The sequence below is a fragment of the Zootoca vivipara genome, chromosome Z (assembly GCF_963506605.1).
Source record: "Zootoca vivipara chromosome Z, rZooViv1.1, whole genome shotgun sequence".
NCBI lineage: Eukaryota > Metazoa > Chordata > Lepidosauria > Squamata > Lacertidae > Zootoca > Zootoca vivipara.
The window spans coordinates 31,222,388-31,490,516 of NC_083294.1; the positions used below are offsets into that span (position 1 = coordinate 31,222,388).

The 268,129-nt window shown below is 44.5% G+C and overlaps 8 protein-coding genes across 17 annotated transcripts in view; 4 read left to right on the forward strand and 4 right to left on the reverse strand.

Moving 5' to 3' along the window:
- The window catches only part of LOC118089167 (aryl-hydrocarbon-interacting protein-like 1), a 7,811-nt gene extending 2,570 nt beyond the window's left edge, over positions 1-5,241 (forward strand). Inside the window, exons 2-5 of the mRNA XM_035123585.2 lie at positions 112-291; positions 1,648-1,836; positions 3,325-3,501; positions 4,804-5,241. Coding sequence (XP_034979476.2) covers positions 112-291; positions 1,648-1,836; positions 3,325-3,501; positions 4,804-5,025 — 768 coding nt within the window. The 3' untranslated portion in view covers positions 5,026-5,241. The remainder of the gene's footprint in view (positions 1-111; positions 292-1,647; positions 1,837-3,324; positions 3,502-4,803) is intronic.
- A 2,543-nt stretch (positions 5,242-7,784) lies between these two features.
- On the forward strand, positions 7,785-9,619 carry LOC132591538 (uncharacterized). Its single transcript, XM_060270576.1, has one exon. It carries the CDS (start codon positions 7,835-7,837, stop codon positions 9,617-9,619), a length of 1,785 nt encoding a protein of 594 aa, XP_060126559.1. The 5' UTR covers positions 7,785-7,834.
- Positions 9,620-15,793: 6,174 nt separating this feature from the next.
- Positions 15,794-77,242, reverse strand: DRP2 (dystrophin related protein 2). Of its 6 annotated transcripts, XM_060270456.1 has the most exons (25): positions 77,112-77,242; positions 65,493-65,639; positions 46,410-46,543; positions 45,576-45,732; positions 44,473-44,593; positions 42,789-43,057; positions 42,174-42,320; positions 40,859-40,937; positions 39,574-39,634; positions 38,757-38,818; positions 37,880-37,954; positions 36,597-36,798; positions 35,160-35,245; positions 32,528-32,685; positions 31,020-31,186; positions 29,090-29,201; positions 26,511-26,647; positions 24,174-24,239; positions 22,933-22,998; positions 22,176-22,334; positions 21,644-21,872; positions 21,026-21,146; positions 19,596-19,682; positions 18,909-18,996; positions 15,794-16,713 (listed from the first exon to the last, which is right to left on the reverse strand). In XM_060270456.1, exons 2-24 carry the CDS (start codon positions 65,598-65,600, stop codon positions 18,944-18,946), a joined length of 2,856 nt encoding a protein of 951 aa, XP_060126439.1. In that variant the 5' UTR covers positions 65,601-65,639; positions 77,112-77,242; the 3' UTR covers positions 15,794-16,713; positions 18,909-18,943. The 6 variants fall into 6 exon arrangements, with proteins under 6 accessions (XP_060126439.1, XP_060126440.1, XP_060126441.1 ...); XM_060270457.1 differs by having other exon boundaries at positions 15,794-18,996; positions 22,176-22,319; XM_060270458.1 differs by lacking the exon at positions 18,909-18,996.
- An 8,720-nt stretch (positions 77,243-85,962) lies between these two features.
- CENPI (centromere protein I) lies at positions 85,963-114,624 on the reverse strand. Of its 3 annotated transcripts, none has more exons than XM_060270219.1 (24): positions 114,556-114,624; positions 113,909-114,061; positions 113,443-113,571; positions 113,157-113,275; positions 112,873-112,980; positions 111,091-111,139; positions 110,706-110,743; positions 106,267-106,371; positions 104,652-104,780; positions 103,925-104,062; positions 101,371-101,488; positions 100,874-100,965; positions 99,983-100,100; positions 99,823-99,887; positions 98,198-98,292; positions 97,932-98,067; positions 97,497-97,621; positions 93,831-93,879; positions 92,876-93,097; positions 90,367-90,408; positions 89,531-89,632; positions 88,978-89,003; positions 86,785-86,807; positions 85,963-86,566 (listed from the first exon to the last, which is right to left on the reverse strand). In XM_060270219.1, exons 2-24 carry the CDS (start codon positions 114,054-114,056, stop codon positions 86,562-86,564), a joined length of 2,181 nt encoding a protein of 726 aa, XP_060126202.1. In that variant the 5' UTR covers positions 114,057-114,061; positions 114,556-114,624; the 3' UTR covers positions 85,963-86,561. The 3 variants fall into 3 exon arrangements, with proteins under 3 accessions (XP_060126202.1, XP_060126200.1, XP_060126201.1); XM_060270217.1 differs by having other exon boundaries at positions 86,764-86,807; XM_060270218.1 differs by lacking the exon at positions 114,556-114,624 and adding an exon at positions 114,442-114,490 and having other exon boundaries at positions 86,764-86,807.
- Positions 114,625-117,169: 2,545 nt separating this feature from the next.
- Positions 117,170-127,605, reverse strand: TMEM35A (transmembrane protein 35A). The gene is made up of 2 exons (XM_035131618.2): positions 127,417-127,605; positions 117,170-118,618 (listed from the first exon to the last, which is right to left on the reverse strand). The coding sequence occupies exons 1-2, from the start codon at positions 127,534-127,536 to the stop codon at positions 118,232-118,234; spliced, it is 507 nt and encodes a 168-aa protein (XP_034987509.1). The 5' UTR covers positions 127,537-127,605; the 3' UTR covers positions 117,170-118,231.
- A 9,763-nt stretch (positions 127,606-137,368) lies between these two features.
- ARL13A (ADP ribosylation factor like GTPase 13A) lies at positions 137,369-151,957 on the reverse strand. Its single transcript, XM_060270398.1, has 9 exons — positions 151,864-151,957; positions 150,447-150,517; positions 148,073-148,322; positions 145,158-145,263; positions 143,363-143,568; positions 142,085-142,178; positions 140,798-141,017; positions 138,749-138,847; positions 137,369-137,680 (listed from the first exon to the last, which is right to left on the reverse strand). Exons 1-9 carry the CDS (start codon positions 151,920-151,922, stop codon positions 137,604-137,606), a joined length of 1,182 nt encoding a protein of 393 aa, XP_060126381.1. The 5' UTR covers positions 151,923-151,957; the 3' UTR covers positions 137,369-137,603.
- A 21,002-nt stretch (positions 151,958-172,959) lies between these two features.
- On the forward strand, positions 172,960-200,872 carry XKRX (XK related X-linked). 2 transcript variants are annotated; one of them, XM_035131613.2, is made up of 4 exons: positions 172,960-174,466; positions 177,833-177,925; positions 185,736-185,995; positions 196,060-200,872. In XM_035131613.2, exons 1-4 carry the CDS (start codon positions 174,105-174,107, stop codon positions 196,803-196,805), a joined length of 1,461 nt encoding a protein of 486 aa, XP_034987504.1. In that variant the 5' UTR covers positions 172,960-174,104; the 3' UTR covers positions 196,806-200,872. The 2 variants fall into 2 exon arrangements, with proteins under 2 accessions (XP_034987504.1, XP_034987505.1); XM_035131614.2 differs by lacking the exon at positions 177,833-177,925 and having other exon boundaries at positions 172,964-174,466; positions 196,060-200,869.
- Positions 200,873-214,541: 13,669 nt separating this feature from the next.
- On the forward strand, positions 214,542-235,254 carry NOX1 (NADPH oxidase 1). 2 transcript variants are annotated; one of them, XM_060270324.1, is made up of 13 exons: positions 214,542-214,679; positions 218,450-218,545; positions 219,842-219,952; positions 221,354-221,438; positions 223,231-223,373; positions 224,571-224,752; positions 225,275-225,413; positions 225,538-225,630; positions 227,993-228,228; positions 228,810-228,972; positions 231,550-231,696; positions 233,998-234,122; positions 234,371-235,254. In XM_060270324.1, exons 1-13 carry the CDS (start codon positions 214,632-214,634, stop codon positions 234,495-234,497), a joined length of 1,695 nt encoding a protein of 564 aa, XP_060126307.1. In that variant the 5' UTR covers positions 214,542-214,631; the 3' UTR covers positions 234,498-235,254. The 2 variants fall into 2 exon arrangements, with proteins under 2 accessions (XP_060126307.1, XP_060126308.1); XM_060270325.1 differs by lacking the exon at positions 233,998-234,122 and having other exon boundaries at positions 214,556-214,679.
- Positions 235,255-268,129: the final 32,875 nt, after the last annotated feature.

Genomic DNA, 268,129 nt, shown 5'->3' on the forward strand with positions numbered 1-268,129 from the left:
GAACATTGTGGAAGGCAAAGCAAAGGTGGTTCTGAACTTCCAGGGGTTTAGATTTGAGCTGACTAGAGCCCTAACCATTACTGTATTAACTTTAGTTTGTCTTTGATCCAGATCACATTCCACTTCCAAACGCTAAAAGACAACTTTGAGAGAACGGTTATAGATGACAGCCGGGGCCCTGGCATCCCCATGGAGATTATTGTGGGGAAGATGTTCAAAATTGAGGTGTGGGAGACCCTTCTAACTTCCATGCGGATCGGCGAGGTGGCAGAGTTCTGGTGTGATGCTATTGTGAGTGTGCAATTGTGTCAGGCATACCCTGAATGCATGAAATTGTCAAGTTCATGCCTACCCTAATTAGCAGAAAGTTATTTGCAATTGACTATCAAGCATCTGATACCCTTCAGATGCTGTTGAACTCCAACCCCCATATTCCCCAGCTAGCATGGCCAGTGACCGAGGAAAATGGGAGTTGTAGTCCAACATCTGGAGAACACCACAGTGGCTATCGTAAAATATGCTCACAACCTCCCATCATTTGACCCAGCTATCCAGATTCACTAAAATAGTTCCCCAGACTCCACCTTTTCAAAGTCTCTGGAACAGGCATCCCCAAACTTTGGCCCTCCAGATGTTTTGGGCTACAATTCCCATCTTCCCCGACCACTGGTCCTGTTAGCTAGGGATCGTGGGAGTTGTAGGCCAAAACATCTGGAGGGCCACAGTTTGGGGATGCCTGCTCTGGAACATAGGAAGCTCCCTTATACCGTGCCAAATTATTGGTTCATCTAACCCAATATGGTCTACATATCTCCAGGGAACAAAATGGTCTTCTCCATCACCAGCTACTTTATTATCTTAATTTGAAACCGAACCCTACCCTCAGCATGTAATGCAGGAACTCTACCACTGAGCTACATGCCTCATCAATCAATCTTCCTTTTATCAAGTGCCTCTTGCAATAGATTCTAGAGTAAAGCAGGGATGGAAAATTGCAAAGGGTTTTGGACTCGGGGGTGTGTGTGTGTGTGGATTCAAATACCTATTAACTTGCCTCTCGCCTTCAGGCCTTGGGCAAATTTCCGTTTCTTATTGTGAGTTGACTAAGGGCTATTTCCAGGCCACCTGTTTACTGAACATCCATCCTGATTTGTTTCCAGGGAGATTAAATAGCCAACATTGTCTAATGAACATTTGTTCTGACTTGTTTGTGGGGAGGTTAGATGCTGCTGCATCAAAGCAAGTGTTATCCAGCACTTCCCTGTGCATCTTACCCTCACTTTCCTGAACCCAAAAAGTCTGTTCTTTTGGGGAGGAAGTGGCCTTGTTGTGCAAGACCTCTCTCCCCCACTCCCCAATCCATTATAGTTGCACAACCTGAATTTGCCAGTGACTTGATCCTGTCCCAAAATAGTGATAGTCTTGAAGTGTCCTAAGAGAATGCCAATGATCTAGCAGCCTAGCCTGACGCTTGGGAGTAGGATGGGCTATGCTGTGCCTTTTTATGCTAAGATAATGCAGATCGTACACTAAGGAAAAAATACCACCTTCCCTCTTGGGCATCTGATTGTAGCACATCACATTCCCCATGCAAGGCCCTGTATGCTCTCTGCACCAGTCTTATGGTTACCTCCTTCGCAATTTCAGCACACAGGAATGTACGCCTTAGTCTCCAAGGGCATGAGGAAAATTGCCGAGGGCAAGGACCCTCTGGAGGGCCAGAAGCATCGCTGTGGGATGGGCAACATGTTCGATTACCACACCACAGGCCACGCAGACCTGGATGAACTACAGCAGACGCCACAGCCCCTTATTTTCATTATGGAGCTGTTCAAAGTGAGTGGGAGGATCAGAAGGAAACTACAGATCCGTTGTGTAACGCGCGGTTGCCACCATCTCCTCAACAGATGAGATCAACTTCAAAGTCATAAATACTTTGTATTCCCCTGTCCTCCAAAGGGTGTCAATTGGTTTATCACACCCTCCCTCCATTTTATCCTCACAACCCCTGTGAAGTAGCCCGGGAGGCAGCAGCTGGCCAAGGACGTTCTGTGAACATCATGGCTGCATGGGGATTTGATGCTGTATTGTTTTAATATTAGATTGGGAGCCGCCCAGAGTGGCTGGGAGGCTCAGCCAGATGGGCGGGGTATAACATAATAATAATAATAATAATAATAATAATAATAATAATAATAATAATAATAATTTATTATTTATACCCCGCCCATCTGGCCGGGTCTCCCCAGCCACTCTGGGCGGCTTCCAACAGAAAAATAAAACACAATAATCTATTAAACATTAAAAGCCTCCCTGAACAGGGCTGCCTTCAGATGTCTCCTAAAAGTCTGGTAGTTGTTTTCCTTTTTGACATCTGTTGGGAGGGCGTTCCACAGGGCAGGCGCCACCACCGAGAAGGCCCTCTGCCTAGTTCCCTGCAACTTGGCTTCTCGTAGTGAGGGAACTGCCAGAAGGCCCTCGGTGCTGGACCTCAGTGTCCAGGCAGAATGATGGGGGTGGAGATGCTCCTTCAGGTATACTGGACCGAGGCCATTTAGGGCTTTAAAGGTCAGCACCAACACTTTGAATTGTGCTCGGAAACGTACTGGGAGCCAATGTAGATATTTCCCAGCCCACTGCTCCCCAGGCCTAATCCAGCATTCTGGCAACTACATGCCACTGACACGGCAGTCCGTGCCAATGAGTACCAGTTTGTGTCCAGCTGTGTCAGATGCAAAAGCTTTTTGTGGATTCTACCACCGCAGTTGGAGGGAAGAAGCATCTCTGCCCGAATAACCCTCTTCCCCCACCCCAAGGTCCTTGCACTTTGAAAACTGGCTTTCAAAGTGTCAGAGAAAAGGGTTCAACTTACCTCATCCCTGATGTGCTGTTTTGCTATTGTCAGCCTGCCTATGCACAGCATACAGTTTCAGAAACCCTTGTCCAGGTGCTTCCACCGTCTGCTGTGAAATGGGTGGCGACTTAGTAAGAGGACCTTCTCTGCTGCAGCTCCCTCAGAAATCTTTGTACTAGGAGGTCCACAGGCAGATATTAGAGCTGTGAACATGCACTGGGAGCTGAGCCAATGGGGGTGCCGTCTCAAAGCTGGGTAAGCAAGGCACCGGGCTTTTGGGGAGGAGGTGTGAAGCTCTGGCAGGATCCTAGAGTCCTCTCACCTCCTTTCCAAAGCCTAGCTAGCAGTTCCCCAGTTTTCAGCACCAAAAGCAGATAGGGGCAGAACGGGGGAAAGCACGTGCCCTGGTACGGAACCCCTGTGTAAGTGGGGGTTCCCCTGCAATAACTGTGGTTTCCTCTCCTATCTAGGTAGAGGATCCCTCTTCCTACAAGCGGGATACGTGGGCCATGAACAACGAGGAGAAGCTGCTGGCTGTGCCGAAGCTGCACACGGAGGGCAACCGACTGGTCCTTTCCAGGAAATTCAAGGAAGCGGCAGAGAAATACCAGGAAGCTGTCATCTGCTTGCGCAATATCCAGGCCAAGGTAAGAGTTGGGTGGAGATAAAATTAAAAAAGTAATTGATTTAAAATATGCTGGCTCTAAACAGGCTGCCTGTCTCCATATTTGACTGCCTATAGAGTAGGACTTTCTGTTGTTACAAGCTAAGGCAAGTGGGGTAGTTGGCCAGGACAGGGTCTTCTCAGTGATGTCCCCTTCAATTATTCAATGCTCTCTCCAGAGAGGTCTGCTTGGTGTGTTTTTTGTCATCTTCTTGGCACCAGGTAAAGACCATTGCAGCAGCAGCAGCAACAACAACAAAATATCCCAGGCCTTTTAAACAAAATTTTAGCTCTGTTGATTGTTTCACATGGCTTTCAAGATCTTGCCGCCATTCAAATATTTGGGTTTATTTAGATATTTTTTTATTTGCATTATTCTTCTCTAAAAACTGTTTTGCACTTCTTTCTCATATGAATTGTTCCTATGATTTTTTTATTTAAAAATCAAAAAGTGGTATAAATACGCATAATCAGAGCCATGAAGCAAGGGGAAGAGCCCGTCTGAGGCAGCGAAAGTGCAGGAGGCAGTGCTCTACTTGATCTACTACTTCCACCACTGCCGGAGAGAGGGAAGCTTTGTAGCACACAGCGCTGCTCACCTTCCCTGCCGCTGGATAGAGGAGCTGAGTGTTAACACTTTGAGGACCACCCCAGCTCCCACTGAATTTGGTGAGAGCTGGGGCACGAAGGCGGCAGAAGTTGTTGGTCTCCAACTCCCATCAGCCCATGTCAGAATAGCCCTGTGGTGCAAGATGGTGGTGGAATTTGTAGTGCAACATCCCCTGGAGGGCCAGAGGTTCTTCCATCCCTACAATATATAATGAAGGTTTATGAATGTCCGGTGTTGGACTATGTTCTTGGACCACTCATTCCCCATGAAGGACTTACCATGTCTGATGTCTTGCCACCCCTAAAGCTAAGCTGTATTTCACCTGGCCGGTGTCTAGATCACCTGGGGATCCAATTTTTAAGCTATTCTGAGCTCTCTGTGAGAAAGAGGTGGATGCAAATAAATCATTTTGTTAATTAGCTAGGTGCTCTCTTTTGCCATAAACGAGTTTGTTGGCTTCCATGTCTCTGGTATATTCTGCCGTGTCCCACCCTGAACACTGGCTTCAATGCAGGGAGTCTCTGTCTCTTAGTGGACTATTCCAAACCTTACCTGGAGATGGTGGTGATGGAACCTGGGACCCACATGCGAAACCTGCAAAGCAGGTGCCTTTACCACTAAGCTACAACTCTTCTCCAAACCCACCATCTTGTTCTTTGTTGGCTTTTTCTACAGGAGAAGCCATGGGATGAAGACTGGATGAAGCTGGAGAATCTCATTACACCTCTTGTGCTGAACTACTGCCAGTGCCAGCTGGAGTTGGGGGAGTATTATGAGGTGCTGGAGCACACAACCGACCTCCTGCAGAAGAACAACGGTGAGTGGTACCTCCAGCTTGCTACTTGCAGAACCCTCCTCTATCCTTTTCTGCATGTGCCAGGACCCTACACTGCATGATCATAGAGATGTGCTCCAGCATTCCTCCCGTTGTCCCGTTGTCCTGAGACTACACATCTCACATCACATACAATTTTATTGGCCACCCATGAAGACATCAATGACCAATGCAATTACTTGGGCGGTTTGTTAAGACTGGGTGACTCTGAGCTCACACGCTTTGTTCCTTTACGTTATTTATGCTTCCAAAAAGAGCAAAGCAAACATTTGATACCAGTTTAGACACATCCAGTTGACATGCAATCACTGACCCACAGGTCCTTTTGGACCTAGAAGAAGGCAGAAGGGCGTGGAATGAGGGCGGAGTGGGGTGCACTTATGCTCGCCCTGCCAGTGTGTGCAGGGGCCGGGAACAGAACCCCTGTGCAAAATAGTCACTGTCTGTATCAATAGCCTGCTTTTGCAGCCTTAAGGTCTAGATTTATCATTATTACTACTATTAGTATTAATTAAAGTTGGGATTTTGAGAACACAGTGTTCTACACTACTTACCAAATTATTCATGCATCGTAATTGTGAAACCACAAGGTTCAGCACTGGTTCCAGGTTTTGGGGTGCTGTTGGGCAACATGCCTTTGGTGGGCATGTCTCCTCCCTCCAGGAGTCCATCTCTTCCTTCCCACGATCACAAGTGTCACATGATCAGCACAGCAACAAGGCTCCCTAGCAGGAGTGGGGGAGCTCAGGCCTGGGGGCCAAATACAGCCGGATTCTTTGAAACTGAATGTAAACTCAGCTGAAGTCCTCCTCCCAATGTGCAGGAGGAGGAAAGTGGGAGCATGTGAGCCCAGTGCTGGATTCCAACTCCAATCAGCATGTTTAATGGCCAGGGAAGATGGGAGTTGTGGCCAGCAGCATTTGCAGCATCACAAGTTCTTTAGCCCCGGTTCAGCATTATGTGTGATCCTACCCCATTGTGTCTCAGGGAATAACTGAGGAGGAAACGTCAACAGTTGACTTTGGTTTTATTCACCCATCGTCCTCTGGCAATTTTACACAAAGCTACTGGTACCTCTGAGAGAGAGATTTATCCTGTATACACACCATACATTTAAAGCACACACCCCTGCAAATAATTCTTGTTAAGGATGTTGTTAATTTTAGCTCTGTGTTATAAGAATTTTAAAAGGTCTCAAATATAGAATATTGCATGCCGAGGTCCCCAGGACACCCCCCAATAACTCACACAGCACACAGAAATTAAAATTAAGGTTTTTGGCATTTTGGTCACAACTTTATTTAAATACAAAAATGTGAGTGGTTGCTTAGGTATTGGTTCCATACATACACATACACACATCTATCTATCTCTAAGACAGAACTAACTGACTTCCCCGCTTCCTGAAGTCAGTGCAGGGAAAGCATTTTGGGGAGAGAATGGAGCTGGAAGGCTGGCCCTTCGCCTCTCCACCAAATGCCCCCAGGGGCTCTTGCGTGGCCCTAGCCTCTTGTCGGGGTACGGGCTAAAGCATGTCGAGCCCCTGGATTCCTTTAACGGAATTCACCCTTGCAGCAGCAGCATTGGAGGAGCCGGCACAACCAACAACCAATTCTGGCCCCTCCACCAACCAACAGCATTGGAGGGACTGGCACAACCAATCATGATCCCTCCACCAACCAATTTATGAATCAATGCCTAACCGCCAACCTTACAAGTTGTGACTATTTGCTATGCAGTAGGCGAAAACCAAGTGGCACCAGCCAATCAGCCAACCCCATGACAGGCACAGCAAGGTCAAACGCAACAGCCTAATTAAAGAGGAGGGTGGGTGGGTGATCCGAAGCTCGCAGCAAAGAGAAAGCCCAGGCTGTGAGCAAGGAATATAAAACCAGTGGGCTGTCCCCAAATTGCAACATCCAAATCTACCCCACAACAATAATCCACCAGTTGTAGCCCTGGTCATCTAGTCAACCCCACCCAACAGAAAGGGAGCGTGTCCTGTTAGCCCCCACGGCAACATGGGCTCTCCATGAAGGATAACCTGCTTTCATAAATGCACACATATCTAAATATATGAACCATGTGTCTGAAATAGCAATCCTGAAGCCATTTTCACTCTCCCAATGACTTCAGATATTCCTCTGCAGTAAGGGAGGCAAAGGGAGAAAAAGCCCTTCCCATTGTCTTTTTGCTTGCAAATCCTATCTTAAGGGTGCATTTGTGTATGAATAGGGTGAGTCTGTGACTTGGACTCAGGAACTAAAGTATTAACCATCACAAAAGAATGGCCAGGCTGCCCAGGTAATACAATCAGTGACCATTATAAGGTATTCGGTCAGGCAGGATTTCTGCTGTAGACTGCCTCCTGGCTCCTTCTGTGATGTATTTATGGTGTTTAGGGGTGGTGGCCTTGGGCTACAGGGTGGGCAATTTTAAAAGTCTACATAAGGCCTTGCTCACTATTGTTCAGGGTTCTCCTCCCTCTTGCGCGTGGTGAGTTGCAACAGTTCCGTGAATAAAGATCAGGCTTACTAGCCGCTTTACTTCTCAATATACTCTGCTATTTTCTCCTACTGATAGGGCTCTATACGGGCTCCGGAATACCCCATACGGGAAAGGGAGCAGTTTTTCTTATAACATCTGTAAGGGGTGAGCAACAATTCCCAGTTTTCTTTGGTGGGAGGAACTGCGCTTTAAATGAATGTGGTGTACACAGTCATTGTGTGACCCGAGTGGGCTGACTTCAGTCTCATGTGGTCCACTCAGATGACAACATAAGAAACACCCTATCCTTACATGGTCCAGGAATGCAGAATACTGAGAGCGGTGGCTTTTAACATATAACTCTATAATTTATAAGATTTGTTTATGAGAGCTAGCAAACCAACTGACTTTGTTCTTTTGCTAGAAAATGTCAAGGCTTATTTCAAACGGGCTAAAGCCCACGCTGCTGTCTGGAATGAAAAGGAGGCCCGAACAGACTTTTTGAGGGTGGCCCACCTGGATCCATCGCTGACTGCTGCTGTGAGGAAAGAATTGAAGCTCTTGGGGGAGAGGATGAGGAAGAAGCACGTGGAAGACCGCAAGAAGTACAAAGATCTCTTCCAGCAGCCTCCTCCTAAAGGAGAAACTGAGGGGAGAGCAATGGAGGAGACAGAAAAGCTGTTGGATTCTAGCCTCGGCCCACAAACAGAGGAAAAGAATCAAGAAACCCTGAACCCTGAGAGAGGAAGAGAAGAAGGGAGATGGATGGGTGCAAAGACTGAAGAAACAGAGCAAGGGAAGTTAGCAGAGAAAGAGGAAGGACTCCTAATGAAGACAGGCGAAATGGACAAAGAGGACATCACCCCTCAGAAAGTGAGGGAAGAGGAAATGGAAAATAAAGATAAAGGAATGATGGAGAGTCATTCTGGAGATGACCTGACAGGGTGTGAAACATCTGGAAGCAAGAAACGGTTAGAATTTGGGCAGTGGAAGCTTGAAGAACAGAGGGGGAAAGTGGAAGAGATTAATTCTGGGGCTTGGGATCAAAACAGAAAAGTGGATTTTCCAGTGCTGGAAGAAAAGGATGCAGAAAGAAGAGCCGTCCCTGGGAGCCCTGGGAAGGAATTAGGGGGAGTTGCAGGAAACCATGTGAACAGCAGCGTAGGGGAAGGGTTCATTAAAAGACCTTGTGAGACTGGAGTGGGCACTGGAGCAGAGAACTTCACAAGAGAGACGGAAGGATATGAGGCAAGTTGTGGGAAACAAGAAGCCCAAACTCTTAAATTGTCAAGGGTACAGGGTGATAAGGGCTTTGGAGCAGAGGATCCCAAGGATGGGATTATAGTGGAGAGCCCTCAGGAAAGTAGTGAAAAAGGTGACTTCCAAATCCTTCCGGAAGGATCAAAGACAGAAGCAAGTGTGGCAACAGAAGCGAGGGAAAAGGTCAGTTCTGACTGGGAAAACTGTGGTGGGCCAAGAAAGGAGAATTCTACTGGAGTGGAGGAGGAACTTAAAGGAGAAACAAAATTGGGAGAGAAAAGAAGAGAAGATAATGATAATTTCATTCCAGAAGAGGAGACATGTTGCTGTGAAGCAGGCCCAGAGCATTGTGAGGGAGAGGCCGACCCAGAAGACTTAAAAAAAGTAGCAACTGATTATGTGAAAATAACATTAGATGTTAGGGCCAAGGAAGTGATAAGCCTTGAATCAGAGCATGCCAGCGAAGAGGGGGGTGGCCACAGAGAGGTAGCTGGATGTAGAGAGGAAGGAACTGAATTTGGTGACAGATCTAGGCTGTGCAAAGATGCACAAGGAGATGAGGTAGACCAAGAATGGTTCAAGGCAGAAATAAGCTTCAAAGCTGATGATCTGGAGATGGGAACGAGAGGGGAGGATTCTGAAACAGAGCAAGCAGATCTGCAAGTTAGGGGGGAAGAGCCAGAAGTGAAAACAGGCAGGGAAGCAGAAATGATTGTGGGGCAAGAATCTCTATGGGGCCATGGTGAGGTGTCAAGAAAGGAGGATGGAGATACAGAAGATATTTCATTGGCCACCCACTGCAGAGGAGACAAAAGCGAAGTGCTGGAGTTGACTGGATCTGGAGCAATGGGTGAGCTGAACATTTCTACCCTGAGACAACGCAACCTGATGAAAGAGGAAACCCAGTGAGGAGGCAGGTATGAAAAATAGTGGGTTGTAGAATCAGTTGCTAAGGCCTATGGCAGAGCTTTCCAAACTGTGTGTCACGACATGTTAGTTTGTTGGCTGCAGTGTGCTCCCCCCAGGGCTGGAAAGGGGGTAGTTTAACCTCCAGTTTGCTAGTAAAACTGAATTACTGTGTCACAAAATGATGCGTTTCTGTAAAAAAAAGTGTGTCACCAACATAAAAAGTTTGGAAAGCTCTGGTCTGTGATGATATTGGGGAGCAGAGTCAGAGTGAAAGTGTGCTAGCTAATAATCTTTGACGTGGCTAGCTCATCTTGTTGAGAACAGGCAACTCAGGGTCTGGTGCAGTAATCAAAGGCTCAAGGAGGGAGCTGCCATTGCATCTACACCTAGGAAAACAAGCATGCTTGCCCCTTCTTGGGTCTGCTGGTATTCTTTTCAGTTTCCTTCCTTAATTGAAGAATTGTCTGCAAAAAAAGTACTATACAGGGTCATCTTGCCATCCTCATCCAGCTACTGCACATGTACGCAGAAAATAAACCTCCTCCTTGCAACCACAGGCAAAGTCTAAAATTTCAGATGGAAGCTAGAGATGGGTTATGATTTCCATTCCCCTGCCCCAAAGATTCTTTGCAGATTTATTTTTAAAATTGTATTGTGCTATAGCTGTACAGTGCCTAGAGAACTAATTAATGAGGCTTCCAATGAATAGAAATAAAGCTGAAGGTGTTTTGAGAAAGGGACTGGTGCTCATGGTGGTGTTGATTATTCTTGCTGTTGCCCTGGCAAACAGGTTTTGCATTTGGTCAGAGAAGATATGGTCAGAGGGTATTTAAAAATGCATGAAGACCTGACTGCAAGGTTAAGGAGCTGCAGGACACTGCTGCTCAGTGTCATCTGCTTACCCTCATCCCGTAAGTATTGTACAGTATATGGCATCTCCTAAAAGGTAAAGGAATAAAGGAACCCCTGACTGTTAAGTCCAGTCGTGAACGACTCTGGGGTTGCGACAGTCATCTCGCTTTACTGGCTGAGGGAGCCGGCGTTTGTCCACAAGACAGTTTTTCCGGGTCATGTGGCTAGCATGACTAAGCCACTTCTGGTGAAACCAGAGCAGCGCACGGAAACACTGTTTACCTTCCTGTTGGACTTTGACGTGCTTTCGAACTGCTAGGTGGGCAGGAGCTGGGACCGAGCAACGGGAGCTCACTCTGTCACAGGGATTCGAACCGCCGACCTTCCAATCGGCAAGCCCTAGGCTCTATGGTTTAGACCACAGCGCCACCCATGTCCCTGAATGGCATCTCCTAGATATAGCTTAAAAACTGCCATTTTAACTTTTCCATTGTACCTTCTAATGTAGCTAAGGCATTGAGGGAAATGTTGAAATGGTGACAAAACTTTTGGCGGTATTAATATGCAGTGCAGCAAGTGGAAGAAAACACAGGACAAATGGAAGTGTGGATATAGGTCCTAAATTTTTTTTTTGGGGGGGGGGGAAATCTTTTTAAAGCATTTTTTTTCAGGCCACATGCAAAAAGGAACATAAAAAAGAACCTTATGCTCTTCTCAAGAAAGGCAAAATTCCTCCAAAACAAAAAAATGAAGCAACACAGCACTTCAGATACAAATTTATTCTTTTCCCCCAAAGCAGAAATGGAAAAGACTTCAGTGAAGACAGCACATTGTAACCAGTCATTATTAGTTCTGTTCCCTTTAGAAAAAACCCCTCATTGCTCATTGTGCCCCTTTCATTTGCTTCAACAGAGACAAACACCCACCCACACCCCAGTGACCAAGCTGCAGTCCTTCTGTGTGAAGAGCTAGGAAAGCGATGAGCAAAATTCCAGGGAGTAGGCAGCAGAGAGGAAATCTCTTGTTACAGTATTTGCAGTGGGAAGTTGCAACGCTAATGAACAGGGTTCTGGGTCCCCAATGTTATTCAGAAAGTGGGATGGGGTGGCGGGGAGAACTAATAATGAAAGTGTGAGATTGAAGGATCCACCACATGCTACAGAGCAATTGTCCTTTTCAGGAATAATTGCCTCTCACCATATTAGTTTCTGTCTCTTATTGGCACACTGGAAAATAAATTACATATACTTCAAAAGCAACACAAATATTCTGCCAAGTGCAATAGGTGATTGCAATTCCTCTAATGCTAGGGGCACAGTCACAAGACTTAAGGTTTTACTTTCTGATAAGTAAATTGGTTGGCCTAATGTGTAAATTAGCTTGGGTGATGGTTCATAAAATTTAAAAGCAATGCTGCAATACTATCAATACAAACAAAAGAATCGAGAAACTACACATCTTAGCACTGTAGGAAGCGATCAGATTAAACAACTTAAGTTTCTTAATATGGCCTACTAACAGTATTGTCCGTATTCTGTCTTGGGACACTGCAGACGAGATGAAGGAAGAGCACCAAGGGGTAGATAAGACCAGTTGGATGAATGAGTGGGCTTCTCTGCCTTGTAAGAATTGGGTAGAAGATGGGATTTGGATATGTGCTGCTCTCTCCACGCTTCTGACTGAAAAACTGCCCCACCACAAATTACCTGTTCTATACAAGAGTTAAAGGTTAAAAGTAGGGAAGGGAAAGAAAGTACAATGCACTCACATCTCGCGTGGGGATACATTCCAGGAATGGCACATATATGCAAAAATGCATATACACAAACCACCCCCTTGGAACCGCCCCCACACAATTGTACGTTCCCCACCCCATGAGCTTGGTAAGCAAGTCTGAGAGCTTAAAAGCCCTTTCCGCATCAGGAAAACACTGTGCAAAAAGAACATTTAAGCTCTCTGCCTCCCATGCATTTAATTTGTTTGATTTCAACCAGGTGGCCTTCAACCATGTCACACATGTTAAACACACATAAGCTGTGAGTTACCTGTACTTATTTTACATAACAAGGCGATTCTACCTAATTCACACTTTCCAAAGCCACATGAGAACCGAAACACAGCTGTCCTTCAAAAGTTGCACTTCCTCAAATGCATTCCTCAAGCCATGTAATGTGTACAAAAAATGCACTATATCACGGTAAAATGTCCATTAATATGCATATATAAAAATTCAAGAAAATAACATATCCCAAAATGCATTATATTAGGGCAAATTGCTTTGCAAAAATGTGTATATTACACAAAATGTACTCAAATATATTAGAGATCCTTTGGACATCATATGCTGGTGAGTTTTCACAAGGAGTTATTTAAAAAAGAAATTATAAGCTGATGTGGGAAAATGAGAAACTGAAACAGATTTGTTGATGTCCTATTTGAAAAAGCCCCTATTCTTCCTTTGCATCTGACTACCCATGAGTGTGGATTTGCCATTTGTCAATATCCTGGTTTTGCGGGCTAACATGGATACCAAGCTCCTGATCATATACAATATCAGCACTTAACTCACATACAATAGTTCCATAATGACAGGACTTTGGGACCAAAGTCCAGGGTTTCATTCAGCAGAAAGAAGCAGGAGGGCCCTCAAAAGCAGCAGGGCTGGATTTACCATATTTTAAAGTAAAACAATATACATTCCCCAAGCCCACCCTGTTCTCTTTGAATGCCAGGATCATTACGTCCAGACTTAAAATTGCTTAGCTTGCACTGCAGCTCATGTGCCACTTTAGGAAAAGGAAACATGCTTCTCACCTCAAGAAAGGAGCACTATGTGTTCCTTCAGAAACAAGAAAAGAGGAAACACAGGGCATAGATTTCCTCCCCTCGGCAGATCATGTAAGCCAAGGCAGGGATAGGGAATCTGTGGCTCTCCAAATGTTGGATTCCAGCTCTCATCAGTCTTAGCCAGCTTGGCCAGTGAGCAAGGGTGATGAGAGCAAAATAACTGATGGTGCACAGGTTCTCAATCTCCGTCCTAAGCTCCTTCTTGCTAGTTTGAGTAACTACATGACCCCTGGGGATCTCTACCTGAGGCCCAATTCCAAAGTGGAGTTTCAGTTTCTTTGAAAACTAAGATGGCATGTGGTGTTTGTTTTATTTTAAAATACAATTCAGAAACAACGACAATGTTGGTTTCTGCCGGGCTTTTTAGCTGTTCAACCATCAAACCAGAGTATTTTCTAGGCAGGAAGAATTGGCATATGCCCACTAAGAACATTCTTGGCCCAGACTTAAAGGTCCACCATTACAGAATATTTAACAGAATGCTCTTTGTCATGCTTTAAATCATGCTCACACAGCATAACTGGCAGTGCCTACAATCCCAATGGCCTAAAAACCCCACTTCCTTCTACAGCTACTGTGTGACACAAATCAGCCCACTTCAATTAGTGTTTTCCTCATCTTCTTGGGAGCCTACAAGATTCTCAACAGCCAACATGCTGTAGCAGTCCACTAACATAAACCCCACACAAATTTATGACAACATGCTACAACAACCCTCACAACCTACAATGCTTTCAACACATGTGACATTCCTTACAATCCGTAAATGCTGGTAAATTACATTTTGACCCATGGCACCACCAGCCATGGACTTAGCAAAACCCATTCTATAACTTGCATTTTTAAGGGTTTGCGTTTAGCCATTTAGCAATACTGCTACTTGAAAGTTGAGGCAGACCTCAAACATATAATTATCTTTTTTTATTTTTTGAGGTAGCAGCTTTGACTGCGTATATACTCTGCAAGCAACACCCACAAAGAACCTGCCACAGACATGATATACAACACTGAATGCAGCAAAAGGCAAAGGCTTCAATACACTTAAATCTAAACTAGATTCCACACACTGTCTTTGCTTACAATTTACTGCCCACTATTAATCACCTTTTACCATGGACTAGCACCTTTAACCAACAAACATAGGTATTTGCTTTAGGGCATAGTTCCCTACATTAGAACACTTCCATTAGTTGTCATGAGCTGCCTTTTCCCTTGTGAGTTTGTCACCTGCATCCCCAAAACACAGCCTATCATGGACACCAGCTTCAGGAGATCCTGCAATGCCAGTTGATTATACTGGATCCCCAGTGCCCAACTAGGGGCAAAGTCCTGAGTGAATAGGCCATGACTGTGATGTTTATCTGCCTCTCCTTAAAGAGGAGAGGTGAGAAATTTTCAAGTTTAAATGGGAAACTTATGGTGTACAACAACCTTGTGCCAAGACTGCTCTTGGAATGGCCTGGGTCTGTCAACACAGCACCCAAGTGGTTTCTGCAGCATCAGAAGATTTGGGCTACATGAATAGCATAGTATGCTTTGTGCTAATCCGGTGTGTTTGGGGTTAGAATGGGAACTGCACAAATCAAGGCCATAATACCACTGAGAGCTGACCTTAATGGCAGTGGTTTCCAATGCTTTTTATTTATTTATTTTGCCATGCCTCTCTGTTTCTTTTCATTTGTCTTGTAGCCTATGGGAGATGCAGAGAGTCTGGTGCCTTTGCTATCCCAGTCAGGGAAATAAGCCACATTCCATAACTTTCTCTCAGCTGGAGATATGGAGGCAGCAGTTCTACCATAGCAATTGCTAACCAAGGGAAGAGCCTTGAGCTGCCTGATCAACAACAGCCCAGATTTAAAAATACACCCCTGTTTAAAATGATTATGGGATCATACTAGCTTAAATCTAAGCAACCCAGCCTAACTAGAGGCCTAATTATTCAGACCCCAGTTCTTCTGAATGGTTGCAATCTACCTGAAAGGAAGTGGGGACACCTGTTTATTTTCCAACATAACTAGCTGTGCTGCTGAGCATAGTTCAAAAGAAGTCCTTCTTGGTCACTCAGAAGCGCAGACATGCTCTGCTTTCAAGTGCTCCTGCAACTGAATATTTTGTACTGCTTTTGACCTGTGTGACTTGGTTAGGAGCACCATGCATAGGAAGCTCAAGATAGCAGCTATCCATATGCTTCTTAAGTTTGCCGTTGCCACACACAAATTGATCCAAAGAGGGAGGGACTGGACCCCATAGCACAATGCGTAAATCAACTCTATAGATGGCAGCAGATTCTGACTCCCAACAACCTTTGTTTGCAGGAGGTCACTCAGATGGAGATTATTCCAACTCCAAAAGGAAGCAGGCAGGCCTAGGCTCTTTGGAAGAAGCTGCTGGGGCAGACAAAGAGAAGAGAGGGAGCTGCCTCCCATCACATAAAAAAAGCAGATTTTGGAACAGAGCAGAACTGCAAATCCAAAGTAAACACATAACAAGGAATTAGAATTTAATGCATGAGGAAGTCCATTACAGTGCTTAAATACAATATATATAATATGTATTTATATATTATGTATATATATATATATATGTAAATTAAAACAATAAGGCTCTCTGTTATAAAGCTTCTCTCACATAAGGCTGCTGTTACTGCCATTGAAACAATAATATGTTTTAAAGCCTGCTCCTCTCCCTCATTTTACCATGAGATTTAATCTGGGCCTTGTCTCCTCCTTCCACTGAGCTTGGAAGAAGATACGGAGGTACCCGGGCGCTTGCAAGTTCCTTTTGCAACATACCAACTCTTTTCTTTTGTTTTTTCTATAAAGGTTTTGGATTTCTTCCCAGCTTAAAGGTTCTTCATGGTTTATCGGTCACTGTGAGACAATTCCAGTCCCCATAAAGCCACCATCCTGTGAAGGCCACAGATCATTCACTTGGCCAAAATCCACTATAGGTCATTTCCTGACTCACAACCAAAACTGGCCCAGAAAAAGTGACAGTCCACAACACAAACTGTAGAGGGCGGGGGGAAGCTATTCATGTCAGTTTGTAGTTTGCACAGAAAGGCACCACCATGTGCCCTTGTTTCCTTCCTTTCAGAGTTCCTTGAATCTAGACATGTGTCAGCATCTAGTTTTGACCTCATCTGGATTTGGGGTACGTAACCCTGGATTGCCCTTCCAAAGGAAACGCTCTGTAGATACACCAAAGGAGTGCTCTCCTGGAAGCCAAACCCTGCAAGGATGCTGGTGAGCTTCTGCTGAGGGTGTCCCCTTAAGGATCCGAGTGAAGTCTGTCACACAGAGGGGAGGAGAGAGGAAGGGAGAGTAGCAGCTGCTGAGGAACTGGTTAGACAAAGCCTCTCACTTGCAGGAGGTGTTAGATAAGGGAAGTTGGACCTGAAAGAGAAAACAAAACAGGGTCGCATCCAGTGGAATGTGTGCCTGCTGGATTCATGTTATAAAGCTTGTCTCCAGATTGTGTCTTTGTTTTTTAAAAAAACAGGAGGGATTCACTGGCATACCAGAAATCTGGGTTTGTGCAATTCATGAATTAAATTCTGGCTTAACAAAACCGTTATCACACACACAAACACCCTCAATATTGGACTGCTTGCAGCTAGGGAAGAGATGGGGAAATGCACTAAAAAATATGGGACAACGATCAATTGGCAGGAAGATGTATAACCTCCATGCAAACAAATCAAGATGAATGCACATTGTTGTATAACCTCCCCACAAACAGATCAGGATGAATGTTCAATAAACAGGTTGCCTGGAGAAGCCCAAGGATATTCAGAGTTATACCCAGAGGCAGTTTGGAGAGTGGAAGTGTTAAAGGCTTGTGTATATGTGTATCATGTACAGACAATTTGTATTTGATAATAGTGCTAGTAAGTTGTGTTGATCCCCCACCCTGTAATGTTTTGGGCCCTTCTTCATTTTTAGCACAGAAATTAGTATCTCAAGACAACAGGTGTAAAAACTTTTAACAAAATGCTACTTGGTAAGTATATAAGGCTTACGGACAAACATTAAAGGAAAAAGCAGGCATGCACACAATCCGATTATATTCACAATGGAGCTTAGTTAAATCACCCATCCCACCCACGATTTCCACCCATCCATATATATTACTGTGTCGCATAAAGATGACATTTGAGGCTGCAACCTTAGAGGCCATGAGGCTATATTGGCTCTCTTTCTCTGGTACTGGATCATCCCTCCCCACCATTTTTGAGAACTCTGGCCTGGCCCAAAGGATATCACAGCTCTGACCTTGGTAGGAGTCAGGGGTTTGTGTTGGAGCATTTGCGAGACATACCAGAGTGGGAAGAGGACTGGGAAATGTCTTGGTTCTAAATGATCCTGAGTTTTTCTTAGCGGCTGAAATTCCCCCAAACCAGGCAAATTTTTAGATCTCTTAAAGGGAGGGAAATAGTGGCATTCCTTTTTATTTTTTAACCCACAAAATGACAGGAGGAATGCAAGAGCCTTTCTTCACCCTCCCTGTCGGCAACACACTGTTAGTCCTTCTAGGACTGGTTCTGCACCAGAGCTCAGCTGATTGTGTCCCACATCCTGTTCAGTGGGCATTTTCTTTTGAGTTTAAGCCTGGGTGCATTGGAAGAAAAGAAACCATTCTTTCCTTTGAACTTGGGCCACCTGACACCTGGCAATGTCAGGCGATTGACAATTTGGCAACTCTGCCCGCCTGTCAAAGTGATGAGGAGCAGAGTTTCCACCCTGTTCATTACGTTTGCAGCAATTCTACAGGGTTTCAGAGGCTGGGGGAAAAGCCATACTGAGGAAATATTAAATCTTTACACTCAAACTATGGCTGCATACACACCATATATTTAAAGCACACCATATATATATTTACCCACCCTAAACAGAATCCTGGGGACTGTAGTTTGATAAGGGTGCTGGAAATTGTAGCTCTGTGAAGGGTGAACTACAGTTCCCAGGGCGGTTTAGGGGAGAATGTCTTCGAATGTATAGTGTGTGTATGCAGCCAGTGTCTTGCAGCTATCCACACTTACTTTTCCTCTGCTCTTTCCAGGCCCGGTCCGTGATTTAAAGCTCCGTGGTGTTTTTTTGCTCCAGAGCTGTCTCTGTGAAAACTCTTTAAAGTTCAATCAGGGCAAATGTCAATCTGCGGGAAACCTAAATTTTCTCTGCTTCAGTTTTAAAGAGCCGGTTCTGGAAGGAGAAATCTCAGAGCAAAAAAAACCCCCACTTGGATGCAGAGCATTTAAGTGCGGACCTCTGCTTGGAAAGAATGCATGGGTTTTATTAATTCTTAAAACAAGTTTGTCAATGACACAACACGTTGAGCCACGAAATCTTTATGTTCTCTTTCATTAGCGATTTCCCTGAGATATATTTCTCAGTAATATAAGATATAAGAGGTGAAGAAAGCCTTAGGCCTATTATGCCACTGTGAGGGGGGGAAAGGGAGGCCAATGGTTATGCCCATCAAATAAAAACGGACACACTGGCAAAAGCAGTAAGGCTAGGTTATACAGGTTTGGTATGCCAGACATCAATGCCGTAAGCAGCCAGACCAGCAGCAACACAATAGCTAATACCAGCTGATGCCCACGGTCAGCTTTGAACAAGTCATCTAGGAGAACTTGAGAGACTTCTTCAGGAAGGCCAGGGGGTGTGGTCTTTGCCCTGTTAGGGAAAAAAGGGCCTGTGACTCCAGGGGCCTACAACCCTCATCAGCGGTTCTTTATGCATGGGAAGCAAATGGTCGGTGGGGAGGGGGAATCCCTGTGCTAGCTCCGGCCCCCATTTGCCATCCTGGTCAGCCTTCCATTTGTATAGGAAGACTGAAGTGGGAAGCCTCCTATACTCATGGAGACTCCCCATATATTTTAGAACCCCGATCTTTCATGTTTCTAAAACATGTGGGGAACTTCCACAAACTCAGGTAAAAAAGGCTGCGGTGAGGATGGCAAGCTTCAAGGGTTACAGTGCAACTGTGCAACTTTTTGGACCTCTGCAGCACATTTTAGACCACTGCTCGTGCCTTGGGCTCTCCAGTAAGGCACACTGCTTTCAGTAGGGGCCGCCATTTTAATTTACCTCAGTAATCCAGAGATGGGGAATCTATGGCCCTCCAGATGTTGCTGGGCCTACCATTCCCATCATCCCTGGACATTGAGCCCCACTGGCTGGGGCTGATGGGAATCCGGGTCCATAAGCACCTGAAGGGACACAAAGTATCCCATCCCTGATGATGTAGGCACAGATGATTTAATGCACTGTACCTCCAGTGTTGGGAAAAGCATTCCGAAGCTTCTCCATGATATCCTCCAGACACAGACTGACGTCCTGAGTACTCACCTCCACCTCATCTAAGAGAAAGAAAAATGAGTCAAAGGGGGGGGGGGATATCATGTTCATTTTGTTGTATCTGGGATTTTCAATGAAGAGTCAGTTAAAAGTGGTCTATTAATCAATCAATCAATCAATCACCATCTTGCTGAAAGGTTGGGGATAACACTACAAGTCAGACTTGGGACTATTAGAGGACAAAGCCCTCTTTCCATTGAAAGTCACACACACACCATACATATGAAGCAGATTTAAAGCACATGGCTTCTCTCAAAGAATCCCAGGAACTGTGGTTTATTAAGTGTCCTGGGAACTGTACATCTGTGAGGTATAAATTACAGCTCCCAGGATTTCTTGGAGGAAGCCATGGTCTGGATGTGACTGAAGGCTACTAGACTAGGAAGCAGAGAGGCCAATGGCTCTGTAATGGTCCAGTTCAAACACATGTTTATAATGCCAAGATGTGTTCTCAAACAGATGATAAAAGACCTACAACCCAAATTGGGTTCTCTTCCTGTTTCAAGGAGGGGGACATGACCAATGACCACCCTAGGGTTACTTGGGAGGAAAGGCAGGGTTATTTATTATTATCATTACAGTGGTACCTCTACTTACGAATAACTCTACTTACGAATGTTTCTACTTACGAATGGAGCTCCGTCCGCCATCTTGGATGCGGTTTAGATAGGATTTTTTCTACTTACGAATTTTTAGATAGGAGTTTTTCTACTTACAATTTTTTTCTCCCAATGCATTCCTATGGGATTCGGCTTACAATTTTTTTCTACTTACAAATGTGCGTTTGGAACGCATTAAATTCGTAAGTAGAGGTACCACTGTATTAATTTATTTATTTATAAATAATCTGGCTGGGTTCCCCCCCACCACTCTGGGCGGCTTCCAGCAAATACCAAAATACATTAAAATATCACAGATTAAAAACTTCCCTAAACAGGGTATTAAAGAAAGAAAGGACTACAGTAGAATAAATAGAGCAGGAAGGCAGGAACTGTTCCTTAAGGTACAAATTCATGCACCGCATAGTTAAACTATGGAACTCACTCCCACAGGAGCACCAACCTGGATCGCATTAAATGAGAACTAGACAAACTCAAGGAGGATAAGTCTGTCCATGGCTACTAGCTATGCTCTGCTTCTGAATACTGGTTGCTGGCATCTGCAGGAGGAGACTTGTGCCCAGGTCCTGCTTACAGGTTTCCTAGAAGCATTGGGCTTGACACTGTAAGAACAGGATTTTGGGCCAGCAGGCTCTTCTTATGCTCTTTTATTGCTTCAGCAGAAGTAGGAATGAGGACATTCAGGAAAGAAACCCAGCAGCCTGCAGGGAATCACAGAGCCTCACCTGCAGTTTCCGTGTTTGGAGTGCCAGGGCCTTTTCCTCTGGTCTGACCCTCCTCTGATGGATGGGGAGAGGAAGCCAAGGATGAGGCTGTAGAGCCATCCCCTTTGGAATCTGCTCCAGGCTGGGAAGAGAAGGGAGATGTTAAAGATGCCCATTACCACCAACTTCTCACCTGGTGTTTCCCCATCTGTCCTGCACGGCACATGGCCACTGGCTCTGACATCCTCACAAATCCAACCGCAGCTTCAGGGTTGGGCTGCCCACTAAATCTGATGGGTCATGATCCACAAAACCTGGCCTAGTTTCAGTTCATATCATTTCTTTTGAGTGTGTAATATTGGGAAGGGCCATAGCTCAGTAGCAGAGCACCTGCTTTGGAAGCAGAAGGTCCCAGGTTCTACCTGCAGTATCTCTAGGTAGGACTGGGAACATCTTCCATCTGAAACCCTGGAGAGCCACTGTCTGTTTGTGCAGACAATACTGAGCTAGATGGATCAATGGTTTAACTAAGTGTAAGGCAGATTCCTGTGCTCCTAATGATGTCAACTGAGGATGAATGCACCGTATGCAAAGAAGGCCAAAGAACTTTCTTTGTGAGATATAGCCCACAGCCAATACCTGCAGAAGCAGCTCTCTCAGACGCTGCAGCTGAGATTCTAATTGTTTGTTGTGGTCCTCCAAGATCTGCATCCGCGTCTCCAGGCGGCTTTTGTGCTGTCGAAGGATCCGGGCCTCTGCCAGCAGCTCTTCGTTGTGTGGATCCTGTGCTGATTCTGGAGTTCCTTCTGCCGACTCCGCTGCCTCCTCGTGCTGCCATTTCAGACGCTTCAGCTCCCCCTGGAGAACCCTGCAAGGAGAAATACAAGCTCGGGATGCAGCAAGAGTATGCTGGCATCAGGAGCTTAAGATGCTCAAGAGCTAGAACAGTGGCTCTCAAACTTTCCAATCCCTGGACCTTTGAAAATTGCTGAAGTTCATGGAGGTTTTAATTGGGGGTTGTTGTTTTTTGCCAGTATCATGAATGAAAGCAAATATCATTAGGAACATCTGTTCCTGTCACACCCAAGGGTCCCAGAAATATTTGCACACATCTTACAAATCTGTAATAAAAGGAATGATTACAAGAACTCTGCTGGCCATGCCCACTTACCTGTTTTCATCCTCCAGGTGCGCCAAGATTCTCTCCAGTTCCCCTTTGTCGTCTGTGTTGGTGCCGTCCTGGGGCTGCTGACTACTGACTGGTTCTCTGTCTGTAATAGGGCTGGAGTGGCGCAAAAGGTACTGGTCCTCATCCCTGTTGTGGACAGAGCTGTGATGTGGTTAATGCAATGAAGCTAGAAGTCTTAGTAGGGGTGGTTTGTTGGACTACACTACACCATGCATCAGGCCTGCTGAACTAATCTAAACAACTGGCATGCTAAGCTTCTGCCTCTCCCCCTTCACAGGAAGTTCAATGCCTTACATTGAATCAGGCCTTGGTCCATCCAAGAAATGTAGGCCAGATTTGACACTGGAAGAGTCCACAAGCAATTGCAAGTGGGAGAAGCAAGACATATGATAGAAGTGAGGTTATGTGCTGTATTAATGCTCATTTTCCCCACCCAAGGGAAGTGGGGGGATGCCCACATGGAATCTTTCTCTGCCCAAATGAAGGAGAGGAAGATAAAGGGTCGGGGACACCTGCCAAGAGATCACAGCCTAAATGTGAAGCCTTATACACAGTCACACGGGAGTTAGTCCCATTGAACTCAATAAAACTTTTATTTCCACAGGTGGTTGCAGTGTGAAGTTGCCTAATTAAATATGACCTCTGGTTGGACCCTGGTATCCCCCAGCCCCTAGCTTTGCAACTGACACAAAGCACACAGATTTCAGTAGAATTCGCAAGGAGGACAGTAGCAACTTACAGGCTGTCATCCGGAGAAAGGCTGTCGTTGTAAAAGGAGGAATTCTGGCTTTCCATCTCTGCAAGCCTACAGGAAAACAGAAGAGGGGCAATGAACTGCAGGGAAGTAGCGAGGAAAGACAGAAGATTTTCCAGAAGACCCCAAAAGGTACCAGGTGGCCACAGCAGGAGAGAAATTGCAGCTCTCACGAGGGTAGGAAATTCTAGGTACGAAACAAGCTCCTCCAAATTAGCAGTTTAAATATTGCCTTGCCTCTTACATTCCACTCTAAAGCATAGATGCCTAGTGCTGGTTGCACTCCTCTAAATTCATCTCTGCAATAAGGAGGTCCAAGCTGGATGTTCCAAGCTTAGACCACATGGCTTACACAAGCCACATTTGTGTTTCTATACAAATACTGTAACATAGAAACATTTACCATTTTGGAATCTAAGGTGTCCCACCTGTCTTTTCTTGCTGCTGTATGGAAAAGCACATGAGTTTGATGTTTGAAGAGTTTGTAAGTAAAACATTTTTAACTTACCAAACGTCTGGTCTCTTTCTATGCTAAGGGAAGTGGGGATATTTTAAACATCTTCTAGCCTACATTTCCATGTTGCATGTTTTGCAGTTTTAAATCTGTGCTGGAGCTCTCTCTCCAAAGAGTACCTGCCCCAAACCTGGATCTAGGCATCTAGAGAATTCTCCATTTATTAAAATACCCCTTCCCAAAGAAAAAAACCCACCACCCATCAGAAAACAGGATCACTGATAACCACCCCTGATACCACCATGAACAAACATAATCATGAATACACTATTAAAGGGACATCTGAAGAAGCCCACAGCTGGAAGCCATCAATATTCCAGGAATTTTAAGTTTCACCCTTAAATGGAACTCTTGTCTTCTTAGCAGTGCTATTGTAACCAGGTCCGTATAGAACTTGTCTAAGGCCCGGGGCAAGAGAATTGCTAGAATAAAGTTATAAACTCAAACAAAAGGAAGCCAGTCCCTTGCAGGGGCCCCTGGCCAGCTTAGCCTTCTGAGGCCCAGAGCAAGTATACCCAGCTGCCCCTCACCCTGCAAAGGCCTGATTGTAGTGGTTGGAGTGTTGGAGACAGTCACCTTCTGCCTTTGCTGCGGAGGGCTTTTCTGATGTACCAGGTTTTTCTCCACTCACTGAACCTGTCATACTGGCTGTGCCACCCCATACCACCCAACATCTTGGCCCGGCCTCTTTCTTAGGGGTGTCAAGTGGTACCTGCTGGCGAAGTGTTCTATCCGAGAGTGAGTATCTGCATGAGGTAACATTGGAGAGGAGGCTGGCCTGAAAGGAACAAGCAGAAGTCACGAAGGTATAAAATTGTCAGCTGTTGCCTAGCAGGGGTCTAATGAAAGTGTCATCTGCACCGGTCGTCCATCAACTACCAAGGCAGGTAAAACAAGGTCCTTGCATTAATTTACAAAGCCCTGAACAACTTAGGTCCAGCGTACTTATGCTTGAAATCTTCTGTCCCAGCTCAGTCACTGATATCATCTTCAGTAGTGTCATTGGTCACCTCCTGAGTTTATGAGGCTCGTTTAACATTGACAGAAAACGGAGGCTTCAGTGTCAACAGCATAGTCCTGTGGAATGCTCTTCCAGCAGAGATAATAATAGTAGTAGTAGTAGTAGTAATAATAATAATAATAATAATAATAATAATAATAATAATAATAATATTTATACCCTGCCCATCTGGCTGGGTTTCTCCAGCAACTCTGAACAGCTTCCAGTACATATAAAAACACAATAAAACATCAAACATCAACAAATTCCCGAGACAGGGCTGCCTTCAGATGTCTTCTAAAAGTTGTGTAGTGCTTTATCTCACTGGCAATTGATGGATTCAGTAGGTGTCGTCTATATTACCCTTTAAGCATCTCCTGAAAACTTTACAATGCTGTCAGGTTTATGCAGACTATTAAGAAAACATCTTTCTGTTATAGTAAGCTGATAATCTGTGATATTACTCTTTTTACATGGTGGTGTGTATGTGTGTGTGTAACACTGTTGTAAGCAACTTAGATTTTTTTTTTTAAAAAAATGAAATTGTGGTATATAAGCATTTTTATAAACAAATGAACAACAAGTCTGTGGGGAGACCCCTTGACATTTGGGAAGGGGGTGTTATCTGCTGTAACGGGTGGGGAAGCAGTGGCCACCCGTATGCTGTTGAGCTCCTGCCAAATCTCCCACTAACTGATATCTCCACAAGCCCAGCTATTACACCAGAGTAATCACTGCCAATGACTCAAGACTTTTCAAACACACACACACACACACACACACACACACACAGAGAGAGAGAGAGAGAGAGAGAGAGAGAGAGAGAGAGAGAGAGAGAGAGAGAGAGAACGGCACAAGGATATGGCCCCTTTGATGCTGTTGGATTCCAACTCCCATCAGCCCCGAGTCACTCTGACTAATGTCCAGGAAGGATGGGAGTATTATTCCCATAACATCTGGAAGATCACAGGTTCCCCTCCCCATGGTTACTATGCAACTGTGACTTCTGAAAGCTGACAGCAAAGGATCACAGAAAGCTGCCTTATGCCAGGTCTGGGTATTCAGCTCAGTACCGTCTTCTCTGACTGACAGAGGTTTTCTAGGGTCTTGGGCCAAGTGGGGTCTTTTCCATCTTCTGCATGCAAAGCATTTGCTCTGCTCCTAACCTACAGTCTCTTCTCCAATCCGAGCACCAGTTGTGCATGAGCATTCCTAGAAGGAATGGAATGCTGGACTTAGTGGAGACATTGCTTCTCATCACTACTGAGCTGATGGCACCCTGATGTGGATTCTTTCACCTTCAGCTGTGATGGCAGATGAAGTTTGTACAAAGTTAGCTTTGGAATCTTATTATCCTAGTAGTAGGAGTAGCTGGTACTAGAAGATGGAACTGGAACTTTTTACAAGCACCACACAATATCCATTCTGCAGTTGTAAGGAAACAATGGTGGAACTCCTTGCCCATTGATACTAGGTAGGCCCCTTCATTGTATTATTTAAAGTGCCTACTAAAAACTTATTTGCTAAGGCAAGTCGAACCAGATATGGAAAGCTGACATACATTTCAATAGTTTTCTTTTTTTATATAATGTGAATTTTTAACGACTGATTTTATTCATTTTTGGAATTGTTTAAAGTCAACTTGTCTTTAACCTCTGATTTCTATAGTGAACCTTAATGTATATTTTATGTAAATCATGTAAAGAGATTTCAACAATTACACATTTAATTACATAAACTTGCCACCTTCCAGTGACCCACACCAGGCCACCCATCCACCGTTGATGGGGAATTCTTTGCTTCCCAGAATTCTAGGTTTGGTCTAAGTTCTGTTGAGGCCAGAGATGGGGAACATGTGGCCACCCAGATGTTGCTGGACTCTAGTTACCGAAATCCCTGAGCAATGGCCATGCAGATAGGATTTGGGAGTTCAACACCTGAGGATTGCATGTTCTCCATCTCCTGTTTCTTCTCACCCAGCAAGCATCATGAAGATGTCCACCGATCAAGGAAGAGGGTGGGGAATTTGTAGCTAGGACCAGGACTTACGTTTCAATGAAATCTGCCTCCAGGACAGACTGGACCGGCAGGTACCCTCTTTGGGGATGCTTGCTGAAATACTGCTTTGACCGGAACTTGTTTTTCAGGGTAGTGGCAAAGTCCCTCATGTTCTCACTAGAGGTGGTCTGCCAGAGAAGAACAGAGGAGATTAAGGCTTCGTTCACACACCTGTTTACTGCACAATCACTATAGTGATTCATACACTATATATAGTAAACGTAAGATTAAAAAATAGATTAACCTGATAGAAAATATACAGAATACTACTGATCCTAACTTGAAAATCATTCTCATGCATTTGTTAAGAGTGTTTTTCAAAGTTATTTGGGTTGTATCCAGAATTCGTAATACTCAGATCTGGTCCCCTGAAATTAATTGACATTAATTTCTTAGGTCCCTTAATTGAAATGGGTCTACTCTGTGTATAATTTAATTGAAGAAACCCTTCCTTTGATTTTTCTTAAAAGCATAGTTGTGGATCCAGCATTGAATTCAGTTTGAAAAAACAGGTGCCCAGTTCTCCAGAAACTCATTTCCTCTTTAATAAGACTCATTTGTTCTTTAGAAAAGATGTCAATGTGGACATTACTGTCTTAATAATAATAATTTATAATTTCTACCCCACCTATCTGGCTGGGTTTCCCCAGCCACTCTGGGTGGCTTTCATCAGAGCATTAAAAACAGAATAAAACTTCAAACATTAAAAACTTCCCTAAATGTTACGACAAAAGCTCTTACCTATGAGTAAGAAAGAAAGCTTTATTCAAGACTTGCAACAGTACAGGTCAGGCAGGCTACAATTACTGTCAAATCCCACATATTTTAATCTCCATTATTCTATATATGGTGTTTTAGTTTTTTTTCTTCATATTTAGCATATTCTGGTCTAGCAGCTATTATATGACTAGTCAGTCCTCTATGCTCTTTCTGTATTTTTGTGTGCAGGCTGAATAAAAGAACATTGGGTCAAGTGTGGAATGATTGTTGTTGTTGTTGTTGTTGAGTCGTTTAGTCGTGTCTGACTCTTCGTGACCCCATGGACCATAGCACGCCAGGCACTCCTGTCTTGCACTGCCTCCCGCAGTTTGGTCAAACTCATGTTAGTAGCTTCAAGAACACTGTCCAACCATCTCGTCCTCTGTCGTCCCCTTCTCCTTGTGCCCTCCATCTTTCCCAACATCAGGGTCTTTTCCAGGGAGTCTTCTCTTCTCATGAGGTGGCCAAAGTATTGGAGCCTCAGCTTCATGATCTGTCCTTCCAGTGAGCACTCAGGGCTGATTTCCTTCAGAATGGATAGGTTTGATCTTCTTGCAGTCCATGGGACTCTCAAGAGTCTCCTCCAGCACCATAATTCAAAAGCATCAATTCTCCGGCGATCAGCCTTCTTTATGGTCCAGCTCTCACTTCCATACACCTTTGTCGGCAAGGTAATGTCTCTGCTTTTTAAGATGCTGTCAAGGTTTGTCATTGCTTTTCTCCCAAGAAGCAGGTGTATTTTAATTTCATGACTGCTGTCACCATCTGCAGTGATCATGGAACCCAAGAAAGTAAAATCTCTGCCTCCATTTCTTCCCCTTCTATTTGCCAGGAGGTGATGGGACCAGTGGCCATGATCTTGGTTTTTTTGATGTTGAGCTTCAGACCATATTTTGCGCTCTCCTCTTTCACCCTCATTAAAAGGTTCTTTAATTCCTCCTCACTTTCTGCCATCAAGGTTGTGTCATCAGCATATCTGAGGTTGTTGATATTTCTTCCGGCAATCTTAATTCTGGCTTGGGATTCATCCAGTCCAGCCTTTCGCATGATGAATTCTGCATAGAAGTTAAATAAGCAGGGAGACAATATACAGCCTTGTCATACTCCTTTCCCAATTTTGAACCAATCAGTTATTCCATGTCCAGTTCTAACTGTAGCTTCTTGTCCCACGTAGAGATTTCTCAGGAGACAGATGAGATGATCAGGCACTCCCATTTCTTTAAGAACTTGCCATAGTTTGCTGTGGTCGACATAGTCAAATGCTTTTGCGTAGTCAATGAAGCAGAAGTAGATGTTTTTCTGGAACTCTCTAGCTTTCTCCATAATCCAGCGCATGTTTGCAATTTGGTCTCTGGTTCCTCTGCCTCTTCGAAATCCAGCTTGCACTTCTGGGAGTTCTCGGTCCACATACTGCTTAAGCCTGCCTTGTAGAATTTTAAGTGGTATGATAGCCTATTTTTATTCTATCAAACAGTGTATTTTCTTCCTATATCTTTTTTAAAATAGTGTAGGCTTGGTAATGCTGGTAACATGCTATGCAGCCAAGCTGGGGAACCTGTGCCCTACCCCAAGTGTTGCTGGACTACAATTCCCATCATCCCTGACAATTGGTCATGCTGGCTGGAGCTGATGAGAACTAGAGTTCAACAACATCTGGAGGCCCAGGGGTTTCCCACCCTTGACCCAGGCCTAAGTAATGGGTCCAGAGCTTGTTCCATGAACAGCTCATTGGTCAAACATGAACAGTGTTGTTGGTCAAATACCAGTGTCCCCCAAACAGTTTTCTCCAGACAACTCTTTGCCTATATTACCATTGTGTAGTATTCCATAATGGGATAATGCAGCTTGTTGCCTTTGCTGGCTCTCCCAGTCAAGAAGCAAGTCTGGCAGATGTCCACATTGAATTGCTTCAGGCTTCGGTACCTGGAACAAAGGGCAATCAGGGCTGGGTCATAAAACCAGCAGCATCAAAATAATAAAGCATTTCCTAGATTCCACCCATGTCAGGATACAAGTAGGGTTTGTATGTTTGGGGAGGACCATTGCTCAGGGGTAGAGCATTTGCCTTGCACACTTTAGTTCCCAGATTCAATCCCAGGTAGGACTGGGAATGTCCCCATGACTCAAACTCTGGAGAGCACCTGCCAATCAGAGTTAACAGTACATACTGAGCTAGATGGATGAATGGTCTGACTCAGAGAGGCTTGCTTGGCACCATCATTACATGTCTTTAGGCGCTAGGCAAAAACATTCCTCTTTACCCAGGCCTTTGGCCATTTAATAATCTATGGTCTATTAAAAGCCATGTTTTGGAGAGAGGGGCGTTGTTATTATGATTATTTTATTATTATGCTTTTTATTATGTTTTGATTTTTGTGCTCCGTAAAATGTGCTCTAAATGTTATGCACTGTCCTGGGATCTTTTGAAAAGGGTGGTATCTAGATTGAATGAATAAATAATAATACAAAATAATGAGGCAGCTCCCGACGTTCTTATTAATGCCCACTTCCACTTTTTTTAAAAAAAGGCTTTCACATAGCACATACTAGAAAGAAGTGTTTCGATGTGCAGGGATGTTTTTGCTGTAGGATTGCATTTTAATATAGGAACATATGATGAGCTATAGAGGAAAAGATCTATCAGCAGCTACAGTGGTGCCTCGCTAGACGAAATTAATTCGTTCCACGGGTCTTTTCTTATAGCGAAAAATTCGTCTAGCGAATCCCATAGGAACGCATTGAATTTTTTTTGAATTTTTTTTTTGCCCATAGGAACACATTAATTGAATTTCAATGCATTCCTATGGGAAACCGTGATTCGCTAGATGAATATTTCGTAAAACGCATTCGTCTAGCGAGGTAACCTCCGCTCGAAAAATCCTTTCATTAAGCGGAAATTTCGTTAAGCAGGGCATTCGTTAAGCAAGGCACCACTGTATTACTTATAATAGCTAGGTCATGGGTAGGCAACCTAAAGCCCATGGGCTGGATGCGGCCCAATCGCCTTCTCAATCCGGCCCATGGACGGTCCAGGAATCAGTGTGTTTTTACATGAGTAGAATGTGTCCTTTTATTTAAAATGCATCTCTGGGTTATTTGTGGGGCATAGGAATTAGTTCATCCCACCCCCCCATATAGTCCGGCCCACCACATGGTCTGAGAGACAGTGGATCGGCCCACGGCTGAAAAAGATTGCTGACCCCTGAGCTAGGTGGTACCTCTATGTACAGGGACATGGGTGGCGCTGTGGTCTAAACCACAGAGTCTAGGGCTTGCCGATCAGAAGGTTGGCAGTTCAAATCCTCGCGACGGGGTGAGCTCCTGTTGCTCGGTCCCAGCTCCTGCCAACCTAGCAATTCGAAAGCATGTCAAAGTGCAAGTAGATAAAGAGGTACCACTTCAGCGGGAAGGTAACCGGTGTTTCCATGCGCTGCTCTGGTTCGCCAGAAGTGGCTTAGTCATGCTGGCCACATGGCCACAGGGACAAACGTCGGCTCCCTCAGCCTACTATAGAGTGAGATGAGCACTGCAACCCCAGAGTCGTCCGCGACTGGACCTAATGGTCAGGGGTCCCTTTACCCTTTACCTCTATGTACAGAGGGAATGGACCCGTGGACATCAAATGTCATGGGCCTAAAGACAGACGAAGAACTCCGCTGGATCAGACCAATGGCCCAACTAATCCGGCACCCTGTTATCATAGTGCATATGGGAAGCTGTCTACTGTAGCACACCCCGTACCTGAATCCTTTGATTGGGCATTGTCGGCAGACAGAGCACTTGGTCTGGTGTTTAACTTGTTCAGCTATAGTCACTCGATGCAAGACTGCCAGCCACACCATTGACTGTGGCTCCAGGTTAGCCCATTCCAGGAACTGGATAGCCTCAATTGCTGGTTTCCCATTACCCTAAGAGGAAGAGAAGTGAGGCAGGTGCTGATCGCTAGTCATATGAATGGATTGCAGGGCTGCACATTTGGTATATACAGTATATCCCCTTTCCCTTTCAAAATGGCCCTGTTCTTACTGACTTCCTTGCCCCTACAAATGTCTTAATTTGCTTAAAATGATATAGCGCATAAAATTTCCTTGAAATTCTATATTGTGATCTTTAATGACTTTTTTTTATATCACCCTTCCGATTCCCACTGTACTTTCTGTTTAAGAAGCAACACACAGCAAAGCAACCAACATTTCCAATACCAAAAAAATGTTAAAACTAAGAAGGCGGCAGATCTCAAAGCAGCATTGAAACAACCAGAATCAAAACGTAAGGGGGAAAGCTTGGTTCAAAACAAAAACAAAACACCTTTGCCTAATGTCAAAAAGATAACATTGTAGGCACCAGGAGAACTTTGCTGGCGAGAACATTCCACAATTGGGGTGCTACCAACCAAGAAGGACATCTTCCTGATATCCACTTACTTCATCTCAGATTGCAGAGTGTCTCATTGAAAACTCTCTACTGAAGATCTTAAGGACCTATGAAGAAAGGTGGTCCTAAGCCTAAGTCACAATACTTGATGCTAAGTGGACTTTCATCTGAAGGCAGTCTTTCCTGTAGTAGCTTTCTGTCTATGGAATGCTCTTACCTAGGGAGTCTTGCCTGGCATTAACTCTGCCATTGTTTTGGTGCCAGGAAAAGAAGTTTGGGTTTGTTTTTTCTGGGTGTTTGAGCAGCACCAAAGACTGGGTGTCTTCACTCCGACTATGCTTTCTATAAGCTTATATATTTTGATTACTGCATTTTATGCATGTCTTAAATTTCTTCAGGACTTTTTGGTTGTGGGAAGTGATTCATAAATTTGACAGACCTAAAACAAAGGGATAAGGCTGCCAAGAGGTGGCAAAGGCAGTTGAGTGCCTTCTTATTAAAAGACTAAGGCACTTTTCATGTTATGGTAGCAACATAATGAGCAAGTTACATGTGCCTTCAACCCTGCACTGTTGCTGGAACGTTAAAGGCTGAGTGCAATGTGGGTGGAACCATGAGGCCTCCGCCCCCCCCACCCCCGGTTGTCCATTTGTTTTGGCTGCTGGGTTTTTTTTGGGGGGGGGGGGAGCTGTGCAACTGGGTCCATCCATGTGTCAACAGGTCTTGAAATGTAACTTGCAGCTGTGAGGGAAGGAACCACAGAAAAGCCACTCCCAAGCCACCGAGAGACACCCAAGAAACGTGACCCACTGGCTCCCTCAACAACTCTCGTGGCAAAATGAATCTCTTCTCAAAGCACCACCTGTGTCACGTACAAATCGGAAGCAGCTGCGAACGCTGGGCTCCACGTTGCTCCCTCCAAAGGCTGCCACCTCCCCGAGCTGCCGTGGAACCTGGATGGCCTCGTGAAGAAGGATGCCAAGGTGCCGCTGGTCACAGAGTCCGCTGGCATTTGCCACCTGGCTGAAGAGAACTGAAAGGTGCGAGTGAAGAGCATGGGGGCCCCACAAAGGGTGGGATGGGGGGGGGCAAGACAGAGAGAGAAAGAAGAGAGACTCAAACTGCAGCTTTCCCCAGAGCTATGAAAACATGGGGAAAGACACGCATCAGTGGTGAAAGTCAAGCTTTTAAAGAGAGACGGCATCCCTCTTAACCATGGCCCATCCGCACTATAAATTTAAAGCAGTATCATACCACTTTAAACAGTCAAGGCGTCCCCCGAAGAATCATAGGAATTGCAGTTTGTTAAGGGTACTACAATTACCAGGATCCTTTGAGAGAAATCATGATGACTACAATATTATGCAATTAAGGAAGGAGGAATCTGTCAGTTTCGATTTCTCTCAGTTTCCTCCTTTTTATAAAACAATTTGCAGTTTTTTTTCCTGCCGCCCCCCCTCAAAAACTCATAAAAATTCAGCAGCAATTTAGTGTAGATTTCTCTTAACAAACATATTTTTGCTCTCTCTCACACATATATATTCTCCAATGTAATCCATCTTTGTACATATATTTTCACTAATATTTTGCATTTTATGCACCATTTCCCCCAAAACATGTTTTTTTTTTCATCCAGATGGTTTGGTTGAAGAAATGTACCACAAAATTCAGGGAAGTGCAAATTCTGAATGACAGCTTTGTTTTGTTTTGCATATTGCAGGCATGTCCAATAGGTAGATCGTGATCTACCGGTAGATCACTGGACACATGCGGTAGATCACTTGTAGATCATTGGCTCCCCCCAAAGAAGCTGAACAACTGTGGCTCCCCTTAAAAAAGCTCAACATTTTACCTCCTCCCTGAAAAAGCTCAACAACTTTGACCTGAACCCCAAAAAAGGGGTTCGACTACGTCAGACCAACACGGCTACCTACCTGTAACCCCAAAAAGGGGGTAGTTCAATGCCAGTTTTTAACTCTGTGAGTAGAAACTGCAATCTACTCACAGGGCATATTGACTTGAGAAGTGTGTGTTAGTTTCACATTAAAATGCCAACAAACTTGCATTTCTACAACTATACCTGTAGTAAAGATATGCCCTAAAGCAGTGGTTTGAACTTCCTATCTCTGAGTAACCTTTTCAAACCAACCACCAAAGCTGGCTTTGCCATCAGGCAAATTGAGGCAGCTGCCTCAGGTAGCAGAAGTTCCCAGTCCTGTGGGTGCACCTCAGGTGGCACTGAAGTGGCACCAGTATCAGCTGAAATTGCACCCGAAATTGCACAAGATCTTGCAAGAAAGCAAGAAATTGCATAATTTTGGTAATATCTCGCCGAAATAAGGCAAGATATTGCCCATAATCGGCACTGATGGCCGCTTTGCCCCTGCGCCTATGGCAAAGGCAGCAGGGCAGGTAGAGAAGTGGTGCCAACGGCAACAAATATGGCAGCAGAGGTGGGAGCAGAAGGGCAGGGCAAGGTGGCACTTCCTGTTTTACCTCAGGTGGCAAAATGGGATGCTCGGCCCCTGTAAACTAGTAAGCCACAGAACCCTTGCATGTTGCCAATTGCCTTCCACCCTGCAGGGGCAGATTCAGGGAATGGTTGGAAGCTGAGGAGTTGTGGCTTGATTTTGATGAATGGGCACCGGGGAAAAGGGTGTGTGTGTTGGAGACTGGCTTGGAAGAAGGGATCAGTGATCTGGGGGAGCCTTTAACAGCCAGGAGACGAGAGTCAGAGGCAGGAGAAGCTGCAGGATTGGAGAGGGGAGAACAGGTGCAGGAGGAGGGAGAGATAGGTCAGGCTGGTGTAGAGTCAAGGGCTTCCACATCTCCCCATCCTGCCCCTAGCTCTCCTGCTCCGCTGTCTCCCAGGACCAGAAGAGGACTGAAGTGGGAGGAGCAGAAGCTTACACGCAGGCAGAGTCTCCACCTGCTTGGGTGCCGCTTGGGTAGGGGAGATACATAAGCAGGGGCAGATCCTCTCTGTCACAGCAACTGCACACCTAGGAGTGGCTGAGAGACATAGGACTGGTGGTCCTGCCTTTTCCTAATTTGTAAGTGTACTTTAGACAACGAAGAGCTAATTCATCTCTCTGGACATTCCTCACCTGTCAGCACTGTGATAGGCAGGAGGGAAATAGCTGGTCTGCTTTAAAACTCAGTGGAGCACTGTGGAAGCCCTGGTCCTTGGAGCAAGGCAGGACTGGAACCGAGAGGGTGCCTTTTCTATCATGCAGAATGGCATGTGCAGGACTGTTTTGTGTGCAGGCCTATTCATGCAAGGAACCCATGAAAGAATGCTCTCTCCTCCGCTGCAGGAAACAGGAGCTTTGTGAGCAATATAAAAGGCTTCCTGCCATATTTCCATCTGTGCAATACTGGAAGGGATGCAGGCAGGTGAGTTGTGATGCAGCTTTGACTCCTCCTGCACTTGCCTCTCTCCACCTTTCCAAACCTGAAAGCCTCCCACACTCTGGTTTCATCAACCATCTCCCCCGGATGACTCACATTGAAATTTTTCCTTCACCTCCGTGCCACACAGACATGCTATGCCTGTCTTGAAGGAGAGAGCCCGCATCTTCCCGCTGCGTCCACTGGAAGACAAAAGGCGCAGGGTGAGTGGGGTTGGGGGGAAACCTGGAAACCCCCCTTTTTTGGTTCAGTTTACAAGTGTCCAATTTCTGCACAGCAGAGGAGACTCTGTAGTGGTTTCCACCCAACAGTGCTGGCAGAACCAGGCCCCCCAGAACAGGCCTGCAAAGGCATGGTGGCCCACTGGGAGCTCAATAAAAAAACATGCATTTCCAGCCTGCAACTGCAAAATCAGGATGCGTACATAGCACCTTGCAGGCAACAGTGCATAGCTGGTGGCCTGTGTCTTGCTTGGCAAACCCAACCTATAAAAAAACAGGCTTTTCCTTGCAATGCCACATCATAGCCATCCAGACCTTCATTGACAGAAGCCTCAGTGGAGATACCAAGCAATCCAATCCACCTTTGCCCCTGAAGACACTGACTTTATGAATATTCATGTTTAGAGGCAGTCTGCCTGCTTTTATCAGGTGCTTGGAACACAGAACAACCATCTCTACAATACACTGCTTGTGGATTTCCTATCATAATCATCATTTTGTTGCTTTTTTCAGAAAGGTGAACTCAAAGCAACTTACAAAAACAAACATTTATGTAGGAAAATTGAAAATACCCACAATAATTCATATAAAAGAACAACCCCATCCCATTAAGACAGGATTTCCCAAACTTGTATCTCCAGCTGGTTTTGGACTACCAGTGCTCAGGGATGATGGGAACTGTAGTCAGGGCCGTCTTAAACGCCCCTGCCGCTGTGGTGCGCCAGATCTCTCCGGCGCCCTCCCGCCCCGTTTCCCAGCGCAGTGGGCGGGTGGGCGCAGCGGCGGGCGGGCAGGCACAGCGCGATCTCTCTGGCGCCCTCCCGCCCCGTTTCCCAGCGCGGTGGGCGGGTGGGTGCAGCACGGCTCCCACAGGCGCAGCTGCGCGGCGGACCAGCCGCCACCGGGGGTCTACCTAGAGCCGGGCCTGACTGTAGTCCAAAAACAGCTGGAGACCCACGTTTGGGAAACCCTGCACTAAGAGAGATAAGCAGGAGATTAAAGTCAAAGCCCTGGGAGGATAACAATATTCAGATGCCTAAAAACAGATAGTCATGGTGCCTGCCGTGACAGCATCCCACAAGTGGGGAGGACCCACTGGCAAAGCCCATTTTCACGTTGCCACACTCTGCACCTTCCTAATGAATTTTTATACCCCGAAACTGGTTTCTAAGCAGTTTACAAAGTATAAAACCAGTTACGCAAGCATTAAAATACAAGCTTCTAATATTAAAATACACAATAAAACAATCACATTAAAACATTACTAGTCTGCTAAGGCATCTCTTATTGGTATGGATGCCTTTATGGGTACCTATCGAAAACATTGAGCAGCCAGTTCAAGGTCATGTCAACGCAGAGGGGGACGTTCACCAGGATGCCTCTTTCCTCCTCGAGCCGCTCGTAAAGGGCGGTCAGGCAGTGGATCACCTCCACCACATCCATCACGTGGTCACTGGGCTGCAGCTCATGTTCACTGAAGACCTCCAAGGCTGTTGGTAGCGTCACCAAGTCCACTGTGGGGCCCAGAGAAAAGGTGGTCAGAAACAGAAGTGGGAGATGAGAAAAACCAAAAAACCCCAAACCTGTTATAGATTTGTCACAGGAAGCAAGAAAGGTTCTCTCCACTCATGACAAGGATAATCAGGGCTACAATTAAAAAGGTACGAAGTCTTTGAGTTTGAAAACAACTCAAGGCACAGCAAAATGGCGTCACCCATGATACCAACTAATAAAAAAGAGGCACCCTTTGCAATTGACAGTTGTTGTTAATTTCATTTCTGTACTTCCTTATATTTTTCAGTGTGTGTGTGTGGGGAGACTTCCGGCTTCCTACTATGAAATATTTCGAGATGTGTTAACATCCCCACTGAAACACTTAATGAATGGAATCCTCCCAGGAAAGCAAATACCAACATCATGGGAAAATACATATATTACACTAATCTCTAAACAAGAGCAAGATATACTCCAACTTAAAATCTATAGGCCGATTTCCTTATTAAACAATGATTACAAGATATATGCAGCTAGTATAATGGCAAAAAGAATGAGAGCAATTCTAAGAAATTTCATACATGAAGATTAAACAGGTTTCCTGCCATTGAGGCAGTTAAGAAACAATAATAGGCAAATATTGAATATAACTGAACTTTTAGAGAAGAAAAAATGGAAAAGAAACAACTTTAATGTTATTTGATGCAGAAAAAGCATTTGACAATGTTTCTTGATGAGAGTTATAGAAGTTATGGATTTTGGGACTGCCTTCACCAAAGCGCTAAAAGCCATATATACAGAACAATGGGCAAATATAACAATATATGGCAACCTAAGCAAGAAGTACAGTATGAAAAATGGTACTAGACAAGGATGTCCTTTATTGCCACTGCTCTTCATTCTAGAATTAGAGGTCCTGGCAAGAAAAATATGAGAAGATACAGGAATAAGAGGAATTCAGGTGGGACAACAAATACTGCATGTTTGTGTGTTGCTCCTTCATACATATTGTAGCTCCAGTTTATAGAATGTGAAAACTGGCCCTAATTAGGCAACACGGCTGGTACAAGAGGAAGAACAGGAGGGAATTATGGGGCTTACATCGCAAGGCCTTCTGTACACGGCGCAGTTTCATGGCTGTGCGATACGCAGAAAACTTGATGTTGTTCAGGTCAGCTGTAGATAAGGACAGAAAGGAAAATGAAACCACAGGCTGTCCTTTGCCAACTTGGTGTCCTTCACCAAGGTTGGCACTATTTCCTTGTCATTCTTGCATTGCCAACTTCATGCACTGCAAGTGCTTTGAACCTCAACTCCCATAAGCTGCAGGTGACATACATAGTTCTCTTCCTCCACATTTTATCCTCATACTGTAACTACCCTGTAGGTTAGGCTGAGAAACAGTGACTGGCTCAAGGTCACCCAATAAGTTTCATAGCTGAGCAGGGAGTTGAACTCCGGTCATCCAGGTCTTAGTCCTACAGTCTGACCACAACACCACAACTCCTGCGGTTCTTGTTACAAAATTGGACCGAGAAACACCCCCCCGTCCTTCACTTTATCCCAAAGTGAGGGTGCTTCCTGCCTGTTGCTACTATTGAGTGGCATTTAATCACATGGGGGCAAATTCATGTTATGAAATAGTTGATGGGGAGGTCTTGCACAAACGAACTCTCTTCCCCAAAAGACTTGACTTTTTACGATAAGGAAATTGAAGAGGGAAATGCACTGGAAAGTGGGTGGATGACACTTGCTCCGGCACAATCTCAACTAACCCAAGCAAATCAGAATAAATAGCCAACATTATCTGATCTCCCTGTAAATAAATCTGGATGAATGCTCAAATAATAGGAAGCACCCTGAGAAAGACATCACATCCAATGCAGAAGCTTCTCCCCCTCCCCCCACTGGCAGACTGTCTAGTAATCCATAACAATAGTTGTGATGCAGACCTTTCAGGCTTTAAAGTCCTTCTTACCCAGTGTCTGGTATAACTCAGTCATCTTGGGATGGTCCCAGCATGTTGTTTGAGCCTGGTGGCTGAAAAGATAAAGAGGTTGAGAGGAATTCAGTAACAGGGAGTTACATATTATTTACATGTGTGTTCCACATATAATTTTTTTTTTTTTACGAGTTGCTTACCGGTGCGACTGTAGACATTTTGTCATGGACCAATGGTACCAAATAGTATGGGAAATAGTATATGGAAAGAGAACCCGCACAAGTGACGCTGGCACAAAAGCCCACACATACACTAAGTAGAAAAATAGAAGCATTGCCTCCCCATGCACCCTCCCCCTCTTTTCTTCCAAACCTAACACTGCATGCAGCAGTAATGTCTCACAACAAATGAAACTGATCTATAGCAAACACAACTTGAAAAAACAGACCATGTACGTATTTTTTTTGTAAACTAAGAAATCTTTAATAAAAATTATTTTTTTTAAAAAAACAAAAACTGTAGACATCTTGTGTGATTTGGGATTGGGAGAAGGAATGTCCTGGAAAATCCCAGAGGATGCAGGTACGGATAAATAATTGTTTATGCTGATGTGCAAATCACAGCAATGCCAATCATGAAATAAAGCAATATGGTGGTTCAAACATGTGGGTGTTTTGGGGACCCCAGACTCCCACAGCGTCCCACAGAGAACTTACAAATCTTATTGACTGCAATGTGGGGGTAGGTTGTGGGTACGATGGTTGAATATGTGGCAAGAAAAACTGAATACTGCTCTCAGTCACAAGGGTTAGGACAATACCAGAAACTCATTCAAATGCAGTTGCACACTCACTTGATGTAGTATGGGACCTTATTGGGAGAAATTGCTCGTTCCCAGGGGACTTGGACTGAGGCTGCAAGAAAAAAATAGACAGAGGAGATGGACAGAAAAGGCTGATAAGCACTTTGCATATGATTTGAATGCCCCAATTATTTACCAGCAACTACTTCTATTTTCTAATCCTCATACCTGGAAAAACACAGTTATGCAACAAAGTTTTACTCAGAATGGACCCATTTAAATTAATGGATCTAAGTTAATCATGTTCATTAATTGCAATGGGTCTTAGTAGGATTTGCAATGGATACAACCCAAAATCCCTTCTTTTGGTTCCTATTTTTGCCTGTCTGGGCAAATGCCTTACTAAAATATTGTTGATGTGTGTTGTCATTCTTCAGGGTTCAGCTCCTTTCCCAGGGTAGCTAGAACAGGGATGGGGAAATATGTGGCCCTGAAGATGTTGCTGGACTCCAACTCCCATCATCCTTGACCATTGGCCATAAGTTTGAGAAAGCAATAGATGGTGCAGCTATTGCAAAGGAAATGAATGCATCACATATATCGCAGGCAGTACAGCTTTTAATTATGGACAGCAAACCGTGGGAAACCGTGGACTGAGTGGTCCTCACAAAACCATCTTCAGTATGAAGACATTCCAGCTGATTAGTTGCGCTTTCTCTCCAGATCGTCCATTCCATTCCACTTTTCCGTTCAAAATAAGCAACTAAATCATTGCCAGAAGAAAACTAGCAGGGAGTGGGTGGGGCTAAACCTTTTCCCCTGATAAGCTAGGGTATTTTTTTGTCTGTTTTTGTTTTTACTACTGGAGAGACCGTTTAAACATTAAAAATGGTATCCTCGAGGCTGGCAAACGGTAAATATTTTAAAGCAATTAATTAATTAATTATAATAACTGTATTAAGCATAAAATGTTGTCCCCACATCAGATTATTTTAGTCCCCTTGTCAAAGCTAAGGAAAGCTTTATTCAGGACTGTGGGAATGATAACCAGAAACGACGGCTAAAACAGTCATAAAGGAAGTTCACAGGCAAGTTGTTGTTGTTTCTTTAAGAAGATAAAATCTGGGCCCACTTCAAGTTTTGAAAATAAACCAAGCACATTTTAAAATCATTTAGGGGGGGTGAGACTTGTTTAACAAGCTTAGCAGTCTCAGGGCAAGTGAACAGATTCTATTGTCTCATTCAGCTGCACACATGAAACATGCTAAGGAGAAGGGAGAACATCTTTTCCCCACTAAAGTGACAATGCCTTCGGCTGTAGACTTTGTCTACGTACTTGAAAGGAAGTGCTGTGATCCTGGCCCAAAGTCTCGGTGGGCGTCCTGAAGGTGCTTCGACCGGTCATTGATGGAGACCTATGCAGAGGTTGGAAATATTAAAGAATTTTCTTTTGGGGGGGACATGTAGCCTTTCAGCTTGTCCAGCACAGAACCCAGATGTGCCTCCTATCTTTACAGAGCAGGCTATATTCCATCCACACAAACATCATGAGGTTTCTACACAAACACTACCCTCCACCCAGGCAAGTATAAAGTTCTACACAAATATAAAATAGAGACATGGATTGCCACTAGTACACGTGGAAATGATCTAGGGTTTTTAGTAGAGCATAAAGCTTATCCTGAATCAAGAGCGTGATGCAGCAGCAAAAAAAAAAATGCTAATGCTATTCTAGGCTTCATCAACAGAATATAGTGTCCTGAACAAGGGAAGTAATAGTCCCATTCTATTCTACCTTGATCAGACCACACAGTTTAAGAATGGAGACAAGCCATTCACCTGCGGAGCTTATAGCCAGGCCTGCTGTAATAAATAGCTGTGTAAGCCTTGGGGAGGCAGAGATGCGGGAAGGCATCAGAGGAGGAAGGGAAAGAAAGCGGGACAGAGGCCTGTGTTGCCCACAGTACCCCTGACCATCATTCAAGGCACCCCAGGATCAGTGACGGAGGAAGCGCTCAGGCACCCGGAGTGGCAAACATGACGTGCACCCGGGGGCAGGGCGTCGCTACGCAGCATGCATGTGCGGCATTGGTACGTACGACACACATGTGCGCTACGTAGTGGTTTGGTGGTGGCGGTGCTCCAGCACTGTATGGATGGTGCTGGGATCCTCTGCTCGTGGCTGCAGCGGCTGCAACCATGAACTGAGGATCACGGCACCATCCATACGGCTCTGGAGCACCGCCTTGTCACCCCCGCAGATGTGGCACCGGGAGCGCACTGCCCCCACCGCCCCCACTGCCCAGGGTGCCACAGCATACTGGTTGAATACCACTGTCTCAAAGGGTGACACATGAAGGATGGAGCAAGTTTTGTTTTCTCCAGAGGGTAGGATCCGAACCAATGGATTCAAGTTAAATGAAAAGAGATTATGACTAAACATCAGGGGTAACTTTCTTACAGTAAGAGCCGTTCAACAGAGGAGCAGACTTCCCTAAGAAGTGGTGGACTGTCTTTTGGACGTTTTTAAGCAGAGGCTGAATGGCCATCTGTCAGGTATGATTCCTGCATTGCAGGGGGCTGGACTGGATGACCCTCAGGACCCCATCCAACTCTAAAATTCTACAAGGTCCTTGTGTCTCCTCCCTCACCTGCAGCTGTTTCCAACGTGTGTTGATTTGTTCCAGGGCACGAGAGTTCTCCATGGACAGATGCACATCAGAGATAGCCAACTGATGTGCAAGGTCATTCACAAGCTTCACTGCATCTTTCATGGGGGACAGCTCCTCTTTGAACAACTGGAGATCCATCCCATCCCAAAGGAAAAAGAAGTCAGAAAGTCAGAAGGAAGGAAGGGGGGGGGAGAGCCAGCAACCAATGATCTTTGATTGTTTACAAATGGGGCTGAATGCACTCGACAACTCATGATGACCCAGCTCATATTGGAAGTGGTGGAAGAAAGCAATCAATCACAGACCTCTTAAGATAGATTGGAAGGTTGTTCCACTCACAAGTCCCTTGTGGAGCACTTTTTAAGTGCCCAACTTTTTAAGTGCCCAACAGCTCACTGGTGGTCAGATGTTGGTAACCACAGTTCAAGGGTCTTCGCCAGCCCTATGCTGAAGGATTGCACTTCATGGAACTGATAAAGTGGACTTTAACCCACAAAATCTTATGCGACAAATAAATTAGTTATGGTTTTAAAGTGCCACAAGGTTGTTTTTAGCAACCTCAGTGTCTGCCCACTCCCTCCCTCCAGGTCATACCTTGGTGGCCTGGATATGTTCTGGCAAAGAGTCGATGAAGAGATCTCCAATGGGCTCCCAAGTCTCCCTCACACTTTCAGCTTGGTTGAGGGTTGTGCTGAGCTCCTCCATGGTGGCCTTGATCTCCAGCAGCTGCTCCAAGGTCCTCTCGATGTGGCGGTGCTGGTCGACGCAGCGGGCAGTGAGCTTCTCCCACAGCTCACTGGCCACAGTGGCCTGTTTCCACACAAAACGACTGATGTTCTGGATCCGGTGTCTTGGGGAAACATCTAGAAACAGAGCAGGAAGAAGACTGAGGGCAACTGACCTGGAGGCTAAGCATGAGGACGGCAGCCCTGAGGAACTCAGAGAAGGTAGAAGCAGAAAGGCAAACAGGTATAGGCACTTTGTATTGCAGTTAAATGTTATTAGCACAACATCACCCTGATGTTTTGTGAGAGGGTGGTATATAAATACTTTTATGAATAAATAATAAATTGTGAAAGGGTGGGCTGGGGGAAGTTCAGAGGGCCTGCCTAAAGTTCCCTGTGCCTCTTGTCTACACCCAGGATTTCCCAAACGTGGGTCTCCAGCTGTTTCTTGGGCTACAACTCCCACCATTCCTACCTACCTATCAGGACCAGTGGTCCTGCACATGGGGAAATAAAACACTTGCGGGCATGAGCAATTCCACAACAACACACCTCTTTAACCTGGTTTTTTATACTTGAGATGTACATAAAGAAGGCTGATCGCCGAAGAATTGATGCTTTTGAATTGTGGTGCTGGAGGAGACTCTTGAGAGTCCCATGGACTGCTAGAAGATCAAACCTATCCATTCTTAAGGAAATCAGCCCTGAGTGCTCACTGGAAGGACAGATCATGAAGCTGAGGCTCCAATACTTTGGCCACCTCATGAGAAGAGAAGCCTCCCTGGAAAAGACCCTGATGTTGGGAAAGATTGAGGGCACTAGGAGAAGGGGACGACAGAGGACGAGATGGTTGGACAGTGTTCTCGAAGCTACCAACATGCGGGAGCTTCCAAACTGGTGTGCTCTGGTCCATGGGGTCACGAAGAGTTGGACACGACTAAACGACTAAACAACAACAACAACAATTTTTAGATCCAGCTTGCTTCTGTAATTTTATGTTGTTTTAAACTGTTTTTAACGCTGTGTTTTAATTATTGTAGCCCACCCTGGAACCTGGGGTGAAGAGCAGGTAATGAATTGTAATACCAATAGCAATACTAATGGTAACATCGACGACTCCAGTCTGGAAGACTCCAGTCTGGAAGCATGGTACCCCCCCCCCCAAATCTGACCACCTGACTTCCTTAATTGCTTTGGGGTGTCCCTGTCCATCCCATGTAGCTCATCACCACCATTTGAAAAGGGAATCGGTCCTTCCTGCAGCCTTGAAGACACCCATCTAGGAATGAGATTAACTTCTATTGTATCCTTCTGGAGGTCAGGAGTATATTATCCTCCAAATGCGCTCATGGAGTATTCAGGACAGGGAAGGATTATGGGATCTCTCCACGGGGACAAAGAAGGTCAGCAGGTCAGCCTGGAAGCATAAAAGCCATGTGCCAGTGAGCTAGCATTGCCTTTTGGCTTTGGCCCAGCAGAACGAGAAGAGTCTGTTTGAAAGCGCAGCGTGAGTGGACTGGGGGAAACAGCTAAAGTTATGTAGGAGTGTAAACCTTTGCTGTCGGAATTGGACTCCTCCACTTCTTCAAATGGATGCTGAGTGAGGAAGGCCTGAGCAGACTCCAGGACAGAGTAAATGTAGGGGCCCCGGGACTTCACCTCTTCCATAAATGCCTGTGCCAAGGAGAGAGAAGCAGGAAAGATTAAGGGAGCTGCAATAATACACTGCCTTCCAGCGCCAGCTTGAGGATTTGGGGGTATACCCTCAGGAATGTCACCCTCAGTGGACTCCCCCCAGCCTGAAAGAGGTGAGACTTCAAAGTGGGGTGAACTAACAATTCTCTTAGGCTGCCTTGAATTTTTATTTTTTATTTTGGTGCAAGGTGGCAATGGTAGCATAGTTCAGAGAAGGAGGCCCCCTCTGCTGGTCTCGGGGGCCCTGGCAAATGCCCAACCTGGCCAATCTTGCAGCACACTCAGCTGACACAAGGCCCAGGACAGGGGAGCTTATGTGCTTCCACAGATAAGGTGTCTGCTTACCCATTGCCAAAAAGAGAGGACAAAATGGATCTTACATACGATAATTTACATGTACAGATGCAAATTTAGAGAGAAATATTATAAAAGAGAACTAAAGTCCACCTCACCATATCAGGCAAGGCCCTTGCAATTGAAACCCCCCCGCTCTCCCTTCTTGGGGGGTTATCTATCTTTTAATTAGACTTGGAAGAGACAGCCTTTCAATACAGAGCACTCCTTCAAATAAAATTAGGTGGATGGTGCATGGAAACGTTTCCATGGTGAGCCCCTGGTTATGGAGTGTGATTTTATTGCAGGTTGGTTTAATTTGCAGAAGGTGACTTGAGGGCCTGTTAAGGTATAGGGCCCTCACTGCAGCTGCCCCAGCCAGCGTGGCTACCAGTCTGAGATGATGGGCTGTAGCCTAGCAGCATAATAAGAGTCCCACTGGATCAGACCAAAGGCCCATCTAGTCCGGCAGCCCAACAGATGCTCATGGGATGCCAACTTCAGAGGCATATTATTTCCTCTTATCCCAGTAGAGGTAGTTCGCAGACATTGTGCCTAATAACCATTAACAACTTTATTCTCTCTCCCCCCCCCTTTAATGCCGTGCTATGCCCTCTGGGACACTTACCGCATGCCTCTCCTTCTCCTGCTGAACCAAGAGGACGTCCCCACGAAGTGGCAGCTGGGCAGAGAGCTCCTCATCTTTTTGGCCGAGCCAGTCTATGATCTCCTGCAAGGGAATCTGCAGCTTGCTGCTGTGGTCTGAGAAGGCTTCCAATCGAGCCCTGGGGAAACGAAGGTGGGAAGCAGGCAAAGAAGAATGAGACCACAGAGATGGGAAGCGAAGTATTTGAAGCAGAATGCTGAGAGGGTGACAAATGAAACCATCTCGGGAGTATGTGTTTTGGATACTCAGAATTAAACCCTTCCCTCTGTCCATTGGCCGATGTCACAAGTGATGTCAACTGCCATCACTATGGCTTGAGAAAAATGGCTTCATGACCTCCCACTTCTCTTCCCTCCCTCCATTGGCTGTGAGAGATAATTCTCCCTCACACCGTCAATGCTTGCAAAATGCAGGCTTCTATCTTCCTCTCCCCTTCAGCTAATGTGGGATAGGGAGAAAGAAACCTGCGTTTTGCAAGCACCAAGCATAGGGCTAGCAACGCCCCTTGCATAGTGCTTCCCAAGCATCCAACAGATTTTTGACAGGTGGGCAGGACAACCTGTCTGCCAATTGTGTGACATCAAAACAACACTGTGAGATTGACAGGTAGGATGCCCCATCTGCTTGCCAAAGTTGGTTCGCAAGGTCCAGACCAGAGCCACAATGGTTTCCCACCCCTGTAGTGTCTATCCTCTCCCATGGGGATTTCAACTTTGTTCTTCAGTATCTGTCAGACTGGCTTCTGTAAGCCAAATGAAAACAAGGCACTTTGCCACACATCTCTCAGCATCTCACCGAAGGCTGTGCGATTTCTTTTTAATCTCATTCCAGCAGAGATTCATCTCAAGAGGCATCTGTGGCCCAATGGCACCATTCAGAGGCTTTTGGCTCACACAGGCTGGTGTAGCACCATCTTGGGCTGTTTTAACCTGAGCATAAACACAGAAAGCAGGAAACACTATTATCAAATGAAGAGAAAAGGCACTTGGTACCCACACAGCAAGGGAGCGCAGTAAATTTTTTATCCTATTGCTCCTCTTCTTTCCTTGTTGGGGAACAATTGTGTGGGAAGGGATGTATAGGGAGTGTTCTAAAAATCTATGATTAATACTGGGTGCTGCTTTATAAAAGACATCTTAGTTTATTAACCACCTGATTTTTAGTTACTCAACTGCTTTTCTTTTGTATTTACAGTATCATGAAAAACAAGAGAAAAAGGGGGGAATCATCTTTGTTTTGTTTTTTGCCTTATTAACCAATTTCATTAAGCAATTTTTAAAGCTCACAACGACAACAAAAATAGTGTGACAGCACTTGCTGTTGTGAGTATTAATGGATGTTCAATTCTTATTTATCAGCGGTAGTTGGGATTTTTCAATCAGTACATATTAGGGAAGGAGAAGATGGTAACAGTAAACAAGCACCAAATCCAATCACTATGATACAACTTGAAATAGTCATAGCTTCCCACAAAGCATCCCGAGAGCTGTAGTTTGTTAAGCGTGCTGAGAGTTGTTAAGTGACTACCTATCCCCCTGACAGCGCTCATCTTGCTTTATTGGCTGAGGGAGCCGGCATACAGCTTTCGGGTCATGTGGCCAGCATGACTAAGCCGCTTCTGGTGAACCAGAGCAGTGCACGGAAACGCCGTTTACCTTCCCGCCGGAATGGTACCTATTTATCTACTTGCACATTGATGTGCTTTCGAACTGCTAGGTTGGCAGGAGCAGAGACTGAACAACGGGAGCTCACCCCGTCACAGGGATTTGAACCACTGACCTTCTGATCGGCAAGCCCTAGGCTCTGTGGTTTAACCCACAGCGCCACCCTCTGAGGGGAATAGGGGGTTGCTTAACAACTCCCAATACAAACTACAGTTCTCAGGATTCTTTGAGGGAAGCCACGACACTTTAAAGTGGCGCAATACTGAATAGTGCAGATGGGTGGGGTGGGGAGTGGGGTAACTGGTGATGGGAAAGACACAATACCTTGTAGAGCTACTGTCAGTCATAGAATCAAAGGACAGTAGAGTTGGAAAGGACCATGAGGGTCATCTAGTCCAACCCCCTGCTATGGAAGAGTTTTCCCCCCAGGGTTAATTGTATCTGCCTGGACCTTTCATGTGTTAGGTGAATGTGATAACTACTACACTGTGGACATCAGAAGTGAGAAACCTTCAAAGGAGTCTGTGCCCATTCCCAGTGCAGACCCCAGCTGCATCTTCCTCTGCCTCACACCTGATGTCAGGTGTGGGGTAAGTGGGTGTTATTTGGAGGAAATAGCTTTACAGGTCTAGTTAGGTTCCCTAGGAGACTCTTGAGAGTCCCACGGACTGCAAGAAGATCAAACCTATCCATTCTGAAGGAAATCAGCCCTGAGTGCTCACTGGAAGGACAGATCCTGAAGCTGAGGCTCCAATACTTTGGCCACCTCATGAGAAGAGAAGACTCCCTGGAAAAGACCCTGATGTTGGAAAAGATTGAGGGCACAAGGAGAAGGGGACGACAGAGGACGAGATGGCTGGACAGTGTTCTCGAAGCTACGAACATGAGTTTGACCAAGCTGTGGGACAGCGCCGTCTTAAGCGCCCCTGTCGCCATGGTGCGCCGGATCTCTCCGGCGCCCTTCCGCCCCGTTTCCCGGCGCGGTGGGCAGGTGGGCGCGGCGCTGCTGCGCGGCGGGCGGGCTGGCAGGCACAGCGCGATCTCTTCGGCACCCTCCCGCCCCGTTTCCCAGCGCGGTGGGCAGTTGGGCGTCGCGCGCAGCTGCGCAATGGACCGGCTGGCCAGCGGGCGGGCGCAGCTCGCGGCGCCCTCCTGGCGGGCCGGCGCCATGGTGCCCTGCGCCACCGGGGGTCTACGATGAGCCGGCCCTGCTGTGGGAGGCAGTGGAAGACAGGAGTGCCTGGCGTGCTCTGGTCCATGGGGGTCACGAAGAGTCAGAAACGACTAAACGACAACAATAACTACTACTACTACTACTCTTGGAGTAAATGGACAAAAAATCTGGACTAGTAGGAGGACACTTTCTATGTATGTAAGTGGGATCTGCAACAGAAGGTTACAGTGTGGAGTGTTGTTATTGAGAGCCTTCCTGCACAATGCCTCATTCTATTTCCCCTCCCTCCTAGAGCAGTTAGCATTTCAAGCCCATTGTGCCTGCTGGGGTCGCCCTCCATAGCTTCCTCTCGCCACTCCTTTAAATGTTTTTTGGTTGGTTTTTTTTTTTTGGTAATTCTGTAAATTCTGGAGTTCCCTCTCTAGCCTTCTGATACCTCCCTCTTGGGCCATTTTGTGGTGCCATTTTGGCTACATAGCAATCAGCACTCACACTTGAGCATTGCAAATACAGGGAAATATAGTGGGGGGGGGGGAGAAGAGAGGGTAAAATCACAGCTGGCTTTCTCATAAGGAACCACTAGAGGGCAGAACCTGGCTGGGCTGGTCACTCACAAACTGCCGCTTTTGCTCTGTTCTTGCTCCTGCATCACAAGGATGGTTTCTGACTTGTCTTTTATTTTTTTATGGACTAGAATCTTGGTTGTATACCAATAGTCTTTTCATGGCAGGAAAGCACAGTCTGGATCTCTTAATACATAAGGCATCGCTATTGGGATTAAGTGATCCTAAGCATACAAATTTCTTTAGGGTGCAAGAAATACTTTATTAGATTGGACCAAGCTCTGCACAATAAACCATTCTTTGCAGGAATCTAAACAACCACAGATAAGAGAACATCCCTATATTAGCAATGCAATGACAGTCCACAATCTAACAGAAAATTCCCCCTACTCTTTTTTAACTTCTGAGGGTTAAATGCCCTCCTCCAACCAACTACCAGGCATGTCCAACAGGTAGATCGTGATCTACTGGTAGATCACTGGACACCTGTGGTAGATCACTGGTAGATCACTGGCTTCCCCCCCAAAGAAACTCAAGAACTTTGGCTCCCCTAAAAAATGCTCAACATTTTAGCCCTTCACCTCCCAAAAAGAGGGCTTTCCTCCCACCTCAGAAAAGCTCTACAACTTTGACCTGAACCCCTAAAAAACGGGGCTTTCCTCCTCCCTAAAAAAAGCTTAACAACTTTGACCTGAACCCCCCAAAGGGGGTAGATCACTGCCAGTTTTTAACTCTGTGAGTGGATCGCAGTCTCTTCGGAGTTGGCCACCGCTGAACTATGTCAAAGTTGGGGAATCTCTGGTTTGCTAGTCAAACTTGAACTGCCAGGAGTTCAAATTTGGCACACAAACCATGGCCACCTGGCTCCTCACACAATAGCCAATTCCAATCAGTTTATTTCAGCTTTAAGCTCATAGAACACACAATAGCATATCAGGAGCATTAAAGTGTACCCCTAACTGTGTATTGGGGCAAGGGAAAGCAGGCTTCTGCTGACTGGAAGGAGAGCCAAAGCCTGCTTGGGAACCACTGGACAAGGGATCTGGGCAGGTAGGCAGGATATCACAGCATCATGTGATTGGTAGATGGCTTGACCTGCCCATCTGAGCCTGTTGACCTGCAGGGATGGAGCCAGATAAGGATCTGGTCCATAGAGTCATAAAGGTTCCCCACACCTGAACTGAGCAATGGGAATGGGGCCCATAACACGTGCTATTTCCCAATGTCATCAGTGGGGACTTTCCATTTATTCTGAACAGGATGCATCGGACAGCTGCATTTCAACTGGGAGCATGGCAGGGACAAGGGTGAAACCTCACTCCTCTGAGTCCTGGTCCTGTTTCCAAACAACAGTTACACTGCACTTAATTACATTATTAAAGCCATATAAGAGTCTAGCCTTGTGCCAACTTAAAAGACTTACATAGTGCAGGACTTTTGGGCTCAGACATTGTGTCCAAACGTTTCCCCCCCCCCATTTTGATTAACTTCCAGCCTGAAGAAGAGTTAAGAAAACTCAAAAGTTGGCTTTCTGTTTGGTGGTATTTTCATCAATAGGACCAGTGCTTTCCCCCCTAAAAATGCTTAGGGGTACTCTCAATTTCCTACTCATATTCAAATACTGCCCCTCATTGAGGCCAAACTTGGATTCACAAAATGTTTAGGGATATGCGTACCCCTGCCTCCCCCAAGAAAAAAAAAGCACTGCATAGGACCCCTCCAGGCAGCCCATTTAATCAGCTTTCATCCTGATTTGCATGTGTGAAGCTTATGCTGAGGTTAGTTTATACCTGGTCTTTATTGAGCATTCATCCTGATCTTCTTGTGGGGTGTTGACTCTGCTCCCTGTTAATCATTTGTTCATCCTGCATTTTCCCCATCACTTTCCACAGATGTCTTTTTTAAAAATAAAAATTAAAAAGTGGGTTTGTTGTGCTACTTTAAGCTACTTTAAATCTGCCAACCTAAAGTTCTGGTATGTGCTTTAATCACTTCTACAAAATACTGAAAGTCTGGAGTCAACCTCTAATCAGTATATTACCCTACGGTTCCAAAAGTGTCCCCCGCCCCCTCGCCTTCCCTTCATGGACCAATATACTGTAGTTCCCCACACCTTCCCTTTCACTGTATCCTCATTGCAACAAGACCTGTTGAATTTCTACCAGTAACTCAGATATTAAAGGCACAGGATATTCTTTCCGGAGACAAGCCGCTGGGGCATATTAAGACCTGAACAATTTGGAATCAGTTACAGGTAGGTAGCCGTGCTGGTCTGGTGTAGTCAAAACAAAATAAAAAAATTCCTTCCAGTAGCACCTTAGGAGACCAACTACCCGGTAAGTTTGTCTTGGTATGAGCTTTTGTGTGCATGCACACTTCTTCAGATACACTGGTACAGAAGTCACCAGATTCCCACATATAGTGAGAGGGGTGGGGCACCACTCAGAAGGGTGGTGGGAAACCGGACTGTTTATGACTGCATTTGGTCTTACAGGAAGAATTTACAACTGTTTACAGCTGCAATTTGTCCCACAGGGAAAGCGAGGGGTGAGATGGCTAAAGATAGCTTTATCATGTATAATGAGATAAGAACCCAATGTCTTTATTCAGACCAGGTCTCTCCATGGTTTTAAGTTTGGTGATAAATTGCAGTTCAGCAACTTCTCTTTCCAGTCTATCCCTGAAATTCTTTTGTAATAAGACAAGCTACTTTGAGATCTTGTATAGAATGTCCTGGGAGATTGAAGTGTTCTCCTACTGGTTTCTCAGTCTTGTGATTCCTGATGTCAGATTTATGTCCATTTATCCTTTGGCGTAGGGTTTGGCCTGTTTGTCCAATATATAGAGAGCTGAAGGGCACTGTTGGCATTTGATAGCATTTGGAACCACATTACCTGCAAGACTGCCTGTCCCTGCAGAGACCAATCAGATCACTTAGATCAGGGTGGTCCAATGCATGACCCTCAATGCCTTTTTCTTTTTTTGGCAGCCCTCAGTAACATGCCCTGGCCCACACCAGTCCTTGTGCTGCCTTCCAAAAGCCAGTGGGACAAGGCAGTGCGCAGCCCACAGGCCTTATGTGTCAAAGTACTCTTGAAGCCCACTTGGTATGAAAAGTTGGGCTGCCCTGACTTAGATCATCTGGAGAAATTCTACTTGAGGCATCACACCCCACAGAGTACGAGAGTACAGTGACCCCAAAACAGGTATTTTCCACTGTTGCCCCTATAATGTGGAATGCCCTTCCCTTTGTCATCATGAAGCAACAACCATTGCTTGTTTTGGATGTCTTGTAAAGACTTTATTTTTTGCGGAGGCTTTTTCCCTGACCTGTAAGATTGGACCCTGTTTTATGCATATGAATTCCCGAAATTGCTGCTTTATTTGCTTGTATATGGTTTTAATATTGCTTTATTGGTATTAGGGTTGCATTGTTGTTTCAGCGGATGTTTTCCTGTTGTACAAAAGTGCATACTGCTTAGATTTTTTTTTTAAAAAAAATACTGAGTGGTTTAGAAATGCTTTTAACTAAGTAAGTAAATGAATAAGACTACTGAAGCATCTGAAACTGAGGCAAGGGAAAAAATGGAACATACTTCTGACATTTAAAAAGAGAACAGATACACTTGTTCTATTTTAAGAGAGCAAGGATTCTGGATAGCAATAACAAATACAAAATAATGAATCACTCCCAGAAGAGGCATGACTCTTCCATCCTTCTTCAAATGAAACTATAAAAAGACTTCATATGTTTCCTTAAAAATGCCCCAAAATATGTTTTCTTAACTAGATGTCTTTCAGACATATGAATTATTTTTGATACCCAAAATATGTATTTCATGATTGAGCAAAATGGTATGATCAAGGTCTCAAGCAGATATAAAAGCATTCTGTTTCTTTTCGTCTGTGGCCAATGGAAACTGGAACTGCAGAGATGTACAGGTTTTACATTGGTGTTGTTTTTCACAAAGCACAAGAGTGTTATAATAAATAAAACTTACAGCAGTGAATTAATAGTAATCATTCATATCCAATCTGCTATTGGTTGTATGAGCATCCAAATGATGTTGGTGACTTTGGTGATGAAGATCTGCCAGAGTCCCTCTTTACCTCTTTCTGCACCAGTTAACATTTAATGTATGACACATAGAAGCAGCAACGAAATGTTGCAGCGTGAATGGCTCCTGTTCAGGGTACTCCAATCCATCCCCTCATTCCAAACAATCCATTAGGATTCTGTAACCACTCTCAATCCCCACTGAGCTGTTTTTTAGGATCCACCCTTGGATTGCTCCCATTTGTTTTGTACTTCTGCAAGTCTTGGTGATCCCCCAAGTCCAAGCCTGCTGAGATGTTGTTTGTTTGTGTGTTTGTTTGTATGTGCATGGATGCATTTATGCCTGCATGTGCACACACCATTTTAGCTATACAAACAGCCACATGGAAAGCCTGAACATCAGAAATAGTAATACCTGAGTGGGATCTGCAACAAAATGCTGCAGTGTAGAGTGCTCCTTGTTCAATGTTCCATTCACTCCACAAAATCCTCTCCCCCTCCAGTTTTCATTTCCACCCTTAACGGTCTGCCTTCCAAGCCCACTGAGCATGCTCAGTTTTCCTTGGACTTGGGATGTTTGGCGGATCTCCCTCTTAGGATTTTATTTGCTAAATATTTTTTCATGCACTTGCAAACCCAAACCTGCTGATGTTCTGTACATGGGTGATGCTGTTTTGGCTATTTAAGGACCGGCACTCAGAGATTGGAAATAGCTACAGTATGCTGGGGGTCAATAAGTGTTTAAAGGTGGGCCGATGAAGCTGCACACAAACTGAGATTTGAGTGAGCAAGTGTCAGGACTGGGAGACTCACATTCAAACCCAGCATGCATGGCCATGGCACCAAAATGGGGAATTTTGTGGGTAGTTGGGCACCCAGGGTCCCAGGGAGTTGTCACCTATATCTCTTGGCTTAACACACTTCACAGGGGTTGTTGCAAGGAAGAATTAAGGGCTTTATTTGGAAAGAGACAGAGAGTATACCACCTTGATCTCCTGGGAGTATAGGAAATTGCCTTATGCCAAATCAGACTCATTGATCCATGTAGCTCAGTATTGTCCAAACTGACTGGCAGTGATTGTCCAGGGGTTTCAGTTGAGTGTCTCTTCCAATTTTACATCTGCGCATGCCTGGGATTGAACCTGTGGCCTTCTGCATACAGAGCAGATGCCCTTCTACTGAGCTACAGCATTTCCTTGCAAAAACCAGTATAAATGTGCAATTAAAAAAACAACCAGCATCCTTGGCAACATTGCACGGAGCAGCATCTTGGATCATTCTTGGACATGTGCAATGAGAATTGCAGTCAGTGAGCCCCTGCGGAGGTGCTCAAGGTGGCTTTAAAAACATAAAAGCAAGAATGACTCAACCATTAAAATATAAACCATCAAACTTAACACCAGGAAGAAAAAACCACACACCAAGAAAACACAAAACAAAACACAAAGTGAAGCATCAGTAATCAATACAGTAAGGCAGCAACAGAATCAAGGGTTTCTCCATTGTTGATGGGGCTGCTGTTTGTAATGATTTTGGATTATAGATTCCCAGTACACATGCCAGGAATTGGGAGTCTTGGGTGAGGCCCTGAAAAATATAAAGCAACTCTGAAGGCAGAAGTGTTTCTGAATTTGTACAGAATGCATTACTCTTGCTGCTGAATAACCACAGCCTGATCTCAGTACAGCTGGAGTGACATGATTAATTGATCATAGATTAATAAAAATGGATAAACACAAAGCAATTAGCATAAGAGTATGGAAAGTTTCACATAAAAGCAAAAAGGTAATTCTTACTTTACCGTCTTGTGTTCAAATTTGTATTGATGATAGAATTCAACTACTTTTTAAAAGTAACTTAGGAAAAGTTACTTAAAGTGTTAGATATTACATTTCCTAGAGTGTATTCCAGAGTGTGTTACAAAATGTGTTATATACGGTATAATAGCACAATCCACAGATTCCATCTCTCCAATTCAACAGGGACAAATAAAATCATTAAATGGAATTTTCTTAAACCAGCCAATTAGCAAGGCAAGGGGCAGAGTATTAAAAATGGAGAAGCATAAATTTGTGTATTAAAGTGAACAAGCATGCTTTTGTAAACAGCTAATGTTTGCAAGTGCGAAACTCAGGTAATACCTTAATTTTGGATATAAGAAGAGTAGAGAGCAAAATTTAGCCTCTGCAGTTTTCAGATGGTGCAAAAGCTAGATCTGTTAGCCTCTAGGTAACAGAGAGAAGGGTTATACAGTAATTGCCCAAAGAGATACATCAGGTAGGTTTTCCTAGGTAAAAGCCAAACCTTCTGGACAGGCTTGGGCTCTGCTTAGGACTGTTAGATATCCTGAGTTTACAGACAGATTAGAAACAGACTCTCAGCATATTGCAAAGGAGATGAAGCCAAACCCAACAGGACATACATGCCTCTCCTAGCAATTTAACCAAATAGTAAGTTTTATTAGATTACAGGTTTTAGTGTGACAAGAGTTTGGGGGGGGGCAGATTGTCCCTTTGCTTCTGGCTCCTCATTACTTCCATCTGCCTAGTGTCCCTGAGAAGGAAGCTATAATCAGTGGGGTAGCATGGGTTGCCAGAGCCCGGGGCAAGGAAAGTATGTTTGGCACCGCCCTCTGATAGGCTGGAACAAAGGGGCAATAGCTCGGTGACCTACTCAAGTGGCAGCAGTGGCACCCTATAAGTGTCAAGCACAGCGGAGAGCAGGATATAGGGGGAGGTTGTTGTTGTTGTTCAGGAGTGGGTATCTTTCTAAAGCTCATGCAGAGGGCGCCCTAGCAACAGGCCGTCACTCAAATCCACTCCTCAGTCCTTCCTTCATGATCATCGGAAGATATTCTGTGTGAGCAGGAGGGTGCGCTGTTTTTAAAAAATTATTGTCTTATTTTTTCTTTTGGAATGTTGTGCCCCTAAGAATTTTGCGCCCAGGCAATTGCCCCTATGACTCACCCATAAAAAGGTTTTTAAAAAGGGTAAAGGACTCCTGGACTGTTAAGTCCAGTCAAGGGTGACTATGGGGTTGTGGCGCTCATCTCACTTTCAGGCCGAGGGAGCCGGCCTTTGTCCAGACAGCTTTCCGGGTCATGTGGCCAGCCTGACTAAACCGTTTCTGGCGCAACGGGACACTGTGACAGAAAGCAGAGTGCATGGAAACACCGTTTACCTTCCCACTGCAGCAGTATCTATTTGTTTAGTTGCACTGGTGTGCTTTCAAATTGCTAGGTTGGCAAGAGTTGGGGCAGAACAACAGGAGCTCACTCCAATGCGGGGATTTGAACTGCCAACCTTCTGATCAACAAGCCCAAGAGGCTCAGTTGTTTAGACCACAGTGCCACCCACCCATGCTACACCACTGGCTATAATCCAGGAACTGTATATCAAACCTTGAAACCTTGCTATCTTAACTTCTCATTTAAAAAGTAAATGCCCAATAAACGCACAGCCTGCTGTGGGCTATTTTGTCCAACTATTTATCTGCAGCATTTATTGGGGGGTGTATTGAGCAGTTAGCTTAAAGGCCAGGAATCACTGGATCAGGCTTGGGGAAACACTGCCTGAGGGTGAGATACAAGCATCTTTCTATCTGCTCATGATGCCAGCTAGGGAGGGAATAGAGATTCATTCCTGCTTGCATTAAAAGGGGAATTTTTCACTTTCTGAAACAATACTGCCCTCTGGGTCCTCTGGGAGGAATATAAATGCAATGATAATAATGATAAGTGGAATGGAATGCAGCCAACTTTTGAAATCTGCATTTCTCCAAACTTTGTGATACAGTTCTGCAAGCCAAGTTATGTGTACAAAAGAAGTGAAAATAACATTAAAAATGTGTCTCCTAGGCAAAAGTACACACAGAAATGTGTGTATTCTTATGTTGAAAGGGACTTTATATAAAAAAAGAAGTCATGCTGATGTAGAAATGTGGAGAGCTAAAGACTGGGAAAATGAAAAAACAAAATGGCCAGATTTGCCCATCCCTATTTTTCTCCATGGTTCCATTCCCTCTCCTTGAGTCTGCATCATACCCTCCCCTCCAATGTCTTGTCACAGTGTTTGCCTCTTACGCCACTGAATCAATACCACAAGCCTTCCTACCACGGCTTGGAACACCTGGAGAGCTGGTTTCAAATCCCTCCTCAGCCACACAGTAGGGTGACCTTGGTCCAGTCTCTATTTCTCAACTTTAACCTACCTTGCATATTTGTCATTAGGATGAAAGGGAGAGAACATACGTTCACCACCCAAAGTTCCTTGGAGGAAAGGCAGGATACAGACAACAATTACAAATGACTAGATTTATTAAATAGCTAGAAGCCTCAGATCTGTTGCTATTCGGAATTCTAAGAAACCAAACATGGGGTGCAGTTTGGAAATTCAGTTGCATCCAAACATAGATGAAAACCTGCTACTTGATCTCAGGAACTATCATGCAAAATTCGAATGTGTTATCTTAAGAGGTGTCCAAATGCAAACAATTTTCCAAATGTATAGTAGAACAGCAATACTTCTACTGTTGCTGCTGCTGCTACTATTGCTACTATCTCCCTCCAATATACCACCTGCAGAGGAACTGTCTTATGCATGCAAGCCCTTATGCCTGGTTTTGCAAAATGCTATTGTGAATTGACATGTGTTGCTGATAGGTTATCTTTTTCCTTCTTTGAGCTGTTATGGAAGAAACTTAAAAGCCAATAAACTGTGCATAAAAAGTTCAAAGCAAACTCACAAGAAAGTCCCACCAAGTCCCACAGAGTTTACTCCCAGGAAGGTGTGTACAGGTCTGCAGTCTCACTACGGAATAATGTTTGCTTAGATAGAAGTCCCACTATGCAACTCCCCAGAAAATGGTGAACTGGATTGCAGGTGACATTATCTGTTGAGCTCACTGCTGCAGAACAAATTTCCTTGATGGAGAAACCCACATGCTTTGAGACTGACTTATTTAAATTAGAATTGCCTCTTAGTGGTCCTGCCTCTTTCCTATTGTTGGTGTACTTCCCCCTTTCTGATTTCTTAACACCAGAGGTGGGAACCATTTTCAGCCTGAGGGTCACATGCCCTTGCAAGGAAGATTCCAGAGGCGAAAGTGGGCAGAGTATTGAAACTCTTATCTATGTACACCAGTTTATATATTCCCAGCCGTGCGAAAATCAGAAGTTTCCATAAACACACATACATAACACTCCATCCAGGGAAACAGGCTCAAGCACACTGTACTGGCTGGGGGATGATAGAAGCTGTAGTCTAAAACATCTGTAAGGTGCCGGACGGTGGACCTAGGACCTTCTGCATGCAATGCAAAAGTGCTCTACCGCCTAGATATGTCACTTCCCTGCACATAGAAAACTAGCATGTCAAGGGGAACTTGATTCTCTGGCTGGGGTGGAAGCAGCTGCCATATTGGGGCAGGCTGTTGCCTTCATGTTCTGATGATGGGCCTCAATAAGGCATCTGGCTGGTTGGCTGGCCACCATGAACTGTGGAAGAAAACAAGCCCCCCTTGGCCTTGCTCTTCTTCATTTTGGAGGCTCCAAGTACTGTATATAGACTGCATACCTTGAAGATAGATAATGGAGACATGGATTTCGACATGGTTCCACCCCACCCCCCCAAATCAAGAGTGGCTTGTGAGCTTCCCAGTGGCACTTGGCCAAGTTTTGCTGGAAGCAACTCCAATCAGGTCCAGCCAGCTTTGCCAATGGTCAGGGATGATGGAAGCTGGGAGTCCAACAACATGCTGAGGGTTACAGGTTCTCCAGCCCAGGTCTAGATGGATCTTGGCATCCAACAACCAACTCTCATACACACACACAGCAGCTTCCATTTTTTGCAACCCGCTGCTGACATTTTCACTAAAGAAAAACACCACTGTGACTTTATTTGTGCTGGCCATAGTTTCTCCCTCTGACTAATTAGCCATTAGTCCTCCAAAGCGATGTAGCATTTACTGCCTTCCATTAGAAGGCATCAACCCCAAGGGCTTCAGGAATAGCATACTCAAGCATCATAATGCTCTCCGCAGAAGGGCACCCTAAGGGAGCATTGTTGTTGGGGAGGGCAAAGACTACTCAGCAGCAATATTCCGTGGTCTGTTAGAGCAGAAACAAAAACAAAAAACACAACCTGGTGTGCGGCTGGGTGAATTCTCCAGGAAAATCTCTTTTAACACAGATTTGCTTGTAAAAATCCATGCATAGCATAATTACAGTGTCCTCTTGTTTTAATAAATCCGCAAATCCACAGGATGGCTTAGGAATTATATGGAAGAAATTCAAGTGTTAAGTATCGCATCTGGCAAACTAATTCTTAATATTTTGAGTCTTAAATTTTTTTAGTGAAGAAACCTTTTAATGTTTTGATTGCTTTTCTTAAAAAAGAAAAGAAAAGAGCTGTGCTAAACAGAATCTAATTTCAACTGGAAAACTCTGCAAATCTGCAATACCCAGTTAAACTTTCTGAGAAGCATCAATTCTGAAAGGGTGCAAAATTACGCACCTGTGCTAGGGAGCACATTGCAAGTACAGCAGGAGCTCATGCGCACACACACACCAAACAGTGCAAAGGAAACTTAAAAAGATGAGCATTATAAATCATTCATGCCACAGCTGCTGCATCTCACGATGCCTTCACATTGGGAAGCTGGTGCCTTTTCATGCGCTGATTCTCACAATGCTAAAGTAGGTTAGCCTTGCTCTGTCAGCCAGGAAGAACGTTTAAAGTTGGAAACCCTAAGTCCAGGAGGGGAAACCCCAGCGGAATCTGGGTCTCTTTTAAAGCAGCAGCTTGCATTAGAGTCACAGCAGAAGACAACTCCACAGGGTCCAAAATCTGCTGCCACGTGGAGCCGAAAGACAGCCCAAGCGTGCAAAGCTTGCACAAGAAGTTCACAACACAGCAAGAGCCAAAATGTGAAATACACCCACCCACCCACAGACACAGAGTTAGACATCCGAACCTGAAACAAAATCTTCTGGGATGGGGGAATCAGTTGTCTCCAGCTCAGCATCAAAACTCCAACTGCTCTCTACTGCAGGGATGTCAGGCTGGCTAATTCACTCCCACTCTGCCCAGATCCATGTGAACTGCTTTATTTTTAGATCCATGCCTGCACTCTGCCTTTGCAGACAGCTCTCCCTTACCTGGGCAGACACGAGGATCCCCAGCGGGCCTCCTTGGCAGCTCCATGGGAGAGCATGTGTTGTCGACTGGCACCCCTCCCAAAGCCATCCAAAAGGGAGATAAAGGAGGGACCGGGAAAGCAGGCAGGAAAGGGAGGGGAGTGCAGGAAGGAGTGGTTTGCTACCCTCTCTTTGCTGACCCCCTAGGAATCTTGCAGGGGGGTGGCAGCAACAGCCACCCTTCAGGCTGTGAATTGCAGCTTTGTCCATATGGAATTCCAACACTCTCCAAACCACTTGATTCTCTGGCTGGGGTGGAAGCAGCTGCCTGCGTGAGAGGGAGGCTGAATGTCACAGGCAACCTCCTGCCCTCCCAGAGTGGACTTGTGACAGTAATGCTCAACTGCAGCAAAAGGGTCGAAAGATGAGTGCCCCCTCCCCAAGATCAGAAGAGTCACCTTGCTATATGGATGACCCAGTGTAGGCCATGCCTGTCAGATTCCTCCTCCTTGGCCTCAATGCTTACCCTTGTAGAACTCAGTAGGGAGGATGGGGGGGGGGGCTAAATTTGACTTGTAGGTTCTGCCTGTCACTGTCTCTTGTCTCTACCACTGCTGGTATCCTTGCCTTCTGTCCCACCAGTTCTAATGGGCTCCAGCCACCAATGCCATGGAGTCTGTTTTCTGATGGGAACCGCTGTGAAACCGGTGTGGAGGAAAGATCTTTCTTTGGAGATTGGAAGAAGAAGAAGAGAAGAAGAAGAGTTTGGATTTGATATCCCACTTTATAGGGGTGGGACCAGGCATTCCCTGGCTGCCAGTCTTCCTTAGAGACCAAACATACTTCCCGACTGTCACTATTTCCAGGTGGGATTCAACCACACACCAGCAAATCCAGGCTTCACAATCAACATTGATTTGTTTCACACTTGCACAATAATTTCACATAATCCACCACAGCAAATCTTTATCATTTTTGCAATAAAGGAATTGGCAGAAAAATGTGTAGGATAATCAGGAGGGGGGGGAGGGAAGATGCCATTTTTATTATGCATTAATGGTGACATACTCGTAATGTTATTGCGGGAGTTGTAGATGGTTGCGCTTTCAAAACTGTTCGTTTCTGCAACAGTTCCTGTACGGACATATTGCTTCATTTCCAATCAGTGCATGTTCTGTAGCTTCCTGATGAAATCCTGCAATTTTTCATATCACAAGGATTTCTACGGACTGTCAGGATTTTTCAGGAGGAATTTGATCATCTACCAGAACTTTAGGTGTGTGTGTTTTAAGTGGATTAAAGAGCTGTTGCCCTAGCACAACTAATCCACTTTTCAAAAAGAGAGACAGTGCTGGACTTTTTCTGGTTTGGAAAGTGATGGGAAAATGCACTGAAAAGTGTGGCATGAACAAATGACTAACAGGAAGTTGTATAAGCACCCCACAAGCAACTCAGGATGAGTGCTCATTGCCATAAAAAGGTAGAGGTAAAGGACCCCTGAACAGTTAAGTCCAGTCAAAGGCGACTATGGGGTTGCGGCACTCATCTCGCTTTCAGGCTGAGGGAGCCGGCGTTTGCCCACAGACAGCTTTCTGGGTCATGTGGCCAGCATGACTAAACCCCTTCTGGTGCAACGGAACACCGTGATGGAAACCAGAGGACACAGAAACACCATTTACCTTCCCGCCACAGCCATACCTATTTCTCTACTTGCACCGGTGTGCTTTCGAACTGCTAGGTTGGCAGGTGCTGGGACAGAGCAATGGGAGCTCACCCCATTGCACGGATTCGAACCACTGACCTTCTGATTGGCAAGTCCAAGAGGCTCAGTTGTTTAGACCACCTGCCACCTGCATCATATAACCACTCTGTAAACAAATCAAATACTCAATAAAAACGTACAGAACCTATTCCCTAACTTAAACTGTCTGGAAGCAAATCATAGTGAACACTGAATAAATGTTCTAGGTTTGTTTGGTTTTTATCCCACTCCTGTTGTGCTGTAGCGTAAGGGTGCCCTTCCAGTAGCATTGAGAAGCAATCATAGGACAATAAATGAAGTGGAGTGATGTATGGATAATCCAGTATAAATACTCCATTAATGCATTATCAATGTGCCAATGACATGTTTTAGGATACATGTTTCGCAAGGAGGAGGAGGAGGAGGAGGAGGATACCAGTTTGGAGAAACTATGACTGCTTGATGCCATGTCATGTAACCCCTGACTCAAACAATGAATGCTCAGTAAACGGGACTGTTGTCAAACCTGCCTGCAAACTGTGTGGAAACAAATAACAAAGAATGCTCAATAAACAGGTTGTCTGGAAGCAACCCAGGTTCCCCGCAGGGAATACTGAAAATTCCTGGGATTCACCACCCCCTTCAGCACCAAAGCAAGAGGAAGAATGTCTTTGTTTTGGCCAAGAGGATTCCGTTCCTGTCAGTAATGGTCTCCCACAGACTCCCCCCCCCCATAAGCTAATGTTTCCATGCTCAGTCCCACCTACAGGCACATGATAGAAAGCTCCCTCTTTCTCTTTGTCTCTGCCCCATGTTTCTTTCCACCAGATGACCTCCTGCACTCTTGCATGCCTGTCCACCACCTCTGCCTTTCCCTCTCTCCCCCGCCCCACCTCACAGCTTTTAAAATTTCTACAGTGAGATGTTTGCAGGGCTGAAGCTTGCCTTGAAGCCATTGCAGAAGCCATGTTCTTTGTCGGTATCAGGAACCTCTGGTCCTGCAGATGTTGTTAAACTACAACTCCCATCATCATCATCAACAACATCATTTAATTTGTATGCTGCCTTTCCATAGTGAAAACCATGCTCAAGGGGCTTACAACATGAAAAGATTTACGTAATTGCAAACGTAACTTAAATAGAAATAAACAATAAATAATACATATCAAAAAAGTAAGGACCATAACTGAACAATTTCCACATAAATCGTAAGATCTAAATATGAAGATATGGAAATTTTATGTCAATAACAACAACAACCCCCCCCCCCCCAACAAAAATCTCTAAATAGCCCAAGAGTATGCTCAGCAGTCTCAGTTTTTACAGCTGGAGTCAGGGCCCCACCCTTCCAGGCCAGGTGGGAAAAGACCAGCAAGGCAAGGAGTGTTGGCTGCAAGAAAACCACTTCTGCTTTACACGGAGGTGGTGTTGTGGGCTTGGCCCGACTGAAATCTCATGATGGGGGCTGAGAGATCAGCCCCCTCGCGAGGGGGGAGTTCCCGCCTCCGTCATAGCCGGGCTGGCCAATCGGGTCAGCCGGGAGGCGGGGCTTCCCCTCTTTTAAACTAAGCCGAGGCGGGAACTCAGCCTCTTTAGCCCCGGCTCCCAGCGCGATCGGATCACCCACCCACCCGGCCGTTAGGCTAGGCAGGCTAGGCCGACGCTGCTATGGACTTCGGTTGGTCGCCTTGGTTGGCTGGGGGGCCTGGTAGGACCTTTTCCACTTGGACTAGCCAAACTGGTTTTTTCGCCTACCTCATAGCAATTCGTCACAACTTGGTTTGGCGGTTAGGCATTGGAAATTTGCATAAATGAAGAAAGGGGGGCAGATTACATCATCCTCTGCCCGAAATTGGAGATTTAATCCCGTTAAAGAGGTTCCGGGGGTGGTAGCTTTGTCCTGAGCCGGGGGTGGTAGCTTTCTCCTGAGGTCAGGGCCTTATAGCACCCCCCAACGATGGCCACAGGAGGTGTCTCAGTAGATGTACATCACTGGGCTCCTTTCTGGTGGTTAATTTCTCCCAGACTGTAACACACGGGTTACAGTCGGATATACCCAGTTAGGTTCCAATGCCTAAGCCAATACCGCTCAACATCCGAAACCAATAAAGTTGTGGCCTTTTCACCCACTTTAAATCAATTCACTGTGTCTTGCGTCTTATTTCCTGGGGAGGGAGGGACATTGCCACACAAAAAAATAAACAGAGAGGAGAATTTCCTGGATGCCAAGATACAGGTTTTGGGCAAGTACTTTTTGGTGACAGAACCCCAGCAGATATTTGAAATCACAAAATATGCTGCAAATTAAAGTGTGGAAATATAGGCTGTTAGACCTTTAAAATACCGTAGGTCCTTCTAAGTTCCATCCAAAGTTTCTCTCTTCCACCAACATAGAAAAAGACCACATGTTTGGTAAGTTTAAAAGAGTTTACTTACAACTCTCCAAAGATCCAATTCATGTACTTTTCCATATAGCATTCAGAGAAAGTTGCACAGGCAGTAAAACTTGGCTTAGTTGCAGTGGTGAAAGTTCCTAAATTAATGTGATAGGAACTCAAGAGTGGCTTGTAAGAGCCCTGCAGTCTGAGCTTCAGCAACCAGCTAAGACACGGGTTGAGGAGGAACAAAGTCTTGATTACATAGTCCCTTCCAAGGTGAGCTAAGCCTGGTGGTACAGCTTATTCTATGGTATTAACACCTTCAAGCATTAATTAGTCTTAGTTATACGAGGCTGGTTATCTCACAGGAACCAATTTCCAGGATTTATGGCCATCATCCCTGGTCAATTGAGGGCTAAAAGTTCCCCACACCTGCTTTCTGTGGTTGCAAAACAGGGACAGACAACATTTTTGTTTGAGGGCGGCATTCCTTGGGTGGAAAGTGGCTGGGAGCTACAAGACAGAAGTGGGTGGGCCTAAAGGTGGAAATGGGTGGGGCCAAAGGTGAGTGTGGCAAAAGCAAAAAGTGCCCCCCTCTTTGCCCCTAATTAATTTATCATTCATTCATTCTCACTCTCACACACAAGCCACACAGTTTTTGTTCCTTGGGATGGAAATGCCCTTCCCACATGCCAGAACCACAGCACATAACTAATATTTAATTAATGTGTCCAACTTGCTGCCATAGGACATAGGGAAGACTACTAGAATATATCGCTTTGAAAAGAGGGATCAGGTGAATTCACGGAGGAAGAGCTATCTAATGAGACAACAGCTAGGACAGAAGTGGGGAATTTCACGCCTGATCCCTCCAAATGCCCCTATTTGGCCCTTGGAACTCCCTGCAGCCCACACCCCCTCATTAGCCACCTGCTTCTCCCCACAATAGTAATAATATTAATATATTTATATGCTGTCCATCTGACTGGGTTTCCCCAGCTGCTCAGATATGTTGAGCTGTTGTTTTCTTTCACTGTATTTTTTCTTTCACTTTTTTTTAGTTATAAGCTTTTGCAAAAACAGTTTATAAAAATATCACATATAAACAAAGACATCCCTACCCACCCTAAAGAGCACAGGAACCAATAAATATAAGGAGTTCTTACCTGAGACTGTGCAAGGGAGGTGCTGTTGCGGCGAGATTGGTGGGTGGCATGCCACTCATGACATCTGGGGAGGGTGAAAGAACATCCCTGCATGACCATTGGCTGCATTAGAACAGACGCTCATGAGGGCATATCAGCTCTGGAACGCTAGAAATGGAAAAGGTAGTGAGCAGGAGTTACTTGATCACTTCATGGATGAGCCACTGGCCTGATACAGCAAGACTCTTCTTTGATTCTTATGGGCTTTTAGAGAGTTGGAAGGGCACTCAGAGGTAATCAGGTCCAACCCCTCTGCTAAATGCAGGATCTGCAATGTTGGATTATCATCATCACCACTATTATCTTAACTGATTTACTGATCACTTTCAATCTAAATCTTTCCATGGGGTATTTTAGGCTGGGAAATAGTGACAGACCTCAGGTTACCAAGTGAACTATGTGTCTGAGGGAGGATTTGAACCCAGGTCTCCCAGGTCTTAGTCCGACACTTTAACCCTGTGCTTCTGAAACTTTTTTCCACACTTGCCACTCCTTCAGAATAAAATTTTGCTCATGCCACACCACAATTTTTAATTAATACCCTGTTTCTCATATTTTAAGACATACCCATAAAATAAGCCATAGCAGGATTTTTAAGCATTCAAGGAATATAAGCCATACCCCGAAAATAAGACATAGTGATAGGCGCAGCAGCAATGCCGGCCGCGGCAGGAGGAGGAGGAAAAAATAAGACATCCCTTGAAAATAAGCCATAGTGTGTTTTTTTGAGGAAAAAATAAATATAAGACATGTCTTATAATATGAGAAACACGGTAATAATAATTATAATAATTTGGATACTACACTGAAATGTTTAAATGTTTCCTTGATTGTCCTTATCTTCCAGCTAAAATTGCCATTCTCTCCTGCCGCACCAGTGTGGCGCACCACACCCTTTGAGAACAATGCTCTAACCACTACACCACCCACCACTGGTTCTATAACTAACTCCCCACTGCTATCATTATCCAGTGATGCTCTTGCCATTTTTGCTTTTTTTTTTGTAAGGCTGTGCACTTGTCATCTCCAAGTGCAGAGCTGCAGAACAAGAACCCTTGTCAATAGCAGTGCCCTGATTTTGCTCAGTGAAGAGCAGGGCATTTTCTTAGCCCTGTAAGGGACCTGCTAGAAGTTATCCTAATAGTTCTGGAGCATTTTAGGAGACTTGCGTACAGAACTCCATCCCAATGTCACACTCACTGAGGTTTGTCATTGAGCAAGCTCTGGAGTTACATGGGCTCCTTTCCTGAAATGTGGAGCTTTGTTCAAAAAAACCCCTTGCTCTTACAGTTTTGAAAACCTGAATGCTTCTTTAACTCTGGTTTTTGTTCCTCACCGTTCAAGCTATGCCTATTGCTATAAAAGGAGCCACTAGCCTATTATGGAGGCAGAGAAGACATCTGACAAACTTCTGCTCAGGGCCTTTATTATGGAGTTGCCTTGGGTATCTCACTGCAATAACTGCATTTATGTTGGGAATATATAGATAATGAAACATCAAAAAATCTAAATCCCCTCTTCATGCAGAGATTGAATTTGGGTTGCTTCTACCCTCATGGCCCATTAGTGATGCCAAGGGATTTCTCTTCCACAGTCAGATGGAAGCAGAATTAAATCATTCAAGGTTTATCCTCATAGGCGAGGTCCTAGAATATGTTTACTCAGAAGTCTCATTCAGCAGTGGCTCCACTTCTCCCAGCTACTGGCCCTTTAGTTAATCATTTCCTGGTAGCTCTCAGCTAAAGAAGCTTTTAGTTATCTGTTTCCTACTAACATCAAAATGTTCCTAACCATCAAAATGTTTTCTTAAATTAAATATTAATTCATTCCACATTCGGAAACAATTAAAAGGAGATTATTGTGTTTGGCGAGACTAATTATGTCTTGCAGGACCAGGCATCGGACTTCCCATACCTCAACTCGTATAATAAGACACCAATGAGACTGGTTTTTGGTCAAAACAGGGCACAACTTTATTGAATACAGATGAAAGAGGTTTGGCTTGGACATGGGGCAATCTAGGCAGGGGTTCCTAAGACTTACATCCAATAGGGTGATCCCCACAGGGACCGCCATCTGGGGGAGCACCTTCGGCCCTGGCCCCACCAGGGCACGTGGATGGCCACTCCTCCTGGATCCCTTTAATGGGATACCCAGCGTTTGGAGGGGCAGGCGGAGACTACAACCTCCCCTCTGTGCAAAACAAAGGATTGCCCCAATGCCCAACCAGTTGCTATGAGGTAGGCAAAACCACTGGGTCAGTGCCAATTAGCCTGGTAGGCAAATTCCTACCTGGCTCCTTGAAGGAGGTCAGGGCGACCACCACAGCAAAGTCATTGACTATCAGCTTAAACCGAGGGTGGGTGGGTGGGAAAACCTGAAGCAGGAACAAACAAGCTGTGCCCCAGGTGTAGGCTGATTAAATGGGCAAGGGGCGGATCCGAGGGAAGCCCACCTTGGGCTCCATCGACTCCGCCCCTGTCAAAGCCCAAGTCCCAGCCTGCACCCTCATTTGCCAAAGCAGGGTGCAGGCTAGGATCCGGTTCCTGATAGGCAGAGAGGGCTTATGCCCCCTTCACCTATCAGGAAGGGCACAGCCAGTTTGAATTTCCTCACTGTGGCCCTAGTGAAAACTCCTCTCTCCCACAATGCCACCGTACGAAAAGGGTGAGCGGGCCTGTAATTATGCTATGAAAATATATTATTCAAGGGCAACAAAGGGACTTCAAAAACAAACAAAACAATTAATCTTTCTACTATTTTGTAGATTTATTTGGGTTGCTTTTTGTTAAAATAACAAATAATAAGTGCAATAGTAATAACAATAATGATATTACTACTGTTTTTGTTATTGTTAGGCCAGAAGCAGAGACAAGTGTCCATAAGGCTTTGCAAGGGTTTCCTGGATAGGTTGGACTTGTTACTAAACTTGCATCAGAAATCAGAAAAGTGACTGCAAACTGGATATTAAAACAGATGGGAGGGCCATGGGGCACCCCCCCCAACTGACATGCAAGGGTTTGGCAGTGATATCATCTGGTTTCCTCTGCAATAACTGCATAAAATTAATAATGTTACTTGCAGAGAAAATGCTTCATGTGGAACTAACCTTGTTCAAATGAACCAGTTTTCCCTTTGTGTACTGTTTAGAGGCTCTAACCACGAGGTCACATGATGACCCAGCTGTCCTTACTTCACTCTTGAATACAAGATTTTCAGTCTGGTTCACCCCAGATAAACCTTCAGAGCAAATCCAAATGGAAATAAGACCTCCCAAAACTACAACCCTTTAGAGCAGGTGTTATGTACTGAGCTGAATCCTAGAACAATAGGATTCAGAATCAGCGGGAGCTACTCAATCCAACTCCAGGTGGAAGTGAATCCGCAACCTGATTGGCCTGCTGGAGCAGCCAATCAGGCGGCTGGCAGAAGTGAATCTGCTACCTGATTGGCCTGTAGGAGCAGCCAATCAGGCTGCAGGCAGAAGTCAATCCACAATATAATTGGCCCACAGGTGTAGCCCTGAAGTAGCCAATCACGCAAGGCCCATTGTGTAAATAATGTATATAAGCAGATGGTTTTGGGGAAAGAGCCATTCGTCTTCTCTTCTTCTCCTTGATGAATATGAGCTGAATAAAGAGCATGAAATTCACTCTCGACTCCGAGTATATTTCACTGGCGACGAGGATGGGATCCTGCTGAGCTGACCGCCACCACGCACTGCACCGCAGCACCGCCACCTGCTGCACCGCTGCATCGCACCGTGCATCCAGGCTTCAGCTCCAGGACCCAAGGAACCCAGAATGGCAACCGACAGCAGCTTCTTGCCATTCAAACCAGCATCAGGAGACTGGGAAGGGTACGCCGCCCGTTTCAACTTCCTCCTGCAAGCGAAAGAAGTCACCAACGATGCCATGAAGAGGGCGACATTCTTCAGCGTCTGTGGAGAGGAGACGTTTGAAATCGCCCGGGCTCTCCTTGCACCTAGAGATGTCGCTACCGTCTCTTACAAAACAATAATGGAACGGCTGAAGGAGCACTTTTCACCACAGCCCTCGGTGGTAGCTTGCCGAAATGCCTTCTACGCAAAGCGGCAAGCCCCGGGGGAAACCATAACTGGGTTTGTGACCTCCCTCCGCCAAGCCGCCCGGTTATGCAACTTCTCAGAGTTGGATAACATGCTTCGTGACCGCCTCGTCGGTGGCCTGAGGGACGAGATGTTGCAACGACGCCTCTACGCCAAAAAAGACCTCACGTTCCAGATTGCTCTGGAGGAAGCCCTGGCAACTGAAGCCGCCGAGAGGTCAACGCAAGAGGCACGACCGGCCCCGCCATCCCAACCGAGGGTCTACCACGAAGACCTCACCGACGAATCCGAATCTGACAGGGAGGAAGTACACCGAGTACAGCGGCGCACTCAAGCAGCACACACACCACAGCAGCCTCGACGAGAAGGAGGGAACTGTGCAAGCTGCGGGGAGAACCACGAGAGGAGGACCTGTCGTTTCCGCAACGCAGAGTGCAGGCAGTGCAGAAAATTGGGACACATCGCCCGGGTGTGTCGGGCTCGACTCACCCGTCGACAAGCATCAGATGACCGACCCAGGAGCCCCAGGTCACACGGCACCATGCACCAAGGCAACTCGACGGAGATCACGGACTACCAGGTATTCCAGTTGCCCCATCCCAGCACAGAGAAAATTTATATAGAGGTACAGATAGAGGGAGCCCCATGCCGCATGGAGCTGGACACGGGTTCAACTCTATCCATAATCTCGGCCCGAACATTAAGGGAACTGTGCCCTAATGGGGGTCCCAAACTAAGGCCGGCCCCATTCACCCTCCGGGACTTCCAGAAACGTAAGGTCCCTACAATGGGGGTGGGGACCTTCAGGGTGCAATATCGAGGGCGAAAGCAACAATTGGACTTGCTGGTAGTTAAGGGCCCCTACGTTAGCTTACTGGGACTGGCATGGTTTGGACCTCTGGGGCTAGCCGTTACCGGGGTGAACCGCACTAGCTTACAAGTGGACGTGGACGCCATATGCAAAGAGTTTCCAGGGGTTTTCGATGGGGCATTGGGACGATATACAGGACCCCCCATTGCCCTACAGCTAGACCCCGCTGTACGACCCATCAGGCACAAGGCCCGCCGGGTCCCGTTCGCCCTGAAACCCCGCATAGACGAGGAATTGGACCGGCTCGTGGAGCAAGGAGTGCTGGAGCCGGTGCCCAACGCCCCCTGGGAAACTCCAATTGTCACACCCGTCAAGCCTAACGGTTCGGTCCGCATCTGTGCAGACTACAAATGCACCATAAACAAGGCTCTCACGGCCCATGCATACCCAGTGCCAGTGGTCAGCCATGTCCTCGCCACCCTGGCTGGGTCAAAAATCTTTGGCAAACTGGACTTGGCCCAAGCGTATCAACAGTTGCCTGTGGACGAAGCCACAGCAGAGGCTCAGACGATTGTGACGCACAGAGGGGCATTCAGAGTAAAGCGGCTGCAATTTGGCGTTAGCGTGGCACCAGGCATATTCCAGAATCTAATGGACTCTCTCCTTAAAGGGATTCCTGGCGTCACCCCCTTCTTCGATGATGTACTGATCGCCGGGCCCACACCAGAGGAATTTGAGGACCGCCTCCGCTCCGTCCTGCACCGTTTCCAGACGGCGGGCCTCAAGGTGAAGCGGGAAAAGTGTTTACTGGGAGTGCCGCAGGTGGACTTTCTGGGATTTAAGGTGGACGCAGAAGGGGTCCATCCAACCGGTGACAAGGTACGGGCCATTTGTGAGGCCCCAGCACCCAAGAGCAAGCCCGAACTTCAGTCATTCTTGGGACTATTGAACTTTTACCATGCCTTCCTTCCCCATAAGGCAGCGGTAGCGGAGCCCCTACACAGACTCCTAGATAAAAGGGCCCCTTGGGTGTGGGGCCAGCGACAAAGGGCCGCATTCCAGGCAGTCAAGGACTTGCTCGTCTCGAACTCGGTCTTGGCACACTTCGACGAGAGGCTGCCAGTGGTGCTGGCATGCGACGCCTCTCCCTATGGCATCGGCGCTGTCCTGGGACACCAACTCCCGGATGGAAGAGAGGTGCCGGTGGCATACTTCTCCCAGACGCTTGCTGCAGCCGAACGAAACTACTCACAGATTGACAAGGAGGGTCTGGCAATCGTGAAGGGCGTAAAAAAATTCCATGATTTCTTGTACGGGCGGCCCTTTACCATAGTGACTGACCACAAGCCGTTGTTTGGCCTGTTTGCCCCCGAGAAGCAGACCCCCCAAGTGTTGTCTCCACGTGTCCTCAGGTGGTCAATTTTCCTTGCCGGCTACCAGTATGCACTAATCCACCGCCCTGGGAAGGCGATGGGCCACGCAGACGCACTCAGCAGGCTACCACTACCAGAAACAGGCCCCGACCCAGCGCCTGCGCAAGAGGTTATGACCCTGGAGCTGCTTCCCGACCGACCCATTCAGGCACAAGAAGTTGCGCACCATTCCACAAAAGATAGGGTCATCTCCCGGGTCCTGGACTGGGTGTGGCGAGGATGGCCCAGCAGCAGCCCCGGGCCAGAATTCGCTGGCTACACAAACCGCAAACATGAACTGTCGGCCCACAAGGGGTGCCTGTTATGGGGAAGCAGGGTTGTTGTTCCCCAGCCCCTCCGCAAAAGGGTCTTCACAGCCCTACACGAGACACACCCAGGGGTAGTGAGGATGAAGGCCCTTGCCAGGAGTTATGTGTGGTGGCCGGGGATTGACAGAGAGATAGAGGCCTGGGTCCAACACTGCCAGACCTGCCAAGAATCCCGCCCGGATCCCCCAAGGGCCCCAGTCCAGCCCTGGGAGTCCGCCCGACATCCATGGTCACGCTTGCACGTGGACTTCGCTGGCCCCTTCCAGGGAAAAACATTCTTCATAGTGGTGGATTCCTACACCAAATGGCTGGAGGTCGCACTGGTACCGTCCACTTCTACGGCGGCAGCCATCCGGGTACTACGTAAGCTGTTTGCAACCCACGGGCTCCCTGACACCCTCGTCTCGGACAATGGAACCGCATTCACGTCAGAGGAGTTCCAGACCTTCACAGCGCAGAACGCCATCCGCCACATCCGCTCAGCACCATTCCACCCTGCCACCAATGGCCAAGCGGAGCGCATGGTGCGGACCACCAAGGACAGCCTCCGCCGCATAACACAAGGGGACTGGGAATACCGCCTTGCCGCATTTCTTCTAGCACAGCACAGCACCCCAAGCACAACGACGGGCCGGAGCCCAGCTGAACTACTCATGGGCCGGCGCCTTGCAACTAGACTGGACCGACTTCACCCCGACAGAGCTCAGGATGAGGTAGTGGTGGGGAAAGGCAGGAACCCCCGGACATTTGTGGCCCAGGACCCAGTGTATGCAAAGAATTTTGGGGCAGGCCCAGCATGGGTACCCGCCACAGTCACCAAGGTGACCGGTCCCGTGTCGTACGAGGTACTAACGGAAGGGGGGCAATGTTGGCGCCGCCACTGCGACCAGCTACGGCGACGATTCCCAGGAGGAACCCGGGAGGAGAGCGGGACAGAGGGGTCCCAAGGGGACAGCAGGGCAGTGAGGCCTGTAGAGCGAGAGGGGTGGGCAGGGGAAGCAGAAGCAGTAGGCACAGAGGGGCGCCCCGAGGCTGGAAGGACACCGGAACCAGAGTCACAACCTAGTGGTTCAGTGGCGCCAGACCAGACAGCCCCGGCACAGCCAGCAGCCTCGGAACACGAGCCAGAACCAGAACCCCTGACCAAGGAACACCCCAGGCCACAACGCACACGGAGGCGGCCAGCAGACCTTGGGGACTACGAATGCAACTTCCCGGGCAGGACTGGAACTTAGAGGGGAGGGGTGTTATGTACTGAGCTGAATCCTAGAACAATAGGATTCAGAATCAGCGGGAGCTACCCAATCCAACTCCAGGTGGAAGTGAATCCGCAACCTGATTGGCCTGCTGGAGCAGCCAATCAGGCGGCTGGCAGAAGTGAATCTGCTACCTGATTGGCCTGTAGGAGCAGCCAATCAGGCTGCAGGCAGAAGTCAATCCACAATATAATTGGCCCACAGGTGTAGCCCTGAAGTAGCCAATCACGCAAGGCCCATTGTGTAAATAATGTATATAAGCAGATGGTTTTGGGAAAAGAGCCATTCGTCTTCTCTTCTTCTCCTTGATGAATATGAGCTGAATAAAGAGCATGAAATTCACTCTCGACTCCGAGTATATTTCAGCAGGCATCCCCAAACTGCGGCCCTCCAGATGTTTTGGCCTACAACTCCCATGATCCCTAGCTAACAGGACCAGTGGTTGGGGAAGATGGGAATTGTAGTCCAAAACATCTGGAGGGCCAAAGTCTGGGGATGCCTGCTTTAGAGGTTATTTGCTCTGACCTGCCTAGCATACCCAAGGCAATGTTCACACCACATACATATAAAGCAGAAGACCTGCCCCAGAGAATTCTGGGAACAGACAAGTTTCTAGCCCTTAGTGGTAAGGGTAAGGGTGTGGACAATATCTGGTCAAAATTTGTAGCGGTGGATGGGAGGAGAAAGATCTTCAGCTGTCAGAAGATAGGCCATGTATAATGCAAAGGGGAGGGACTGTGACCGCCAAGTGTAGCTGAACTACACAACTCCTATCATCCCGGAATATTGGTCATGCTGGCTGGGCTGATGGAACTTTGAATCCAGCACATTTCCCATCCAATGAAGTGGGCTTGCTGCTATGTAGTGCAAATGCTTATGCCGCAATACATTTGCACTCATTTTGTTAGATTCCTAAAACACGCAGCCAGACTTATCTGACAAATTCTTCTCTTCCGTTTTTTAAAAATCCGTTGTACTCCACCCACCCTTTTTGTCAAAAGTTTCTATTTCCTGCTTGAAGTTCTGCCACTCCTGACATCTTGAACAATAGATAGAGTCCTCCCTATCTATCAGTTCTTATGCATTTCTCCCCCCCCCCCGATCTCTGGTCAGTTTTACCTGCTCTATGCACTGTTACATTCTTAGTATTAGGGAAGTATATTTAATTGTTTTGTATATCAAACTCACAAATCCCTTTGCATAAAAATAAATAAATGATGACTGCTTCATGTGCACATGTTATGGGGGAATTAAAAAGGAATAATAGAATCATAGAACTGTAGAGTTTGAAGGGATCCCAAGGGTCATCTAGTCCAACCCCCTGCAGTACAGGAATCTCAGCTTAAAGTATCCATAACAGAATCACAACAAACTTAACATCCACTGTTTATTTTTTCCCATTTTTTAATTGCAATGAACAAAAGTAATGGCTATTTAAAAAAGGAACAACGAACGCTTTGAAAGCCCCATAATTGTTGGACATTAATGCAGGTCAGATGGTCATGTTTGACTGTTAAACACAGGGATCTGCCAGTTTGATGGGCACACTTGTTAATACTTAGACCAGGCATCCCCAAACTGCGGCCCTCCAGATGTTTTGGCCTACAACTCCCATGATCCCTAGCTAACAGGACCAGTGGTCAGGGATGATGGGAATTGTAGTCCAAAACATCTGGAGGGCCGAAGTTTGGGGATGCCTGACTTAGACCAATTTCATTGTTTTAACTGGCAAAGTATGAGTGGGGCTTTAAACCTTGCACTGACCACCTTTCTCCAATTCTTTGCCTTACATCAGGGGTCTGCAACCTGCGGCTCCGGAGCTGCATGTGGCTCTTTTACACCTTTGCTGCGGCTCCGGAGCGGATACGAGGGGAGGAGGCGTCCGAGCCATGCGCCGCCTGAGCCATGTGGCGGCGCCCGCCACGCCCGTCAGACACTCGCGCGGTGCCCACCGCCGCCGGAGCACACAGCTGCAGCGGCGCGCTGTGTGCCTGCGCCCCACACGGCGCCCGCCGGAGTCCACAGCTCCGCTGTGCGCGTGCGCTGTGCAAAAAGGACGCAAGGTGACGTTAGCAGCCCGGGAAGCGTGGTCGGCCCCCTCCCTGCATCAGCCCCTCCCCGCCGCATTTCTGCAGCCAATAGGCTCACGGGGGGCGGGGGCGGAGTTATTTATTTTTTTAAAACGGGCGCGCTTCTTCCCGCCCAGCAGCAGAAAAGGCTTGCGGGCTCGGAGCGCGTGTTTGCTGCTGCTGCTCCTGCCTGCGGCCTGCCTGTGGCCTCCTGCCGGCCTGGTCAGGAGATTGAGGTAGATGTATTAATCAATGGGTTGATTCAATATGAGGAAATTTTATAAGTTCACTTGATGGGAGCAACACACATGAAACCATACAGGTGTCCTAATAAGGGAGTCAGAGTTTTGCCCATTCCCAGTAATCAAGGCAGCCCAAACTCATAAGGCAGTGGTTGCTGGTGCCCATTCCCAGTCATAGCTGCCAAGTTTTCCCTTTTCTCACGAGGAAGCCTATTCAGCATAAGGGAATTTCCCTTAAAAAAAGAGAGAACTTGGCAGCTATGTTCCCAGTAATCAAGGCAGCCCAAACTCAAAGTTATTTTTATAATGACGAGGATGACATTGGGCCCTCATTATTAATTATTATTTACATCAGGCACTGATTATGGTACACTGGGGCCCTGATTAATTTTCTATGGCATTTTGGGGCATTGATTATTGGGCATAGCAAATTTTGCTATGGGGCCCTCTGATTTCTAATTACGTCCCTGTTTTGCGGCTCCCAGTTTATTTTTTTTCTTCGGAAACGGGTCCAAGTGGCTCTTTTTGTCTTAAAGGTTGCAGACCCCTGCCTTACATTCATTAGCAATGTTCCTCTGCTTTGGGTCAAATAGTCCACTCCTGACTTTTCCCATAACTTCTCTTATTTGATTGCCAACTTTGGGTAGGTAACTGATGACCACATGAAGTCACCCAGCTCAGAAGCTTTTAGGCACACCATTAGGTTCCAGAGGCTCTCAAGTGTATCTGTTATCATAGAAGTAGGGAAACACGGATCTTCCAGGGTGTTGCCTGCCATAACTTCCCACAATCTCTTTGTTGTATTCTCAAGATGTTAAGCAAAGTTAAGGCCCTTCATTCTGCCACCAGAAGCATCATCAACCCTCCACCTCCCCTTACCAAGACAATGATTTTGTTATTATAGCTTCTCTCTCTTGGGAAATTTGCAAGGAGAGGGGGAGAAGAGAGAGAGGGATGGTTACTGTTCAACAGCATCTGCAGGCAGAAAACAAAGAAGGGAGTCTTAAAAAAACAGAAGAGGTCTCATTTTCCTATAACAGAATCGTTCAGCTAGTCCTCTGGAATTTGTCAGAATCGGGAAGGGAATCAGCGTAAAGCTGTCACTCATCTAGGAGGAAATTCTTAAGAGAGAGAGGGAGAAATGGAAATGGAAAGGGTTCTTCGGACGCGGGGGGGGGGACGGAGGGACGGACGAGGCGAATTCCAAGGTGAGAGGCCCCTCCCCACCTCAATTGCTGAGGACACAGAGAGATAAAGAGAGAGCAATTATGGCGATGGTGTGTGTGTGACGCGGGGAGGGGGTGGCATTTGTAAGGCTGACTCAACCTTGATCATTTATTATTGCCTTCTGCAAATAATCGGTGGTAGGCCTACCTTGTTTTTCTTCTGGGGTGGTCACTGGGGAGATGGAGCTGCCGGTGGCTGGCTCAGCAAATGAGGTGTCGGTACCCCCCGTGCTGAAGAAGCATGCTAAGGTTTGGGAGGCGATCCCATCTCCAATAGATCGGGGGGGGGGGGCGGAGGAGGAGGAGGAGGAGAGACAGCGGATCACTTAGGCTTGCTGGCGGCGGCGGCGGCAACAGCAGCAGTAGCAACAGCAGCAGCAGCTGTGAAAGCGAAAACGCTGTTGCTGGACCAGGAGAGGAGAAAAGGATGGGGAAGAGAGAAGAGGGTGGGCAGCAAGCGAGAAAACCCCGGCAAGGAGGAGGGACCGATCCCCAGCGTCGGGATCGCCCCCCTGCGTGACTCTGGAGGTTATCCGCTCCCTCGGCTGGGAACTGGCTGAGCTCCCTTTGCATGTACTATTAGGAAACGAGGCGCTACATTGCCACTAATGCACAAGTTAGCTGCTGGTTCGTCCCCTGTGTCTTTAACATACAGAGACGGTGAAATCCAACAGGTGATGATCTCGTCGTTGTCACTTGAGCCTGGGGTCTATGAAAAGCTTCAGCACCTGGCAGGTGTGCACAGGAGCCCCGGCAGCGGGAAGAAGTTGGCAACTTTCGGGTACCTCGCCAGAAACGTTGTGATGAAAGGAGCTAAGGCACGGGGAGGACAGCCCGTGGCCCTTTCTAGACAGAGGCTAGACTCCCAGACTCTTTGCACTCATTGGCTAGAATACAGAAAAGGCACCATAGAGTTTGCTTCCTAGAGATCAGTCAGAAAGATACTCACACTTGATCTGGCAACCTCTGATGATTTTTAATCTTAAGTTCTTATGAATAAGAAGGCAGGCATCCTATGAGAAGAGGGATTCTATCTTCTCTTGCACTCATACAAGGAATGCCTCTAGGATACTGCTTGCAATGGCACAATCACACCTCTTAAATAAAAATAGATTTCACTCTGCTCCAAATTTTTATTTCACTGTAAGTGTATACAAAAATTGATCCAATCAAGACTCAAGTTAATACTATAAATTTTAGCATGTAGATTGGGAGGGGTGGCTAATACCCCAGAGAACAGGATCACACTTCAAAATGACCTTAACAGATTAGACAACTGGGCCAAAGCAAACAAGATGAATTTTAACAGGGAGAAATGTAAGGTACTACACTTGGGCAACAAAAATGAAAGGCACAAATACAGGATGGGTGACACCTGGCTTGAGAGGAGTACATGTGAAAAGGTTCTAGGAGTCTTGGTAGACCACAAACTTGACATGAGTCAACAGTGTGATGCAGCAGCTAAAAAAGCTAATGCAATTCTGGGCTGCATCAATAGGGGTATAGCATCTAGATCAGGCATCCCCAAACTGCGGCCCTCCAGATGTTTTGGCCTACAACTCCCATGATCCCTAGCTAAGAGGACCAGTGGTCAGGGATGATGGGAATTGTAGTCCAAAACATCTGGGGGGGGTGTCGAAGTTTGGGGATGTCTGATCTAGATAAAGGGAAGTAATAGTATCACTGTATTCTGCTCTGGTCACCTGGAGTACTGTGTCCAGTTCTGGGCACCACAGTTCAAGAAGGATACTGAAAAGCTGGAACGTGTCCAGAGGAGGGCAACCAAAATGGTCAAAGGCCTGGAAACGATGCCTTATGAGGAACGGCTTAGGGAACTGGGTATGTTTAGTCTGGAGAAGAGAAGGTTAAGGGGTGATATGATAGCCATGTTCAAATATATAAAATGATGTCATATAGAGGAGGGAGACAGGTTGTTTTCTCCTGCCCCAGAGAAGCGGACATGGAGCAATGGATTCAAACTACAAGAAAGAAGATTCCACCTAAACATTAGGAAGAACCTCCTGACAGTAAGAGCTGTTCGGCAGTGGAATTTGCTGCCAAGAGTGTGGTGGAGTCTCCTTCTTTGGAGGTCTTTAAGCGGAGGCTTGACGGCCATATGTCATGAATGCTTTGATGGTGTTTCCTGCTTGGCAGGGGGTTGGACTGGATGGCCGTTGTGGTCTCTTCCAACTCTATGATTCTATGGCTTACACATCAGGATAAAAAAAAAACCTAATTGCTGTATGTAAAATGAGTAACATGCAAACAGCTGCTTGCCCTCTTCCCTGAATGCGCTGCTTTTAATTCAATGACAGCAGGCAGAACACATTATGCAATACACAATAATTGTGTTCTGGAAAACACAGTTATACCTGTTTGCATTCTGCAGTACAGTGTGTAAGAAACTGTAGCTTCAAAAGCAAAACAAAGAACTCATATAGGCACAGCCAAAAAGAACTGCCCTACCAACCATGCCACAGCTGGAACAGTATCCTTCAGTCCCCAACAATTTATAATCCCACCCCCACGGTTGAAATAATTGAAGATGGGGACATTTGCCCATCTCCAGTCGGCAGTAACCTCACCTGCTCGCCAAGGATTCTCAAAGATCATAGACAAGGGCTCTGAGATTATTTCTGCAAGCCCCTTTAGTACCCTTGGGAGCAGCTCATCAGGCCTTGGAGATTTGAATTCATTTAATGTAGCTAAGTGTTCCCTTACTACCTCATTTCCTATATTGGGCTGCATCTCTCTCCTTACATAACATCTGTTATTACCAGGTAGAGACAAAGGTTAAATAGGTGTTGAGTAGTCGACTCTCTGGATAAGGATTTAATTCGTTCTGGGGTCCATGCGCACCACAAAAAACCCATAACCTGGAAATTTTTGCAACCCGAATATTATGTATCCAGAGAGGTACGTAACCCGAGGGTCCACTGTAGTTCCACCCTCTCTCCGTCACTCAATACAGCATTTCTTCATCTTCACTGCACAGAGGACCTACTATTTACTTGTTCTTCCTCTTGCTTCAGACATAGCCAAAGAAACCTTTTATTTTTTACCTCTTGCAATCCTGAGCTCATTCTGAATTTTTGCCTGCCTGACCTTCTCCCTGCAACTGTCAGCTACCGGTACTTGTATATACTGCTCCTTTGTGATCTCCCCTTTCTTATGCCCTTCTTAAATCTCAGTTCATCTGTAAGCTTCTTATGCAACCACACCAGTTTCCTTAGATGCCTCCCTTTTTTTCTTGTTGGAACTGTCTGCATTTTGCCCTTCAATATTTCACCTTTAAAAAACTCTCATCCATTTAGGATTCCCTTATCTTTGTGTATTTGTAGTCATGGGATCTCACTCAGTAGCTTCTTAAGCTTCATGAAATCAATCTTATTGAAGTCCAGACTACACTTTGACTACATGTCTGACTACACTCATCTATGCCTTGCCTCTGTATTATGAAACCTAGGACATGAACACTTCCTCTCAAGTTTCCAAGTACTTTCATTTTGTCCATCAGTTCTTTCCTGTTGGTGAGGACCAGGTCCAACATAGATGATCCCCTTGTTGCTTTTTCCACCTTCTGGAAATGCGATTGTTGAGTGCTTTTGCTTGGCTGGACCGTGTCCCTGAACTGCAATAATGCCTCTTGCTTTCCTGGAGAAGCTGTGTGTGCCTTTGAATTTTGTGTGGCTGGAATGTAGCCTACAGTACAAAAGTAAGAGCCACATCCATTGCTCTGCCAACTTCTGCCTCAGGCTTTATATACTACTCGCCCCTGAAACAGGGACCCCAGCTCCTGGGGGCCAAACCCTTTTGCCCCCCTATATTTTGGGGGGGTAGGTGGGCTACCCCCCCATGTCCAAAGTGCAGAGTCAACTGCAGAGCATCATCAGTGGCTGGCTCCTTCAACGTCACACCCGCTTCTGCAAATAAGTTGAGAGCGAGGCACAAAGACAAGTATCATAAGGGGGAGTGTGAGATATGGAGGGCTTAACTTAGGCAAGAGTGATTTTTACATTTTGGTATGTTTGCTTTGCTGTTGCTGTTGTTCAGTTTTAAATTAATTATTTGTATTCTATGCACCGTGACCAACTGTGACGGCTGCTAGCAATATTCATTCATTCAATCTACCTAGAATTGTCTTTGAATGCTGAACAGAGAGGCTGTGCCGTACAAAAGATGCTTACAAAGCGAATAGTTCAGTGACTTGTGAAAATAAACCAAATCATGTTACGTGTCAGGACAAAAATAAACACAGTTTTTATCAATGATTGTGGAATTATTGAAATGTATTGAAACTGAAAATCATGAATTTCCTTCTTTAGCAGGATGAGACTTCAAGAAGCCTCAATAATATATCTTGGAGCTATATGAAATATATATATATAGAAATCATGGGGTTTGGGAAGAATTTCAGTAGAGGCATTGAGACACTATATCAAAATCAGAGAGCGAAATTGATTATAAATAATGAAATAATAGAAAGTTTTAAAATAATGACAGTTACAGATAGGTAGCCGTGTTGGTCTGACGTAGTCAAAACAAACAAACAAAAATTACTTCCAGTAGCACCTTAGAGACCAACTAAGTTTGTCATAGGTATGAGCTTTTGTGTGCATGCAAACTTCTTCAGATAACTAGCATCTGAAGAAGTATCTATCTGATAACTATCTATCTGAAGAAGTGTGCATGCACACAAAAGCTCATACCTATGACAAACTTAGTTGGTCTCTAAGGTGCTACTGGAAGGATTTTTTGATTTTTTATTTGTTTAAAATAATGAAGGGAACTAGGCAAGGTTGCCCATTGTCACTGCTACTGTTTATTATGGTGTTAGAATCACTGGCAATTGCAATAAGACCCAGAAATAAAAGGAATAGTAGTAGGAAGTAAGTCATACAAAATAAAGGCCTTTGCAGATGATTTGATAAACTTGGCAGAAAGTTTACCAAAAATACTAGAAAGAATTTTTGAATGCGGGAAGGTGGCGGTATTTAAAATAAATATAAATAAAACCAAACTGTTGGCAAAAAAATTGCAAGCACAAAAGAAAGAAGAATTGCAAATAATTTCAGGTCTGACAATGGTTAACATGGTCAAATACTTGGGAATTTGGTTTACAATTAAAAACAACAATCTATTCAATGATAATTATACAAAGATATGGAAGGAGATTAAAAAGGATTTAGAAATATGGAATAGGCTGAACGTGTCGCTCTGGTGTCCACAGTAAAAATGAATGTGCTCCCTAAGATGATGTTCATGTTTCAGATGATCCCAGTGATATGGGGGGATGGGATGTTTCAAGACATGGCAGAAAGACTTATCAAGGTTTATCTGGCAGTGCAAAACGAATTATTAATAGACAGTAAGAACAGAGCGGGATTCACACTGCCAAACCTGAAACTTGCTTATGTTGGTTAAAAGATTGGATGACATTGCAGAACTCAGATTTACTAGATTTGGAAGGTTTCAATAACCATTTTGGGTGGCATGCATACCTGGGATATGATATGAAAAAGTTAAAATTCATAATAGGCTTTCTGAATCATGTTATAAGGAAACCACTATATAAGGTATGGGGAAAATACAAATACTGTATTCATTGGAACCAAAGCTTCCTGGTGGCTACCCCCTCTGGAGGCCATCGTAGCGAAAAGATAAAATATGGAAACAAACTGGGCCACGTATAAAGACCTATTAGAAGAGGAAGATAATCAATTGAAAGTGAATTTTTTTTGGAGAAATAAGACACCACCTAACTAGCTGGCTACAATATTATCAATTATACGAGGTTTTTAAGATGGACAAGGAAAAGGGTTTTGCAATGGGAGAATCAAAAGTAAACAAAGGATGAATACAAAACAAGAAAAAAGTAATATCCAGAATGTAGAAGCTTCTTTTAGAGTGGGTGGTGAAAGATGAAGAGGTGAAAGAAGGAATGATTAAGTGGGCGAAGGTTTTTGGTAAAAATCCAGCTATTGGCATGGGAAAGATTATGGAATAAAGAATGGAAATTTATGGCTTGTTATACATTAAAGGAAAATTTCCTGAAGATGTTCTGTAGGTGGTATATAACTCCCATAAAAGTGGCCAAAATGTATAAAACAAGAGCTAACATTTGCTGGAGGTGTAAACAGGCAGAAGGGACACTGTTTCATATGTGGTGGGGCTGCAAAAAAATAAAGAATTTCTGGGATTTACTTATAAGGAAATGGAAAAAAAAGTTCAAGCAAACCTTCATAAAAAAAGCAGAAGCCTTCCTCTAGGGCATTTTAGACTCAGATATTCCAAATGAAAAAAAGAGAGAATATTCTTATATGCTGCAACAGCAGCAAGAATATTAATTGCCAGAAAATGGAAAGGAGAATTAGTACCAACAAAAGAGGGATGGCAGGATAAATTATTTGAGTATCTCAAACTGGCAAAAATGACAATTAGGAGACAGCCAAACCAAAAGTTCAAAAAGGAGTGGGAAATTTATAAAGAATATTTTTTAAAAAACAGTGTCCTCAAGTCAAAACCTGGACATGCTTTGATTAATTTTAGCAAATTATAAAATAGATTATAAGTATAGCATTCAGATAACAGACGAAATGGGAAAATGATCAAAGAAGCACTTTAACAAATAGACACACTTTGAGGAAGACGGAAGTCTACTGGGTAAGTAATTGGGAATTAAGAATATGGTGGCATAAGTTTTGTTAAAACTAATGGGTTTATGGATGTATCTATGTTTCTCTTTTTGTTATTATTTTATTTTTGTTAATTTGTGTGTGTTTGTTAAGTAAGAAAACTAATAAAAAGCAGAAAGAGACTTCAGGAAGCCACCCACTGGCAGGTTTTGCTTAAGCTGTTGAGTTTTCCAAGAGGCTCCAGATGCACCCCCTTCCAAATCTGCAGGCTCCTGATTTATTCATGGCATTAGGAATGCACAGCACAAGCACTAGGAAGTAGGCCAACATGAGAAGAGAGTTAGAACACACAGCAAGTAGTTTTTGACATTCCAGCAGAAAGGAAAAAAAAGGGAGAAATCATTAACTCGTTGAAATGACAAGGCTAAACAGATTGAAAAGGTCTGTCCAAGAGGAAGATGAGGCACTCCTCAGTAAGATAAAAACACATCTTTTCCCTCCCTGCACAGACTGATTAACAGATGGAAAGCGTAGCATGGCTTTGGAAAACAGTCTGTAGATGTCTTAGGGCAGAGTTAACCCATTTCCCAGATGCAGTGTGAATACCAGAAAAGAGAGGGGACTGATTCTCCAGACACTGCTGCTGCAAGTCAACCACTAATAGTCCACTGAAACAAATGGAAAACATGCAACACAGTAACGCTTGCTGGGAGGCATAATACACCTTCAGCTCAGCACTCTGGCTACTTCCTCTGGAACAATTGCAATTTAACAGCCTAGTTGTGCAGTGACAAACTGGCCAATACGGCCAGTTGCTTCTCCACAAAAAACTTTGTTTTTTTCAGCAACAGAATGTGGTTTACAGCTGAACAGCTGCTGCTGGTGCCTTCCTGATTACAATGAACCCCCACTAGGAGGTGAAGAACATAACATGAACAGCATCTGCACACGGTTTCCAGTGATGCACACTTGGTTATCAGCAACTATTATGTGTGGGTGAAAGCATGCGCTTGATTATATGTTGCTGTTGGATTGCTAAGGACAAGAACATGCTCGGTCTTCCAAGGCTGCTCAACCTTTGTTCCCTTTGCCAAAATACTGTCACGTACCAGGGAGGGCCAGATTCTACACTCTGAGTCAAATCAACAGGTTAGGCAAACATGGACGGCACTATATAAAATCAAAGTATTTTATTTTGACCCACGTACCGGGCAAGTTGAGGAATGTGTAATTATAAGAAGGAAGATGCTTACTGATTAAGAGAAGAATGAGAACTTGAAGAATTCAATTGAAGAGGCAAAGACAAAATTTCAATAAGCATTGGAACCAATTAAGCCCTGCCAGCTATTTCAGCTTTGGGGACTCTAATTTTTTGGTAATAATTTTAAAGGAACAGTAGCCCACATTGTCTGGCAGATACCAGTTTCCTTTGTATGTGTTTAATGCCAGTCAGCTGCTGCTATTTTTAGTTACTTCTCATTTTACACATTGCTTGTTACTTACTATTATTATTGTTTTCAAAAGGAATAAGGGAACATAACCCCTCCTTAGGAGTGCCTGGCGTGCTATGGTTCATGGGGTCATGAAGAGTCGGACACGACTAAAAACAAATTTTATTATTTCACCATTTATCTCGATGGTTTACTTCAGAATAAGTGAAAGGTCAGCCCAGTTACAGATTAAAAAAAAGCTATTCATACAAGAAAAGGGTTGTTCTTTTGGGGGCTAGCACTTTGGGGGTGGGCCAACCCCCTTGTGTCAGTTACTGTTTTAATGAGGATGGGGTTTTAACTTTGGGGTGTTTTAAAGTGTTTTAAGCTTGAGAAAAAGCTGTTTTAATTTTAATTTGTATTTTAGATTACCTTTTTACATTAAAGAAGTTATTTTGTTTTAAGGGCGGAGGGACAGGGCGGGGCAGGTTCCATGGAGGGGGGGAGGGTGTGTGCATTGGGATACCCAATCTTAGTGATCACAGGGAGGAGTTATGTTAGGACCAAACCATGTCATTACCGAGGAGGGAGGTTTAGTCGTCGTTTGAAAACCATCCCTGCCACTGCGGCTGAACCTGACCGGAGGGGATACTGGTATCCACATGACCAAAAAGTGCTGCTGCGCAATGCCAGGACAATCACTCACAAGATCACTGGCATCAATAACTTGATCGTGGATGGAGGAATTGACCCGCCATGTGTAACAGAGACTTGGTTGAACATGGCAGATGGGATTGTGTTGGGGGATGAGTGTTCGGACGTCTGGAAGCTCACTTGTGGGGTGCCTCAGGGTAGTGGTGGAGTTTCATGCTCCAGCACTGGGGGGCCCAGTGCAGCCGGGGGGGGGGGTGCAGCCACGATGGCACCCCACGGGGATCGCGCTGCCGGGGGCAGTGCACTCCTCTTCCTCCACCAGTGCCACTGTGAGAGATCATCAGGGGGTTTGGACTGGGTGTTCACCAGTATGCAGACGGTACTGTTATAAGAAAATATGTATTAATAAATATCAATAAAGGTCGATCCCTTCCTTCCTCTCACCCATGTTTCTATCCTGTACTGAACTATAAAATGTTGATCTTTTCTGAACTTGAATGTATGTGTTTATGTACTTTGTGCCAACTTGTATCTTTTCTGAGAATGCAGCTATGCTTAAGTCTTTTAAACACTTTCATAAATGTATCCACGTTTTTTGATATACCTGTTTAAATGAAAGCTACCTGTAACTCCCTGAACCTGCACAATGACAGCTCAAGCACTAATACAGCGCCACAGCTCCACCTACAGGGTCTGCAGTGATATAACACCAATTCACAAATGCAACTTTATTTCAATGAATAAAATAAAACACAAAAAAATTGTCACAGAAACACGCTTTGTTTCATTCATAAGGCGTCAGGGAACATCAACATAAGCTCCGGAATCACCCAGTCATTCTTCCCTGCAAGTAAGCACTTCAGGCAGAACCATCAAACTTCATCCTGCAATCATAAAATCACAACAGACAGACATCAAGCAAGACGGACGGGATGGGCTAAGAAATACCGATAACAGTCATCCGCAACCTTCCTCTCTTTGTCAACACCACTTAAGAACTTTGCATGTAAACATCAAAGTGTTACCGTAATAACTACCATAACAACTACACTTCACCAAAACGCTTCCCACAACTACTCACATGAAGTCTCCGAAATCTCACCTCCTTCGACGCCTTCCGCTGTGCTGTAAGTAAAAATAAAAATCTGTGTCTTCTTTTGTTTGGGGTTCTCCTTCCTTCGTACCACATTGGGCATTTGGGAGTGGGAACCCCTGTTCCAACTGTGCTCTATATTTTGCAATAAAGGATCAGGCGTAATCACCGCTTTGCTTTGAATTACATCTGGTTGATCTCTGTCATTTTATCTCTGACTGGGGGAACTTCATTGGACCTTATACAGGCCAGGGAATTCCTGGACCCTTACAGGCCAGGGAATTAATGGAAAATTAATTGCTCTTAACAATACCCAGCTCTACCTATCCTTTAAATCGGAACCAGTGAAGGTACTGTATGAGTGTCTGGAAGCGGCTGGGAGTATTGATAGCAGTAAACAGATTGAAGTTGAATCCCAACAAGACAGATGTACTGTTCTGGAGGGGTGAGGGGTGCCTGGTCCTGAATGGGGTAACTGTGCCCCTGAAGGACCAGGTGCGTAGCCTGGGAGTCATTTTGGACTCATAGCTGTCCATGGAGGCACAGATCAATTCTGTTTGTGGGGCAGCCGTCTACCAGCTCTATGTGGTACGCAAGATGAGACCCTACCTGCCCATGCACTGTCTTGCCAGAGTGATACATGCTCTAGTTATCTTAGGCTTGGACTACTGCAATGCACTCTATGTGGGGCTATCATTGAAGGTAACTCGGAAAGTATAACTACTGGTGACTGGGAGTGGTCACCAGGATCATATAACACTGGTCCTAAAGGATCTACACTGGCTCCTGTACATTTCCAAGCACAATTTAAAATGTTGGTGCTAACCTTTAAAGTCCTAAATGGCCTCAGCCCTGTAAACCTAAAAGAGTGTCTCCAACCCCATCGTTCAGCCTGGACACCGAGGCCCTCCTTTGAGGGTCTTCTGGTGGTTCCCTCACTGCGAGAAGTGAAGTTACAGGGAACCAGGCAGAAGGCCTTCTCGGCAGTAATGCCCTCCCTACGGAACGCCTACACAACTTTTAGAAGACATCTGAAGGCAGCCCTGTATTGAGAAGTTTCTAATGTTTGATTATGTCTTTAAATGTGTTTGAAGCTGCCTAGAGTGGCTGGGGCAACCCAGCCAGATGGTCAGGGTAGAAATAATAACATTGTTGTTGTTGTTGTTGTTCACATTCTCAGTTGAACCATTAGCTATTGAACTAACAGCATGGAGATAAAAGGAACAAAAATAAAAAGGAAATTCACAAAGCATAGCTGCCAAGTACCCCGTTTCCCCGGGAAACCCCTGTTTTTCGTACTGTTTCCCGGCAGTCCCCCGTATCGGTTCCTCTCCCGTTATTCTCCCTTATTCTGCTCCTGCCGGTGGCCATATTTTTTATTTTTTGCTGCTTTGCCCATCTATGGGCACCGGAAATGGCCGGCGCTGGAACTCACATCTACATATATCCAGAAGTGCGTAGACGCGACTTCCTGCACTGGTCATTTTCGGTGTCCATAGATGGGCAAAGTGACACTGGAAGTTGTGTCTATGCACTTCCAGACATGTGTAGACACGACTTCCGTTTCTGGCGCCGGCCATTTTTGGTGCCCATAGATGGGCAAAGCGTATACGCAACTTCCGGTGTCACACGGCTGCCGATCCCAGATTTTGCAGTCCAGGACTTGGCAGGTATGGCACAAAGTAATGCCTTTTATGCTATCCAAATCTAAAAGCTGCTATTATGCAATTATGCTATCCAATCTAAAAGCTGCAATGCCTGTATTAATGAAACAACTGAGTAATTATGGTAAAACACTGGATTAAAATCAACAAACCCAAATCAGAAATAATGTATATGGGCATTTCCTCTAACCAATCATTTAAAAACGGATGAGTTTTTAAATTTGCCATGAAGTAGTAAAATATTTGGGAGTGCAGATAAATAATAATCTATCAGCTGTAAAGAAAAACAGCTTCACATCATTATTTTTACAGATATGATGGGACTGTAGATCTCGGAAAGATGTACATTTATCAGTCAGAACGCATAGCTGCTTTAAAGATGGTTATCCTTTTGAATTTTTTGTTTCTCATTCAAGTGCTGTCAATTATGATTGCAGTGCTCAATAAACAAGTTTATTTAGGAAATTAAAACAGAGGGATAGCTCAAAAAGGGACATTTCTGTGAAAATTATAATAATAATAATTATTCATATCCTACCTTTCTCCCTGACAGGGACCATCCTGCTGAAACGGAGATAGGGAAAAAACATAAAACACACATATACACTATTGATTTAAAATTTACAGATCATTACAGTATAAACTACACAGCACCAGCCCTTTCCTTAAAAACATATGAAGTTGGTAGAGAATGACAGGTTGCTCGATTTCCCCTCTTTTTGCTCATTTGACTTCTGTGCAAACTACGAGAAAGAAAAGTTTCAACCTCCACAACCAGGCACAGACACATAACACAGGTAGGGCTGGGCGATATCTGGTTTTCAACATTACGATAAATCACCAGCTAAACATCACAATATTTTGATATATCACAATGCTGAATTGAATTGATTTATTATGGTCACAGACCATAAATTATCACGATGTCTGAAAACAGTTTTGTTACTCATTAAAATGCACTTTTGTTACTCATTAAAATCTTTTAATAAATACATATTTTAATTTTTTAAAAATATTCCTCTTATTTTCTGAAGAATAGCAGTTCATAACAGACTGTAAGAATCAATCTATTGTTTCCACTAATGCCTTACTTCCTCTTGAGGAGCACGGCAAGTGCTACTTCCGATCATAAGCTTCAGGCCTTGTAATCCTTGGGAGTAGAGAAATTCCTGGTACCATTGCCACCTTTCCCCCTGCAGATAAAGCATTAGGAGTTACATATCTTCAGCTACACTGGCTTTTTCTTTTTTGTGTCCTCTAATTTCCTACCCTAGCTCTCCAGCACCTGAATTTGCAGACCAATCCACACTGCAAAAGCCCAGCATACCCATGATGCTAATATGCTGTGACACAAACTTGGTGCTTGTAGTGAGGAATACGCTATCACCATGCAGCCTCTTCATGAGCCAGTTCACATAGGGCAATTTCAATTAGCTTTTAAGGGGCATTCTTCTTTGCAGTAGAGGAGAGCTCCTACAAAAAATGAACATCTCTTGATGCCAGAATGCCCCCTTTGAAATTTTATATTCCAACTGGTACTGGAAACCAAGCAACTAATTGAGATCCTCTAGCCTTGGGGAACAATTGCATCTTTATGCCAGTTCCATTTTCAGACCAGAAATAAAAACTTTTTCAGGTGTAGTACTTGCCACATTCAGGTATGTGGTACCAACTGTTTGCTACTGAACAATTCATTTTCATGGGAAAATACATGGTGGACAAAGATAGAAGATGTAGGTTCCTCAGCAGCATAGGTTATCAGCCTTGTCACAGAAGCACAAAATTCTAGAGTTGGAAGGTACCCTTTCCTAACCCCCCCCCCGACATTTTAGTTCTCCCTTTTTCTGTGGTAGTGCCCCAAATCCCAGCTCCAACTGACAACCAGCTTCCCAAGAAACATAGCATTTTGACAAGCATGCCACTTTACCCGAATGAATCTGAAGTTCAGGGTTGTGTCCTCTGGTTGCATCTGAAGAGAAGGGGGGGGAAGGTGTTAGAAATTAATGGCTCTCTAAGACAAGCGCTTTTAAAAGAAGAGTTATTTGAAATTATTAGAGATTAACTGTAGAATCAGCCTCAGACTAGCCTTCCTGAAGATGACATGGCACAACTGAAACACTAAATGCCACAAAATTACTACATCATAGGTCTTGAAAAATTCACATCTCTGACATTTTGTAGTGGGCCTGTACAGGTTGAAACAGCATGCACTGCTCTTTCAGTTCAACACATGGAAGTCCATCAAAAGAAGAAGCCAAACACATACCAGTGTTGCCTGGGGAGAAAATGGCTCTGATAATTTTGATACCAGCTAATCTTCAGTTGTACATCAGCACCCTCTGGTGAACTGAACAGCAAATTTCAGTCTAGTATGTCTGCCAAAGGCAGAAGGCCACATCAGCTCCTAGAGAAGAAGCCACACTTCAGCACATGCTATGCATGAAGATCCCAATTCAATCTCTGGTTCCAGGTAGGGGTAGGAAAAAGACACTAGAGAATTTGGCATCACGAGCAATACTGATAGATGGATTAATGATCTGACTTGGTATGAGGCAGTTTAACTTTTTGGATATCAGTAGAGCTGCCTGAGTAGGAGCAAGCAGTTACCAGGTCCAGATCCCAAAAGCTGCACCAAAGAGAAAAGTTCAGCTTCCACTTTCACTGAAGCACAATGAAATAAAAGCTTACATTGGAGACAAGTTTTACCTTACCTTCTATGCTACTTTTAAAAAGCTGTGGGCAAATACGTAGACACCACAGGGAGACCAAGGGGGGGGGAGCTTGGAAAACAATGCTTCAGAGGCAGACTTGTCAAGGAAATGGAATCAGAAACAAATAAGGTGCAGGTTCTTGAACTATACATACCAAGCCTACTAAACTTTTTAAAAAGCCCGATGAAGCAAAGACAAAGAGAGAGAGAGAAAAGCCCAGTTATGGACAAAGTTACAAGCAGATCAAAGAAAGAGGTCTGGTTGTGGTATGAAAATGAATCCACAGAAGGGGCAACAGGTATAATAAATCCTATCACATTGTCTTTTGTTGCAACAAAGAATTGTACTGAAGTTTGGTACTCCCTGCAAACTGATTTGGGTAGCAGCGGTTGCTAACAGTTGCTAACAGCTTTCCAGGCCAGATGTGGGAGGCTGGTCTCACATTTTGAGAACTGCTGATCAAAAAGCCAAACAGGGATACTGTTTACCCTGACAGTAGAGAGTGCACCTACTGATGAACCTGGAACTTTATCTGGCAATTCCTTTGGTTTTATAGTTCACCAGACATTGTCCAAATACTCAGGCATTTTTTTGCAATGGCAAAGGCTGGAAACTTGTTTTTTTTTTTAAAAAAAGGAACAAACAAGATTGAGGTGAAGTCAAATTCTTCAGCCTCCACAAGAAGCTGCTATATTACTAAAACAGACCAATGGTCTATTTTGTTCTGCATTGTTTACATTGATGGCAACGGCTCTCCAGTTTTCTATACATGGAGTCTTTTCCTGTCCTATGTGGGGAATCCAGTTCTTGAAACTGGATTCTGCATGAAAAAGATGTGCTCTACCACTGAGGTATGGCCCCTTCCATATCCTATATCTTTAGTATACAGTGGTACCTCGGTTTATGAACACAATTGGTTCCAGAAGTCTGTTCATAAACTGAAGCGTTCATAAACTGAAGCGAACTTTCCCATTGAAAGTAATGGAAAGTGGATTAATCTGTTCCAGACAGTCCGTGGAGTACTTAAACTGAAGTGTTCATAAACTGAAGCGAACTTTCCCATTGAAAGTAATGGAAAGTGGATTAATCCGTTCCAGACGGGTCCGCGGAGTACTTAAACTGAAGCGTTCATAAACTGAAGCATGGGTGTAATTGGTTCTGGAAGTCTGTTCATAAACTGAAGCGTTTATAAACTGAAGCAAACTTTCCCATTGAAAGTAATGGAAAATGAATTAATCCGTTCCAGATGAGTCCACGGCGTTCATAAACCGAAAATTCATAAACCGAGGTGTTCATAAACCAAGGTTCCACTGTACTTCTAAGGGAGAGAGCTGGTAATGATTCAAGGAGAAGCCTTCCTTTAAACTTAGGTTCCAAAGACTGGAGCCACAATGACTTGGAACTACAAGGAAGGAGATCTTTTTTTGTCTCTGCTAGTTGTTGACAGAGGCTTGGCACTAAGCTTTCATGGTTAAATGGAGATGTGAACCCAGGTCTCCCTATTTCTTCCTGCATGGTACTCATTCTCAGTAAGCTCATGTCCAGCTTGACTTTATATGGCATGGTAGAAGATAGGCCATGGTGCGCCGACGACTGGAGTTTTAAAGGACACAATGCAGACACCATAGCAACCAATAGTGATCAACACACTCATGCTCAGTAGTCCTCAAGTATTACAGGGTTAAAAAGAATTGGAAATGATTCTACTCAAAAAATGCTCCTCACCTTCTTCAAGAAGAGCATAGCGTATCCTGTCAGTGCAGGGTGGAAAACTATATTGAAGCTCTTCCTGTGGTTCTCCACCCTTGTCACCTCCAGCACTTCTGGGTCCAGCTGAATCCCCTGAGGGCAGGGGGACTCCTGGAATGCTTGTGAGTTCCACAGATACCCAACTATAGTTGATAGGTATTGGTTGTATTCCCGGCAAATCTGGTGGCTGAACTCGAACTGCAGCAGCACATGGTAAGACATAACATGACAATCTAGACAATGTTTCAGGCTCATGATAGCTCCCCATCATCATTTACTAGCAAGAAGTATTGCTCCAACATGCATCCTGCCCACTCCATAATCATCTACAGAATACCACTGATCAATCAACTAAACATCAAGCCTGAGCAGCTTGTGACCCACTAAGACAAATGTAGCACCACCATGTGTGTACAATATTGTGGATTGTCAGGTACTTATGGTTGAAGCATAGCGGGGGAGGGGGGAGAGAGAGAGAGAAGAAAAGGAAAACATTTTAAATCTTTGTTTGATACTGAATGAAGTCAGATACAGTACATGTTATGTTTATACCTAAACCAGGTGCATAAAGTTTGGAAGCCACCTACTGGCAGTTTGGAAATAAGATCAAGAAGAAACAATGACTAGGGATGAAGCTTACTTGCGCAGGTGCCCCCCCCCACCCCATTCCCAGCACCATATAGTTGGCCATTAGAATCACACAGAATCATCTATTTTCCTGAAGTCTGTAGAAGAGTTTTCTCTCTCTTTGACTAGATATGCATTGAATCTTTGAAGTCCAAGGACATCTCATATGGGAGAAGAGATGGGAAAGATAAGGGAGGCAAGTTTTGCCAGTGAAATTATATCAAATTTCAGATGAAGGAGCCATTGAATATACAGTATTTGTACCAATCCAAGCATTTGCCATTAAGGACCTTATCTGCTGTACCTTTTTAATCTCGGAGTTTTCTTTTGCAGCCACCAGGTTGATTCGACACCTAAGTAAGAATATAAAGACGATTATTTTGAATTGTAATATATAATATGTGCACAGAACAAAACTGTGTGGTGGCTAAAGAAATCCCTTGCATGAGTCTTGATTCTTCAATGAACTCACTAGGTGGTCTTTGGCAAGCCAGTTTCTCTCAACTTCTGCTCCCCCATTTCCTGTGAACAGTTCTACAGTTCTACAGCTAGATAAAGCACATGAAGCGCTTTGCAAACATGACAGTGCCATACAATTATTACTTTGCACAGGTGAGCAGTAACTATCCCAGAGTACATAGCTATCTTTCACTTAGCATTATGAGGCAGCAAGATAGCACATATCTTTTCTCATTTGGTTCCATTTCTTAAGTTATGTTACATAAATCTCTCTCTTGCTTACCCTGCATGTCCCTGCAATAGGAGAGCCATCTACAGAGTAGACTTAGAGAGGAAAACACAAGACACCATGCAAAACAGTTATTTATCACCCAATAGAGCATGCTGAATTTGGTTCTGAATATAAAGTTTCACGGAGTTCAAAGGGTACTTTTCACAGTTCAGAAGCAACTGTTATTTAGTAAGAAAGACAAACTTGAATGGATGCTCATTTCTGTTTACAGGGGTGCATGTGTGAAAAGAAACTGTTGCTTTATTGAGCACAAAAGGTTATGCATGAGCTGTAAGCATGAGACAAAAGCACTCCACCTCAAGCAGCAAACAGCAGCACTAACTCCTTGCTCAGTCACTACAGAAACTGGAAGGTAATAGAAGTATAGGTCCTGACAGCTGTTCTGTATAATAGACACTAGTTTCAGTGCATCTTCAGCAACTGCATCCTTCCATATTAATTACCCTGCAGCTTCCTCAAGCAAGAAGCTACACAGCGCTCTACACCAGCTGACAGTAATTGGCTACTTCTCACATCAGACACAACTGCTGGAACTAATGTTAAGAATGGCACTCTTATGTAGCATTTCCTACAGAGAACAGGGCATTAAAAAAAAATCATCCAGATGCATAACTGGCCTCAAAGGCTTGGACTTTTGTTAGTCAGTAATCAGCACAGCAATGCCACCCCAACACATACCACCTGTTTGAGACTCTGGGTTAAAAATTTGATTACTCTTAAGTAATTCAAAAATCAGAATAGCTCCATCAGTGTCACACAGGTAAGTGTATGGGTTATGCAACAGAGCTCAGTTCAGTTGGATTTCTGCACATGCCCCACAAATGTGTGTGTAATTTAGCTTTGCTCTGGGCGATGAGGGTATCATTGTAATCACTAAATAATATGAGCCAGTCTGATATAATCTGGCATGCCAGTCACAAATACAAGGTTCTCATCAGTTTTCCCTTTAACTGGGTGCACAAGGCACCTCCATTTCACCTGCTCCTTAAGTCTCTTTGCTACCAGCGCCCAGCGTGTCGAGGGAGAAACAAGCTGCAAATGGACGCTGGTTGCAGAGGGACTCAGGAGCAGTGGTGGTTTCACATGTGGTACACCGCTGGGTAAAACAGCCATCTCACTCTGGCCCTCATACCGCTGGGGCCGGGCTTATGTATCTTGTTCCTCCCTTGGCTGCTCATGCGGGCAGGCACCCCCTTTAGACTTCTCCGCTGAGGGACATGTGGATGCCTGCCCCTCAGTGGAGAAGTCTAACAAAGCCCCTATCCTGCCTCCGGCTCATACAAGCCAGGATGGGGCCTCCTTTACTCTTCTCCACTGAGGAGCGTGTTCACAACATATGGACGGTTCACAACATAAAAATATAAGATAAAAACACAAAGTACATAATAAAACAAAAGCAAACACAAACCACCAACCCCCATCCCACAAACACATTTAAAAGGTCTTATAATATTTATCAGCCAAAGGCCTCTTTATGGAGAAATGTTTTCACCTGGCACCTAAAGATATGTAAAGACACCAGGTGAGCCTCCTTAGGAAGAGCATTCCATACACAGAAAGTTACCACTGAAAAGACCTGATCTTGTGATACCACCCGCCAGACCTCTTGTGGAGGAGCCACACCAAGGTAGCCTCAGGACTTCCTGTTTGGCTGCCATGGCAAACGGCTGCCCATTACATCACAGCCATCTCACACGGAGTATTTTGAGGATGAGATGGGAGTAATCATCCTCCCAAACCCCCCACCCAGGGTCAAGGGGGGGCAGCTTCACCAGCAGATCGCCCAACACTTGCTCCAGGTCCAGAAGGAATGAGGGGGCAGGGGGCGCTGTGTGTAAAGCACCGTGCTTTTCTTTAGCAACTCTCCAAATCTGTCGCCATGAGCAATGAATACCTGCTTTTTAAGATGAAATTTGGACTTAATTAACAGGCATGCTCTGAGCGAGGGGAGATAAAGTATTCTGCTAACTGATTCAGCCATTTGGGGTGCCAAAGGATTTGAGTGGAAGAAGGATTACCATTATTATGGGACCGGTATATCAGAATGGTGAGCCTCCATTATTTCTTTTTGATATATTTTGCATTTGCTATCTTATTTGGCAAATCTCCCTGGAAGGACTGCCTGACTGTTTGAGTAAGCAAGCAGGACTGGAAAGAAAGAGTATTTCATTATTGTTATAATTATGGTTTAACTATAGAATTAACTGTGTGGAATTGGTTTATGAATTTTGCAATCACTTTCAATGGATCAATAAAAAAGAATAGGTGATGGAAATTATGGTTTCTAGCTAAAGTACAGGCTTATTTGTCTTGGAAGGAGATAAAACAAAGACGTTTAGACATATGCCTGGCACAAATGGTGGAATGCCAGATTTCCTCCAACTCAAGATGTGTCGCAGTGGAAAATTACAGGCATGAGAAAGTGAAAGTGAATTGCCACAGACAGACTGCCGGAGTACAAAGAAGAAAATAAGCATGAAGGAAACTTTTCACATAGAATCACACTATATTGGTTTAATCCACCTGCTAGACAAACTCAGAGGCTGTTAAAAATAAATGAAGGAGCAGCATCAGAATGTCTTATGTGAAGCTACCTGGACTAATTAAAAGAAGCAGCACAATTGTGAGATCATCACTCCCCGAACCTCAGAACATGGGAAATCAACCAAAGACTTATAATTTGGCATAAATTTGGACTGTTTTATTATTTTATAATTTGGAATGATATTAATGTGGCTTTTATTGGATTGCTAAAATGGAACACTTAATAAATTTTATTTAAAAAACAAAAACAAAGGTGGCCTCAGATGATAATCTCAGGGTCCAGGTTGGTTCATATGGGGAGGTATTGCATCCCGAGCCTGAAATGAGGACCCTCTCTGTCTATCATGGGAAGGACTTTCTCTAACAAGCAAAAACTCCTTTAAAAACTTAAACATCAGGGCCACAACCCCCCCCCCGAACCCTACAGGGAACCCAAAGAAATTTACAACACTGTGAAAGTTAGCCAATTGCCTTCATAACACTCACTAAATGTAAGCTCAACAAGTTAACATTCTGCCTTCTGGCATTATTATACTGTAGAGAATCAAGTGGGCAATCACAGATTAGTGGAGAAGTTGAAGTGGCAATTGGTAGTCTAGAACAGGTGAGATTATGGCCAAGCAGAAAGGCTTTGAGGAAAAGCACAAGGGGCAGAAAAAGGAATCTTCTCAATACCTGTACATAATGTAGCAGAGTTGGTCAAGTGTGGCAGAATTCATGCTGAGAAGTGCTGGATAGAAGACTCCAGCAGGAGGCAACATAAGCAAGGGGAGGTTGTACTTTAGATATATATCAGACACCTACAAGTAGGAAAGATAGTTGTATAAGCTTGTATTCTCAGCTCTCTGCCCTTAGCACATTACCTTCACAGGAAAAACAGAGGAAGAGCCTTGTTCTTGCCTACTTGGACATTATCTCCCAGTCTACAACAATATATGTAGACATTATACTTTAGAGGGAAACATGGGCTTCAAACAATCTACCCACTTTTTTCCTTTGGATTTCTCTTTCTCTGCCTTCCCCTCAAATTATCAGAACTTCCCTCAAGATTGTCAAATACATAACGTCTAAAGATATTAAACAAATTTGCAGTGTGAACAGCTTACATACTGTCTCATAGAAATCCAGGATAACATTCATCAACAAAGTAGAGTTGTTCTCCAAGCACAGACCAACAGTTGAGAGCCTGTTTACAAAGTGAATGAGCTCTGTCAAGGAGCTTATCAGGTCAAATTGGGTGGTGTTCCTGCAACAAGATAAGATAGATATCAGCTTTAGCATCTAGCAGGAAGGGAATGGTTGTACCCACGTGAGCTGCATTATTGCTTGATTGCCTGTGTTCTAGAGGTGTACCACTTTGTAAAGATTATACTTACAACACATCAACATTTGATTCTGTGGCCATGTCTGCTTGCATGTGGCAATTCAGCACGTTCAGTAACAGTTCCCTTAGGTTTTCAAGAACTTCATACTATGGAACAGCAAAAAAAATTTTTAAAAAAATGGATCCACTGTATTTCAGATTTGGGGGAGGTCCATACCAGCAGTACTGCAGTAATATGCTTGAAAGGGTTTTTTAAGCCCAGGTTATCCATACACACAAGTTTAAGAATTCTCCTAGGGTACTTCAGTAGCCTGCAGTTGTGATGTTAGCCCCAAGAGAGACAGGAGATAAAAACAAAGACAAATTATTGGAAACTTGCATACTTCCAGCTGAAGGAAGAAAAGCAGCAACCATTCTTCTTGTTATGTTGTTGTATTTGTAATTCGAAAGGGCTAGTTCACACATAATGCTCAATGTTATGTGCATCCTATATAATAAAATGCAAGTGTCTCTGCGTCCAGTTTTCCTGTGTGTCCCTGGGTTACTGCGCATATGCCCCAGGGACACAGGGACTGGACAGCAGAGACTGCACGCGCACACTCTCCCCCCCCCTCTGCCTCCTCCCACTGCCGCTCCCGGCCGGACACCGCCTCACTGCAGGGCACATCAGGGAAGCGAGGGTGGAGGCCGGCGGAGGCCTCCTCCTCACAACCCTCCCTGGCCCGTGAGAGGAGTGAAGCAGCGGCGGCGAGGTAGGCGTTTTTGTCCCGCGTCCTTCCTGTCGGCGGCTGGGGGAGAGGAAGGAAGGAGGAGAAAGCAGCGCTTTCTCCTCCTCCGTTCCTGTCCCCTTGCCGCCGACAGCAAGGACAGGTCCCAGGGTTCGGAGAAGCGCTGCGCAAGCGCTTCTCCGCACCCCGGGATGTCTCCTTCCTGTCGGCGGCTGGGGGAGAGGAAGGAAGGAGGAGAAAGCAGCGCTTTCTCCTCCTCCGTTCCTGTCCCCTTGCCGCCGACAGCAAGGACAGGTCCCAGGGTTCGGAGAAGCGCTGCGCAAGCGCTTCTCCGAACCCCGGGATGTCTCCTTCCTGTCGGCGGCTGGGGGGCAGGAACAGAGACAGCAAGGACAGGTCCCAGGGTTCGGAGAAGCGCTGCGCAAGCGCTTCTCCGAACCCCAGGATGTTCTAGCGCCCGTTATTGAACGGGCTGAAATACACTAGTTATTGTTATAATGCACTAGTGTTATATGTGAAATAGGAATCACGGCTTATGGCAAACAGTTTGTAGCTATAAAAACCAGCTTCATAGCCCATAGTCTGAAGCGAGCATGCACCATTGATTGTTGCAAGCTAGGATTCCTAGTTTGTGCATAGCACAAAGCAGAGATTCTGTATGTCCAATTAAGCCTCATTCAACTAGTTTACATACAACAAGAAATTCATCTGAGTCTGACAAGTATTTTGTCTCCTTCCTTTAACAAGGATAGCAATCCCAAAGATATTCAAGGATTTGTCTTATATCAACCGCAATGCACCTGATATTTTGTTCCCAACTGCCAGTGGATGTTCAACCCTACTTTTGGGCATCTCAGACAAACAGATTTCCGAGCTATATGTCAGGGATCAAATTTGGTAATTCTTACATGCCAAAGCAGGCATTCACTGTCCACTTTCCCTCCATTACCTTAAAAGAGAGAGATGAAATGGAAAAAAGCTTCAACAATGGCCGGTAGAGATAAGTCTTCATTTCTGAAAGGAAAGAAACAAAAAATGGAACAGAGACGTTGAAGCAGGCCTGTCTGGACCACAAAGCAGGATAAGACTGGTTAGGCTGCATCACATACCTGAGAAGCTGCTGGGAGAGATCCATCTTATCAGCTGCAGGACCTGTGACCGACAGCAGCAGCCATCCCAGAAGTGCAGACTCTTCCACAAGAATTCTTCGCAGGCCGAGAAACCCCTCTGAAAGGCACAACTGACACTGCTAAAGATTGTTGAAAGCCAGCCCTTTTCATGCATCCAGCCTGACAGTGCTCTTCCATAGCATAAAATACTTAAGAAGGCCAAGACATAACTTCTAAGATTCAAGGGATAAGCTAGCTAGTGAAGCAGATTAGTTGGGCTGCGATCTTAAAAGTACTTTGCTAGGGATAGCAAAAGTTTCTAATAATTCAAGTGATTTTCTCTGGCCCAAGAGCCTCTACCGTTCCTCCTAAAAAGCAGATCCCAACTTACTTTTGTTCATGCCACTCTTTTCTGCTTCCCAGTTTGCCTTCTTCAGGAACCTTATTTCTTGACTGCACAGATTTAGGCTGCGTCACTCACCACCTGCCCCTGGATACCCTCTCTGTTTCCTTCATCATGCAGCTCTTAGGAGAAAATACTGAGAGGTGCAATTTGGCCTCCACTGTCCTTTGATAAGGAAGCCCCACAGCTGTGTAATTAATTTGGATAGCAACATGACTTTCAATAGAATAGTGTTTTACTCATGGTTTATTAGGGTTTTCACATTACTACAACAGTAATTACTACAACAGAACAGTACAGTCTCCTCCCACCTTCTCTCCCTCCTGTGCTTTTTTTTTTTTAAAAAAGCTACAGTATTTTCATTTCTGACATACCATTATTTAACATCCTACTAACAGAATATTGATGTTTTAGTCAAGGCATACAATGGTGGTGGATAAAAGACAATGTCCAAAGAATGATGGGATGAGAATCACACCTGAACTAACCTGCAAGAAACACTCTGCTTTGAAGACTTCCTCTAAGAAAACCTTGAAGTTCAATTCATCTTCCTTGTTCATCCTCTTGTACCAAGGGCATCCTGAATCATGAGACACAGGGGTAAAACATTGCTTATCCTCCAAGTTTTTATTCTCTGACATCCCCAAGTTTTCACCTTTGTATATAGTCTGCCACCCATTTTGCCTTGGCACAGCTGAGGTACACGGAGATGGTGACCTGTATCTGTGCAGTACCAAGTCAAATATTTGGAGTGGGGATGGACTCATAAGATGAAATGCTTCTCTGTATAAGAAAAATGTTCTGCAGATAAAAAACTAGCATATTAGGTTAAAACCCAGCTCTCCAAGATCTATAATGCAGCAGAACAATCAATCATGTGAGCTCTCACATCTCAGACACAAGATTATCTCTGCGAGAACTAGGACTTAGCCTAGACCTAAGGCATCAGTTTCCTCCTATGTGGGAATCAAATTAGTCTCCCTACCTTCTTTTAATGTATGAGCCATCCAGTAATGCATCCTCATAGAGATGGATTTATCTTTGAGACCCAAGCAGTGGAGCAACAGAGGACTGCCTATCACCGAGCCTATTTGGACTGGAGGCTGGAAGAGAAGCCAGAAAAAACTGTTCAGAAGGGAACACAAAAACTCAGACTTCCGGTGCTCTCTGCCACGATGAAAGCAAATCCCATGTTAGCGGAGTCTGTTCGTGGAACGTAAACCAGGACTAATTGAAGAGTAATTGTCCTTGCAAGCCACCACCAGGGTTGGGGTGTATGTGTGAGCTCCACTTGCAGATCGTCTGATACCTGGCTCCTGTCCCGAAATGGAAGGCGGGGAGCAGGAGACGCTGAGTGCAAAGCATTTTGCATACTGGAAACCCCCTGATGCAGTATATTAGAAAGAACAATTTGGATTTAATTTACAGACATGTGCTGGATTAATGGGACAAGATAACCTGCTAAATGAATCAGCCACTGAGTGGTAACGTATTTATTTGGAGAGAACTGGGGTATGATGGGGGAGGGGAGCCTTTACCCTCTCTTAAAATATTATGTTTGCTGCTTTGATGATTTGGCAAACCTCCCCCTGAATATTAATGGATTGATAAATGGGAGATCAATGACAAGATAATATTAGAATATCTGAAGAAGTGTGCATGCACACGAAAGCTCATACCAAAATAAAAACTTAGTTGGTCTTTAAGGTGCTACTGAAGGATTTTTTTTTATTTTGCAGTGGCTGTTAAATTAAGGATTAAGATCATAATTGTTGTAATTGGATTAACCAAGATCAAGGAAGCAGAAAGAAATCAGACTGGAGTACCCTGAAATTCAACACATGAGAAGTCACTCAAAATTGTTTAATTTGGTATTTGAATAATTGGTCTTTTAATTGTATTGTAATTTGGTATTGTAATAATGCGGCTCTTATTGGATAATGGTAACTGGAAATTAATAAAATTTATTATACAGAAGGGAACACAAAAACTCCACAGTAGAGGCAACACTCCTTGTTTTGCTGCACTCAGCACTGAACCTCCTCTAACCAGCTGTCTCTGTAAACTGAAAACTACCACCAACTTGCAGTCAAATATTTTGATTTTAACAAAATTCCTCATTTAATCAGCAGTATTTTTTTAAAAAAAAATCTTTAGTTTATAGAAAAGCCATTGCTTCTAAGAGCACATAGACTAGAGATCTCACATAACCAGAATTGAACAGGTTGGTTCAAGTCAATGGGAAATTTAGAGCCCTCCCACCACACCCCAACCCATGGTTCTTCAATCCACTTGCTCTTCTTTGCCTGCCAACAGCACGCAGGTCCTCACGTCCCTAAGTGTTTTGCATACATAGCCAAAAGGAACCTTGCCTCATAGAAGTTGCTTGATCAACATGGTTACTGTACCCTGAGCAAGCAGAACATATGGCCCAACCAACTCCCCTACTACTAGCCATCCCACATCTGGCTGTAGTGAACAAATTGATGGATTAGGCAATAGGACTTTCACCATGGACTTGGCTGATGTATAAGTATCATTTTACTCCTCCCTGGGCTGTTTCCGTTCAAGCTAGTGCTTTCAAAAACTGGCATCAGTTTCCTCGTTTTCTTTTTGCATTACATCTTTTAGATTGCAAGTCTGTGGGCAGGAACTGTCTTGTTCTTAATCTGTGTAAGTGCTTAGTTCATAAGTGCAAAAGGATCAGGTCTAGTCATGTCTAATTAAAAATCCATAATGTAGCTAGCTATCCTACACTTTTAGTAAATAGCTCCAATGTGGCATTAAAGACACATATTTTCCCCCAAATATGTGCAATTTCATATTCTGTAGGTTTTGTTACATTATGCTTTTTGCCATATTTCAAATCTCTCACCTATTGTGCACACATACTGCCTCTTTTCCACTCTGAATATTTCATTCAAAGCAGTTTAGTTAAGCCCTCATTTTAAGTGTGGTTTTATTTTTTTGGCAGGTGAATGAATCGTTGCACATCTACAGTAGCAGTGGCTCAAGCAAAAAATTATGACTACCACAGTATCTCACTTAACTGTTGCACTGATGTAACATTTACCTTTAACCATTCCTTTTTGTTTAGAATTCATGCTTCCAGATTATGTTACGGGAAAAATTACATGAGTAAGCAAAGATCCTATGGCTAGAAATTAGGAGAAAGGCCATGATGGTTGTTTAACAGAAGGCTACAATAATCTTTACATTCATATTTTTATATTAAATTGGATTCATTGTCATACATTCTTAGTAATTTAAAAAAAATTCTTTCAGTAGCACCTTAAAGACCAACTAAGTTTTTATTTTGGTATGAGCTTTCGTGTGCATGCACACGAAAGCTCATACCAAAATAAAAACTTAGTTGGTCTTTAAGGTGCTACTGAAAGAATTTTTTTTATTTTACTTCGATCCAGACCAACACGGCTACCTACCTGTAACCATTCTTAGTAATTGTTTGACAGCTGTGTTTCATTTGGAGTCTATTTGACCCCTGCATTATATTAGTCAAGTGCTATTCACAAACCTACGTTCAAATATTGAATGTTCTCTAGAAGCTGTGGGAAGGTCTGCAGCTGTTCCAATGGAAAGAATTTATGCTTTTCACTCTCAGCCAAGCTTTCTGCACTGGAGCTGCATACAGGCGGAATCAACTTTGTATTCCTTTCCTATGGAGAAAACAAAATGCCAAAATTAAACGGCTCACGGCTACATTTCTAGATTATGCCTCTGTCAACCCTAATCCCAATTTCAGCTATCATACTGTGCCTTCAGTGATTAATTTTCTTTACAATTCTATGTAATTGTAATGTTCAGGTGGAGGAAAACCAAAGAATATTTCAAGATTGGTGAGCTTTAAATATTCAATAAAAGATCTACACTTCTCCTTAAAGTCTGCCTCTTCCTGATCAGAATTATAATAATAAATTTGTGAGCTTTGCATATTGCATTCCATTTATAATGTAATTGAAAAAATAAATGACCAGAGAGCATCTGTTGCTATAGCAAGTGTGAATCCAATAATAATCAGAACATGAGTCTACTAAAAGCGTCATGTAAGCTACTCTAAACCTTTTCAAATATGAAAATATAATAAAGTTACACTTACTCTACCATCAGGAAACCCTTTCCATATCTGTGAGTGGGCAGAGATTCTCATGCCATCACTGACACTAACTAGCTGTCACTAAAGTAAATAAAATTAGCATGCACAGTTGTAGCCCAATAACTGCATTCAAACTATCCCCAGCAACAAACCCTCTTCTGAGGTTGGGAATACTCCATGTATTTTAAAGTTAGCTGGGATGCAGATGGTGTTCCATGAATTCGCAGTTTTATGTTGTCAATTGCTGTTTTCCACGGGTGTAAAAAAGTCTTAAATGGCACCTGGCGGGGGAAGAAGAAGGAGGTTGTTGAGATTAAGTTCCCTTTCTGTGGCAAATGGAGGGTATCCTCAAATGGGTTGACTCTGCACTTGCTCCAACAGGCTACGCAAATCAAAGTTTTTACTGCCGCCATGTGTGGAAAAGAACCTCTCCACATTTGGGACATAGGAAATTGAACCATTAATGCTCAAACTGTCCTTGATAGAAGAGGGACTGCAACCCTTAATAGCAAAAACAGCAGACATTGGGGAAAATTGGTATGGGTGATATCAAAACCCAAACAGAACTGGGAGCATACAAGCACCCCCAACTCTTCCCAGCAATGAGAATCACCCCTCCAGGGCAGGTAAGCTATCCTCCATCCAGTGTAGAAGAGGAACTTTGCATACTCTGGTCTGGCTGAATATATTTGTGAGCTTGCCCTCTTCAAATGTTCATTGTGGGTTTTTTATTATTATCAGCAAACCTCAACAAAGTTTCTTGGCAGAGGAGAACTCAGTACAAGAGTAATAAATGTCAGTTAAGATGACAGCTGGCTGCTCAATTTAATTTCTGCTTTGATTTGGCAAAGCTATATGGGTACATCCTTACCATATTTGGAGCTGGCATTATTTCGTCATGGATCTTACAACAGGAGTAAAGAATCTCCAGTCTGTGGGTCCATTTTGGTTTGACAGGTAATTTCCCCCAAACAACGCCTACCTATCCAACAGCTGGTGTTGCAAAGCAATAGGATTAAACTTGGGCTCAATTAGCTAATGACTGGGTGCTAATCCTGCTCAGTTCAGCCACGCTCTCTGGTTCCTGCTGAGAACAGGCATAGGCAGCCAAAGACAAGCATTGAGAAAGGTAAGCTGTCCCTCTTCCAGCCATCTACAAAAAACAGCTTTCTTAAGTGTTGTTTTGCAGATCAGATACAAGGCTTTCTCATATGTGCAGTGATGGCTGTAAAATACTGTCAGATGGCTGTTAATTTGTTTTTGTGACTATGTGGAACCCAGTTCAGCTGACTGTGTGGCTGTGGAAATGGATAAAAGCACCCCCATCCAAACAGTGACTATCATCAGTACAGGTAAGACTTTTTTTTAAAATTGTTATCACCTACGGACTTCCGGAACAGATTAAATTTGAGAACCAAGGTATCACTGTACTTCAAAAGTAACTCATGAAGGATTTTTTTATAGCTATTATTGTCTGGTAGAAATTACAACAATCACATGACACCCTTGGCTTCACCTTCATTATTAATTTAATATTAGGCAATGTGATATGCAAAGTTTAAGAATGCAGTTATGTGTACATCATTTCCAATCTAACCGTTTCTTCCTCATCAATGAGTAGCTTAATAATTTGGCAACACTGAATTCAGATGCCTAGTCTCCCAGCGCAGATCTCACAGCACAGCACAGCACAGCACAGCACAGCACAGCACAGCACAGCACAGCACAGCACAGCACAGCACAGATCTCATTTGAAAGCATCCTCACCTTTGGTTTTTTAGGCAAAGTTACTGTTACCATTTCAGGAGCAAAGCTCTTGTACGTCCATAGCAGAGTCTTCAGAGTAGAAAGTGATGCCTGAAAAGGTGATGCCTGAAAAGAAATAAGAGTTTGATGTTGTTGCACTTGATAATGTTCAAACATAGTAGTTGAGAAACTATGAAACCAACTGCATCAGTGCTTTTTTTCTGGTGGGGGAATGCATACCCCTAAACATTTTGTGAATCTAAGTTTGGCCTCATTGAGGGGCAGTATTTCAATATGAGTAGGACCCTGAACATCTTTTTCGAAAAAAAGCACTGCACTGCATTAGACATAGCAAATCTCTAGCCATGACCCTACAAATTGGAGATGAAGGACTATACCAATGTCAAGCAAATGCTGTTGTGACAGACAGCAAGCCAGACCAGAATATGGTGATGCAGTCCCTCAGAATTCCACCACTGTTGGGAGTCTCTCCCTGATTAGCTACCACCACAACTGCCAGCCAGAGGGGCAAGTGTGGAGCAGCACTTTGCGAGGGAGAATAAAAGGGTTTCTGAATGAGTTTTTAGATAGGGATAGCGAAGGGAAAGAGCAGGAGTGAGATAGGGATTAGTTTGAGAGATAGGAGTTGATTTGAGATTGGAGATAGGGATTAGGATAGGGCTTTTCTGAGAGAATTGGTTCTGATTTGAGTTGAACATCCGCTCTGAGCAGACTATCTATAGCAAGAGGAAGGAGCCTCAGTTTAGATAGGAGGACTGGGTTGGGTGTCTGGCAAAGGTACCATATTTTTCGCTCCAAAAGACACACTTTTTTCCTCCTAAAAAGTAAGAGGAAATGTCTGTGTGTCTTATGGAGCCAATGCATGGTCCCTGGAGCCGACTTGCCCAGGGGCGAAAAGCAGATTGTGCTTTTTTTCTTTTAGAAAGAGCTAAAGGCTAACAAGAGGGAAAGAGAACCTGCTGAGCAGCTGATTGCAAGATATCGGGGAGGGAGATAAGCGCTAGCTCCCTTCCCAGCCCCACCCCCTTGCCCAGGCCTCCACTGTTGTGTTACCCCAGCGACATGTGACTGGCTGATTAGATTATCTGTCTGGAAACTGTATAAATGGCTCCCTTTCCTTTCCTAAAGAAGCTACAGAACTGAGTTGAACTCCATAAAAACAGGATTTTTTCCCTTTGCAAGGTAAGCTCAACAACTTTGAGATGATCCCCAAAAATGGAGCTTTTCCACTTTGCAAAACAATTGCACAACTGTGAGCTGATCCTTAAAAAATGGAGATTTCCCCCTTTGCACAAAAAAAACACCAACTGCACAACTGTGAGCTGATCCCCAAAAAACACAGGGCTTTCCCCCTTTCCTCCTCTAAAAAATTAGGTGCGTCTTTTGGAGCAAAAAATATGGCATACAGACAGGAGTTAACTGGAGGGCTGAGCCACATTGGAGAAGCAACTGGCCCAGCTACCCCCCCAAGATATGCCTGGGGTATGCGAGGGAGAGGGGGGTTTGGCGTGGTGGATGATGTCACTCGGGAGGAAGATTACACCACACACTGGGGGACCAGAGATAGGGGTGTCGTGACGTCATGAGCCTGCCCTGGGAAAGTGGGGCGCTGAGTGGAGGAGGGACATGCCTTTGCAGAGGACGAATGGGGCGGGGTGGGGTTTCCCCACCACTTATTTTGGGGGTGGGTAGGGTGGGGGGATTTTCCAGAACATGTGTGGGTGGGGAAGTCTTTTTTGGAGACCAGAGAGAGGGGTGACATGACCTCATGCCACTGGGGTGGGGAACGGGGGCGGTGAGTGGTGGAGGACCGTGGCTTTGGTGAGGATGAATGGGGTGGGGTGGGGTTCGTCCAGTTTATTTTGGGGGTGGGTGGGGTGGGGTAAATTTCAAGAACACGCGTGGGAGCCTTTTTGGGGGGGAATGGTTGTCTACAAAATGAAGGGGGACTCTGAAGGTAGGGGGGAAGGGGTGCTCTCTGCTTTCAATGGAAGCCACAGCAACGCGTGGCCGGGTACAGCTATTAATAAATAAATGAATCACTCCTTAACTAGGAGGTTCAGAAGCAGTCTACCAGTACCTGCTCACTCCGTTGCTGCAATTGCAAACCGGGGGGAGAACATACAGCTGAGGAATAACAACCCCAACTCCTGCCATATCGTGGATCAGGACAGCAGTCAATTTGAAGTCTTATGAAGCCTTAAATGATACAGAAAGGCTGTAGAAATCACCAATATGATTGGTGATATGGAGCCAGCAGCCACTGAAAGTGAGCAGTGATTGCAAAAAGCCTCAGGTAGGATTTCCTGCTTATCTTTAAATCTGAGCAATAAAATGGTGTGCGGCAAAACGGAGCCACAGCGTGCAAAAAACTAGCATATTCAGCAACCCTGGAGGAGAGCAGTATACAGGGACGCTCTGCAAGAAAGTTAACTAAAAAAAGAATAACTAAGGTTGATAAGGGAAACAACCAGGGTTGGGAGGGACATAACTCAAAGACAGCAAGTAAGTTGCTAAAACTAAGGAAGACTAGATAAAATAAAGCAACAATAAAATGAGATCAAAATTGAAGAACTTATTTGAAGAAGCAGGAGACCCAGGAAAAACATTCTGAGTCAGGCAGGAGAAAAAACTGAGGAAGTGCCAGCCTGCCTCCCATAATTCTTTGCTCCTGCCTGAGGTCATGTAAGAGGATATACCCAATCCACTGTTCCCAGTGTTCCATGAAATAAATTGTACAATCTGCTCTTGTAAAATTGGTGGGAAACCAAAAAGGAACAGATCAAATGTGTTATGATAAAATGGACGAAAGATGTGGGACATAATATATGGTACTACTGATGGATTGGGAATGGCTTTGGAAGTCAGATATGAAATTTACTGCATGTACTTTACTGAAAGAGAACTACATGAAAATGATGTATCGGTGGTATTTAACCCTGGTTAAATTAGCAAAAATGTATATAGAACAAGTTCTAATAAGTGCTGGAAATGTAAAGAAACAGAGGGTACATTTTATCATATGTGGTGGGAATATAGGAAATGGTGAAAAAATGTTTAGAGTAACCTAAAAAACCAGAAGCCTTTTTATTATGCACTCTAGAAGTGGAGATTCCAAAAGAACAGAAAAAAAATGTTTACATATTCTACGACAGCCGCCCGGATACTGTTAGCCCAAAGATGCAAAGAGGAAGCAGTCCTGACCAAAGAAGATCAGCAAACCAAGTTAATGGACCATGCTTAAATGGCAAAACTAACTGGAAACCTCAGAAATGAAGACGACAATAAATGGTAAAAAGAATGGGAAATGTTTATCGTGTACTTACAAAAGTATTGTAAACAGGTTAATACATTGGCAGAATTTAAAGAACACTTGTAATTATAGAAATAATATAGGAAATTTGAGGTAGAAGAAATAATTTGGAGTAGAAATTATATGCAGTTGAAAAGGAAATCTAAGGAACCAGGGGAGGGGGGGGAGGAAAGTCATGGGATTCAGAGAACCCCATTTTATGGATTTAATATTGCTTTTATGTATATTTTTTCTTTGTATGTGGTTGTTGTTTGTTTTTTATTTTTGTTGAAAATCTAATAAAACATTATATAAAAAGTTTTCCTTCACATAAGACAGTCTGTGCTAAATTGTAGAAATTCATTTAATAGGCATACCAGGCAGTTATAGTTACACTATAGTTAATTAGGGGCAGTTAGTGGGGTGAGGCCACTACAGCTGCTGTAGAGACAAACAATCCAAAGAGATGAAAAGCTAACAAAAGAATCTCTTCCATCTCTTTTGTTCATTTATGCTGTATTCCTTTTGCTTAGATAGCAAAGGACAATGCTTGCATGCTCTCAGATGAGCTCAGCATCAGACCTACACCATCAGCAGGTTATAAAGAATAGTAGATTCTACTATTTAGAGCTTTGCTTTATGTCTTAGAATGCAAGATAATGCACCATTTAAATTACATCAGATATTTGTCAGCTATCCAAATATTAAACTTTCATGCTACACTGGAGTTCCTATAAGGATTAGATTCCAATGTTTTAAAAATAAGTTTTGTCTTGCTTCAACTTACTTTCATATCTCAAGTGTAAAGGTAAAGGGACCCCTGACCATTAGGTCCAGTCGTGACCGACCCTGGGGTTGCGCGCTCATCTTGCATTATTGGCCGAAGGAGCCGGCGTATAGTTTCCAGGTCATGTGGCCAGCATGACAAAGCCACTTCTGGCGAACCAGAGCAGCACACGGAAACACCGTTTACCTTCCCGCTGTAGCGGTTCCTATTTATCTACTTGCATTTTGATGTGCTTTTGAACTGATGGGTTGGCAGGAGCTGGGACCGAGCAACGGGAGCTCACCCCGCCACAGGGATTCGAACCTCTGACCTTCTGATCAGCAAGCTCTAGGCTCAGTGGATTAATCTCAAGTGACTTACCTGTAAATCTAGAAGTTTCCTCACACGGAAAGGTTTCACTAGGGAAAAGAAAACAAAACAAATCAAAACTCAACACTTATTCTTTATTTGAAAAAGTTATGTTCTGCCTTTCACATAAGACTCAAGGCAGCTGTAGGTAAAACAGCAAGGGGATTTTTATTCCAAGTAAAGCAGCATATCAGATCTAGAAACAAGATAGGTCATATTCTCTTGCACAAAATCAGCCAATTGAATAAAAGGGCTGAGCACACTTTTGGAGGGTGGCAAATCCATAAAGTGGGTCCCCAAGACTGGGCGGTGGGGATGACTTGCCTCCTGTGACAATTGACAAAAAGCTTGTGATGCAATCACATAACATGTACCATGAATCTAATTAAGATCTCACCATTCTCCATTCTGGTCAGCAAACACAGCATATGACAGGCATAGGGGAACTACAGTAAGAAAAAAAAATATTACATAAAAGCAGTTAACAGCTAAATTCAGTTCTTTCCATCTCAACACAATCATGAAAAGCAGATGGCATTTAATTCAGCAAGTATTTTAGTATCCAAGTTACAATGAGTTCTCAATTACTAGCCTGCTTATAGACAGTATTTAACTGCCAAATGTTTACTTAGAAGTCTCACTTTATTCATTGGAACCAGTCTGTGCATAGCAGGGTGGGGGTGGGGTTTACCATGAGCAGTCTCACTATTGCAGCTGGATGCTAGAATGCAGTGGGGAGGGCCTGGCATGAAATTCCTTGTTGCCTATGGATACCAGGCAAGTGCTTAAATAGAAGACTGATTTAACTATTTGGCCTCTGCACCAGGCTTCTTGTGAAAATGAAATGTTTTTAGAAAAACCATCACTCAAGTTGGTATCACTGAAGCAAGATGGCATTTCGATCTGCTGCTCCTTCCTTCCCTGGAAGCAAAAATAGCCTAGCTTGGAATTAGTCACATCCAGAACCTACTATTCTCCTGATGCTGGACACAGTCAGGGCATTTGATTGTTTAAACCTGCAAGATCGCTTTACAATTCTATGTTCCTTTGGCATTAGTACATCCTGGGTTGATCCACTTTTTAATTTATACTATGGGTCAGTGAACTAATTTTTGCTGAATGGGGAACACACTCTGATATTTCTCATTGGCTGGGCACAAAGCAGGGTTGCTCACTGCCACCCCTGCTTTTTGCCATGGCCATGGAACCCTTAAGTAGAATTGTCTTTGTCATCTCAGACCATACAGTTAAATATACTACAGGCTATGTAATGTCTCTGACTGCTTAGCATTTATGTAACATTCTGTCTTCCCTTAAACGTAGGAGCAATTATCTACACTTTAAATCATTTAGGTGCTGGTACAGTATTGTTATTTACATTTGGCGGGAGGGTGGGTATATTCGTATCCAATTAGTTCTAAAGTGGGATCAAGTCAAATAATGTTTTGTTATCATTGTATCAGAGATGATAAATATGCCTAATGCATGACTTTGTATGTATGTTTGTTTTCATACGTGAAATGAATCAAAATTAAATACAGGCAAGCCCCATTTTGTGTACGCTCAAAGAATGTGCAACCCATTTTTTGGACCTGGAAGAGGGAGGAGTAGGGCCGGGACGTAATGGGCTTATGCATGCTCCGCCAACATGCACGAAGACCCGGAACACAATCCAGGATTGCCTGTACAAAAAAAGATTGGCGCAATGAAATTAATGGATCTATGTTAGTCATGCAGATTTCAATGGGTCTGAGTATGACTAACATTAGATATAGCCTGTTACAGTCATACCTTGGAAGCTGAACGCCTAGGGAGTCTAATGTTTTGGACCCCAAACGCCGCAAACCCGGCAGTGAGTGTTCTGGTTTTCAAATGTTCTTTGGAAGCCAAATGTCTAACGCAGCTTCCTATTGCATGCAAGAAGCTCTTGTAGCCAATCGGAAGCTGTGCCTTGGTTGTCGAACATTTTCAGAAGTCGAACGGGCTTCCAGAACGGATTCCATTCGACAACCAAGGTATGACTGTATATTTTATTGTTGTGTTCAGAATTCAGTATTCAGTAACGTTGAGGTTTTTTTAAAGTCCCCACTTTTTACATTGTGTCCTGTTGTGTGATTTTGGTTACTGTCAGAGAACAAAAGCTAGTTCCTTCAAAATAACACGTTGATTTTTATCTTACCAATTTGTTATATTGTAATAGGTTGAAGAAGAAACCATAGAGAGCATTAATATTTTCCGTCTGATCAATGAAGTCAAACATTACAATTAGCCATTTTAGAACGAGCACCTGTAGGGAGAAATAGATATCAGTAAGCAAAAGCAAGACCAAGGTAACAAACCCCTTCTGGAATATGTTCAGCATTGTACAACATCTAGCTTAATAATCACCAGGATAAATAAGTCAGACTGGGAAAAATATCATTCTTCAGAACCAAGACATCATTACCATGCTTTCCAAGTTACCTGAATGGTACTAGAACACTTTTGAGCACTGAGCGAATACACAGCTGACATAACAGAATCCTCTGTTATTACAGAAATGGGAATCAGATTCTTCAGTAGCCCCCTGCTTATCACTGCACCTGCAAGACATTGAAATCACTGCTTAACATTCTTAACATCTTCACTATTGATAATTTGTCACAAGTTAGAAGCAGCAGGTTCTTGTTATGGGAGAAGCCATGGCAATGCAGCTACTCTGACATACTTTACTGCCAAGGGGAAAGAAAGAAACAATTTTTTCCTTTACCAAGCTTGCCACTGAGTACGATGTTCAGCAAGTTATGAATTTCTTCTGGTACCAAGCCTCTCTCTTGTGCAATCTTTTCCACAGTCGTCAAAGGACCCTGCAAAGCTCTATTCTTTTGTGAGGCAGTACCTTTAATTAGAAAAAAAGTCAAAGTGTGATTAAAATACATTCAAAAACCCATCCTCATGCATGATGGCCTGTCAAATGGCTTGCTTTACCATCAATTGGCAAGGTAGCCCCATTGAGATGTCATGGCATTTGTAAAACTATGGAATTCTTGTTTAATTTGCCATCTGCTTTCTTGCTATTTGGTTCAGTTTTTAGGTGTAGGTAGGGGCAAGTCTAAAGCTTTATTGAAATTCATCAGCCCCAGCCAGCATTGCCAAACATACAAGAGCAGATTTACATGTATTTCTCTTCTTTGCTGGATTGGGGAATAAGCACAAAGCCCTATCTTTGTTCTTACCGGTACTTTCATTCAAACAGGTCAAGACTTCTTCAATGGAAGTTCGGTCATTTTCTATCTCTTTAGGGTTTGTGACACTTCTGGTTTGTGTACTACCAGTAGCTGGCAAAGCTTGTTCTGGAGCCTCGGAATTCCCACGTCTCTTCATTTTTTCTTATTCCAGGAAAGAAACACAAGACAAGGTCAACTTTTTTTGGTTTTCTTTTGTTAGTATTTTCCTGTCCAACAGGGCAATAGCAATATGACGGAACCAGTGTCTCAGCAACACCCCCCCCCCAAAAAAAAAAATTCTTCTTTTGAAGAGTTCATAAAATATTATACAGAGATTTCGGTTTTGTTTTTTTGTTCCAAGTGGAATCAGAGGGGACAGACGTGGAGCCCATGGACAACAGAAGACCATAAACACCTCCTTTCTTGCCATAGTCAAAGACACATAGGCGAGGAGGGGGGTGGGGTTTGAAAGTTTGGCTACCTGTAAAGTGAATACTGTAGTTAATTTACGGTGTCCAAGTATGGCATCCTCCACAGCCTACCTCTCTTCACCTCAAACAGCCCTTTAAAGAAATATTTCAAAAAATAATTCCTCCCTTCCCACCAGCACTCCGCTCTCCTTTCGCGCCATTTTCCAGTTTCCGAGACCCACCTACCTCTTGCTCCTTCCCACCGTCAAAACCAGCGCCGCCAAAAAACGCCCTCCTCAGTAGCCGCCGTTCAGTTTAAAAAGTATTTCCCTGCGCAGGCGCAAATCGCGATCGGGGGCGGGGCCGTTGGAAGAAGGAAGGAAGGAAGCGGCTGCGCTCGGGAGAAAAGGCTCGGGTTTCCCTTTGGCTGCGTCACTTCCCACCATTGGCACAAGCGGCGCTGGTCTCGGTATGAGCATGCGCAAACTGCTCGCATGATCTCACCACAGGCTCCCGAAGAGTAAGCGGGGAACGGAACTGGAGAGCCGCGCATGCTCACAAATGAAAGGGTGAGGGGAAAGGGCGGGCTTTTGGTTTCGCTTAGTGGGTCAGAGCGGACTTGTTTTTTTCTGTCGTTATTTCACGAATAAATCAAGTAGTTTGCACCATTATAAAATTCAGAAGAATAATCCCATGTGTAAATAAGGTCCTCGCGTAGTTGCACGGAACGCAGGTCAAAGCATACGAAGTGCTTTTGAACGTTGGAAGTCCCCAAATATATGTTTTTAACTACTGTACTATCGTTTTAAAAACGAAACACTAATTAGTAACAGTTTTGGGAATTAAAAATTGGTTCGTTCTTGGGGCACATAAGCTCTGTTCTGGGTTGAAAACCGAGTGAGACCACTGGGCCATCTAGTTCTGTATTGTCTGCCATAGCCAACAGCTGCTCCAGGATTTCAGAGAGCAGGTTTCCCATGAATGGATTTAAAACTGCAGCTTTTTGCATAATGTGCCTCTACCAGTGGGCCATCCATAAGTCATTTCCTGTATAGGGTTCTATATCCCATGTTGTCCTAGTTCTTCTAGTACAGGGGTTAGCAAACTTTTTCAGCAGGGGGCCGGTCCACTGTCCCTCAGACCTTGGGGGGGGGGAGGACTATATTTTGAAAAAAAATATGAACAAATTCCTATGCCCCACAAATAACCCAGAGATGCATTTTCAATAAAAGGACACATTCTACTCATGTAAAAACATGCTGATTCCTGGACCGTCCATGGGCTGGATTTAGAAGGTGATTGGGCCGCATCCGGCCCCTGGGCCTTAGTTCGGGGACGCCTGTTCTAGTAGTTCAATTCAGTTAATTCTGCAACTGTGCAAGTTAGACCGCATCTGCTTTATAGATTCAAAGCACCATCATGCCACCTTAAATTATAACAAATTGCATCTTTGTATTCAATCCCTTCAGTCCTTTGGACAGCAGTCTCTCAGGACTCATCCACAGTTACCTTGTGTCCCATGCTTCCTAGGCACAGGTGCATGCTTTAAAGGCACTGTGTCCGAGTGTTTTGTTTTGTTGTCCCAGTGCTTTCTAATTTTGACTAATTTTCAGCATCCCTTTCCAAGGCAACTTTATTTAAGGAGTCCTCTGTGCATGGCAGTGGGACGCAGGTGGCGCTGTGGGTTAAACTGTGGGTGGCGCTGTGGGCTTGCTTATCATAAGGTTGGCAGTTCGAATCCCTGCAATGGGGTGAGCTCCCGTTGCTTGGTCCCAGCTCCTGCCATCCTAGCAGCTCGAAAGCACGTCAAAGTGCAAGTAGATAAAGAGGTACTGCTCCAAGCGGGAAGGTAAAAGGCGTTTCTGTGTGCTGCTCTGGTTCGCCAGAAGCGGCTTTGTCATGGGCCACATGACCAGCTGTACGCTGGCTCCCTCGGCCAATAACGCGAGATGAGTGCCGCAACCCCAGAGTTGGTCACAACTGGACCTAATGGTCAGGGGTCCCTTTACCTTTTACTGTGCATGGCAAAGGCTTGTTGCTGGGACAATAGGAGGCTGCCTTGGCTCCATTTAGCTCAGTGTTGTCTACAATGGATGGCAAAAACTCTCCAGAGTTTTAGACACATTCTACCTGGAGATACAACATATTGAACTTGAGACCTTCTGCATGTAAGCAGGTGCTTTACCACTAAGCTATGCCCCTTCTCCCATTGCTTCTGCCCTGAATGAACTGCAAACTTGTCCTACAGTCCTCCCCAAACTCTTTTGGGGCTACACTCTGCAGGAGGTAATTGGTAGTAGTAGTCAAGCTGTCTGAAAAAGTGACTGAAAAAGTCAAGATCCCCATAAGCTTTAAACCCCAGAGATTCTAACAAAATAGTTCAAAATCAACTGGTCTAGAGTAAACATTTGAATTCTTTAATGTTATCATCTGGACACACATGAAGTTTGCTGTGAATGCATATTCCATATTTTCCCCATCCAACAGTGAAAGGAAGGAAATGTGGACCATGTCTCTCAAGCTTAGCCCATCCCTGCTGTAGATGAATGACCATGGCTTATGGGGCCTCTTCTACCTCTGCAGCATGGAGTCTTAAGAGTTGGTCACACAGTCCTTTCACATAGTCATTTTTCAGGCGGAAAATTCACCAGAAGCATTTATTTTGTTGAAGCCCTGATTCTTCCCTTATCCAGGAATATCATCTTAAGGGCTTATTCTAGTATAACAACCCCAGAACTCAGAGAAGTCAAATCAGAGCTCATGGCAAGTTGAAAGAATCCACGGCCCCATATAATTTGAGGGGTTCCTGGCTTACTCCCTCTGTCATCCAAGAATAAATAATTATGTTACTAATAGCCACAGGCAGATGCAAGGCATTTCAATCCTAAGTATGTTTCACACACATGAATGAATATTCAACTATTTACAAAGACATTTTCCTTCAAATTTCAAAAAGTTTATTTTTATAAATTAATGGGGAGAGCAAAAAAAGGGCGGTGGAGGTGGAGAATGCAAACCAGACAATACCAAAAAAGGCAACATACCATTTAAAAACTTTATTTCCCAGGACAGTTTAACGACCTTTCTGTTTATTTGCCCTCCAAGCTCAACACTAAAACAATTGAAGCAGCTTCTTAACAGGGACCTGACTATGTCTTGGCTCATCAGTAGATTCCCATGTTGGATGGAAAATAAAATGAATCCTGTTCTTAGCATCAAGCCCTCACCCACCCACCCACAGTAACCTGTCACTTATTTAAAGTCAGAGTGAATGGAAGGCTGAAAAAGCAGTTTTATGTGTAGGCAGACAGTGAGCAGTCCCTGATCTTTTGACAGCAGCAGACAGTGAGAATTGGGAGTAGGAAGGGGTTGGGGAATGACTGCTGGGTTTATTCTTGGGTATACAGCATTCTCTGCTGTGATAGGTGGGTGGGATGCACCACTTGGCTCATTTGAAGCAGGAAAAAAAAGTTTGTCACTCCAGTGCTAGATGCTAGGCAAACAGGGGCAAAGTACTGGGAAGGTGAGCAAGCACAGGGTTGGAACTTCCCATGCCTTTTGCCTCTAAAGAATACAGAAGGATGCAGAGGCAGTTCAAGTTAAGCAGTTCAGTCTCTCTCCCTCTCTCTCTCTCTCTCTCTCTCTCACACACACACACACACCTCTCACATGGTACATTTATTCCCCTCTAGAACCATTAAATTAAGTCATGTCTACATGTGTGTGGGACACAGGAGAGAGCAGCTCTAGAGGTTTGGAGTGCACAAGCCAAGCTGTTGTGGAGCCGGCAGATTAAGGTTTTCCCCATGCTCCAAAAGGTAACCCTTTACAAAAACCACAAAAAGAAAAAGAAATGCAAATCTTTTCAGGTTTTGGAGAGAGCTGCTTGGAGGGTCCCCATGTGTCCCTCATAGGCTTCCCACTAGGACACCTTGATTTTTCCCTTTTCTGGGGCTGTCTCCGCAAGAGGTGGCTGCTCCTCTCCATTCACTGAAAGGGTCTTCTTCTCTGGCAACTGCTCCTCAGGCTGACGGGCAATCAGCAAGCGGCAGGTAAGCAGGATCCCAAAGACTAGGGCATGGGCATAGCGTTTGAGTGGGTCTCCCACCAGCTGGTGGAAGAAAAGCACAGCCAGAACAAGCAGCAGCAGCAGAAAGTTAGCCACATCCTTGGGGCGTCCTGGGACGAGTGTCATGACAATACCGCAGGCCACCTCTAAGGCTCCAATGCTCTTACGGAGAATGATGGAGCTGACCCCCATCTTCTTAAGCATGGGCAATGCACGGATATAGCTCTTGTAGGCTCGTTTCTGAAATAAAAGCAGCGACAACATGGGATTCAGTACTGATTGGGATCTGACATACAGATTTCCCCCCCCCCCACATCTGAACATACAAGCTCTAAATGGAGTACAGCTTCTACTTGATTAAAGCTGTGAGAGGAAGATCAGTCTTGCCCATAATGAAGCAAAGCCACTTGTCAGATAAAAAGAAGCTGTTAGCACAGGCAGAGATGGGATTTCCCATCTTATATTCAGTTTCTTCCTCCATTGTGTTGAAAAGTTCTCAGTCACCTGTGTCATGCACTGAGTCTAAGTCTTTCTCCCCAGACTATTAATAATTGACTATAAAATGTTGCACTGATTAATACAATGAAAATATGTAAGCAGGTTATGTAAAAACAATAAAAATAGAATAACATTCAATAACATTTCCTAAAAACAATATGTCACAAATATATGCATGAAACAAAACAAATTAAAAAGTAAGAGTCAGAGTTTAAGAAACCATGTAAGTTTTTATGAGGAATTTAATAGTCTTTACTGCCTGCAACCTGAAGGAGGGCATTCCAGAGGTTGGGTACTATCATTGAGAAGGCCCATTTCTGCACTGTCACCAAGTGACAATCCACCATTTGTAAGTGACCTGCAAGATCTCCCTGGAATATATGAAATATAAGCTTGTTCTGTAACAGAAGAAGTAGCAAGCTAGGTAGTGTGGGCCCAAGTTCTCAAAGACTTCAAAAGTCAACAACAAATATTGAACTTGGCTCAATAGCTGCGGCTGCTTCTCCTCCATGTTTTTTCACAAAAGTGACTCAAAGTGACTTAGAGAAACAAACATTGTAAACATGTTTAAAAGCAAGCGTAAAAACATCCTTACATGGTCACCAGTAACATGTAAATCAGGGCCAATCTAGCCCACCTCACTAAAAAGATGAGCAGAAGAAGACACTGCAAACATACATTACCTTCCAAAATAGGGTTCAAAAGCTGGGTGAATAAAAACTGATAGTGGTGGAACCAAGCATGTCTTCTTAGGGAGAATGTTCCATAAAATGGGGAAGCACCACTGATCTCTCAGTGCTGATGTAATAATGTTTGCATTACACTAAACATTCTAGCAGCTACATTTTGCACTAGCTGGAGCTTCTGAACCAAGTACAAGAGTAGCCCCTCCTATAGCACATTACAGTAGTCTAATGATGAGGTCACCAGCATATAGTCCACTGTGGTAAGACTATCCCTGTTCCGAAATTGTCAAAGTTGGTAATGGAAACTTCAAGCCACTGGGGTCACCTGAGCCAATAGTGACGGACATGAATGGAATGCCCCCAAACACCTTCTGCAGAGGGATTGCAACCCCACCTAGAGCACACTACCCCCTTTTGAAACCTGAAAACCGCCCATTTGTAGGGTCTCCTATCCATCTTTTCAAAATTTAGTCCCATAGCACTGAATCCCCATTCACTTAACTACTAAGAATATAAAGGTTTCAGAGCTAGAGAAGTGTTTTGAATATTTAGGGAGACAGCATATAAATACAAAGTGCATCATCATCATCATCATCGCCATTCTGCTTTTCTACTAATGTATTCAGAGTGGCTAACAACAAATAACAGCAAAATAAAAAAATTCCTTCAGTAGCACCTTAAAGACCAACTAAGTTTTTATTTTGGTATGAGCTTTCGTGTGCATGCGCACTTCTTCAAATACACTTGAAACAGAAGTCACACCCATATGTATATACAGAAGGTGGGGGTTGGGGGTTGGAATGGGTGATGGGCTGATGGGAGTGGTAAACCTGTAGATGGCTGTTAACGACTGCTGATGACTGCAATTGGTCCTGCGGGGGGAAAAGCAAGGGCTGAGGCGCTAAAGAAAGCTTGATCATGCATAATAAGATAAGAATCTAATGTCTTTGTTCATCCCAGGTGGCTCCATGGTTTTAAGCTTGGTAATGAGTTCCAATTCAGAAACTTCTCTTTCCAGTCTGTTCCTGAAAATTTTCTGTAATAAAACAGCTGCTTTGAGATCTTGTATAGAATCTCCTGTTCTCCTACTGGTTTCTCTGTCTTGTGGTTCCTGATGTCAGATTTATGTCCATTTATGGGGAACCTATAGCCCTCCAAAAGTTGCTGGACTGCAACTCGTATCATCTTTGATCACTGGTTGTTATTGTTAAGGCTGATAAGAGTTGTAACCTAGCAACATCTGGAGGACCTCAAGTTCCTTTTAGAATAATTGTTTTTGTCAGATACCAATGTATGCAGATTTAAATAAAGAATCCCCCGATTTAAAATAATTGAAGCTCCTACAATTAAGCAACTAACAGTACAAACCTATACATGTCTACTCGTAAGTAAGTTCAGTAGAGCTTGCTCTCATGTACGTGGAACTAGTATTGCAGCCTAAGATTTATTTTGCTGATTTACGGTAACCAGATTATCTCCCATATTCCCAAAACAATAGATTTCCCCCCCTGTCCTTAGTTTGCAATATTGTGTTTCTCTCCTTGATTAATTTTGTCCCCCCCCCCCCAAAAAAGAGGTACCAGTTTCTAAACTGGCCAGGAAAATAATCTTTTGATTGGGGAGCCTTATCCCCACTTCAGGAAAAAGGACACTGGCTGCCCTACAGTTTGTTGTTCCTTCTACACATGCTCAGAATCACTAACACCCTCATTTCACATTGCCAGGTCAAAGAAGATGCAGACACACAAACCCCACAGCACATACACAACTGAAATTATTAAACATCTACCATGTGTGGGTTCACTATCCACCATCCAGGTCTGAAAACAGAGGAAGGAGATTAGAAGTTTAACACTTTACCCTGTAGTGTACTCCAAATCCACGCCTGGTAGAATCTGTCTAAGTTCGCTCTCTCACACATACACACACTATCACCTTGGGGGGAGGTGGTCAGATGCTTTCAAGTTGGTGTGCAAGTACAGGTAGGACCACCTTGTGTGGCAAGGTCCCAAACCCTCCCAGGATGTTGGAATAAAGACACATGAAATAGTATTTTGGGTTAATGGGTGAAAAAGGCCACACCTTTATTGGTTACAGAATGTGAGTGGTATTGGCTTAGGCAGGGTTGGGCAACCTAAGGCCCGTGGGCCGGATGCGGCCCAATCACCTTCTCAATCTGGCCCACGGACGGTCTGGGAATCAGTGTGTTTTTACATGAGTAGAATGTGTCCTTTTATTTAAAATGCATCTCTGGGTTATTTGTGGGGCCTGCCTGGTGTTTTTACATGAGTAGAATGTGTGCTTTTATTCAGAATGCATCTCTAGGTTATTTGTGGGGCATAGGAATGCGTTCATATTTTTTCCCCAAAATATAGTCCGGCCCACCACATGGTCTGAGGGACAGTGGACTAGCCCACGGCTGAAAAAGGTTGCTGACCCCTAGACTTAGGCATTGGAAACCACACGACTAGATCTGACTCCTGTCCATCAGCAGGAAGTCTAGGAAGGGTTAACCACCAGTAGGACAGGGCTCAGCAAACTTTTTCAGCTGTGGGCCGGTCCACTGTCTCTTAGACCTTGTGGGGGGCCGGACTATATTTTGAAAAAAAATATGAACAAATTCCTATGCCCCACAAATAGCCCAGAGATGCATTTTAAATAAAAGGACACATTCTACTCATGTAAAAACACGCTGATTCCCGAACCATCCATGGGCCGGATTTAGAAGGCGATTGGGCCGCATCCGGCCCCTGGGCCTTAGTTTGGGGACCCCTGAACTAGGAACTCCCCCAGGGTCACCACTAGGTGTCGTGCCATGGCCCTAGGCGCCCCCCCCGGGCTTTGGACAGAGACCATGCCCCTCGGATCCTTTAATGGAATACCCTTGAATTAGGAGGGGTAGGTGATGGCCACTACCTCCCCTCCCCTTCAACAAAATACTCCAATGCCTAACCACCAAACTTTACAAAGCTGTGACGATTTGCTACAAGGTAGGCGAAAAACCAAATGGCCGGTGCCAATTTGCCAAATGGTAAAAATTTCAACCAGGCCCCTTTGACAGACGACCAACCGAGGTCCATAGCAAGGTCAAGAGATAATGAGTCTAACCTAAGGGAGGGAGGGAGAACTGAGCGAGCAGGAAGTGGGCAAGTCCTCGGTCGCGGGCAGCTTAAATAGCCCATGACATGGCCGAGGACGCTCCCCCACATGGCACAGGGGCTATCCCACCCCCTGCACGTGAGTAGGGCTTGCTCCCAGCCTGCAACATCATTTCCCCGGCTTTCCCAAATCTCTCTTATTTTCTCTTGCAAAGCTTCCTATGGCTCCTAAGAGTTAAGGTGTACATTTCAAACTATGGCGTGGAAAGTCAGACATCTATTGAGGCAAGCTTTTCCGTTTATTCTGATATGGACACTTTTAATTTTTATATGTTACCAGTTATATGTGAAACAAAAACTTCAAAGCAAATGGACATAGCAACATTCCTGAAGTCCGAGGGTGCATATTTCTGCCTGCCCCTGACTTCTCCCTACAGATGCAAGTCACAGAGGTGCCATCACAAAATAATGTGAGGTTGAATTTAGTAGAGGGGTGTCCATTTCATTTTTATTATTAAACTCTTAATTTTGTTTTATTATTTTTTAATATCACATTTGTTTTGCTATTCACAGTGTTGCTTAGTATTTTTTGTTGCTGCTTTTTGCAACAACATTAACTAGATTATTAATATATTTGGATGACTTTGTATGATTTTATTGTTTAAACTTATGCTAATGAAGGTAAAACAACAATAACAGAGGTCCTTTGGGAGGCTGTCGTATTCTTTTCCCAGAAAGCCTTGGATTTTTTGATGGTCAACACGCACAAAAATGGTTGACTGCACTGAAGGCTGCCATTCCCCACCCAACCCCATCTCCAAATGCCCTGGAATGACGGAATTGTGGGATAACCAGCCTCATATAACCAACATACTTACAGTAAGTCTAATTAATGCATGAAGGGGTTAAGACCATAGAGTAAGCTGTCCTGCCAGGCTTAGCTAGCTGAACTTCCCTTACCTTGGGAGGAAATGGGCAATCAAGCCTATCGTTCACCCTCCAATCTACCTGAGAAGCTCACCATGTGAAGAGGTCTGAGCTGGTTGCCCCCATTTAAGACTGCATGGGTCTCACAAGCCATTCTTGAGTTCTGATACCAATAATTTAGGAACTTTCACCACTATAACTAAGCAAAGTTTTACTGCCTGCACAACTTTTTCTAAATGCTGTATGGAAAATCACATAAACCTGATCTCTGGAGAGCTTGTAAGTATACTATTTTTAACTTTCTAAATGTGTGGTCTTTTTCTATGCTGGGGGAAGAGAGAAACTTTGGAAGGAACTCATAAGGGGATATTTTAAAGGTCCAACCGCCTATATTTCCACACTTTGCTTTGCAGCATGTTTTGTGATTTTAAATCTCTCTTGGGGGTTCTCTCATCAAACTTGGATTTACCCCAAACTTGGACCTGGGCATCCAGAAATTCTTCTTTAGGCCTATATTTTTTTCCCTTGAACCAACATGACTATCTGCAGAATCTGGGGAAATAGATTGGCAGCTACCTGAAGGCATTTGCTGTACCAAAAAAAGGTGAGGCGCAGGGATGAAGTCACAAAACCCAGCACCATTAGGCCTCCTTTCATTCAACTGTCACCTGGGAGCAGCCATTCCACCAGCCTGCTCAATGGGAGAGATGAGAAGCAGAACTCCCCAAGAGCTCTACTGTGACAGACAGGCTCCATCAGGCACCTCCAACCCCTGAACTGGGCCAGCTACTAGTTATAAGAACAAGTGTTCAATAACTGATGCCTGAATTTGATTCCCCATCTCATCTTCTCTCCATGTCCCCTTTCTCTTGTGTGCTGTGGGTTTTTTATATATATTGTAAGCCTGTGGGCAGGGGTTCTCTTGTTTAGGGCCCATCCATGCTTCTATTTGTCCTGAATTCTGAAGTGACTTTGGGTCCTAGAGGTGGGTTGGGTTTTTTTGGCCTGCCACTTTCCTCTGGAAGAACCCACTATTTACTGCTGAATTGGAAAAACTTCATTCTGCTGATGGATGCTTGATCTGATTCCGCAACAAACACGGAACAAACACAAGTGTGCATAGGTTTTAATTAGTTGTAAGCAAGCCGGCCTAGGAGCCTTTTTAACTAAAGAAATGGGGCAATGAATGCTATGAATGAATGAACGAAATGAGCTCTGTCTATTACTCTTGTCATTCATTTAAGAAGAAAATGGCACTGATCCCGCTCAATTCTTCCTTAGTTATGAAACAATGCATACCACTGATTTGGGGGAACCTTTGACTTTCTCCCTTGGAGAAAGCTCCCCAAATGTAACACACACATAATAGGAGTAATCAGAAGGAAGAAGTTATCTGAAAGGAGAGTTAAGGGTCATAGTAAGAGTAACAGTCAGAGGAATCTGCACTCTCTGCCAATGTTCGAAATTAGCCAGGTGCGAGGAGCATTTTGCACTTGGCTTTGGACCACTTGCGACTGAGTGAAGATACCTGGGTGCCAGGATGGCACCTGACATCTTCACCATTTGAGGATCATTGTATCTGGGCTGTTTTTACACACCAATACTCCATCCTGTAGAGTTCTATCAGTTATATTTTTTCTACACAATCAGAATGAATTTCTGGAACGAAATTGCTTTTTCTGTGCAGCCAGAGCAGGAGTAATCAATATTAAGAAAAAGAGGTTGGAATAGGCCAATATATATGTGGACTATCCCTGGTTCAAGTGACTTTTCTTCTTTAAGTTCTCAAAGTTCTTAAACTAACTCAAGATTGTCATCTGAAATAGCCAGTTGTTTTACTGAGAATCAATCATAGTCAGTCCATCATTTGAAAAAGAAGATTTCAGAACCGTTTTGCTCAAACATGGCAACTAGACACTCTGTTTTAGCGACTGTAACCTTGGTTTAAGGTTCTAACACTGCTCTCTGCCACCTTTCTTATCTAAAAGTTACAAGTTCAAACTGAAAAGCAGACCATGTTGCAAATTCCAAACATCTGTTAATTGGGTATCTTGCTTATAAGGAAAATAATGGGCGGACAAGGATTACTATTCCAAGAGTATTATCATTATCATTATTTCTATTAATATTGATATTATTACTGTATTATTTCTATTAATATTGATATTATCATCATTATTAATGAGATTAGGATTATTAGTAAAAAGCAAAAGCAAACTAAGACATATGTTGCATGATTTTAAAAATAAGATACAAAGAGGGGAGATGCAGAAGAATAGGAAAGCAGGGAGATGAAATCTGCAGCTGGCTCTTCTGAGATATTGTTAAAACCAAAGTTGTCTAACAATTATTCTAGATGGTAACATAACTGATGAAAAGGGTGTTTGTGTGTGCATTTGTTTAAAGGGCCATCACAAAAAACCCTCAGTAAACCAAAGACTGTTGATGAGGTCACTGATGCGAATGATACGGAAATCTCATTAATAAGAGGGTAAGGGTAGAAAGGGTAAGAAATGAAGTACAGTACAGTACTGATGAGATTTGTGCTTTACAGCTCCCCTTTACTCGAGGTTTCCAGAGTATTTTGCCAGTCCTTCAAGGAGGCGGCACAAGCAGAGTGGATGAGATCCATTAACCCCCCCCCCAATATTCCAGATTGTGTAGCAAGGCAAGGAAAAATTAGAACATGTCAGAAAGTTTCATAATTGTTTCTTAGGACTTCCAAGAAACTCTAGCCATTTTCATTAAGAAATAATGTATCTAGGATAGATGAGCAAAACATAGCTGAGGTGGTAGCAGCAGGAAGACTAAATGATGGGCAGTAACACTTTGGTTGTCTGCATCGCAACATAGGTGGGGCTTGCTGGTGGATTAATTATAGGCAAGAAACAGGAGGAAATGGAAGCGTTGACTAACTTGAAGACTGGCAGCATCTCAGCCAGAAATCCCAGGCTTATGAAGGACCCACTTTTGTCATTTTCCAGAACCTTCTCTTGGGAAAGAAATTAGAGGGCAGGCAGCGGACAAAATCATATTACCCTTTGACAGAGTTGGCCCAATATATTTTGGTACTTTCAGCAAAATATCCACAATACCCCACAGAGTAGCAATACGCTAAATGATTTTACAGTTTGTGGACTTTAAATGGTACTCAGAATTCACTCCCTGACATTAGCTGCCTCGTTCTGTTGGGCTGGTTCTGTCCTTCGCCTGGGAAGGTGATCCACTTTAGATCATTTTGAGGAGAGGGGACAAGGATCCAGGGCCCTATGTTACCTTGCTTACAATCCTAAAAAAACACTTGGGACTGCCACCCTCCACCCCACTTCACTTGATAGGAAAAAATGCACCCATGTTGTGATCAAGCCTTCTCAAATCAGATACGTTTATCTTTTTACATAGCTCTTCCCCATCCTGTTCACCCCTGTTTTGGCAGTCCTTCTGAATTTATAGGTGTTTTTGCTGTGGGGGTGGAGCGGGTGGGGTGGGGTAGGGTGGGGGGGACAGCCTTAGAAATACATGCCACAGGACCCAAACCACCAGCTAACAAGAAATATGATTTCAGCAGCTGCATGGGGAGGTTAAGGCTTCTTGATCTGGATTCCCAGCCAAATGAGGATGAGGATGATGAGGATGAGGATGTCATTCTGTGGTACCCATTTGTTTCCCTTCTCCCACCCTTGGCACATTCACAGCAACAGCTGCCTTCTCTTTACATGGCTGATGCTCCTTGCAAATAGAAACAGACAGCAGCAGCAGCAGCAGGAGGAGGATGAATGCCAGCCAGTTCTGGCAGTAAGATGTCTCCCCCCCCCCATGTACTACTCACCATCTCATTGTAGGCATCTCTGCTGAGCCTCGGGGTCAGTTTGATGGTCCCCATAAAGACGAAGAAGAGCCCCAAGGCTACCGAGAGGGCTACAATTGTTATAGTCCTGGGAGAGGCCATCGGGTCTGGTTCTACCGCGGTTTGGCTCCCTGGCTGTGTAAAAGATGGTCAGTCACCATTGAAGGAGATCAGGAGAGGAAGGCTGCAGAGGCAAGGGAAGATGACAAAAGAGAGAAGCAAATCTGCCTCTCCTGTTCAGCAGCCTCTGGGTCCTAATGTCCCACGTTCCCGACAACAGCAAGGGGGCAACTGTTACAGAACGGGCAGGAAAATATCATGGACAAAAAGCCAGGATGTCGCTGTAGCACTCCTGTTCCAAAGCTATTGGCAAACCTTTGTGAAATCTACAACAGCTCCTGTCCCCAAAAGGCAATATGCAAAACAGCCTAATACACACACCGAGTGCTGCATTACGTTTCATAGCAGCAACCTCTCCTCTTTCTAATTATGTGATGGTTAGCTCTTGCATTTCCAAACCTGTCTCTATTCCACACAAAAAAAAACCCAACAAAAAAACCCCGATTGTAACATGTCGCAAATGTCTGCTATTCAAAGCTCTCTACACCCCATTTATTATTTTTAATCCTTGGGGGAACCTCAGGAGCTATTCAAATCTAAGGTGCAGTACAGTATAGACATGAAAGCATTTAGGAGCTTCAACTAGCTAGCAGCTCAAGAATCTCTGTCTAGCACAAGGAAATTGTCTCACAATTTATTCTCCATCTTCCAATACCTTAGCTGGCTACTATGCTCTTCCCATCTTCCCACAACGTTGAACAAACAATCACACCTCAATTCCTTATCCATGCACATATTTGTACTGAATACCATTTGGAGCAGCGATTTTCTTCTTTAAATTGGCAGCGTAACAGCTCCCCTACACTGAGCCCCAAATATCTTCAGTATAGATTATGCAGGGCTCGGATGCTTTCTACAGCTGCATCATTACTGAGATAATGAACTCAAAAGTATTATATACACATACACAATAAGTATTATGATGATGAAGGAGTATTGCAGCAGGGAAATCCCAAAGAGTGGTTGGAGATATATATGAATGCTAACAAACGTTTCAGTTTTGCCACTCCTCTGCAACCCATAAATTCTTGAGGACCAAAAGCTGATGGAAAAAAAGAGAAAGAGAAAAACATCTACCAGACTTTTAGACGACATCTGAAGGCAGCCCTGTTTAGGGAAGCTTTTAATGTTTAACAGACCATTGTATTTTAATATTTTCTTGGAAGCCGCCCAGAGTGGCTGGTGAAACCTAGCCAGGTGGGCGGGATATTATTATTATTATTATTATTAATAATAATAATAATGGATTTTCAGTACATTCAGTAACAACCTGACGGCAGTCTAGGGTCTGCTGCAGCTCTTTCTCCCATTTCTTTTGGCAGAACTTGCACAAGAGGGTAATCTGTAAAAAATGTTGCTTGAAAGAGAGAGAGAGGGACATTACACATACTTTTGTAAACCAAGAAAATCTTTAATAAAAATACATTTTAAAAAATAACTTAGAAGCCACCTTGCCAATTTAATTTCAAATGGGTATTATTTCTGATTAGTGTGTTCAGAAAAAAGATTGTTGGTGAAGAATTATTACAGGGTCGATTGCAGCAGATGATAACTTTTATTTATAAAGCTCCCAGAAAACAGGGCTGGCGACTGCACTGACTTGATATTTTTAAAAAGAGGCTTTGCCCTATTTTACAACCAATATGATCAAAGTTATCTTATACAGAACCAGGCTACTGGCCCACCTAGTCAGTATGGTCTATTCTGGCTTATTATAGTGGCAGGTTTTCCTATGTCTTCCTACATGATCTCCTTTAATTGGAGATCCCAAGATGAATTTGTACGTAATCTCATACATCAAAGGAAACTGTCCAGGCCAGACCAGATCTGTGAGCAGCCTTAGCTACAGAGATATCCAGTCTGAAGCCACTGTAGTCAAATGTAGTCTGTAGCAGGATCTGCTCTGTTTTGCTTTTTGTTTTTGTTTTGAAATATATTTATTAATTTTATAAAAGGAACAAAAACAATCAATTCACATTAATTATCCACCCATACAAAATAGTTCACCAACACATAAAAAAGCACAACAACAAACAAAAATAGCAAAAATACAAACAAGAAAAAATAAGAAGAAGAAAAGAGAGAAAAGAATATTACTCTTCACTTTTTCATCACATTGTGGACTTCCTCAGATCCAGGCCCGGCTCTAGGTATAGTCCCGGTGGCGCGGGGCCGGCAGGGGGGGGGGGGCGGTGCGCGCAGAAGCTGTGCTGCGCGCTGCGAGGGCAGGGGCGCCGGAGCGATCTCCGCACCTCAGCGCCAGGGCGCCTGACCTGCTTGAGACGGCCCTGCTCAGATCTCCCCTCATTGGGTCCCTATTAAAATTAACCTTTAAGCAGTTTTCACATTATTTTAAACCTCTTATTACAATTTTCTCTATACCTTTCAATTCAATATCAATCTATAAACCCACAATTTATATTATTAACATTAAAACGATTAATTCATATCTCTAATTTTTTTCCCATTACTGTAGCTAATCTTGCTATTATTTCTCCCCTTAGCTTATAATTTTTACCAACAATGATTCACAATTTATAATATTACAACTTCTCTCATAATACCCCCCTCTCCTGGATCCCCCCCCTCTCCTGGATCTAGATTTCCCAGGTGGCTCAGCGAATTCCGTAATTCATTCCAGTATTGGACTTTCCAATCAATCCATCCAACATCAAGCATTTAACCAAGATCATGGCCAAGATCATGGCCACTGGTCCCATCACCTCCTGGCAAATAGAAGGGGAAGAAATGGAGGCAGTGAGAGATTTTACTTTCTTGGGCTCCTTGATCACTGCAGATGGTGACAGCAGTCACGAAATTAAAAGACGCCTGCTTCTTGGGAGAAAAGCAATGACAAACCTAGACAGCATCTTAAAAAGCAGAGACATCACCTTGCCGACAAAGGTCCGTATAGTTAAAGCTATGGTTTTCCCAGTAGTGATGTATGGAAGTGAGAGCTGGACCATAAAGAAGGCTGATCGCCGAAGAATTGATGCTTTTGAATTATGGTGCTGGAGGAGACTCTTGAGAGTCCCATGGACTGCAAGAAGATCAAACCTATCCATTCTTAAGGAAATCAGCCCTGAGTGCTCACTGGAAGGACAGGTCCTGAAGCTGAGGCTCCAATACTTTGGCCACCTCATGAGAAGAGAAGAATCCTTGGAAAAGACCTTGATGTTGGGAAAGATGGAGGGCACTAGGAGAAGGGGACGACAGAGGACGAGATGGTTGGACAGTGTTCTCGAAGCTACGAACATGAGTTTGACCAAACTGCGGGAGGCAGTGGAAGACAGGAGTGCCTGGCGTGCTCTGGTCCATGGGGTCACGAAGAGTCGGACACGACTAAACTACTAAACAACAACAACAACAACAACAACAATACCTTTAAACAAACTAAAAACAATTTCATCCCCCCCTCTCCTGGATCTAGATTTCCCAGGTGGCTCAGCGAATTCCGTAATTCATTCTAGTATCGGACTTTCCAATCAATCCATCCAACATCAAGCATTTAATTTTTTTAACCCACTCCCACCCTTTCCTGAAATCTGACTTTTTAAAGACTGGATCTGTTCTGTTTTGGTCATGTATGGACAGGAAACAGGATCCTTCCTCCAGTGAACTCAAGGCAGCATACAAGCCCCCCCCCCCTATCCACATAACAACCCTGTAAAGTTGGTTAGGTTGAGAGGTGATGACTTGCCCCACTCAGATCCACAGCTGATTTTATACATAGCGCCTCCCCTCAAGACCACCGTAAAGGAGGCGTGGGACACAGCTTCATGACCCCCCCCCCCGATTTAGGAAGATAGACTAAAGGATTCCGCCCAAGGCCTGAAACCGCCGAAGTTGTGACGTTTTGCTATGGGAAAGGCGAAACCTGCCAATGCAGGAAAATTCCTTTCCGGCCCTTCAACAGTGACCTTGACATAGCAGCGCTTGTGTACCTGTGGAGAAGAGGTTAACCTGCAAAAGAATACTTAATTGCGGGAGTGGAGGGTGGGAGAAGCTCTAGAGCCTACTGCCGCTTCCCAGGTAAGCTACACCTTCTGTTGTATGGGCAGGGCGGTCCTTCCCCTTACCTGGCTAGTCCCCTGGCTACGCCTCCCCAGGCAGGATTGGGCGGTTGACTGAGGTAGGCAGAGACCCCAAGTATCCAGCCTGGGGAGGATGAAGCCAGTCCGAACTACTGGGAGCCGTACTGGAATCCAGGGGGCTGCATGCAAAAGTCGCCCCCCCCATTTGATGTGGGGAGTGGTCATTTCATACAATCATAGAATTGTAGAATTGGAAGAGATTACATGGGTCATCTAGTCCAACCCCCTGCAATGCAGGAATCTTTCTTGCCTAATGTGGCACTTGAACCCACAACCCTGAGATTAAGAATCTCATGCTCTACCGACTGATCGATCCAGCATATTACTGGAATAAATTATGCAAAAAGGTATGATTTGCATGCACTGTACAATCTGGTTGCTTTTAAAAATATTAATTCAGGGGGTTATTTCCTTCCACTCATTCTGAATTTCCTTTCTCTCTCCCATCCCCCAGTTCTCTCCTCTCCTAGATTTGCATTCAGAGGTGTGCTTAGGGTCCCTTGCGCCCTTGGCAAGGAGCTGTATTGATGCCCCCCCCCCAATGAAAAAAATCTTTCCTGCAACAGCTGCATTATTTGTCTAAAAATTACTGCTAAAATGAAATTAATTACTGTTGATTTAGTTGTGAATTCTTTAATTCCAACAACAACAATCTTTATTACGGTCCATAGACCCATCAATTCGTTACCAAGCGATACACAGCTGGGACACCCCGCCCTCAAACTACTCAGACATCTTACTCAAATTCGGAGTAGGAAACATTAGTTCTTGTGACCACCGATAAAAACTTTGCCACTGCTAGTGTTCTGGCATTTGACCGGTCTTCCAATAGGAACCTGATATAGAAATCCTCTGATTTTCCTGGGAGCAAGGCTAGCAGGGGTGAAATCACTTCAGCCCTAGCTTGCTCAAACTTCCCACAGTGCAGCACAATGTGTTTTATAGAATCTACATCATGGGTGCACGAGCACAGTCTTTCCTGGTAAGGTACTACTTTAATTCCATTGATTAAACATGCCATGCAATTTAATGGTGCAATAAATAAATAAATAAATAAATAAATACATAAATAAATACATAAATAAATACATAAATAAAGCTCATGGTCCCTGGTAGCGTTAATCCATACATGTCTAGCACCCTGTTTTTACACTCCAAGCCTTGATTAAATTGTTAACACCTACTGGACCCAGGAATTTAGGGTGTCTGGCACCCGCAAACTCATAACACTATAAATTCTGTATGAGGAAATTGTGGTTTTCCAGATATTGGGACTCCAACTCTCATCAGTCCTAAAAATCATGTCCAGTGATGATGGGAGTCCAGCATTTGGAGAGCTACGAGTTCCCCATCCTGGATATATACTAACAGCAAATAGGTTTCTGACTTCCAAGCCTCATGTAGCTAAAATGACAACATTTCCACACAAGAGGGAGGTGTGAGCAAGGAAAAGCAAGGTTCGCAGAAGTGCAAAAATTTGTTTTTAAATCCCCTGGAAAAAGACTGAGCCAATCAGAGCTCATGGAGTGTTAATCAATCAGGAGGGAGTGGAAATTTTTTAAAAAATAGAACTGGACTGTTAAACTGCCAGATAGGGCGACCTGGATTATTTCCCTGAAAAGAAGGAAAAGATCCTAGAAGGGGCTGTTGTTGGACTCAGAGACACAGTGGATTTTAGGAACCATTTACAAACACACAAAATATTAACTGCCCAAACAGCCATTAGAAAGCAACACAGAAAATATATTTAGTTTTCAAAGTCTAAACTTTATCATGGCTCAGGATTCAAGCCACCCTAATGCAGTTCTTATAGCCATTCCAAAAAGACACTTGTCAGGGTGTGCTTTAACTGAGAGGTTGGAGGATCAGGGTGCAGGATCCAGACTCACCCTAATGGTAGCCACCTGCCATCCCAATGCCAACACTTTCTTGCCTGGCTGCTTGTGGAAGGCCCCTAAAGACCATCTTCTGGGCAGCCCCAATTTCTCTGAGCTGCACGCATCCTGAAATGCAGCATTTACCTGTAGCCAACCAGAAGGGCACCAATGCCTTTCAATAGCCATCTGGCATCATTCACTTTCAGCCTGTCTCCTTGCCCCAAATGTCATTGGCAATGCAGTTCTGGATTTATCTAGGCAGAGCTCCAGATGAGCCTTGAGAGTGATCACTCCCAGCTACCAAAGCATGCTTCCCTCCAAAGCATCTTGGAGACTAGCTTTATCTCCTTGTGGTGGGTGCTGAGGCACAGCAACCGCAAAGGCAAAGGTGGTGTGGTCCCAGATCTGCAGGGGGAGGGTGGTGGCAGGTCATTTTGTTTCAAGCTCCAAAATGTCCTGCGCTGGCCAAGAGACCTTTGGAGGAACTGGGGAGGGAGAGAGTTGCCCATGGGCCGTTCTATGCATCATTTTTTAAATTGTGCATTCAATGATGGCCTGTGCTCATGATCCCACTTTCAATACTGTTTGTGCCTGCAAGTGTTTTGGAGCAGACATACTACTTCACTACCAATCAGTGCCTATCCTGGAACTTTTGGTTCTTATCTTGTAGTCTTCTTCTTTGGTGATCACTCGTAGCCGAGTAAGATTGTCTTCCATAAACACGATTTTAACAATGGGTCCGTAAGTGACTGTGGAGGCCAATTCTGGATCCACATGTCCTTCCACAGTATAGTGCAGGTGGCAGTAATGCAATAACACTGGAGAAGCATTGTAGGACATCTAATAAAGTGAACAGGTGTGCAGATGGTCCAGAATAAATCCACCATTAAGGCATTATATTTGTGTTAATCCCATCCTGCAAAATTTAACCATGAGAAAACAACAGCCTATCACCAGATTGGAAGGATGCAATTTCATGAGTCTTTATTGAGTTAGAACAGGACTCACCAGATGTCACTTTACTAAGGGTCCCATCAAACCTGGGGCCAGCTGTGGAGTACTGTGTCCAGCTCTGGGTGCCACAATTTGAGAAGCACATTGACAAGCTGGAATGTGTGCAGAGGAGAACAACCAAGATGGTCAAGGGTCTGGAAAACATGCCTGATGAGGAATGGTTGAGGGAGTTGGGTATGTTTAGCCTGGATAAGAGGAGACTGAGAGGAGGTATGATAGCATCTTCAAATACTTACAGGGCTATCATGTGGAAGATGGAGCAAGCTTGTTTTCTCCTCCAGAGGTTAGGACCCGAACCAATAGATTCAAATTACAAGAAAGGAGATTCCGACTAAACATCAGGTAGTACTTTCTGACAGTAAGAGCTGTGTGACGGTTGAACAGGCTCCCATGAGAGGTGGTAGGTTCTCCTTCCTTGGAATTTTTTTTAGCATGGTTGACCACCTGTCATATATGATCTAGCTGAGATTCTTGCATTGAAGGGGGTTAGACTAGATTACCATTGGTGTCCCATCCAACTCTACTGCTTTATGATTCTATGTTCAATCAAGCCACAATTGTGCTGTTTTAGGCTTATGGAATCCACAGAGGCTCTGGCAGTACTCCAACAGAATAATGTTTCAGCCTCTGAGTACCCCCCATAGTTTTACATTTACTTTTTAAATTTATATAACAAGAGTTATATCCCAAATAATAATAATAATAATAATAATAATAATAATAATAATAAACCCTCTCTAAATAGCTTACACAAAATGATATAAAATATTCATAAGAAAATATCGATAAAATTGACAAACTTTAAAAGTAGACACAATAAAATTATGAAAGTACAGACAAAACCAACAGTTTTGAAAAACAATATACAAAATAAAATATCATTTGGTACAGGTAATGGTCCTAACGGAGTGCCCACTTGTCAATCACAGTTGGACATAAAGGATAAGGCAAGGGTATCCAGAACATTGATCCTTTCTTCTTTTCTCCACAAATATGATGCCTGCAAACTCTCCCTCTTTATAGGATGAGGCAGGAAGGTATATGCACACATTGCTGGTTTAAAGCGTACAAGAGCCATTTTAACTCAGTTTTACTCAGTGAGCATTTATGTAAACTCATTTCCACATTTGTGCTTTAATGTCAGTTTCAGGTAGACTAATGATGGTTCATGCCATGCACATCAGTCGTCATGGTGTGATGGCTTAAATGGCTTCGGTCCTGTATACCTGAAGGAGCGTCTCCACCCCCATCATTCACTGAGATCCAGCACCGAGGGCCTTCTGGCGGTTCCCTCATTGTGAGAAGTGAGGTTACAGGGAACCAGACAGAGGGCCTTCTCGGTAGTGGCACCCGCCCTGTGGAACACCCTCCCACCAGATGTCAAGGCAATAAGCAACTATTTTACTTTTAGAAGACAACTGAAGGCGGCCCTGTTTAGGGAAGTTTTTAATGTTTGATGCTGTTCTGTTTTTAATATTCAGTTGGAAGCTGCCCAGAGTGGCTGGGGAAACCCAGCCAGATGGGCAGGGTATAAATAAATTATTATTATTATTATTATTATTATTATTATTAGGGATGGATAAGAATTGTTTCACTGACATTTGCTCCCCTCAACTAGCCTTCAAAAGTCTGTTACTGCTTTCAGAAGTAATGTGACCCTATCTGCTTTCCACACCTGAACAATTGTGAAACCATCCAACAACTAGGTAGTCACACAATGTGCTTCCTGATGTCTACACGATGGAGTGATGCAAATTTATATTGCATTTTGCCAATGTTCTCAACTTAAAATAAGAATGAGAAGAAGTGGAGAATAACTTCAGAACATGTGTTGGATATGTATGATGTAGTGCGACAATTTGGAAAACGTCCACACTTGCTGTGCACAGAATGCTCTTTAAAATTTTATGTCTACACAGCCCAAATCTTGTTGAATTCTAATTTCACAGAAGTGTCTGGGAGAGAGGGAGAGAAGTATTGAGTGTGTGTGTGTGTGTGTGTGTGTGTGTGTGTGTGTGTGTGTGTTTTATATGTGAGAATAGATGCATGTAGGTATAATCTGTGCATGTGTATGAAGGCAAAATTGTATTTGTGTGTGGATGTGTGTGTGTGAGAGAGGGGGGAGTGGCCCCACCCACCTTTTGCAATGGCTCTTCCCGCTACTGGCATGTGGCTCATGGAAAGTTAGCCATCAAGGAAATGAAAAAGGTTCTCCATCGCTGCCCCAAAGCCACCCAGGGCCAACTCAGCTATTAGGCAGAATGAGGCAACCAGCTCAGTCAGGAAATGCTGGGAGGCAGGGAGCAGCAGCAAGATTCTGGGGAGCTGTGTGCACATGTGGTCTACAATGTGCTCCCTAGGCAAGTCTGCTACCTTCAGGCACGGTGGAGATGCTGTTCTGTTGTCAATGCTGAAGGCAGAGATTCAACCACCAGTCTTGTTCGGCTTCCTGTGTAGAATAGGGGGCGGCGGACACACCATCTTGTCTTCTGCCTCAGGTAGCAAAATGACTTGGAGGAGTTCTGAAGGCACCCTGCTCTTCTGCTTCTAAGACCAGGGATGCTTCCGGTTGCCTTGTTAGTGGAGCATTCATCCTGATTTCATTGCAGGGAAATTAGCTGCCATTGGCTATTAATGAGGATTAGTTATGATTTGCTTCCAGGAAGTTAAGATGATGCTTGTGTCAAAGCTAGCATTATCCCACACATTCCAGTGCCTTTCCCTTTCCTTATTGCAAAAGAAGTTCAGTTTTTTGAAGGAAGTGGATTTGTTGTGTAAGACCTCTTATAAATGCACAACTTTAATTTGCCAGTATGTGATTGAACCCCCTCGAAAATAGCGGCAGACAGGAAGCACCCTGGCTTTCCATTGGGGGATGGGATCTTTCCATTGACTACCAACTGTATGCTAACACCTGCCCCTTTAAACACCTTGCAACATCTTGCAGAGAAAGATGAGCTTGGAACACCTCAGAATTAGGTTTGGCCTCGCTGCTGCAGTTTCTTCAATTCTCTTAGTACCACTTTGAATCCCCAGTCCCAAGGGAAAGTGTGGAGCACCTCGTTTAGGGAGTGGTTGTAGACTGTGACTTCCGGCCCTCTGGCTGCATTTTCAGAGCCAGCATGGCTCTCCGATACAAATCTGTGGAAGAAGGAACCATGGATGAAACAGGGTGACCACTTTCAGATTGCCAGAAAGAGGAAAAAAGAGGACATATTTGCACAAAGTGGGGAAGATTGTGACCAGGAGACCTGTGTGCCTGCTCAGTCTGCAATCCTGCTGCTAACTGTTGATGGAAAACTTCACTGGTCTCTGAAAGTTCTCCCTTTTTATGGCTCTTTAACTTTAAAGAATTTTGAAGCAGACAGCCCTTCAAACAGGAGACCATCCTCTGTAAAGTAGGACACAGCCACCCTGGGCTGATCTAATTCCTTTTTCTTAACTGTTATGCATACAAAGGAAATAACATAAGACCTTTAGTCCTACACAAATCAAAAGTGGGGTCCCTAAGGCAGCTAGATGGTCCTTTGTCCGCCTCCTTCCAGCAACTCCTGCAGCCAAGCTGGTGCCAAACATACTGCTCAGCTTTCCTTTGGACTACATCAGGAGGGCTGAGAGGGAGGGTCTTGTCCTCTGGGGATCCCAGGACCTCCACACTGCCCAGGCTTGTGCCCTGGGGAGATCACTTTGGCACTGCTAATGCAGTGCTCTGGCTTCATGCCCAGAGGTGCACACTAGTGCCTCTCAAGACACATGGATGCCAACAACAACAGGTGCCTCAGCAGGTGGGGTCATATAAATCTGACAATTATTTAAGAAGATGCATTCCCTGGTTATCCACCCAAGGATGAACAAGACAGCTAAGTAAATAGTCTAAAGTAGGAATGGGCAAATATGTAAAAGCTGGGTTCTCTCAGTTTATAATTTTTCTAGCCTTGAAAATTTATTTATCCACATTTCTACATAACTTGGCAAGTCCTCATGAACATTTTCCAGCATTTTAGTGAGAAATTCTCCCTTATACACATTTTGTATGCAATTTTGCCTAATCCTGCATTTCCACAGGACTTCACATTTGTCCACAATCTGGCTCAATAAAGACCCTAAAATACGCAGAGCTTTTGGTTCCCCCCAAAGCTAATCAACCTTATTTGTTGCTTTAATGAGTATCCTTCCCACAAATCCCTTTCCTAGCTGAGTAAGATGTACCAAAAGTGCTTGATAAGTGCTCGCTTGGGTGGGTCTGTGATGATTCCTGAGATTTGACTTTATTTTTCAGTCTTTTATTTTTCTTCTTTGTGCTTTGTCCTGAAAAAAGAGAAGTGGGGAGGGGGGAATGGAAAAAAAATTATGGTTTGCAAGCCACAGTAAACTATGGTTTGACCTACAGTCATACTTCAGTTTAACTACGCTTCGGTTTGAGTACTTTCAGTTTAAGTACTCTGCGGACCCGTCTGGAACAGATTAATCCACTTTCCATTACTTTCAATGGGAAAGTTCAGTTCAGGTTAAGTACACTTCAGGTTAAGTACAGACTTCCGGAACCAATTGTGTACTTAAACCAAGGTACCACTGCATAGTTACTGGTTAAGGAGGACAGAATTAACCAGAACCCCAGATTTGTGCTACAGACTCAAACCTGATTTCAGAGCCACATCATGGTAACTAGTAGGGAATAGAAGGATCTGTCAGTTGTGGTTCTCTCAATCTCTCATTTTTCCAATCATAAATTCAGTTCTCCACATATATGTAGCATTTACACACATATTTTTTTTAAAGGAATCCTCATGAAAATTCACCACGTTTGGGGAGCATGGCTAGCTAAGGAGCTGGATGGCAACATAGTTTAGTGTCTCTAATTGCCTAAGTACTACTTTGATGCAGAGTAGACACATACAATTCTAAAACTTTATTCCTGCCTTGGCAGACTAAAGCTACACAGAGTCCAGGGTCCAAAAAAGAAATAAGCAAGACTCAATATTCAAGAAGAAATTGACGAATCCGTCTTTCAGGCCTCAGATTCAGAGATGGTCAAGGGAGGAATGAGAACACAAATAGGCATGAAAACTCTAACAACCATGGAGGAAGACAAAGAATCAGACTACTACATAAGCAAGATAAGGAAAGCTCCTATCACAGCTTTCAACAGAAGTTTAAATATCTATCTGGGCAAATTGCAGACTGGACTAATAAAAGGACTAGAGCTAAACCTAGAGCTAAACAACCAGGTGGACATTCAAATGCTACAAATGGCAACAGAAGATCTGGCCCTAAAATTGGAGGAACAATCTGATTGAGAAATGAGATTATTTTTCAATGGCAGCATGATGGTTCATCCTTGTCCACCTTCTCTATAAAAGGTGGTGTGAAACAGGGCTATGTTCTCATCTCGACTCTCTTTAGCATATTCTTCTTCCTGTTGCTCTCCAATGTTCAGCTCAGCTGAGGACAGTGTGGACTTCCATTTAAGGAGTGATGGAGGCCTGTCCACACCAAGATGAAAGCACAGCAGATCCTTACCCGCGAGGTGTTGTTTGCAGCTGATGTGGCCATGACAGCGCACTCTGAGGAAGTTCTACAGAGACTCACTCAACCCTGAAGCTCACTGAAGTGATCTTGGGCCAGTCACTGTCTTTCAACCCTAACCTAACTCACAGGAATGGTGTGAGGATATAATGGAGAGGGGACCACTACTATGCCACCTCAAGCTCTTTAGAGGAAAGGTGGTATGATAATATAATACTGCTACAGGTACTTCTTCTTCATCGTCATGCTTCTATTTTTTTTTAAAGCCTTTATTTCGTATTATATAATTACAAAACAAGATCATAAATCATAAATTATATATCAGAGTTACAAAACAAAATCATAAATCATAAATCACACCTCAGAATTACGCAAAAAAACCCCAGAAAAGCAACTCCAAATCAGTAAAGTAGAAGAAAGAGAGGAGAAAGAAAAAAAGGAAACGGAAAGGGAAAGGGAAAAAAAAGAATATAGCATATATATATATATATATATATATATATATATATATATATACATACATATGCCCATACACATGCATACGCATATGAGATATGTGTACACATACATATCAAATAAAAACAACACATACATAAACATAGGAATATAATACAGATAAAAAAGAGCATTTCCTATTGTTTGAACATCACTTCCCTTTGTCAGTTCTTCCTTATGCTGCTTTATCTCATGCTTCTAGTGTTTCTATCATGTTTCTAAGAAATCTATGTTTACCTGCTGGGGTTAGAGTTGTTTCCAGAACTCTGGGGTTCTCTTGGGCAACCTTGTTGCTGGGACGGCGGACAGTGACACCTCCCACTTTGCTCCCACTTGCTGCTGCTTTAGCACCATCATCTTCTGTCAAGGTATTCTCCAACTGCACCAAACTTTTCTTCTTCACCTTTGGCTTTAATTTCCCTTTCTTTTTTTTGGAGGCCACCGGCATTTCTTCTTGCTGAACAAAAACAAAGTGCTTGCGTATGAGGAAATGCTCTGTCTCTGGGAATGCTTTCAGAAAACGTGGCACAGAAAATGTCAGGAACATAGAAAGCTGTATAACTGAGCCAAACAATTGGTCCATCTAGCTCAGGCACCCCCAAACTTTGGCCCTCCAGATGTTTTGGACTACAATTCCCATCTTCCCCGACCACTGGTCCTGTTAGCTAGGGATCATGGGAGTTGTAGGCCAAAATACCTGGAGGGCCGCAGTTTGGGGATGCCTGATCTAGCTCAGTAATGGACTGGTAGCAGCCCTTCAGGCTTTCAGGAAGGAATTATAAGTTGCCCGGGCCAATTTGTCAGTGCCAAGGACTGAACCTGGGAGTTTCCGCCTGGAAAGCAAGTGCTGTACCATTGAACTATGGCCCTCCGCACTAGGGATGCTGGAGAATTCCAATGAAAATGGAAACTGCCAATGTTCACCTATTCATCTCATGTCCAGAACAGAGATCAATCCAGCAAATACAATTGGCATTCATTGTTGCTGCTCCTTTCAGCCTGCAAACAATACATAATTGATTATGTACCCCCTCCCACATTTGCATTGCATTTCCTTTGCACTGAAATGAATGTGGTGGAATAGCATGACAACAACATAATTTACGTAATTTATGGAATTAATTACATAAATCACATAAATTATCTAGTTTTGCCACGGCGGACAGTGAGATAAGCAACAGCAATTTTGATGGAATGTGAGCTGCTGAAATGAATGCAAGGTGCCTTTTTGCATCCCCATTGCCCACACATGGATTGTTCTTGACTTCCTGATCATGAGTTTGTTTGAGTGAAACGGCCCAATATTTCTGGTTCAGATGTAATGCTAAGGCAGGAATTGTGATCTGTTTCTCCCCAGTGCTAGCAAGGAGTAAACTGGGTGCAAATGGTTCGTGCGTGGTAAATAATTAACTGTGGTTTACCATGATGTCTAAACCTGCCCATTATGTCACTAATTTTATGAAACAATGCATCTTTAAAAGTGTAAAATTCCTGGCATAAAAATATAGCAGAATCACCAGTTACCTGGGAGGGGATATTCTGGGGCAGCTTTGTGGGTTTTCTTTCCTCCATCTTGGCATTTCCTCCATGGCTGCACTCACTTCTGGCCAGTGACTCCCTAAAGGCAGATATAATAAATTATTCAAAAGATGCACATATGTACATATTATTCTATTCCTTCAACTTTGAAACTAAGGAGTGGTGCTAAAAACAGCTCTGCCATCTTCTATGTCTATGTGGTACAACAAATAAATGTAGTTTTTGGAGAACTTGGTCTCTATTCAACTACAGATCTGCTGGTGGACCCTTGAGCAAATCAGGTGTAATCCCTACTATATATTTAAAGCACGTGGGTTCCCTCAAATAACCCTGGGAATTGTAGTTTACATAACTACATTCCAGCACCTTTAACAAAGGACAGTTCCTAGGATCCTTCAGGAGAAGGTGATGTGCTAAATAAATTTGTGTTAAATATATGGTGACGATGTGGCCTCACTGTTTCTCAGCCCCAGTTTCTCAGCCTTAGTCAATGTCAAGTAATTGCTGCTGTTTGGGTAGTAGTTTCTGTCTCTGGTCTTTCAGTTTGTCCCATTTACTCTACTTTTTAGGTCAGGCACACACTTCATTTTACCAGGAATCAGATCCAATAGAATTATGCTGAGCTTTGAAAACCATATACAGCTGAAAAAGGAAGTGGGAAAGAGCATCATTCTGTCAACTTCCTTCTTAATCACTATGTACTTTTAAAAGAAGAAAAAGCCAAGCACTCTCTTTACCTTATGACCAAGAGGGCAGAGTGTGTGTGAGGGACACAGAGGTTTTGTTGGCCGCAAGGTAAGACCTCAAGGGTGCTATTGGAACCTCGGGTGCCATGTTGTTGACTCCTGCTTCAATTTCTGCTCTAATTGTTCCCTTCTTGTATTTTCACCTTGCTCTTTTCCCTTCTCTCTTCTTCACCACCCTGCACTAAGCAATCTTCTTATAAACTGACCTCTCTTTTCTTTTCTCACCATTCTGTGCCCCTCCCATTTGCATTCTAGGAACAGAAAATGTAAGTTGCTTTATACTGAGTCAAACCATTGGCACATCTACCTCCATATTGTCAATATTGGCCAGCAGTGGCCCTCCAGGATTTCATACAGGAAATCTTTCTCCACCCTTATATAGAAGTGATAGGGATTGAACCTGGGACCTTCTGCTTGCAAAGCAAGATGCTCCAGCACTGAGCTATGGTCCAACCCCCTCTAAGATCTTAGGAGTGGGCATTACACACAGCATAGGCTTGCAGGAAGAAGGAGGAACCTGGCTTCTGATGTCCTGTTCCTGGATTTCTGTACTTTCTTGGATACCTCCTGCTCTAGTGACACTTGCTGTTCAGGACTGTCTTCCTGGATGCGACCACACAGTACACTGTAGTTGATGGCAATTGTACGCAATAACCAATGTAGCCCTTGAACGATGGTCCAGCACTGGATTTTGGGAAGCCTTTTGGAAGCTGAACATGGTTCCTGTAAGATGAAGATAGAGGACGGCCAGTCTGAAAACCCAGCTGCCCCATTCAAGGCAAAGAAAGTGGGGGAGTTTAACATATCAGATGGGATAGAAATAATAGTTTAGCATATTATCGGAATATTTTTAAGGGAAAAATTAGAGGTTAAGTAGAAATAAATAATGAGTCAATGATTAAATAATGTGAATTATATTAATAGTGGATGAATGGCAGAAGAAGTTGATAGAATATATGGAATTGTCTGGGGTAACCGGGAGGCTTCGAGATCGGACTGAAGAAACAGTGGAAGAAGACTGGAAAAAATTTAAAGTTTATCTAAAGAATAAGCTTATAAGAGAGTAGAACCAATGGAAGTGAAGGAGATACAAGGAGGTTGTAGATAATAACAAGTTAAGAAATAAGTATTGTTAGAAGTAGTTATAGGTATGTAGAAAGAAATGGAATAGTATAGAAGGTAAATATCAAGGAAGATAAGATATAGAATTAAGTCAATTTTTAAGTAAAGTTAGTTGTTTAATATGATTCTGAAATTACTAAAAGGGATTTACATTGTAACACAGAAGGAGGAGGAACGAGGAAGTCATTAGATGAGATAAAAAGTGAGATTATGAAATAAGATTTTTTTTGTTTTTTTTGTATTCTGGTGTTTTTGTATTTTTGAATTTTGAAAGTTTTTTGTTTTGTTTTTTGTCGTTGTTATTTTTGTTGTATTTGTTGTCTGTTATAAAAGTCAATAAACATATTTTTTTAAAAAAAAAGAAAGAAAGAAAGTGGGGGAGTTTGTGAGTTGGCAGATAGATGCCAACAATAAAACCATAATACCTAAGGGAGGTCTGTTACAAGAAACTCTGGCAGGCCCTCTCTGGTGACATGTTGAGACCAGCAGGCAAAGGGGAGATTTCTTGGTGCAATGCAAAATCTGCTAACTGACAAGGGAAATTGATGTAGATGAACCGGCTTGCTACAAGAAGCTGCTTTCTGCCAAACAACCATTAATGTATTTTCTATGCATCAGGAGTTGTTAAGGAGCAAACTAGACCTTATGTGAGCTAGATACTGCTAAGATAGTGCCTAATTCCAGGGCCAACCCACCCAGGAGGCAAGGGGAGGTGTCTGTTTGCTCTCAGTTAGCCCCTTCCTGCTTGCCTTCTTACAACCTGTGCAGGGGTTGTCACTGGCTGTTATCTTTTTAGTTTTAGGGTTGCCTTTGTGCAACCATAGGGAGCTGGATGGGGGCAAAACTAGAATTATTTGGCTCCATCTGTCATGGCTTCTAAATGTGCTGACTGATGTCTTACAAGTCCCAATGGCCACCAGCCTCCATTATTCCAGGTGTTGTGGGACTACAACTCCCATCATCTCTGACTGCAAGGACTTCCTGTCCAGATCTCTCTAACCCAATTGCCTCAATTCCATTTGGCAAGAGATTAAAATAGGATATGTAACCTTAGCAAGAGGAAGTAACAGTCTGTACAAACTCCATGGAAATGATCATCATGAAGGGCAGAGAGGACAAAAGGGAGACTTCTTTTTTCATCCCTTGTGAAGAATAGCCAACCTGTGCGAAGGGGGTATTATTTTACTTACAATTCGACACAACGACTTGTTTTCATTCACCAACTTTTCCAGAGATAGGCACTCAATGATCTCACAGGGCAAGAGAGCATCCAGCTTGTCCTGCTTGTTTGCCAGCCTTGAACCATTCACATAGAAATTGGAAAACAGAACAGATGGGAAGACAAGATTCCATTAGCAAACAGCACACTCACTGTTGTAGCTATACCAATTTAAAAAAGCAACGTGGAACCTTTGGCCATTCAGATGTTGTTAGACTACATGTCCCATAATTGCTGTCCATTGGCTATGCTGGCTGTGGCTAGTGGGAGTTGCAGTACAAGTGTGAAAGGATCTGTCTACTTCTCAGTTTCTCCTTTTCCCAATCTTACATCCATCAGCATTTTAGTGCAAATTTATCCTAATAATATAATACTAATTTGTATACTCCCCCTCCCCACAATATCTCCATTTTTATGCGCACTTTCCCCTTATATATGCATTTTCATAAACATTGTTTGTTTGGAGAACTGCATCCCAAAATTTGGATAAGAATGGATTACGAATAATTGCTGTGTTTTGGTTCGCACATTGTTTTTGAAAGTGCAAACTTGATAGACTGAGCTTTAAAGCTTTAAATGTGTGCTGAATCAAATTTATCCTCTAACCCAACAACATCTGGAGGGCTCCAGGTCTACTATGCAGTCTTGAATCAGCAGATCCACACACTTAAAGCACATTTAACACACATTTAAAGCACATGACCTCACTGAGCTACCATGCCCAGCACACTTAACAAACTACAGTTCCCAGGATTTTTGGGGGGTGGGGGAGCCATGTGCTTTAAATGTATGGTGTCAAGGTGACTTTGTTGTTGTTTAGTCATCTAGTCGTGTCCGACTCTTCGTGATCCCATGGATCAGAGCACGCCAGGCATTCCTGTCTCCCACTGCCTCCCGCAGTTTGGTCAGACTCATGTTGGTAGCTTCAAGAACACTGTCCAGCCATTTGACTTTAGGCTTGATGAAAGACTGCTAATAGCTCTGATATTCTGCCGGTCAGGGCCGTCTCAAGCAGGTCGGGCGCCCTGGCGCTGAGGTGCGGAGATTGCTCCGGCACCCCCGCCCTCGCAGCGCGCAGCACAGCTTCCGCGCGGCTTCGCCGTGCAGTGCCCCCCCTGCCAGCCCGGTGCCCTGGTGCTCCGCGCCACCGGGACTACACCTAGAGCTGGGCCTGCTGCCGGTGTTATGCCATGGGTGCTAAGAGGGCCCAAAAAGATGAAGTAATGGTCAGAGGAGATAACTCATCCCAATATACCCCTTCTAATTAGGAAAAGGGTTAGGAAAGTGCTAAACTGTCTAGCCCTGGCTCCAGACTGTCATTGTTTTGCGGGAAGGATTCAAGCACATAGTAGCAAATTAGGCAAAGGTAAAGGGACCCCGACCATTATGTCCAGTCGTGACTGGGGTTGCGGCGCTCATCTCGCGTTATTGGCTGAGGGAGTCGGTGTACAGCTTCCAGGTCATGTGGCCAGCATGACAAATCCGCTTCTGGTGAACCAGAGCAGCACACGGAAACGCCGTTTACCTTACCTTTATCTACTTGCACTTTGGCGTGCTTTTGAACTGCTAGGATGCAGGGCCATCTTAAGCACCTTTGGTGCCCTGGCACCGTGGTGCGCCTGATCCCTCCGCCGCCCCTCGCCGCCCCGTTTTCCAGCGTGATGGGCGGGCGGCCGGGCTCAGCACGCAGCGTGGTCGCCGAGGGCGCTGCTGTGTGGCGGGCGGGCGGGTTTGTCGCGCAGCGGAGCGGCCGACGGTAGGGCAGGCGCGGCTGCGTGGCGCATCGCCTGGCCGTAGAGCCAGCCCTGCTAGGATGGCAGGAGCTGGGACTGAGCAACGGGAGCTCACCCCGTCACAGGGACCTTCTGATCGGCAAGCCCTAGGCTCTGTGGTTTAACCCACAGCACCACCCGCATCCCAGTAGCAAATTAGGTCTGCACAACTAAAGTAGATTAAAGCACTCTGCTTTAAAATAAATCCATTTTTAAAAAAAGAAAGGAAGGGAAAGGGGTGACTTTTTTAGTCAGGAAAGTGATGGGGGAAGGCACTGAAAGATGTGGGATGAACAAATTATTAATGGGAAGAAGATATATAAACATCCCACAACCATATCAGGATGAATGCTATTTGTTGTATCACTGCCTCATCAAACAAATTAGAATGGATGCTCAATAAAGAGTAGATGCTGTACAACCTCCACAATAGCTTTGTGCAAGCAAACCAGGATGGATGGTCAGTAATTATCTGGAAGAGCTCCAGAACTCTGTAAGGTAACAGTATTTGGCTGTAGGGAGCGGCACCTGTTTCCAGTGAGACCTACTATGGGAGTAATGGACTTTGGCTGTCTTTTGGAACATTTAACCTGCACCTCCAATGATGCTCTCTCTGTGTGCGTTTATAGATAAACACAGATATTACAAAACACCAATGAGCCTCCAGTGGCCGCCTTCCAAAGGGAACTAAAACCTGCCCCCTGGAACTTTTCACTGATCACAGAAGTGGGCTGAGTGTAAGCTTATTGAGATGGCTTGAAGATGCATCATTTTCCCTGTAAACTGCCTTGTGGATCTGATCATGCATGACTTGGAAGGTATAACACCACTCCCTTTACTGCTCTCTGTGGCACTTTGCAGGCGCCTCGGATCAGTTCTGCCTGCAACCTCTCTTTCATGTCAGTGGCTCCAACATGCCCAGCATCTGATGTCATATATAATGTCAAGTGTATGGCAGGTGGATGTAGCTTGGCTGAAATGGCCTCATGGGCCCAAACAGGAATCCTAGTGGGTCTAATAAAATGGGGGGGGGGAGGGGAGGAATCTTATACCCATTCATTCACCACAGGGTACAAAGGAAGGAAGGAAGGTGCCAGGAGAATCAGTATCTCACAGTAACAGAGGCTTTCCTGAAACTTTGGGGTCCCCCAGAACACGGGAGAGAGTCTTCTTGGCCTCTTCCATCCTTGCCACATCGCTGGAGTCAAGCACAAAGATAATCCCATGAGCAGTGCTGTATTGGTCCTTCCAGCTTCCCAAGGACCGCTGTCCACCAGGCAGGTCAATGAGGGAAACCTCAAACCTGTCCACCCTGAGTGCCGTCTGGTTTGGCTTCGTGATGGGAAGCACTTCACAGGAGAGGACTGCAAAAAAAAAAAAAGCAAGAGCAAGCGAAACAAACATCAACAGTGGGTATCAGTCTCAAGTAAAAATACAGGTAAGCTCATACACCACAGCAGCTTTCTTCTAATATCCAGAAAAATTATTGGAAATTGCAAGGAGAGCCTGATATAAAATGTTGCACAGTGAAGCATTCCTGTTCAGGTCCTTCCTCTAGGATATACCGTTGTATTTGCGTGGACAGGCAGAGTCCCCCAAACCCGCAGGTGACCCCCCCCGAGCGGAATAAATACACGAGACAACGTGCTATGGGATTCAAATTGGCCACAACTTTATTCAAATTCAGATGTAGGGAGACCTTGGCTTCAGGCATTGGCCGTTATCCTTCCCAGTCCCCAGCCGGGGTTTTGGGAGGCTTAGGGGTCATCCACATGTATGGGGGTTGGGGCTAGCTCTGGAGAACATATGTTCAAGCAGAGAGAGCCCGCCCCGTTCGCCGCCGCTGGTAGGGGGAAGTGATGACACCTATTGGCATGGTCAAGGCTTCCCCCAATACCCCGATCTTGTCACCGCAAGGGGGTGAGGTCTCCGCCTCACGCCCCTCCCTCTAGGAAAATCGCCAAAGAATTCTGCCCAAGGCCTGACACCGCCAAGTTGTGACGTATTGCTACGGGAAAGGCGAAACCTGCCAATACAGGGAAATTCCTTTCTGACCCTTCAACAGTGGCCTTGACATAGCAGCGCCTGAGAACCTGTAGAGAAAAGGTTAACCTGCAAAAGAACATGAATGAAGGGTTTGGAGGGTAGGAGAAGCTCTGGAACCAACTGGTGCTTGGAGGTAAGATTCAAATGCTATTGTCTGAGCCGGTTTGTCCCTCCCCTTACCTGGCCATCCCCTGGCAACACCTCCCCAGGCAGGTTTGGATGCCAGGCTTGGGTAGGCGGAGACCCCTGGCATCCTACCTGGGAAGGCGGTGACAGACCTGACTCCCAGGGAGCCGCCCTCTGGGATCAGGGGGCTGTGCGCGTCCACGCAAAAAGCACCCCCCATTGATGTGTGGAGCGGTCATTGCCCACTCAAGCTCTGTTTCCCATTATATTCCCTTGACAGTCAGCATACACTCAGGCTGTGTATGCATCATGCATTTAAAGCACATTTCTTCCCCCAGAAAATACTGGGAGCTGTAGTTTGTTAAGAATGCTGGAAAGTGTACCTCTGTGAGGGGTTAACCACAGGCCCCAATATTCTTGGTGTGTTTGTTTGTTTGTGTGCTTTAAATGTATGGTATGTATGTAACCTAAGTCCTTATTATATTGTTTTGGTAGTCTCCCACTTTTCTGTTCTTCTGCAAACCTCGGGGTTTCCCCAAGCCTACAGATACTACTCTCTTGGCCATAGGTATTGCCATTTTGGCGGTTTGAGCAATGGTACTCACAGCCCAAACATCGGAAATTAAGGGAATTATAGAGCTTTACTATTTAAGTGATGGCTGTACAGCAGGCACCCCCAAACTGCGGCCCTCCAGATGTTTTGGCCTACAACTCCCATGATCCCTAGCTAACAGGACCAGTGGTAGGGATGATGGGAATTGTAGTCCAAAACATCTGGAGGGCCGAAGTTTGGGGATGCCTGCTGTACAGAGTAATGTGTCAGGTCATCTAGTGCGTACTGGGATCATAGGCAGCTGAAATCAGCAACATAGGTTGTAGGTTGATGCTGAGACTCAGGTCTACCACACAGCCAGTCTCCTAGAACTAAACTATGTAAGACTGGCTGAGGAATGTTATATGAAAGAAAGGTCTTCAGCACAGACTGAGGACTCATTCACACTTTCTTTTGCACCACATTTCTAGGCACAAGTCTGGGCCTCCCAGGTCTATGTCCCAGGGTGTTTTATTGCTGAATCAGAGCAAATGGATTGCTGTTCACTCTGATTCAGTGGTAAAACATGAGTTTTCCTTGGGAAAGCACCAGAACAGAACAGAACACAGACCTGGAAAGCACGGACCTGTAAACTCAGAGCAAAGGTTAAGTGTGGAAGAGCCTTTAGAGACACTCCTGTCAGCTCTACTAGGCACTGAGTTCAGGTTCTGGAGTGGAAGAGCTGGAAAGCTTAGCTGACATTAAGTTCTGCTCAGCGACTCACCTCTCTGGATTTCTTTCACCAGGGAACTTTTTCCTGCACTGTCTAGGCCAAGGACAAGGATGGTCACTTTCCTGATGGGAAAGATAAGGATAACGTAAAGATGCAATCTGGTAACACCTTTGCAGGGAGGGAGGATTAGAGTTCCTATGGTAAAGGGAAATCCAGATGAAATGTTTAAAAAGCATGGGCTGGCCTTTTGATGATATTTTGTTGCAGGGGACACTGTGAGAAACTATTGCATGGAAACACCTTTAAAAAACAACAACTGCTTTGTGCACACATTCCACCCTTCATCTCCATCCATATGGCTGCTTTTTTTGTTAAGAAGGATGCATGGCAAGTCCTAAGCACGCCGCTTCAAAAATGTAATTATTGTAATGAGTACTTTGGCCCTGAAGGTTCCCACAGTGGGACTAATAGTTCTTCTGAAAAAATGTTTACAAGCCATTGTTTTGGGAGGAGAATTACCAGGGATGTGAAGGGTCTGTTTTCTTTCTCTCCTCTTTCCCCCACCACACCACAACAGGTGGAGGCGTTCTCTGTTTAAAAACGGCAGGCAAAAATTAATCAGAGCACATCTTTCCTCATCATTGCATTGCCATTTCTGAGGGAACATGGTATACCCAACCCCTCTCTTTGTGAAAATGTGACATGCGTAGCAGCATAGTGCAGGCCTTCTGTGTTGCTATAGTGATTTTTTGTGGGGCGCAGGCCTGGTTGAAAGGGCAACATATACTTGGAACAGAAGTGGATGGAAACAAGGAGTGGATCACTTGGCAACCAGCAGGCCTTCAGCTGATTGCCTTAGCAACCTTTGTTTGGCACTATGCAAATAAACCAGAATTCAGTGGTCATATAAAGCTTGGAGAGAGATGTATGGTGAGTCTCTCATTACCCAGAATGCTCTGCTTACTTAGGCAATAAATGCAGCAGTTCATTAAAAAAAAGGGGAAAGGCGAAAGATTTATACGATCTGAAGAGAAACCAGAGGAATCATAGTATCGTAGAGTTGGAAGAGACCACAAGGGCCATCCAGTCCAACCCCCTGCCAAGCAGGAAACACCATCAAAGCACCATCAAAGCAAAAGAACAAGATTGTGCCATCTCCCAGTTCCACAGAAGTCAACGCTTTTCATTGTGACGTTAAATCACTGCTGTTCTCTCACCAAAGAGCACTTGCCTCAAACTTGGGGCTTGATTTCCAGGATTACAACCAACTAGCCACCACATGTTACTTTCATCCTCCTTAGTATGTTACCCTTGTAGAAATCCATAGGAATGAGGATGGGGACAAAGTTAGTTAGCTCAACCTGTGGCTCCATCTATAACTGGCTTTGCCTTCACCTACCACCAGCTTCCCAGCCTTCTTCCCCACCAGTCCCACAGGGCACCAGATACCCTTGCTCTCCAGATTTACCTCAATGGCTCTTGGAGAGCCTGCAGCCAAGACCAGCAGTAAGAGAAGAGGTGAAACATACTCCAGCAAACCACAGAGATGAACAGGGGCAGGGTGAGTCTCTGGCTTTCCCCCGCTGTCCTTGAGGGAAAATAACAAAGCAACAATAATCCCGTTGTAAGATTTTCGTCCCTTTAGAAAAATGGGGTGGGTGGGTGTGCTTTACTGGTGGCTATGTGCGTACTTCGGTATAGGACAGGTTGATTGCTTAGAAAATGCAGTTTGTCCCTGTTCAGTGACCTGATTCACTGTTTCTGTCTCCTATGGGATATTTGTTAAGCCAGAAGTTAGTAGTTTAATTATATCATGAATGTACTTGTCTGTGTACAGTTTTTAGAACATTAACAAGGGTTTGTTTGCTTAGTTGAAACAACAAGTTGTCAATATATATATATATATATATATATATATATATATATATATATATGGGAGGCATTCGACAAACCATTTTTTAGATTTGGGATCCTTTGTTTTTATATGTTTAAAAATGCCTAAAAACGAAGCAGTTAGTGAACTTCTCAGGACAACGATTTTCCCCATTTTTCTTTCTATGCCACACAGTGCATTGTTTTTTCTACCTTCTTGTCTTATATTTTAGAATAATTTAATAAAGTAAAAACAGTTTCTCCTAAATAAATAAATAAATAAATAGCAGCTCTTAGATTTTAACTAAGACCCCAGGATCTATCAACGGAACCCAGTACAAAACACATGCTTAAAATCAAAGATTTTGGGCCCCATGATTTTGTTTTGAATAGCAGAACTGAATGGCGCTTTCTCAGTCCTTCTACACACATGAGAACATAAGATCAGGCCTGCTAGATCACGCTAATGCTTCATCTAGTCCACCACAGTCAGGTGCCTGTGGCAGACATGCAAACAGGGCACCAGTCACCTGAGCACAACAGCAGTCTCCCCTCCTGAAGTTTCCAGCAATTGCTATTCAGAAGCATTACTGCCTCCAGTTGTGGAGGCAGATCATAGCCATGAAGGTGAGCATTCACTGGTAGCCTATTTCTCTGTCGAATCCTCTTTTAAAGCCATCAAAGTTGGTGGCCATTGCTGTCTCTCATGGGGGTGAGTTCTATAATTTAACTGTGAGCCAGGTGAAGTAGTACTGTACTTTTATTTTGTCTGCCCTGAATCTTTCAACATTCATCTTCATTGGAAACCCATGAATTCTAGCGTTACAAGGGAACCCGTTTTTCTCTATCCACCTTCTCCATGCCATGCATAATTCTTTATATACTTGTATCATGTTGCCTCTTACTCAGTTCTTCGCTAAGATACCCCCACCCCCAAGTGCAGTGAGTATACCTGTATATTATATGGTTGTAATCTATCCTGGGACCTTACAGTAAAGTGCAGATTTATTTTTTTAAAAAAACACTTTATAAATAAATACACCCTTTCCTCAAATCTCTCTTTAAAAAGCTCTTTACATCGACTTTGATCCAGGATTTGGCTCTGTAAGAGATTGAAGATCATCTTGAAGATCATCTCCCAAAACAGTCAATTAGGCCTAACCTAACAGAAAGCCATGGCCAGGAATATATTTCAAATATGTTTCAAATATGGCTAGCAAACCAAGGCACGCTGAAGAATTCCTATTAGGTCGGGAGGGTGAAATTAAAACAGAAACTCTCACCTGTTTCTTGCTTTCATGTGCTGCTCTTCCCTGATGATGGCTCCACTGCATCCAGCTAAACCTAATCTGGATTTAATGTATTCACTATCCCTTGTTTCTTTAATCCCAAGGACATTCAAGGGAGGGGAAACGGCAAATCCAAAGGACTGTCAGTTTGAAGGCCTTGCTTCTTTATCCAGAAATGACAAGGTGTGTGTGAGAAGATGCCTACGATTTCCTGAACGGGCTATGCCCTGAGTGTCTGAGGAAAGGAGCAATCAGATTTGTCACTTGTTTTAAATGGCTTGAGAAAATGGAACACACCAATTGGGCAGTTCAGCAAATCTCTTGTAATGGATCGCATCACGGTTCAGTCAGTCATGTGTTGGTTTAATCCTGGGATTGACCTCTCTGCACCTGCAGGAAAGCACAGCCATTCGTTCTACAACCATTCTGAAACTTCCTTATTTGCAGACAACAGTCAGCCAGTGTCCTGGATAGATCAGAGATGGGGAACTTGTTGTCCTACATAATTTGTTGGACTACAATTCTCATTATCCCTGATAATTGCCCATACTTGGCTGGAGGTGATGAGAGTAGAAGTCCAGCAACATCTAGAGAGCTGCAAGTTTTGCATCTTGGGAGAGAGAGACTTGGACAAGCGGGCAATGGCAGCAGGGAGAGCCACAGTGATGCAATTTAAAAAGCAGAGACCGTGACAATACATCGAAAAGCTTCAGTGTACGTGAATTCATAAAGCAGCATTGATGACAATACAAACATACTGGCAAATAAATTTTAATAAATGAACCACACTTGGGTGCCCTTTTACATGATTATTTTAGCAAGTTTCATATTAGATTCTCACTCTGGGAAGCTCAGGGTGGTACGTGGTATTATCCTCTTTATTGTGCATGAGGCCTTGGGTGGCAAATCTGACCCCCTCCCTGCCACCACAGTTGTGCAGCTGACAGCCCTGCTGGGGCTTTGCCTGTGCCACCAACAAAGTGCCATTGCCCTCACCCCTGCTGCTGTGCCCTCGTTGCTGCACCCTTGCTTGCAGCAGCAACTGGATCATGGCAGCTGCAGGTGAGTTGCGGCAGGGTTGGCAGCAGTGTGAACACAGCAGCAGAAGCAGGGAGAGGGTGGGGCAGGAGCTCAGATCTGTGGGTATCATTGGGGCAGGGGCATTGGGGGGGGGGATTTTGCCTCCAGGGGTGAAATGTATTGAGCCAACCCTGCAAACTACAAACTAGACTAGTCTGGCACTGGAGAAAGATGGTGAAATTAGAAAAGCTAGAAGATAAGTGCTATAAAACTAGTTAACGGTGAGGGATTTGAGCAGATTAAAGTTGTGTCCTAGATAAAGTCTGCTGTGCTGAAGGGCAGTGAGAAGGGGGGGGGGGACGGGACAAAAAAATAGTGGAAGACTGTGGAGTAGTATAGTGATTAGAGTGGGGGCAAGGGGGAAGTAGCCTGTGGCTCTCATGCCAAAAGCTCTTTGAAAGGAATCATGTCAGACTTTTGCAAAAACAATATTTCCTTCTCCCAGCAGAATGTTGGGCAAGGAGGGACTGAGAGAGGAAGAGAGAGGGTTGTCAGAAAGAGACAGGTGTCAGGAATAGTGAGAAAAGAGAGGTGACCCCCACTCCTGGATCTCACCCTGCCCAATACTGTCTTCAGCCCCACAGAATGCCAGCATGCAGCTGATATATCACCCCACAAGGTAATGTGGGCTCTGAGAGATTAAAAGGTTGTCGACACCTTGCTTACAGTGTTTGGCTATAAATCTTCCAAGAAAAGTAGTTTGAAAAGCAAAATGAAGTCCCTACACAGGTGGGTGACTTTGGTGGGGTAGTCACTTTCTCTCACACAGAACTGGTGTATATTTAAACAGTGTGTGCGCGCACACACAGAGTTGAACACAGTGCACTTTATGGGAAACAATTTAGATGCATTAAAATCTGCTGGGAAATGAGTTCTGCATTACACAGGAAGAAGACTCACACTTTGGCTAAACGCCAAACTAAAACCAGAAGCCAATAATGGTGTCACATTAAACCATGGTTTATTTTAAACTGGGCTTGAAATGTGAACAAGCAGCATGCTGGTAAACACAGCTCAAAAGGCAATGCTTTGGTCCTCCCCGGCTTCTGTATTTAACGAAGCAGTAAAGGAGCAAGCCAGACAGAGACAGGCTTTATGTGCAAACCAGCCCTTGCAGTTAATTTGGGGAAAAGAGCTATAGTTATCGGTGCAAATTATAACATAGATATTTGGTTGGGAGGGGGTTCCCCCTGTACTTCTCCTTTCCCCTCTCCCAATTAACCTCTGTCTCCAGTGACCGCCTCCATGACATCACTGGGGCTTGCCTCTGTGACATCACCAGTAGCCGCCCCTAGGTCTCAGGTTTGGAACATGAAATCTCAGTGTCTGGGATGCTCCTTACCTGACAACCCTAACAATAATAGAATCATAGAATCATAGAGTTGGAAGAGACCACAAGGGCCACCCAGTCCAACCCCCTGCCAAGCAGGAAACACCATCAAAGCATTCTTGACATATGCCTGTCAAGCCTCTGCTTAAAGACCTCCAAAGAAGGAGACTCCACCACACTCCTTGGCAGCAAATTCCACTGCCGAACAGCTCCTTACTGTCAGGAAGTTCTTCCTAGTGTTTAGGTGGAATCTTCTTTCTTGAAGTTTGAATCCATTGCTCCGTGTCCGCTTCTCTAGAGCAGCAGAAAACAATCTTTCTCCCTCCTCCATATGACATCCTTTCATATATTTGAACATGGCTATCATATCACCCCTTAACCTTCTCTTCTCCAGGCTAAACATACCCAGCTCCCTAAGTCGTTCCTTATATGGCATCGTTTCCAGGCCTTTAACAATAACTGGTTGTGAAAGTTAGCATGCAAATGAACATCCAATATCTTGTTTTATTGTTATTAATATGCTTGCTTAACTGTTTGTTTTCTAATTAACTGTTATTTTTAATATTTGTATTGCTAAATGCTTGTGAAAGAAAGAAAAGTAAGAGGCATCGAAAGAAACCAGTTCATCTGCATAAGGAGCTTACAAATGAGCTGAAATTTAAGAAGAGTGTATATAACAAATGGAAGAAAGGAGAAATCACAAAGGAGAAGTATATACAAGTAGCCAGCAGTTGCAGGGAGGTCAGGCAGGCAAAAATTCAGAATGAGCTCAGGCTTGCAAGAGAGGTTAATAATAATAATAATACAGTAACAAAAGGTGTTTTTGGCTGTGTTCAAAGCAAGAGGAAGAACAAGCAAGTAGTAGGTCCTCTGTGTCTAGAAGATAGAGAAATGCTATTGGGTGGAACTACCGGTACTCAACACCTACTTTGCCTCTGTCTTCACCCAAAAGGAAAGCAGTGCCCAACGTGATGATAACAAAATAAATGATGGACCAGATGACCTTTAGGATCCTTTCCAACTCTGCAATTCTACAACTCTGTGATTCTGTGAGTGTGTAGAAAGATCTGGTTTTTGCATGGCTGGAATTTAGCCTACTGTACAAAGGAAAGAGTCAAATCCATTATACTGTGCATTTCTGCTTCTGGCTATGTCCACCACTTGTATCTGGCTCCCAGATGGCTGCCCACAAGGGCAGCTGCCCCTTGGGCGGGAAAGGACTGCTGTGCCAGGAGACAGACAGTCGGGTCCTGTATCCACAGCAGTGATCAGAGGAGAAATGACCACTAGGTGGAGCACAGAGAGAAGAAACGCCATAGTGCATCTGTAACAGCAAAACTGGATGCTTTCATGCTTGAAGAGTCCTCTTCAAAATTTGTCCTCATCTTAATGCTAATTCATCCTAATAAAAACACTTTTGGGTATTTTCAGTAATACATGAAGTTTTAATGCACACTTCCCCAAATGCAAGCATTTTTGTACACATTTTTGTGGTGTCACAAAATAGAAATTTGTAATAGTATAGTTGCTGGGGTCTTTTAAAAAATAATAATGATGGCATGCTACCAGACTATGTCATCATGATTCAGCTTCTGTTCCAGAATAATGTATTAAAAAAACCACCCCTGCTTTATTTTCTACTGACCTTTGTTGGAATGGATCCTCAGTATTTTTTCATTTGTGTGACATGTATACAAACATTGTCCTGCTTTTTGTTTGTAGGGGCTTGGGATTGGTGGGTGTGTTTTGGGATCATCTGTTTCTTGCAACCTCCCTCTCACTCATGTGGGCTGTCATTTTGCGAGCTCATTCCAGACGTAGCAGACAGAGATGATGGTATTAGGTCAAAGTACTGCTCATGACAGCAATTGTTAGCTGCAGGCAAAATTACATTACATTTAACCAGGTTTGCCATAGGTCAGGCAGGCACGTAATTTCCCTTCTGATATCCTAAACTCCCACAAGATTAGAATTATTGAACAGCAGGCATTAAATGAAAAATGAAATAGAAAAAAGCTCTGAAAATGCTAACTCAAATTCATAACACAAACCTTTGCTGGCTGGAGGAACAAGAAAGGAACCTAAGGGATGTGACAACAGCCACACAACTTTTATCAATTCAGGCACAATCCATCATTAGTGTGGGAAGGAAACACACACACATCCCGTCTCCAATATCAGCAACATATGGCCAAAGGTGCATACAAGCAGCTAAAAATTCTTTTTGAAAAACATCACATCATACAGCTGTTTACTTACTGCATGCAGAAAGGCCCAGAAATGTGATTTTGGAAGGATAGTTTCTTTTAGTTTAAATGTTGATTGACATCCACCTGTCTCTGGACACAGTGGAAGAGCGCTGAAGTCAAACCGTTGGAGAGTTACAGCGCCTGCTGTGGCTGTAGAGATTGAAATGGGAGAGACATGCTTTGTTGTAGCATGGGCAGTGAAAGTGTATGGTTGTGCTGATGCAGGTGTACCCTGGATTTGGACGTTGGCTCACATTAAATTGTAAACCAAACTAATTTCTTCCCCAAGCCTAGCTGTAGTGCACTAAAGTAGTATGCCACATTATGTTTATTAGTATCTTAGATGCAACTTGACTCTTGGTTGGTTTGCTTGCAACCAAGACTGCTCAATATATGATTAGAACAGGAGAAGCGGTGTTGGTTTCGCTGGTGACCTTTATCTGGCTGGCTGGCTGAGCAGGCATCAAGTCACACAGCTGGACCTCTTAGCTGAGAGCAACGAGATAAGCATCTCAAGTTCAACAGTCTCTCGTTTACACAAGTGTACAGATATAATAATCCACTCTCAGGCTGATCCAGAGGAGCCTCATGAAAGCAAGCACAGTTGTTGTCGATTTACACTTGAGTAGTCAGCGGAAGATCCCAACCACAGCTTCCTCATGAGACCTATTGTCTGGACCTTTGAACTGGCTTGGTGATGTGAGACCAGTTCCATGTTTCCATGGGAACAGTTGCCCAGGGATACGCTCCGTGGTAGAATTTACACCCTTAGGTGATAACAGAAGCTGCCTGTTAACTAATTTAGATGAAAAAGAGAGAGCCTCTGTGTGTTCCACTGGGCATTCCTTAGAGGCCACCCGCTGTGGAATGGTTTCAGAGATGGGACAGTCGCATGTGAGTGCTTTGGGGGGGGGGGTATAGTTGGCTGTATTCATGCAGGCATCCTTTTAAGACTTTGCATACATTTTAAAGCATTTCCCCAGTTACCTCAAACATCTATTGGTGTTTCTTAAAGATCAAAGACAGAGGACTGCTGATGACAGGCAAGACCTGTCAATTTGTTCTTGTGCCAGGTGAGACATCAAAAATGAATGGGAAGAGCTCAGGTTTGTCAAAATTAACATGACAAAAAGGGAATAGGCTATGTCTGGAGTTGCCAGTGTTTTCACAGGCCCTGCAGCTGGTGCCTCTAAGACTGGCCCAAGATGTGGGCAAATTAAACTGGTGGCCCATCTTCCACCACTTCATCTCAATGGCAGGGAAATGGCACACCTGTTACATTTCTGCTTGTCAGGCTGTCATTATAGGGCAGGGCCCTGCCAAAAGAAAGAAAAAGGAAGGAAGGAAGGAAGTTAGCCATCTTTATTAGCAGCATTTGATTTACCAGGAAGTAAACTCCCTCTGAATGGTAGGACTTACTTCTGAGGAAGCATATTAACACAGATCATGAAACTTTTGTGAACATCATTAATGCGGTATAAAAAGTGAAAGAGAAACAGTCGTTTTATACTCAGATCACACATTTTCACCAGTGTCCATTTCTCATTCAATTTACAAATGCAAGACAGAGGCGGCGGGGAGTGTGTGTGATTGAAGTGACAATTTCTGAATGAATGTTTCCATATCTTCACCTGTGTGGTATTTATATTTATAAGTATGTATCAGTAAGGTGCGGTAACATTTTTCATAGGGGAACAGTTAGGGCCAGAGGCACCAGCTTGCAAAGGATTTTTTTTGGGGGGGGGGGGATGTTGTGCCTGTGAGCATCACGCCTCCTTCCCTAAGCCGGGCAGAAGCTTTAGGAAGGAGGCACCAGGGAAACATTTAGTTCCTCTTGCCCAATGACTGCCCACCACTGTTTAGTAGGGCTTTCCCTATAGCCTATGCCACCATTTCATAGAATTGTAGAGTTGGAAGGGGCCATTGGGGGCCTCTAGTTCAACCCCTGTGCAATGCAGGAATCTTTTGCCCAATGTGGCACTGGAACCCACAGCCCTGAGATAAAGAGCCTCATGCCCTTTGCTGACAGAGCTATTTTGGCCAAGCCACACCCACCTGCCTGGACCTTGCCATCAAGCATGACTTGCTTCTGATTATCTGCTCTTGTTATCAACTCATGCTAGTTAGGGTACAGAATCAAGACGTTTCAAAGCTACCAGCAGAAATTAAGGAGAATAAACAGCTTTTAAAGAATAACATTTAACAATTTCCTTAAAACCCTTTTATTTAATTGAAATGCACTCATGCTAGGATTGTACTTAGAAATGTGTGTGTGCGTGTGTGTGTGTGTGCGCGCACACGCATTCCTGTGCCTTGAAACAGCTGCACAAGTATGGGGACACTCAGTGCTATTTTTCTAGAAAAAGAGGTGCCAGAACTCACCACAAACACCTCCCTTGTTCTCTTAGAAGGGCAATGGCACCCACCTGGGATGTGCCAGAACTGAGTTCCAGTAAGTTCTGGCTGAAAAAATAGCCCTGGTGACACTCAACCCATCACGTTATGTAAAATAGCACCTGTTAGGATTTCAGGTTGTTGTATAGTTGTAAAAGACACAAGTGCTTGGCACAATCTCTTTAACACTTGTGCCTTCTCCCCAGTGTTTCCTCCCTGCGCCCTTGCAAACTCTGGCTGGTCACGATAATAAAGCCAGCAGAACTAATTGCATACAAACAAGAACAGACTGGCAGCAAAATGTTACCGTGGCCTGGCTAGTCACTGGAGAAGGAAATGGGAAGGAAGCTTTTGATAAGGGCTTGGGTACTGAAAGCGGAGATCTGCCGCTAGTCTGCTGAAGGCAGGAGAGAGAGAACAAGGGGCTTGGTTAAAGTTTAGCTTAGCCTTTTAGATGTGTTACAAGTAAGCATCAGATCCTGGTTTCTGTTGGCACAGGACCATTTGGTGCTAAGCAACGCTGCAAACTGGAATTCTCACTGTCCCCTTTTCTAAATTTGAGTTCTGTAGCTCAGTGGTACAGCACCTGCTTTGCATGTAGATGGTCCCAGGTTCAATCCTTGACGTCTCCAGGTAGGACAGATTGAGACTCCTGCCTGAAACCATACAGAGCCATTGTCAGTCTGTGTTGAGAATTCTGGGCTAGATGAACCAATGGGCTGATTGGCAACCTCCTATATAGACTCATTTAATGCAGGGATACGGAATGTGTGACTCTTCTGTTGTTGGACTACAGTCCCCATCACCCCTGGCCATTGACCATGCTGGCTGGGGGGCTGATAGGAGTTGGTGCTCAACAACACTTGGAGGGCAAAGAATGACCCATCCCTGGTTGAAATCGTATCTTGAGCCAGAGAGGAATGTTTTCCTTTTCTTGTGTTGCTTATTTTAATATTACATTTATACCTCACCTTTCCTTCAAGGAGCTTAAGGTGGCATACATGGTTCTCTTCCTCTCCATTTTATCTTCACAACAACCCTATGAGGTAGATTAGCCTGAGATAGGGAAATGCTTACCTATCAGGGCATTACTTTCCTAAGAAAAACCATTGCTGAATATTTTCCTGTTGCACAGCTGTAAGAAGCCTATGAGCACTTACCTGGGGCAGGGAGGAAACCCCAACTTTCCTCATAGGTGGGCTGCAGTGGTGGGTGGTGCCCATTGGGACTGGTGGAGTGGAAGGCAGGAAGCCCAAAAAGTAGAGCCACAATGAGAAGCAGAGTCCATCAGTTCCAGTTTCCCCCCCATCTTCCATTCTGAATTCTACCAGGGCAATGCTGAGACTAAGGAAGAGGAAGCTGTGTCACCTTTTGGACTGCTTGTTAAGTAAGAAGGCAGACACGCAGGGTCTGGCTGAGGATAGACGGAGGTTGGTAGGGCAGTGCCCCATTTGTCCTAGGGGGCCAGCCTCCACTGGTATAGATCCCAAATCTATACATACACATTACCATAAGTGTACTGGAAGAAGCAAAGATCACCAGTGTCGAAGCAATGATTCTTCAACATCAACTTTGTTGGACTGGTCATGTTGTTTGGATGTCTGATTATCGTCTTTCAAAGCAACTACTCTATTCCAAACTTAAAAATGGAAAAAAGAATACTGGTGGTCAACAAAAGAGGTTTAAAGACTCTCTCAAGGCAAATCTAAAAAAAGGTAGTATAAACACTGACAAATGGGAAACACTGATCTGTGAGCACTCCAGCTGGAGAACAGCCTTTACCAAAGGTGTAATGGACTTTGAAGATGTTTCAACTCAGGATGAAAGGGAGAAATGAGCTAAGAGGAAGGCACGTTTGGGAAACCCTCGCCATGATCAACTCCTGCCTGGAAACCTATGCCCCCACTGTGGAAGGACATGTGGGTCCAGAATTGGCTTCCACAGTCACTTACAGACTCACTGTTAAGACCATGTTCATGGAAGACAATCTTACTGGCTGTGAGTGATCACCAAAGAAGAAGAAGACTGAACACAAAGAGAAGGCTGGCCTAGGCTCTTGTAGTGCTTCCAGCAAGCACCCCTTTGCTAGCAGTCCTTACAAACTGAGCAGGCATCAAAGATGCCCCAGGAGGAGGCTACAGAGGCTGCTGGAATGACTTCTGATCACAGTCATCCTTTGATCACAAAGGGTGCCGGTCAGGCCAGAAGAAAAGTACAGTACACAGTGTGCATTAGCATGAATTGAAGACTCAAAACAATTAGCCAAATATGGTTGCCAGTGCTGCTTTCTTCCTACACGGCAGGTAAGCCAGCTCTGGCAGTGATGCTTCAGATACATTCTCTTGGCTGGAAATCATAAGTACACCAGGCCTGACTCACTGTACCCATTTGCTGGCAGGTCTTGGTTTCCATTTCAGAATGGGGGTGGAGAGAAGGAGACAAGTGGCTGGGAGAGTTGCCAGTTTGTTTACTGCCCTCTGCATCATCTTTGTTTGCAAGGGATAAACAGGCAGTGATCATGCTTTTCTCTCCATGCTGCTGGGGGTAGGGGTGGGAAACCTTCACTGGTTAATTCCTGAATACCCTGTGTTCAAGGCACAAGCTCACTTTTTCTTTGACCTAAGTATGTGGCTGGCCTCAAGGTATTCTCTGGAACTTTATTCAAGAGTAGCATGCCTACGTTGTAAAATGCTTTTTTAAAATTTTTTAAGGAAGATGTTGCAGAAATTGCTGCCACAGAATCATTTGGGACCCTCCTGCAGTCGGGGATGCCCAAACCTGCCCCTTGTACTGTAATCTGACCCAGATAGTGCCTCTGATTAACACTCCTGCTTTCTGATGCCAGCACAAGACAAATTGCACCAAAAATTTGTGCAAAGTTCAGTTGGCAGGAAAGTCCTCACTGCCTCATCCTATCCAGGTTTACTCAGAACAGGAGGAGGTCCTGTTGAATTCAGTGGGGCTTACTCCTTAGTAAGTGCACATAGGATTGCAGCCTTAAGCAATACCTAAAAAGACATGAACTGGAGGGGTAGGCGAGAGATTTGCATATATGTATTTGATAAGGAGAGCTTGTAGATTCAGACAAATGCCCCCACTCTTCATTGTGTGTTGTGAACCCAGTGTCATTCTTTTTTTCAGAAGCAGATCTGTGAGCTGGGGGAGGGAGGGAGGGGGAAACAGCTGCTTCTAACAAGTTATGTTTCATGTCTGATGCGCAGTACTGTAACTGCAAATGTCACTGTATACTGAGACACTGTATTCTGGTGACTTCTGTTTCAGTGTATCTGAAGAAGTGTGCATGCACACGAAAGCTCATACCATTGACAAACTTAGTTAGTCTCTAAGGTACTACTAGAAGGATTTTTTTTATTTTGTTTCAACTACACCAGACCAACATGGCTAACCTACCTGTAACTAGTGTTTGCTTCAATCTATCTGTAAGTGTACATTTCACCACCAATGCACAGTGCCTGTCTTTAGCGTAATCCACTGACTCATTTAAAATTGGCAGTGTCAACCCTTGATAGATAAATGAGGCTACCTCTTCCTGTTATGCCATGAAGAGGAGAGTTAAATTGCCACAATTGTTTAAATTGGCTTGGGCTGCAAACCCGGGAATAAGTACAATTGAACCCAGTGACATCTGAGAAGAAATATACTGGATTGCACTGCTAATTTCGTAGTGCTAGGTTTTATTCTTCTTTCTTTGCAACTGTTCTGGGATTTACAAAAGAATGGCCTTGCTCTGGAATCAATTACTCCAAAGGCCACCTTGTTTAGCATATCTTTTTCTAAAAGTTGCTAGCTCGATGCCCCAATGTCTGGCCTTTGGAGGCTGACTGCCTCTATAGCTGGAGACAGGCCTGACTCTAGGGGTAGTCTCGGTGGTGTGGGGTGCCAGGAGGGCGCTGCGCCCTGCACCCGCCCACCAGGGCGGTGGTGCCGGAGCGATCTCCACGCCATGGCACAACGGTGCCCGACCGGCTTGAGACAGCCCTGGCTGGAGATTCTGGTGGCAGTTTAGCTATCTGAAACGTTCCATCAGTTCATTGTCTCTAGAGAGTAATCAATGAAAATTTAATTGTCTGAAAGGGCAAAAGCAGCATGTACATATGCACAATTTTTAACAAATGTGCTTACAGAAACTGCAGGTGATGAAAACCACCACAGTAGAGGCATTCCCTCTTCTGTCTTACATAGGAAGAAAGCCTCTTCTATGATGATGCCTGTTATATATGTCTGCATCTTTTAAAATAGGGATAGTGAGTCTTTTCCCAATCCCACAGGTTGTTGAGAAAAAAATGTTTGGAGTGGTGTATGCCTTTAACTGAGTAGCAGCCCTAATTCATAATCATGGATAGACCTGGATTCCATTTGTGTAAGCCTTTTCAGAACGGCAACCCAAGTTGGTGGCCACCACTATACCTTGTGGCAGTAAGTTCCATAGGTGGTTAATGGCCTGGCATGTGAAGAAATGCTTCCTTTTGTTAGTCCCGAGCCTACAGTCAATCAGCATCAGTGTGTGACTTAAAGTTAGAAATATGAGAGAGGAGGAAAATACATATCCAGCTACACCATTCATAATGTTATAAGACTTCTATGCTGCGAATGTATAATGAATTTAGTCCCCCCCCCTTCCAGGTTTAAAAACCTTTTCTTAACTAATAGTGGTCTGCATTGGGGGCTGCTTCCTGTTGCCTTCAGAAATCTCTTTTCCAGGCATTTGGCCTTGTCAAATCAAGCATTATCCACTGCTTAGCACAAATGGTTTTTTACGGGCCGATTTAACACTGGTTTCTCTGTCTTCCTTTAGTCACCCATCTGCCTCCAGACCCAGAACTTTACTATATTTGGGAAAGGGACCGTGTCAGTCTCTTGGCAGGGTTTATTGGTTTCCTCCTGGGTCCTAACACAATCCAATGCAATGGTAGGGGAGCAAAGACAGCTGTGCACTTAAGGCAGGTTGCTTGGGCCTTTAAGGGGATTTAAGTTGCCTTCAGTTCTCTTCCAGTTATAGTATCTTAGATGCTTTTCAGGGCAGGCAGGCAGGAGGCAAAAGAAAGATGAATGGCTGGCAAGAGGGATATTTAAGCAAAAGACTAACTGCATATTTTGCAATCACAGGATTTTTAAAAAGTCCCACACCCATGAATAGACCAAATCATTCTGCATGTAAAGGAATTCTTTTTCTTATGCTCCAGACTAACAAAAGCATAGGGAATAAGGGTTAACAAATTAAAATTGTTCAGGATTGTAAACAGGGGGGGGGTGTATTTTTAAATAAATGAGCACATGCATGGCCAAATCAATTTAAAATCAAATCAATTCAGAGAAACATTCTCTGCCCTCATCTTGAAGTTTTCATAGAGGCAATGGGACTTATTTACGAATGTTGTTTGTTTGTTCATTTGTTTGTTTATTTAAATGATCTCTGGTTTATATGAAATAATGTGGGGTGGGGAATAATGTACCCAAAATCCACTGCTGGCATGTTATTGATTTACTTTCCCCCAGCCACAAGGAGAAGACTATTGGGATAATGTTGTTGCCCTCTGTCCCATCCTGGGGCAGTCAGTTCCAAAGGTTCATGATGTGAATAGAAAGAAAACTTGAGCTTGAAAGATAAATACCAAATAGCTTGAAGCTTTGTAATAGTGAAGAGAAGGATCCCTTCTATCTTCTCACTTTGCTTTCACTATTTGCCTTTTTTATTCAGGGCAGGCCTAAAAGAACATGTCAACCAAAAACAGTTCTCCCAGCTGTGAATTATTCATTACATGTGAATAAATGCCCACAGCCCTCCTGGTTTTGGTGCTTGTCTAGGACTATATATAGAGGTTGTACAAGTACAAGGCTCATGGGCTGCATTTGGTCTGAAAAAACATGCCTTATTTAGGCCCATACTGGGTGCTAGCTAGGAACAGTTCCAGCTGCCTTCTGTCCCAAAGTTGATTTATTTGTCGTGGTGTGGTGACTGACCTTGCTATCAGCTCCCTGCCCCCATGGAATTTACCACCTTTGTTCCTTAGCAAAGGTTTGTTTTCTGCCAGATTCATCTCTCCTTGTTACACATTGTCTTGAACAGAGGGTTCAAGGACTTCTCAACAAACCCCACAAGCCAGTTCCAGCAATCAGTCAGAAGTGTGTCCTGCCAAGCCTGCTGCATCATACTCCACTTGAACGCAAGAACATAGGAACCCTGCTGGATCAGGCCCAAACTCTGTTCTCACAGTGGCCAGCCAGATACCCATAGGTAGCCTGCAGACAGAAGCTGAACACAACACCACTTCTCCCACTTGTGCTCTCCAGTATATTGCCTCCAACAGTACAGGTGAAATATAGTCACCATGGTTAGCAGCCACTGGCAGCCTTATCCTCCAAGAATAATAGAATCGTAGAGTTGGAAGGGACCTGAAGGGTCATTCGGTCCAACCGCCTGAAATGCAGGAATCTCAGCTAAAGCATCTGACAGATGGCCATCCAACCTCTGCTTAAAAACCTCCAAGGAAGCAGAGTCCACTACCTGGACTCTGGGTCCGTTCCACTGTTGAACAGCTCTTGCTGTCAGATAGTTTGTCCTGATGCTTGGCTGGAATCTCCTTTCTGTTTGATCTATTCCTTTTGAACAGGTTATACCCCTCAATTCCTACATTCTAGTCATGGGTCTCATCCTGCCAAGTTTCAGTAATGCCTATCAGGTCATACTTGCCACCCTGTATTAAAAGTTCCAGTTCATCTTGTTTGTTTCCTATACTCTGTAGAGTATACTCACTTGTGTAGAGCAGGCACCCCCAAACTTCAGCCCTCCAGATGTTTTGGACTACAATCCCCATCATCCATGACCACTGGTCCTGTTAGCTAGCGATCATGGGAGTTGTAGGCCAAAATATCTGGAAGGCTGCAGTTTGGGGGTGCCTGGTGTAGAGGCAACTGAAACCATGAGTAGTTCCCTCCAGCTGCTTCCTCCTTGTAGTTTCTTGCTCTGGAGCAGGTTTCTGGAGCACCACCTCAGTTTCCTGTGCATCTATGAAGCGAGTATCCCCAGTACCAGGTGCTCTTCTGTTCATCTGTAAAGTTGTCTCCCTCTCCCTCAAGATCCAGTTTAAAGCTCTGCTGATTGGGTTTGCGAGACTCTTATTTGTCTAACTAATCCACTGTTTAACAATGCACTATTTGAAGAAGTAATTTCTTTTGTCTGTCTTGAAATATTTAAGCGTGCAGCTTCAAGACAAGCCTCAAGGTCTAGTATTATGGGTTGGGGAGGGGGACGGGACTTTTCTCCACCCACTTGCTCCATGGCATGTTTAATTTTATACATCTCAATCATGTCTCCTCTTATTTTACCCCCCCTTCTTTCTAAATTGAAAAGCTGCCGACTTTATGCATTATGCAACTTGAGCACTTTGGCATCAAACCTTGACTCAGCTACCTCCTTCAGGTTGGTAGCTTTGAATTCTCAGTCAGGAGTCACAGGTTGTGCACATGTGAGTGTGTTCAATTAGTGTGATGCAAGAATTTCTGGTGCAAACCATGACAGCTGCTCAGAAATTGTCATATCTTGGAGAAGGGGAGGGGGGAGCATTGCAGTTTTGAAATCAGTGATTAAAAATTAGTGCAGTTTTGAAATGTTTCCAATTGTATCAAAGCACAGAGAAAACCCGCTCCTATTTCTCAGGGACTATCATGCAAAATTTGCTTACAATATCTTAAATTTGGTTAAGAGCAATACAGCTTTGAAAGGTTTAGTTCACCGCCTTGATTCAGAAGTTTCCAAATGTATCAAAACATAGACAGAAATCTGTTTCCTTTATCTGAGGAACCACCATGCAAAATTTAGCTATGCGACAACTTTTCTGAATAAGGATTCAAATTATAAGAAAGGAAATTCCAACTAAACACCAAGAGTAACTTTTGGGCAGTAAGAGCTGTTCAACAGTGGAACAGACTCCCTTGGAAGCTGGTGAAGACTCCTTTCATGGAGGTTATAATGCAGAGACTGGATGGTAATCTGTCAGGGATTCTTTAGTTGTGATTCCTGCATTGCAGGGGGCTGGACTAGATGACCCTTGGGTATCCTTTCCAACTCTACAATTTATTTAGATGTATTTTATTAATATTTACCTAAATCTGTTCAGATGTATAGAGGTTCTGGCTGTTCTATATTGACTTGCCCATGTCCCCTATCTATACCACCCCACAGGAAGGGCCCCTCAGTAAAAAAAATGACCGGCTATGGGCCTGCACTCAACTCTTTGCTCAATATGATACCCAGTTCCCTCAAATGTTCCTCTTAAGTCCTGGTTTCCAGACCCTTTGTCACCTTCCTCTGAACAGATTCCATAACTGGACACAGTATTTCAGGTATGGTCTGACCAAGGAAGAATAGAGCATTAATATTACTTCCCTTGATCTGGACACAATACTTCTGCTGATGCAGTTTTTTTTGTTTTTTGTTTGCTGCTGTGTCACACTGTTGATTCATGTTGTTGTCTACTAAGACCCCCTAGAATAGGCATCCCCAAACTGTGGCCCTCCAGATGTTTTGGCCTACAACTCCCATGATCCCTAGCTAACAGGACCAGTGGTTGGGGAAGATGGGAATTGTAGTGGAGGGCCGAAGTTTGGGGGTGCCCGCCCTAGAACCTTTTCACAAATACTGTTGGCAATCCAGGTATCCCCCATCCTGTATTTGTAAAGCTGGTTTTTCCTGCCTAAGTGTAGAGCCTATTGAAATTCATTTGTTGGTTTGGGCCCAGTTCTCCAGTCTCTTGAGATCTCACCAACTTGGGGTATAACCAGCAATGCTCCTTCAGATGGTCTCAGTGACTGAGCTGGGATATAAGAGTTCAGGCAATCCCTGAGATACCCTTGACCTAAATTGTTGTTGAGCCCTCTGCAAATTATCGGTAATACGAGAACCCTGAATCTGGCTCAGTACTAGATGGGCAGCCAATGCAGCTGTTGGAACAATGGTGTTTACATGATCTCAGCCAGAAGCTGTCCACTGCCCAGCCACCACATTCTGCACCAGCTGGAGCTTCCAAGGGAAATCCAAGAACAGACCCACATAGAAAAACAATTACAGCAACCCAGACTTGACCAGTGCATGGACTACAGTGGTCAGGGTATCCCGGACCAGGAGTAGTCAAAGTTGCAGCCTATATGAAGATGGTAAGAGGTACTCCCCTAGCCACAGAAGACACTTTGGCCTCTAGTGATAGAGACATACTTGGGCCTGGAGCATCAGCCCGGCCACCATGATGATTAAGATGTGCAAGTGTTATGCAGTTGGGTCATTATTGAGAGCACTGGGTGGGTAGATTTCTGCAGCCTGCCCTTTCACACACAACTCTTTCTCAGCCTCAGTTCAGCAAATGGAAATAACACTGAGACAGATGATATCCTGTTTCACAATATTATGGCTAGATTTACACAACCACTTTGCAGACTTCTTTTCTTCTTCTTGAAAAAAATCTGAAAACATTAAACATTCCCCCCCCATTCCAACAAGCATGTTTTTCTTTAGACGTTCTACATTTAGACATTCTACATTTAAAAGACTACCATACAACCATATGTAGTCATGGCTCCCCCCCCCCGGAATCCTGGGAAGTGTAGCTTGTTAAGGGTACTGAAAGTTGTTAAAAGATCCCCTATTAACTACAATTCCTAGAGTTCACCGGGAAGAGAGACTCATTCTTAAATCACTCGGGGAAATGTAGCTCTGCGGCAGACACCAACTTTGATGGAGGACATGGCAGGAAACAACTTCTAGTCATGATGGCTGGTTACTGAATGATGATGATGATGATGATGATAATAATAATAATAATAATAATAATAATAATAATTTATTTATACCCCGTCCATCTCACTAGGTTTCCCCAGCCACTCTGGGCAGCTTCCAACAAAACATTAAAATACAATAAACTATTAAACATTAAAAGCTTCCCTAAACAGGGCTGCCTTCAGATGTCTCCTAAAAGTCTGGTAGTTGCTTATCTCTTTGACATCTGGTGGGAGGGCGTTTCACAGGGAGGGTGCCACTACCGAGAAGGCCCTCTGCCTGGTTCCCTGTAACCTCACTTTTAGCAGTGAGGGAACCACCAGAAGGCCCTCAGCACTGGACCTCAGTGTCTGGGCAGAACGATGGGGATGGAGACGCTCCTTCAGGTCCAGTCCAAGTGGTGATATGCTTCTTAATTAGGCCATGTACACATCCCTGTTTGTGTTTCTGAGGGCTGAGAAACATCAGTGTTCACCTGATGTTATCCAAAAGGCATATGTATCTTGTATTTTGTTAGAAAATACAACTGTTTGATGTGTTGTTTCTCAAACCAGCTTCACACCCATTGGAGTCCCTAAGCCATTCCTAAGTCATCTCTAGTCAAGGTGTGAACAGCTTGGGCAAATATATCCCCTCACCCCATCAACACCTCCTGGAGTGCACAGAAATGAAGCTGATACTAATGAAGCTGTGCTGATGTGAACAGTTATGTGCGTGGGTGGGGAAGAGCTGTGAAACACACTGGAAAAAACTAACTTAACCGAGGTTAGAGGGGTCAATTAGGGGTGGGGACGTGGATCCGGTGGTCACACCAGGTCCTTACTTCCTCCATGGGTCATGTTTTTGACAAGTGAGCCCTGCCCACCTGTCACTCACATGATGTCACAGTGATGCCAGGTGACCCATGATGCAGTTTGGAAGCAAAGAAACAGCATTTTGCAAGTGTTGATGGTCAGTTGGGCAGATGCTAGGCATCCTCATTTGCAGGTTGTTCTGGCTAAGCTTAGCTACATGTACCTGCCCCTACACCTGATATCCGTGTGACATCAGATGTGGGGCAGGTAAAGATGTGGTTGGGCAGAAAGTGGGCTTTGTGGGCCACTGAAAAACCTGCACATGGGTTGAAATCATCACTCAGCAATGATGCGCACCAGTTGATTGTAGGGTCTGCTGGGAAGAGTAAAATGGAGGAAAGACACATGTACACCACCTTGAGGGGACCCAGGTGGCGCTGTGGTTAAACCACTCAGCCTAGGGCTTGCTGATCAGAAGGTCGGCGGTTCGAATCCCTGTGATGGGGTGAGCTCCCGTTGCTTGGTCCCAGCTCCTGCCAACCTAGCAGTTCGAAAGCACGTCAAAATGCAAGTAGATAAATAGGAACCGCTACAGCGGGAAAGTAAATGGTGTTTCCATGTGCTGCTCTGGTTCGCCAGAAGCAGCTTTGTCATGCTGGCCACATGACCTGGAAGCTGTACGCCGGCTCCCTCGGCCAATAACGCGAGATGAGCGCGCAACCCCAGAGTCGGTCACGACTGGACCTAATGGTCAGGGGTCCCTTTACCTTTACCTTACACCACCTTGAACTTTTTGGAGGAAAGGTGGGATGTAAATGTAATTAAAATGATGGCAACAACAACAACAACAACAACAACCAGTTGCTAGGGAACAACACTGGGAGAGGTTTTATTACCCTCATTTCTTGCTCATGGACTTCCCAGAGGCACCTGGTTGGCCACTGTGGCAAAACAGGGGAAAAGATGCTGTGACTCTCAGGCTGTGCACACAATTACTGTTTACTCCAGCTCTAATGTGCTCTGGCATTTGAAGCCACACACATGTTTAGCCACAATCCATCTGTGTCCTTCAGTTTCTTGAGATGCCTTTTCTCTCAACCATTCCACCCAGTTTGGACATGTAAGCCATAGCTAAGCTGAGGTGTGTACATTTCAGACATCCATTGCACACACAGATTACAGCGTGTGCACAGAGGGTGGCTTCATTGAAAAGAAGCTTGCGGGAATTGCAGGCATAGGAAAACAAATCAGGCTATTTGCATCAGGTCAAGGAATTCGTTTTCCCTCCCTGCAGTCTACAGCAAGATTAAATTGTGACTTAAAAAGCCTCAGTCTAGCCTTGATCTGATGCAGAAGGCCTCCTGGCTCTCTTCTGCCTTTCTCTCCCACTTCAGTATTGATAATGTTCATAGGTGCACAAGCTAGAGGCTGAAAGGCACTCCCCCCATCTCCTTTAGCAGCAGTGTAGCAGTTAGAAATTCAACAGGTGAAACTTCTCCATCTCATGCCTATGCTGGGATAGCCATATCTGTTGAATTTCTGCCTGCAGCAATTAAAGGCACAAGTCAGGACCTCCGTCAGAAAGTAACGGCGGCCGCTGATTAAGTTACAACCCTACTGCTGATCAAGCGAGGAGTTGCAGATGGCGGTGTCTTAAGAAATGGAACTCTGCCATACAGCAGGCGTGCACTAGGACCCAGCGTTGCCGCCAACAGCGAGTGCAGACACACCTGTTTTCCAAGATAAGACCAAACAGACAGGGCGAGCCAGCGTGTAGGGTGCGAAACGGAGAAGGGGAGAAATCTCACGTCTGGCCCCCGATCGGGTTGCGCAAAGGGGCTCTTTCTGGCAGCCTCTCCCTCTGCCTGTCTGCTTACTCTGCCAATTCGCGCGCTTCGCGTGGCGCACGGATCGCTCGCTAGCAAGGCAGCTGGAAGGAAGCGATCGCCCGACGCCTCCAGCCCGACGCCCTTCGTCGTGGCATCTGGGCCGCTTCTCGCCCCCGCCCTCCGCTGCTGACTTCTTGTCGTTTTCTCTTTTTCCCCTTCAGCGGAGCTGATCTGGCCCGAAGATCCCCGACGGCGATAGCGCGCTCTGGCGGAGTGACTGCGGACGCCGCCGTCTTGTTCTCCGCGGAGAAGGGAGACACGCCTCCCTCAGTTAAAAAGCGAGGGACTCCGGGTTTCGCTGCGCGTTAGAGCCAGAGGGTGCTGGAACTCCCACGTGGCTTTTGGAGCGAAGGAAATAAAAGGCGGCTGTTTCTGGGAAGCCCCTCTTCGCCTTGGATCGGTCGCGAGGGACTTCTTCGCAGGTTGGAAACACAAAGTCCCTTTGCAGGATCGATGTCGGCGAAGCCACCGGGATCAAGCCTGGGTTTCTCCGTGTGAATGTTCTTGACCTCATCGAGGCCTCCTTTCTTTCTCTGCGTCGTCTGACTCGCCGATTTCTGTATCTATCTAGGATCGCCTTTGCGCTTGGCTTCCCGGCATTGTCTCTGGGAAAGAGCCATACGTACTAAGTTTTCTGGCGTTTTGGAAGAACAGCCTCTGAAGCCGCACCGCCCCCGCCCCCCGGTTGCCGTAGAAACTGGGTTGCCGCGGAATCAGCCTTGCGCTCCTCTTCCCTTCCGCGAAATGGGTGCAAGTGTAAAGGGGAAAGAACGCTCCTGGAGCTCGACCCCTTTATCGCCCGCTCTTCACTCCATATTGTAGGCTGGAGTCTGAAAAAAGAGAAACCTGGTAGAGTAGTGCATGTGCTTGTTTGTTTGCAGAGACAGACAACCTGCTGTGGAAAGAGACTGTTGACTGTAAAAAGGAACTTAGGTCAAAATTACTGGTCTCCTTCTCTTTAGGGTCCCAAAGGCTCCATTGGAGGAGATCAGCTCTGGACTGGCAGGTTAGAAGGCCCCAGGATGGCCTCTGTGTGTAACATTACCAGTGAGGAATGGTCAGAACACGCCCTTCCGAGGGGGGCAAGGTACCACCCCCGCCACATAGTGCGCAGAGTCGCATCCCAGACTGTGACCAGGGTGAACCCGCCCATGGGGATCGCCTTTACCACCTTCCTCTACTGTGCAGAGATTACTTCTGCCTGCATTGTGAGCTATGCCTACAGCCGCTCCAATGATGTCTTCTGGCTCTCCCTGACTCTCCTCTTGATGCTGATACCTGCCGTCATGGACCAGCTTACCCTCATCTTTGTGAACCGGGACCTGACTAGTGACCAGCCCTTTATCCTTTTCATGCATCTTGTGTTGCTGGGTCCTCTCATCAGGTGAGCTGTGCTAGCAACTTTGTTTGGAGAAGGTGCCATATAGCTCAGTGGTGGAGCATCTGCCTCACAAACAGGAAGGTCCCAGGTTTGATCCCCAGCATCTCCAGGTAGCATTAGGAATTCCCCCTGCCTGAACTCCTGGAGAAACCCCTGTTGTAGGTAGTACTAAGCTAGATGAAGGACTATAGTAGCTGCTCAGTGGTAGAGCATCTGATTTGCATGCAGAAGGTTCCAGGTTCAGTCGCTGGCATCTCCAGGGAGGGCTGGGGAAATACTTTATGCTTGAAATCCTGGAGAGACACTGCCTGTCAGTGCAGACATTACTGAGCTAGAAGGGTCCATTGCCTGCCTCCATATAAGGCAGCTTCCTAACTCCCTCCCCTCTCAACTTTACTCAGAAGGGAGATTTACCCAGCAGGGAGTTGGAGGGTTCTTTGTGTAGAACTGCAATCATAAACGAGTTTAGAAAGAAGAAAGCAAAAGGCAGTGGCAAGCTACTGTATGTGTGTGTCCTGAAAACAGGTAATACCATATTTAATTGAATGCAATGCACACCCTTTTTGGCCAAATTATGATGCACATTAGGGTGCACATTAGATTTGATGGCACCAGCAAATACTTTTTTGGTTTCAAGGTTTTGAAAATGAGTTGTTAGATTTGATGGTGCATTAGTTTTGCATAAATACGGTAACATCTTCCATAAATGATGCAGCATCCATAGCTGCCAAGTTTTCCCTTTTCTCGCGAGGAAGCCTATTCAGCATAAGGGAATTTCCCTTTAAAAAAGGGAGAACTTTGCAGCTATGACAGCATCCTATTACGCTTCTTAAGGTTGTTGCTCCTGCTCATTCTGCTGAGTGGGGCCCTGGACCTTTGCCACCCAATAGTGGGGCAGGAGAGCTGGAAGAAAATTCACATCTGGCAGCCAATGTGCCCCTTTGTTGTTTTCTAATAGTACATGGGTAGACGAGTCTAAAATGCCTGGAACACAAATCTTTATAGCCCTCTAGCGACTAGGTTGGCTCATTTACCAGAAGTAATGTATTTAGCGTTAACTATGAGAATGACCCAGGTGGCGCTGTGGTTAAACCACTGAGCCTAGGGCTTGCTGATCAGAAGGTCGGCGGTTCGAATCCCTGTGACGGGGTGAGCTCCCGTTGCTTGGTCCCAGCTTCTGCCAACCTAGCAGTTCGAAAGCACGTCAAAATGCAAGTAGATAAATAGGAACCGCTACAGCGGGAAGGTAAACGGCGTTTCCATGTGCTGCTCTGGTTTGCCAGAAGTGGATTTGTCATGCTGGCCACATGACCTGGAAGCTATACGCCGGCTCCCTCGGCCAATAATGCGAGATGAGCGCGCAACCCCAGAGTCGGTCACGACTGGACCTAATGGTCAGGGGTCCCTTTACCTTTACCTTTATGAGAATGTTTACTCAATTCTGACTAAACTAAGTGTCCCAGAGTGAAATATACATCAGGAGGCAGAGTTTGGTCAGAATCAAGTATATACTTCCTTTTTTTTTATGTTCCCTAATAATGTTTATTTATTTTTCCACTTCAACAACAATATTATATACATTTTCCATATGACGAATAAGATTAAGGAATAATAAGAATAAAACAAGTCCCGTATCTAGGAGCTTAACATAGAAAAATTAAGCTCTTAATAACAGTTATTCCTCACAGAACGTTTGTAATCAATTGTCTAAGGGAAAAAAAAAACCAAAGAAAAAAAAATAAAAATAAAAAAAAGAAAAAAAGAGAAAAAAAATAAAAAATTCTGACTAAATAAAAAATTCTGACTAAACTAAGTGTCCCAGAGTGAAATATACATCAGGAGGCAGAGTTTGGTCAGAATCAAGTATATACTTCCAGAGTTATTGCTAAATACATTGCTTCTGGTAAGAGAGCTATGAAAATTTGTGTCCTGGACTTTTGAGACTCTTTTACCCATGTACTATCTGAAACCAAAGGAGCAGGTGTGAAATATATCGGCATTATTTTCATCTCTCCTACCCCACCACACAGTTCTAGCCTCAGAGGCAGTTTCAGGGTAGTGCAACCCTTTCGGCCACATTGGCCGTTGTGCTGCACGGGCCATCACAACAATGCTGTAGAATGGAACGCAGAGGGCACCCCAATTTTAGCATCACACAGGGCGGTGCTGAAATTTGAGAGCCCAAAGTCCGCTACTGCTAGCCTGATGGTAGTTCTGGCCAAGTGCCATTCAGAATATGTACTAAAAACTCACCTGTCCACTTGGAAGCGCCATTCAGCACTCCTAGCATCATTGCATAGGAATGGGGAACTTCAGCTCTGGGGGGGGGGGTCAAATGCGGCCCTCTAGACATATCTAACTGGCCCTTGAGACTCTCACTAGGCCACGCCCCTTCTCCAGGCCACACCCCCATCCACAGTGCTATGGTTTTGCTTGGCTGGAATGTGCCCTTGTTAACAATGCCTTTTACTTTCCAGAAGGGTGACACAAGTGGTGTGTGTATATGTAGAGGAACCTTTGAATTTTTTTGCAGCTATAATGTAGACCACTACAGTATATAAAAGTAAGAATCACACCTGTTATTCTATCCCCTGCCCTGCCCTGCCCACCACTAGCAAGCAGCCTTCCAGAAGCAAGGAAATACTGTACAGCTCTTGCTCTGACAAAGGTTCCCCACCCCTGAACTAACAGGACCCCCACCCCCACATTTCCAATCCTGTCTTTGCAAGGGCTAAAACACCAATTTCGCTGCACTTTTGGGCTGTGGTTTTTGAAGCATAAAGCATGCACAGCCCTTGGTTGTTCCACACCTTGGTGCAATTGACACATGGCGTACATGGGGCCAGATTGTCCAACGCAAACAAGCAAAACCTAGCCTGCATGGGGTGGGGGTGGGGACACTGAATGGGGCAGCAGTGTTGGAAGGAGGTAATTTAGCCCCCACACTCCACATGCCATTTTCACAAGCAGAATCTACTCTCCAAAGATATTTTTAGTTCCACTGTGGGGAGAAAAGTTCCTGTTCCCACGGTGCCGCTGCCCTGATCCAATTTGACCTCCCTCCATGAATGTCTCCCAAGTTAAGAAACAAAACAGCAGGAGATCCATCACATAGGAAGCTGCCTTATACAAAGTCAGACTATTGGACCATCTACCTTGGTATTGTGTACACTGGCCGGCAGTAGCTGTTAGGGTTTCAGATGAGGAGCTTTTCCCAGCCCTACCTGGAGAGCTGGGAATTGAACCAGGGACCATCCACATGCAAAGCAGGTGCTCTGCCCCCGAGCTATGATGGTCCCCATTGAACTACCACCCTCACAGATGTATCATCATGTCTACTTTGACCTTCCATTGTTTACGCTACTGTAGGACATCAGACACAGGTGTAGTGGAGGGGCCAGAGACTGAGATGCAAGTTGGACTGATGGGTAAATTGGCTGGCAATGCAGGAGCAGGTAAAAGGTGAGCAGCCTGCCAATAGAATCACACCCAAAGGGTCTTGTCCAAATGTTTTCAGGTGGGACCCCAGAAGTGAAGGGAGAAGAACTCCAGAGTTTTGATAAGCTGCTTCACACTAGTTTCTTAAGGGAGCTGGGAGTTGTTAGGAGACCCCTACTCCCCTCACAGAGCAACAATTCATGGAGAAGAGGGATTGACTGTTAAACGGGAATTGAAGCTCTTTGAGGGGAATAGGGATCTCCTAACAACCCCTAGCACCCCTAACAAACTACAGTATCCAGGATTCTTTGCAGAAAGCCTGGCCATTTAAAGCAGGGTTCATCAAACTTGGGTCTCCAGCTGTTTCTGGACTACAGTTCCCATCATCCCTGACCACTGTTTCTGCTAGCTAGGGATGATGGGAGTTGTAGTCCAACAACAGCTGGAGAGCCAATTTTGGGAAACCCTGGTTTAAAGTATGATACTGCTTGGGGGTGGGGTGGGGTATTCCCGTCAGTTTCTTGGAGATCCCTCTTTTTGCCTTGTGAGCACATCCCAGCTGCCTTCAGAGAATCATATGCTCTCTGTAATGATGGGAACATGCTGTTTTCAATCTGCTTGCTTTCCAAGGTGAAAGGTCGTTGGCTGCCTCCTTTAGGCAACAGAGCAAGGAAACTGGTTTGATCCCATGAGTCAAACAGGGGGGTGGGTGTCAGCAAAGGCTGTAATTCTTAACCCTGCCTCTGCTTGTCCAGATGTTTCATTCTTCACTCCCCACCCACAGTCTCTGCTTTGCTCTTCCTTCAGCTCTTTGAGTGCAGGAAGGGAAGGGAAGGGGTGGGGAGCTCTTTTTGGAATGCTCTTCACATTGGAACCCCACCCCACACAAACTTTGGAGGCTGCTGCTCTGTCACTTGTGAATGTGGTTGTTGCGGAACACAGTGCAGAAGAGAAATAACGTGCATAAATTTTACATTCATTGTTATAGACAGATGTGGTTTTCCTTGCTCAAGACACAAGGCTTTATGTTATTAATTAAAAACATTTATATCCGCTTTTGTCAAGCTGATGCCCTCTTGATATTTTGGGCTGCAACTGCAATCATGCTGCTGCCAGCATGGGTTGGAGGCTGATGGCAGTTGTAGTCCAAAACATTTGGAGGGCACCAGGTTGGGGAAGGCTGCTTTGTAGCCTGCCATCTACCTGCTTTACAATCCCCAAGGCAGCTTAACAAAATACTTTTGTTTTCTTACTTCCTGCATTAATATTCCACCTCTCCAAGGCACTCAAGGCAGCATACATAATTCTCCTAACTCCATTTTATCCTCTCAACAACCCTGTGAGGATGATAAGGCAGAGAGATAGGACTGGCCCAACTTCACCCAGTGAATTTCACAGCTGAGTGGGTGATTTGAACCCTGGTTCTAGTTTGTACACTCCTAATCACTACAATGAATTGGCTCCAATTAAATGATGCAGACTATCAAATCATCATCTATTATTATTAGCTAAGCAAAACAGCAAAAGCTTCCACAAATGGCACTCCTTACAAATTAAAATGGCCAGGACTCTCCAAAAGCTCCTCGGAAGAGAACTGCCTTGGGTGGCCACCTAAAAGCCAGCAAGGCAGGAGCAAGGCAAATGTCCCTGCAAAGGAAGTACCACAGTTGCAGTGGACCTGACGAGGAGTCCTATGTAACCATCTACTGTACTTTGGGTGGTGAGAGCCCATGGAGCAGAGCCTCCACCCAAAAAACCCACACCTTAAGTTACCAAACAATCCTATGCACGTCTATTCTGAAGTAAGCCCCACTGAGTTCAATGGGACTTGCTCCAAGGTAAAAGTGTGTAATATACGTAAGAGAAAGGAGCGGATCTGTAGGTATGCTGGCCCCAGATCATTTGGGATTTAAGAATTCAAACTTTGAATTGGGCTGGGGAACTAACTTGAAGCCAGTGATGTTGTTTATGGTTTAGTGGAACATGCACAGCTTGGAACAAGACCAGGCAAGCCCCAGTGTTGTGTGTTTCCCTTCTTCCACGTGGCTAGGTGTACGACTTTAACTGCGGTTTCCCTTAAAGTTAGCACATTCCTGTGTCTGACCCAAGGATTGTGGTTTGCTGCAACTAATGGTTCATTTAAGCAAGCCAGCTTCTTCATGCCAAATGCTTCTTCTTTCTCCAGCTTAAGCCTGTAGTACAAATCATTAGGGTTCTCCCTCTGTGTCCTGCCAGCCCTGGTGGACAGCATTCCTCTGACTGGCCAAGCCAGGAAGGTCTTCTTCCCTGTCTGCTTTTACCCTGTGCTTTATTTAGCCCTCATTTGCCCTGTGTTCTACCCTTCAATTTCAGTCTTCCCACTCCCTCTCTCACTGGTGACGGAATGGAGCGAAGCTGCCCTCAGTACTATTCTTAGCATATGGAACTCGTCAAAGAGCCATTCATTAAGTTTTCTGTTTGCGGACTTCACCTCCCTTTCATTCCAGGTTGAACAAAGCTTTGAAAGCATAATGTACAAGGCACTTCATGGGGCCTTGGGAGGAGTGGCCAAAGACAGAGGGATGCAAATTTAGCATGGGTTGGGGCTGGATCATTCATGTGAGATGACGAGAGTCTCCCTGATTCCCCAAAATAACGAAAAGTCTTGTGGCACCTTAAAGACTTTAACACTTATTTTGTGACATAAAAGGCAAATGTAGCCAGGTTAGTCCATAAGGGGGAAAAATAAAACCCAAAAACTGGGTCGTAACTTTTATTAGAACCAACCAAAATGCCACAAAGATGTGGCACCTTTTTGAATTCTCCCATCAGGTGAGGTATTATACAAAACAGGGAGGGTGGCAATGGGAGGTGGCAATGAAGGAAAATCTAAACCAAAACAGTGCAGATATTAGGCTGGATGTGGTAGCCATGAGGCCAGATTATAGACTTGATTCCAAGATGATAATTGCAGGCTGACGTTGAGTCCCTCCCAGGTGTTACAGGTATGAAGTCACACACCTATGGTTCTGAGGTGAAGAAGCCATGGCTGCTCCTCCCCACCCTCTGAGAAATTAATACCTGGTTTGTCATTTCCGGCTTCTAACTTGAAGGATTGCCACATTTTCCTGACAATTTGGTGGGCCCCCAAAAAACTTTTGCCCAAATTTAGGCTGCGTTCAGACATGGAGGTTTATTGTATCCATGTCTAATGCTCCCATTTATACTGCATTACCAGTCATTTTGATTATCAAACTGCCATGTTGCACTAAATCTTAGATGGTGGGGGAGAGTTGCATACTCGTCCCATGAGCAGCAGTTACATGATCATGAGAAACACAGGGAAGTTAACAAGGCTGTGACATAAACTTCCATGAATAAGAGTTCACTTCATCAGGGGTGTGAAGTGGATACACAGACAGACACACATAAAGGAATAAAATGGTAAACAGTGAAGTCAGGAAGTCAGTGAAAGACAAGGGGTACAGTCTCAAATGTTTCTATGCAAAGCTGAGATGTATACAAAATAAACATATTGACGAATCTTCCAGCTAAGGACACACCTCATGTATCTGATGTAGGCTCTAGCCTACAAAAACAGTGACAGACACATGTCGAAATCAAGTGCATACTTGCATCTGAGTAATAATTCCCAGGATCTATTCACCTGGAATGTCCTGTGAGGTTATGTTCTGCAATTGCTGAACACAGGTTCTGTCCGTACTTTCCTGGTCACATCCCAAGTCCCTGTAACCTTTGAGTTATGCAGAAGTTTCCAGGTTCTGTCCCCTGCAACTCCAGCTAGAAGCCTGGAAAGACTTGAGTTTCCTGTTTGAAACCCAGAAAAGCTGCTGCCAGTTGGCGTAAACAGTGCTGAGGTAGACAGATCAAAGGTTTAACTCTGTATATAAGGCTGCTTCCTACATCTGAGAATCCTGTGTATGGTAGTTCAAGGATGGGGAAAGCTTTACCAGTTGATATTCTGGCCGCTGTGTAGCCATGAAAAGCACAGGATCTATGTCTGGGGGTGGGGGTGTAGACACCATACATTTAAAGCACATGGCTTTTCCCTCAAAGAATCCTGGGAAATGTAGTTTGCAAAGGTGCTGGGAATTGTAGTTCTGTGGGGGGGACTACAGTTCCCAGGTTCTTAGGGGAAGTCATGTGCTATAAATGTACTTTGTGGTGTATATGTAGCCTTGGTCAGAGGTTCAGCACTTGTTTGCATACAAACCGTTCCAGGTTCAGTAGGATCAAAACAGACCCTGTTTTGATACCCTAGAGCAGGGGTGTCAAACTCAAATTCATCGGGGGCCGCATCAGCAGTTTGGTCACCCTCAAAGGGCCGGTTGTATCTGTAGGACTATGTGTCCACTCTTTATTATCATAAATTCTTGTCACTGCATTCAATTATTACTGTTTTTTTGTAATAATGTAAGTAATAACTAGCTCTGAAAGCAGAAACATAGTCAGAATAATGGCAAGTAGATATTCAAATGTACAATTATTGTACAATTTATTGAAAAATGATTTTTGGTAACTGCACTGGGTGGTGGAGGCTCACTAGGGTTTCATGCAAGACCTTTGCAGAGCTACCAGTACCTGGAGATGCTGGGGTCCTTCTGCATGCAGGACAGATGTTCTGCCAGTGAGCCACCACCCTTCACCAAAGGGACTGGCTTAGGTTGACTCACTGGAGCTGCTCTCCTGCTTCCAGGGTTTAAGGGCCAGAAGTATAAAGCAGCATCCTATGTTTCTGAGGAGAGGGAGAGGGAGAGGGAGAGGGAGAGGGAGAGGGAGAGGGAGAGAGAGAGGGAGAGGGAGGGGAGGAAGGAAGGAAGGAAGGAAGGAAGGAAGGAAGAAAAGAGGGAGTGGGAGGGAGAGAGGAAGGAAGGAAAGAGGGGAGAGAAAGAAGAGTAGGAAATAAGGAAGGGAATAAAGAAGGAAAGAAAAAGAAAGAGGGAGAGAGGACGGAAAGGGAGAAAGAAGGAAGGAAGTAGAGGGAAAGAAAGAATAAGAATGAGGGAGAGAAAGAAAGATGGGAAGGACGGAAGGAAGAAAGGAAGGAAGGAAGGAAGGAAGAAAGAAAGAAAGAAAAGAGGGAGCAGGAGGGAGAGTGGAAGGAAAGAGGTGAGAGAAAGAAGAGTAGGAAAGAAGGAATAAAGAAGGAAAGAAAAAGAAAGAGGGAGAGAAGACAGAGATAAAGAAGGAAGGAAGGAGAGGGAAAGAAAGAATAAGAACGAGAGAGAGGAAGAAAGAAAGAAAGGGAAGGGGGGGGTCGCTGCCTTGATTCAGCGCCAGAAAAGAGCGCGAAGGGACCCAGGGGCAAAAAGCATTTCCCGTGCAGCGTGAGGCAGCGGGTGTCCGTTTTAGGAGAAGTGCGTAAAGCCTCAGAGTTGCACATTCGTGAGGCTGAGCCGTTGCTGAGCTCACGTTCATGAGGCTGAGCCGCGGCAGGAGGAGGAGGAGGTGAGGCAAGAGGAGGCGGAGTCGGCGGCTTGCCAGGTCGGTGCCCGGCAGCGCCGTGCGGAGAGTCCCGAGCCTCTGGGACGCAGCAGTGCTCTGTAGCACTTTGAATCCTCCTCCTCCACACGGTGCTGCTGGGTGCTTTGTCCATGCTTCAGCAGCAGCAGCCGTTTCCAGGCGTCGAGCCATGGCAGGAGGAGGAGGATTCAAAGTGCTACAGAGCACTGCTGCGTCCCAAAGGCTCGGGACTCTCCGTGTGGCGCTGCCGGGCGCTGACCCGGCAAGCTGCCTCCTCCTTCTCTTGCTGTGGCTCGGGGCACTCTACGCAGTGCTGCTCTGGCCGCCTTTCTAACCCCCCCCCGCCCTAGCTGTTTGTCGGCGCTTTGTCGGCGCGGCGCTTCAGCAGCAAGGTCCCGCTGCTGGGTCCCGCTGGCTGGGGCGCTCGGCGGGCCACATGACGAGGTCTGGCGGGCCGGATTTGGCCCCCGGGCCTTGTGTTTGACACCCGTGCCCTAGAGAGCCACTTTCTGTCCACACAGCTAATACTGGGCTAGATGGCCAAAGGCTAGGTGGCTTATTCTGACTCAGAATAAGGCAGCTTTCTATGTTCATATGAGTCTGAGTTGGAGAAAGAGGGGGGTCTTTGCCTCATTCTAATGGAATGACCTCATGGCTTCCTCAAGACACACGGCACCACCTTCCCCGTAGCTACCTGAAAGGCCTATCCACTCTTTCTCTTCTTTTAATTGGCACTGCTAGAGCTCAGTGCATTAGAAGTTGTTTGCTTTTAAAAAAAATAAGTGGTCAAAAAGCCAAAAAAGACAAAACACTGAAAGCATCTCACTCTAGTCGTGGTGAGTCATTCTGGAGGAGAAGCTCTGCTTTGTCCCCATCAAAATGTCTTTCTGGATCATTAGAAAAGGGTGTGTGCTCTCAGTCTCATACTTTGCCTTGGGAGACAGTTGTGGGTGTGCTGCTTTTAAAACTGTGGGAAAGTCCTGAGCAGCAGACGCGTTCGGAAGCTGGATGTTTATCACCTGCTCCTAGCTAACGTTTGAGATTGGCAGTTTCTTGTTATAGTTACTACTTCTGCAGCAACAGATAATGAACCGGAAGGAAATGTGCAACCCCAGTGGAGGGCAGAAAGGAAGGCAGAAAGCTCAATGTGCAGACCTTTGGGTGATTTGCTGTAGATCTGACTCCAAATTGTGCAGCAGCAGCAGCAGCAACAACAAAAATCATTTTTTAACTACAGTCAGGTTGCATCTTTTCAGGTTAAGAACGCAGCAAACCTGGAAGTGTTTACTTCTGGGTTTCGCTGCATGCGCAGAAGCGGTCTGCCCGATTCGCGCATGCGCAGAAACGCTCTATTGCACTTTGTGCGTGCGCAGAAGCGCCGCTCTAGTTGTGGACTTTTCGGGGTTCAAATGGCACCCCTGAACGGATCATGTCCGCAACCAGAGGTACTACTGTATTCTAAATCAGGCTGAAAAATAGTGGGCCTTTGTGTCTAAAATGACACTGAGTTCAGATCTGGTACGATAACCTATTTCCTGGGCTAAAATGTATCCAGAGGTGGTATTATTAGTATGAAATATTATTTCATTATATTTACATTTCACATTTCCTCCAGGGAGCTCAGAGCAGTGTAGATGGTTCATTCCCTCTCCATTTTATTCTCACAGCAACCCTGCGAGGTAGGTTAGATTGAGAAATGGCGACAGTCCAAGGTAATCCATTGAGCTTTAATGCCTGAGTGGGAATTTGAAACCTGGGCTTCTGGGCACTAGTACAACACTGTAGCCCAGGCTTCCCCAAACTCGGCCCTCCAGATGTTTTGGACTACAATTCCCATCATCCCTGACCACTGGTCCTGTTAGCTAGGGATCATGGGAGTTGTAGGCTAAAACATCTGGAGGGCCGCAGTTTGGGGATGCCTGCTGTAGCCACTACAGCAAGTGTTGCTCTTCTCTCTTTCCCTCCACATCACTACTTTATACCTGACTTTGGTTGAGAATGATGGTGTTAGACTCTATCAGAGTTCTTCAGCTTTGGGTCTCCAGGTGTTTCGGGATTACATTATCCCCAACCACCTTAGCTGATGGTTTGGGATGATGGTGGGAACTGGAGTCCAACTACACCTGGGGGCTGAAGGCTGAAGAAGGCTGGACTAAGGGTATTCCTAATATCCTTTGCAACCCTAAAGTCTTATTGCTGAAACCCTAGCTCAAAATACCAGCTCCCCCACCAGACTTTTACCCTCCCCCCCACCCCCAAATCAACGCATGAATATTCATGAGTATATTTCTGTTTGCTTGTCCCTTGTGAAGACCTTAAGAGAAGGGCTGGTGGCTTCTGTACTGATCCTGACTCTTTCTCTCTCATGCAGGTGCTTAGAGGCCGCAGTGATGTTCTACAGGCTGGGGAGGGAGGAAGAGCCGTATGTCACCATCACTCGCAAGAAGCAGATCCACAAGGACTCTGAGATTGAGCTGGAGCAGGAAGTGGGTCACCTGGTGCGCAGGCTGGTCACCCACCGCAACGCTTTCAAGCGCATGGCTGTCATCCAGGCCTTCCTGGGCTCTACCCCTCAGCTCACGTTGCAGCTCTATGTCAGCATTGTGGAGCAGTCTGTCCCCATCAGCAGAGGTAAAAGGCAGAGCAGAGCGTGGCAGGTGTTTACTGTGCAGAATGGGAGGGGACTTAAAGGGCAATGGGTGGCATTGTTTTTTGCTAGGAGCCAGTTTGCTGAATCAGGATGTAGTACTTGCCTACCTTGGAAGCAAAATGAAAATTTTTAAAATGGGGCCTCGACGTTGAACTTTTTTTAAAAAATAAAATAAAAAAATAGTTTTTATTAGGTGGGTTTTGTGTTACAAAGCAAACAGATAAACGGGATGGTACAGCTATTGTTTCCACTTCAGCTTATTTTTTAAAAAAACAAAACAGGGCTGGATATAGGTCCCCATTGAAACATTCCTGGGGAAGTTGCAGCATCGAGGCCACTTCCAATTTCATCATAAGCCGAGTGAGATTTATTGCTTATTTTCAGACTGCCGCTCATATATAATAACTATGTGGGGACTCCAAGTTCTCTTTTGCAGTTCTGGAAAAAAACTTGTTGATGCTGCCTCAGAATATTGTTCCAAAACTAGAAAAATCAAAACAAAACAATAAACTCATCCTATATTTTCCCCACTCTTAAATTTTATCAGCCATTTCATTATTTATAGCAATATGCTGTACATCATTCTGAATGAGCATGGTGCTTTACGGGGGGGGGGGGGGGAGAGAGACAGGTCCCTATCCTGAGGCTCATACAATCTAAGAGCCAAGATATACTTAATCATGACTTTGTTTGTTTGTTAGAATTTAAAAGCAGCTACAAGAGTATTTTTTTAAATGCAAATGTATGAAAGAAAGAAAGAACAGAAAGAATAGAAAGAAAGAGTAAAATGAGAGAAAAAACAAACACAGAGAACTTCTTCTACCGCCCTGCCAGCTCACGTTAACAATACAATACCCCATCCATACATCATTCAGAGGGCAGAACATTATTCTTCCTGACCTGATTTAGAATACAGTGCTACCTCTGGTTGCGGACACGATCCATTCAGGGGTGCCATTTGAACCACGAAAAGTCCACAACTAGAGCGGCGCTTCTGCGCACGCACAAAGCGCGATAGAGCGTTTCTGCGCATGCGCGAATCGGGCAGACCGCTTCTGCGCATGCGGCGAAACCCGGAAGTAAACACATAAAATGCAGCTCACGTTAACAATACAATACCTCATCCATACATCATTCAGAGGGCAGAACATTATTCTTCCTGACCTGTTAATATTTGCATTTTATGTGGTTTTTCGCATGACATAAAAGCCACTCTGGAAATGCAGTTGGATCCCGCAGAAGTTTAGCACTCATTTCTGTTTACAGGTAGGTAGCCGTGTTGGTCTGACGTAGTCAAAAATTTTTTTAAAAAAAATCCTTCCAAGTACCACCTTAGAGACCAACTAAGTTTGTCATTGGTATGAGCTTTCGTGTGCATGCACACTTCTTCAGATACACAGGTATTCTGTGTTACTTGTTTCCAGAAAACAACAACATCTGTTTGCCACCCTGTTAAATATTTATATACAGTGGTGCCTCAACTTATGAATTTAATCTGTTCCGAAGGCACCTTCGTAAGTCAAAAAATTCATAAGTCGAAAACACCATTGGAAATGCGATTTCCCATAGGAATGCGTTGGAAACGGGAAAATTCGTAAGTCGAAGCAACCCGATCTAAAAATTCGTAAGTTGAAAAATCCCTATCTAAAACCGCCACAGTTTTTCTCCGGATGTTGAGACATTCATAAGCGTGCGGCCATTACCCCCATTCGTAAGTCAAAAAATTTGGTTGTCGAGTCGTTCGTAAGTCAAGGTACCACTGTATGTATGTTCAAATGTAGCAAGAGTGTTAAGGTCACCAGACTATTGCATAATACATGGCACTGTTTGTCCTTCCAGGCTCAGAGTAGAAGTCTCTTGGTGACCGTAAAGTATTGCAAATTTCTTTTCTCTTGCCGTTAATCTCCATGCTACAGGAATATACCGTAATTGTAAAGTGCATGAACATCTGCAAATATCAAGGATTTTGGCAAACAAATTTCATATGGACACTACATGGGAATTTTGACAGGAGCACCCCTAATCTAATTCATGCCTCCAAACTCCTAAAAGTCCTGCATTGGGGGAAGATTAATACATGTACAGCATCAGGGTCACCTGAGGCTCCATTCCTGGATAAACCAAACCGTTGAGCACTCCAGGCACATGTAATTTGGCTTTAAAATTCAAAACGGGGAAAATGGAGATGGGTTAACAAGGGGGAATATGCATTTATTTCAGCTACACATTCTTAGGCTCACTTACAGTAGGGTCATCTTCCGCAACCTGGTGCTCTCCAGATGTTTTTGAACTATAACTCCCATCAGCCCCAGCCAGCAGCTGATGACAATTGTAGTCCCAAATGTCTGGAGGGCACCAGGTTGCAGGGTGGTGTGCAGAAGGATATCGGGTGGAGGGGGAGGCAGGTAAGGAGATGGTGCCGAAAGATTCATGGAAAAGGTGGGCTTCGAAGAGGGAACTGGAGGAAGTAGGAGAGATGGCATCCTAGGAGTGTTCTGAGAGGCTGCTCCAGGCATAAGGGGCACTCATTTGTGCGAGTCTGATATCCAAGGCGGATGGAACTAGAGGAGTGGAGATCCTAGGCAGAGTTGTAATGTGATACAAGAGTAAACAGGGAGAGGGCAAGATTGCGAAAGGCTCGGAAGGCAAGGGATAAGGGGACAGGATTTGGACAGGATGTCCCCATAGGGATTTAAGGATGTGCACCTTTGGCTAGAATGATGTTTTGGCAGTGATGCAGCTTGGTAATTTTAGACTCTGAGCTCAATGGTCTCAGGGGAGCCTCTCTTTGAACTAGAGGTGAGGAATCTTTTGCAGCCTGGAGGTCACATTGCCACTGGTGCGTGGTGCTAGTAGTAAAAGTAAGTGGAGCCATGGATCCAATGCTTAACCTTTGTAGAGTTACAATGCAGCCACACAACAGCCAGCACTTTCTGCACACTTGCCCATACTTCACTGTCAGTGGCGTAGGAAGGGGGGTGCGGTGGCTGCGTACCGCCCCGGGTGTCATCACTGAGGGGGGTGACCGCAGGGCCTGGCCTGCAGCGCACTTGAGCCACACGTCTCCTGGGGAGTGACGCGGTGGCTCAGGCACCTGCAAGCTCTGCACTGCCCAAAACGACAATGTGGGGCTTGCGGCCTCCATGGAGTTCCACGCAGAGTGCTCTGCTCTGGCTTGCCCCGTCCCTGGGTGCACCGAGCAGCTAGCTACACCACTGTTCACTGTCCTCCATCCAGTCAAGGGAGAGGGCATGGTCACAGTTCAAGATCATGAAGCAGAGCTGGTGAGGAGGTGTGGCCTGGGGAGAGTTCTAAGAGTCAGTTAGAGATGCTTGGAGGGAACACATTCAGCCCCACACTAAGATTTCCCCACTCCTGCTTTAGATGGTAATGTGTATCGCTCCACTTACTCCAAAGGATGGAGTTGTGCTTGGAGGCCTTCCAACTCATTCTGCTTATTGGGGCCCTGGACTGCTGCCCTCGGAGACCTGCCCTATTGCACAGACTGGATATTGGCGGCAGACTTTTGGACAAAGATGAAGAGGGCTGAGATGTGACAACTGCAGACTGCAGGGAGGAGAAGGCATCAAGGCAGGAGATGAGACTTACCTATGTTTGGCATTTTCAGGGCGGGAGATGAGAGTTAGCCATATTTTCTTAGCCTGCTTCCAGGTGGCATTCCAATTGCATACCAGCAAGTTCAGGTTGTGCTACTATAATTGAATGGGAGGTCTTGCACAGCAAACCCTCTTCCCAAAAAGGTGGGGCTTTCTTTTCTTTTTTTTGCAATAAGGGAAGATTTGGGAAAATGCATTGACACAATGTCAGCTAAGCTTCCCTGCAAACAAATCAGAATGACTACTCGTTAAATAGGTAGGGTTGCAGAAAATTCCCTGCCGACCAATAAGGATGAACAATTAATAAACTAGAAGGGTTGGATCCAATGTAGCGCTAGGTTAAAGCCACTAGCAACCTACTTGTTCCGAGGGTGTGATGTTTTGTGCCAGTATAAGGGTGCTCCAGAGATTAACTTCATTGCAGAATAGATAGTGCAATGCACAGTGAGTTTCCACTGGTACAGCTGATGCATTGGATTCCTCTTTTGTGTGGCAAGGTCCCAAACCCTCCCGGGAAGTTGGAATAAAGACATGTAAAACAGTATTTAGAGTTAATGGGTGAAAAAGGCCACAACTTTATTGGTTACAGAATGTGAGTGGTATTGGCTTAGGCAATGGAAACCACACAACTATATCTGACTCCTGCCCGTCTACAGGAAGTTTTGGAAGGGTTAACCACCAGTAGGGAGAGCCCTGCTAATGCACGTCAACTAGGAACTCCCCCAGGTTCACCGCTAGGGGTCATGCTATGGCCCTAGCCCCCCCCCCCGCCTAGGGCTTCGGACAGAGACCACGCCCCTTGGATTCCTTTAATGGAATACCCTTGAATTAGGAGGGGTAGGTGATGGCCACTACCTCCCCTCCCCTTCAACTTAATACTCCAACAATGCCTAACCACCAAACCTTACAAAGTTGTGATGATTTGCTACGAGGCAGGCAAAAAAAACCAATGGCCAGTGCCAATTTGCCAAGTGGGAAAATTCCTACCTGGCCCCTTGGACAACCAAGGCGACCAACCGAGGTCCATAGCAAGGTCAATAAATAAAAGAGCCTAAGGGAGGGAGGGTGGGAGAACTGACCGAGCAGGGAGGAAAGAGGCGAGTCCTCGGCCACGGCCAGTTTAAATAGCCTGCGCCACACCCCTGGACCATCTGGATTGGACAGCCAAGGAATTATGCTGCCGAGGACTCCCCAATGGCACAGGGGTTATACCGCCGCGTGGGTAGGGCTTGCTCCCAGCCCGAAAACTCATCTCTCCAGGAATGGGAAATGGCTTTGTCTTACATCAAAATTTGCCTTACACTAGTCACTAGCAGACATAGAACATTGGATGGAGCTTGTAGTCTGGAAGCTCCCTAAGTTTATATTCCCTTGCCCCCGCAGTCAAGGTAGTGAGGTTGGGATTGCCTCACTTTGTCCTCAAAGCTATCCGTAAGTAAGCTTTACCACTGAGAAGTGATTTGAACCTAGGTCTTCTCAGTCAAATCCTCTATCAACCATGTCTCCCACAGCCTAGATCTCACCTTGTGTACTTGAAAAGGAGAAACAGGCTGGCTTAGCTGGGGAAGCCTGACTGAACCTGGCTCAAACAGGAATACCAAACTAAAATTGCTAATAGTTTGGTGTCAGATTCAACTGCAAAGTGTAAATGGCCATTTAGCTTTCCCCCAAGGTTATCAGAACCCCTGAGTGCCCTGCTTTTTAGGCATGGCAGAAGCAGAAGTGTGGACAAGCCTAAAGTTTCAGCTATATAGACAGGAGTGCTTGTTAAAGTATTTTGTATATATGTGTGCTAATATGTGTCTTTTTTAAGGGAAATTAAACTGTGTGGTTATGCATATAAAATTCAGCTGAGATATGCACATCCCCCAAGACTTGTTGAATATTATGTAGATAGATTGCGAAATGTACATACACAATTCCCTCTTCACAGAAGGATTATGTATACATTTTCCATGAAGCCTGGTGCACATTGCCTGGTTGTTATGCCCAATAACTGCTCAACTTACATTACACAGACACACAATAAATATGTGTATTGGCAAAGCATTCAGTCATCTGACCTGCCATGGAACAATCGTGAGATAGTTATCGCTAAATCTGAAGACCCACATGTGGGTCTATCAGCTGCTCAGACAGCTACCGTATTTTTCAGACCATAACACGCACTTCCCGCCTCCTAAAACAGAAGGGAAAATGTTGCTGCGTGTTATGGAGCGAAGGCAGCCGATTTCGCGCTGCTCGTTCCTCCCCCTTCGCCGACAGTGACAAGGGGGGAGGCAGCATCAGCCCCAAACCAGGCTGGTGCTGCCACTGCAGCCGCCGCAGCCAGCAGCTGAGAGTTGAGAGAAGCGGCCGAAATGCTGCTGCTGCTGCTGCTGCTGCCGCCTCCCAGCCTTTTAGAGGAGGAAAACCAGAAAAATTTTTTTTTCTAGTTTTCCTCCTCTAAAAACTAGGTGCGTGATATGGTCCAGTGCATGGTATGGTCTGAAAAATACGGTAAGTTATACCGTAAATGCAACAAACGCACCTGCCCTTTCCGTGAACTATGTGTTGGTTGTGAAATGCAAAACAGCTTTTCATGTGAATTGTCATTATGGAAAGGGTTTTTCTGCATAGGATCGGCATGCAATCAGCAATGGTGATCCATCTGGTTAGCTATTGTATATGTTGCAGCTGCCACGGATGACTGAAAAGTAGCTGCCAAATCACTAGTTGAACCCTTCCCCTGATGTGTGATGCTTTATGTTAGGGATGGAGAACCTGTGGCACTCCAGATGCTGTGGGACTCCAACCTCCACTATCTCCAGCCAGCATAGACAATGGTCAAGAATGATGGGAGCTGCCATCAAGTTACATCTGGAGAGCCACAGGTTCCGCATCCTTGCTTTATGCATTAAATTGTAACCCAAAGTATATATCAATCCCTCTACAAATCTGCATGTTTCTTTCAATGAGGATGTGCCAGAAGGGAGCTAAAGGCTATCACAGACTTCTGGCTGATGCTGAAAATGCACCTAGGCCTAGATCAGGCATCGCCAAACTGTGGCCCTCCAGATGTTTTGGCCTACAACTCCCATGATCCCTAGCTAACAGGACCAGTGGTCTGGGAAGATGGGAGTTGTAGTCCAAAACATCTGGAGGGCCGAAGTCTGGGGATGCCTGGCCTAGATCATCTGCAAGTGATGTAACTGGTAAATTCCACAGAAGCAGTTCTCTGGATTGTGAGTCAAGAGTGCTCTCTTTGCAACCAAGAGAGTGACACTTTGGGTGTGACTCAGTTCTGGCACCTGTTTAATATAGGATTCTGCCCAACTCCCAGAGGTGTGGTTGCAGTAATAAATACCTGTCAAGAGGCAGCAGGTGTTCCCATTGCATAGATTTAAGCAGTGCTGCTCGGTGCTTTCGGTGCTTGAGATCAGCCTTGGAGCATACAAACAAGAATACTTCCACAACACTGGCCTGGGTCACACTGCATGTTGAGCCATACCGTAGCTTGATGGGATGTGTGAATATGCAAGCTCCCGGAGAGTTCATAGGCTCTTTGCTCCTCCCTGGCCTTTCTTTCTGCCCTGCTGCACTGAGCTAAGCCAAGGTTTAGCATAGCATGCCTTCTGAACTGGGCCTCTTGGTTATTCTCTCTCCTCAAATTAACCAAGGTTTGTTCATGGCTGTAGCTCATGGTGAGTGAGGAGAGAGTTTAGCACACTAAAAAAAGACACACTGAATCCTGGCTTAGCATAGCACAGTGTGAGAGTGAAAAGGATGAGGCAGCAAAGCAGCTGTGAGCTCCTCACTGGGAGCCAGTCCTGGTAAGCGTAATTCAGAGCTTTCCAAACTGTATGTTGAGACACGTTAGGGCAGGCACCCCCAAACTGCAGCCCTCCAGATGTTTTGGCCTAAATCTCCCATGATCCCTAGCTAATAGAACCAGTGGTCAGGGATGATGGGAATTGTAGCCCAAAACATCTGGAGGGCCGAAGTTTGTGTGTCGTGTGTGTGTCGGCTGCAGTGTGTAGGTATGTTGCATGAATTCTCCCCGTGCTCCTCCTGGAGGTGGAAAATGGTTAGTTCAACCTCCGGTTTGCTAGTAAAACTTAATTACTGTGTCGCCAAATGATGCATGTCTAAAAAATGTGTCACCAACATGAAAAGTTTGGAAAGCTCTGGCCTAATTACTATGCGATGTGAAGCATGCAATTAAATCTGTTATGGAATAAACAGCTTCAGATCCCTGCTCAGCTATGAAGTTCCCTGGGTGAGTGTCAGTGCCTCTGCCCATGTTTAAAATACCTTTCCCTTACCACTGTTTATGTTTAACTGAACAACCTGAATTTGTCAATACATGTGATTGAATCCCATATGACAGGGGTTCCCAACAAAATTTTCTCGAGGACCCCTCATCGAGCCGCTATTGTGACAAGGACCCCCATTAATTCCTAATCCTAAAATTAAAAAGTGAGAGCCAAATTAAGAGTCTTTTTATATTTTATATTTATACGTTTTTTTTACAGTTACCACAGAGTACTCCATCAGTATACAGTTAGTTTTAATTTTCAGTTCTTAATGAGATGAACCACTTTTTAACCAACGGTCCATTTTTAACTACGCGAACTGTAGCTTCTGCGAAAAACAACGCTTTGTTTACAAACACTACTGTTTTGCAATGAGGCAGCGCGCGCCAGGGAGGAGGGAGGGGAATGGAGAAGACAGGGTACCTGCGCAGTAGCGCACAAATGAAGCCGACGCGCGCAAAGCATCTTGGGGAGGTGAGCGTTAGTAGAATGTGCGCGCTGCCTCTTTGCAAAACAGTAGTGTTTGTAAAGCGCCACCTAACGGCATACAGCAGAACTACGGCCTCTATCTAATTCTAGTTTTGCGCTAGACTCTGCTCATGCAGGAAGCGGCCAAAACAAAAAATCTGTTATCATACAAAATATATTTAATATATTTTTTATTCTAATAGCATCTTGCGGACCCCTCTGGCATAGCTCGCGGACCCCTGGGGGTCCACGGACCACCTGTTGGGAACCACTGCCATATTAAAATAGTGACAATCTGGAAGTGTGGGTCAAGGTGATGGAATAATAATGGGTTTACCAGCTCTTAGCTTCTTTAGGTATTGAATGATGAACAGTAACTCAGCAGCCACTTCTGTGGAGTTAATACTGCTTGCATAGTTTCCATGTGGGGTGACAGCACATCAGAGAAAGGGAAGAGTCCTACCCCCCCACCCCCACCTCCACATCACTGCTGCTGATCTTCCTGTAAATCAGTTCCCAGTGTTATAGAAGTCTTGTCACTCTGCAGGTATCTTGTTCCCTGATGTTTCTGCCTCACAATTCATGTTTGCTTATTGCTGATTTGCATAATCTATTTTGAAAGCCAAATGGTATTTCCTGGGAGCAGTATTTGGAACTGGGTGTGACCAAAGCCCTAAGCAGAGCCTCTTTCCATTTGAATGAGGCTACCTAGCCAGTTCTAAATGAGGAAATTCAGAACACATTTTCCCCTATCTAGAGTCCCCTTTGAAAAGAAAAGAAAAACAAGGAAAGTGGCCATGCTGGTACACCTGATTTCAAAATTTAAACGTTTTTCATCTGTATGTGCAGGAAGACCTGTTGGGTTTCCAGCAGGAAACAGCTTGATTATTTTCTTAAAAACAAACAAACCAAAGCTTGTGCTACACAAAAGATAAAGATCACCCCATTGCTTTAGCCATCCCTTTACATGAACCTCTGGCTTTGTTTCTATGGTTGTTACATAAATATTTAGCACAGCAACAGCCACCAGTGACCTTGGAATGGTAAGACAAAGTAAATGAAGGGTAGTTTGCTGGACCAACAGCTGGTGATTGGCTGCTGACCTGATTTGGTCTAAAGGGCTGCTATTGTACATGACTGGTCTATACAATGTGGCTGATTGCACATTTTCCAGCTATGTTCAGCAGATGTAGAAATCATATGATGAGAGAGACATATGGTACTTGCCATTGCAGAACAAGCCAAAACCTCTGCATCAGGACATTCTTTCCCCATTTCAACAGAGCTACTACTTAGGCTATTTCGGGCCTGAATATCTAGCGCTCTTACCTCTTTGGCAGCAGCTGACCCAACACCTGCCCTGAGCAATCTCTGTCTAACCATCTCATCTCTGCCATCTCCCAGTGTGTGCCTCTTGTCCCAGCTGACACTCTGTAAACTATCTGAGCAGCTGCTGTTTCAACACATTGCAGAGAAGAATGAGCAACCAGTTAGCACCAAGTTACTAATAATGTTGCTCCTAAGTGAGCTCCAATGGGCTAGTAGCTTTTGTGGGCTTAATTGCAAGGCAGAAGTACACCGAGGTGCAACAATAATTGTGCAATGAACACTCATTGGGCCGGTTCTGAGTGCTCACTCTTTGGCCTTCCTCCCTTCCTCTTTTAGCAATCCTGATGTGCATCTGCTTGGTGTCGGTCACCTACGGAGCTTTGGTCTGCAACGTCCTGGCCATCCAGATCAAGTATGACGACTACAAGATCCACCTGCACCCGCTGGCCTTCATCTGCATCATCCTGTGGCGTAGCCTGGAGATCTCCACCCGCATCACCATCTTGGTCCTCTTTGGGAGCGTCTTCAAGCACTATGCCATGGCCATAGGTGGTGTCAACTTCCTGCTCTTCTTCTTCTTGCCCTGGGTGCAGTTTTGGTGGAGTGGTGCCCAGCTGCCTGACAATGTGGAGAAGAACTTCAGCCTGGTGGGCACCCTCTCGGTCCTGCTCTCCATCACTTTGCTTTACGCTGGCATCAATATTTTTTGCTGGTCAGCTGTGCAGCTCAGGCTGGCTGACCGGGAATTGATTGCCAAGTCACAAAACTGGGAATGCTTGGTCCTCTACTATGTGTTCCGAGGGTTGGAGAACAGTGTGCTGCTTGTCGTCTGGTACAATTTCATGACGGAGGTCTACGAGTACGTCTGTCCCCCCTTTCTGGTGCTGCAGCTGATTGTAGCCTACTGCTTGTCTATCTCCTTCATGCTTTTCTTCATGCAGTATCTCCACCCCTGCCGCCGCCTCTTTATGTACAACGTCTCTGACTTCTTGCAGTGCATCTGCTGTAAGCGGGGCAAAGAACCCGAACCTCTGGACCTTGAGCCCCCTTGGGAGCCTGGCGTGAAGCATAGCATAGTCTGATGGGACATAAGTCGAAATCAAATTGTAAACCATTCTGCTAAAGGGAGGGGCATGCCCCATACCTGGCCTCAGCACCTGTTTGCCCTGAGGAATTGGGTATAATTTATCAACAAGGGGGCAGTGCAGGGAGTCATAGTGGCCGGACTGGGCCTTCCAGAGCATCATCTGAACTGACAGATCAAATTGGGATGGACAATAAGGGGGGCAATTTCAATTTCCTTATCTGCCTGCAGAGCCTGGAGTAGTCTGCATTGCACACCAATGCAGCAGGGTCAGTTATTACGTTCAGAAGGACTGTGTTGTCATTTCTAGATGATAACTGTTGACTGATGTTATGTCTGATGTTTGAAGAAGAAAAGCCTAGTTGAAGGATACTCAGTTGGGTTGAACTCATGATTAGCTTAAGTAAGGGGAGATCCTTTGGAAGGGTTTTAATGGGTCTTGCTGCAGCAGCCATCTGTTTACCCAACTGCATCCACGTGGGCAGCATGGTCTGTCTTAGGATGGATATAATTGTGGCCCCACATTTTCAAGGATAGTCCTGACAGTCGTGACAGCTGAGCCTCTAAGACTTGGTTGTCTTTCAGCACCCTTGGTGCTCATCAGCTATTTGTAGTTCTGTTGAGCTGAGAATAGACATTTTAAAGTGCTTTTTTTCATTTTAAAGGAATTTGGCCTCTTTTTATCCTCTAGTTTCTTCTATGTCATTCAGAGCAGCACAACCACTTAATTAGTCAGTGAGTGCTGGGTAAGGAGTAGAGTCCAGGGAAGAAGGCAGCGATGTGCCTTCAAACCCATTGGAGTGCTGCAACCAAATGCATATTTGTACTTTTCACAGGGCGAGTCAATCTAAGGGGCAGCCCTTTAGCAGGACACTTTTGTGTGGAAGGTGGCCACCTTGGTGTGGTGGAGTCTGGGGCTGAGATCAGCCCCCACTGATGCTGTGCCTTCTGAACTGGGTCAAGCGTTTTACCCCCATGTGCAAATTATGCTGAAGAAATTTTAAGCCACAGGTCTGGGCCGAGGGGGAGCTGTCCAAGTTTGTTACTACATGAATAGGAGTTGGGCTTGCTTGCTCAGTCTGGCCAAGGCTCACCCTCAACAGTCCCCATTGTGCAATACCCTGTGGGAAAGGAGGCTCCTAACAGATGTGAGACATGCAAGTGTGAGAGCCCTTTGGCACATTCAGCTAACTGTATCAGGGAATCAGGCACACTGTTTTAAAGCATCCAGTCCCTACAGTGTTTATTTAGAAGGAGCTTCAGTTTTGTGTAGCTAATAGATAGGGTTGTGACTCTCTAGTTGTTGTTGGACTGCAACTGCTTTGGTCCATGATAATTGGCCACACAGGCTGGGAATGATGGAAATTGAAGTTTTAATGATGTCTGGTAGACCACAAGTTTCCCTATCAAAGACAATTCCATAAAGACAATTTAGGTTCCTTCAGAACTTCTGGATTCTTGCTGTTTAGTATCTTGACTGCAGCTGTTTTCCAGTCAGCTATGTTTTGGTGACATGAAACATTTATTTTCTTTTTTTTAAAAAAACTTATTTTCTTGCTCAAGACCTGATGGGCCTTCAGATTACCTTGTTCAAATATATGTTATTTAAATTCTCTTAATGACCTGTGAATTTTCTTTTCCACAAATAAAGTACCTTAATTTATTAGTTATATGTGTTAAGGCACAGATTTCCAACACAGTGCCCATGGGCACTGGTGTGCTTGTCAATGCTTTCTGTGGCACTTGTGAAAGGTCTCAGTAAATAACCCCTCAAAAAATTCACAACACACAAGAGACAGTTTACTCTTCCTGCTTGGTTCCTGCTTGCACTGACTCAGCCTTTCCTACCTTGAACACGACTCCTTCATTGGATGCAAGGATTGAACACCCACCTTCCCTTCCATTCTGAATAGAGTAGAGGCACAAAATGCGTAAACACTGCAGCGGGCAGTGGATGTGCACTTTTAGAAGTGGCAGCCATTTTGTGTTATGCCATTCCACCCCACCCCACTCCGTGTAGCTATTTTGTGACTACTAATCAAAATTCCAAATGTGTATCCACTGGTCCCAAAAGGTTGCCAACCCTTAAGGATTGCAGTAGAGAATAGAAAATTGGTTGCAGATAGGATCTGGACACCTCTATCCATCATGATTTTGATCTGAAACCTCTCTCTTTCTCATACAACACATGGTACAAAGTAACAACATATCTCAAGGAAGCCAATTCAGTAACTGTTGAAGAGTTCCACAGAAACATATCTCTACACCAGGCATCCCCAAACTGCGGCCCTCCAGATGTTTTGGCCTACAACTCCCATGATCCCTAGCTAACAGGACCAGTGGTCATGGATAATGGGAACTGTAGTCCAAAACATCTGGAGGGCCGAAGTTTGGGGGTGCCTGCTCCTACACCCATGGGTAAAATTTCACAATCTCCTATCTACTTCACCTACTCACACACAGAACTGGTAAACATCGGGCTCGCAAGAAAAATAGAGATAACTAGGGAGTTTCAAAAGTCCCACTGTATTCCAAACTCCCTATGGATTGTCATCAGGAGGGGGAAGTGCCGAAAGAAGTGAAAGAGAAAAGAGCAAAAGCGTGGTTGCAGAGCTGGTCTGTTAACCCGGCTTCAAAAAAGACCCATCAGACCAGCACTGTCAAGTGTCTTCCTGACCAACATCAGACCTCTCGCCCATAAAATTGACGAATTACAGTTGCTGATGGCGGCAAGCAAGCTTCTTCGTGAGAGCTGTGTGGTAATTATTAAAGAAACTTGGCTACATTCAGCAGTACCGGATGTGGCAGTAGAGCTGATAAATCGAGTAATTTATCGCTCTGATAGAAACAGTGATTCTGGTAAAGTTAGGGGCGGACGAGTCTGTATTTACATACACAATGGTTGGTGCGCTAACTGCAAAGTAGCTTACACGTATTGCTCCCCAGATATAGAATTGATGGCAGTTACATGTCTGCCATTTTATCTGCCTAGAGAATTAACTGTCGTTATTATTATAGCTGTTTATATTCCACCTGATGCTAATGTCAGTGCAGCACTTTCGAAGCTATATGATGTCATCTCTAGGCAGCAGCAAATCCACCCAGAGGGTGCCCTTGTTGTGGCAGGGGACTTCAATCAAGCCTGCCTGAAGACAGTACAGTGGTACCTCGGTTTATGAACACAATTGGTTCCGGAAGTCTGTTCATAAACTGAAGCGTTCATAAACTGAAGCGAACTTTCCCATTGAAAGTAATGGAAAGTGAATTAATCCGTTCCAGACAGTCTGCGGGTAAGTGTTCATAAACTGAAGCAAACTTTCCCATTGAAAGTAATGGAAAGTGGATTAATCCGTTCCAGACGGGTCCGCAGAGTACTTAAACTGAAGCGTTCATAAACTGAAACATGGGTGTAATTGGTTCCGGAAGTCTGTTCATAAACTGAAGCGTTCATAAACTGAAGCAAACTTTCCCATAGAAAGTAATGGAAAGTGAATTAATCTGTTCCAGATGAGTCCGCGGCGTTCGTAAACCGAAAATTCATAAACCGAGGTGTTCATAAACCGAGGTTTCACTGTACGGTATTTCCTAGGTTTGAACAGTTAGTGAAATTTCCCACTAGAGGGCAGAATATTCTAGATAGCGTGTATTCCAATTTGAAATAAGCATACAAGGCAATCCCCTTCCCCCACTTAGGCTCATCCGACCATTCTTCAGTTTTTCTATGTCCAAAGTGCATCCCTCTCAGGAGAAGGATTCAGCCAGTTATAAAAACAGTTACATTTGGCCAGAGGGTGCTCTTAGTCAGCTCCAGGATTGTTTTGAGAGCACTGATTAGAGTGAGTGTGAACATCAAGATCTGCATAGATACACAGAGGTTACACTTTCCTATATTAAAGTGTGCGCTGATAATGTAACATCAAAGAGATGCATTAGAGTACAGTCATAAAGGTAAAGGTAAAGGGACCCCTGACCATTAGGTCCAGTTGTGACCGACTCTGGGGTTGCGACGCTCATCTCGCATTATTGGCCAAGGGAGCCGGCATACAGCTTCCAGGTCATGTGGCCAGCATGACAAAGCTGCTTCTGGCGAACCAGAGCAGCGCACGGAAACACCGTTTACCTTCCCGCCGGAGCGGTCCCTATTTATCTACTTGCACTTTGACGTGCTTTCGAACTGCTAGGTTGGCAGGAGCTGGGACCAAACAACGGGAGCTCACCCCGTCGCAGGGATTCGAACCGCCGACCTTCTGATCAGCAAGCCCTAGGCTCTGTGGTTTAACCCACAGCGCCACCTGTGTCGGAGTACAGTCATACCTCAGAGTACAGTCATACCTCAGTTTAAATACGCTTCGGTTTGAGTACTTTCAGTTTAAGTACTCCGCGGACCCATCTGGAACGGATTTATCCACTTTCCATTACTTTCAATGGGAAAGTTCGCTTCAGGTTAAGTACGCTTCAGTTTAAGTATTCCGCAGACCGTCTGGAACAGATTAATCCACTTTCCATTACTTTCAATGGGAAAGTTCGCTTCAGGTTAAGTATGCTTCAGTTTAAGTATTCCGCAGACCGTCTGGAACAGATTAATCCACTTTCCATTACTTTCAATGGGAAAGTTCGCTTCAGGTTAAGTACAGTGGTACCTCTACTTACGAATAACTCTACTTACGAATGTTTCTACTTACGAATGGAGCTCCGTCCGCCATCTTGGATGTAGTTTAGATAGGATTTTTTCTACTTACGAATTTTTAGATAGGGTTTTTTTCTCCCAATGCATTCCTATGGGATTCGACTTACAATTTTTTTCTACTTATGGATGTGTGTTTGGAACGCATTAAATTTGTAAGTAGAGGTACCACTGCACAGACTTCCGGAACCAATTGTGTACTTAAACCGAGGTACCACTGTATATGGGAACTGTAAACCCTGGATGACTGCTGAGGTAAAAACACTCCTGAAAACCCGGGATTCTGCCTTTAAGACAGGGAATATAGTCATATACAGAGAGGCGAGAACAAATCTCAAAAAAGGCATTAAGGCAGCAAAACAACAATATAAGCTTAAGGTGGAAAATTATTTAGCCGATAACAACATGGAACAAGTGTGGCAAGGAATGCAGCACTTAACCAACTACAAGGGCAATATGAGGAACATGGTAAGGCTGATGATTCGTTGGCAGAGGAGCTGAACATCATCTTTGCTCGCTTCGAGGTTAGAAGATTGAACACTTTAGCCCCTGCCTGCCAGCCTTCAAACTCTTGGCCACTCACTCATTCTATATGATCATCAAGTGAAAGCTGCATTGAAGGCAGTGAATCCCAGTAAAGCAGCTGGCCCAGATGGGGTGCTGGGGATAGTGGTTAAAAATTGTGCTGATCAAGTAGCAGCAGTCCTGACAAATATTTTTAACACCTCCCTGCAAATGGCTTGTGTTCCATCATGCTTAAAAGCAGCTACTATTGTCCCAGTTCCAAAGAAAATGGCAATTACCTGCCTGAATGATTACAGGCCTATTGCATTAACATCTGTAGTGATGAAATGCTTCGAAAGACTGGTCCTTCAACACCTTAGAACAGACATCCCAAAACGGCCCTCCAGGTGTTTTGGACTACAACTCCCATCATCCCTAGCTAACAGGACCAGTGGTGGGAATTGTAGTCCCAAAACATCTGTAGGGCTGAGTTTGGGGGTGCCTGCCTTAGAACTTGCTTTCCACCGGACTTTGATAAACATCAGTTTTGCCTATAGAAGAAATAGGTCCACAGAGGATGCGAGAGCTACCGGCTTTCATCTTGCAGCAAGTCATCTAGAGCAGGCACCCCCAAACTTCGGCCCTCCAGATGTTTTGGACTACAATTCCCATCATCCCTGACCACTGGTCCTCTTAGCTAGGGATCATGGGAGTTGTAGGCCAAAACATCTGGAGGGCCGCAGTTTGGGGGTGCCTGATCTAGAGAAACCAGAGAACTAGGTCAGGATGTTGTTTATTGATTATAGCTCGGCTTTTAATACCGTCCTTCCAGACATCCTCATTAAAAAGTTGACTGACATGAACCTTTCTTCTATCATATATGGCTGGATTAAAGACTTTCTGATAGATCGGACTCAAACAGTGAAGATTGGACAAGTAACACCTAATTCCTTAAAAATCAGCACTGGCACACCACAGGGATGTGTGCTAAGTCCCTACCTGTATTCATTGTATACATACGATTGTGTATCATCTGAACAGTCTACTGCAATTATTAAGTTTGCAGATGACACCACCATAATGGGTTTAATAACAGGTGGAGATGAATCAGCGTATAGAGGGGAGGTCCAAAAAATATCTACATGGTGCCTAGAGAACAACTTGCACCTTAATATCAGCAAGACAAAGGAGATGGTGTTGGACTTTCAGAGAAAGAGAGAAGAACTAGCCCTGCTGTGGTATGCTGGCTTGACATCAACGGATAGGAAGTGCCTACAGAGGGTGGTGAATATAGCACAAGATATTATGGGCTGTCCTGTGAATCCGCTGGATGACATCGCTGAAGACCGTTGCCTCAGGAGAGTGAGGAAAATTCTTAGGGATGATTCACACCCTGGCTGGCACTTTTTTGATCTCCTGGCCTTGGGCAGAAGATATAGAAGCATGATTAGTTGCACCAACAGGGTAAAGAACAGCTTTTATCCATGGGCTGTTAGGCTGCTGAATGAAAAGATAACAACAGAGCAACTGACTTTCGGTTTTGGTGGGTGTGCGTCAGTAAACAAGGGGAATTAAGACTAAGAGAGCTGAGTGGGGGTGCTCGTGTAATCTTACTGTACACAAGTTGTACAAGTGGCAATAAAGTATTTCAATTCAATTCAAAATTTCACAGTCTCCTATCTAGCATGTACCAACATCAGCAATGGAAGACCTAGCCAGAGATAGAGATAGAGATGAGTGCAAACCAGCCCTTAGGAAAATCTTGATCTCAGTTTGGACATCACAACTTTCTGGTTCTTGATTATTGCTTTGCACCAGACTGACAGACCAACAGGGCTCTGAATTCAGAGAACTCTAGGTTCAGGTGTCACACATGATATACTCTGCTTTTATGCATGTTTCTTAAAAACAACAACACATATCTCCCCAAAGATTTTCTGTTTACCAAGGGTTATTTAAATGCAGCACTGGAGACTTAGGCCAGAGGTTTTCAAACTTCCTGCTGTCTGCCAGTCACTTGAAAACTACCGTTGGTTTTCGCAAACCACTTAATGATTTTTCTGCCTCTTCTAGCAATTATACTGTTATAGTGAAAATCCGGACAGAGAGGTTGTACTTTTCAGACTTCTGGTAACCCTAAGCAATTACAATGTGGTGTGATTTATTTTTTTTTAAAAAATTATTGCTTCTTTTATTCCTTATATTGCATTTTCTTGAATTACAGTTTGCATTCCTTAGAATTCAAGTTGTAAATCAATAAAATGCAATATAAGCAATAAAAGAAGCAATAAAAATACAATTAAAACTAAGTAATGGATCATTAATGTGGGCATGTTGCTGGCTACCTGAATAAGGCTTATGGGTCCATAGACCACAGTATGGGAACCCCTAATCCAGGGGTTTTAGGGATTGCTAATGGAGACATAGACAGAGGTGGGGACAAGTTGGTCAAGTGTTGCAGAAAGAAATGTTACAAGATGCATTATATGCAATCACTTTTCATGGGGACGTCAGGGGTGGGGAACCTCCGGCCCTCTATATATTACTTGGATTACAACTCCAATCATCCCTGTCCATTGGCCATGCTGGCTGGGGATGATGGGTGTTGGAAACTAGCAACATCCACAGGGCCACATGTTCCCCATCCTTGGTCTACAATGACTGGCAGTGGCTCTCCAGGGTTTCAGATAGATATTGATCTATTGATCTGGTCCAAGGGAGCGGAACCTGCAGCCTTCAGGATGATACTGGACTACAGCTCTCAAATCTTCTTGGCCATTGGCCATGCTCTCTGGGGCTGATGGCAGTTGGGAGTCCGACAACATTTGAAGACCCCTCTGTTCCCTATCCCTGTGTCATTAAGAGTTGTCCTTCGGAGGAGGTAGCAAACACCCCTGATTTTAAAAGTACAGTAATATATTGCTCATGTTTTACTGTAAGCATTATGCTTATCAGGTGCCTAAAATAGAGAGCGGCGGCAGCCAAGGTTGTTTTGGAACGTTAAGTTAGTGCTTTCAGTTTTCTCCAGATTTGAAACGAAACAGAAGAAGAGGAGCTCTCTTCTCAAAAGATTGGTCCTTGATCCTGTAATGCAGTAAGGCTAGCCAGACGTGTAGCAAGGGAGGGGCGTAGGGGGCGGGTCACCCCTAGCTCCAGTCTGGCGGGGACAGCGTGCGGGGGCAGCGCCCCCAGCCCCTGGCCCACCCCTTGCCTCCTCCGCCTGAACCGCTGCCGGCCGAGCACCACCGCTGCCTGAGCAGAGCAGCAGCACCAACCCAGACAGACTGTGCATGTCCTGGCGGCGTGTCGTGCATCATGACGTCAGGACGCATGTGTCAGGACGCATGTGTGCTGTGGAGCGAGGCCCCGCCCCCAGGGGGCGCCGCTCTGGGCAGTCAAGCAGCACCATTTGCCACTGAGGCTAGCATAATAGAACTGGGGCCCACATGTTTTCCGGAATGGTATTTTATGGAATCTCACATCGACATGGGTTTAGTAAGCTCCTCAGTCTAAAACTGAGAAGATGCAGAAATCAACCACTAGATGGCAGATGTGAACACATGATCTGGTTTAGGCTAGAAGCAGAGAAAGATGCAAGGTCTCAGAGCGGTGCTAACAATAAGAACATCTGAACTTTGTAAAACAATATAGTTACAGTATATAATTACTGAACAGCCCAGTGCTTTTGTTTTAAAGGTTGCAGAAAGGCCATAGTTCAATGGTAGAGTATCTGATTTGCACATAGAAGTTACCAGGTTCATTCCCTGCATTCTCAAGTAGGTCTGAAAAGATTCTATGTCTGACATCATCCTGGAGAGCTGCTGCCAGTCAGTGCAGACACTACTGACCTAGATGCACCAATTCTCTGACTCAGCAGAAGGCAGTTTCCTCTGTTAACATTCTGCTCTCAAGTGTATTGGGCTTTTTGTTTTTATATATAATTATATTATTTGATATCTTGTTGGTTTTTTTTTATTAAAAAAAGCACCGTTTTGCAATCTTAGCCCTTCCTCAACTTCTTTTGGTTTTGGGTGCTGCCCCACTTTCCCCACTGTGACCTAGAGTAATACTGCAAAAATGTAGAGCTGAAAAGAAAGTTTGAAATTGTCCAGAATTTCAAGTTTTGCTATTCCTATTTGGAATGTGAAAAATTGAACTCTCAACACTGAAATCTGCATTTTGAATTTGAAATTTTACCTCAATATTCAAATGCTTATTCATATTGTGTCTCATCGGATATCAAATATGGAATCTCATAAGCTGTCAAATCCTAAATGTATGTTGTCTGCCAAATGTTATCAAGTGCCAAATATTATTTCATGTTAACAATAGTATGCAATCAAACACTATTGCATGCCAACCATAAAATATTGTTGAATCATTACACGACAGGCATCAAATGTTGTGAAAGGTCAACTACTGAAACAAATTGTTGTAGGATGTCAAATACTTGGCAAATATCCTACTTAAGAAAATGATCTAGAGACTATTTCACAAAAGTGGCAGAGGAAATATTCTGAGGAGTTGTTTTTGTTGTTGTTTTGATTGGGCAAGATGGAAACAACTTTCAGTTCAGCTCTACTGAAGACTAGCTGCAGAAGTTGCACTGCAATAGCAGCACAATGTGGGCGCAAGCACTATCTTGCCCAACAGGTTCTTCCAGGCAAGAAAAACCTAGAAACTTCCAAACAAATCAAACGATAGAAAACAAAACAGCAGTATAAGACTTTGCTTAGAAGTATTTGCAAGTTAGCTGTCTGAGATGTTGGAGAATTCCATCAGCAATAGAAAGGGGAGTAGAAATTACTGCACTTCTGTGTTTGCTGGAGGTCAGGAACAGAAATCATGCCAGAGAGTATTAGTAGTATTCACTTTCGGGGGAGGAAGGCATCTGCAAATTATGTTTCTTTCTGCATTGTTTGTGGGGAGGTTATACAACAATGAGCATTCCCCCCCCCCCCACAATTAAAAATTTTTCAAGCTTAAATATTACATTTTGTTACTCAACAATTGTGTCCAATTCTAGTTGTATCATTTTCTAGCCGTACAACACCCATTTTGAGGTGAGGTGACCAGAACTGTGGTCTCACCACAGACTTGGATAATAGCATTATACTGGCAAAAGTTTTATTTTAAGTTCCTTTCCTAGCATGAATTTGCCTACTTCACAGCTGCTGCACACTAGTGAGCATATATGTGAAATTAAGATATTTTTGCTCCAACACGTATCACCTTACATTTGTTGAGATTTAATCACGTTTGCCATTTTCTGCCTGTTCACTTAGGTTGGGAGAGGTCCTTTTGGAGTGCTTCACAGTCTATTTATGTTTTAATGACCTGGATAATTTAGTATCATCACCTCATTCCTCACTCCTAACTCTAGATCATATATGAAAAGTTAGAATGTACAGGCCCCAATACTGAACCTCGAGAGACTTTACTTTTTACACCTCTCCATTTGGATAACTGTCCATTTATTCATATTCTTTGCTTCCTGAGACTTAACCAATAGATGCAAGAGGACCTTTGTAAACTTGTCCAGGTCCATTGGGGGCAGGGAGAAAAAGAATCTAGCCTACCATCTGGATCCAGTACTCCGAAGAGAATTAGTAGTAAATTCCCTTCTCTCTCTCTCTTTAGTTAATGACACTTTTGATCATTGAAAACACACACATAAAAATGCTGAGTTTCCCTCTGCTCCCATTAAAAACTTGAAGCTAGTATTCATGCGCTAATTTGAATAGATTGATCACAGAGATTTATCTCTGAACTACCTGGTAGTGGCAAACTTTTAAAAATAACAAAAATTGTGGTTTGTTCCTATGCCTGCCTTGGAAGTAACTCATCATGATCAAATATAAGCCAGGTTCTTTCAGTCAGGCCCGGATTGGTGTAATTTGCTCGAATCATCTTGCCCCAGTGAGCATCCTGGCTGCTGAATTCTGCACCAGCTGGAGCTTCCGAACTGTTCTCGGAGGCAGCCCCACATATAATACATTGCAGTAATCCAACCTAGAGGTTAAAGAAAATAGAAAGAGTATAAAGAAGGAGTACAGTTGTACCTTGGAAGTCGAACGGAATCCATTCCGGAAGTCTATTCAACTTCCAAAACGTTCAGAAACCAAAGTGTGGCTTCTGATTGGCTGCAGGAAGCTCCTGTAGCCAATCGGAAGCCGCAGAAGCCCTGTCGGACATTTGACTTCAAAAATAGTTCACAAACCAGAACATTCACTTCCGGGTTTGCAGCGTTTGGGAGCCAAAACATTCAAGAACTAAGCTGTTCGAAAACCAAGGTGCACTGTATTAGATAAATTCACAGAGGAGAAGGCTTTCAATGGCTATTAGCCATGATGTCTATGCTCTGCCTCCGTGGTCGTAGGCAGTAATGGTTCTGGATTCGAGTTTCTGGGAATCACAGGTGGGGGGAGTGCTGTTGTACTGTACTCAGGTTCTGTTTGTGGGCTTCCCATGGACATCTTGGTGGCCACTGTGGGAACTACATAGGCCATGGGCCTGACCCAGCAGGTTCTTTTGATGTTCTTACATTTTTGGGGGGTTACAAAACTGTATCACTAAATTAGAAATATTGAGTTCCAAAGGATAACTGTGTTGCATTTTGCTTATTAGTCCAGGATGTATAAACTAGGTTGGTTTGCAGAAACAAGGAAATCTGTCCTCCACCCCTAGTGTGTGTGTGTGTGTGTGTGTGTGTGTGTGTGTGTATATATATATATATATATATATATATATATATATATATATATGGGACCCAGGCGGCACTGTGGGTTAAATCACAGAGTCTAGGGCTTGCTGATCAGAAGGTTGGTCGGCGGTTCGAATCCCTGCAACGGGGTGAGCTCCTGTTGCTTGGTCCCAGCTCCTGCCCACCTAGCAGTTCGAAAGCACATCAAAGTGCAAGTAGATAAATAGGGACCGCTCCGGCGGGAAGGTAAACGGCGTTTCCGTGTGCTGCTCTGGTTCGCCAGAAGCAGCTTTGTCATGCTGGCCACATGACCTGGAAGCTGTCTGCGGACAAATGCCGGCTCCCTCAGCCTATAGAGCGAGATGAGCACCGCAACCCCAGAGTCGGACACGACTGGACCTGATGGTCAGGGCCCCCTCTACCTTTACCTTTTTATGTATGTATATACCGTATGTATGTATGTATGTATGTATGTATGTATGTATGTATGTATGCTGATCAGCATCTTTTTGCTTTCCCCAGTAGGGGAAGGGAAACAGAAAACTACTCAGCTGAAAATCCCTGACTACAGTTCTCCCCACTTCCGTCATAATTCTTCAGTTCCAACTTTTTTGCTTTTTTTCTGAAAGCAAAAAGTGGTTCTGCTGTAAAGGTGATTGATATACAGTGGTACCTCAGTTTATGAACACAATTGGTTCCGGACGTCTGTTCATAAACTGAATTGTTCATAAACTGAAGTGAACTTTCCCATTGAAAGTAATGGAAAGTGAATTAATCCGTTCCAGATGGGTCCGCGGAGTACTCAACCTGAAGCGTACTTAACCTGAAGCATGGGTGTACATAATTGGTTCCGGAAGTCTGTTCATAAACTGAAGCGTAAACTGAAACTGAACGCTTCATAAACTGAAGCGTTCATAAACTGAAGCGAACTTTCCCATTGAAAGTAATGGAAAGTGGGGCTTCCGGATTCAGCGCCAGCGTCGATCGGCGGGGTTTCGTCTCGTCTCCGAGACGGCCCGTCTCTGCTAGGAGTGGGGAGGGCAGCGAGAGCAACGCTGCGCCCCTTAGAACCTCGGGAAGGGCGTCCCGAGGGCAATTTGCTCGGCATAGACCCAATCCGGACTCCCCAACTCTTCGGTTAGCTCTAATAAGAGCTCCGGAGCGAGGAGGGTAGAAGTCGCGGGGGCCATTTTGAGCGGCAACGTTATTCTAGCAGGGAGAAGCTTCAAGCCGAAGGCGGAGAGCGCTGGATTCTTCCGAAAATAAAACGATTGGAAAAGACTGTAAGTAACCTCACGATTTGGATTATAAAACAATTTGGTCTGGGAGAGAGGGGAGAAAAGAGGAAGCCACCCCCCCCCACGGCAACAAAGAGACAGTAAATAGAAACCCGAAGCCATAAACAGAAGATTTGTAATTCAAAAGGATCCCTCAAAGGCATCAAAGAGAATATCCCCTTTGATGCAGGGTGAAAAGGGGAGAGAGACTGTGGTTTATGACTGCCCTGCAGCAATGAGGTAAAGCCTAAGAAAAACCTTTCTTTCCCTCGGGAGCCGGCAGCCTAGGCAATTCAGTGAGTTGATCAGGATTTATAAGTCAATTTTTACTTCACTTTGTATTTCTGGACTTTGTGGAATTTCTTTTTTGGCTTAAGTGCTTGTGAAATGTGAGTTCGAACTTTATTGTTAACAAGACTTGAAGAATGCAGCCAGCTTGTTAAAATGGAGTCGAGAAAATAAACTGTGATCATATTCCACCCCACGTGATAAGTTTTGACCTTGGCAGGACTGAAATATGTCAACAAAAAAGTGTTCCCCTGAGTTCCAGCGGTCTGTTTTGACCTTAATGTGGGAAACAAGAATAGAGTTATGTCAAGAGGAGACACGACGACAGGAGTTACAGCAGAAATTTCAGGAGGTGATGGCGGAATATGATTTTCTAGGAGATGAAGCTTTTGACACTGAAAAAGAGCAATGTGAGAATGACAATGATGGGGAAGGAAAAGATGAAGATGAGGACTGTGATGATTCAACACAAAATGAAACACACCATGAAAAAAATGATGACTCTACTCTACAAAAAGTTGGATGGAGTGCCCTGTCTTTGAGGGGGGCACGATTGGTATTATTGGAACTCCAGAACGCCCACAGGGAAGAAGGAAAAAATATGCAGAGAAGAGAAGAAATTCAGGGGTCCTGTATGGTGACCTGGATGGCAAGAGACTGTAAACAGGGGGTGGGGTGAAGGGAAAGTGATGTTGTGATTATAAGGATGGATTAACAGGTTTATAACTGGTCTGCTGATTTTGGAATTTGCTGGATTGGGGGGGGGGGGTGGAGCCGGTAATCGGGGATGTAAGGTTAAATTGAGAATAGTTATAGTTTTAAAAGTGAATGGATTTTGGAAAATGTGAAAATATGGAGGCTTATAGAGGGAGAAAAAAAAATTAGGCACGGGAAGAGAAAATGGGAGTTTGAATTTTCAGTGATTTGAATATTAGATGAAAATGTTAACAATTGATTTATAAGTTGTATAAGATACAAAGGTGTATTTTTATAAAGTAAGAAACTGTTGCAGATGATAAAAAAGGGATGAAAACCGGGGAAGGGGGGGAGGGGAAGCCCATAAAATATGGTTTTTCAACTATGAATGCAAGAAAAATTTTTCTGTTTTGTATTGTTTTTTTCTTTTTCTTTTTTTTTTCGCCCTTTCTTTTTCCCCTTTTTTTCCTATTTCTATTTTTCTCTTTTTTTGGTATAACAATAGATGGTTGGATGGATGTCCTCCTGCGTACTGCCCTGGTTTGCTGGAGCTCCCTGGTGGCAGGGGGGGGCTTTGGGGTCAGGGGAGGGGGAGGAGGACAGAAATCCAAGCATAAAATGGACCATTTCTGACTGTTCACAAACATGGGATACTTCTGTGGCAGGGGAGGACCCATGTGGGTGGGTAGGAAGGAGGTGGAAAAGGGGTTTAAGTATGTACCGTTTTTTTGTTTTTTTGTATTTTGTAAAATTAATAAAAAGTATGTTTAAAAAAAATGAAAGTAATGGAAAGTGAATTAATCTGTTCCAGATGAGTCCGCGGCATTCGTAAACCGAAAATTCGTAAACCGAGGTGTTCATAAACCAAGGTTCCACTGTAGTCTATACTTACCCTTCTATAGCTCAAGTTTTGTTTTGCTTTTAATTGGGTCTTTATAGGCAGTATTTATAGGCAGCAGTGACCATGCCATTGCTGGGTGTAGCAATATAATTTTTCATATCCTTGTTCTATTTTTAAAAAACAAGTCATTTCCAAATTACATTCTAGAAACAAAGTATGCCTAGTTTACCTGCTACATTAAACCTGTCACGTTAAAAGGCTGGTCATCACTCATTAAAAGGGTAGACACACATTGTAAAATTAAAATAAAGCATGCCTGAGTTTTTTATCACTACAAGAAATCTATACACACCTAAAGTAAACAGTAAATTATTCTAACATCAATGTTTTGGAGTGCAAATGTAGAAGTAGCAGTTGTTTTGGCAGCTAAGTCCAGTGTTCAGGTTCCACACTCTTATTGACTAAGAAATATTTAAGAGATATTAGGCCACTCAGAAATACAGGATGGCAGCTATTCATGCTTCTGATGTGGAATACACAAAGAGATGTAGACAGACACCAGCAATCTGATGTGAAACCTCACATCTGCTCCAGACTAATGCCTAAACTGCACTATACATTTAAAGCACCATTGTACCGCTTTAAACAGTCATTCCTTCAAATAATTCTTAAGGGTACTGAGCAGGGCTTTTTCCCCCAGCCAGAATTCACCGGAACTCAGTTCTGGCCCCTCTCAGGTGAGTGCCATTGCCATTATAAGAGAATAAGGAAGGAGTTCATGGTGAGTTCTGGCACCTATTTTCCTAGAAAAATAGCACCCAGAGCTACAGATCCCACAGTTCCCTAGTAAGAGGGATTGATTGTTAAACTATTCTGTATATTGTTACATGCCACCCCAATCTCCAAGTGGTTCCAGACGTTTATCCAATCTAGGGGTTCACACAGCATTAACACGAATTCCTAGAAAAGCCAGGCTAGCTTCCTGGTCAGGTGATGGCCTTCTAAGTATAGGAATTGATAGGATCAAAGAATTGTAAAGTTGGAAGGGACCACAAGGGTAGTCTAGTCCAAGTCCCTGCAATGCAGGGATCTTTTTGCCCAACGTGGGGCTCGAACTCATGACCCTGAAATTAAGAGTCTCATGCTCTACCAACTGAGCTAATGCCTGCTGGATCCAGGAATTAGAAGGAGGCTCAAGCGTGCAGCCTATCCCTGCATCCCCTGCAACTGGTAACAACATTATAGCTCTGTCACAGAGTGTCTTAAATAGCTTGACTGCAAAGCTCTGGCTCGATCTAGACACGTCAAAGAAGTGATTCAGATAAACGCGTTGTAAACTCATACAAGGAAATCTGGTTGCGAAAGACGGGACTGCACAGCACCACCTGGTGTCACAGTGCTATATCACATATACAACACATATAATACACTTTTTCTTTACCAATCTATCTGAGTCCTCTGTTAGAAATAACCCCCCTACCCCATTTGAAGGAAGATGCTTCAAAGAGCACTGTGTAAATCCTCAGAGAGGATACCAGATGTTGGGCAGCTGGGTACACACACAACTATGTCAAATTTGGCCTGTGGAGTGGATCCTGATAACAATATGGTTTGTGAAACCAAACAGCTTCCCCACCCCTATGTTGCATTACAAACTGAATGATCCCTGCTGTTGCTATGCCATCATCCTGCCCATGATAACACAAGGTCCAGACCGACATTATTTTGTAGAAGGGACTCAAGAACATACCGGAACTTCAAGTTTGTGCATTTGATGTGGATTAAAGCGCTGCTGCTCTAACACAACAAATCCATTATGAACCAGCTTCACCCCATAGTTTTTGCTATTAGAAAAATGATGAGCAAATGCATTAAAAGGTGTGGGAACAACAAACGATGAAAAGGAAGATGTTTAAACACCCCACAACCAAGATCAGGATGAATGTTCATTGTCATAACCAAATCTGAATGAATGCTCAATATAGGCTACCAAGCAAATCAGGATGAATGCGAATAAACAGTGTCACATCCACACCATACATTTAAAACACTCTTATACCACTTTAAATGGAATTGTTAGAAGACTCATTAGCAAACTACAGTTCCCAGGATTCTTTGGGGGAAAGCCATGATGGTTAAAGTGGCATGAGAGTGCTTTAAATGTCAGGTGTGGATGTGATATCACAAGTCTGGAGGAGCCCTTTATTAGAAGGATTTATGTTTCTAAGTTGCTTTGAGAGGTTATTGCGGTTAGGCCTGAAAAGCTAGATGTGCACTGCACCCCATAGTCACCTTTGACAGGACTTAACCATCTAGGGGGTCTTTTACCTTTACCTTTGCTGTGGTTAGAAAGCACACTACAATGTTTAAATGAAAGAAACACTTAGAAGTACTCAAAGAATTTCATAGAAAGTGTTTATAATGAATTTGGAACTCATCTTGATTATTCTGAACAAGTACTTACCAGAACCGAAGTGGGTGAGAAATCATTTTTGTAGCTTTTGGAGTTAACACACACACACACACACAGAGAGAGAGAGAGAGAGAGAGAGAGAGAGAGAGAGAGAGAGAGAGAGAGAGAAGAGAGAGAGAGAAACCAACCACTTCCTTTTAAAAAATTGAGCAGGGGAAAACCCAACAATACTTATGGGCTTGGCTTAGGACATCACATCCCTGCCCAGTTCATAAAATCAATGAAGCAGGTGAAAAGAAGCACATTTTCTATTTCCCAGAAGGAGACTCTACAGGTATAAGGACTCGTGAGAGCAGTTCCAAAAAAGGAAGCCCTCCTAGGGTCACAGGCGTGCCAGATAAGAGACATCGCAGACTCCATGATGGGGAACTGGGCCGTCAACCATTGGTTTTCAGCTCTTGTGATTGTAAGTAACTCTTGTTAGGTTCTAAATGGATAGATTTGAGAAGCAAGGAAGATGCCACACTCTGTAACCCTGTGAGGGGAAGAGGGGTCTCCATATAACTCAGTACCCATAACAAACTACAGTCCCCATGATGGTTTAAAGTGGTATGATGCTGTTTTACATCTTATCGTGCAGATGGGGCTTAAGTTTTAGGTATGTGCTTGAATCGCTCCTACAAAATAATGAAAGTCTTAAGGTACCTTAATAGGATTTCTGTTTGATCTCACAGGTATCTCACCTTAGGTATTTTAAGGAAATTTTACAGTTGTGGTGCCACTATTGAGAAGGCACCTGCTCCCAGTTAAACATGCAAGGTATCTTTTGACATTTACTAACATAATATGTATGCATTGCTTCTTTTCTGGGGGGACGCAGGGATATGCATTCCCCTAAACATTTTGTGAGTCTAAATTTGGCCTCATTGAGGGGCAGTATTTCAAAATGAGTAGGAAGGTACTCCTAAACTTTTTTTAAAAAGGAAAAAAAGCACTGTATGTATGTAGAAGGGATCTGTTTTTTGTTTCTGTACAATTAGGAGGATGCCCTAGGACAGTGATCTTCTGTTTTCCAGGATGGATCATTTTTTTCCTGAAAGATAACTGGTTTTATGTTCTCCCTCTCCATGTATGTCTATAAATACATGGCCAAATGCAAGCTGAAGTGAACACTTCATGCATCTGGTGAAGTGGAATCTAGACTGGGGATGGAATGATCTGTCAATTTCATTTCTCACAAATTCTATTCCCCACCCCAATCTTATATTCAGTTCCCCATATTTCTGCAGCAATTTGTGACTTCCTTTTAAAAAAAATCTTCATTAAAATTCTTCATCATTTTTGAGTGAATTTCTCCCAATCAATGCATTTTTAACCCAGTCTTAACTGAAGTACACATTTATGCAAGTAATTTATCCGAATATAATGCAATTTTGAGTGTTATTTTCACTTACATTTTCATTTTAATGCATGTTTTCTCCTCATACTTGTATTTTCTGTAAACATTGTTAGCTGGAAAACCGTATTGCAAATTTGGATATGTATTGCAAATTTTGAAGATGGCTGCGTTTCAGTTCTTACAACTGTTTAGTCTATTTATTTTGTTTATTATTCATTAATTCATTAATTTTGATTATTACATTTGTATCTTTTCCTTCTTTCGGAAGGAGTCTAGGGAGGCAAACATTTCTGCAACAACAAGAAAAACAAATAAATTTAATAAAAACAAATTTAGAACATCTTAAAAACCTGCCAAAAACATTTAAAAACATCTAAAGCAAATTGAATAACAGATGCAACTAAATCATGTGTCCGCAGGGGTGAGTGATGGAAGACGGTGATGGTGCCTGCCCAATGTCAATATTATTTATTTTATTTCAAAGAACCATAGAATTGTAGAGTTGGAGGGACCTTGAGGCTCATCTAATTCAATCCCCAGCAATGCAGGAATCTGAACTAGCTCATACATGACAGATGGCCCAGCCAACCTCTGCTTAAAAACCTCCAAGGAAGTAGAGCCCTCAACCTCTCTTGGGATACTGTTCCACTGTTAAACAGCTCTGACTGTCAGAAAGTTCTTCTTGATGTTCTTGCAACCTGAAGCCATTGGTTTGGATCCTACCCTCCGGAGCAGGAGAAAAAAAGCTTGTTCCCTCTTCCATGGGACAGCTCGTTTGATACTTGAAGATGGCTATCGCATCTCTTCTCAGTCTCCTCTTTTCCAGGTTAACCATACCCAGCTCCTTCAACCGCTCCTCATAAGGCTTGGTTTCCAGATCCTTGATCTTCTTGGTCACCCTCCTCTGCACACATTCCAGCTTGTCAATATCCTTCTTAAATCTTGTCTTTCCCCCAGAACCTGGACTTGAGGCAGTTCACAAATGCAGATAAAGCACAGGTTGCTTAAAGCGCATACAATATTACTGTTGAAAAGTAATTATCCATGGAATGCAACAGTCTAAATAATGGGCCTATTAAAATGCAGATAGTTAAAGCAAACAAACACAAACCGTGCAACACATTATTAAAACCCTTTTCTTAAAAACAATTGGTTCCTCATAGTCTGCTGGAATAAAGGAGTCTATACTTGCCAGCTGAAAGACAACAAGGAAGGAGCCAGTCCATCCTCTTTGGGAAGGGAGTTCCAAAACCTGGGAGCAGCCACCAAGAAGGCCATCTCCCACATCAATTGGCATGGAGTTCCAAAATACAAGTGTTGTCACAAGCAACGAGTCCTTTATCTACAATGATAAAATAAAATCAATATTTACCAGAGCAAAGAGAGAAAGTAGAAAACCCATTCAAAACCTCCATAACATCCTAACTTCCTCATACTTGATGGTGCAGGAATGTCCAGGAGCCAGTTGCAAAGTTGACTCAGTACAACAAATTTTCTCTTCCTCCCTGCCAAGGCTGCTGCTTCTGTGCACACTGGGTGGCATTTGCTGGCTGTGGGAACACAGCTAATGGCCTGAGCAGTAGCTCCAGAGCTTGCTGAAGCCTGCAGCTGTTTTCAGCCATTGCTTTTAATGTAATCTGGATCAGTTCCTAAGTAGTTTGAACCGGAAAGGGGGTTCAAATATGTGATATGGTCAAACAAGCAGCTGCTAGTAGAGAAGTTGTAAGTAGTTTACATATTAAGTCTGTATTTGACTGATCAGAAATTGATAAGAGACACAGAGCGTCATGAGCACAAACAATGATGGATGAGCAATAAAAAGGAGATCAGTCTCAGTGGTGGAGCAGTTAGCTAATCTTAGACTCTGAACATAAATGGTTTTTATGGGACTCTCTCTTTTTAGATGGCAATTGCTTCATTTGCTTTATAGCTGACCCTGCTATATTTGAGCTCTCTCCTGAGCATTCTGCTGGATGGGCCTCTGCCCCAGAGTCATGCACCGGAGGCTGAACTGTTCCTGGATATTTCAGGAACTGAACCCAGAACCTTCTGCATGCAAGGCACATAGGAGCCAACTCCTGGCTTTGCCCCCCCCTAAAATATTTGAGGGGGCTAAGCCCCCACACAATTGATGGACATTCCCATTCAAATACAGTGGTACCTCAGTTTACAAACACAATTGGTTCCGGAAGTCTGTACTTAACCTGAAGCGAGCTTTCCCATTGAAAGTAATGGAAAGTGGATTAATCTGTTCCAGACGGGTCCGCAGAGTACTCAACCTGAAGCGTACTTAACCCGAGGTATGAGTGTAATTGGTTCCGGAAGTCCATACTTAACCTGAAGCGTACTTAACCTGAAGCGAACTTTCCCTTTGAAAGTAATGGAAAGTGGATTAATCCGTTCCAGACGGGTCTGCGGAGTACTTAAACTGAAAATACTCAAACCGAGGCGTATTTAAATCGAGGTATGACTGTAGTGTGTGTTCACTGTGCCATGTGATTTATGTATTTATAAGAAATTATCTTAACTGATATCCTAACAAGTATGCCATTGATTTGATTATTTTCTAAACGCACTTGCATCTCTGCTACTGTTTAAGAAGTTGCCCCTTGCTATAATAATCTTTCAAATAATGTAACTGGTATTCTTGCCATACATTTGCATGATGTGATCTATTTTTATTTTGAAATAAAGGATGAAGTTGTACTGGAATTATAGGTGACAGTTATGGGGCTAAAACCTTTGCCCATTCCCCCAACCCCCCAATGTTCTAAACAATGTAAGTGTATCGGGTTTAGTAGGCCAACTCAACTATGTTTTCTCCTTCTGTGCTCTAGGCTGCTTGGCTGGGAGTAAACATTTCCCTCTTTGTGGTTTACTTCTTGACATTTGACAGAGGTGAAAAGTACTTCTACACCCGCCAGATCATTGGGGTGAGCACCATCTCCTCAATTTCTGATTGCCTCTGTTCTTAGGAGATGAAAAATCTTGGCAAGATACGCTTGTTTGAAAATCCTAATTCATTGACAGGATTGTTGTTGTCGTTTAGTCGTGTCCAACTCTTCGTGACCCCATGGACCAGAGCACGCCAGGATTAATACCAGGATTAATACTATGTATATTGACAGGATTAATACCATATGTATTGTTAATTAGGGACCCAGGTGGCGCTGTGGGTTAAACCACAGAGTCTGGGGCTTGCTGATCAGAAGGTCGGCGGTTCAAATCCCTGCAATGGGGTGAGCTCCTGTTGCTCGGTCCCAGCTCCTGCCCACCTAGCAGTTCGAGGCTGGTTGGGGGTTGGCTTATGTTGTTGGGGATAGCACCGCATTTGCCCTAATTGGACTGATGCAAAATAAGCCTTGCAACTGGCCATTGGGGATAATAAACTACCTAAATTACAAATGATGACAAGCATTACCAACTAGTTAGCTCTTGTGCACAGGCTGAGAGCATGGTGTGAGGAGAAGGCAGGTGGAGGAGGAAAAGTGGCATAGGTAGATGGGAGGAAAAGACAAGGCATGCAGTGTGATTTGCATAGAGCAGGTCATATGTCATATGCCCTTGAACACTTTTCTACTTTCCCCCGCCCAGCATATTCCACCTATCAATTTCAGTTTCTCATTTTCCAGATCTTAAGCTCAGCTCTTCTAGGTTTGCCATATTGTTGAACTTTTTTAAAACAACAACCAGAAACACAAAATTTTGATTGACGTATGGCAGCCCTCAGCTCTTCAAAATTTTGCATTAGTTTGTAAATTTCAATTTTTATTTTTTAAAAGTTCTCTTTAATTAGCATCTTCGTGCAAATTTCTCTGGATATAAACCTTTTTTTTGCAAACAAATTTCCCAAACGCAATGCATTTTTCTATGTATATTTTCACTAACGTGCAGTTTAAGGCACACTTTCCCCTAATAGGCACACATTTTTATTACCGATTATTTTATTGGAGAACTGTAGCGCAAAATTCGGAAAAGTGAGAGAGTGGAAAGATGCCTGTGTTAAGGTTTGCATATTGTTTCAGGAAGAACAAACTGGGGAGTTTCATATTAAAATGCAAACCGAACCAAATTTCTGCCCCTCCCCCTCCATCCCTACACTAGAGGCAGCTGCCTCTCTTTACCTAATGGTAGAGCCAGCCTGGAGTATAAAACAGTTACAAGTTTGTAATGATTTTTTTTTTAAAAAAACCCCACCCTTCTGCAGCTTCTCCTCTTTTTATTTGTAGTCCGCCCTTCCTTGGGCACGTGCTTCAGCCAAATGCCTCAACTTCAACAGCATGCTGATCCTGCTGCCTGTTTGCCGGAACCTTCTCTCCTTTCTGAGGGGCAGCTGCTCGGTGAGCAAGAAATTGATCTCAACTGCACTTCCAATTCGTTACTTATTTTGTTGTTGTTTAGTCGTTTAGTCGTGTCCAACTGTTCATGACCCCATGGACCAGAGCATGCCAGGCACTCCTGTCTTCCTCTGCCTCCCGCATCCTGGTCTGGCTCATGTTGGTAGCTTCGAGAACACTGTTACTTATAATTTATTCAATTTCTATACTGCCCTTCATCTGAGGATCACAGGGCGGTTTACAATAAAAAAACATAGAGGCCACATTCACACCTTACATTTACAACCAACAGCTCCCAGGATTATTGGGGGGGAGGTACGGTAATAACTGTTTAAAGAGGTATCACAGTGGTGTGAATCATAGCTGCCAAGTTATCTCTTTTTTACAGGGATTTCCCCTTATGCTGAATAGGCTTCCTCGCGAGAAAAGGGAAAATTTGGCAGCTATGGTGTGAATGTATACTGTGAATGTGGTCAAGGAGGCTGCCTTTCCAGCTAGGTTTCCTTAGTCCAATTTTCATCATCTGAGGAAATCCTGGTATTTGGGACCTCTGGGCTATTTATTACCCCAATATCTGTTGTATTAATGGACAGGTGAATTTCAAGGCTGTGCAGAGAGAGGAACCCAACACAATAGTTGTGGCTTGCTGAAACCCATTGTGCAACAGATAGCTCAGCCCCACAACCTACTTATGGATTCTCTTGGGGACAAACGTTCTGCAGGTGCAAAACATTTCACCGGCGAAACAAGTGCACCGCTAAGTGACGCTAACACAGTGGTACATTGGATACAGCTCTCTGTGTATTTCTCATACTGTGCCATTAGAATGGAAGAAGCCCTTTAAATCTTGGGAGAGAGGCAGAATATAAATACATGAAACAACTACTACTAGTAGTACTGTACAGTCATACCTCGGTTTAAGTACGCTTCGGTTTGAGTACGTTCAGTTTAAGTACTCCGCGGACCGTCTGGAACGGATTAATCCACTTTCAATTACTTACAGTGGGAAAGTTCGCTTCAGGTTAAGTACAGACTTCCAGAACCAATTGTGTACTTAAACCGAGGTACCACTGTACTACTACAACAACCCAAACCATTTCCTCCAGCCCCCTCATCATCATCATGTTACAATTGTAACAATAATCCAAATAATTTCTTCCATTCCCTTCTGCTGATCAGCTGCATATCACAGGGAGTCCTGTTTGCAAAGGAGCAATCTCCTGTTAAGCTCCTGATTCCTGCTTTGAAATTGCTTTCATGTCAGGTGTGAGGCAGATGAGCATTGCTTGGGTGATCCTTTGGGTGACGTTGGGGGCAATGCTGGGGTCCCCACCCTGTGTAATACCCACATTGAATTTTACATCCCAGTCTGCTAGCTGGCCTGTTTTTTTTGTTTCCATTCAGTGTTGCAGACGCACCATGAGGAAACAACTAGATCACAATTTGACCTTCCACAAGCTGGTGGCCTACATGATTGCCCTGCACACAGGTAAAATGACTTCTGTTCTAGAGAAATCAAAATCAAAATAATAATAATAATATATTTATTTAATAAAATAATTTTTATTTATTTATTTATTTATAGCCCACCCATCTGGCTGGGCTTTCCCCAGCCACTCTGGGCGGCTTCCAACAAAATATTAAAATACAACAATCCATCAAACATCAAAAGCTTCCCTAAACAGGGCTACCTTCAGATGTCTTCTAAAATCTGGTAGTAGTTGTTCTCTTTGACATCTGGTGGGAGGGCGTTCCACAGGGCAGGTGCCACTACCGAGAAGGCCCTCTGCATGGTTCCCTGTAACTTGGCTTCTCGCAGTGAGGGAACCACCAGAAGGCCCTCGGCGCTGGACCTCAGTGTCCGGGTAGAACAATGGGGGTGGAGACTCTCCTTCAGATATACTGGACCGAGACCGTTTAGGGCTTTAAAGGTCAGCATCAATACTTTGAATTGTGCTCGGAAATGTACTAGGAACCAGTGTAGGTCTTTCAGGACTGGTGTTATATGGTCTTGGCGGCCGCCCCCTGTCACCAGTCTAGCTGCCGCATTCTGTTTCAAATATATTTATTATTTTGTAACAAAGAAAGACAAAGAAAAAATGACAAAATACAAAAAATACAGTATACAAAAAATACAAAATACCAAAATACAAAATACAAAAAGACGAGAAAAAGAAAAACTTCAAAACTTCAGCTTATATCAATTCTAATGGCTGTGACTTCCTCATGTCCCTTCCAACTGTGTTACATTGTAAATCCTCTGTAGTAATTTCTAAATCTTATTCTTATACCTTGTTTACCTTATAACTATTCTTTTTCTAATCTTATCTTATATCATAACACAAAATCTCACACATACTGCTTATTTATAACTACACCTCCATATCCATATTTATCTAAACATCTTTTATTTCTACAACCTCCCTGTACCTCCTAAACTTCTATTAATTCTTTTCAATGATATGTTTATTTCTTAAATACACTTTAAATTTTTTCCAATCTTCTTCTTCTTCTTGGTTTTTTCCCCTTGCCATATGAACTTTGATAGAGCCTTTTGCCATTCCTTGAAGCATCCCACATTATCAACAATTGGTAAATAAAAACAGCATTTTTGGCAATACATTCATTTTTATCACTGAGATTCGACCCATTAAAGACAATTTCAGATTAGTCCACCCTTCTAGATCATGCTTAATCTCATCCATAATTTATCATAGTTGTTTTTAAATAAATTAATATTCTTCACAGTCATGTTTACACCCAGGTATTTCACATTTTTAACAAATTTCAAACCTGTAACCTCCTGAATATTTTTTACTTCCTCTGGTGTTAAATTTTCCCCCAATACTTTGGTTTTCATTTTATTCAATTTAAATCCTGCAAGCTGCCCAAACTCTTGGATCAGTTCCAGTGCTTTTAGTGCACTGGTCTCCGGGTCCTAGCTGCCGCATTCTGGATTAGTTGTAGTTTCCGGGTCACCTTCAAAGGTAGCTCCATGTAGAGCGAATTGCTCATTGTTTAGTAGGTTTATGAGTTTATATTCTAGTAAACTTGTCCTTTATATTCATAAGCCAGTTTTGGTGTTATTGGTTTGTTGTATAATAATTGTCATCACACCTGCTACTTTTTGTGTATACTACACATACACAATGAGCCAGCAAGGGCAGACAGCTATGTGCATTTAGCCCAATTAGTATAGAAAGATAACATCAGTATAGAAATAGCCTCTTTGCTGGTGTCAGTAAGGATGCGGTTCAGGTTTTTCTTGCCCTCTCTTCCAGCGGTTCACATCATTGCTCACCTGCTCAACTTTGAGTGGTACAACTGTGCCAAGCAAGCAACAGACGGAGACCTGGCTTCCACCCTCTCTCACTTACATGAGGACGATGGGTTGTGGCTAAACCCCATCCATTCAAACACTACGGTTGGTGCCTCACAAGCTTTGTTCAATAAGCATCACTGAAGTTCTGAAAGGGAAAGTTGCTGGTGCTTCAGCCTTGCTGAAAGCTTTCTTTCCTTTTGGATTATTAGACTGTCAGTGTTGTGCCTTTTGTTCCATTTAGAGTCTACTGTTGATTAGTTTTCATCTGGGTGTTATTAGTTCATTGGTGTTTTTTTTAAGGAGAATTTCAGTGGCACGCTTGTATGTTCTGGGTTACCAGGATGTGTGAACGCAACCTAAGAGTCTATAGCACTTATGAAGAAGGCACCCCACTCAGCCTTGCTTGGACCAATCACTATCTCTCAACCTAACCTAACTCTTATTATTATTATTATTAAGCGGCTTCCAATAGAGTATATAAAAAAATGATACATTAAAAGCTTCCCTATACAGGGCCACCTTCAGATGTCTTCTAAAAGTAAAATATTTGTATGTCTGTTTGACATCTGATGGGAGAGTATTCCACAGGGTAGGCACCACTACTGAGAAGGCCCTCTGCCTGGTTCCCTGTAACTTCACTTCTTGCAATGAGAGAACCCACCAGAAGGCCTCAGAGCTGGACCTCAGTGTCCATGCTGAGCGATGGGGATGGAGATGCTCCTTCATGTATACAACTATCTTTCAGTGTCAAAGACCATGTACAGTACACTACCTTGAGCTCCTGGGAGAAAAGGTGGTACAGTCATACCTCGGTTTAAGTACGCCTCGGTTTGAGTATTTTCAGTTTAAGTACTCCGCGGACCTGTCTGGAACAGATTAATCCACTTTCCATTACTTTCAGTGGGAAAGTTCGCTTCAGGTTAAGTACGCTTCAGGTTAAGTACGGACTTCCAGAACCAATTACACTCATACTTCGGGTTAAGTACGCTTCAGGTTGAGTACTCCGCGGACCCGTCTGGAACAGATTAATCCACTTTCCATTACTTTCAATGGGAAAGTTCACTTCAGGTTAAGTACGCTTCAGTTTAAGTACTCCACGGACTGTCTGGAACGCATTAATCCACTTTCCATTACTTTCAATGGGAAAGTTTGCTTCAGGTTAAGTACAGACTTCCGGAACTAATTGTGTTTGTAAACCGAGGTACCACTGTATATAAATGTCATAATTAAACCTTGCCTGTAAGCCAGAGCTTTTATCCAGCACAGCTTTACATGTCATAATCTGGCTTTCATCTGCAGACACCCTTGTATGTGGCATTCACCACCATTCCTGGTCTAACAGGTGTGATCATCACTTTGTCCTTCATCCTTATGGTCACTTCTTCTATGGAGTTCATCCGCAGAAACTACTTTGAGGTCTTCTGGTACACCCATCATCTCTTTGTTATCTACTTTCTGGGCCTCATCATCCATGGCATTGCGTAAGGCACTTCTGCAGTTGTGGGATAGGCTAGCTAGGAGTGGGCAAATCTAACCATTTCATGTTCCTCTTTCCCCCAAGCATAATGTTAAGCTCTCCACAAATCTACAGCTGTCTGTCTGTGTGTGTGTGTGTGTGTGTGTGTTTTAAGTAGTCTTCCTGAAAATTCATTAGTTTTTTAGTGCAAATTTCTCCTAACATGCACATCTTGTTGTGTTGTTTTGCGTAATATACACATTTTTTTTGCGAAACAATTGATCCACATATGATGCATTTTAATGTTATTTTCACTAATACGTGTTTCTATGTGCACACTTCCCCACTGCTGATTTAAAGCAAAGAGCAGCCTTTTCGTAACCCACACATTACAACCGAAAACCAAACACAATATGAGCTGAAAGGGTCCATTGCAAAGGTTTGCTTAGCCCACATGGCCTGTATGAGCAAACCTCCTTTTCCACTGCTGGGCTTTTGTTCCTTTCTTTCAGATTTTCAGTTTTGATGGTTCTGCTCTTTTTTTCAGAGGTCTTGTTCGTGGGCAGACAGACAAAAGCTTGGAGGAGAGCAATCCTAAGCTCTGTGCTGGGCAGTATACAGAGTGGGCTCAAGGCAGCAGCACTCATCTTTGCAAAGTGCCTGAGTTTGAGGGTCTTCCTGCTGAGGTAAGAATGACATGCAACACGAGGAAAGCACTGAAGTGACAAAGGTGGAAGGTTTCACAAGAGTGGGGAAATGCTGGCCCTGCAATGAAACTGCCATTCTAACATGGATGTTATTTCTTTAAAGTCCTGGAAGTGGGTGTTGGCCCCGATAATTCTCTATGCCTTTGAGAGAGCCTTGAGGATTTGGCGTTCCTGCCAGAAGGTGGTTGTTGTAAAGGTAAGCATCTCTACTTTCCTCTTTCTTCTTCTTCTTCTTCTTCTTCTTCTTCTTCTTCTTCTTCTTCTTCTTCTTCTTCTTCTTCTTCTTCTTCTTCTTCTTCTTTCTTCTTCTTCACTTTGAGTTGGATACATAGGATACATTAAGTGTGCCTCAAGACACCTTCCCCCAAAGAATCATGGAACTGTTGTTTGTTATGGTTGTCGGGAATTGTAGCTCTGTGAGAGGCAAACAAAGTTGTTGAGGTTTTTTTGGGGGGGGGGGAGCCACGGTGGCTGAGCTTTTTTTTAGGGAGCAAATGAATGAATGGAACTGAATATCTGAATGAATGGAACTGAATGAGCATTGTGATATACACAGAACATAATCAAAAGTTGATTATATAAAACACAGTTGAGGATCCTGAATCCCCAGTCCAATAGTGGAACTTAATCTGATGGCCTACTTTTTTGCCTGGAAGCAAAAGTTGCTGAGCTTTTTTAGGAAAGGCAAAGTTCTTGAGTTTTTTGGGGGAAGCCAAAGTTATTGAGGTTTTTTTTTGGGGGGGAGTAGATCACTGAGGGGCCAGAGATCTACCAGGAACACATCTACCTGTGTTGGACATGCCTGCCCTATAGCCAATCTGTGAATAGATAACAGCTGGAATCCTTGACAAAGAACACTGTAGGCTTCAACTCTTATCTCAAGGATTTATTATTTGTTAAGATAGTCTGGTGAGGAATAAATGAATAGGGGAGAAGGCAGAAACCTTATGAGGAAAAGATTCTGCTCTGCAACCTTGGTGTCACATGACACCTGCTTAGTAGAAATAGAGGTGCAATTTTTTTGTTTTTTCGGGGTGCCCCGCCTGCTTGGTGAGAGCGAGTTGGAATGCATTGCAATGCTTTTTCAATAAAGATGGCCTGTTTTGTTGACAATTTGTGTCCAGATTCAGTTGGCTGTTTCCAGGCAGCCCTTTGTATCAGGCTTGAACCCTGAAAATTCCCTAACACATCAATAATGGTAATAATAATAATAATAATAATAATAATAATAATAATAATAATAATAATATATTTATACCTCACCCATCTGGTTGGGTTTCCCCAGCCACTCTGGTCAGCTCCCAATCGAATATTCCCCATTTGTTGTATGCTTTCCGCAGGGAGGCTTGCCTGGCACCTTCATTACACCTCTTTAGGCACCAGACAAAAACATTCCTCTTCCCCTAGGCCTTTGACTAATTAAAGAAACTATGGCTTTTTAAACTGTGTGTGTGGTGGTTGGGTTATTGTTCCGTTTGTTACAGTGGAACCTCAGTTGTTGAACATCTCCACTGACAAATGTTTCGGCTTTCGAACACCATAAACCTGGAAGTAACTGCTTCGGTTTTCAAACAGTTTTCAGAAGCCGAACATGCCATGCAGATTCCGTTTTGAGTTTCCCTATTGTATTGAGGCTTACGCTTTCAGTTATCAGTTTTCGGACATTTTGGAAGTCGAATGGTCTTCTGGAATGGATTACGTTTGAAAACTGAGGTTCCACTGTACAGTATTATGTTATGTGTCTTTATACTGTAAACTGCCCTTCGAATGAAGGTTGGCATACAAATTTAATACATTAAATAATAAATAAATGAGTTTTGTTACTTCTGCACACTGAGCATAATGTGGGAATGTGGAAGCCTGTGGCTGTTGCTTGCTGTGAGATCCTTGAGTCACAGGTTATTTATTTATGACTTCCCATGAAGCACCCAATACAATTTACAGTACAACAACAAAAGACAAATGGCATGTTTTAAAAGCGGTGAAATTTTTTGCATATATAAAAACCAATTTTAAACAAGTCATATGAATATTTAAAAAATCTTAAAAGAGTAACCAACAACAATAAACCGTATATCAAACCAATTAAAATCCAATAGAGATGCAAGCCAGGATAAAAGTCTCCCATAAAAATCTTTGGCATCTTCAGCAGGTGCCAAAATGACAGTTACCGCTCACGTCCTCCAAGAGGTGGGTGGGGTTTGCGACACTGCACAGGGCTTCCTGGGACCAGGGTGCCACCCACCTTGGCTACAGGGTGGCCATCGCCCTGCCCCCATCTCAGCATCTTGCGGTGGGTGGGGGAAGGCTCCAGGGACAGGGTTTAGCGTGTGGGCTTGCAATAGCGAACTTTTGTAGTCAGGTGGCTTGTCTGTTGCCTCTTAGATGCTTTTAAGTGCCAGGAAAAGACCTCAGGCATTGAGATTTCTGGCATGTTCTTGGTTTCCATCTGGACCCAGAAGAAGGCCAGCTACTATGAAGTCTAATTAATATTTCCTTTGGGATGGTAGAGGGAGTTTTCCTCACCCTTTCGATGTCAGCGTGACTTTTGTTTGCAGGCCATCATGCACCCTTCAAATGTCCTTGAGCTGCAGTTGTACAAGAAAGGATTCAGCATGGAAGTAGGGCAGTATGTTTTCCTCAACTGCCCTTCCATCTACTATTTGGAGTGGCATCCATTCACCCTCACATCTGCTCCAGAGGAAAAGTTATTCTCTGTCCACATCAGGGCAGCAGGCGATTGGACAGAGGCTCTGATTGACAACTTTAAGCAGCCGAACCCAGTGATGCCCAGGTGAGTAGCTGTATAAACCAGCAACCATTTGCCTTCGTTGAGGCCATTGGAGGGTGAAGCAGCAGCAACCTCCCTGTTATGCTCAGGCTCAGGTACATGAGCTGCTCTGTTACTGCCTGGCCTGCAGATGCGAAGGGCTTTGGAGAAGAGAAATATCAAGACAGTCCAGCCAAACAGGAAAGAAACTGCTGTACAAATCCCAAAATATTTCCATCATTAGAACAAAGTTTGCATTGGGCCACTGAAGGAGGGATTTGGAGGCAGGGTGAGGAGAAGGCAAAAGGACTGGGGGAAACGTTGGTGGATAGGCACAGCAGAACTGCTCATAGGTGAGGTCTATGGGTAAAAGGAAGATCATTTGGGGTGATCTGGATCATTTGGCCTGGAAGCATTAAATGTGGAATGCACCGGAATAACATTCCTGATTAAGGTAAACTATCTTTTGCAGACTTTCTTGAGAAGGCTCTCCCTGAAAGGCTGCATACTTTCAGTAATAAATTGATTATTGATTCAGTTTGTGGAACTAAATTTTTTGTGTGCACAAAGTTCTATGCAGCACATAGATTTTCTCAACTTTCCAGGATTGAAGTAGATGGTCCCTTTGGCACTGCCAGCGAAGATGTGTTCCAGTACGAGGTGGCCATGTTGGTGGGAGCTGGGATTGGAGTGACACCATTTGCCTCTGTGCTGAAATCCATCTGGTACAAGTTCCAGCATGGTGACCAGGGTCTCCAAACAAAAACGGTATGGTGGGATCGCCCCATTGCACTGAGACCAATATGAAACAAATTTGGTTTGCTAGAGAATGCTAGTCTTTGAGTTGCAGGGAGTGAAGACTCCCTCTGACACATAGTATCTTGCAGTCTCAAACTAGGGACAGGTTATATTCCCACCCCACCCCCCGTCCCCGCTCAGAATATTGAAAATGACTGGAAATGTAATTGCATCACCACCCACCTCTTTTCCAAACAATTATGCAGGTTTTGGATTGCTTCAAATATGTACAAGCCAGAAACACACTTCAATAAACCAGAAAGATGCAATGAAATGAAAAAGAAATGGAACTTGTTCTCAAAAGTGCCAACCATTTGGATTTATTAGTGCACTTAAAAGCTTTCAGACTGTTACATGTCATCCCAGTCTCTGAGTGGTCTGAGATTCCAGGGGTCCAGGCAGTTACCCAGGGTTCGTGTTTCCTTTGGAAACGAGGCACAGGCAGTGGTGCCTTTTGGATATATGGTTTATTTACACATATACACACACAACCTGAGCCTATGATGGAGGAGCTTCTAGCATATTGTACTCTGAGCCCCCTTTCTCAAATTTTCTGCCACTTGCAAACTGCAACTAATTTTCCTCCAGCTCACATCATCTCATTCTGCAGTCCTGAAACTCATTCCTAGAAACTCTCACACTGTCTTCTGCTATCTTCCCAAAGACCATGGCGGGGTTCCACCCATTTGCTGGCTTGGTTTGCTGGCTTGGTTGATGGCTTTCTTAATGGGTTATCTCCCCTTTGTCTCTATTGATGGAACCAGCCTGGCTTAGATTTTAACATTTGCTGGGTGCAGGAGTTAGAATCATACAACTGTGGAGTTGGAAGGGACCACACTAGTCATATCGTCCAACCCCCCGCAATGCAGGAATCATTTGCCCAACGTGGGGCTCGAACTCCCAACCCTGAGTTTATGAGTCTCATGTTCTACCAACTGAGCTATCCCAGCTTTGGCTTGTTCCCCACAAACTCATATCACAAACTCTACAGAGTACATGAAGCACCTTCCAAATTACTAGCTGTCTTATCTAGCACCATGAGGAAGATGATAGTGCAAGGTAGATAATTAGCATTGGTACAAGCACATTGAACTGTCACATAAAGCCTAATGGCTAAGCTGTACTGAGGCATATTAGTTGGCATTTTTGTGAAAGGTTTCTCCTACAGTATTTGCATTTTTTGAAAACCTGCTGCGCCCATTTGAACAAAACAAAACAGGGCAGAAGTAATGAGTATAACATCATAGGCAACCATGGCTCTGTTGTATCTTCTTAAAAGGTCTCTGTGATGGCACAGATGGTTGCCTGCACTATGGGGAAAAAGTGGGAAAGCTACCCAGTCAAACCAAGCCCTCCTCCTTAACTCGACCTCTGTCACTAAATGGATGTCTGTTTTTCTTTGGTTGCCTCCACTAAACAACTTTTAAAACTCATGGACTTTAACTGGCCCAACCTGGGTGGAACGCTTAAACATTGCTAAGCAACAAGCTGCAGACAGGTTCCCCTCCCCCAGCTTTTTCTTAAAGTTTTAATAAAGCAATAAGTTGGACTGGGGGGCGTCCTGTGAGTGGGCCTGCTGGGTGCATTTTTCTGGTGGCGTTGGCAGGGTGGTGTGAGGAGGATGCAACAGGCATGCACCCCTCAAAATCAGTCACATTGGACTGATTGGAAGGGTGCATGCCTGCCCTGCTGTGTCTTCCTCACGTTGCCCTCCACACCCGCCCCTGCACACACACACACACACACACACACACACACACACCGGGCACCATGAAAACACACCTCGCCTGGTTAACTAGGCTGAATCTTTGACCCTCCCCTGCAAAAATTTCCTGAACAAAACTTCCTCTTCACCTTTTAGTTTTCCTTTGAAACTTTGCCTTTCCTGTGCCTTTAAAATGAAAAACAAACATTTTAAAAAATCATTTTGCAACCAAAAGACAAACACAAAGATGGGATGGGCAGTATGCAGTGCTTTTAAAAATTAAAATTAAAATGGTGATGCTTCTCACCATGAAGTTTTTACAGTATGTGCCATGTTTTTAACCTTTGGTAAAAAAAAGTTGCCAGTACTGAGTACCCTTGCCTTGAGTACCGCCAGGAGGGGGTGTAGCACTGGGTGTATGTGTAAAATGGAACTGGGTCTAATTCTAAAATGCCCTTGCTGTGCTAAATCTTTGTGTTTCCCAGTTAACAGTTATAAAGGTTAAGGAGAAGCATTTGTTCTCATTATGAAGCTCTGGGAAGCAGAGATGTGTATAATTCGTAGCACCAAGTTTACGTTCCCGGGTGCGAAGGAAGACACGGCAACTAAGCTATTACACAACCAGTATAAATTTGTATTATACCCATAGCCTCTCTCTTGCTTCATCCCCTATAATCCTTCTACTTCACATTAGAAAAAGAAAAAAAGCAGCAGCAAACATTGCAAAGCCGCTGGTGCCTTCCACAGTCAGCTAACCAACCTACTCGTTGCAAACCATTGTCTTAAAAGTTGTCTCCAGTTTCAATAGCTCTTCTCTTCCTCTGTGTTCCTGTGTTCTTAAGATTTACTTCTACTGGATCTGTCGAGAGACAGGGGCCTTTGCCTGGTTCAGGGATCTGCTGGCCTCTCTGGAACAAGAGATGGATGAGTCTGGCAGAGCAGGCATGCTCAGCTACCATCTCTACCTCACAGGCTGGAACAGCAGTATGGTGAGTCACGCAGCATCCCCCTTGTGAACTTTACTTCCATTGGCAGGCTATACACACCCTTCTCAGAAGAGCAAGCTTCTGAAAGTGCCCCGATCCTTCTGTCAAAGGAAACACGCACAAAACGTGCAGCAGCTTTCATTTGTGATGTCAGCAATGTACCACATTGTCCTTTTGCAAGGGCTGAAGTTCCAAGGCACTTTCAAGTACCAGTCTCTTTTAGAGCAGCTATGAGGCAGCGGCACTTTCTGGTTGCTGCTGTGCCACCACAACTCTGGTCATCCCTGTCCGCTGCTGGAGCTGCTGGGAGTTGGAATCCAACAATACGTGGATGGCCAGAGGTTAGGGTGGCCAGTTGTGCATTGCCCAAAAAGAGAGATTAGCTTCACACACACAAAAAGTTGATAAAAGATGGGATTGATTTGCATAAAAGGTATTGGTGCAAATATGGAAATAATACTAGATTTCAGAGAGAAGTATCAATGCAGTAAGACCGCAACTTAAAATCATTTTTCTTATGTGATGGCATCCCTATGCAGGTATCTGAAATAAATAAATAGGTAGGTAGGTAGGTAGGTAGATAGAGATAATGCTGAGAAAATCAAAATACACCGTTGAAAAACATTAGGAGGTGGGAGAATGGAACACAGCAGTTGGCATTAGCCATTGCACTCACCTTGGGAGCGTGTTTGGGCATCGTCAGAGAGTTGGAGCTGGAGAGTGAGATAGGGCTGTGCAAAAGCATGGAGAGCAAACAGACAGAAAGAGGAGGTGATCTGAGAAAGAGGAGGTGCAGGTTTGTTTTTATTACATTTTTGGGTTGTTTTACGGGTTGCTTTAAGGCAGGGGTCCCCAAACTAAGGCCCGGGGGCCGGATGTGGCCCAATCGCCTTCTAAATCCGGCCCGCAGATGGTCCGGGAGTCAGCATGTTTTTACATGAGTAGAATGTGTATTTTTATTTAGAATGCATCTCTGGGTTATTTGTGGGGTCTGCCTGGTGCTTTTACATGAGTAGAATGTGTCCTTTTATTTAAAATGCATCTCTGGGTTACTTGTGGGGTATAGGAATTCGTTCATTCCCCCCCCCAAAAAAAATATAGTCCGGCCCCCCACAAGGTCTGAGGGACAGTGGACCAGCCCCCTGCTGAAAAAGTTTGCTGACCCCTGTTTTAAGGTGTTTTCCTGGCTTCATGTGCTTGGACGTTAGTATGTGGTTCCTGGGAACAGAACCCTTGCATAAATTGTAGGCTTACAAGGGCAGCCACACTAAAAGCCTTGTTTCAAGTTACTGCAGAGCAGACTTCTGAGATCTTTGGAACTTGCAGGAGAAGCTGCAAGTACTCTTTGATGAGAGAACTCCAGCAGAGATTTAAAGTCACAAAACATGTAGCAAAGTAAAGCATGGAAATATAGGTTGTAAAACTTTAATATGTGCTCTTTAAAGTGAGTTCCAAAACGCTCCCTAAAAAGTTCCCTTCCAAAGTTTCCCTCATCCCCAAGTATAGGAAAAAGACCACACGTGTGGTAAGTTAAGAAATAGTTTACTAACAAACTCCCCAAAGGTCTATGTACTTCAGAATAGTTGCACAGGCTGTAAAACTAAGCTTAGTTACAAAATGGTGAAAGTTCCTAAATTATTAGTATCAGAACACAGGAATGGCATGCAACAGCCATGAATTTGAGCAGAAGCAACCACGTCCAACCTCTTTACCCGCTGAGCTTCTCAGGTAGACTAGGGGACAGTAAAAGCTTGATTACCTAGTTCCTCCCAAGGTAAGGGGAAGTGGATATACCTAAGCCTGGCAGAACAGCTTAGTCTATGCTATTAACCCCTTCCTGTATTAATTAGACTTAAGCATGTTGGTTATATGAAGCTCATTTCCCCATAATCTGCACAAACTTTCCTCCTTAAAAGTGATACCATAGCCCCTTGCCTCTGGAGCAGAGCCTCAGAAAATGGCCTCGGCAGGTTCCTTTGGGAGCAGAGTGCTTGTTCAGATACCTAGGGGACAAAGCTTCTATAGTTTGTGGAGCAGACAATGGTGGAGGAAGCCTCTCCGGCCCCTGGGGCAGGACTGCGCACGGGCGGCCTTCGGCAGCTCTACAACTGGGGGGGAGGCAGCGGGCCACTTTGTTACCCCCCTCCCAGGGTGGCACTACTGTGAAAACTACTGTGCTGAGGTCCATAAATTAGCCCATTAGCATGAACATCAGAAAGCAGCTGAAGGGTCAATTTTAAGAAATTGTATGGAATATTTATGCAGCTGCTGTGAGGCCTGCCCAATTTTTTGCTGCTTTTGTAGGTTGGTCACGCAGCGGTCAACTTTGACAGGTCCACCGACATGGTGACGGGCCTGCGGCAGAAAACTTTCTTTGGGAGGCCCATGTGGAGCAATGAATTCTCAGCGGTGGCAGCTGCCCATCCCAGGTGAGGTCTGCTGCTGTATACCCAGGTTGTTGGAGCGGAGACCATAGCTATACATATAGATTTCCTTTCTATTGCTCCCATTTGTAGGGAATTCCGCAGAAAAGGCACCCAGATTCTGTCATCTAAATGGAATGATTCAGCTTGCACAACATTGCTGCACATTATTCTTCCCTTCTCCCTTTCCTCAAAGCAATCCATTAGTAAGCTTTGTTTCCTGACATTAATTGCTTCTTCCTTGGGGTTTGCAGGTCTGTAGTAGGTGTGTTTCTGTGTGGACCAGAGAGCCTGGCTAAGACTCTGCAAAAGTACTGCCATCAACACTCCAGCCTAGATCCCAGAAACGTCCAGTTTTACTTCAATAAAGAGAATTTTTAAGTCAAACACTGGAATACTGCTCTTCCCCAGCACGTCTTGCAGCCAGAAACTGGCCGAACTTGTGGACCTGAATGCTGCCAAATGCTGTTTTTGTAGCTTAACCCAGACTCCCACCTCTGCATGGCATTGTTTTGGCAGGGCCACCCTTGGCCCAATATGCTTCTTTGGGAAAAAGCTGCAGACTGCAAACATTTTCAAGTAGGAGATGGGGGCGTTACTGGGTTGTTCTTGTTTTTATTCTTACTATGCATTTTGTGTTTTTATATTATCATTTTATGTTGTCATTTTATATTGAGACCTGTGGGTATAGGGCGGTATAGAAATTTAATAAATGAATCAATAAAAAATTAAATAATTTTCTGATTTAATGGTCCATCAATAAACCAGCAAAGGAGTTGCCAGCTGAAAAACCAAGTTGTTAACAAAGAGACTCTGAAATGCACTGCATTCTCTATGTTTGATCCTTCCTTAATCTGCACAGGACATGAATCTCTAGTTTGAAATCCTATGGCTGAAAAATGTATTCTGTGGTTAAATATTCAGAACTGTAATGCTCTCTCTTAATGCAGTTAAGGAGCTGATATCTCCCACTCCCCTTTAATGTGTAGGGCCAAAAATAAATTCAGACACAAAATATGCATTTGCACACTGTATTAAAGCAATCAGCCTGCCAGGGAGATCTTCATCCCCTGAAAGGATTCCTCCAGTGAGAAAATTGCAAGGGCAAACTTTATAAAAAGCACAGAGAGGGAATCTGATGAGGAATTATTTTATTGCTGAGAGATGGACTTCAAGGATCAATTAATCCGGCTGTGTGCAGTCTTTGATGCTGGTGTCCCAGGAAAGGTATATGCAGCAGGGAAAGACTTGTTTGATTCTACAGGGAACTGGGACAGCCATGAGGGAAGGCGAGGCAACCCCATACACGCTGCTGCTGCTGCTGCGTCCTCTTTGTGAATGGGAGGGGTCTCCCACCCCTAGGGAGGAAATAGGAGGGGCTGACCTCTGTAGTTTCCTGGACTGTACACTTGTTTGGCGTGATTCAAAGTGGGCCCCTTCTCAAAGACTATGATGGGGGAAGTCCATTTGATTCCCCTCCTTGTTCCCAGTGTAGATCTTCACCCAACCCTTCTTCCCTGGCAAGGGGCGTTTTGTGGTTTGCCTCAGGTGCCCAAATGTCTTGGGCTTGTGCTGTGGGAAGCACAACACAGAGTGCTATTAACCCAGTCAAAAATATTGGGATATGATTCATACGGAAATTCAAAAGTTAATAAAAACATCTTTTTCTAAAAAAGCAGAATCCTACCTTTTGGGTATCCTGGGTAGTGATATATCACAAGACAGAACCAATATTTTTCTATATGCGACAACAGCCGCCAGAGTGTTGATTGCTAAATATTGGAAAGGTACCCTTGTACCAACAAAAGGAGAATGGGTAAACAAACTATGTGAGTATTTGGAGTTGGCGAAACTCACAGATATAATACGACAAAAACCAAAAAACAGGATAAAAAAACAATGGGAATGTTTAAATGATTACTTAAAAAAAACAGACAAGGGGACAAAAACATGGCTATGTTTGGAATAACCTTGTAAGGATGAATATTGAATATAAACTATAATTGTTAGATAGGTTTAAAGGTAAGATGTTTATTAAAATATGTTTGACAGGAGAACGAAAATGTAACAAGAAATACTGTGCTGAAAGCGGTGGAAGTATTATGCCCTTGAGATGATTTTTTTCAAGTGGACCTTTACATAAAATTTTTTTCTTCTTTCTTTTTTTCTCTCTCTCTCTTTTTACTTTCTTCGCCCCCTCCCCTTCCCTCTCCTACCCCTACCCTTTTCCCTCCCTGTTTACCCCTTTCCCCCCCTTTTTTTCTTCTTTTGTTTGTTTGTTTATTTCCCCCCCTCCCATGGCCCTACGCCTTTTTGCCCACTCACATTTCATCCCCCCCCTTCTCTCTTACCCCTCTTTTTTTCCCCCTCTTTTTTTTCCTTTTCGATACCTCATAATTTCGATATGTGAAAAATGCAGCTGAATGTTCTTGGATTGGTTTGAAGATGTTGTGTAATGTTTTAACAAATTTTCAAATAAAACTATTTAATAAAAATTTTAAAAAAAATAACCCAGTCAAGTGGGGCTAACTTGTGGCCTTCCAGCTGTTGGACTCCAACTGCCATCAGTCCTAGGCAGCGTAGCCAATGGCAAGGAGTGATGGGACCAGTAGACCAACAGCATCTAGAAGACGAGTTACCCATCCCTGACTTAAAGATCAGTCTTCAGCATTAGGAATCTGTGGGTTTGTATATCATAATGTATGTTGAATTTCTTTTTTAAAAATAAATAAATGAGAGGGGGCATGATGGAAAGCATAAATGGGAATCCTTTTTTCTTTTGCAGGCCAGATGTTGTCCAGGGACAAAATGGTCCAGTGCCACATTCTCACACAAAAATTCCTTGTGAGCATGTAGCCACATTAGCTCTTGGGAGAACATATTGGAATTAAATGTGGGTGTCATGTTGCAGATTTGGGTTAACCGGCCTCAAAAGCTTGCAGACTGCTGCTTCAGAGATGTGGTGAGGGAACTTTGTCCCTTCTGATGCTGTTGGGCCTCAACTCCCATCAGCCCCAGCCAACATGGCCAGTGATTATGGGAGTTGTAGTCCAACAACATTGGGAGGGTCAAAGGTCCCCTTTCCCTGTGTTGGTGCATTCATGTGCCTGTATGGAGGGAATGGCTGTCCTCACTAGCCCTGACAGGGTCCTCTTGATAACATGCCATGTTAGGACAGAATGGGTACACACTTTGCTGACCATCCTCAGTGGTCATGGAACAAACTTTCCTCAGCAGTGCACAAAGCAGTCCTATCCTGCCCCATTTTTCAGGAGTGCTGTAGGAGTTCCTTGTCTGGATCAGCTTTTGCTCTGGTAGTTAGATAAGCATAGGAGAATTTTAATCTAGTGCCTTTGAAAAAAGAATTGGGCAGCAGTGGGATGACACAACAGACAGAATGTGTGGGAATGACTTCATGGGAACCTAAGCTAAGCTTTTATCTACAAGGGAGGATGAGGTGACTGGGGAAGCAAGTACAATACAGATGTACAACAAGCCATACTGTTTCAGTCAAACCCAACTTTTATTTGAAACTTAAGGAAGTAAACAAAATGACGGAAGTAGTAAGATAAACAAGGGGAGGAAGAAGAGGGAGGGAGCCTCCTTCCCTCAGTACTGCTCTGGTTCAGAGATAATGTGAATAAAATACATTTTCTATGCTGCCTTCAACATGCCATTTGGTTAGACATTTTTCAAAACAAAAGAGAACAAAGGATTCTATTAACAAGATGGATTAGGCTCCCATCACACCAATCTGCTACTGAGAAACACCTAAACGTTGAGTTCAGATGGACCAATCCCTGAAAGGAGAAAGAGAAAGAGCTGTTCAACCTATGGAGCACTAATGAAACAAGCAACAAGAGCTAAACTGTAGAGAAGTTGGTGAACATTTGTGAGGGATTTTGTGGGCGAAAGACCAATTAGGGACTATGAAGAGTGCTGAGTGGTGCCTGAGCCTGGAAGGCAGTTTGCTGCTGTTTAAAGATTGGGCGTGCATCCATGGGCGTACCCAGGATCAAAACTAGGGGGGGGCAAGGGGAGGGGCCAAGGCACGGAAGGGGAGGGGCCACAAAGTGGGCGGGAACGGCGCTCCGCCGGGCTGTGCCCCTCCCTAGCAGCAGGGCTGGTAGGCGGAGGCGGAGCCCAGCCCAGCGGAGCGCGAGTTCAGCGTTCCCGCCCGCCGCGCCGCGCTCTCTGGTTCCCCGCCGCGCTTGGCCTTGCCAGAGGGCGCGACGGGGAGCTGGAGGGAGGGCGCAGCGCGGCGGGCGGGAACGGCGAACTCGCGCTCCGCCGGGCTGTGCCCCTCCCTAGCAGCAGGGCTGGTAGGCGGAGCCCAGCCCAGCGCGAGTTCGGCGTTCCCGCCCGCCGCGCCGCGCTCCCTGGTTCCCCACCGCGCTTGGCCTTGCCTGAGGGCGCGCCGGGGAGCTGGAGGGAGGGTGCGGCGCGGTGCGGCGGGAATGGCGAACTCGCGCTCCGCCGGGCTGTGCTCCGCCTCTGCCCACCAGCCCTGCTTCTAGAGTAGGGCAGCTGCCCTAACTTGCTGCATGGTGGGTACGCCCTTGCGTGCATCAGTTTGGAGCTGCTTGGAGTAAGAAATGGTGCCTTGCTCCATGTCCGGCTGCTGGCTACACTTGCCATCAGATCTTTTGCAACTCTGCAGTTGCCAGTGAGCATGCCCCTGAGTACTCTTCCAAGTCTGCCATTCAACCATTGTTTTCCTTTGGTGTTTTCAGCATAGTTTCCCTCATATGGAAGGTCTTCTAGAAGCGCTAGAGAAACACGTTGAGGCATATTAAAGAACTGTGCCTCTTTGCCGACCCTTTATAGAAATCTGGGACTGTGGACACCACCTTTCCCCCCCAAAGGTGCAATGTTCCAAGACCCTGAAATGGTCAGCTGAAGATGAGGGCATGGGGGTGTTTGTACACCTGCCTTAATTTCAAGGGGGTTTGAACAGGAGAACTAAGTGCTGGATTCTGCCCTTTAGTATAACTGGTTGTCCATTGGAAAAAGAAGGCAATGGGAGTACATTAACTAGCACAGACTTTGCTAATGAGATGATTGACTGGGTGAGACTGTGAAGCAAGTACCATCCAAGCTGGGCTTGGCACAGTCTTAGGATGTTTTGTGGAGCCCAGCTCCCCTCTTACCCCAAGATGTCGCTGAAGTGATTCAGTATCTCTACTTTCATTTCCAAAATGCTCTGCCTTTCCTCTGGAGGAAAAACAGCCATCTGCTCGTCTGTCAACTGAAGGAATTGTACGATGCATTCAGCCTATGGAGAGATGAAAGAAACTGATAAGGATGCATTCAGACCAATATGTTTTTTCAATAGAAAAGACGGTAATCTCTTTGGGATTTTTCAGAGTGGCTATTAAACCGTTGTAACTTATTCTCTCCCTCTGTCCCCCACATAACCATAGCATTAATAACCATGCTGACAACTGCATCTGAACTGGAGATTCACAGATTCACAGAATTCTAGAGCTGGAAAGGATCCCAAGGGTCATCTGGTCGCAATCTCAACACACAGCCCCCCATCCCAATTGAAACCAGACTTACCCTGCTTACCTTTGCAAACGTGCTAGCAGTTGCTGCACTACTAGGAGACCCAAGCAGGCCATTTCAATCCCATGTTAAGAAGGGGGCAAGCTAAGCAAGAAGGGCTATATTGCCTCCAGGATGAGAGGCAGCCTAACTTTGTGTTTCAGTTGCCGGATTGTAAGTGGGAGAGTGCTACAGCTTTCTTTTCCTGCTTGGGGAGTTTCCATAGGCACCTGGCTGGCCACTGTGAGAACAGAACACTGGACTAAATAGATCTTTGATCTGACCCCAAATCACCTGCACTCTAATTGGAATCAGTGGTGAAATTCTTGCTGCTCATATTTCTTTTCTTATTTCAGAAATCATAGTTTACTGTACACAAGTTACATAGCAACACACACACACACACATACACACACCAATATCGGGGCAGCATATTACACTCTAAAAGCTAGTTTGAAAAGATCTGCAAAGCGCGTTCCAGAGCTTTGGGGTAGCTGCTGAAACCCTACTGCCAGTGATATTGTCCCCAGCACTGGCCAGCAGCATTTAGCTGACCTTCTGTCACTGGTGCCACTGTGGAGTACTGGGAGGGAGGGGGCCATGAGGTGGGGGACTGGTGGGACCACTGGATTGGCCCCACCAGTGCATTTTGCACTGTTCTGACCTCACCTGTCAGCGCTGCCGCCCCATCCTGCAGACTGTCGCTGCTTGCCTCTTTAATAGAGAGCTCAAAGAAGGCAACATTGTTTGGCTTACTTTATTTTTATCCTGAAGTTTTTCTTCATTTTGGCCAGAATTGGAGACCACAGGTTCGCCGGCTGCTTGCTCGCTTGCTCCTGGCATGCCTACAACTTCTTCTGCTGCTATAGGCATGCTGAACACCTGTAAACACAAAGGGAGATTTCAGAAAGTTTGTTGCTCCCTCCTCAATCATGTGGTTTACATGGAAAACATTCACATGGTGTCTGAAAATAGCTCCAGACACTACTAGCTGCACTACTTCTGGACACTAAGAGCTGGGGGACGAGCATGGGGAAAATAAAGGACAGTTCTTTGATTAGAAAAGCACACAGGGACATGGTCCACTGTCCCATCACTGGAGGCAATTTAACTTCTGACTACCACTTCAAAAGTGCCACTCTTGCTCCTTTGTCCAATTCATGGATTTTCCTGCCAACATCACATAAAGGAGAGGTATGTTGACAGCTGGGGAAAGTTTGGGAGAGTACTGGGCAACAGAGGCAGAAGGGTGCATGCCAGCTGGCCTGAAATCCCTGATACAATTTTCAAAGCTAGGAACTTGGCTCTCTCTAATGATCTCTCTCATTGCTGGATTTCACCCTTTGCACTGTGAGCAGTTTTCTGCTTTGAAGGTGCAGGGCCTGCCAGAGTGTTTGCCTTTTCTTTCAGGGCAGGAGTTGGACACCTGTGACACCGACCCCCCCCCCCCAGTAATCACTGGCCAAACTGGCTGGAGTTGATGAGAGTTGGAGTCCAGCAACACCTGGAGGGATACAAGTTTCCCATCCTAGAGTCACATCCAAGTGATAGGTCAACCACTGTAGCCCCCCCCCCCTGCTGCTCAGGAACAAAAAAGGATGGCGATAATGATGAAAATGACACCTACCCACTCCCATCTCCATTGGGAAATAGATCGCTATACCAATTGTCTGGAATGACCCTATGAGGCTGTTCATGTTCTGGCATCAAGAATGTGTCTAAGAACCCCTTGGGGAAAATGATACAGCACACAGTTACTCCACATACCTGTTGAGGTTCCTGCAGATAAGTTGCTGCCCTGCTCAGAGGTCCAGGACCTTGAATTCCTCCAGTCATTGGCTCTAAGCCTCTGGGCTCCATGCCTTGATAATTGATGGCTCTGGGATCTATTCCATGAGTACTTTGATAGTTCATGCCTCTAGGTGGCTCCATGCCTCTAGGGGGCAGCATGCCCAAGTTTTCCATCTCTCTGGGCTCCATATCTTGATATTCCATTACTCTGGGCCTCATGCCTCTAGGGGGTTCCATGTCCCACTCTTCCATCTCTCTGGGTTCCATGCCTCGATATTTCATGCGTCTGGGCTCCCTGCCTCTAGTGGGCGCCATGTCCCTCTCTTCCATCTCTCTGCGGTCCATGCATCGATACTTCATGCACCTGGGCCTCATGCCTCTAGGGGGCAGCATGCCCATGTTTTTCATCTCTCTGGGCTCCATCCCTTGATATTCCATTCCTCTGGGCCTCATGCCTCTAGGGGGCTCCATGCCCCAGTTTTCCATTTCTCTGGGCTCCATATCTTGATATTCCATTACTCTGGGCCTCATGCCTCTAGTGGGCGCCATGTCCCACTCTTCCATCTCTCTGGGTTCCATGCCTCGATACTTCATGCGCCTGGGCTCCCTGCCTCTAGGGGGTGCCATGTCCCTCTCTTCCATCTCTCTGCGGTCCATGCCTCGATATTTCATGCCCCTGCCATCCATGCCTCTTCCACCTGCATTGAAGACAAATACACTTACAAAAACAGCGCTGGGAGTTACCTGCCTGAGACCATGCAAGGAGCCCATGCCAGTGCAGTGAAAATGCCTACCTACTACAGGAACAGAGGAGCTTTAATGAAGCTCCATGTATTTCAGACAGAAGTGGACTCCTTTCAGACAGAAGAAGTCAATAATAATAATAATAATAATAATAATAATAATAAAAATTTATTTATACCCTGCCCTTCCCAGTTTAAAAACTGGGCTCAGGGCGGCTAATGCCAAATATAAAACACTGATTAAAATGTGACTTTAAAAACAGCATAAAATACAACATACTGTAAATGCAGCATCAATGTCAATAAAATTAAAAAATTCAGGGTCATTTTTTTTGGGGGGGGGGGACCCAGTTCAGAAAACATCAAGTGATTGCCAGGGCTAACTGGCCAAGTTGGTCCTGCTAGGGCCAGCAAGGAGAGCAGGGAGGAGTTTAAATGTGGTGTCCCAGAAGGGTTTCTTCATAGAAAAAGGAAAGGGAAAAGGGAATGGAGGATCAGGCTAATTCAAATTAAAGGCCAACCCAGCCAGAGAACCTCTGTCTTCAAAGGATTTAATTTCAGTTAGCTCCCACAAAGCCATCCAGCCACAGCCTCCAAACATCTGGTCAGTGTGTCCGGGGCTGAGTCGGGGTGGCCGTCCATCAGCAGATAGAGCTGAGTGTCATCAGCATATTGGTGACAACCCAGCCCAAAGCTCTGGACAATCTGGGCGAGGGGGCGCATAAAGATGTTGAAAAGCATCGGGGAAAGGATTGCACCCTGCGGCACTCCACACACCAAGGAATGGCACGACGACATCTCCCTCCCTAGCGCCACCCTCTGTCCCCGACCAGAGATGAAGGAGCGCAGCCATTGTCGGCCTGTGCCCTGAATCCCCACGTCGGCAAGGCGGTGGTCCAAAAGATCATGATTGACCATGTCAAAGGCTGCTGACAAATCAGCAGTCCTGAGCCGCCTCGGTCCAGTTGTTTACGGAGATCAACTGTTAGGGTGACCAGAGCCATCTCGGTCCTGAAACCAGGATGGACACTGGTCTGAAATGGATCTAGAGCCGATGTTTCCTCCAGAAACCTACCAAGCTGTTCAGCAACCGCTCTCTCAGTTACCATAGGTGTAAGAGTGCAGAAACGCATTTCCTCGTGCACCCTTGGAAGCAGTGGTGCTGATTGTGATGGCACAGGGGGAAATGTTTAGACCTCTTTGTCCTCCCATAAGGTCTACCCTCCCCAGGGCAAAATGTTTAAGGAACTTAATAATCATTGCCTAAGATCTTGCAAGGCCTCATCTCCAAGAGGCAACTCAATCAAAATTGTCACTTTAAATGCTGTCTCTTATTCATCAATATTTTATAATTTGGCACTTCCAAACAGGCATTTATTCTGCTTAGATCCAATTATTAACAAAATGTCTCCAGAGAATTTGCTGCTCTGCTAAGACGTTGGATTAGATAACAATAGGAATAAGAGCGTTTCTTTTTCTGGTGGAAACATTTCCATTTTATTTTAATGAATTTTTGTTTTATTTTTTAAAGTATGGATAGCATTATGCTTTACATTTACTATCTCCATTGAGTTTAAGGAAAGTATGGGGGAACTAAAAATGGATTGCACCAGTCTGGTTTAAGACCCTTTGTGCTTTGATTTTGTGTATGTTTATAGTTTACAGGGTTCCTTAGCCAGGAAGTTACTAGGAAGTGTTTTTCAATATGATCCTCTGTAACATGGTATACCCTTTATAATTATTTATATTTGTTATTGCACAGTATATTGTATGAGATATAGTATTCTTTAACTACACTGCTATTTGTTTCATATATCGCCCCTGCTGATGAATCCCTTACTGTGCTGTGATTTATACCCTCTTAATCAATTATCTTTCTCATTTAAGCCTGAAACCTCTTACCTTGGACATCCATCAAGGGCTCTAGACTGTGTTCTCTCATTCGTCCGCCTCTCATTACATGGGGTGGTGGCCCACGGGTGTCATAACCAGCTATGTGGTACATGGGGGGACCCTGGTATCGAGACCTCCGGTGCATTGTCCCAAGATAACCCCTGCAGAAGAGGATGAGAAGCAGGGGGCGGAGAGAGAAGACATAATAAAACCTAGGGAGAGAAGCACTCTGAAGACTGACAACACAGCACTATTCCAGTTCAAGTGCATCACCTCTGTGCCACCGCTTTGCTCGAGAAGCAACATGGACCGTCCTAAGTCAGGCTGCAAAGGACAAAGTGCCACCTTTTGGAAATTTGCCCTGGATGTCAATTCCGCCATTTGAAATCCCAGTCATGTCCAGGAAAATCCGGGCGAATGGCAGCCCAAGCTTGAGAAGCAACAGGCACTGTGCTAAGTCAGACTGCAAAGGCGTGGTGTGTGTTTCACATGACTGTTATTTCATATCCCCAAACCCACAAATATAGACATCATAAAACCCATGCATTCATGTCCCCCAACAGCAAACAACTCAATACAGCTAACCTGACCCAACAACCTACCCCCCACCCACCGCCGCCACACACACATACAAACAAGCCACACTGCAATCAACAGAATGCAACCAACCAAGTTCAACCCCTTAATCTCTTGCATTATCAATAAAAATAAATAAATACATAAGCAAAGGACCTACCCAAATGATGCTGACATAAACCCATACACTAATAAAAGGCAAAAGAACAATACCCCCATCTCCCCCCCTTCCCCAACTGAAAGACGTCTATCACGAAGGTCTCTCACACCAAATGTAAACAAACTGTGAAAAAAACTATGGAATGAAAGTGGAGACAACAGGTGCACCATTCACTGTTGAGTTATTCGTTTTGTAACACAAAAAACTTCCATAAAAACAGCTTTTTTGAGAAAAAACACACAACAAACCTATTCAGAAATTGGTAATACAGTACCAAGAGAAAGGCTTACAAAGCCTAGCAAGGTCTTCCGATATGCTAGTGTTCAACCTGCAGGAAACCTTTTTTGAACAGTGGAGCATGCAGTCATGGGACACCAGCCTTCTATCGTGCCTTCTGCGCCGAAAACTGTTGGGAAATGCTAGATTTCCTTACTGGAGGTCAGGAACAATATGGTGATGAAATCAACTGCCACATAAGCAACCTCGATTCGAAAGAAGTGGCAAACATGATTGGCTGCTTTTTCTACCCCGTGGTATCTCCGAATGTTCCGTTATCTGTTCCATAGCTTCTTCATTCCGTTCAAGGATGTCTGGTATGGCCTTGTTTTTATTCTATCTAACTTTTTGTCCTCAATGCAACGTTACTAAATGATTAAATTATTTTGGTTTCTTCCAGTTGCTCTGGGTGACAAAATTGGGGGGAAGGAGGAAAGTTGATATCCTGCCTTGCCTCAAAAGAGTCCAGTGTATTCTCCCACCCACCCAGCCCTGCACAGCACCACTTGTGAGGTAGCTTACTGTAGGTCAAGAGATAGCAAGTGGCCTAAGGTCACCCAGGGAGCTTCATGGATATCCTCAGTCCTCCTAGCCACTACACCACAGCACACTGGTTTTCAGCCTGTATGAGGAATGTAGAAAAGAGACCCCTCCTCAAACACAACAGCAATCAAACCACTGACATGCAGGCAATACAGAGTCCAGATCTGCACATAATGCCAACCCTTGGATTCTTTAACAAACTACAAGCTAACCATGAGTTGTTCCACAGATGTCACACCATACCTTGCTCTTGCTTTGTGACTTTGCAGTTTATTTAGTGCAATCCTTCACATAGTTTCTTGAAAGTGTCATGGAAATAGTCCTAGGTAAGATCTAACTTAGGGACCCAGGTGGCGCTGTGGTTAAACCACTGAGCCTAGGGCTTGCTGATCAGAAGGTTGGCGGTTCGAATCCCTGTGACGGGATGAGCTCCCGTTGCTTGGTCCCAGCTCCTGCCAGCCTAGCAGTTTGAAAGCACATCAAAGTGCAAGTAGATAAATAGGAACCGCTACAGCGGGAAGGTAAATGGCGTTTCCATATGCTGCTCTGGTTTGCCAGAAGTGGCTTTGTCATGCTGGCCACATGACCTGGAAGCTATACGCCGGCTCCCTCGGCCAATAATGCGAGATGAGCGCGCAACCCCAGAGTCGGTCACGACTGGACCTAATGGTCAGGGCTCCTTTATCTTAAGATCTAACTTATATTAAATCAACAGATGAGACCACTGATAACCAACAAGGCATCTAGTGTGTAAAGGTAAACGTAAAGGTAAAGGGACCCCTGAACATTAGGTCCAGTCGTGGACGACTCTGGGGTTGCGGCGCTCATCTCGTGTTTTTGGCTGAGGGAGCCAGCGTACAGCTTCTGGGTCATGTGGCCAGCATGACAAAGCTGCTTCTGGCGAACCAGAGCAGGTCAAGGAAACGCCATTTACCTTCCCACCGGAGCAGTACCTATTTATCTACTTGCACTTTGATGTGCTTTCGAACTGCTAGGTGAGCAGGAGCTGGGACCGAGCAACAGGAGCTCATCCCGTCGTGGAGATTCGAACCGCTGACCTTCTGATCGGCAAGCCCTAGGCTCTGTGGTTTATTAATTCTGCTGCAGCAGGACAGCACCTCTAGGTCAAATCCCAAAAGCACTGTCCAAGCAAGGAAATCATTAAGATTTTTATACAACTTTGTAACTAGTAAATTATTAGTAAATATTAGCCAAAAAAATGCATCAGAACGAGTGCAGAAAGTTTGCCTCACCTTGCCTCCTAGGTGGGCCAGCCCTATGTTACAGAGAGCCTTGGAGAGTGCAGTTGCAGGTGAGGGATACCTTGATAGAAAGTCCCTCCTCACCTCAAACTTGTCAGTAGGTCAGCCTGGAAAAGTGGGAGCCTCACTAGGCACTGATGGATTGTCTGCTTTACCCCAAACTTGTTTCAACATCATCGTGCCACCTCCTGCCATGCCACCTGGGGAGAAAAATAGTCAGCAAAGGAGGCATTAGGTGGATTATGAGGAGGGGTTGAGGGGAAATGTCAGGAAAAAATGAAAAGCAAACTCGGTGATTTAAAACCACTCTTGCAAATAAGTCAACAACAAGCCCGCAATTTATTTATTTCTACTAGTCTGCTATGAGACTAGAATTGTAGAATCATAGAGCTGGAAGGGTCATCTAGTCCAACCCCCTGCCATGCAGAAATCACTACCTTCTGATGGATTTGAGTAGATGGATTGAGTGCTAAGTGGGAATTATTGTGATTTTGGCACAAGCAAGGTTTGTCTGCTTTGCCTTTTTCAGCCCGTAGCTGAAAATATGCAAACCACAAGGGCTTTGGTGAGGAACAAGTGGACAGTGATGAGACAAATTCATGGGGGTCCGCACAGTAGCTAGTGCTCAGATAGCTAAATAGAACATTCACAGTCAGAGAGTCTATGTAGAATAATCAAGTGTCAAGGGTCTTCGCTTTGGGTCTTCCCACTGAGTCAGATGAACTGGCGGAGGAACGGGGGTGCGGAGGGAGCCACTATTCTGGTACCACTATTCTGGCACCACTATTCCGGTAGGGTGCCATCGCGATGCCCCCCCCCAAATATGCGCCGCACACCCTGCGCACACTGGGCGCCACGCCCCCCGACGGTGCACCACACACACTCCGACGGTGCACCACACCCCAGAACGCTCACCACGCCCCTGCAGATGGCACGCCACGCCCTCATGGGTGGCGTGCCATGCCCCAGAATGCGGGTCATGCCCCCAGAAGAGGTGCCATCCCCCTGCGGGTGGCATGCCACGCCCTCGATGTGCCCACGCCACGCACACTGGGATGCGCGACACGCCCCCTCCCCCGGCGGCAACGTGCCACTCACCCTGGGAGCAGGGGGCACTTCTACTCCCAGTGACCCTTGGTCACTGCTAAATCAAGGACAAACATTGGGAAGACACACACACACACACACACACAGAAAGACTCACCTCCTGGAGCCAAGGGGCTGGGGCCAGGTATGCCCTGGGACTAGTACTCCTGCTTGCATTAACGGTTGCATGAGAGGAGGGACTTCACTGACATGCATACTCCCCCAGCTTAGAGAAAGAGAAAGAAAACACATTGAGGGGAGCAATCTGTGTCTGGGCTGCCATATGTCTGACTGAAGAAGGGTGGTGTGAATTGCACATGACTGTTAATTCATATCCCCAACCCAACCCCACAAATAATCATAAAACACCTGCATTTAGAATATGGGAATAGCCTAGCTATCTCTTCTGACAGATTTCAACCTGCAGGAAAAGTTTTTGCACGATGAAGCATTCAAACATGGGGATCTAGCCCCCAGGTGGACCACTTCCAACACCTCACTCAGCAACACACAGGAGAACAAGTGACCATGTGGCATCCACATCATCGTCCACCCAAGCAGACACGCAAAAAGGAAGTACTTTTCCACCCTGTGCATGGCTGACTATGGAATTTGCTGCAAGTTGTAGTGATGGCTGCCCAGATTCTGCCAACCTAGCAGTTCGAAAGCATACCAGTGCAAGTAGATAAATAGGTAACGCTGTGGTGGGAAGGTAAACACAGCGTTTCTGTGCGCTCTGGCACTTGTCACAGTCCTCCATGCGCCAGTAGCAGTTCAGTCATGCTGGCCACATGACCCAGGAAACTGTCTGTGAACAAACACCGGCTCCCTCAGCCTGAAACAAGAAGATTTATAGAATCCAGACCAGGAAGACCTTGGCACCAGGAAGACCTGTCAACCCTCCCATTTTTGGCAGGAAACCCCCGGATTTAAATCTGTTTCCCGCCGCAACCCCGGATTGTTAAATACCCCGTAAATTTACCAGATTTCCAAGGTAGCAGCTCCTCTCCCACCCTGCTGGCCAGGGAGGCTTCACTCAGGCCAATTTTAATCCATACTCTTGATTCTTGCCTCTTTATTGGGGAAGGGGGGTAGTCACCACAGACAGGATTTAGCGCACGTGTACGCAATGGGGAGGTTTTTCCATTTCCTTTCTCCTTTCAGAGAAACATTTGGTCTGTTTGGGGAGTGTCAAAATGGCTTCAGGATTGTCTTCTTGTATGTTTTAGCTTGGTACATTTATGAACATTTCTTATATATATAAGACCTTAACATTCTTATAACAATTGATATGGATTAGATCAAACTAGGTTATACAGTAGACCTGCTGAAAATAGTGGGCTTACTCTGAGCACGGCTAATGTTGGATAGCACCCTACATTTCTTTTTTGGATTTCTACTGTATAGGGTTATTTAATAACTTATCTGCAAAGTCTGGTTATTTTGAAATTGCATCTTAGGATAAAAGCTGTAACCCAGTACTCATTAAGCTTCAGGGTCAAACTGGCAGAACCCTGAAATGTGTACAGCGAGACTTTATGTTCCCTGAAGACTACTGAGCTCATAAAAACAAGATAACATTCAACACACAGTTAAAATCATTATTGAAACTAGGCTTTGTGTCAAATGGAAGCTTTTAGTGAAGAATTAGACATATCATCCTCATTGGTGCAATAATAATAATAATATAGAAAAACTAGCTGACCCTGCCATGCGTTGCGATGGTTCTTTCCTGTGACCCTCCCCAACCTGTCCCGATCCATGATGTATCCTGCCCCTCCCCCCTCCCCCTGGCTCATCCCTGTGTTTCGGTTAGGATACCCTTCCCTCTGTTGTCCCTGGGGAGTGTTGGCCCCTCCCCCCTGTATCTCCATACCTTGGCCCCCACCCTTCGAAAAGGAACTGTCAGCTTCTAGGTTCTATTTCCCAGCATGCTCGGGGAGAGGCCTGGATCGTTGTGTCAAAATTTCAGGATGATTGGTCAAGCAGTTACGGAGAAAAGTGCAGCCGACACTTTCAAGATTTTTACATTTATATATATATATATATATATATAGATTCCTGCATGTTAATATCCAAGTTTGGGGCAAGTATTCTGTGGTGAGAGAACCCAAGCAGAGATTTAAAGTCACAAAATAGTTTTACAGACAGGATAAACCTAGAAATTAATAAATGCTATGATTTTGGTTATTTGTGGTATGAAGGGAGAACACAAGTTGCAAAGAAATTCCTGGGCTGGCTTATGCAAACCAACCTGGCTGGCTGGAGGAAGAGCTTTACAAAAATGTGTTGATAGGCGATAGAAGGATCCTTTGGCCTGGGGAGTCAGATGCCACAAACGTTGCCAGGGTAACTGTGTGTTTGAGGGGACAGGGAAAGGGAGGTTTGAAGCAAGCGTTTCTAGGCAGTAAGGCTGGGAACCATCTTTGAGGGAAACAGCCTGAAGGTTACTTGTGCTGCTGCTGCTTCTGGAAATGTGCATGCTTTACGATCCAGACTTCCTCCATGCAAACCTCTTCACCCGCTGAGCTTCTCAGGTAGACTAGGAGACAGCAAAAAGCTTGATTACCTACCGGTAGTTCCTCCAAAGGTAAGGGGAAGTGGACACACCTAAGCCTGGCAGAACAGCTTAGTCTATGCTATTTCCCTCTTCCTGCATTAATTAGAAAGCAGGTTGGTTATATGAAGCTAGTTTTCCCATAATCTGCACAAACTTTCCTCCTTAAAGTGATACAATAGCCCCTTGCCTCTGGAGCAGAGCCTCAGAAAATGGCCTGGGCAGGTTCTTTTGGGAGCAGAGTGCTTGATCAGATAAAGGGGGGAAATGGTAAAAAAAGGTAAAGTCCAGTTAAAGGTGACTATGGGCTTATCTCACTTTTCAAGCCAAGGGAGCCAGCGTTTGCCCACAGACAGCTTTCCAGGTCATGTGGCCAAATGACTAAACTGCTTTTGATGCACCAGGACACCGGGACAGAAGCCAGAGCACATGGAAATACCGTTTACCTTCCTGCTGCAGTGGTACCTATTTATCTACTGTGATTTATCTGGTGTGATTTGGAACTGCTAGGTTGGCAGAAGCTGGGACAGAGAAATGGGAGCTTACCCTGTTGTGCAGATTCGAACCACCAACCTTCCAATCGGCAAGATACCTGATATATGGATACCTGGGGCTAAGGAATCTATAGTTTGTGCAGCACAAGGAAAGGCAGAATCCTAAAAGGGAGCTTCCTTATCAGAAAGTCCTCTTCACCGTCACTATTACCACTTGGTAGGTTCATCAAATTGAGCTCTAACCCATGTGCAGTCCGATACAGAATCAGTTTTCTGCCACCAGCACTCTAGCTGTCTCAGCGATTGTTTCATTGCCCTCAGCTCTGAGGAAAACCATGGGGCTGTCCAGGCTCCATGCAATTGGAGAGGGCGCTTTAGAGCCAGATAGTCAATAGCCCTGGTTAACTCTGCATTCCAACAGGCCATCAGGGAATCAGCTGAAAGGCCATCAACATGGGATAAAACACCCCCTACCACTTTTTGGAAACCATTTAGATCCATGATGTAAGTGGCGGGGGCAGATCGTCCAAATCGGTCCCACCTCCCTGCAGAAGGGAAGGGTTGTGGAGAAGTGCAGTTGCATCAGGAAGTGATCCAACCATGGCATCTCTTTTGTTTCATTTTACTTAGTGTCGAATCACCCACGTCCACGGAGGTGAAAACCAGGTCTAAGGCATGTCTGCGACTATGAGTTGGGCCAGACTTATTCAGGGACAAGCCCATGAAGACCATGCTTTCCACGAAGTCCTGAGTGCCCCTTGTAAAGTCATGTCACCATGGATGTTAAAATCCCCTAGGACAGGAATGTCCAACCGGTTGACCACGATCAACAGGTCGATCCCCTCTTGATAGAAGTTGACCATAGGCTCTATTTCCTCTGCGGGGGAAATGAGCATCCGACCCCGGCCCCTCACTCTGTCCCCCCTAAAAAAAGCTCAACAACTTTGGGTCCCCCCCCCCAAATGGGTAGATCACTGCTAGTTTTATTTTTCGGGAGTAGATCGCAGTCTCTTGGGAGCTGGATGTCCCTGCCCTAGGACAACCAAACTAGGTGTCTCCAGAACATCCACCATGACCTGAAGCAGCTTGGGCAGGGAATCCTTGGTGCAGCAGGGAAGTCAGTACACCAAAAAGAATCCTGTACTGCCCCTATTGCTCAACTTCCAGAACATGCACTCAGAAAACTGGGTCTTTCCAACTGGATGCCTGGTGCAAGCTAATAACTTCCTAAAAACCACTGCAACACCCCCCCACCTCACCCATATGATCTGGGTTGCTGTGTGTAAGAGAAACCTGGTGGACAAGCAGTGGCAAGAACAGGCCCATCTGCTTCATCCAACCAAGTCTCTGTTACACATGCCAGGTCAAGTCCTATATCCACAATCAAGTCGTGGAAGACAGAGGTCTTGTGAATCATTGACCTGGCATTGCACAGCAGTACTCTAAGGTCATGTGGATCTTCCTTGTTGGTTCCAGTATCCTTCTGGTCAAGACCAGACCCAGAGGCAAGGATAGTCTTCAAACAAAAACAAAACCTGCCTCCTTGGATGTGATCACTGAGATCAGGTGTCCCACTGCATCCCCCGCTGTGGAACCTGTCCCAGCCATTCAATATACCATTTCCATTCCTTTATAATTTGTTTGTTATCCTGATTTCTTCCCCTGCATAATGTAAGCACAAGAAAGGCCAGTGCAGAGCTTGCCTTCCCAGCCTCCCACTTATCTGTCCATTCCAAATAGCAAGGGCTGGCAGACTGGCTGGCTGGCTGGGCTCCCTTGCCTGCTTACTTACTTCCTGCGAGGCCGCCTCAGCTCCTGGGAAACAGCATTTGCCTGCAGAGCTTGTAGCCAGGGCTGCTGCAACAAACAGCTGTGCAAGCCTTTGGGGGACACGAGATACGAGAGGACATCAGAGGGAAGGTAAGAGGGACAGAGACCAATGTCTCCCACGGGATCTTGGCCATCATTTAAGGCATCCCAGGGTGCCACAGCACACTGACTGAAAACCATGGCTGTTGAACTACAACTCCCATCAACTGAAGCCAACATAGCCAGTGATGATGGGAGTTGTAGTCCAACAACATTGGGAAGGTCAAAGGTCCCCCTTCCCTGTGTTGGTGCATTCATGTGCCTGTATGGAGGGAATGGCTGTCCTCACTAGCCCTGACAGGGTCCTCTTGATAACATGCCATGTTAGGACAGAATGGGTACACACTTTGCTGACCATCCTGTGGTCATGGAACAAACTTTCCTCAGCAGTGCATAAAGAAGTCCTACCGTATCCTGCCCCATTTTTCAGGTGTGCTGTAGGAGTTCCTTGTCTGGATCAGCTTTTACCCTGGTGGTTAGATAAGCGTAGGAGAATTTTAATCTAGTGCCTTTGAAAAAAGAATTGGGCAGCTGTGGGGATGACACAACAGACAGAATGTGTGGGAATGACTTCATGGGAACCTAAGCTAAGCTTTTATCTACAAGGGAGGATGAGGTGACTGGGGAAGCAAGTGCAATACAGATGTACAACAAGCCATACTGTTTCAGTCAAACCCAACTTTTATTTGAAACTCAAGGAAGTAAACAAAATGATGGAAGTAGTAAGATAAACAAGGGGAGGAAGAAGAGGGAGGGAGCCTCCTTCCCTCAGTACTGCTCTGGTTCAGACATAGTGTGAATAAAATACATTTTCTATGCTGTCTTCAACATGCCATTTGGTTAGACATTTTTCAAAACAAAAGAGAACAAAGGATTCTATTAACAAGATGGATTAGGCTCCCATCACACTAATCTGCTGCTGAGAAACACCTAAATAGGGAGCTTCATGCTTCAATTTTTCTTGCCTCTGGTGTTTTTGCACCAGGCATTGCTGCCTCTGGGACGTTTGATGCCCTTAGGAGGCTCCATGCCTCCGGGTGCTATCACTTGGGGTTCCATGCCTTGAGGTCTCTTGCTTCCGCATCTAGGGGGCTCCATATCCTTCTTTTCCATCTCTCTGGGCTCCCCGCTTTGATTTTTCTCGCCTCTGGGCTTATTGCGCTTGGATTCCCTGCTTCTCTGGGGTTCGATGCCCTGAGGAGGCGCCATGCCTCTAGGTGCTATCCCTGGAGGTTCCATGCCTCTGCGCTGTATAACTCTAGGCGGCTCCATGCTTCTTCCATCTGCATTAAAGACCATTACACTTACAAAAGTAGCACATTTGATAGATGGAGAAGCAAATGTGTGAGTTACTTGTCCGTGACCATGCAAGGAACCATGCCAGTGCCTAATACATGCATAGAGAAGCTTTGAATGAAGCTTTATGTGCTTCAGACAGATAGGGTTGCCAGACTCAGTAGAGGACAGGACTCCTGTGCCTTTAATTGCCCTGCTCTCTTTTGAGTCTGGAAACCTTAAAGAGAAACTCTATTGAGTCTGGCAACCCTACAGACGGAAAGGGGCTCAAGGCAATATGTGTCAGAGTGCAGAGAAGCACTGCCTTGCATTGGAAGCACAATAAGTGATGCTGATTGTGAGGGCTGCCTCAACTGCCAAAGAAAGGTGACAGGGATTGAACAAAGGGCACAGAGGGAATGGTTTGGATCCCTTTGTCCTCCCATAAGGTCCACCCCCCTCCACTTTGCATCATGTTTAAGGAACATAATAATCATTGCCTAAGATCTCGCAAGGCCTCGTCTCCAAGAGGCAACTCAATCAGAATTGTCATTTTAAATGATGTCTCTTATTCGTCAAGACTTTATAATTTGGCACTTCTGAACAGGTATTTATTTCTTTTAGATCCAATTATTAACAAGAATGCTTCCATCCTGTCCCATGTTAATTTTTTTGAGGTGACTATATCATTTGAGTTCCAGAGAATTTGCTGCTCTGCTAAGACATTGCAATAGATAACAATAGGAATAAGAGTTATCCTTTTTCTTGTGGGTATCTTTCCATTTTAATTTATTGTGCTGTGATTTATACCACTTAAATCAATGTCCCTTCTCATTTAAACCTGAAACGTCTCACCTTGGAAATTGATCAAGGGCCTTCGTGGCTCTCCCATCAAATGCATGTGTTCTCTCATCAGTCCACCTCTCATGACGCGGGGCTCTCCCATCAAATGCATCGGCTGTCTTATCAATCCACCTCTCATTCGTGGTCTACGTATGTAATGACCAGGCACCTGGTGCATTTGGGGAGCCTCCTGGCGAGGCCACTCGATCATTTGCCAAAGATACCTACAGAAAAGGGGGGTGGGGGGAGGAAGACATCAGAATCCAGATTCAGTTCTTTCAGACAACAAACAAGTTGGCCAGTCACTGCATGGCTTCTACTGCTTCTAAGCAGCAAGGACAGACATACCTGCCATGAACTGGGAACCCACAGCTCTGTGCCTGTGGCCGTGTGTGGAGTCTCCAGAACTCTCATTTGCCCGGAAGGATAAAGAACTGGGACAAGGTACAACAGAGTCTCTGGAACAGCGCTGCCCACCCTAGCTGGCCATTGGCTCTTCCCAGACAGGATGGGCTAGAAAATGGCTCCCTCTTTGGGGTAGGGGCTTTGCCTAAGCAACAACAATTGCTCTTGGCTCTGGTGGGCTTTAGTGTTTCCTTTGGCTCTGACCCTCTGGCACCACACCTGGCTCCCTCCTGACACCTGCTTAAGCCTCAGCCCTGGCATCAGGTGAGCATATGAAGCCCTCCCTGCTTTGCAAGTCTGATGGCACATTAAACACACAGAATCAGGCCACAAAGCTGTCACTCCACCCCTTGCAGCTACAACAACATGGGCGTAGGCAGGGGGGGGGCAGGAGGGGGCAGCTGCCCCCCCTAGAAGCAAAAAAATTAATGTATTTTACAGACCATAACCAGCACTTTTCCCCTCCAAAAACTGAAGTGGAAAGGGCTTTGCTTTAGCAAGAGCAGCTAAATCTCCACTTGCTGGGGGACGACGACACCGCAGTAACAAAAACACATCAAATAAATAAAGCAAAGTGGCTACCAGTAGTTAAGCAGTTAAGACAATGGAGCATATATCCCCAGGCAAGATTCGATAGCTGACCATTTCACCCTATTGTTCTTAAGTGGGAGTTGTTAATGAGCATTCAGGAGCATTAAGAGTTCTATTGGCGATTTAATGAGGGTGCAGACTCAGAGGATTCAATTTGACTAAGGTGGCTCTGCAAGGCTAAAAAGAAGTGAATAAGAAAGGGGGGGCTGTAGCTTTGACAGACACAGTGATGTTTATAAAAAGCATTGGTGTTCCAGTCTGCCCCTCCTCCTACATCTGTATACTGTAAATCAGGGGTGGCCACCTCCCAAGAGACTCTGATCTACTCAGAGTTTAAAACTGGGGGTGATCTACCCCCTTTTGGGGGGTTCAGGTCAAAGCTGTTGAGTTTTTTTTTAAGGAAGGGAAGCCCTGTTTTTTGGGGTTTAGGTCAAACTTGTTGAGCTTCTTTTAGGAGGGAGGGAGGCCCATTTTTGTTTAGGGCTTCAGGTCATAGTTCAACTTTTTTGAGGGAGGAGGAAAATTTTGGGTGAGCTTTTTTTAGGGGTGCCAGTGACCTACCAGTGATCTACCACAGACATCCAGTGATCTACTGGTAGATCACAATCTACCTGTTGGACGTGCCTGCTGTAAATCAAGCAGAGAGAAAGCTGCTTACAAGGCTCCTGTACATGCAGAGTTCCAGCATCACAGCGTCACCCAGAGGCACCCACAAATATGAGTTATCCCTCTCTCTATTTCTTCCTTCCTTCCCTCCCTCTTCCATCCTTAATAAAATACGGGGGGGGGGGCAGATAAGCCCCACATAGAAAGCCCATCAACATGGGGGGATGACTCTTTCAAATACGGTATTTACCAGTAATTGGGGGGGGGGAGAGGCACCTAGGCCTCTAGGAGTTGGCTGCTATGCCTAGGAGTAGGACAATTCAAGAAAGCAGAACGATGCATATGGTATGGTAATATATCAATAGAATCGTAGAATTGTAGTCGGAAGGGACCACAAGGGTCATCTAGTCCAACCCGCTGCAATGCAGGATTTTTTTCCTAAGGTGGGGCTTGAACCATGGTTGAAATATTATGCTGATATGCAGCAACACCTCGGAGCCGTCGTGGCTGCGGCCATGCCTTGCCTCGCCTTCGCCCGCACTGCCACCCCCTCTCGCCTGCCCGACCCTCCCGTCCTCTTGCTGCAGAGTTCCAGCATCACAGCGTCATCCAGAGACACCCACAAATATGAGTTATCTCTCTATTTCTTCCTTCCTTCCCTCCCTCTTCCATCCTTAATAAAATAGGGGGGGGCAGATAAGCCCCACATAGAAAGCCCATCAACATGGGGGGATGACTCTTTCAAATACGGTATTTACCAGTAATTGGGGGGGGGAGAGGCACCTAGGCCTCTAGGAGTTGGATGCTATGCCTAGGAGTAGGACAATTCAAGAAAGCAGAATGATGCATATGCTATGGTAATATATCAATAGAATCATAGAATTGTAGTCGGAAGGGACCACAAGGGTCATCTAGTCCAACCCCCTGCAATGCAGGATTTTTTTCCTAAGGTGGGGCTTGAACCATGGTTGAAATATTATGCTGATATGCAGCAACGCCTCGGAGCCGTCGTGGCTGCGGCCGTGTCTTGCCTCGCCCTCGCCCGCCCTGCCACCCTCTCTCGCCTGCCCGACCTCTCCAGCCAAGCAGGGTAGCCGCCAACGCTACCAGCCCCAGAAGCACAAGGTGGCCGCTGCTGCCACCGCCACGATGTCATCAGGCCCGTTGGCCCTTTAGCCCCGCCCACTTTGTGGCCCCTCCCCTTCTGTGCCTTGGCCCCGCCCCTGAACGACCATGGCTCCCCCCCCCCTAGTTTTGATCCTGGCTACGCCCCTGTACAACAATGAAAGGGTGGGGGAGGTGAGGAGCAAGAGCTACTGCTACTTCCTACCAGAATTTTTAGAATTTCCTCAAGCATTCTAAGCCTACTGAGAACATACAATTATTACTTCTTGACACCAGTTCTACCAGTTCCAGCTCATTCTGCCTACCTTCCAGTGACTGACCGTCGCATAGCCGCCCCAAATGGAAGATTTGGGAAATTTATAGGAAGACCTGGAGAGGATGTTGTGCTACCTTCCATTGGCTGGAGTTGGTCAGATGTCTGTGGATCTGGCATGGTCACTGTCAGGAAAGCAAAAGCCAGAGAAAGTGAAAATCTAGGGAGAGAAGCACTCTCAAGACTGATGGCACGGCACTATTCCAGTTAAAGTGCATTGCCTCTGAAAAAACCCCGAAAGTTGTTGAGATTTTTTAAGGAAGACACCAAAAATGTTGAGTCTTTCTTAAGAAAACCACCGTTTACACAAATGCCAAAAAAATATGATTTTTTGATGGACTTGCCTAAGATCCAGGACAAAGTGCCACCTTTTGGAATTTCCCCCTGGATGTCAATTCCGCCTTTGATATATTTTTTTGGAAATGATTTTTATTTGATTTTACAAATATAAAATTATAACATTCCAAATGCATATCCATATGTAGAGATTACTCTGAATCTCATGACTTCCCCCACCCCCTCCATGGGTCCTATTATCAACATTTACAACAGCATATTATTCCATAGTCTATATTTTATGTCAATCCCAATTATCCATGGTATCTATTACTTTGTAAGTGAGATTAAAATCCCGTTAATGTTTCCATCTGCTTGCAGTGGTCTCCTAGATATGTTATCATTTCCCCCCATTCTTTTTTGAAAGTTTTTGTCCTCTTGGTTCCTGAGTTTTCCAGTCAGCATTGCCATTTCAGCATTGTCTATCTACTTAGCTTGCCATTCCTCTCTAGTAGGGACTTTGTCTTCCTTCCATCGCTAAGCTAGAAGCATCGGGTTTGTTCCATACATAAAGAGTCTTTTCTGCTCCTTTGTAATGTCAGTACAGTACCTATAATTCCTAATAAGAAAGCTTTTGGTTTTTTTAATCAAAGGTTATTTTAAACATTTTTTTCATTTCATTGTATATCATCTCCCAGAAACCTTTTATTACCTTACACGTCCACCACATATGATAAATCTTTATCTTTACATTTCCAGCAGGTATTTGATTTGTACTTGTTCTATACATTTTTGCTAACTTACTAGGAGTCAAACACCACCGGAACATCATTTTCATATAATTTTCTTTCAGTGTGCAACATGCCGTGAATTTCAAGTCTGTTTTGCATAACCTTTCCCAATCAGCCATCTGAATATTATATCCCAAATCCTTTGCCCTTCAATTCTGCCTTTGAAAGGACAAAGTGCCACCTTTTGGAAATTTGCCCTGGATGTCAATTCCGCCATTTGAAATCCCAGCCATGTCCAGGAAAATCCGGGCGGATGGCAGCCCAAGCTTGAGAAGCAAGAGGCACTGTGCTACGTCAGGCTGCAAAGGGGTGGTGTGTGTTTCACATGACTGTTATTTCGTATCCCCAAACCCACAAATACAGTCATCATAAAACCCCTGAATTCACGTTCCCCAACAGCAAACAACTCAATACGGCTAACCTGACCCAACAACCTACCCCCCACCCACCCACCCCCGCCACACACACATACAAACAAGCCACACTGCAATCAACTGAATGCAACCAACCAAGTTTGACCCCTTAATCTCTTTCATTATCAATAAAAATAAATAAATAAATACATAAGCAAAAGACCTACCCAAATGATGCTGACATAAACCCATACACTAATAAAAGGCAAAAGAACAATACCCCCATCTCCCCCCCCCTTCCCCAACTGAAAGACGTCTGTCACAAAGGTCTCTCACACCAAATGTAAACAAACTGTGAAAAAGACTATGGAATGAAATTGGAGACAACAGATGCACCATTCACTGTTGAGTTATTTGTTTTGTAACATAACACAAAAAACTTCCATAAAAACAGCTTTTTTGAGAAAAAACACACGGCGAGCCTATTCAGAAATTGGTAATACAGTACCAAGAGAAAGGCTTACAAAGCCTAGCCAGGTCTTCCGTTATGCTAGTGTTCAACCTGCAGGAAACCTTTTTTGAACAGTGGAGCATGCAGTCATGGGAAACCAGCCCCCAGGTGGATCACTTCCAACACTTCACTCAGCATCACAGAGGAGAACCGCACAATGGTATTCTTCAAACACTCATCTCCCCAGCAAGCCCAACAACCTTCCTCCTTCCCTCATAAAGCTCCTTAAGTACTACTGTATACCTGAGCTTTTGCAAATCACAATTTCCCCCCTTCATTATTTATTGCAAGTAATAAATATTAGTCAAACGATTAACATTCAATAATTCAACCTAGGACTTCCCTCCATGGTTTTCCCAAAGTTCTAATTCTTACTGCATATTATAATTATTCTACGCCTTAGTTTCTTCAAAAAATGAATGCCACTGAGTTATTATTATTATTATTTATATACCACCCTATACTCAGAAGTCTCAGGGCGGTTCACAGAACAAAATCTAAATCTAAAACCACAATATATATATAATCAAAATAAAAACAACAATCCAATAAAATCTCCCCCCCACACACACACACAAAAAAAGAACCACCTTTAAAAAGAGCATAGGATGTCAATCAAATCAACCAAAGGCCTGGCTGTTTTTACCTGGCACCTAAAGGTGTATAATGAAGGCACCCTTTTTTCAAACTATAGTCTGAGGGACAGTGAACTGGCCCCCTGTTTAAAAAGTTTGAGGACCCCTGCCTTTGAGATTTTAACTGCATCTCATAAACTTGGTTGTGGCCAGCTAGTTCCCTGTTCCAAGTCTCGAATCTTGCCAACACTTACCGGTGCTCCGATATCCTGCCTTCTACACCGAAAACTGTTGAGAAATGTTAGGTTCCCTTACTGGATGTCAATAATATTGAAGTAATGAACCAACCACATTTATCCTGCAATGTAAGCAACCTTAATGCAGAAGACACGACAACACATGATTGGCTACATTTCCAGCTCCTGTTATCTCCAAATGTTCCGTTATCTGTAACATAGCTTCTTCACTCCCTTTCAAGGATGTCTGTGCCTTTGCTTTTATTCCACCTAACTTTTTGCCTTCAATACAACGTTACTAAACGATTAAGCTATTTTGGTGCCTTCCAGTTGCTCTGGGTGACAAAATTGGGGGAAAGGAAGAATGTAAAGAGCATCACCTGACACAACTGGCCATGGATGTTCCAAGAAACAGGCATGTCCAGAAGAAACACTGCCCAGGAAACTGTTGCTTATTTTATTTGCATTTAAGTTGATATCCTGTCCTACCTCCAAAATGTTCGTGGTTTTCTCCCACACACCCAGCCCCATTTGACTTGCACAACACCACTTGTGAGCCTGCTTAGGTCCATAGCTGCCAAGTTTTCCCTTTTCTCACGAGGAAGCCTATTCAGCATAAGGGAATTTCCCTTAAAAAAGGGATAACTTGGCAGCTATGCTTAGGTCAAGAGACAGCAAGTGGCCCAAGTTAGCCCAGGGAGCTTCATGGCTGAATAGGAATTTGAACCTGGATCTCCTCTGTCGTAGCGCACCACAGTACACTGGCTTTCAATTAGTCCTGTCATAAATTTCAATGGGTCTACTCTGAGTAGGACTACCATGAGATACAATATTGGCTTTCTTTCTTTTTAATTGATTTTAATTGAGGTCCCCCCCCAATAAACAATTATACATTTTGCTTAAATCCAATATATCGTCTCTTACATCTTTATTACCCTTACTACACCCATGACTTCCCACCACCTCACTACAGCATCCTCTACTTACATTTCATTTTCTATTGTGTTGTAAACCGTGTTTTCACTCTTACATAACATAAATAGCTTTCCTACCTGAATTTTAGCTTTGTGAAACTTAATCAGAGGTTTTACTTTGGAACAATGTTTTATCATATATTCTACACTTTCCCATTCTTTTCTAAATTTCTGGTTTGATTTTTTTTTTGTCTAATAGCTGCTGTCATTTTAGCCAATTCTATGAACTCACATACCGGTACCTTATTTTGCCATTCTACCTTTGATGGAACTATCTCCCCTTTCCAGTTCTTAGCAATTAATATTCTGGCGGCAGCTGTGGCATAAAGGAACACCTTTTTTCTTGTCATTGAGGATGTTAATTGTTAAAATAACAAATAAAAATGCTTCAGATTTTTTACAAATGTTATTTTGAACATCTTTTTAAGTTCATCATATACCATACTCCAAAACCTTTTGATCTTCTCACATCCCCACCACATGTGATACATCATAACTTCCCCAATGTTGCATCTCCAGCAAGTATTGGTTTTTAATTTGTTGATTTTAGCTAATTTTCCTGGGGTCATGTACCACCTGTACATCATCTTCATGAGATTTTCTCTTATTGTCCCAATCTTGGCTTTCTTAACAAGGCAACACATTTTCCTCTCTGTTTTGATTCTAAGCACCAAGATAACAGAACTGCACTGATTGTTGTGTCTGCAAGTAGAGCTCTTGGAAAGAAGAATGTGGCCCATTGCGCTGGACAATTTTCCTGGCTGACTAGTACTGTACAAACTGATCTGGGCAAGCTTTGAGATGCTTTTCAGAATAGCACACAAAACATATTGTTGTGAGCTTGGGGAGGTTAGTCTGCAAGCATTAAAATCTAATGAAGAATTCCATTTGTTTTTTCCAAAAATGGTTTTTTAAAATGTTTTTATTAAAGGTTTTTCCTGAGTTACAAAAATACACACATAATCTCTGTTTCCAGGTAATAAAGGTCAGTTATATTTTATGTGAGACATTAATATTGCAGACAAATATAAGGTTGGAGAAGAGAAGTGGGGAGAGAAAACGGGGCAGAGAGAGGGGTAGTAAACTTTCATTCTTTTACATAGTGTATGTGCTAGGTTTTTGTGTCAGCATCACATGGGTAGGTTCTCTTTCTATACATTTATTAGTTATCATTGGTGGTGATAGAGATTTGTTGAATTAGTCAGGCAAGGGTCCCAAGTACCACCTAAGCATGGTTCCTAGTCTGACAAAGGAAGCTGCTCCATGCTGGAGGGTGAATGAGTGGGTGCCCCTTCCTCACCTGGCTGGTAGTGAGAAAGACAAAAGGCCAGAGTGGTGTGTAAGAGCTGAGCTGGAAGTAGGCTACTGGGTATTTTATTATTATTATTCTGTATGTTGTTAGTTGAAACCAAAACCCAAAAGTCCATCTAGCTCAATATTGCCCACACAGTGTCTGGCAGCAACACTCCAGGAAGGGCCTTCAGCTCTATGTGCAGATATCTGCAAAGAACTGAATATGGGATTTCTGGATGCAAGGCCCAGTCATAATCATAGAATCATAAAATCATAGAGTTGGAAGAGACCACAAGGGCCATCCAGTCCAACCCCCTGCCAAGCAGGAAACACCATCAGAGCATTCTAGACATATGCCTGTCAAGCCTCTGCTTAAAGACCTCCAAAGAAGGAGACTCCACCACACTCCTTGGTAGCAAATTCCACTGCCGAACAGCTCTTACTGTCAGGAAGTTCTTCCTAATGTTTAGGTGGAATCTTCTTTCTTGTAGTTTGAATCCATTGCTCCGTGTCCTCTTCTCTGGAGCAGCAGAAAACAACCTTTCTCCCTCCTCTATATGGCATCCTTTTATATATTTGAACATGGCTATCATATCACCCCGTAACCTTCTCTTCTCCAGGCTAAACATACCCAGCTCCCTAAGCCGTTCCTAATAAGGCATCGTTTCCAGGCCTTTGACCATTTTGGTTGCCCTCTTCTGGACACGTTCCAGCTTGTCAGTATCCTTCTTGAACTGTGGTGCCCAGAACTGGACACAGTACTCCAGGTGAGGTCTGACCAGAGCAGAATACAGTGGTACTATTACTTCCCTAGATCTAGATGCTATACTCCTATTGATGCAGCCCAGAATTGCAATCTGGATGCAACAGGTGAGATGTCTGTCTGCTCAAATTGCCATTCAGCCCAACTTGTAGTGTCATGTGGGCTGGTTCTGAAGCAGCAAGGCAAGAAGGCCAAGTGGTCACTGAAACAAATTGGGGAGATCAATAGGTCACAAGTGGGTCTGCTTTAATTGAAATGAAAGGCCATTGGGATTAAAGTGACACTGAAGGCATTTTACATTATTAACTGTACAAACACAAGGCCACAGTTCAACATCTGTTTCCCAGTTGCAACTTAACCTACAGAGGCACTGTTAGAGCAGAGTTCTGAAGTGGTTTTTTTTAAAGACCCAATGCTCCAGCGATGTGCAACAGGTGCAAGGTATATTTCACTCAAAGTTCTACATATCTGTGGGCGTAAATGCAGCATCCATTTTTCCTCAGGAACATTTAAGTCAGAGTTTCAGAATGTGTCAGAGTCCTTACATGTCCATTCAAAACTAAACAGGAATGCCTATAGAATGCCTTTGACATACTTAGGAAATCTCTTGACATTAGCTGAGGTAAAGTCTCCAACCCCCTACCAATGGATGTGGCAGTTCTGCTCTCAGCTTAATTCCTTCCATTTTTAAAAGAAATGTTATGTATTGAGTCAAAGGATTTTATAGCTGTATTACTATTGTATGCATTTGCTTTAGGGTAAAGTAACTGCCTTTTGGTTCCAGAAGGTACAGCTACTATTGGTTCATTTAAGCTGCTGTATTTGGATCCTCTGTCTTATTGGTTTCCTCCAAAAGGCAGCACTGTGATTGCCTGATATTGTTCCCTTTCTAGATAGTTCCCCATAGCTTTCCTTGTCCTCAGAGTCAGTCTTAAATAAAATCTTGTCTTAAATAAAGAGCTGTTATCATGAAGATGTTGTCACTGAATGACTACTATTAAGAAACTCATGACACAACAAGAAACATGTCTTTTTCATGGGCCATCTTTGACTCTCTTTCTCTTTCTTTTTCCTCATGAACTACTCTGCTCTCTCTCTCTCTCTGCCAGTTCTCTCACAGCCTGTATCTGCGCTAACTGAATGTCAGCTGTGATTCTGGCTTGTTCAGCTGCTAATTTTGCCTTTTCTCTTTCTGCTTCAACTTTGTCTTTATGCATGGGAAAAATATGAGACTTTGTACTACCTTTGTAAACCAAGAAAATCCTTAATAAAAACAAAAAAACCTTTGTCTTTCTTTCCCTGCTTCAACTTCGACCAATTCTAACTCATTTATATTTCAGTACTGTATTAGGATTCTCCTCAGATGCAGCAGCTCCCTGCATTGGGTCATTCCGAGTCTCTTGCTTGGCGTTTGCTGGCCATTTTCTGGCAGAATTTCCCCCCTTCTTTTAATAAAATAGCCTCAGTACTTTATGAAACTTGTTGTTCTGTATCTGTGGGCATGTTTCTGTGTGGGTTTTAACTTTGTGTCACGGCGCTGGCACTAATTAATATGTGACGGCGCAACGGCACTTTCTCACTTTGGCGCCGTTGGGCCAACCCTCAAATATAGTGCGACCACCTCATGGTACACCAGTTACAGTATACAAATCTCTACAATTTACCCCAGATTATCTAGTGCGGGACTTGTGTGAGGGAAAACAATGATTTAGAGTCTCAGGCAGGAGTTGATCAAACAAACACGAAAAGTTTTATTAAAGGAAGTTTATGACACAAAAAAGTTGAAATTGAAAGATATATACAACAGATTAAATTACAAAATATTCGAAATGGAAAATTAGCTATATTAAATGCACCAATAAATATATCTCAGGTAGCTGATGCAATCAAACAAGCAAAGATAGGGAAATCACCAGGACACGATGGATTAACATCAAAATATTATATATTTTTATATTTTATTATAAAAAAGAATTGATATTGCTACCATTACAAAATTTAATGAACGAAATTTTAAAAGTAGGAAAAATACCAGAGACTTGGAAAGAAGCCTTTATTTCTTCTTTTTTTAAAAATAAAGTTTTTATTGAACAAATTTAACAAAATACATTATCGATCATTGTAACCAAGTACATTTCCCCCCTTTTTATACCTCTCCCTCCCTCCCTTTCCCACCCTCCCAAGACTTCCCTCAGCTCCCCACTCTGATTTGTTTGCACATGTTATTCTCTGCATGTTGTAAAATTGTACATAAGGTAAAGGGACCCCTGACCATTAGGTCCAGTCGTGACCGACTCTGGGGTTGCACGCTCATCTCGCATTATTGGCCGAGGGAGCCGGCGTATAGCTTCCAGGTCATGTGGCCAGCATGACAAAGCCGCTTCTGGCAAACCAGAGCAGCACATGGAAATGCCGTTTACCTTCCCGCTGTAGCGGTTCCTATTTATCTACTTGCATTTTGATGTGCTTTTGAACTGCTAGGTTGGCAGGAGCTGGGACCAAGCAACGGGAGCTCACCCCGTCACAGGGATTCGAACCGCCAACCTTCTGATCAGCAAGCCCTAGTCTCAGTGGTTTAAACCACAGCGCCACCTGGGTCCCTAAAATTGTACATACTGTACTGTATTAAGAATGTGTCGAAAGTTCTGTGCATACATAAATTTACAGGAAATAGGGCTGCCACACACTCGGATTTTCCCGACATGCGGGATAATGCGGGCAGCAGCAGTGTCCAGGCTGAAATCGGGAAATGTCTAAGACAATCTGGATGCGTGTGCTGTTTTTGCCATTTTTTTTTCATTTTCCAAAATGGTCTTTTTTATTTCTCCCCAAAAATTCAACAACGTTGGGCAAAACTAAACAAAAACTTTCCCCGGATTTTCAACCCTACAGGAAATATGTCAACCCTACAGGAAAATGAAGCAGATAGCAGGAAAAAACGTAAAAGAAATTGTTTAAAAATCAAAATTACAAGATATGGCGGATACTGCAGTATGTAATTTAGGAATAATATGAGTTCCGAGGAAAGGCAGGGAAGTATTTCTTGGAACTAAGGGGGGGGGGATGCTGTCAGAGAAAAAGTACAGAAATTATAAAATTGAAGTACTGTGCAGTATGAGTGTTGTTGGGGTTTTTTAACCACCTTCTCTGCAATCCTATACAGCAGTGGTCCTCAACCCCCGGGCCACGGACCGGTACCGGTCTGTGGATCAATTGGTACCGGGCCGCCCAAGGAACATTTAAATACAATTAAATTAAAATTATTAAATCAAAACAATCTAAATAAAATATAAACAATCAACATCCCCCCCTCAGCGGGCCCCGGTAAAATTATCAAACGTTGACTGGTCCGCAGCAATAAAAAGGTTGGGGAGCACTGCTATACAGTACTCATAAACATTACCATCTCACTTGCATTTTGCTGATGCCTTCTGTATCTGAATAAATCACACACAGAACAAGCAATCCTCATATTTGTTGTTGTTGTTTAGTCGTCTTAGTCGTGTTCAACTCTCCATGACCCCATGAACCAGAGCATGCCTTGGAAACTCTCACTTTCTTCTCAAAGCTTCTCCTTTTTTATGTCTATGGAGTTTTCTGGAGTGGTTTGCCAGTTCCTTCTCCAGGTAGATCACATTTTGTCTAAAAACTCTTGGCTATGACCCGTCCTCCTTGGGTGGCCCTGCACGGCATAGCTCATAGCTTCTTGGAGTTATTCAAGCCCCTTTGCCACAACAAGGCATGAAGTCCATGAAGGGGAATCCCCATATACCTGTAGATTACAGCTATGACAAGTAAGCATAGGACGACATACTCAACTGATTAAAATAGAACTATAAACCACATGGGCTTAATCAGGATTTATTTTATTTTATTATTATTATTTTTTAGAAACATTTTATTGGTTTTCAAATAAACACATTAAACAAAAATAAAACACACAAAACATTCATCTACACACACTCCAACATACAATAGACATAGAATTTTCTTGTGTTTACAATTCTTCAATTATTTCTTTTCCTTTGCTCTGCCGAGCTTTGACTTCCTCCCCCCCCCCTCATCCGGTTTTCTTATTCACTCCTGTCTTGCAGTTCTTTTGTTTTAATCAGGATTTATTTTAGGGGGGGCAGAACTGAGTTATCTACAACACAACGGATCAGATAGTAAAGTATTTTTTATTTATTTTCTTGATTTTTATCCCGGCTACACCCAGGATAAACCATGCAATGCAGAAGAAACTGTGGATGATTAATGGAGTCCATGATTAAGATATTTCAGACCCA

Coding starts and splice junctions, on each gene's coding strand:
- LOC132591538 (XM_060270576.1), top strand. CDS start 7,835: ATGAGAGCTAGCAAACCAACTGACTTTGTTCTTTTGCTAGAAAATGTC.
- DRP2 (XM_060270456.1), bottom strand. CDS start 65,600: ATGCAGCCAATGGTCATGCAGGGATGTTCTTTCACCCTCCCCAGATGT. Junction 36,799..37,879: donor TGTACAGAAGGCCTTGCGAT/GTAAGCCCCATA, acceptor TGGGCCCCACAG/TGGACTTGGTGACGCTACCA. Junction 22,999..24,173: donor ATAGAACACTTCGCCAGCAG/GTACCACTTGAC, acceptor GTTTTCCTGTAG/GCTTGCAGAGATGGAAAGCC.
- CENPI (XM_060270217.1), bottom strand. CDS start 114,056: ATGAAGAGACGTGGGAATTCCGAGGCTCCAGAACAAGCTTTGCCAGCT. Junction 99,888..99,982: donor CTCTCCCAGCAGCTTCTCAG/GTATGTGATGCA, acceptor CTTTCCTTTCAG/AAATGAAGACTTATCTCTAC. Junction 93,880..97,496: donor CTCTGCTACATTATGTACAG/GTATTGAGAAGA, acceptor ATTCTTACTTAG/GTGTCGAATCAACCTGGTGG.
- TMEM35A (XM_035131618.2), bottom strand. CDS start 127,536: ATGGCCTCTCCCAGGACTATAACAATTGTAGCCCTCTCGGTAGCCTTG. Junction 118,619..127,416: donor GAGATGCCTACAATGAGATG/GTGAGTAGTACA, acceptor CTTTTATTTCAG/AAACGAGCCTACAAGAGCTA.
- ARL13A (XM_060270398.1), bottom strand. CDS start 151,922: ATGTTTCACCTCTTCTCTTACTGCTGGTCTTGGCTGCAGGCTCTCCAA. Junction 143,569..145,157: donor ACAAGTCGTTGTGTCGAATT/GTAAGTAAAATA, acceptor TTCATCTTACAG/GAACCATGTTCAGCTTCCAA. Junction 141,018..142,084: donor CCCAGAATATCCCCTCCCAG/GTAACTGGTGAT, acceptor GTTTTTGTTCAG/CAAGAAGAAATGCCGGTGGC.
- XKRX (XM_035131613.2), top strand. CDS start 174,105: ATGGCCTCTGTGTGTAACATTACCAGTGAGGAATGGTCAGAACACGCC. Junction 174,467..177,832: donor TTGCTGGGTCCTCTCATCAG/GTGAGCTGTGCT, acceptor ACGCTACTGTAG/GACATCAGACACAGGTGTAG. Junction 185,996..196,059: donor GTCTGTCCCCATCAGCAGAG/GTAAAAGGCAGA, acceptor TTCCTCTTTTAG/CAATCCTGATGTGCATCTGC.
- NOX1 (XM_060270324.1), top strand. CDS start 214,632: ATGATGGGGAACTGGGCCGTCAACCATTGGTTTTCAGCTCTTGTGATT. Junction 214,680..218,449: donor GGTTTTCAGCTCTTGTGATT/GTAAGTAACTCT, acceptor TCTGTGCTCTAG/GCTGCTTGGCTGGGAGTAAA. Junction 228,229..228,809: donor CCGAACCCAGTGATGCCCAG/GTGAGTAGCTGT, acceptor TCAACTTTCCAG/GATTGAAGTAGATGGTCCCT.